This window comes from Myxine glutinosa, chromosome 2 (assembly GCF_964187855.1).
Source record: "Myxine glutinosa chromosome 2, kmMyxGlut1.1, whole genome shotgun sequence".
NCBI classification, from domain to species: Eukaryota; Metazoa; Chordata; class Myxini; order Myxiniformes; family Myxinidae; genus Myxine; species Myxine glutinosa.
The window spans coordinates 48,825,156-49,113,513 of record NC_136262.1 but is presented as its reverse complement, the minus strand read 5'-3'; the positions used below and the strand labels follow the sequence as shown (position 1 = coordinate 49,113,513).

General features: G+C 45.2%; 5 protein-coding genes and 2 long non-coding RNA genes across 12 annotated transcripts in view; 5 read left to right on the top strand and 2 right to left on the bottom strand.

Annotated features, from left to right (window-relative positions):
• LOC137421807 (uncharacterized) overlaps positions 1-14,962 on the top strand; it is a 155,600-nt gene extending 140,638 nt beyond the window's left edge. For 3 of the 4 annotated variants that reach the window (XM_078773246.1, XM_078773248.1, XM_078773247.1), the window contains 5 exons: positions 6,003-6,146; positions 6,262-6,351; positions 6,546-6,721; positions 6,863-6,953; positions 14,517-14,962. In XM_078773246.1, the coding sequence (XP_078629372.1) occupies positions 6,003-6,146; positions 6,262-6,351; positions 6,546-6,721; positions 6,863-6,953; positions 14,517-14,584 (569 nt within the window). In that variant the 3' untranslated portion in view covers positions 14,585-14,962. The remainder of the gene's footprint in view (positions 1-6,002; positions 6,147-6,261; positions 6,352-6,545; positions 6,722-6,862; positions 6,954-14,516) is intronic. The other variant, XM_078773249.1, reaches the window with a different exon arrangement.
• Positions 14,963-19,333: 4,371 nt separating this feature from the next.
• On the bottom strand, positions 19,334-25,392 carry LOC137421806 (leptin receptor overlapping transcript-like 1). Of its 2 annotated transcripts, none has more exons than XM_068108218.2 (4): positions 25,315-25,392; positions 24,567-24,642; positions 20,014-20,200; positions 19,334-19,835 (listed from the first exon to the last, which is right to left on the bottom strand). In XM_068108218.2, exons 1-4 carry the CDS (start codon positions 25,328-25,330, stop codon positions 19,719-19,721), a joined length of 396 nt encoding a protein of 131 aa, XP_067964319.1. In that variant the 5' UTR covers positions 25,331-25,392; the 3' UTR covers positions 19,334-19,718. The 2 variants fall into 2 exon arrangements, with proteins under 2 accessions (XP_067964319.1, XP_067964317.1); XM_068108216.2 differs by lacking the exon at positions 25,315-25,392 and adding an exon at positions 25,231-25,270.
• Positions 25,393-60,542: 35,150 nt separating this feature from the next.
• Positions 60,543-173,847, top strand: LOC137421808 (calsequestrin-1). The gene is made up of 11 exons (XM_078773250.1): positions 60,543-60,890; positions 62,890-62,974; positions 70,013-70,113; positions 70,784-70,895; positions 73,284-73,357; positions 101,701-101,831; positions 168,289-168,334; positions 168,426-168,480; positions 168,626-168,726; positions 172,896-172,970; positions 173,117-173,847. Exons 1-11 carry the CDS (start codon positions 60,636-60,638, stop codon positions 173,363-173,365), a joined length of 1,284 nt encoding a protein of 427 aa, XP_078629376.1. The 5' UTR covers positions 60,543-60,635; the 3' UTR covers positions 173,366-173,847.
• Positions 173,848-175,773: 1,926 nt separating this feature from the next.
• On the top strand, positions 175,774-250,525 carry LOC137421810 (uncharacterized). 2 transcript variants are annotated; one of them, XM_078773253.1, is made up of 11 exons: positions 175,774-176,036; positions 178,796-178,932; positions 184,091-184,192; positions 188,627-188,779; positions 222,102-222,179; positions 222,433-222,522; positions 223,714-223,803; positions 224,007-224,177; positions 230,398-230,514; positions 246,561-246,740; positions 249,940-250,525. In XM_078773253.1, exons 2-11 carry the CDS (start codon positions 178,857-178,859, stop codon positions 250,068-250,070), a joined length of 1,188 nt encoding a protein of 395 aa, XP_078629379.1. In that variant the 5' UTR covers positions 175,774-176,036; positions 178,796-178,856; the 3' UTR covers positions 250,071-250,525. The 2 variants fall into 2 exon arrangements, with proteins under 2 accessions (XP_078629379.1, XP_078629380.1); XM_078773254.1 differs by having other exon boundaries at positions 175,864-176,036; positions 178,777-178,932.
• On the bottom strand, positions 180,618-182,152 carry LOC144891026 (uncharacterized). The gene is made up of 3 exons (XM_078773256.1): positions 182,033-182,152; positions 181,628-181,910; positions 180,618-181,504 (listed from the first exon to the last, which is right to left on the bottom strand). The coding sequence occupies exons 2-3, from the start codon at positions 181,871-181,873 to the stop codon at positions 180,854-180,856; spliced, it is 897 nt and encodes a 298-aa protein (XP_078629382.1). The 5' UTR covers positions 181,874-181,910; positions 182,033-182,152; the 3' UTR covers positions 180,618-180,853.
• A 3,482-nt stretch (positions 250,526-254,007) lies between the features above and the next one.
• On the top strand, positions 254,008-258,120 carry LOC144891025 (uncharacterized). Its single transcript, XR_013622662.1, has 2 exons — positions 254,008-257,587; positions 257,650-258,120. It is a non-coding gene; the product is annotated as an uncharacterized LOC144891025 (long non-coding RNA).
• A 3,394-nt stretch (positions 258,121-261,514) lies between these two features.
• LOC137422625 (uncharacterized) lies at positions 261,515-263,783 on the top strand. The gene is made up of 3 exons (XR_010983545.2): positions 261,515-261,578; positions 263,058-263,274; positions 263,411-263,783. It is a non-coding gene; the product is annotated as an uncharacterized LOC137422625 (long non-coding RNA).
• Positions 263,784-288,358: the final 24,575 nt, after the last annotated feature.

The window sequence follows — 288,358 nt, the reverse complement described above, 5'->3', positions numbered from 1 at the left end:
ATTCGCAAAGCCAAAGCGAACGACCACAGAACCCCCCCCTCTATTTACATGAATGGTTTGGTCCATTCGCAAAGCCAAAGCGAACGACCACAGAACCCCCCCCCCCCCCCCCCCCCCTCTATTTACATGAATGGTTTGGTCCATTCGCAAAGCCAAAGCGAACGGCGAACGGCTAAATCGCCATAGCTCGGTAACTACTTGTCCGATTAATTTCAAACCTTGAAAAGGCACATCCTCGGGTCCCCAGCAATATACCTGGCAAGTTTCAAGTATATCGGACCGGTAGTTGTCGAGAAACAGCGGTCACAGACAAACATACACACATACACACATACACACATACACACATACAAACACACATACACACAGAGATTAATGGAATTATAGATAGATGAAAGTTGAAAAATAAATGCTAACCGCCATGGGAAGTGAAGTAAAGTTATTCTGACGATATGGGCATTGGCTGCTCTTTGGAGCAAGATAATAATAAAGCCATCCTAAGAGGGATTAACAAGGGTGAGCATCAAGCTACTACACATTAATAATAATAAATCTTTATTGTCCCATATTCAGGGAAATTATTCTTTGGTGACACCGTAAGTTGACCATCATCTTTTTATATAAAACTGTGTGTGTGTGTGTGTGTGTGTGTGTGTGTGTGTGTGTGTGTGTGTGTGTGTGTGTGTGTGTGTGTGTGTGTGTGTGTGTGTGTGTGTGTGTGTGTGTGTGTGTGTGTGTGTGTGTGTGTGTGTGTGTGTGTGTGTGTGTGTGTGTGTGTGTGTGTGTGTGTGTGTGTGTGTGTGTGTGAGTGATGTTACCGATAGACTCCTAAACGGAGAGGCTCACGTGCTTGATATTTGGCATAGACATGGCCATTGAGCCTGGGAAGAACAAGGCCTACCTAAAAAAAAATATTTCATAATATTTTTTTACCATCTTTTTACCTCAGCGCATTTCAGCGAGGAATATTATACACGGAATCTGACCGGTGGCAGAGCAGCGCGCTGATTCGCTCAGAGCGATCACGTGATGTTCCATCCCCGCCGCCAGACCATCTATATATATAAAACACTGTGTGTGTGTGTGTGTGTGTGTGTGTGTGTGTGTGTGTGTGTGTGTGTGTGTGTGTGTGTGTGTGTGTGTGTGTGTGTGTGTGTGTGTGTGTGATGTTACTGATAGACTCCTAAACGGAGAGGCTCACGTGCTTGATATTTGGCATAGACATGGCCATTGAGCCTGGGAAGAATAAGGCCTACCTAAAAAAAAATTTCATAATATTTTTTTACCATCTTTTTACCTCAGCGCATTTCAGCGAGGAATATTATACACGGAATCTGACCGGTGGCAGAGCAGCGCGCTGATTCGCTCAGAGCGATCACGTGATGTTCCATCCCCGCCGCCAGACCATCTATATATATAAAACACTGTGTGTGTGTGTGTGTGTGTGTGTGTGTGTGTGTGTGTGTGTGTGTGTGTGTGTGTGTGTGTGTGTGTGTGTATAATGTTACCGATAGACTCCTAAACAGAGAGGCTCACGTGCTTGATATTTGGCATAGACATGGCCATTGAGCCTGGGAAGAACATGGCCTACCGAAAAAAAATTATTTCATAATATTTTTTTACCATATTTTTACCTCAGCGCATTTCAGTGAGGAATATTATACATGGAATCTGACCGGTGGCAGAGCAGCGTGCTGATTCGCTCAGAGCGATCACGTGATGTTCCATCCCCGCCGCCAGACCATTGAACATAAAACACAGTTTGTGTGTGTGCAATCTTACCGATAGACTCCTAAACGGAGAGGCTCACGTACTTGTGTGATCGTGTTTTGTCGATTTTGTGCGATATGAATTAAACGTCTTTGAAACAGCTGTGAAACGTCTTTCCACAACCCTTCCGTAACCGATTGGAGCAGTTTATTGCCGCTCAAAATGGCATTTTAACAGTTGTCTGGCTTTTAAAATCTGGGGACACGTTCAAAACAAACGAGATCCGCGAAGCGAGTTGGTCGAGTCGTGCTAACCAAGCTCCTCCCCCCTCCCCTCCTCCCTCCCCTCCTCTCCCCTCCCTCCCCTCCCCCCCCCCTCTCCTCTCCCCTCCCCCCCCCCTCTCCTCTCCCCTCCCCCTCCCTTTTCCCCCCTCTCCTCCCCTCTCCCCTCTTCTCTCCTCCCCCCCTCTCCTCCCCTCCCCCCCGTTCCCCTCCCCTTCCCCCTCCCCTCCCCCGCCCGGCAATGCCGGGTACTTCTGCTAGTTAAAACATAAAACACAAAGGGAATAAGAAAACAATATAAAAAGATATAAAATATAAAGTATGTGGTGAAAATGTAAGTTGAACCCAGGTGTGACGCTCACTTAAACCACTGGGCGGTGTCTATAAGACCTCGGGACGTCCGCGACTCGAGGCCACTCCTGCGACTTTATACCATGACATGTAGAATGGAATGGTACGTACCCACTTATATTCTAGGCTTGCTTGCATTGACTGATATATCCAATCTTTCTCATATGATGCCTTGATCCTGACATATATGTTGCATGGTGTATTTTACAGGATGATGTTACGATCTAATTGAAATTAAACCTATCTAATGGGACGAGTTGTGGATTTGGTTGATTTTCACAACAAAGTAAATATAAAATATGGAAGATTGACTAAACAGCAAAATGTCTAGGAATTTGAATTTAGCATTTGAATTGCACATGGTACAAATGACCTTTTGAAAATGTTCTTCTTCATCCTTACATGAAAGCGTCTCCCTGATGGCAGTTTTTCAAAAAGTCCGTTCAAGAAATGACTCATCAGTACACACCTGCACCGCCTTCCTTTTCAATGCTCGCGAGTATAGAGACTCCAGACTGGTTGAAGGCCCACCTACAGCTTTAAATGCCAGTGTAATGACCTTTCTCAATCGTGACTTATTCCGCACATTAAGATAACTGTACCAGGAAATCAAATTAAATGACAAAACACTGATCAGTGATCAGTAAGGAATGTGTCAACATCTGCATCACACGAGAGCTAACACCAAATGAATTCAACTTCCTGAGAAGATACAATCTTTGCATTGATTTATTGTACACAGCATCAGTATTTCCATCAAAAGTTAGCTTGTTATCAATAATGGTGCCCAGCTATTTAAATTTGTGAACAATTTCCACCTTATCACCATTTATGGTTACAGGCTCATGATTGTGACCTTTCCGAAAGTCCAAAATCATCTCTTTTGTTTTTCACACATTCAGAGTAAGCCCTGGTGTTGGGCTAGCGGCTAGGGTGCCAGCTTAGGATCCTAGGATCCTGGGTTCGAATCCCGGTCGATCGCTGAATTAACGCCAGGGGGGTTGACTCAGCCTGTCATCCTTCCGAGGTCGGCTAATTGAGTACCAGTTCACTGGTAATTCCCTGTTTGTCGTTAAAGGCGGCAAAAAGGGTTGGCGTCAGGAAGGGCATCCGGCCGTAAAACATTGCTTCAAAAAGGGGACCAAAAAACAACAACAACCACGGTTCCCGAAAAAGGCCAACCCCCGCTTTGCGGGGAAAAATACCCGGGTAGCAACATCCACATACTGATCGAGCTGAGGGAGTTCCTGATCGAGGTCACATTGATTGAAATCCCCAAGAATCAGGATGGATTGATCCACTGGGCGGTCGCTCCATTATAACTTTCTGCGATTTGTTCCGATGCGTATTTAAAGTCCGGCCCCGGTGCATACACCAGAATAATAGTGCATTGACCAAATTCCCGTGGCAGGTAGTAGGATCGGAAAGACACCGTCAGTATCTCCATGTCCTTGGAACAGTATCGTTCACGTACCGTAAAATGTTTGGCCCAATTCAAATTCACCAGCATCCACAAACCACCACCTTTGGCCTTGCCCGATGACGCGACTCTATCGGCCCTGATCATTTCTAATCCATCGAAGGACACGTCATCCCCTTCACCAAGCCTTGTATCGGAGAAACACACCACAGATGAGGTCCGATAGTACCAGTCGAACCTCAGGAGGGCATCCAGTTCATCAGTTCTGTTATTTATCGAGCGAGAGTTAATCAAAGTCAAAACAGGAAGGATTACCTTGTGGTTTCTGCGTTTAAGCCGCTGACGAAGATCTTCATGAGAACCTCGTTTTTTCTTTTCCTTACTTCTGAAAACACCATTCAATGCCAAGTTCACAACTCTCTGCGTAGCACCACCAATACCATTGAAACGCAGGTTCAGCAAGGACTCGCGAGTATACGTGGTAACGCCATCTTGTAAAGAACGTCCGTGAAGTGAAGAACAGATACCAGCCCAACATGTGCAGTAGCAGCAAAACCCTGAAGCGATTTCGACAGCTGCGGAGGCCGTGAATCTCCATCTTCCATTTACCAATAAAAATCCACTCGTAGAAAGCAAAGTGGCGACGAAACAACAGAAAAGTAAACGGTGTCACGCGGGGTCAGCTACAGTGCAGCGCCCCCTCTGGCCATGAGAGACGAATCATTAAGTACGTCTTGTTAATCATTAAGGTCTTAGAAGAGGAACAATGAAGTAGAGGTGAGCAAAAGGCTTGGATTTTTAGTTTGGCCGAGAGGGTGTTACTTGAAGAACTTGCGTCTTGGAAGAGCTGGGGATGGTCGTAGGGCAGAGAGCAGAGGGAGCTAGACTGGGATAGAGGCGGTTAAAAAAAAATTGGTGACCAAACTGTCTTCAATGTGAAAGCAGCATGCCCTGTGCTCACCAGAACCTTGTCATATGGCAGTTTTCCTGGCAGACATCTATTCTCCTTTGATACTTTCAGTCCCTGTTTACATGCACAGTGTGCGGCTGTATAACATATTTTCTGTACATTTGACAGCCAAAGATTGTTTTCATTTTGTGGTAAAATATTATTTTTTCATCTCTTTAGGAAGGCCACTGCTATTTTTGAATTCCACAGTACTATCAATCCTCTTGGAATTCCATAAAAGGAGAATTTGAGTGCAGCCTGCCATTATTGTGTTGCATCACAAAGTACGCAGCTGTGTTTGCCCTATTTTGATCTTTATTAAGCAATAGGGCAAGTAACCCTGTGTTTTCATTCCTATATATACACTATTGGCATATGTTGATCATACGGAGAGGCTCACTATCTGGAATGAGTCATGCTACAGATGAGGAAACAGGAATTGAGACTCCACAGGCCAAGCCAACACGCCTTGATGCTAATGGCGTCCTATGTACTGAGATTCAAATATTGGAGACAGATCAAGGTACAGCCATTCCCTAAAGTTAATTAATAGTTAATTAATTTGGCATTGATAAAGTCTAGCCTCCTGGCTGCCTAGCTAGCCAGCTGTGTGTGATACACGGATGTTGGTTAAGAGGATTTGCAATCTGCTCAATGGGAACAAACTAGAATTTTATTCCATCGAGAAGCTGAAAGCTGGATGTCTCGTCCAACACAGGTACATCGTTACCAATCAAATTGCTTAATTGAAAAAGCAAGAAACATTCTTATATTTTATTATCGATTTGAGGAAATGTGTTCACCAGACTCGGAGTCTGGGAGTCGCAGTCAGACCGTTTCAATCCTGGCAGAGTCATCCCAAACACTAAATTGACAACCATTGCACAGGCTTGATGGGCCTCATGACTTCCTCCTGCATTGAAGATCCTTGGCATGGAACTCTCATTCATTATTATTTTTATTTAGAGGTCCAATTTCACTTGACCTTTGAATACAAAAGTTTTGGAGAATGAGGTGATTTAAGGCTTGTCCTACAGTCATGCCAAATGGGATGCCAGGCATGCGGCGCTCACAGCGATTACGCGTTCCACTCTTGGAATACTGGCGAGGGCAAAGGATAGAATACATGCGCAAGTCAGGTGAGAACGCAAGCTTGACAAGGTCAGTGGCTTGCAACTATGAAGGTGCAATCACTGGTATTTTGGGTTATCGAGCTAGATTTAATGCAGACAATCGTGTCATTTTTTGCTCTAGCTTTCCTCATTCTTGGTTTTGTGTGTTGGTCACCCAGGGGCATTGTCAATACAAGGTATAATCTCACCGAAGAACCAAGTGAAGAAGACCAGAAAAACAGGATTCAAAAGCCAAAAATCAATCTATGCTGATCAAGGAGATAATGCCGCTGAACAGGATACGAGCAACCGTCGAAATGAAGGTACGAGCCAGTGACGTGCCCTCGTGCCACTTCACATTGATACAAATGGTGTTTAATTGAGTCGCTGTGATTTACAAATTTGTAATAAAAGCGCTCTTGTATTTTTTTTTTTCAGTTGATCTTGTCGTCAACATGACCGATGACCCTGATGCGGTCTCTGTCAATCCTGGGATAGGCACAACAGTGATTTTGCCTGGTTTGATGGGTAAGCATTAAGAAGCATAACCTCACACCACCTCCATTTCTTCTAATGACAAGTCGACACTTTGTAAGACAGCACACACTGATCACATAAATCTCAAAATATTTAAATGATGAAAAGGCGATGGTGAGTTTGCCACATACTGGGCTCCAGTTATCATACAAAATGGGAAACCTATGTATCCATTTGTTATGCAGATTGTGTCAGGTATTCTGAGATGGGCCTCTACTTGGGGCCTGACCAAAAGCCAATGCAACCGACTGACCGGCTCGGCTTTTCTAAAATGTTCAGCTCTCCCAAATATTCCTGTGGGTTATTGATGCTTCAGCCACTGCAGGAAAAAGGACTGCACCATCTCATTTGTGATACTATGGTATGCTGAAGAGGTTGGGGGTTTGGAGCAGAGTTTGTTGGGGGGTGATGGGTGTCTCAGTTAAAAATGTTTAAATATAAAAAGCTGGTGCATGTTTTAATGAATCACCAATGCTAATGTGTATACATTTCCGCTCCTTAGATTTTCTGTATACTTCAAGGGACACTGCATGTCACAATCCGCAATACAACGTTCAAGTTGAAGTTCAGAGACATGTTCGTAATACCACCAGGTTAGTAAATCCACCAGCATAACTTGTCCTTTTGGCCCCACAGCGTCATCTGCTGTTGTGGGATATGCAACTTGCTCGATCAACAGCTGCATTAATTTGGTCTGTGTTTTAATTGCACTCAAGTACGATCAACATACTATAAAAGAGAGGGTAGGGAACTGCAGATGAGAAATAAGAGTTTGTTACGCACAGGGTTTTGGGTTTACTTACTCGGAGCCTTGGTTCCCCTCCGACTCACCTGGCCTGTAGCCACCAATCACCGAAAACTCTGTCACGGCGGGTTGTTACCGCGAGTGCCAATTGGCTACCATGTCACCCCATGGACCTCCGTCTAATTTCCATTTACCTGAAGTCAAGTTGTATTCCAACCGGGTATCGTGCCAGTTGTATTCCAACCGGGCTGTTATGCGCTGAAATGATTGAAATGCTCATACACGTCACATGGTCCATACTATTTCTATTCAATCCTACCTTTCCTACGGTATTCTCTTCCCTACCCCCATAAATGTAACTATATATATATATATGTTTTGGTGTTTTGAATTATGTGTTGGTGAGGTGTTTTGAATTACGTGGTGGTGAGGTGTTTTGAATTACGTGGTGGTGAGATGTTTTGAATTACCTGGTGGTGAGGAGTTTTGAATTACGTGGTGGTGGGGTGTTTTGAATTACCTGGTGGTGAGGTGTTTTGAATTACGTGGTGGTGAGGGGTTTTGAATTGCGCTTTATCCACCATTCGAACAATCCTTCGCTGCAATCTTCGATTAAGTTTTCTCTTGCTACCACGTCCTGGGAGGTTGGTTACAGTGCCATGGGCCTTAAACTTCCTGATAACATAAGGTCTCTGGAAATGGACTTGCAGCTTTGAGATTGTCCATGCTTGGCTACAATCTTTTGGCTGACCTCCTCGGCCAATTCCCTGGTTTTCATTCTTTTCTCCATTCTCATTGCGGTACACACAGTGACACAAAACAGCAGAATGACTCGTTTTCTCCATTCAAACTGGTTGAATGAGTGATTTTTATATTGCAGGTACCTGCAACTCACCACAGGTGAGTTCAATTCCAAAGTAAAGGAGAATCACCTGCTTGAAATCTAATTAGGTTTTCTCTCCATGAAATGGAGAGGAAACCTATTATTACTGCTAGAGTTTTTCTTATTATTCTTCCGCCCTATTTTGCACCTCTGAAAATTTCATAATTAATGTTCTCAGCAACCGCTGGTCAGATTGACAGGAAATTATCAAATGATCGTCTCGGCTCGTATAATTTTTTAATGCTAATTATGACGTCATAGGTCACGTGGTATGGGTGCCATCTTGTAAAACACATTCAACTTTGCCCCTCTGTATCTCTGAAACCACTCAATGGAAAAATTTGAGGAATGGCTCATTCTAAAGAACTCTTCAATGAGAACAAAAGACGTGTATTGAGTGCATTAAAAATGCTAACGTTGAGGTTAGAATTCGTCAAACAAAAAATTTTCTCCCCCGAAAATGGGATTTTTTCCCCAGATGCTTAGTTTAAAAAAAACTCAGAATGAAAAAAATTTCGAAGTCATACATCACATGGTTCGGCCGCCATCTTGTTTTTCGTGAAAAACCACAAAAACACATTTTTCTCCGGAACGGCTGAACGGATCGAGCCCAAACTTGGCATGCATATTCGCACACCCATGACGAACAAAAAAGCCTCGATGTCATCCGACACATGGTTTCAGAGTTATGACGTTTTTAAGCTCAAACTAGAAATGGTATCACCTCCATAATTTGTGAAGATATCGAGTGGAAACTTTACACAAATGTTCCTCATGGGGGGATGTTTCAATGTTACTTGAGACGTTTTGATAGGTAAGTCACATGGTTTGGCCGCAATAAATAATGGAAGGTAAATTTTTAAAAGCTTGTAACTCTTGAACCACTGATTTGATCGACGTGAATTTTTAAGGCAATGTAGCTCTCATCAAGCGGAAGAAGTGTGCAAAATTTCAAGATGATTGGATGTACGGTCTCGAAGCTATAAGTCTTTATTGTTGAAAGAAGAAGAAACACTATTTTGTCCTTCCAGGACGTGATCACGATAACGCGATCTCCCGCGGTCATTTGAACCTCAAATAAAATTCCAATTGCAGATTTGTCAATAGATGAGGTATATTAACAAACGAATGAAACAGATTTGGTCAAATTCTGACTTTTTTAACTAGATCGCATTTCACACAAAGTTGTGAAAAGAGGAACTAAAGAAGAAGAAACGCACCAATTTGTCCTCCCAGGATGTGATCACTGTCACACGATCTCCCGCGGTCATTTCAACCTCAAATGAAATTCCAATTGAAGATTTGTCAATAGGTGAGTTATATTAACAAACGAATGAAAGATTTGGTCAAATTGACTATTTTTTAAACTAGATCGCATTTCACACAAAGTTGTGAGAATATAAAGAAGAAGAAACCTCGTTTGTCTTCTCAGATAAAATAAATAATTGTCTCTGCAATTTCAGGTTAATTTTCTTTTTAAAATGGCTTTTTCTGCAATCAGTGCATGGATTGACGTGTGGATGTGGGTGTGGGGGGGGGGGGGATGTGTGTGTGTGTGGGGGGGGGGGGGGGTTGGTGTGTCCATGTGTGTGTGTGTTAGGGGTGGGGGTATGTGTGTGTGTGTGTGGTGGGGGGGAGGGTGTGTGTGTGTGGTGGGGGGGAGGGTGTGTGTGGTGGGGGGGGGGGGGAGGGTGTGTGTGTGGTGGGGGGGAGGGTGTGTGTGTATGTGGTGAGGCGGAGGGTGTGTGTGTGTGGTGGGGCGGAGGGTGTGTGTGTGTGGTGGGGGGGAGGGTGTGTGTGTGGTGGGGGGGAGGGTGTGTGTGTGTGTGTGTGTGTGGGGGGGGGGGGTGGATGTGGATGTGTGTGTGGGGGGGGGGAGGTGTCTGGGGGTGTGTGTATGCATGTGGGGATGTGTTTGTGTGGATGTGCATTGTGCATGTGTGGGGGGGGTGTGTGGATGTGTGGGGGGGGGGGGTGTATATGTGTGTATGTTGGGGGGGGGGGGTTGGTGTGTGCGTGTGGAGGGGGGGTTGGATGTGTGTGTATGTGTGGAGGGGTGTGGGTGTGGAGGGGTGTGGGGGGAGGGGGAATGTGTGTGTGTGTGTGTGTGTGTTGGGGGGGGGATGTGTGTGTGGGGGGTAGGGGGGGAGAGGGGTGTGTGTGTGTGTGTGTGTGTGTGTGTGTGTGTGTGTGTGTGTGTGTGTGTGTGTGTGTGTGTGTGTCGGGGTTGTATTCAAGGGGGTTGTGTCAAAGCATGTCCAATGAAAGTGCGGTTGTATCAAAAGTGGCATTGTATCAAAAGTGGGTGCGAGTAAACCGGTCATCACTGCCAGCAGTTTTAGTTATTTCTAACAACTTCTAAAAGGTGCCAATAATATTGTCCGGGCCATTTTAGGATTTCTTTGTGGAATAAGCTAAGATTTAGTAATTTTGTCAGCTTTTTTGTTTTCTCCCACTGCAAACCAAAGAAATACAGATGTGGATACAAAAATATTTTTTTCAAACAATTTTCTGGAAGAAATGGTGCATCATTTGATAAAAGTGCAAGGGTGCCAATATTTTTGGCCACGACTGTGTATATATATGTATGTATGTATGTATGTATGTATGTATGTATGTATGTATATATATATATATATATATATATATATATATATTAGGGTGGTCCTCAAATGTAAACATTAACTTTTCTAAAGTGCTTTTCCATTTTTTTATTACACCTGTAGAGAACAAATTGGGTAAAATTTCATTTCATTTTGAAAACTTTTACCACTGTCACATGGCCCCTGCTAATCTGCTAATCAGCACTATACAGAAATTATTTCGGTTTGTTTCAGTTATGATGGCGAGTGCAAGTACTTCAAGAAGAGCAACCAGAAAAAAGAACCATGTGTGGCTGATAGGCTGCCATATTGAAAAACTACCAGAAACTCGGCTCCCATCTTGGCAAGAGATTCTGCAGCGATACTTTAAGCTACATCATGCTGAGAAATTGGACATAAGCAGTGCCGCAACAACTGTTGTTCGTGAGACATTATGCATCTGGGAGAAAGCATGGATCCCCACTGCAGATGAGCGGAATATCATTGCAAAACTAGAGAGAAAGGTAGAACAATACAGATCCATCCTGAAAGGAAAGAGCCGGCGATCTGTCCCTCAGATAAAGAAAGAAGAGCAGTTTCAAACCGGTCTACGTGACTTATTTGACATTGCTCATGTTGATGTCCTTGATCTGATCAAAATACCAGAGGACCGTGAATTCCTTAAGGCACAACGGGAGCCAGGTCGACGGGGCTTTATGGTTGGTGTTGACAAGGTGCTAGCAGGAAAAGAGCGGACACATCAACGCGACAAGGTGTTGACTGAAAGAGAGCAGCATGAAAAAGAGAAGCAGGCAGCCCGAGAGGAGACTCTTGCGCTAGCATCATCAACAGACAGCAGTGCTGAAGCCAGTGATCATGACGATTCTGCTGTTCTATCTGCTTCAAAGAGGCAGAGCCGAAAGCGTGCAAGTAGCATTGTTACACCGGACCTAACAGCAGCTCTCGACCGCACCAAGGTTAGCGATCGATCAGCTGTTCCACATCTTGTCAGCAGCAGCCTCTGCTCTGGGACACGACGCTTCAGAGTTGGCCATCAACTGCACATCGATCAGGAAATCCAGGCGGATCCAACGGAAGACAATTGCAGGTGACATCCAGGCATCCTATGCTCCAAACACAAGTCTGGTGGTTCATTGGGATGGCAAGCTCCTTCCAGACGATGGGACTAAAAAAGTTGATCGCCTTCCTGTCATTGTCAGTGACCCACAAGGAACTGGAAAGCTTCTGGGTGTGCCAAAGCTGCCAGCAGGAACTGGACTAGCAACAGCTGCTGCTGTTATGCAATGCCTCAAAGAATGGCATTTGCAAGAAATGGTGGCAGGTATGAGCTTTGACACGACAGCCAGCAACACTGGTTCAGCACTTGGTGCGTGCACTATTTTGCAGCAAAAGCTTGGACGACCACTATTACATTTTGCATGCCGGCATCACATTCTGGAACTAGTGGTAGAGGCAGCAATGGCAGTATTCAAACCATTTCTTGGTCCATCAAAAGGACCTGAGATAGCCGTCTTCAAGCGTTTCCAGTCAAACTGGAATTCCATTGACCAAAGCAAGTTTAAGCCAATGATGCCTGATGACCTGGACTCTGGAGTTTCAGGTGTATTTTTCAGTTGCAAAGAAGATGTCGTTTCATTCTGAATCCAGAAACTGGAATCGGGCCAACTACGAGATGACTACCATGAACTTCTTGAGTTGACTATTAATCTGTTTGGTGAGCGTCCTCCGAGAGGATTCAGGTTCATGCAGCCAGGAGCCATGCATCGGGCAAGATGGATGGCCCGTGTGATTTATGGAATCAAGATCTACTTGTTCCGTGATCAGTTTCGACTGACCCCAAAGGAACTCACTGGCATAAAGCGTTTTACAGCATTTGTTGGAGCAGTGTATACCAAAGCCTGGTTCAGCGCTCCATCTGCCATTGGTGCTCCCGCTGGAGACCTAGCTCTCTTAAAAGCACTCATTTTCTATCCTGATTCAGTGATTGCCAAAGCCACCAGCAAAAAGTTTTCCAATCACTTGTGGTACCTCAGCGAAGAACTGGCAGGACTTGCTCTGTTTGACGATAGTGTTGAGCTTGATGTCAAGCGAATGATAGTAGCTGCTCTTAAAGAAGAATGCCAAGAGAATCCTCAACCACGGGTACATGTGGATCTAACAGCAAAAGAAGCCATCGCTGCCAAGACTGTTGCAGATTTTGTTACTTCTGCCTCACTGTGAATTTTTACTGCATTCAAAGTCAATACTGACTTCCTAGAAAAGGACCCTGGTGAGTGGGCCGATGACCCATCATTTCAGTCATCACAGCAAGTCTTGCGCGGTATTGCCACTGTCAACGACTTTGCAGAACGTGGTGTAGCATTAATACAGGACTACAATCAAGTTTTGACAAAAGATGAACAGCAGCGCCAGTACCTGTTGCAAGTTGTTGAGTGGCATCGCCATTAGTTCCCCTACGCAAAGAAGATGAGGAGGAAATAATTTACCACAGAACTTATTAATGAGGAATCAATGGTCTGGAGGACTGTTACTCTGTGTGTTTATGATGATTGTCATACATTCTTACTAATTTGGGATTACATTTGAGTGTTAGTTTATTAAAAACAATTTTGTGTGTCGATACTGAAACATTGTAATTTTCAACCCATGTGTGACAGTAGTAAATAACGTCGTATAGAAACCATCTTTGGCACATTTCATTTTTTCACAATAAGGAACAATTTTAGCAACAAGCACCTGAAAAAAGTCCAATTTTATTTTTTGGTGTACATTTGAGGACCACCCTAATATATATATATATATATATATATATATATATATATATATATATATATATATATATATATCTATCGATAGATATTTGTGTCGGGGAGGGAGCGTGATGTGAGGGGAGGGAGGGAGTGGGGGAGACAAGGGAATAGCAGAGACAGGAGACAGGGAAGTGGGGAAGGGACAGGGGAATACGGGGAGGGGAGGAAAGTGGGCGAGGAAGGAAATAAGGGGGATGGGGAGAAGGAGAGAGAGGAGGTGGAGGGGCTGCTTTTGCTTGATTATTATTATTTTATTTTTTTATCCCCCCTTCCCTTCCACCCAACCGCCCCTGTCACTTGGGATGGGTACTCTTCTTCGTAAATATGATAAATTAAAGAATATGGATACATATCTTGAATATTATGACAAATTTGTGTTTGAAATCGTAATTTGAGCATGGCATTGATTTAAGTGCACTCGTACTTTTTCACCCCACTGTAGTATATACTTACTACCTACAGGGCCCCTCCAAAGGCACCATTGTGCTTTTGGATTCTCACTTGTACAATAAACTTGGCAAGATAATCATATTTCCCTGAAGACAATAATCAAATGTTTGGGTTTTTTTTACTTTCATTTTTTATTACGGTCCTATTAATGTGGCCAGTTGGGCTGGCAGGACACTCGCATCTAAGCCTTCTCATCTGGATTTGAATCTCATTAAAGTGTCGTCCTGGTGTTTCACAGCCATAGTGATTCATCAATGTGTGTACCGCCCCTCAGATGGACGTTAAACGGGCATCTTGTCTGCCAACATTAGTGGACATTAAAGATTCCATGGTCCATCACAACGAGTAAGCGAGCTATCGCTGGCACCATGGCCAAATTCCTGCCTGAATTGCCGCGAAGGCAAACCACCCAGTATAATCCTTGCTCATGGAGCTACTTCGGTGGTACAGACACTCTGAGAAGAGTATGCTTCATCAGAGAGAGATTGTGACTAATCAGACTAAAGCAAGCTTGAGTTTCAAGATGCGTTGTAATTATGTCACGTGTCCCATTGCTGCGGCCAATTAGTGAAAATGTATAGGTACAATTGTTTCCTCCCCTCTCCCCGGGGAACTTCCTCACATTTATTTAAGCCACAACAACCATCCCTACCCATGTGCTGCAGATAGTGTCTACAACATCAAGAATGTCACAAACACCGAGGCCATGTTGACTTATATGCAGATAAAATGAGATCGATTTTGGATAAGTAAAAACGTTGGGGCATCATCCCAACTTTATCTGAATCCAGGGTTCCTTTCAGCCATTTCGTCCACACTCCAAATGCCTGAATCTGACCTTACAAGTGGTGGTTTGTCTTTGTTTGTTCAATAATAAATGCTTGTTGTTTTTATTGTTTGCCATTTTAAATAAAAAAACGTTTTTAAATTGACTTCTTGGACAAAAAAATGTTTTTCACTTTCAGAGCAACTGTTTCTTCAATGTTATTTCTGTTTCAATCAGCACTGCTATCATTGTTAGTCTCGGCCAGAAGGGAATGCGAGACTTGCAATGCCCCTGTCTATCGTGGGTGTTTATATATTTTCACAATAAAAATGGTTTTCTATGGAATGTTTATCCGATTGATGCGAAGCCTAAAACATAGGAGGAACTCCCCATGGAGAATATTTTATTGATAACTGATGTCATAGGTCACATGGTATGGCAGCCATATTGGATTAAAGGAAAATATTTGGACATTATTTTCTACAAAACCACCCAACGAGAAAAATTGAAACTTGGCTCATCAACCCCCGATGGGGTATTTAGGGTTATAACGATGACATCGTCGGCAAAATTGCCAGTCCACCAACCTGCCTGCGGTGAGTGAGTGAAAGGCCCTCGGAGTTAGCTTCATCGCAGGAGATTCCAATGATTCTGAAAGCTTTGGTTCAAACAGCGTGAAGCCGAGCTCGGTGCGAGGCAGGAGCACCGGCCCAGAGGGGGGAACAGTATTCCATGGAGCTGCGGATGAAAGCCTTGTATGTGGTGAGGAGCTCAGGTGTGCCTAGGAAGGACTTCGCACCACGGAGGATGGCCAGTCGGCGACTGGCTTTGGAGGCCAGCTTGGAAATGTGGTTTTCCCAGGAAAGATCATGGCAGATAGTGAGACCCAAAAGCTTGAGCGACAGAACTTCTTGGAGGATTGTTGAGAAAGTACATGGGAGGGTTATCCAGTCGGTCCTTTCAGAGAGACATAGTGAGAGTGTGAGATTTGTCAGGATTGAAAAACATGTTCCACTTGTTTGACCAGTCTGTGATTTTGTTCAGGTCTGCAGAGAGTGAGGAGGCTGTAGACTGCCGATCTGAGGGATGAGGTATAGAGCGGCAGATAGTGGAGTCATCAGCAAAGAGATAGAGAGGATTTTCCAGAGAGTCGGAGATATCATTGATGAAGAGCAGAAATAGCACAGGACCCAGAACACTGCCTTGGGGAACTCCAGCCTGAACAGGAAGGGGAGATGAGAGAAATCCATTCAGGGCCACACGTTGCCTACGACCAGAGAGGAAGTCTGCAAGCCATGCGTGAGTATCGAGATATTGTCGTCATCTGTTCACTTTCGGATTCGGGAGCATCTCTATCTAGTCAATTTCAAATCATAATTTTATTGAGGAACTTATGAAACCTACCTCCCTTACAACATCTGCTGTGACCCCAAAGCATTCCACAGAAGGTTTGGTGGGGCTAGCCCCAAAACTGAGGGAGTCATTTCAGGACGAACGGACACACTCCTGTTTTATAATATAGATTGTAGATAGATGGGGAAACATTTTCTTAATTTGCACTCTATACCTAAATGTTGAAAGTCAAGGTCATATGGTGATCCAAACAAAATATGCCATCATTGCATTGTGGGCCAAGTGTTAGTCACGGGCAATCGCCAAAGTTAAGCCAGGAGAGACTTGTCCTTTGTGGTCGCAGATGTCTTTCTTTCGTTTTCATTGGACCTGCTATAACTTGTACAGAAATGCAAGTTTTTATATGCCAATAAACACTGAGTAGCATTTGTAATCATTTTATATGGGGCATTTTGAATCCATCGCGTGATTGGATTTTATTCCATCTGTTGAACATTTTGATTGTTCTCCTCCTCTTCCCTTTATAAGGGGTGAGATCCGATGACACCAAGCTCCTGCCTTGCTCTGACCATGATACTCCTCCACTTCCCTCTGTCCTCAGTCGACTCTCTCCACCCTCCAACCACTCCCACCTGACTGATATCCCTCTTCGCACAATCCTCCCATCTCAAAGGCGGTCTACCTCTTTTCCTCCTACATTGCTCCCTCAACCTATCCACTCTCTTTGCCATTCTCTTTTCCCCCATCCACACCAAATGTCCAGCCCATCTCAGCCGGCATTTCACCAATCTTCCCATCAAGCTCATCTGCACACCAATCTCCTCTTTCAGTTCATCCATTCTCCTTCTATCCACCCTCTTCACTCCCGCAATCCTCCTGACCCAGTTCTTGCAAACCTGCAGCCTCTTGTTGTTGTCTGTCAGTACCACCGTCTCCAGACTGTAAAGGTAGGCTGGCATTACACATGACATCAGAACCTTCCCTTTCAATCTCCCTGTCTGTCATTGCACCATCCACCACACATTCAAACCCACCTGAATCTTCCTCTGACTTACCATCCCCAGCCACTGATCCCCCTCAGATACTCGAACCTTTTTCCTAATCCGATCTCTTTCCCTTCCAACCTGATATTCATTTATTTTCTCTGCTGCCCAACCCACATCACCTCCATCTTCTTCATGCTCATTTTCAACACGTTTCTCAAATGCCTCCTTCCACTTCCCCAGGACTTCCTGCATCTCCCGACCACTCTCCACCACAACAGCCAGATCGTCTGCATACAATATCCTCCCCAGAAGATATTTCATGTTTACCTTCCTGCTTACCAGCTCCAACACCATGATAAACAGGAGTGGGCTGAGAGCCTTTCCCTGCCTCAAACCGGTGTTCACATTGAACTCCGACATCCCAGGACAATCCAAAACGCTTCCCTTCGTTCCCTTGTACATCCCTTCCACCAACCTAACTTCTGCTTCTGTTACTCTCATCCATCTCGGTGTTGTAATCGCCATCTACGTCGGGACAGTGTCGTAGGCCTTCTGCATATCCACAAATCCCAATGCCATTTCACCTTGCACCTTCAACCTCTTCTCCACCAGCTTTCTCAGCATGAACATCCCATCTGTTGTTCCCCTATCATTTCTGAACTCCTGCTGCTCTTCACCGATCTCCTTCTCCACACTCTTCCTTATCCTATTGTCCACAACCCTCTCCAACACTTTCATGACATGACTAAAGAGAAAAATGCCCCTGTACTTCCCCGGATCTTGAACATCCCCCTTCCCCTTCCATATCGGCACCATTAACCCTGTCCTCCACTCCTCCAGAATTGACCCATCTCTCATACATACATTCAACAACCTCTTTGTAAACCTGACTAACTTCTCCTGCTGCAATTTATCATTTCTGTACATACATCATTAATGCCTGGCACCCTTCCCTTTTCATCCTCTTCAATGCCGTCCTCACTTTCCTCTTCCAATGCCGTCCACACTTCCTCTTCCGTGATCTCAACCAACTCCACATAACTCGGGAGCTCCAGCTCGCTGTTGCTTCCTTCCCGGTTCAACAACTGTTTAAAATATCCTTCGTACACCTTCAATACTGCACCGTTCCCTGTCACTAGCCCCTCCCTTCATGTCCTTGCTATCCAATGCCCTGTCACGAGCCAATTTATAGATCATCTTCCTCCCACCATCTTGCCTTCCTTCCTCCCACTTTTTTTTTTTTTTCCTCCCACCATCCTCCTCCAACTTGTTTTACACCCTGTCTTCCATATCATTCTTTGCCTTATCCACAGCCCTCCTTGCTGCTTTTTTCTTCTGCCCATAAATGTGCAGCAACCCCACATCCAGTTACCTCCTTATATCTTTGATCTTCTCTATCCTCTTCCAAACCTCCTTCTTTTCACTAACTTCCTTCGCTACTTCCTCCGTCCTTCCACGCAACACTTCTGCAATTCCCCGATATGCCTCTCCGTACTTCTTCCACTCCTTTTCCAAGACTTCCGCTTCTTTGCCAAGTTGCTCATACCTGGTCCTCACCCTCTCCTTGTGTACTCTTCGGCGACCTTTCCGCTACACACACACCACCTAATAACCTTCTGACCACTGCTCTTAACCTCTCTCCATTTCTTCATCCTCACCACAGGCTTGTGCTGGGAGGTAACATTCTTTCCCGCCACTGCCTTGCAATCCTTAACCCTCCACAACTGTCGCTTCATTACCACCACCAAATCCAGTTCTGTGCTGTCCACTCATAGGTAATCATGTGGCTTTCCTGCTTTTGAAAGAATAAACCAGCTATGGCCAGCCCATTCCTTGCCACCAGTTCTTGGCCCTCTATTCCTTTTTCCCAAACACAATGTAACAACACATTCCTCTTCACCCTGCTACGCTACTCCGGCATGCGCGTTAAAGTTCCCCGCAATGCACAGCATCACCTCCATCTCAACCATTCCCATTATCCTCTCCGGTGCATCCCTGAATTCCTAACTCTCCATCCTAGACCTTCCCCGTTTGTGGGCCATTTTCCGATATAACACACCATTTGCCTCGGTATTATAAACTATATCCGTCCCTCCCACATTTCGACTGACCATCTGCTTTCTGATATTGTCTGAAACTATTATTCTTACGCCATTACTCCTTCCATCCTCACCTGCATGCAACATATTGTATCCTCCTACCAACCTCACCCTGTCCCCTTTCCATAACTTTCATCGCCCTGTCCACTTGCTAACCTCCTAACCTCTCCCTGTCCGTTGATTGCATTAAATGCTTTACAAACACCTTTTGAATATGATATAGTTCTACTTTTCATTCCACCCACTCAACCCCATCGATCAGTTATAAACAAGCAGGCCCGCGTGGCAGATGTGCTTTATTCTAGGGATAAATAATGTACAAAATTAAAGAAACGCTTTCCAGTTACTGTCGTCAAGCACAACTACTATAATTCATGTATGTCTGATTCAAAGGTCTATTCACACCATATGAAGTATATTACATTGAAATCCACCTGTCCAGAGTACAGCATCAGCAGACATCAAGAAGAAAAAGATTTATGAATGTGTGCCTGCTTGATAGGTCATGACTGCTGCAATTCAGTTTATTTCATTTCCTAATGTGTGCACAAACACTTGGTACATATAAACAGGCACATAGCAAGAGATTAGGAAGTCAGGATGTATGGGAAGGGATTGAAAGTTAGCAATGGACAGGTTTAGACAAAAATAATAAAATAAAAACTACCAAGGCTGCCACCCAAAGTCGTCTGAACGTCCGAAGATCAGGAAAAATGCAAATATTGTGATGAAAATGACGGCATTTCCAGTCAACACGAGGCCACAGGCTCCCCATTTGATCTGGTGGGCAACAAAATAGGAGGAAATGGATTTGAGTGCATTTTAAAGGTAGGCTGTGTGCCACATCGATGAAAAGTAGTTGAAGTGCATCTGCAAAAGGAAATTACTAAAAGAACTAGCTAATTAAGTCAACCACCTACGAGACGGGCTCAGCGACCCGTTTTATTTGACAGCTTACCACTTCTGCCCTGGCTAGGATGAGTGGCAACCCAAAGCCGGAGAGGACTGTGCCGGTGGTGAGGAAGAGTGTAAACTCCCGGCACGCACTGCTTGCAGTGTCGGTCTCCTCGGTGCAACGTCGAGCAATGCAGTGAGGCAGAGGGGACAGCACGTAGAATATGAGCACAAAGAGTGGCCAGTAGGAACTAGGTGAAGAAGAAAAAGACGTTGGCATGGTTAGCACGAAAGCTTCAATAATGGTCATGCTTTACATTTATCCTTCCCACCTGCTAGGATTATTTGGTGGACTCATGTGAAGAGTAGGCAAGTCATTGCCAGCTCTGAACAAATTACAAATCCCTTTCTACGTTGGTTCACAATAATTTTGAGATCCTAGAATGAGGAAACCCGATAATTAATCGGCCGTCCGGGAGAAACTTTCAAAATCTGATTTTTTAAATATTGAATGCCTCTGAATATAATAGACAGGTAACATTAAATTAAAGAGTACGATATTGAGAAACTGAATAAACTAGTCATGTTGACAATTTGTGGAGTTGATGATATTTTGATCTTTTCGTGAAATATGAGTGGCCAAAGTTTTTTCATATAATATGCACAAATCCTCATATGAGCATTTATATAACATTGTGATATGTATTTTATTGTCCCCCGTCGCACCGCGGAGCGAAAGGGGGACTATGGTTTTCCCCTCCGTCCGTGTGTCCGTCCGTCCGTCCGTGCGTGCGTGCGTAAGTGAAGGACCGCATTCGAATTTGGTGTGTTGGTGCAACCCACGTCAAAACCCAAGATGGCCGCCGCCATGTATGTCTGAACCTTGAGCTGAATATCTTGAAAAAATAAGCGAAGTACCAACTTCTAATCTGGTGTGTGGGTGTATCTAGGCACAAGGAAGAACCCTATTGAAAATTGGGTCGCCACGTCAAAATCCAAGATGGCCACCGCCATGTATGTCTGAACCTTGAGCAGAATATCTTGAAAAATAAGCGAGGTACCAACTTCTAATCTGCTGTGTGGGTGTATCTAGGCATAAGGGAGAACGCTATTGAAAATTGTGGCGCCACGTCAAAATCCAAGATGGCCGCCTTGTATCTTCCACTTTGTCAACTCGCATCACTTCACCACGGCGGACCTAGGCGTAACGCTTGTTTAACATTAATTTGACATTCATGTCATATGAGTTGTCCAAACATTGATCACCATCAGATTCGTCATCAGACCAGAAATGCTCATCGGATTTGTTTTCGCAACGATCCTCGTCGGAGTCGCAAATCCGCATTTCGGCACACATCATGCCACTTTTCCTGCGGGAGCATAATGAGGTAACACACTTGACTGAGCATCCACTCTTTACAAGCTCCATTAGTTCAGAGGGTGTCGGTCTGATGGATTTGCTGTGTATGATGTACCATCAAGTGTCCACCCGTAATCGAATGTGGAAGGTAGGTTGGGATTTGCTATTGAGTCATTTTCTCAAGTCATCGACTGGTCGTGAGCTCTGAGAATGTGGTGTCATGTGGGAGGTTGTTTCTCTGCTTCTGCTTGGCACTTCTTGAAGAGTTGCCATCTGATCGTAGCAATGTCGACTATGGTAGAGTGTCGGCAATATGGCCTACACACAAACTCCAGTGCGCCATGTGTTTCTTCCAATGGTTGGTCCGTTTTGCCAAGCTGGCCAAACACAAACGTTATAGATTGACACATTCAGAGAGTTCTAATATTTTAGTTTCCCTTTCCCAGAAAACCGCCCAGTTTTATCGGAACCAGTGAATGCATGGAAACTCGGTAAAGACTGGTGCATCGTATCCAGATTTGAGACACAATATGGCACTTATCACTCATGCGTCCTTACCAAGTTACCTCTACCTTTGTGTTGCCAAGATGCAAACATCGGTATCAGGTGACATGATATGTATCGTGTGCCGTATTCTAGATGCATGGAGGATAAGTAGTGCATTTGCTTCCTCAGGTTACTTGACAAGTCACTGATGTCAGTGCTTTGATTCTGCTCCGATTCCTCTGGGAACCACTGGATCTTTATCACGATTGTCAAAGTGAGCTACGGTCTTGTTTGTGAAGTACACGGTGAGCTTGTCCTTCATTTTGTTGATACCAAGGTATTTACTGAGTGGAAATTTTATCTGAGTGGCGTCGTTGACAGCAAAGTGATAGCCGTCATCCTTGCCATATCAATGTCTTATCTGCTTCAGTGATTGCTCTTTGTTGTATCAATCGAAGACCAAATGTATGTTGTACATCGTTGCCCATCGTTCAGATGAAATGCTGGGCAAATTCCTCAAGTTTTCACTGACATGAACAAGCATTCCTTCCATGAGAGTTTTGCTCCTCGATCTTCCACATTGCCAGCACATCTAAGATCGCCATCAGCCTGGACTTGTCCAGGCAGACAAGGGAGCCGTCCGATGCAAATGGAGATCTCGGAACGCAACTGAATTCATACATGCCAACAGCTAATTGGACATCCACGTTTGGGCGTGATCTTGCAATGATGGGCAGTTGAGCGAACAGTGATTGGTTCACCTTGAACTCAACACGAGTGGCTACCTTGATTTTTTTTGATTTTTTTTGTATTTGAAGTGGATTTCCACGTTCGTAGATCGAGCTCCATCATCTTTTCCCAGGACTGATTGAACCAACAATGCGCTTTATTACGAAATAAGAATGGCAGCTTGGCCTTTCTCAGGCATTACTGCTTATGTGACTATATTCACCAGGCAGTCGTTTTCCTGTTTGAATGGATTGCAGTCTTCGATAATATACCGTAGTTTGTCAACTTGGTGGTGTGCCTTGTGTTTTGTGATGGATGGAGAAAGCTCATGATGTTTTTCTCGTTGCTGTATAGAGACATTGGCTATGCTGTGTACTGTTTAGACAGTCTGTTCATCACCGATCTGTGCGACCATGAAGAACCTCACCAATGTTGCTGGTTTCAGGTGGTGTTTATCACTCATGCGGCACGACTTTCAGGATTATGAAAAAAAAAAAAAAACAAAAAAAAAAACATGGAACCCGATTTTATTGTATTCTTCATACATTTTTGTTGTAATATTGCTTGGGTGCCAAGATTAATCATGAGATTCCCATTGGAGTATATCGTCACCCTCATAACTAAAGTGCCTGTCATTTTTTGCAGTTTGGAGAAAAAGGCAAAAAACTGCTGCAATTCTACATCAATGAGTATTTAGGCAGGGACTTAGGCAGATTAACATAAAGTGGTTCAGGAAGGTAACAATGACGGGCATTTTTACAGGCGTCACAAATGATAAAACAAGTGTTAGGCAGAAAATCTCAATGGCCCAAAAATGACAGGCACTTTTGTTATGAGGGTGACGATATCCGTCCATAAGGGCCTACACTATAACATTGTTAAATATTCTTGTTTGGAAAGGCTTAACTTTCATCCCATCTCAAAAGGATGGCAGGAGAGTGTAAGGGCATGTACCGTACCCGTGCACGAAAGCTGTCCATCGTGGGTTCAAATCTTGACGACGCGGTGCTGCATCCCTCTCCCCCACTCCCCAGCAAATGACGCAAGCCACATATGCGCTGCACTAATGAATGGCATCTACAAAAACCTTATCAAAACCAACTTCAACTAGAGAGTTCATCAAACACCTTTCCCCAAGCAGTGTTCAAGTTTATAATGCATTTGAATAAAATAATTATGTGACAGGCCGTATGAAATTAATTCTGGAAGTTTACCACCATTAATGCAGTGTCTTAGACACCACCTTATTTAACCTTTGGGTTATTTATTCGTGCCTGTTATTTGTGTCTATGACATCCATCTGATTATGATGATAAATGTGATTATCTTTGTTTGTTTGTTTGTCTGCACGTGCTAATCTCCTGAACGGTGAAAGATAGGAGGAAACCTCTGAAACAAAAAATGTCGGGACGGGCCCCTGGAAGATTTTAGGCTAGGTGGCGAGGCCGGTTGAGGCCACTTCGGCCGAGTTGGGCCCATTTCGCAATTAAAAGCTGAGCTGAATTGTAGTAGTCAATCTTCTATGGCCGTGAGTAAAAGCTTAATTATAGTAGTAAATTCATTCAAAAAGAACTAAAAATGTCGGGACAGGCCCCGGAAATGTTATAGGCTAGGTGGCGCGGCCGCCTCGGCCGGACTGGGCCCATTTCGCAATAAATCTTTCAAAATTATCTTGAAGTACAACTTATGCACTTAATAGGAATATCTGACTGATTGTAACACATGCTTTCAAAATTCTCTCTCGCGGGACCCGACAGAAAAAAGAACAAGGAATCGTTGAGCACTAACTGATACTGGGCTCGCGTCAGACCCATGTACAGAAGATTAAATTCATTCAAAAAGAACCCGGGCAACGCCGGGTGCATTCAGCTAGTAGATCATAATTGCTGCTCCCCCTACAATATCAGGGAATTCACATTCACATTACTCCACGAGATTTGTTTTTGAACAAAATCACTCGCATGGTAAGTAATACGAAGCCAGTATTCCTAAAAGTTATTTTTGAATGACGACAAACATGACGGAGACGTTGCACCTCTTACTTGTAATTAGGAAGAGAGCAGGCCAGCATGAGAAACATGAGGCCTATGGCACCGCCGAAGGACAGCCCCACAAGTGCTGCGGGCAGAGGAAAGAGAGAGTGAGGGACACGAGGTGGATCAAGATGTTCTGCAATTTGCAGGACCAGAGCCATATTATTATACCATACATGTGCAGTACAAGGAACACTGTACACACAGACCTCAATGTACAGTGTGGGGTCCATACTGATAGTGATACATGCATACCTGGATTGCAGTTCAGGATCATACACGCATACCTAGATGTACACAAAGTACGGTGTTCACATACGTACCTACCTGCTCGTATATACTAAGACGTATCGAGAGAGTAGATGCTTGGATGCAGAGAAAATACTGTACATAGTTGTTCATGTAAATACCCGGATGTGCACAGATAACACTGTAATACCTGTTCTGTTCACGTACCTCGAAGAACAGACAATTAAAGTGAAGTTAAAATAACTGCGTTAAATTGTATCCGGGAAATAGATTCTTTATTTATAAAAACCCGTCAATTATATAATTATAAATAAAGGAATACAGTATTTTCCAGTCACAGGCACAACTTGTCCTCCAAACGGAAACCAGAGGCCAGATCTTATCGAACCTTCTACTACCATAAAGCTCCGAGTAGGTTCATTACCCAAATTAGAAAGTGAGGAAATCATAAGAAAGGAAAAGCATCTCTCCGATAACACAAAACTCGCTGAGAGCGGCCACAACCCACCTTTGATGCCGGCCATCACTTCCGGTGTTCGGTGCCGAGATGGAAGTGCGCTGATTGGGCAGCCTAATCACGTGCCTTGTTGTTGTTGTTTTATCGTCAGACATTCCTTGAGGATGACGCGAAGCCACATTCACAAAAGCATCAGAATGCTTCCCAACACAAACGGATTTATTTTTACAGGAAGCGCCTGGAGATTATTACGATTTACAAACCACATTATGGAACGATTCCAGTGGTTAGAGGTGAATGCAGATTCCAAGGCAAGTTGACGAGCTGCATCCTAATATTCCCGTGTTTTCTGCAGGGTTTGAGGAAGGGGTCACAACTCTCTGGGATTGCAGGGTTTGTCCCCCTTGAATCCGGGAGGCCGGCGGTTCGAACCCGAGCCCATCCGAGTCACACTCGTACCAAAGACTTTTAAAATGGTACGTGCTGCTTAAATTAAAAGAATACAGCACGGACAACCATAGGTAGGCAACCATTGCACAGGCTTAATGGACTTATTGCTCCGCGTTGAAATTCCAAGAAGAGAATTGTCAGAGAACTCATTTTAATTTATATTAAATGATATCTACGACGAGCGACGAGTAAAATACATATTTTATAAATGTTACGGTGTTGGCCAATGGCGTCTGGAACAGCGTTTGTCTGTCCGTGCGGTGTATGTATGATGATGTTGATTATGCATGTCCCTCACAAACGTCCACCAATCAGAGCTATAGATAGGGTCACATGACAGGAGGACAGCGTTTAGTAACCATTACAGTTGCATATTTTACTAAAAGGAAATGTAATAACCTTCTGTGGAACGTTTTGGAATAAACAGAATGAGGGAATGACGTAAGGGTTTCTATCCGTGACATTCGCGGATTCCCGATATGCAGTTTCGCTATTGACTGGATACAGCAACATTCAGACTGGGTGCGTTTTTAGTCCAAGTCCTTCACGAACCTGCTGTCAATGCCTGACGTTCGACTGAAGGTGGCACGGGAATGTGGCATTTATTGAATTTTTTTTAATACTTACATTACATTATTTGCTCGCTGGTATCCTACACCCAGGTCATACTATCCTTTTCAACTAAAGTATCAAACAAGTCTGGCTAAGCCCTTGTTGGACTATCGGTCTTGTTTTTCAACTGATGAGAGTCTTCTTCCTTCAAGTCCAATAAATATACAGACGATGCTGCATATCCTCCGCCCCCTTCCTCCTCTCTTACTCCTCCTCCTGCCAAGTAAATGATCAGTGATCAGTGAGATCACCATTAATCAATCACCAAGACCGACACTCAGCAGAGAGCATACTTCCGTCAGGTGACCAGTTTACGTTTTGTATCCCACAGCAGACCAGAAAATCACAATACAGAATCACATTTCATCAAAATCATCCGTCCACAACTATTTCAGAAATCCTGTTAAATATCGTTATCGTTTTTGACCCTATCTCCCAATGGTGAAGAATCACTTAAAAATTATACTAGCCGGATCCCGGATCGAGATCTTCACCAAAATCTAATCGATTAGTCCTTGTCACACACACACAACCACGGACGTATATAATAAACCTGGACCCGCAATGCGCCTGTTGGCTGAAGTCAGAGCGAGTCGGTCGGCGGCCATGTTTGTGTGACACTCGCTTGTAAACAAACCAACGTGATAACGGTCAGGGAAGCATGTTTTCTTGCGGCCAACATACTACCACAACAACATACTACTACTACTACAACATACTACTACTACTACAACATACTACTACTACTACAACATACTACTACTACGACAACATACTACTACTACTACAACATACTACTACTACTACAACATACTACATACTACTACTACTATAACATACTACTACTACAACATACTACTACTACTACAACATACTAATACTACTACAACATACTACTACTACTACAACATACTACTACTACTACAACATACTACTACTACAACATACTACTACTACTACAACATACTACATACTACTACTACTATAACATACTACTACTACAACATACTACGACTACTACTACATACTACTACTACTACTATAACATACTACCACTACAACATACTACTACTACTACTACTACAACATACTACTACTACTACAACATACTACTACTACTACAACATACTACTACTACTATAACATACTACTACTACAACATACTACTACTATAACATACTACTACTACAACATACTACGACTACTACTACATACTACGACTACTACTACATACTACTACTACTACTATAACATACTACCACTACAACATACTACTACTACTACTACAACATACTACTACTACAACATACTACTACTACTACAACATACTACATACTACTACTACTATAACATACTACTACTACAACATACTACTACTACTACAACATACTACATACTACTACTACTATAACATACTACTACTACAACATACTACGACTACTACTACATCCTAAATACTACTACTACTACTATAACATACTACTACTACAACATACTACTACTACTACAACATACTACTACTAATACAACATACTACTACCACTACTACTACTACTACTATGACTACTACTACATACTACTATGACAACTTGGCACTACAACTACTACTACTACCACTACATACGACTACTACCACTTCATACTACCACTTCATACTACCACAACATACTACTACTACCTACATACATACTACCTACATACCTACTACCTATAAACATACTACCTACAAACATACTACCTACATACATACCACCTACATACATACTACCTAGCCTACATAAATACTACCTACATACATACATCTTACATTCTCACTACATACTTACATACTTACATACCACATACATACCACTACATACTTACTATCTACATACTTACTATCTACATACTTACTCAGCGAAGTTGGACCTTCATACTACATACTACATACTACCTTCATACTACATACTACCTTAATACTTACTACTTTAATACTTGCTATCTACATACTTACTACCTTCATACTACATACTACATTCATACTACATATTATTACTACCTTCATAATACTACCTTAATACTTACTACTTTAATACTTGCTATCTACATACTTACTACCTTCATACTACATACTACATTCATACTACATATTATTACTACCTTCATAATACTACCTTAATACTTACTACTTACTATCTACATACGTACAACCTTCATACTACATGCTACCTTCATACTACTGTTACGTGGTCCCCTCGATGAATACCTGGTCTCGGTGACCCCCGGACCGTGAGAGGAACTCCACCAGCAAGCTGTATTATATATGCGCTTTCGCCACGCAATCCATATGAATTTCACCCAGGAGACAACTGATGTTCAAGGATATATTTCCAATGGTAATGATACCATACAATTTCAATGACACAACCACGGAGATTTTCCCCGAGCAATCAACAATACACAACCATCAACAATATTTCAATGACACAACCACGGAGATTTTCCCCGAGCAATCAACAATACACTACCATCAACAATTCCCCAGCCACAATCAATTCCCTATGAGTAAGATGGCCATCTTATATACGTGTGTCCCGGTGAGTACTCACGACACCCTTTTGGTCTCGGTCCCGCACAATGTCTCTGGGCCCCTCCTGACCAAGATGATAGTCAGCGTCGCCGCACTCGGGCGGTTGAACGAACCCCGGGTGGACGTGTTTCCACCGGGCAGGTATTGTACCCGGCACCCCGGCTACAGCCCCTCGCGGCCACGCGACGCGGGGACGGGAAAGCAAGCCAAAAGCCCCACGCCGCTTGCCAGGCGTGTTAGGCCCCAACGGGCGACCCGTACGCGTCTTTTTAGACGGTGTTGGGAACGGTGCCAGACGCGGGGTCGATGCACGGCCCCACATCAACTTGACGTCTCCACCGGGCAGGTACATGTCCCGGTGATTCCTCTCGCCAGGCGGGCTTCGGAACGCCGCTTTTCCACACGGCTCAATCAATCCCACCTTTCGTCGGTGCGGGGCGAGGAAGAATCCTCGTCCTTTTTTCCTCGTGTCTTTTTTCCTCTTCCGTTTCCGGTCACTTCCGTTTCCGGCCACTTGTTCAGAAGGGCTCCTGACCCTCCAATCACAACAACCCTTAATATACTACACACGGATAAGCAAAGACCTGAATGGTAATCCACATACATTCACATAAATATGTAACACTCCCCCCCTTCAAGAAATAAAGTTTGAACCCAGCGAAAACTTTCTTTGCCGGCCAATTTGGAGAAACAAACCAGATAACTCAACCCCCCCACATTATCAGTTGCCCCCGGGCACAGTTATCACTTAAAAATAAAGCAACCAAAATTTCACCACAACCCCTCCAGATTACTCACTCTGGACTAAGCACCAGCAACGACATTGTCCCTGCCAAATCAAACTCCATCTCATGACCCTCTGACTTTGACCGCCAGTTTCTTGTGAATGAAGGTTAAGGGGTTGATCACAGATCCAAAATTAAGCCACTCGATAGCACTTTTTCTGGGAGGCCAAGCCGAGTATTCACTACATGGATGCCTTTAGGAACGTGGAGTTCACGGTTAGTCCGTGCAGGAAAGTTCTCTACATGGGCGCCTTGAGGAACGTGGAGTTCACGGTTAGTCCGTGCATGAAAGTTCACTACATGGACGCCTTTAGGAACGGCGTTCACGGTTAATCCGTGTAGGAATCTTGGCTCGGCGGCTCCGCCGCATTCAGTGCTTCAACTTCTCAGAACTTCCCTAATAATTAGGGTGGGACCACTTGTCCCTGTAGTCCCATGAATAGCGGTCTCCTTCTCGGCCACTACTTTGACAATCCTTCCTTCGGGAGCGGCCGTAACTCAGGGAGCCTCCATAATAATATTGATTGCGGCCACCACCAACACTACCGCCCAGTTGTCCTCTCCTGTAGACCTCTCGACGTCTACGAAATGCCTTCCCTACTGTTATGGTCCGACCCTCCAAATCCTTGCCATTCCAATTCTTCTCTGCCTCTCTGGCGTCTTTTGTGCTGGCAAACGTGACAAAGCCGAACCCTCTTGACTGTTGCGTTTCCCAGTCTCTTACCAACCGCACTTCCACCAGCGGCCCATATCTGTTGAAGACAGAGGTCAGAACTTCTTCCTCTGTTTTGAAGTTCAGTCCCCCTACAAAGAACTTGGCACTTTTGTCGCCATCCCGAGCTGGTGTGGCGTTATTTTCCCTGCTGGGCTCTTTACCAACCCTCAGGTTACCATAAACTTGACCCCCGGCCAAATCATTCCCGATAACCACAGATACACCCTCTACAGGAAGCGTGGCTTGTAAACCGACGGTGACCGGTCCTGACACCAAATCGGACTCCAAATGGATGACATGAAGGGGAGCACTAACACCGCCCCCGATCCCCTGTAAACGAACACTATCCCCCGTTGCCGTCTCCTCGGACCATGGCAAAATGCCTTCAAGCATTAAAGATTGATGTGCCCCTGTGTCCCTCAATATCCTAACCGGTTTCCGGTTAGTCGAGGCTCCATCCCGTGACACAAACCCCTCTGAAATAAATGGTTGGTAACCCTTTTGATGGCGATTTCTCACAATGGCCATTGCGTTTGGAGTCGTAGTAGTCGGACTCCGCTCTGGGTCTTCGCTTTTCATGCGGTAACAACTGGACATCAAGTGTCCAGGTTTCTTGCAAAAAGCGCAAGTAGGCCCGGAGGAAAAACTCGTGGTCTGCCTCGGGCCCCCCGAACTATAAGTTTGTCTTGGGCCCGCATCCCTCTGATTTCGAACAGGTGGGGTATCATAGTTGTCCCCATAATCATCTCGAGGCCGCCGCCATGTATGGTCGTTCTCCGCACCTGCTGTTCCCCACCTCCCCTGCGGAGATCTAGGCGAGGAGTTAGGTTCGTGGACCCCTATTCGGTGGGTTAAGGCATAATCATCTGCCATGGTGGCTGCGTCCCACAACTTTGGTACCTTCTTTTCCTGCAGGTACACTTTGATGTCCTCGTGGACACACTGCTGGAATTCCTCCACCAGGATCAAGTCCCGCAATGTCTCGAAGTCTTTCCCGACTCCTTTTGACTCACACCACCGATCAAACATGTTTTCTTTCACTCTGGCAAACTCCACATGGGTCTCACTCTCCCTCTTCCTGGCATTCCTGAATTTTTGCCTGTAAGCTTCCGGAACCAACTCATAGGCTTTGAGGATGTGCTTCTTCAGTACCTCATAATCTGCACATTGGTCCATTGGTAGCGCCGAATAAATTTCCTGAGCTTTCCCCACCAGCACACTTTGCACGAGTATGGTCCAGGCCTCCTCCGGCCAGTTTAATTGTCGAGCCACTTTCTCAAAGTGTGGAAAAAATTTCGCGACTTCTTTTTCACTGAACGGTGGAACCAGCCTCACATGTCTGCCCACATCCCAGGTTTTCTGGTTAGGTGTCGACCCCGTCAGCAAGGGTGGTGCCTCTCCCCGTTCTCTCATTAACTCCAGCTCCTTGAATTTGATTTCTTGCTGAAGCTCCATGTCACGTTCCTTTAATTCCCTTTCCGCTTTTCTCTCCTCTGCTTCGAGTTCCCTTGCAGCTCTCCTCTCCTCTGCTTCTGCTTTCCTTTCCTCTGTTTTCATCCTTTCCTGGAGTTCTCGTTCCACTCTCCTTTCCTCTGCTTGTTTCTCTTCTCTCCTCGCTTCTGCTTTCCTTTCTTCTTCTGCTCTTTCCTTTTCTGCTTTCCTTTCTTCTTCTGCTCTTTCCTTTTCTGCTTTCCTTTCTTCTTCTTTTAACCTTTCCTGGAGTTCTCGTTCCACTCTCCTTTCCTCTGCTTGCTTCTCTTCTCTCCTCTCTTCTGCTTTCCTTTCTTCTTCTGCTCTTTCCTTTTCTGCTTTCCTTTCTTCTTCTTTAATCCGTTCCTGGCTCCGTAATTGCAACTCCAGTTTCCGGAGCTCAACATCTTCTGGTTCTTCGGGTAGCCACTCCCAGGCTAACTCGTCCCATGTTCCTAATCCCACCATAGATTGTATCACCGTGGCCTGCAACTCTGCCTTCCTCAAATTAGTTCGGACCTCCAAGTTAAAATGTTTGGCCAATTTCAATAGGTCCGACTTTAGCAACGCTCGGAACTGTGCCTCACTCGGGGTTACCCCAAAGTTCTGTGCCACAAACGCCATGGTGTCTATCGTTAACACCTGTTAACCTTCACCCAAGACTTTACCCCAATTTCTCAAAAAAATTTACCAATTAATAATTAATTAATTAATTTTAATTAATAAAATATTATTATTTTATTATGTTATACAATTTTAGATCCCGGACGTAGACCCAATTGCGAAACCGCACATCGTAATTTGGACGAGCCCCCAATTCTGTTACGTGGTCCCCTCGATGAATACCTGGTCTCGGTGACCCCCGGACCGTGAGAGGAACTCCGCCAGCAAGCTGTATTATATATGCGCTTTCGCCACGCAATCCATATGAATTTCACCCAGGAGACAACTGATGTTCAAGGATATATTTCCAATGGTAATGATACCATACAATTTCAATGACACAACCACGGAGATTTTCCCCGAGCAATCAACAATACACAACCATCAACAATATTTCAATGACACAACCACGGAGATTTTCCCCGAGCAATCAACAATACACTACCATCAACAATTCCCCAGCCACAATCAATTCCCTATGAGTAAGATGGCCATCTTATATACGTGTGTCCCGGTGAGTACTCACGACACCCTTTTGGTCTCGGTCCCGCACAATGTCTCTGGGCCCCTCCTGACCAAGATGATAGTCAGCGTCGCCGCACTCGGGCGGTTGAACGAACCCCGGGTGGACGTGTTTCCACCGGGCAGGTATCGTACCCGGCACCCCGGCTACAGCCCCTCGCGGCCACGCGACGCGGGGACGGGAAAGCAAGCCAAAAGCCCCACGCCGCTTGCCAGGCGTGTTAGGCCCCAACGGGCGACCCGTACGTGTCTTTTTAGACGGTGTTGGGAACGGTGCCAGACGCGGGGTCGATGCACGGCCCCACGTCAACTTGACATCTCCATCGGGCAGGTACACGTCCCGGTGATTCCTCTCGCCAGGCGGGCTTCGGAACGCCGCTTTTCCACACGGCTCAATCAATCCCACCTTTCGTCGGTGCGGGGCGAGGAAGAATCCTCGTCCTTTTTTCCTCGTGTCTTTTTTCCTCTTCCGTTTCCGGTCACTTCCGTTTCCGGCCACTTGTTCAGAAGGGCTCCTGACCCTCCAATCACAACAACCCTTAATATACTACACACGGATAAGCAAAGACCTGAATGGTAATCCACATACATTCACATAAATATGTAACACTCCCCCCCTTCAAGAAATAAAGTTTGAACCCAGCGAAAACTTTCTTTGCCGGCCAATTTGGAGAAACAAACCAGATAACTCAACCCCCCCACATTATCAGTTGCCCCCGGGCACAGTTATCACTTAAAAATAAAGCAACCAAAATTTCACCACAACCCCTCCAGATTACTCACTCTGGACTAAGCACCAGCAACGACATTGTCCCTGCCAAATCAAACTCCATCTCATGACCCTCTGACTTTGACCGCCAGTTTCTTGTGAATGAAGGTTAAGGGGTTGATCACAGATCCAAAATTAATTACTCGATAGCACTTTTTCTGGGAGGCCAAGCCGAGTATTCACTACATGGATGCCTTTAGGAACGTGGAGTTCACGGTTAGTCCGTGCAGGAAAGTTCTCTACATGGGCGCCTTGAGGAACGTGGAGTTCACGGTTAGTCCGTGCATGAAAGTTCACTACATGGACGCCTTTAGGAACGGCGTTCACGGTTAATCCGTGTAGGAATCTTGGCTCGGCGGCTCCGCCGCATTCAGTGCTTCAACTTCTCAGAACTTCCCTAATAATTAGGGTGGGACCACTTGTCCCTGTAGTCCCATGAATAGCGGTCTCCTTCTCGGCCACTACTTTGACAATCCTTCCTTCGGGAGCGGCCGTAACTCAGGGAGCCTCCATAATAATATTGATTGCGGCCACCACCAACACTACCGCCCAGTTGTCCTCTCCTCTAGACCTCTCGACGTCTACGAAATGCCTTCCCTACTGTTATGGTCCGACCCTCCAAATCCTTGCCATTCCAATTCTTCTCTGCCTCTCTGGCGTCTTTTGTGCTGGCAAACGTGACAAAGCCGAACCCTCTTGACTGTTGCGTTTCCCAGTCTCTTACCAACCGCACTTCCACCAGCGGCCCATATCTGTTGAAGACAGAGGTCAGAACTTCTTCCTCTGTTTTGAAGTTCAGTCCCCCTACAAAGAACTTGGCACTTTTGTCGCCATCCCGAGCTGGTGTGGCGTTATTTTCCCTGCTGGGCTCTTTACCAACCCTTAGGTTACCATAAACTTGACTCCCGGCCAAATCATTCCCGATAACCACAGATACACCCTCTACAGGAAGCGTGGCTTGTAAACCGACGGTGACCGGTCCTGACACCAAATCGGACTCCAAATGGATGACATGAAGGGGAGCACTAACACCGCCCCTGATCCCCTGTAAACGAACACTATCCCCCGTTGCCGTCTCCTCGGACCATGGCAAAATGCCTTCAAGCATTAAAGATTGATGTGCCCCTGTGTCCCTCAATATCCTAACCGGTTTCCGGTTAGTCGAGGCTCCATCCCGTGACACAAACCCCTCTGAAATAAATGGTTGGTAACCCTTTTGATGGCGATTTCTCACAATGGCCATTGCGTTTGGAGTCGTAGTAGTCGGACTCCGCTCTGGGTCTTCGCTTTTCATGCGGTAACAACTGGACATCAAGTGTCCAGGTTTCTTGCAAAAAGCGCAAGTAGGCCCGGAGGAAAAACTCGTGGTCTGCCTCGGGCCCCCCGAACTATAAGTTTGTCTTGGGCCCGCATCCCTCTGATTTCGAACAGGTGGGGTATCATAGTTGTCCCCATAATCATCTCGAGGCCACCGCCATGTATGGTCGTTCTCCGCACCTGCTGTTCCCCACCTCCCCTGCGGAGATCTAGGCGAGGAGTTAGGTTCGTGGACCCCTATTCGGTGGGTTAAGGCATAATCATCTGCCATGGTGGCTGCGTCCCACAACTTTGGTACCTTCTTTTCCTGCAGGTACACTTTGATGTCCTCGTGGACACACTGCTGGAATTCCTCCACCAGGATCAAGTCCCGCAATGTCTCGAAGTCTTTCCCGACTCCTTTTGACTCACACCACCGATCAAACATGTTTTCTTTCACTCTGGCAAACTCCACATGGGTCTCACTCTCCCTCTTCCTGGCATTCCTGAATTTTTGCCTGTAAGCTTCCGGAACCAACTCATAGGCTTTGAGGATGTGCTTCTTCAGTACCTCATAATCTGCACATTGGTCCATTGGTAGCGCCGAATAAATTTCCTGAGCTTTCCCCACCAGCACACTTTGCACGAGTATGGTCCAGGCCTCCTCCGGCCAGTTTAATTGTCGAGCCACTTTCTCAAAGTGTGGAAAAAATTTCGCGACTTCTTTTTCACTGAACGGTGGAACCAGCCTCACATGTCTGCCCACATCCCAGGTTTTCTGGTTAGGTGTCGACCCCATCAGCAAGGGTGGTGCCTCTCCCCGTTCTCTCATTAACTCCAGCTCCTTGAATTTGATTTCTTGCTGAAGCTCCATGTCACGTTCCTTTAATTCCCTTTCCGCTTTTCTCTCCTCTGCTTCGAGTTCCCTTGCAGCTCTCCTCTCCTCTGCTTCTGCTTTCCTTTCCTCTGTTTTCATCCTTTCCTGGAGTTCTCGTTCCACTCTCCTTTCCTCTGCTTGTTTCTCTTCTCTCCTCGCTTCTGCTTTCCTTTCTTCTTCTGCTCTTTCCTTTTCTGCTTTCCTTTCTTCTTCTGCTCTTTCCTTTTCTGCTTTCCTTTCTTCTTCTTTTAACCTTTCCTGGAGTTCTCGTTCCACTCTCCTTTCCTCTGCTTGCTTCTCTTCTCTCCTCTCTTCTGCTTTCCTTTCTTCTTCTGCTCTTTCCTTTTCTGCTTTCCTTTCTTCTTCTTTAATCCGTTCCTGGCTCCGTAATTGCAACTCCAGTTTCCGGAGCTCAACATCTTCTGGTTCTTCGGGTAGCCACTCCCAGGCTAACTCGTCCCATGTTCCTAATCCCACCATAGATTGTATCACCGTGGCCTGCAACTCTGCCTTCCTCAAATTAGTTCGGACCTCCAAGTTAAAATGTTTGGCCAATTTCAATAGGTCCGACTTTAGCAACGCTCGGAACTGTGCCTCACTCGGGGTTACCCCAAAGTTCTGTGCCACAAACGCCATGGTGTCTATCGTTAACACCTGTTAACCTTCACCCAAGACTTTACCCCAATTTCTCAAAAAAATTTACCAATTAATAATTAATTAATTAATTTTAATTAATAAAATATTATTATTTTATTATGTTATACAATTTTAGATCCCGGACGTAGACCCAATTGCGAAACCGCACATCGTAATTTGGACGAGCCCCCAATTCTGTTACGTGGTCCCCTCGATGAATACCTGGTCTCGGTGACCCCCGGACCGTGAGAGGAACTCCGCCAGCAAGCTGTATTATATATGCGCTTTCGCCACGCAATCCATATGAATTTCACCCAGGAGACAACTGATGTTCAAGGATATATTTCCAATGGTAATGATACCATACAATTTCAATGACACAACCACGGAGATTTTCCCCGAGCAATCAACAATACACAACCATCAACAATATTTCAATGACACAACCACGGAGATTTTCCCCGAGCAATCAACAATACACTACCATCAACAATTCCCCAGCCACAATCAATTCCCTATGAGTAAGATGGCCATCTTATATACGTGTGTCCCGGTGAGTACTCACGACACCCTTTTGGTCTCGGTCCCGCACAATGTCTCTGGGCCCCTCCTGACCAAGATGATAGTCAGCGTCGCCGCACTCGGGCGGTTGAACGAACCCCGGGTGGACGTGTTTCCACCGGGCAGGTATCGTACCCGGCACCCCGGCTACAGCCCCTCGCGGCCACGCGACGCGGGGACGGGAAAGCAAGCCAAAAGCCCCACGCCGCTTGCCAGGCGTGTTAGGCCCCAACGGGCGACCCGTACGCGTCTTTTTAGACGGTGTTGGGAACGGTGCCAGACGCGGGGTCGATGCACGGCCCCACGTCAACTTGACGTCTCCACCGGGCAGGTACACGTCCCGGTGATTCCTCTCGCCAGGCGGGCTTCGGAACGCCGCTTTTCCACACGGCTCAATCAATCCCACCTTTCGTCGGTGCGGGGCGAGGAAGAATCCTCGTCCTTTTTTCCTCGTGTCTTTTTTCCTCTTCCGTTTCCGGTCACTTCCGTTTCCGGCCACTTGTTCAGAAGGGCTCCTGACCCTCCAATCACAACAACCCTTAATATACTACACACGGATAAGCAAAGACCTGAATGGTAATCCACATACATTCACATAAATATGTAACACTACATACACACAAAATGTGTCAAAGTACGTTGAACACCTGATGAACAAACTGACTCGCTTCAAGTTTCGCGGGGCGGCGGGAGTGTCACACCAACATGGCCGCCAGACTGCTTCCGGTGACTTCATTAGCTCGCGTGGGAGCGACAGATGCATTGCGGGTCCAGGTTTATTATATACGTCCGTGCACACGACCTGTCCAACAAGTTTCGTCCAAATCCATCCATAACTTTTTGAGATATTCTGCTTTGTATCGTTTTTGACCCTATCTCCTGATGGTATCCATATTCAGATCTTCACCAAAATGGAATCGATTCTTCCTTGTCACACACCCAATCGGTCCACCAAGTTTCGTCCAAATCCATCCACAACTTTTTGAGATATCCTGCTATGTATCGTATTTGGCCCTATCTCCCAATGGTGAAGAATCACTTTAAAATTCTAGTAGCCGGATCCGAATCCGGATCTTCACCAAAATCTAATCATTTCGTCCTTGTCATATACGCTACATCTCTGCCAAATTTCGTCCGATTCGTCCACAACGTTTTGAGATACCCTGCTATGTATCGATTTTGGCCCGATCTCCCAATGGTGAAGAATCACTAAAAAATTATAGTAGCCGGATCCGAATCCAGATCTTCACCAAAATCTAATCATTTCGTCCTTGTCATATACGCTACATCTCTGCCAAATTTCGTCTGATTTGTCCACAACTTTTTGAGATATTTTGTTCACAAACAGACAGACAGACAAACGGACAGACAGACAGACAAACGGACAGACAGACAGACAGGGGTGAAAACATAAACTCCATCCACCTTTGGTGGCGGATGTAATCAACACAACATTTATTTCCTTCACCAAAAGCAACATAATGTACATAAGACAATCTTGACACAAATGTACAAAAGCAACATAATGTACAAAAGCACTGGGATTGACACAATCTGTCAATTTCCCGACCCGGATCTCAGCCAATGGAGTTTCTTCTCTTCTAGACTTGGTTATGACAAACTTCCCTGCTAATGTCTGCTGCTCTTCTTCTGCTCCAATCGGTTCTTCTGATCATGTGCTTGTCAAAGTGGACATCTCTCTGGCCATTCTCAGAGAGCCTCCTCAGCGTCGACGAGTCTGGCATTTTACTCAGGCCGACTGGGACGGTCTTCAAGCAGCCATCAATCGTCTGGATTGGTCTCCCATCTCCACTGCCTCTGACATGAATTCTTCCTGGGAATTCTTCCAAAGCAAACTGATCTCTCTCATGCACAGATTTATCCCATCTCGTCTTCAGTTGTCTTACCCTTCCTCCCGTCCATGGTACACCGAATCTTGTGGTGAGGCAGTTGCCCTGAAACAACTTGCCTTTGCCTCTTGGAAGGCTAATCCAACTGAAGGCAATCTCAGTTCCTTCCACCAAGCTCGGAACAAGTGTGTGTCTACCCTCAGGAGTGCCAGGAAGCACTATCTCTCCTCACTCAAGAACGAACTCTCAAACCTGTCTCCTTCCTCCAAATCCTGGTGGCGTCTGGTCAAATCCGTTTCTGGTGTTTGTTCCCCCTCCATCCCCTCCCTTACCTCAAATGGCCACACAGTTGACATCGCACGTGACAAAGCCGAATGCCTCAACTCTGTGTATGCCTCAAAATCTTTAGTCCCAAACCCATCTCTCTCTGTTCCCACCTTTCCCAGTCGAACCCAACTGCTCCTGGACTCTGTGTCCTTCTCTCCTGACAAGGTAGAGGAGTTTTTGTCGAACCTCGACTCTGATTCTGCAACTGGACAAGACGGCATCAGCCCACGGGTCCTAAAATCCTGCTCTGCCACTCTATCTCACCCTCTCTCTGTTCTTTTCACCCTATCTTTTGCTCAAGGTCATCTGCCAGCATCCTGGAAATCAGCAAACATTACCGCTTTACACAAGAAAGGTGCAAAAACAGATCCTTTTAACTACAGACCAATCAGCCTGCTCCCAATTATCAGCAAAGTCATGGAATCCATCATTGCTTCGGATATGAAATCTTTCCTCTTCTCCAATGGCTTGATCTCTGATCATCAATTTGGATTCAGACCAGGTCACTCTACTCTGGACATGCTGCTTCTCTTGTCTCAACAATGGATGGAGGTCCTCAATGCCAAACAGGAAATTAGAGCTGTCTCCCTCGACATATCACGTGTCTTCGATACGGTCTGGCACCCAGCTCTGCTCACCAAACTCTACTCCTATGGTATCCATGGAAACCTCCATGCATGGCTTGCGGACTTCCTCTCTGGTCGTAGTCAACGTGTGGCCCTGAATGGATTTCTCTCATCTCCCCTTCCTGTTCAGGCTGGAGTTCCCCAAGGCAGTGTGCTGGGCCCTGTGCTTTTTCTGGTCTTTATCAATGATCTCTCCGACTCTCTGGAAAATCCTCTCTATCTCTTTGCTGATGACTCCACTCTCTGCCGCTCCATTCCTCTTCCCTCAGATCGGCAGTCTGCAGCCTCCTCACTCTCTGAAGACCTGGACAAAATCACAGACTGGTCAAACAAGTGGAACATGTCTTTCAATCCTGACAAATCTCACACTCTTACTATGTCTCTCCGAAAAGATCGACTGGACAACCCTCCCATCTACTTTCTCAACAATCCTCTCCAAGAAGTTCTGTCGCTCAAGCTTTTGGGTCTCACTATCTGCCATGATCTTTCTTGGGAAAACCACATTTCCAAGCTGGCCTGCAAAGCCAGTCGCCGACTGGGCATCCTCCGTCGTGCGAAGTCCTTCCTAGGCACACCTGAGCTCTTCACCACATACAAGGCTTTCATCCGCAGCTCAATGGAATACTGTTCTCCCCTATGGGCTGGTGCTCCTGCCTCACACCTAGCTCGGCTTCACGCTGTTGAAACCAAAGCTTTCAGAATCATTGGAATCTCCCGCGATGAAGCTATCTCTGAGGGCCTTTCACTCACTCACCGCAGGCAGGTAGGTGGTCTTTCTGTCTTCTACCGACTCCTCTCCGGCCTTGCTCCCCCAGCTCTCTCTGTGCTCTGTCCCCCAAATATTCCTACAGGTCGCACAAGATCTGCCAGCAAGCCTCTGATGGTTAAACTGCCAAAATCTCGACTCTCTGCTCACCTTCACTCCTTCATTCCTCTTTTCTCCCGCCTCTGGAACAAACTCCCACACTCCCTTCAATCCCACTCCTCCCTCCAGGTCTTTAAAACAGCTGTTCACCACCATCTCTTATCTTCCCCCATCCAAAACCTTGATCTTTTCTACCCCCGCTAATTCACCCCAGATCCACCTTGTTTGAAATTCCAACTTCTTTCCTGGAAGTCCTGGCAGTGTCCATATGTTTTATACCTCTCCCACCGCCCCCTTCCCATGCCCCCCCCCCCCCCCAAAGCCCTCGCCCTCTCTCAGATCTCTCGATGTCTCCATGTCTCTCGGTCCCTGCTCTCAAATGTTGTGTTTGTGTCCTTCCCCCTCTCTCCCCATCTTGTCTACCGCTCCCGATGTTATATGTTTTATGTGTCGGTTTGTCTTTCTGTGTGATTAATGTTCGCTCTTTCACGAGCCTCGATCTTGTATACAAAAGACATTTAAATGGCTGAAGGAGCCAGGATCCACTGATCTGTACTAACTTGATAGGTGCCGATTGGTCTGGTGGTCCTGAAGCCACCGGAAGCGCTCCATTCGCCATGTTACTTCTCCCACAACACAGAACATCCCGTTTGTGTCCATACAAATACTTGCTTCAAGGTGAATATTTCCTACGAAGATTTCACCTTCCTACTTGATTTTTCGCCCTACTTAATTGATTTTAGTCCATTCCCTGGTTGAAAAAAATATATTGTTGTGGAATTTATGAAATGCCATCTAGACGGTCATGAAAAAGAAGAAGAGGATGCACACTTAAACGGTGGCGTTAGCTGTTGGCGTCCAGCTCTCTCAAGGGAGAGCAAAGATGGCGGACAAATGACTTGAAAAAATGAGTTTCTCCGCCAGTCAGTATAGAGATCAATGGCTGGGTCCAAAAAAGCATAGTTTGAAGTGGGAACGCCTTTGCAGATTCAGATGATACTCAAAATAACAATGAAATAACTTATAATTAAATAATGACTATAAATAATAAGTGGAGGTTTAATTGTCATACTCTATGCAAGGATAAGTAAAAAATAAAAGAAATAATTAGAGGGTTGCGACTTGTGATCACTGATGGTTCCCGGTTGAGCGAACTCGTAATATTAATACAATAGCCAATTGGTCGCACTCGAAATTCTGCCTCTTACAGAAAACAAACGTGCACTAAATACCTCCATCCGATAACCCATAATAATAACAAAAAAAAGAATGGCAAATCAAATAATTAAAAATAATGGAAAAATTAAATATTTAAAGAAAATGAAATATTTAAAAATTGAAAAAGTAAATACTGTAATTGAAAATTGGAAAAATAATAATATTGAAAAATAGATCATTTTTAAAAATCAGAAACTAAATAATTGAAAATTATGAAAATTGAAAAAAATAGATACAGTATTTGAAAATGAAATATTTGAAAATTGGAAGAAAAAAAAATATTTGAAAATTAAATAATTTTAAAATTGAAAAATACTATATCATCATCATCATACTATCATACTAAAATATGCAATTTGGTGTCTGCCTGTCTGTCTGAAGATTCTTGACATGATACATTCGGTCGTTACTTATCCAATCTCAAACAAAATTGGAAGGAGGACTAACGGTCACACAATGAAGGTTGTAGCAAATTAATTTGCCCCCCTCCCCAAGGGAGTTTTCTCCGTCAAGGGGGTTTTCCCCGCCAAGGGAGTTTTCCCCGCCAATGTGTTTGCGTGTTGAGGTGTATATCCGTGTTAGGATAGCTTTATCCTGGCGTTTTTCAAAGGCCACTTCTAATATCTATACACCCCACAAGGATTAAAATATCCTGCGGCTAATGTGGCGTTTTACGTGGCGGCCTTTTGAAACAGTCGCTACTGTTGTTTAACATGAAACTAAAAGGGAGGAAACCCTGGGTGTGTTCATTTACGAAACAGCTAGCTAGTGCTTGCCAAGCCGGGCATTCCTTATCAACGGGTTTGAATGGAGTGCTTGCTCGAATGCCTAACCCTCTGGAGTATACTCTGGGCGGTAATTGCGCGGTAAATTTGAATGCGGTTAGAGCCGATAAATTCGGCTTGTGGACATTTCGCCGCATGCGTGAAGCCGATAGAATCGGCTTGTAGACTCCACTAGATTTAGACTCCACTAGAACCTAGATTTAAGCAGGTTAAAGCACTTGGCGAGTGCTCTACAAGAAACTTGGTAAATGAACACACCCCTGATGTTCATGAGGCCCAACCCTAGATCTACTGTAATCTATATATACCAGAGAGGAATGATCCTTCCTGCCACCCCATTGGAAATGGATATACTAGTCATCACACTAAAATACGGAATTTGGTGTCTGTCTGTCTGTCTGACGTTTTTTGACCACGATACATTCGGTCGTTATTTACCCAATCTCAACCAAATTTGACAGGAGGTCTAAGGGTCACACAATGAAGGTTGAAGTAAAATAATTTGCCTCCCGCCCCAAGGGGTATTTCTCCACCAAGGGGGTTTCCCCGCCAATGGGGTTTTGTGTTGAGGTGTATATTTGTGTTAAGATAGCTTTATAGCCCAGGAGCCCAGAGGTTTATTCAAGTGAAAAGCGCCAGAACGTTTGACCCCATGGGCTGATGGGGTCATCCACCGACATCACAAATGCATTGCTGCCGGGTCTGACCTGTGGCTTTCCCCCCGAAATCACTCAATTAGTGACGCCATTACCGAAAAACCTATTTTGCTCAATATCTTGAGAAGTATGCATGATAATATCACGAATAAGGTGTCTATACCTATGTTTACATGGTCCATAATTACACTGACACCCGCATTATTGCTAGAAAATGTATAGTTTTCCAGGTAAATGTGTAGCCCACCCGCTCATTAAGCGACGCCATTACCGAACAACGATATATGGAAAACTTGCAAATGTGCAGTTCCCATAATTAACTTGATGTCCTCTTGGCATTACAGGTCTTCTCTATCACTTTCGTCACTCTCATCACTGTCCTCACTCCAAGCATTATCTGACTCTTCCTCATCTACTGAATTATCTTCCACGCCATCCCTGTCATTCTCATGTGGGCCTGTGAGGGACTCTGGAACTGAACTTCCTGGACACCAGTCTGGTTCAAAGCAGTTTTGAGACAACTTCCATCCATAGTCTGTCAGACTCGCCCCACCAGTTGGATCTGTCTGATCAGCTCTCTTCCAGATTCTTGCCACATAGTGCGCCCTTTTCATATGATTACCAAGTGTCTTGGCGCACGGGGGAAGAGAGGCACAGTTTATCTTCTTTATTCTGACAAGGGGCTCCTTTTCGTCACCACCACCCATTCGCATAAATGCCTTGTATCTGGCTTCATTAATGTCAGAGGTTTTGAAGCCATACAGCAGGCAGACAAAGGATGTAACAGCTTGGACGTCTACTGTTACGGATTCGTCACTTCCGTTGTTGGGGTTTTCCTCCACTTGAAATATTTCTGATTCTACGTACTATTATTGTCTTCCAAAGGTTTATTGTTCATGAACTGTTTTCAAAAGGTAAAAAGAAAGAATGTTCTCAAGTAAAACCGGAACCCGAGGAGGTGAGGAAGAGGAGGCGGTGAGAAAAGTCGGAGAAGAAGCTGGTTGCTTTGCGTTCTGGATCGAACGTTGTCGAGCAAGAGACACGAGTGAACTTTGGGTTTCCTGGAAAGGGATTCCGCGATAGAGTTGTTATCGCTGTGACTGATCAAACCTGCGTGTCAGGTTGGTGTTGGATTCGGAGGAACCATCGTCGTGTGATTACGTCTCAAGTACGAGCCGTCCACCATTTTGACTCGTGCGCTTCGCGCGCCGAGCAAACTTTCCTTGCTTCGTCAACTGTTTCCACCACGTTCAGACGTATCTGTGGTGTGTGTGTGTGCACCGAGGCTTCTGACGATTACTTAGCGGCTCGCCGACTGTGAACAGTGAAAGGTCGTACCTGGAGGGGGCCTTTGGATTTCCCAGTCGCCGTGAGGGCGCCTTTGTGCCACTTTAACCACGTGACCCTTTTCTCCGCTTTGGGCCGCGTGCGCCTTGGTGCCTTTTTGGGCGGCGTGCCTGTGCCTGCCCTCGGAACGAGATTCTGGTTTAGAGTCGACATCGTTCCGTTGATCACTGGAGGGGACCAACTCTGAGCTCGAAGACGGGAATATAGAGACATTGGGGAAGGTTCTTTCCACTCACCTGGAACACTGTGAGTTACCTTATGCATGCTAGCGGATGGTATAGAGAGTGCACTCTTAATTGTCATTTGTGGTAATGTTATTCCTGTGTGATTTATAATATACTAGGACGTGCCCGTACGTGGGTGCCCGTTCCTTGCCAAAAAAAAAAAAAAAAAAAATTTGTGTAGGGTTGTGTGTGTGTAAACATCCTAGGGCGTGCCCGTACGTGGGTGCAAAAAAACATGCGTGCAAACAACAACAACAAAAAAAAACTTTGAAACCACGTGGCAGTAACGACCACAGAACCCCCCCCCCCCTCTATTTACATGAATGGTTTGGTCCATTCGCAACGACCACAGAAACCCCCCCTCTATTTACATGAAATGGTTTGGTTCATTCGCAAAGCCAAAGCGAACGGCGAACGGCTAAATCGCCATAGCTCGGTAACTACTTGTCCGATTAATATGAAACCTTGAAAAGGCACATCCTCGGGTCCCCAGCAATATACCTGGCAAGTTTCAAGTATATCGGACCCGTGGTTGTCGAGAAACAGCGGTCACAGACACACAGACATACACACAGACATACAGAGATTACTGGAATTATAGATAGATTATTGGTTTGTTCATAACCATTGGTGTGGTTTCCTTATTGATTTCGACACGGAATAATATATTTTTCTGCCGTGGCTCCTCCCGGGGTTCGGAGGTATACCGAGACCGGGAGGTCGGGGAGGAACACGTAACATAAATTGGGGGCTCGTCCAATTGACTCGTCGGCTCGAAATTGGGTCTGCATCCGGGATATAAAAATCCCCTAAATTTAGTCCGGGAAAGAATTCCCTAACATTCGCAGAATTCCCAAATTTGGAACTTTTTCCAACATTCCCAAATTTTTCCAAAAATATATATATATATATATTTTTTTCATTTCTTGTGTGAAGGTTAACAGGTGTTAACAGTAGTCACCATGGAGTTTGACGCAGAGATGTTTGCAGTGACCCCCTAGTGAAGCACAGTTCAGAGCGTTAGTAAAATCGGACCTCTTGAAATTGGCCAAACATTTTAGCTTGGAGGTCCGAACTAATATGAGGAAGGCAGAGATGCAGACAGTGGTGATACAATCTATGGTGGGATTAGGAACATGGGAAGAGGTAGCTTGGGATTGGTTACCCGAGGAACCAGAAGATGTGGAGCTCCGGAAACTGGAGTTGCAATTGCAGAGCCAGGAAAGGTTAAAAGCAGAGGAAAGGAAAGCAGAAAAGGAAAGAGCAGAACAGGAACGAGAACTCCAGGAAAGGTTAAAAGCGAGGAAAGGAAAGCAGAAGAAAGGAGAGTGGAACGAGAACTCCAGGAAAGGTTAGAAGAGAGAAAAGCAGAGGAAAGGAGAGCTGCAAGGGAACTCGAAACAGAGGGGAGAAAAGCCGAAAGGGAGTTAAAGGACCGTGAAATGGCGCTTCAGCAGGAACTTAAATTCAAGGAGCTGGATTTAATGAAAGAACGGGGAGAGGTACCATCCACGCCGACTGGTTCGACACCCAGTCAGAAAACCTGGGATGTTGGCAGACATGTGACGCTGGTTCCATCCTTCAATGAAAAGGAGGTAGCCAATTTTTTTTCACACTTTGAGAAAGTGGCTCAACTGCTAAACTAGCCTGAGGAGTCCTGGACCATATTAGTGCAAAGTGTTCTGGTGGATAAAGCTCAAGATATTTATTCGGCTTTACCGATTGACCAATGTGCAGATTATGAGGTATTGAAGAAAAACATTCTCAAAGCCTATGAATTGGTCCCTGAGGCTTACCGGCAAAAATTCCGGAATGCCAGGAAGAGGGAGAGTAAAACCCATGTTGAGTTTGCCAGATTGAAAGAAACCATGTTGGATAGGTGGTGTGATTCAAAAGGGGTTGGGAAAGACTTCGAACTATTGCGGCAATTGATCCTGGTGGAGGAATTCCAACAGTGTATCCACGAGGGCATTAAAGTACATCTGGAGGAAAGGAAAGTACCAAAGTTGTATGAGGCAGCAACCATGGGTGATGACTATGCCTTAAGCCACAGGATGGGGTTCCACAAGCCTAACTTCTCACCTAGACCTAGCCAGGGGAGCTATGGTACATCAGGGGCGGAGAACGAAAATTCATGGGGGCGGCCTCGAGATGACTATGAGAACCACTCTGATACCACGACTTCTAGAAATCAGAAGGCAACAGTTCCAAGGCAGAAGTATCCTCCGGGGGGCTCGAGGCAGACCACGAGGTTCTCCTCCGGGCCTACTTGCACTTTTTGCCATAAACTTGGACACTTGATGTCCCACTGTTTTTTTTTTTTGTTTGTTTTTTTTTGTTTTTTGTATACAAGATCGAGGCTCGTGAAAGAGCGAAGTTATGCTCTGGGAAAGGAAAATCAGGAGCGGAATTCGACTAGTACAACTCCGAATGCAATGGCAAGTGTGAAGAATCGCCCTCAAAAGGGTTACCAACCATTTATGTCAGAGGGGTTTGTGTCCTTGGAGGGAGACTTGACTAACCAGAAACCGGTTAGGGTCTTGAGGGACACAGGAGCACATCAGTCTTTGATGCTTGAAGGCATTTTGCCTGTGTCAGAGGAGACGGGAACTGGTGATAGTGTTCGTTTACAGGGGGTTGGTGGCTGTGTTAGAGCTCCACTTCATGTCATCCATTTGGAGTCTGATTTGGTGTCAGGACCGGTCACCGTAGGTTTACAAGCCACTCTTCCTGTAGAGGGAGTATCTTTGGTTATCGGGAATGATTTGGCCGGTGGTCAAGTTTATGGTAACCCGAGGGTTGGTAAAAAGGCCAGCAGGGAAAATAACACCACACCAGTTAGGGATGGTGACAAATTTGACAAGTTATTTGTAGGTGGACTGAACTTCAGCACAAAGGAAGAAGTTCTGACCTCTGTTTTCAGCAAATATGGACCGCTTTTGGAAGTGCTGCTGATTAAAGACAGGGAGACACAAAAGTCAAGAGGGTTTGGCTTTGTCACGTTTGAAAACTCAAAGGACACCAGAGATGCAAAAAAGGATCTGAATAGAAAGGAGTTGGAGGGTCGGGCCATAACAGTAGGGAAGGCATTTCATAGGTGTCGTGGGGGCTACAGAAGAGGACAATGGAGGAGTAGTGTTGGTGGTGGCCACAATCGATATTATTATGGAGGCTCCCCGAGTTACGGCAGCTCCCGAAGGAAGGATTATCAGAGTAGTGGCCGAGAAGGAGACCGCTATTCATGTGACTACAGTGACAAGCGGTCCCACCGTAATTATTGTGAAAGTTCGGAAAAGTCGAAGCACTGAATGCTGCGGAGCCGCGGAGCCAAGATTCCGACACGGATTAACCGTGAACGCCACGTTCCTAAAGGCGTCCATGTAGTGAACTTCCCGACACAGATTAACCGTGAACTCCACGTTCCTAAAGGCATCCATGTAGTGGACTTTCCTGCAGAGACTAACCGTGAACTCCACGTTCCAAAGGTGCCCATGTCGTGAATACTTCCAGGCCTCACCACGCAACCACCATGGAACCTGGCTTTCAGCTCGGCCTCCCGGGAAAAGTGTTGTAGACATGCTTGACTTTGGATTTTGATCACAGCCCTTAACCTTCATTCAAAAATGAAAAAAAAAAAAAATCAGAGGTTGATGAGATGGAGTTTGGCTTTGCAGGAGTTCAACTGGGAAATTGAACATGTAAAGGGCAGGGACAATGTCGTTGCTGACACTTTGTCCAGAGTCAATTAACTTGGGAAATCCCTGTAAGATGGGTGAAATTTTGTTGCTTTATTTTTTGAGATGTTGATAATTGTTGCTCACGGGAATTGGATTTGGGTTGTTAGTTTATTTTTGGTTGTTTAAAGAGTTGGCATGCAAATAAAGTTTTCGTTGTGGTCAAACTTTCTTTCTTGAGGGGGGGAAGTGTTACGGATTCGTCACTTCTGTTGTTGGGGTTTTCCTCCACTTGAAATATTTCTGATTCTATGTACTATTATTGTCTTCCAAAGGTTTATTGTTCATGAACTGTTTTCAAAAGGTAAAAAAGAATGAATGTTCTAAAGTAAAACCGGAACCGGAGGAGGTGAGGAAGAGAAGGCGGTGAGAAAAGTCGGAGAAGAAGCTGGTTGCTTTGCGTTCTGGATTGAACGTTGTCGAGCAAGAGACACGTGTGAACTTTGGGTTTCCTGGAAAGGGATTCCCTCGATAGAGTTGTTATCGCTGTGACTGGTCAAACCTGCGTGTCAGGTTGGCGTTGGATTCGGAGGAACCATCGTCGTGTGATTACATCTCAAGTACGAGACATCCGCCATTTTGACTCGTGCGCTTCGCGCGTCAAGCAAACTTTCCTTGCTTCGTCAACCGTTTCCACCGCGTTCAGACGTATCTGTGGTGGGTGTGTGCACCAAGGCTTCTGACGATTCCTTTGCGGCTCGCCGACCGTGAACAGTGAAAGTTCGTACCTGGAGGGGGCCTTTGGATTTCCCAGTCACCGTGAGGGCGCCTTTGTGCCACTTTAACCACGTGACCCTTTTCTCCGCTTTGGGCCGCGTGCGCCTTGGTGCCGTTTTGGGCGGCGTGCCTGTGCCTGCCCTCGGAACGAGATTCTGGTTTAGAGTCGACATCGTTCCTTTGATCACTGGAGGGGACCAACTCTGAGCTCGAAGACGGGAATATAGAGACATTGGGGAAGGTTCTTTCCACTCACCTGGAACACTGTGAGTTACCTTATGCATGCTAGCAGATGGTATAGGGAGTGCACTCGTAATTGTCATTTGTGGTAATGTTATTCCTGTGTGATTTATAATATTGTTACGGATTCGGAGTACGGCACTCCCGTTACCAAGGGGGGGGGTTAATCCCCTTGTCCTTTAAGCTGGCTAGCTTTAAGCTGGCTTTCCCGTGCTCCTCTAGCCGCGTTACCTCCTCGCGTACCCCCGCGACCTCCTCGCTCAACCTGTGGTTAACCTCCCTCTCCAATTCGTTTTCCTCATACCTGGCTTGCCCCCTCGCTAGCCCCTCATTTACCTCCCGGGCTTGGCCATTTATGTCTTCCAATTGGTCCCCTACTTTGTCCTCTAGTCCTTCCAATTTACCTTCCAGCCCCCCAATTTGTTCCCCCATATCATTCCTCAACCCCCCAATTTGGTTTTCTAATCCTCCAAATTTACTTTGTAATCCCCCAATTTGGTTTCCCAATTGCTCAATTTGGTTTCCCATTTGTTCTTTCTAGGCACCCATTGTCCCATTCATCTTTTCCATTTCTTCCCCCGTCTTGACCATAAAGGCCATCATTTGCATCATGAAGAGGTTCATATCCACCGGTGCTGCGGGCTCGGCTCTCGTTGCCACGCGCGAGCCACCGCCATTTTGTGCACCTGCAACCCCCTCTACCGCACCTTCTCCAACCTCCTCTTCCATCTCTCCCACTTCCTCCCTAGGGTCCTGGGTTGACTCTACCCCTCCTTCTATTTTCCCCAGCGGCATCCGATCACCTTGATCATCCATGGCACGACTCAATTTGGGTCTTTTAATAGAAATTTCGCCCACTCAAAATTTTGACCAAATTTTTCAGATGGTAAAAAAATTTGGTTCGGGTCCAAATCCCACTCCTGACACCAATTGTTACGGATTCGGAGTACGGCACTCCCATTACCAAGGGGGGGGGGGTTAATCCCCTTGTCCTTTAAGCTGGCCGTCTCCGATCCTGGAAACTATGACGTCACTTCCGGTCGGTCGTAGCCAGGGTCATTGGTCAAGGTAGTCCCAAATACCTGCTTACTAGGACCGGCCGTAAGCGAGGAGATAATTTCCACCCGAACCGCAGCGGTAATGGATGCGCCGAGCGAAGCGAGCTGCGACCTGGGCCGTTATCAAAAGACTAAACCCGATTACCACGGTCGGCCAAATCGTGCCACGTATATCATTTGGGGACAGGACGAAAGTGATCGGATGAGAAGAAACCAAAGGGGTAAAGAAAGAACAAATATGATTTATTATATAATAATGATTAAAGAGGAAACGAAAGGGCAAGAATATACAAGAGAGGAAATGAAAGGACACAGGGCAAGCTTATACAGTTTTAATTAACACGACCAGGACAGAACAAACACACTTACATGAAAGGATGGTGGTGGGAAGGAAGAGAAGGGTCCAGGCAGATGGTAGGCCGATGGGAAGCCATCCAGGCTTTGGCCCCGATCCACGCTCCGGCTCCGCGGCGAAAACCCGGCAGGCAGCTCCGCGTTTCGTTGGCCGCAAGCGGACTTTACATATAGCGGGGGGGACTGGGATGCCTCGGCGTACGTAATAAATCAAGTTAACTGGAACTCGACTGGAACGAGCAATTGCAACAAGTTCACGAACACAACCAAGGGCCTCTTTCACAGGTCTCTCGCGCACGCCCTCTCTCTCCTTCAGCTCCAACCCTGCTCGACCTTGCACGACTTGCTTCACCTTGCCCATGGACTCATCTGCCTCTTCTCCAACTTCTGTGGCTCTTCTCTCCACCTGTGGACCTCAGCTCTCCTACTCTGTAAGTAGTCCCCCCGCGACCGCTTTTATTAGCCACCCGCGTATCAAGCCACCTGCCTTCTGGAAACGCCCACCGGTGAGCTCACCTCGGCCTTGGTTGGTTTGCGAGGGCTCACCGGTCCCGCCCCTTGATGAGGCGTTGACAGGGCCATGCCTTGTTCCTGGCGCTTGGCTGACTCCTCCCCCTTCTTCTCCACGATGACCGCGTGCGTAATGGCGGCGCACGGGCCAGAAAACCACTCGCACCGATGTTGAGGGCGCTGTCGGGCCTATCCTTATTTAATTAATGCAACGTAGATTCAAACTATTGGGAACAGAGCCTTACCTGAAACACATACTAATGAAATAACTGAAGAAGGTCCTATGGTGTCCTACGTGTTGCTGTGGACTAGCTAGGGTGCTATTTTTTAACATTTAGAAGAGGGGATATTTACAGGGGATTATTTATAAGGCTTATTATTTTACAAAGTGAAGGTTCTAAAAACCGTAACACTGCACCCTCATTTGCTCCAGGCACGTCCCGTGCCGACAAAACTTTACTTTAGTGTGACACTTAGGTGTGGTAATCCTCTACTATTAACTTCACCCTGAGTGTGACATTTTTTAAAGTTAGGTATGTCCCGCCTGCTACGTTGCATCCTACCTATCAGACTCACGCCCACAGAATAACCGAATTACGGAGTTAATTTTCAAACTACACATTTACGGTGGGGAGCATTATTTACAAAGACACTATTTGGTATTTACAACGCGAACCCAGGACCTGTCTTTTGGGAAACAAAAGAAGATGTTTTGAAAAGAGGAAGAGTCATGCACTGCACTGCACCGATACACCATAAGCACCAAAAGCACCACATTCAGCACCACCCAGTGCACAGTCATCACATTTGTTATTATTAAATGACGATGACGTCTTCTTTCTTCTCTGCTGGGCCGATGTTCTTGATGTTTCTTCCTTGCTTGCTGCCTATTTGGTAATAAAAAAAGGGCACACAACGCGTCCGCTTTTTTAATTATGGCCACCAAAGGCCAACTAAGGGTGGTCCACCCATATGGCTTAGGTGCCACCTGTACCGTGGTCCGCAAGCAAGATTCCGCTGGCCACAATGGCCGGTCTCCAACAGATGTGCCCTGCCCCAGAACCTGGGGTCCATCAAGTGGTACTTGGCTGCAGAACAGCGGTCCATAAAGTGGTACATCAATGCAATGCATGCGGGTTGCGAGGGTCCTGGCACACAAGACGACCTCCGCACGCTCCCCTCGGCGCCCAGTGGCGCACAGTCCTCGGGTGGGAGACAAGGGGATAGAAGACAGGTGAGTGAGGGGTAAGGTCACAAGGGTACACACCAAACAAGGCAATGCAAGACGAGGTGCGTACGGAGAGTGAGGTGAGAAAGCTCGTCCCTACCGTACGCCTCCCCCCCCCCCCCCCCTGTTACCTACTCTACCCTTGCCCTTACCCCATATGTACAAAAATCTACACATTTACAAATCCGTCGCTACCGTCACATCTTATCTGTGTAGTCACATCTGTATAAAGGGGCTCTAGCACTATCTAGCGATATCGAGCGAAATCCCAAAAAAGAAACTTTTTTTTTTCAATTGTTTTTTTTTTTTTTTGCCGAGAACACTCCCAGGCACTCGTTGATGAACCTCCGAATGTTTGACGAAGATCCGTTCAGTCATCTCTGAGAAAAATGGCGACACACACAGATGACAAGGATGGCTGTCCGTTTGCCTGTTCCCTGTTACGCGGATTGGCTGGTGTGAGGCTAGATGGATTGTGATTGGCTCCTGGCAAAAATATCGTTTAGGCTTATTAAAAGCTGATATTGTAGCGGCTACCGCTGGGTTTTCACAATCGCCTTGCACCTATCAAGGACGCGGAGCGATCACCATGCCGGGCTGGTCCAGGACGCCCGGGCAGGCTCGCCCTCAACTTGCCAGGCCGCAGCCAGGACGCTCGGCCACGCCCCCTCTCGCCTTTCCTGGGCAAACGCTCCGGGATAATGTGTGTATATATATTGCTGCCCGATAAACGGGCTTTTGAGAGTACCTGAGTGTTTTGTTTGAATAAAGCAACTCGGACGAATTCCAGCTTTTTGTCGCGTCCATTCTTCCCGATCGACGTGGGAGCCCGAGCTCCTTCATTGGTGACCTACCGACATGGACACGGCAGTGGCCCTTAAACTGCCTACCTTCTGGGAGGCTCACGCGGCGGTTTGGTTCGCACAGGCGGACTCCCTGTTCGCCCTGCGAGGCATCACGGCCAACGACACCCGCTTCCACCATGTGGTAGCAGCGCTCGGTTCAGCCACCGCGGCCCGCGCCCTGAGCCTCCTCGAGAGCCCGCCAGCCGCTGACAAATACGGCGCGATTAAAAAGCTCCTCCTCGACGCTTTCGCCCTCCCATCGGCGGAACGCACACGGCGCCTGCTCGACCTGCCCGAGCTCGGCGACACGCGCCCTTCCGAGCGAATGGACTACATGCTTTCGCTGCTCGGCGAGCACTCTCCGGCATTCCTGTTCCTGGAGCTGTTCCTCCGTCAGCTGCCTAGCCCGGTACGCCTCGCCCTGGCAAGCACGACGATCACGGATCCCCGTGCCCTTGCCAGGGAAGCCGACAAGATCTCCGCCGCAGGCCAGCGCATCGCAGTAGCGACCTGGGGCCCACGGCCGTCCGATGCAACACCCATGGCGCCCGAGCACCCGGCACGATCGACGACCGAACTGCCGACGCAATTGGCGGCCGCTACACCGAGCCGACCACCTCCAGAACGACGACCGGGGCCTCCACCTGACCAAGCGTGGTGTTACTATCATGCCAGGTTCGGACAGAAGGCCCGGACATGCCAACCCCCGTGCACCTTCGGCAGGCCGGGAAACGGCCGGGCCGGCATTCATTACCAGCCATGAGCGCCGGCCACACGGGCAACTTACTGTTCATCACGGATAAAGCGTCCGGACGGCGCTTCCTGTGCGACACCGGCGCCCAACTGAGCGTCATACCCGCCTCTGACCAGGACAGGCAGTCCGCGGTTTGCGGCCCCTCCTTGGTTGCGGCCAACGGATCGGCCATCCGCACCTTCGGCCCGCGCAACGTCACCCTCTGCTTCGGCGGCCAACGCTTTGCTTGGACGTTTGTAACCGCAAACGTGCCCATGGCTCTGCTAGGCGCCGACTTCCTCTGCGCACACGGACTGCTGGTGGACGTCCAACGGCGTCGTTTAATCAACGCCGAAACCTTCAGCTCCCTGGTATGCACATTGAGCAGCTCCGCGCCGACCGAGCTGGCATGCGCCCTCCCGGCGGCGAACGAGTTTGCTCGCCTGCTCACGGAGTTCCCGGCCCTCACGCGGCCGACGTTTTCGGCCGTCGCAGTACGGCATGGGATCGAGCACCACATACCAACCACGGGCCCGCCGGTCTACGCCAGAGCCCGCCGCCTCGACCCAGCCAAGCACGCCGTGGCCAAAGCCGAGTTCGACGCTTTAGAACACCTCGGCATTGTGCGGCGCTCCGATAGCGCGTGGGCTTCGCCACTACACATCGTCCCAAAGCCAGGGGGCGGCTGGCGCCCATGTGGTGACTACCGCCGCCTTAACGACGCTACCACCCCCGACAGGTATCCAATCCCGCACATCCAAGACTTCTCCGCCCGTCTAGCGAGACGGGTAATTTTTTCGAAAATTGATCTCATACGGGGATATCACCAGGTACCTGTCAGGGCGGCCGACGTCCCTAAAACGGCAGTCATCACGCCGTTCGGCTTATTCGAATTCTTACGGATGCCGTTTGGTCTCAAGAACGCGGCTCAGGCGTTCCAGCGCTTGATGGACGGCGTGCTGCGTGACCTGCCGTTCCTTTTCATTTACCTGGACGACATCCTCGTCGCCAGCACGTCCTGGGCCGAGCACCTCCTCCACCTCCGAACACTGTTCGGGCGCCTCAGCGAGCACGGCCTCATCGTCAACCCGGCCAAATGCCACTTCGGCACGACGGCCGTTGATTTTTTGGGCCACCACATCACCAAGAACGGGCCGTGCCGCTGCCAACCAAGGTCGAGGCCATCACCACGTTCCCGCGTCCCCGCACCATAAAGGCCCTGCAGGAATTCCTGGGAATGGTGAATTTTTATCACCGCTTCGTGCCCCGCGCTGCTCAAATCATGCGGCCCCTCTACGAAGCCCTCCGGGGCAAGCCGGCCAAGCACGACATCGCCTGGTACGCAGCAATGGACGCGGCCTTCCAAAGCTCAAAGCGGGCCCTTGCCGACGCAACACTGCTCGCTCACCCGGTGCTCAACGCTCCCATCGCCCTCACCACGGATGCCTCCGACTACGCGGTGGGCGCCGTACATGAGCAATGGGTGAATGGGGTTTGGCAGCCACTCGCTTTTTTCAGCCGGCAGCTCCGGCCGAACGAGCTCAAATACAGCACGTTTGACCGTGAGCTCCTCGGTCTACACCTGGCCGTCCGCCATTTCCGCCACCTCCTGGAGGGCTGACCTTTCACGGTGTTCGTCGACCACAAGCCGTTGGTTTACGCAATGGCCAAGGTCACGGAGCCATGGTCGGCCCGCCAACAGCGCCACCTCTCCGCCGTGTCGGAGTTTACCACGGACATCCGGCACGTCGCCGGCAAAAACAACGCCGTGGCCGACTGTCTTTCCCGGGCCAGCGCGAACGCGGTCCACCTGGGCGTGGACTTCGCGCTTATGGCGGCGGACCAAACCACCGACACCACGGTGCAAGCCCTCCGGGCGGCGGACACGGGCCTCCGCCTGGCCGACATCCCCTTCGCGGACACTGTCCTGCTCTGCGACGTCTCCCAAGGCCAGCCTCGCCCCATCGTGCCCGTCACCTGGCAACGCCGCATCTTCGCCTCCCTCCACGGCCTTTCCCACCCGGGCCGGAAAGCTTCCCAGAAGCTGGTGTCGGCGCGATTCGTCTGGCACGGCCTTCGTCGGGACGTCCGCGATTGGACCAGCACCTGCACAGCCTGCCAACGGGCCAAGGTCCACCGACACACCCAGGCCCCGCTGGCACCTTTCACCGTGCCCGAACGACGTTTCGACCACGTCAATGTGGATCTGGTGGGCCCCCTCCCCCCGTCACGGGGGTTCACACACCTGCTCACCATGGTGGACAGGACCACCAGGTGGCCGGAGGCCGTTCCCCTCATCTCCACCACCACCGCCGACGTGGCGCAGGCTTTCATCGCCACCTGGGTCGCCCGCTTCGGTGCACCGGCGGACATCTCGTCAGACCGCGGACCACAGTTCACCTCCGAGCTGTGAGGCGCAGTCGCCCGCAACCTGGGGGTCAAGCTCCACCGTACTACGGCCTACCACCCCCAAGCAAACGGGTTGTGCGAGCAATTCCACCGCTCCATGAAGGCCGCGCTCATGGCCGGCCTTCAAGACGGCGGTTGGGCCGACCGGCTGCCGTGGGTCCTTTTGGGCCTCCGCACGTCCCCCAAGGAGGACCTCCAGGCATCCACCGCTGAGCTTGTCTATGGCCAGGCGCTACGCGTCCCGGGCGAATTCGTGCCCGACGCTACCAGTCCCTGGTCCGCAGCTCACCAGTGCTCGGACCTCCAGGAGGCCGCCCGACGGTTTGCCCCCGTGCCAACATCCCACCACGGTGACCCCCAGTCCTACGTCCCCCCAGCACTTTGCACAGCGGAGTATGTTTTTGTGCGTCACGACGCACATCGGGGGCCACTCCGGCCGCCGTACGACGGGCCCTTCCGGGTCCTGCGACGGGACGACAAGTCGTTCGTCATCGACATCGGCGGCAGGTCAGACCGGATTGCGGTGGACCGCCTCAAGCCGGCGCACGTGGACGTCGACCAACCACCACGGGTGGCCCTTCCGCCGCGGCGAGGTCGCCCCCCGTCCACGGTGCCCCCCACTCGACCGCCCACCACCACACCGGACCCCCCCCCCCCCCACGACCCACCAGGGGTCGCTTCGGCCGGGTCATCAGGACCCCCCTCAAATTGACCCTGCCGGTGCAAGTCGATTCTGGGGGGACGTGTGTAGCGGCTACCGCTGGGTTTTCACAATCGCCTTGCACCTATCAAGGATGCGGAGCGATCACCATGCCGGGCTCGTCCAGGACGCCCGGGCAGGCTCGCCCTCAACTTGCCAGGCCGCAGCCAGGACGCTCGGCCACGCCCCCTCTCGCCTTTCCTGGGCAAACGCTCCGGGATAATGTGTGTATATATATTGCTGCCCGATAAACGGGCTTTTCAGAGTACCTGAGTGTTTTGTTTGAATAAAGCAACTCGGACGAATTCCAGCTTTTTGTCGCGTCCATTCTTCCGATCGACGTGGGAGCCCGAGCTCCTTCAATATTCGAAATCTGATTCCTTATTTCACATTCGAACTCATGGCCTAAATAATTATGTCTAAATCTCGAGTGAAATTGGAACAAAATGAGGAAAAAGCGATTTTAAAATTTAATAAGTAAATTACGGTATAGGCTCCACGGAACGTGAGGTAAAATGGCTCTTCAGTGTACTATCCGCTGTTTGATGTACAATACTGTAGCAATGTACTGTACTCTGATGTGCAATACTGTAGTAGTGTACTGTCCGCTGTTTGATGTTCACTACTGTAGTAGTGTACTGTTCGCTGTTTGATGTACAATACTGTAGTAGTGTACTGTACTCTGATGTGCAATACTGTAGTACTAGTAGTGTACTGTACTCTGATGTGCAATACTGTAGTACTGTACTGTACTCTGATGTGCAATACTGTAGGTAGTACGGTAATGTACTAGTACGGTAATGTACTGTCCTCTGTTTGATGTACAATACTGTAGTAGTGTACTGTACTCTGATGTGCAATACTGTAGTACTGTACTGTACTCTGATGTGCAATACTGTAGTAGTGTACTGTACTCTGATGTGCAATACTGTAGTAGTGTACTATCCTCCGATGTGCAATACTGTAGTAGTGTACTGTACTCCGATGTGCAATACTGTAGTAGTGTACTGTACTCCGATGTGCAATACTGTAGTGGTGTACTGTACTCTGCTGTGCAATACTGTAGTAGTGTACTGTACTCTGATGTGCAATACAGTAGTGGTGTACTGTACTCTGATGTGCAATACTGTAGTAGTGTACTGTACTCTGATGTGCAATACTGTAGTAGTGTACTATACTCCGATGTGCAATACTGTAGTAGTGTACTGTACTCCGATGTGCAATACTGTAGTAGTGTACTGTACTCTGATGTGCAACACTGTAGTAGTGTACTGTACGCTGATGTGCAATACTGTAGTGTACTGTACTCTGATGTGCAATACTGTAGTAGTGTACTGTACTCTGATGTGCAATACTGTAGTAGTGTACTGTACTCTGATGTGCAATACTGTAGTGTTCTGCACCGTTTGATTACAATTTCGTGATGTGCGTTGTGTCTGCCCAAGCATTTTCTCGGTAACGGTTACACTAGGTGGTAGTTAGGTGGTAGTTAGGTTACACTAGGTTACACTAGGTCTGCCCATTGCCTTCCCAGTGGTAGTTAGGGTAGGAATTTGTCATTTGTTCAGGGTAGCGACAGCTCGCCTACTCTATTCGAACGTCCAGCAACTAATATCGGCAGATGGGACGCCCGTTTAACGTCCATTCGAGAGACGGGACACGCATTGATGAATCACCTGCCTGTGAAACACCTGGATGACGGTTTATAGGTGGGTCGGGATTCGTACCCAGGCTGAGCTGTCCAGCTTGAGTTCCAATGTCGTCCCAGCTATAAACTTCCGTCCTCGTGTTTCACATGCAGAGCAAAGGCATCAATGTGACGACTTTAAGCCGGAGGTCTCGTCTGCCAACACTGTTCGTTGGTGGACCTAAAATAGGTGTCTTCCTTGAATAGTAGTTTATTACCACCTGTAGACTGAATAAATTACAAATTCCTGTCACCTTCAGTCGAACGTCAGGCCTGGCCAGCTCATTCGTGAAAGACTTGGTCCAAAAACTTTCACCAGCCAACCACACAAGGTCGGTATAGTAGGAGCCATTACAAGTGGTAGTTGTGTTCGTAGTAGTTGTGTTGGTAGTAGTAGTAGTAGTAGTTGTGTTAGTAGTAGTAGTAGTTGTGTTAGTAGTAGTAGTAGTAGTAGTTGGGTTAGTAGTAGTAGTTGGGTTAGTAGTAGTAGTTGTGTTAGTAGTAGTAGTAGTTTTGTTAGTAGTAGTAGTAGTAATTAGTAGTAGTTGTTGCTGTGTTAGTAGTAGTAGTCGTAGTTGTGTTAGTAGTAGTAGTGTTAGTAGTAGTAGTAGTAGTAGTAGTAGTTGTGTTAGTAGTAGTAGTAGTAGTTGTTGTGTTAGTAGTAGTAGTAGTAGTAGTAGTAGTAGTAGTAGTAGTAGTAGTAGTAGTAGTAGTAGTAGTTGTGTTAGTAGTAGTAGTAATTGTGTTAGTAGTAGTAGTAGTAGTAGTAGTGTTAGTAGTAGTAGTAGTAGTAGTAGTAGTAGTAGTAGTAGCAGTGTTAGGAGTAGTAGTAGTTGTGGTAGTAGTAGTTGTTGTTGTGTTAGTCATAGTAGTAGTAGGCCTAGTAGTAGTAGTAGTAGGCCTAGTAGTAGTAGTAGTAGGCCTATTAGTAGTAGTAGTCGTCGTAGTAGTTGTAGTAGGCCTAGTCGTAGTAGTAGTAGTAGGCCTAATAGTAGTAGTGGTAGATCTGTGCAGACTTAGTAATGACTAATGACATAATCATTTTAAATCCATAACTTAGTGAAGTTTAAGTTATCATTTAATGTTTCATATATCAACCCTATGTATCCATACAACTCTTTCCATTTCTTGCCATGCACGCCCAACTCAATGGTGGCGCCTATGGAGATCTCTCCTTATCTGCCTTCCAAAAATACATCACCTCCACCCCTCTTCTCCCTCTCCCCTCCCACTGCCCCTCACACTACTATCTTCTCCATCCCTCCATCCTTACCGACTGTCCTCTCTCCCTCCTTTCCACCCGTCCCGCACGTTTTCCCATCCTGGCCGCCGCCATGCGGCCCACGTCCCTTTCCATGTCCCTGTTCTCGCTTGTCTGTCTCCTGTCGTTCTCGCTCTCGAGCTCGTCCGGAGAGGCAGGGCTGCGGTTCCCACGCTATGACGGGAAGCAGCGAGTTCTGGACATCGATGCAGAAAACTGGAAACGCCTCATCAAGGAGAGCCCCGTGCTCTGCTTGCTCTACCACGAGTCCCCGGGCACTGGGAACGCAGCGCAGAAGCAGTTCCACCTGACAGAACTAACTATGGAGGTGAGGCGAGGACATCCGAGAGGACATGAGGCTGAAGAGCGTGGACGAGGATGGACAAAAGGACATTTGGTTATGGACGCAGAGTTAGACGTGAAGGAAAAGTGACTGACATGGCGTGTTTGGTGCACGAAAGAAAACTTGATAACAAAGAAAATGATGATTTTTTTTCTTGTCCTCACATGTTTGTGGAGTAATAACACAGGTATAGCAAAGCCTTACACCAATTTTGTCCCACAGTTCTAAATCCATCCTATGACATGTAGGGCCAAAGCACTAAAAGACTTAATTAGGTTTTTGGATTAGCCTAACCCTAACCCTAACCCTAACCCTAACCCTAACCCTAACCCTAACCCTAACCCTAACCCGAACAACAACTGGAAATCTAGGCCCGTGTTATGATTTCTTTGTTCAATATTTTCTCCAGACTTTTCAATTCTGAATTTCCGAACATTGCTCTGTATTTTTTTGTCATTGAACGAACGCCCAAGTGTTACAGTTGCCCGAATGATCCGTACCCGATTTGGCTTTCTTTTGTCTTTCTGCGTCTGTCTCTGCATCTGTGTTGTCGCTTTCAGACGTTGAGAGACGCGGTGCTCATGAATGACCGGACTTTCTTCACCTCAGACCCTCCGGTCTCTGTGTCTCCCATCTATATCCCCCTATTCCTGCTCCACCGCCCGAGTCAAACCTTACACGGCTCGTTCAGAATCCGCTCTCAAAATAAAACTCGCAAACACATACAGACGGCTCCTATCTCCTCTCAGTGCCCGGTTCCGAGCATCTACGGTATCCTGCGCGATTCCGAACACCTGGCAACACGGTGTCCTCGACTCCTTTTTTGCCGCCTGGCTTTCTTATGAACTTTTGCCACTTTTGTCAAGTCTTTGGCCCAGGTTCCGATTTTATTCCAGGTGACCTTCATTCCTTTAATTTCCTTCTAGATGGTGCGCCGTCAGGTCTCCGTTGGCCATCCGACCCTTCTCTTCCCATCTGGTGGCCAGCATATTCCTCTTTTCGGTACATCTGTCCACCAACCAATCCATGTCCACCTCCTAATTTTGATCTCTTCTATGATGTTTTCCTGCCTGTTAACCCTTCGACCTCTTTCTTACTAGACACGTCAGACCAGAAGATTCTCAAGATTTTCTCGCAACTGCTGTAGATGGACCACTCCGGTGCGGATGCTATTTCTTTGGTGATTTTCTAAGATTCACATCCAAATTTGGGAACTGACCTCGCACTGTCGTCAAAGCCTCGGCCTAGTTTTGGTGACCAAAAGTTAACACCCGTTAATTGTGCATCGGTGCTGATGCCCCACCGGAGTATTAACAGCAAATGAACACTAATGAATGAATGATAAAAGACAGTGGTGTGCGAGTTGAAGTTTTGGGAATTGGAGATTAAAAGAAATAAGGAAGTGTGGATGCGGATCAATTGAGAAAAGAGTGTCGAGGGTGAAGGAAAGAAATGTTGGAGAAGGCGTTGGGAGGGGTGGACATTAGGAGGCATGCCTCGACAGCCTGCTTGCTGCATCAGGGCTTTTGGACAGTGTGGAAGGAATCTGAGTCTCGGCATCTTGGCTTCTCCGCAACCCAGGGACAGGAATAGCTCGGGCAGGGCACAGTGCCACGGGCCAAGTCCTGGCCTTTTGCAGACTCAAACGTTATCCCTTACCCCATGCAGGGTGAGCGAAACAAACTACATGAAAAAAGATAATTTGTTTGTTTGCACACTTCTCTCTGTCTGTGATAACTCATGTTCGCTGTCAATGCGTCTCTTCCTTATTGACTTTACTCGATTCGGACGCATCGTTTTCCCTTTTTAAAGCAGTTGTGCCAACATTTTTGTTCACAGGCAATCATCAAAATAAGGACCTGGATGGTGTATTGAATTTAGCGGAGAGACCCACACAAGGGATTGCGATGGAAGTAGCGTTCGGTATGTTTGAGCGTGCCTTTGCTAATGAGTGCCCAAATAATTCTTCCTTCTCTACTCCTAGATGGTTGCCCAGGTTCTGGAGGGGCGGGGCATCACCTTTGGCCTGGTTGATGCCAAGAAGGACAAGAAGGTCGCCAAGAAGCTTGGTCAGTCATTTAGCCTACTCCTGTAAATGACCATACATTAGAAAAAACATCTGATATCCGAGAAAAAATGCTCATTCAGCCACAACTACACTTATCCAAACAAAATATTACCATAAGCACTGATAGATAGAATTATCCATAAACACTTACTTCCTGGAAGCATAAAGATATATGTTCTTCAAGCTATCTAATAAACTTCACCTGCCTTAATTCCTTCATTCCACCATTCCAGATTCCAAAGAAGGATAATCAAGAGTATCCAACACTAGCAGAGGTACCCGATGCTGTCTGGTGCTGTTGGCATTTTGAAGAAATCAATTTTTGTTTTGAAAAAATATTTTGGGAGGGGGGGGGGGGGGGGATGGCGAAAACACTTCCCAACACCCACTAAGGAATGGGATCAGGGATCATTTAATATTACCTTTCACATAGATACAGCGGCTTCGGCACTGTAGAATGATTTCTTTTTTTAATCCAACTTTTTTTTCCAAATTTTCAAAAGTTTCTTTTCGCCTGAAACTCTCCCCGGCACTCACTGATGAACCTCTGAAAGTTTGACGAAGATCCGTTTGGCCATCTCTGGGAAAAATGATGACAGACAGACAGACAACCGTCTCTCTTGTCGTATAGGATAGATGATTGTGCTCCATGATTACTCCTCATGTGTAAGTTGAAACACAACCAGATTTCCATTTCTGTATTCCAGTTGAAGGTTGGTGAAGCACTTTGTCAGGATTTCAGGAATCATGATGTAGGATTCCAGGAAGTGAAGCTATACTAAGCCGACATGCAAGCTCGCTGACTTGAGCAACTTGAACACATCATTATACCCGGTTTAACGATGGTCCATAAGCCTGTGTAAGACGTGAAAGAGATTGATAATCCAAAGGGAATTTGTCACTTGATGTTGATGCCAGTCAGCATCAGTAGTTTCTACATACCTGATCATTCACACAGAACAGCACATCACTCATGTATTTCATCCCTGAAATGAAAATCAGGAGTTATTCCGGGAAACGTTCATCGAAGATGTCGGTTACATCGCATTTGATGACCGCATGAAACTTTGTCTTTCCTCATTTTTCATAATTCATCACAGTTATGTAACTCAATCAATGTATAAGTTATGTTTATTGGAATGTCTCTCCCATTCCCCTCCCTACTCCCATTCAGAATATACTAGTTGTATAAGGTGAATGAAAATTGTATCGTATTACATGAAGTTCCGCATCACGAGGTAGTTCATCACTCGATACTCCAACTTTAGTTTTGTGTGTAGCAGATGGGAGCGACATTTTTTCCGCGCCATCCCTACATAGGGAGTACTAGCGTACTCTCTGATAAAGAGTAGCTGCAGAGGTGAATGTCACTGTGGCTGGCAGATAGAGTGGAGGTATAGTCAGTCCGGTTCACTATTGTCAATAAAAACACTTTCATTCAAAATTGATGGAGATTAGCAAACCAGTGCATTTTTGGAAGGCTGATGGCATCAGGAATCTGAAAATCAATGTTTACATTTGCACAGATGCCTGCATAGCCGCCATTTTGGATTTTCTCAATGTCTGCCGTAGAATAAATTTTTTCAAATATCTCAGCTTGTAATTGACATAGAAACTTCATTCTAAATGCTAATCCTATGTTTCCAGGCCAAAGGAATCCAAAGCTTATGTCAAATTAGTGATTACAGTACTAGCAACGTTAGGGCGGGTCTTAAATTGGGAGGCCCAAATTAAAAGGCAAAATATCAGAAATTGAAGGCTTTTTTTATTTTAAACAACAACAACACAACATGCATTTTAAGGCCATTTTCCCTGCTAGAGCAGGGGTTAGCCTTGTGGTCCCCATGACAATCTTCTCCATTTTGCCCTATTTTCTGCATCTCTCCTTGTTAACCCCCTTGCCCGCATTTCTTCTTCCACCATCTTTAGCCAAGTCTTTCTCGGTCTTCCCCGTCCACTACTTCCTTCTACATTCATTTCCATCACTCTTCTCAACCAGTCACTTTCATCCTTCCTCAACACATGACCAAACCATCTCAACCTGTTCCTCTTCACAGCATCAATCACAGGCTCTATTCCCATCATCTTTTGCAATTCATCATTTGTCTTCCTCTCTCTCAACAACACTCCGCACATCCACCGAACCATTCGCATTTCCACCCTTTCCAGCCTTCGATGCTGCTCTACATTCATGACCCATGTCTCGCTCCCATAAATCATAACACTTCTCACACATGCAGCATACACCTTTCCCTTCAGCTTCAACGACACTCCCCTCCTCATCAGCATGCCACTCAGTTCCCGAAACTTCTTCCATGCACATCTCACTCTAGCAACCGTTGCCGAGTCTGATCCACCTTCTCCATTCAGCATGTCTCCGAGGTAGCAAAATGTTTTCACACCTTCCAGCTTCACGCCGTCTCCAAGATCCAACTCAACATTTCCTCCATCTGCAGCTCCCTCTGTGCACACCTTACATTTGAATGTAGCTGCCACACTGGTTAATGACCCTCTCAGACCACTACATTTTTGATCAACCCACTCAGCGCACATTGTACATTGAATGGAGTTCACTCCGACACCCTTCCTGCACACAGCACATGGCCACTTCCCAGTTCTTTCCACCTCACCACATGCTTTACCACTTGCCATCACCTTCGTCTTTCCTATATTCACATTCAGACCTTTTGTCTCCATACATTCCTTCCACTTGTTCATCTTTTCCTTCAGTCCATCCATACTTTCCACAATCAACACCAGATCATCTGCATACAACAACTCCCACGGTAAACCCTCCTTTACGGTCTGAGCCAGCACCTCCATCACAGCTGCAAATAGTAGTGGACTTAATACCGACCTCTGATGCACTCCCACCTTCACCTCAAACTCACGACTGTTCCCGTCCTTCGTCCTTACAGCTGTGCGCGCTCTTTTGTACATTGCCATCACTACTCTGATCAACCATTCCTCCACTCCTAACTTCCTCAATGCCCATGTCAATACTTTGCGTGTACAATACTACGCCCGCGAAGCACCAATCCATCAATTTGTAGTCGGGTCGGCCATCAAACCCAGACTAGACAGCTCAAAGGTAAGTGCACTCCCTCTGCACTGTCCTGTATAATGAATGAAGGTTATTCCCACCATCTGATTCTCTTTCCATTGATTGGTCAATCCAGTATGACATCAGAAATGGTGTGTAGGTTATGCAAATGAGTCATCTTGCTTCACTTTGCTTCCTGGTACAGTACCCATCATGTTTTGTTGTATCATAGGATACAAGCTGCATGGCAAACTTTTCGTTTTTGTTACCTCCGCCACTGTAGGTGGACGGAGGTTATTTTTCATGTCTGTCTGTATGTCAGCAAGATATATCAAAAAGCTATGGACGGATTCGGACATAGCTTAGTGGATAGGTTGAGTGTGTGACAAGAATGAATTTATTTGATTTTGGTGAAGATCCGGATTCGACAATTGTTAGTGCTTCTTAACTATTGAGAGGGCCAAAAACGGTATTCAAAAAGGTTGTGGATGTGTTATGACAAAACTTGGTGGATGAGTTGGTTTGGTGACAAGAACAAGCTGATTAGATTTTGTTCAGGTCCGAATCCAGATCCGGCCTATCAGTGGGATACAAAATGTAAACTGTTCAGCCTGGTGGAGGTATGTGCTCTACGGAGTGCCGTTCTAGTTGATTTTGTTATGTTTGTTAAAGGCTGCAGACAAAGCTATGTCTAAGATTGATCCTTGAGATGCATGCTATTTAAGGATTACATGTACATTTCTATTTGAGGATTGTTGTTTTTGCTAATCCAAGGTGAGATCTCTATCTTTGCTGCAAGTTCTTACTGTTCAGAACTTTCAAGTGTATTTAAGAAAGCTTGACAATTGGGATGTGATCCCCATATTTTTGGCAAAAACACCAACAAAATGTTTGCAATCACACTTCGTGCAAAATAAATGCAAATATTTTCACATCACCTGCAAACTATCCATTGAAAGAAGAGATTATAAAGAAAAGGATGTTGGATGATTTTGATAATTGAGAAGTTGAAAGTCCACCTGTGAATTGCTCTTTCTTACTTCTCACTGAAATCATAATTCAGTTTGTTAGTTGCTATTAGGTGTGGAAAGCTAATTTCAGCAACTCAAAGTGGATTTGCCTGTGTCACAGTTTTTGAGTCTCAACTCTCAAGGTTTTAAAATTGAAAAAAAAATTGATATAAGAGTTGAAAACTCAACTTCTTAGAGCTCAGTTATAAGGGACACCCTATGTTGTCTCTCTGATGTGATGTTGTTAGTTACTTATTGTAAGTTTACACATCTATCGATAGCCCACCTATTCTCATGTACAGTCGTGGCCAAAAATATTGACACCCTTGCACTGTTTTCAAATAACTCACAATTTTCTCCAAAAATAAGTTGAAATTGACAAAAGGATTTGGTCTCCACAATTCTTTATTTCACTGTTAATATTGCAGAACCTTTGTTTTTGATTCAGAACTTTAAAATATGCTTTTAAATCAGAAAATAAAAAGAAATGGTTTTGACAAAATTATTGACACCCCAGACTTAATATTTGGTATCACAGAATTTGGACAAAATATCTGTAGTCAAGCGCTTCCTATAGCCATGAATGAGCTTCCTACACCTCTCTAGTGGCAGTTTGACCCACTCTTCTTGTGCAAACTGCACCAGTTCTCCCAGATTTGAAGGGTGCTTTCTCCCAACTGCTGTTTTCAGATGTCCCCACAGATGTTCAAAGGGATTTAGGTCTGGACTCATTGCTGGCCACTTCAGAACAGTCCAGCGTTTTGTCTATAACCATTCCTGGGTGCTTTTTGAAGTGTGTTTCATGTCATTGTCCTGCTGCAAGACCCATGGCCTTCGACGGAGACCCAGCTTTCTGACACTGGGGTGAACATTGCACTCCAGAATGCCTTGGTAATCTCCTGATTTAATGATGCCATGGACACATTCAAGGTACTCAGTGCCAGAAGCAGCACAGCAACCCCAAAACATCACTGAAGCTCCTCCATGTTTGACTGTAGGGAATGTGTTCTTTTCGTTGAAGGCTTCATTTTGTTTTCTGTAAACATAGAGATGATGTGCTTTCCAAAAAAGCTCTAATTTGGTCTCATCTGTCCACAGGACATTCTCCCAGAAGGATTTTGGCTTGGTCAGGTGTGTTTTGGCAAACTCCAGTCGTGCTTTCTCAACAGTGGGATCCTCCTCGGTCTCCTACCATAGAACCCCCTTTCATTGAGTTGGCGACGGATGGTGCGAGTTGAAACTGTCGTACCTTGCGTCTGAACATCAGCTTGAATCTGTTTGGCAGTTGATTGAGGTGCTTTCTCCACTATTCGAACAATCCTTCGCTCCAATCTTTGATCAAGTTTTCTCTTGCAGCCACATCCAGGGAGATTGGCTCCAGTGCTATAGGCCTTAAACTTCCTGATAGCATTGCGTACAGTGGACACAGGAACATCAAGGTCTCTGGAGATGGACTTGTAGCCTCGAGATTGTCCGTGCTTGGCTACAATCTTGTGTCTGACCTCCTCAGACAATTCTCTGGTTTGCTTTCTTTTCTCCATGCTCATTGCGGTACCCACGGTGACACAAAACAGCAGAATGACTCATTTTCTCTATTCAAACTGGTTGAATGAGTGATTTTTATATTGCAGGTACCTGCAACTCACCACAGGTGAGTTCAATTCCAAAGTAAAGGAGAATCACCTGCTTGAAATCTAATTATTTCTAACAACTTCTAAAAGGTGCCAATAATATTGTCTGGGCCATTTTAGGATTTCTGTGTGGAATAACCTTAGATTTAGTAATTTTTCCAGCTTTTTTTGTTTTGTTCCACTGCAAACCAAAGAAATGCATTTGTGGATACCAAAAGATTGTTTAATTGCCACAATTTTCTGGAAGAAATGGTGTATTATTTGAAAAAAGTGCAAGGGTGCCAATATTTTTGGGCTAGTATGTTGAATCACTACTTCCCTCCTCTTGGTGGTTTGTACTCAAAAACTCTATCATTGTTAAAGTCCAACTTTAAACTTTGACCAATATATAGCAGGACTCTAGACTAATAAAAATATTCTCACTCGTGCATCTGCATGAACAAGTAACCCCAATGTTTTTTGCTTGTGCAGCCAAAATTTTGGTCACGCGGCCATCATTTTTACGATAGCACAGGAGACAATGCTCATGTAAATTTGTTTGGTGTATCAAAGTGGACAAACAAATTCGGCACACACATTGATGAATCGCCCTCCTTGTTAAACACCAGGACGACAGTTTATAGCCAGGTCGGGATTTGAAACCAGGCCAGATATCTTAGAGGTGAGGGTGCGTACCTCTCCGCCATCTTGCCCATCCAATATACAGAAGTCCTGAATCTCTGTATACTTTGTTACTTTGTCTATAATCCCGAAGAACAAAGGACACCAAATGTATTTGCTTCAATTTGGGTTTGATTTCCAATAGCAAAGGTGAGCAGAACGATATTAGACTAGAAACTGTTGCTCCACACACAGAGCATTGTGTCATGGAGTAAGCTACCATTTCCTGAGGGATGCTCCGACTAAGGCTTAACGCACAAAATGGTAGGTGCTCCTTGCTTAACGCCCAAAATGGGAGCTTCTCCTTGCTTAACGCCCAAAATGGTAGGTTATCCTTGCTTAACGCCCAAAATGGTAGGTTCTCCTTGCTTAACGCCCAAAATGGGAGCTTCTCCTTGCTACCCAAGTCGGTTAGCATACCTTGATCAACGTCCTGTTGATTCCTGCTGTGTTACTCATGTCCCTTTTCTGTCAACATTGAGCAATCTTCTTTTTGGGGATTTGCTCATCCACCACCTACTCTTGAATGTGCTATATCCATTATAATAATAGAAAAGTTTGTTTGAAATTGTTTTCATTTAAGGGCAGAACTCAATGCAAATCTGATTGTTGGAAAAGACTTGACAATAAGTCACAAAAAATTTCCCGCAAGGCCACGAATGTTTTTGTGTTTCCCTTGTGACTGATGTTCTCAGGGTTGAAGGAGACGGGAAGCTTGTACATATTCAAGGAAGATCACTTGATCGAATTTGATGGGGAGGTGTCTGCTCACATCATCACAGAGTTCCTTCTTGATGTGAGTGTGATTATCTATGATATCACCTTAGGTTCATATCCCATATTGATTTGTGTCCTTTCTAATACCATAAATAGCCTTCTTTAACTAAAGTACATTAATGTCTCCTTATCTTAATGTCGTCCATATATATACCTGTCTGTGCACCTGACTTAAGGCACTCTCGAAAGAAAACACTTTTTGAGGATTATTGTAAGGTTTATAAGATGGACTTTGTTCATTCAGGTAAATTCATGTCCTCTTTTTATCCACATCCTTTTGAAACTATCTTTCCTCCCTACCCGCCACTTCCCTTTAAAACCCATGCCAACCTTGGCTTTGCCTTCTTTGGTGTTTCAATCTGAGTGCATAGCTCACAATACAGGAATCCCAGGTTCAAATTCCAAGTATTCTGTTGATTTTGTTTGGTCACCTAATGTCCTTGTAATTCATGTGGAAGTGCACTGATGTCTCGTGATGTTCTTGTCCCACGTATGACATATGTACAAATCGATTTGTGAACCCTGAGGCAGTATAAGAAAAATAATAATAACCTGCATACCACCTCCTACTCACTATTCTAAACTCTGAAAATGTCCTTGTTCTCCGAAAGCACAGAAAGTAATAATTACGTAAAGAATGCCGGAAAATGTGCAGAAAGCAATTTTCAATTTCACCACTTCCAATGTAGCTGATGGACGATCCGGTGGAGTTTGTGACAGGAGAAGCAGAGCTTCGAGGAATTTACGCCCTGGATGATGTCAGCAGGGTCATTGGCTACTTCAAGAACGTCGATTCGGAACGTGAGTCGAAAAGAGTCAGCACAAGATTGCAATACACTCAACAATGCCACAATATCTCATTCAAATGACCTATTTGGGGTTTGATTTGGTGTTTCCTTTTCCTTGTTTTGCTAAATACATCATCGTGTAATGTTTCAAAAAGCATTTCTTATTTTTCATCTTTCATCCGTTTTGTAAGCACTGAAAACCTCAATATTGTGCATAACTTTGACATACCTGTACATGCTGTGCTTGGGGTTGTTTGAGTGAATTATCAGTGTTTCATGAAATATTCCATCAAGTGAGGGTTACTGGGAGGGGGGAGAGGGAGAAGTGTTCACAAGAGCCTACTAAGCATGGCATCTTGACATCTGTTCAATATAACAGCCAAACTGAGCTGACATTTCTTGACAGATATGATGGAATTTCATGGATAAATAAAGATGACATGATGGAATGAATGTTCCCCTTGAAGAGCAGCAAGCACATCACAGATTAGCCCGAAAAAAATATATTGCTGGTCTCTGGTCAGACCAAAGTTCCAAAATTGATGCGGCGATGCGGTTTTTTTTTTTGGGTTTTTTTTTTGAAAAGCATGGATTGCACATACAAAGGTGTTTTTTGTGTCCTTATGCCTTGCGGTCCTCCTCATCTGCCATGGCGCCGTCCAGAGACAAATTAAAGACAGCCAATGGGACTTGTAGACCTTTTTGTAAATAATGAGCACAAGCTTAAGTTATTTTAAAATGTATTTGTTCTGAAAATCATTAAGTTCTTCAAGCATATTATAGACTGCCATTTCGATCTCGAGATCGCCTCGCCGTACCGTCAAACATCCCAATCGGTCGATCGCGTCAACACTGCGCAAGCGCAAGTGGTCTTACAGGCCGATGGTCTCCCACGATCTCTTCTCCCAGTCCACCAGATTATCACAGACACCTACAAATTCATGACAAACCAGATAGGATCCAGGCCTAACTAACGAGACCACCCGCAGCTCTCTCGGCCTTCTGGTTGCTTCACACGAACCCGACAAAGAACGTCATCGTTTCAATAAATGACAATATCCAGCCGATTGAATTCATGACGTTACGGCACACAACACTACTCATATCTTTGGAACGGCTGGTTGGATTTGAACAAACTAAAGGAAGTTTTGTCGAGCAGAACCGTGCGCGAACGTCGACACCAATGGCGACCCTCACAGACACGTATGTCCCGAGATAGCGCACCGTCCCGGCAACAACAGGCGCGCGCTGTTGTAGGTACCGTTGGAATTTGAAAAAAAACTCAAAATCGATGCGCACGCTGACCAGAGACCGGAAATATATTTTTCTCGGCCTTATGTATACAAGGGAGTGGTTTTTGGGGGAAGGAGGGAGAGTTGGCAGCAATTCAGAAAAATAAAATTGAGGGAAGGAATGGATGTGAAAAAGAAGGGAAGAAGAAAGAAAGGCTATTTGGAGGACAATGGAAGGGTAATGTATCGTGCATGAAATTGTCATCAATGTTATCTATACCTATAAATGGCAAAATTCTCTTTCTCCTTTCTCTCTCTCTCTCTCTCTCTCTCTCTCTCTCTGTGTGTGTGTGTGTGTGTGTGTGTGTGTGTGTGTGTTTGTATGTGTTCTATGTACGGCCACATCTTTTAAGTTACAAACTCCAAACTCAGGGTATAAATACAACTTTGTGTGGGGGGGGGGGGGGGGGGGGGGTAACATTGGCTATGTGACCTTGACATCACACAGGGGTGTGAGAGGCAGGGGGGGCGGGGGGAGGGCATCAATTCTCTATGTAAATGTGCAAATTCTCCATGTAAATATGTACCATGTAGCGCCACCCAGTGGTGGTGGCACAGGGCATTACAATTTCCTTTGTTACCTGGGCACCACTGAGGTTTAAGCACTCTTCACACGGGTAAATTTGTCCACCTTCCCTTCTCCCCAACACCAACAGAAGGGACTGTCAAAGCCGCCCTCTTCCCACACCCTCCATAAAAGATATTATATATCTCCCCTCGCTCTACCCTCCACCCCTTCCCCCTTCTCCCTCCACTCCCGTTACCCTCTCCCACCCCATTCTTTCCCCTTGCCCACCCTCCCCTTCCCACCTTCCCCTTTAATACTCCCCTCCCCTTCTCCTTTGTCTCCCCACTCCCGTCTCCCTTCCCCCCCCCCCTCCCTCTCCCCTCCCCAGGCAATGCCTGGTACTTCAGCTAGTAGTACATAATACATAGATGGTTCCTTTTTTGCAACTGGTGCAGGGCCTCAAGTTGCAATTGTTCGTGTCATGTTTCGTTTTTCATTCCCTAACAACAATGAAAATCAATGATTTTGTGATACTATTGTGCTGTGTGAGTTATTGATGGGTCATGTCTGTGCAAACTATAAGCACTGTCTTTATTATCAGACTACAAGGCCTTTGAAGATGCTGCACGGGACTTCCAGCCCCACATTCCATTCTATGCCACCTTTGATAAAGCCGTAAGTCGTAACAGATACAGATAGACGATCATGTCGCAGGTCTACAAGAGCTTTGCATTGCTGATGTTGTTGTTGTTGTTGTTGTTGATGTTGGTGTTGTTGGAGGTCGATTTTTGAAATGTGCACCCATTGGTCGGACAGCTGCCGGACCACAACCACATCTGTGGCTTGACTCCACCCACCATAGTGCCAAGTCAAAATGATATGGCCGCATCTTGTTTCCTGGTGGGCCTAGCACATTAGGCCTATATAGGCCTCTGCTGATTATACGCTGCCTGGCTTTGTTTGGGTCGAGTGTTCAATTATTAGTGAGATTTAATCAAGGCTGTACGCACCTCCCTAAAAAATAGCGTTACGTAATTTTTGAATGGTGCCATATGCACGTTTCCCAATTGGCCCGTTGCTGGATTTTTAAAGCAAATTGCGTTGCCAAAAAGCCAAAAGCCACTTAATGACAAAGTCCCGTACCTCGAATGACCACATACAGGTTTTTATGAACATCAGGTTTATTACCACGGAGAGAGTGTGTGTGTGTTTGTATGTGTTCTATGTACGGCCACATCTTTTAAGTTACAAACTCCAAACTCAGGGTATAAATACAACTTTGTGTGGGGCAGAAACTTGCTAACTGAATACACCTCTGACATTCTTGAGGCCCGAGCCTAGATATACTGTAATCTATATACCCTACAGAGGAGAGTAATATAACCCTTCCTGCTGCTCCTATAGGAGTGGGTGAACTAGTTGTTTCTGTCCGTCAGACTCGTAATTGATATTGAACCAAACCATGACGACCCTCGGAGATTAATTGTATAATATCTTCAACAGCAAGGATGAGGGAGTTAAGTGGACAGAGGAGGGTAATATATATATGTATATATATATATATATATATATATATATATATATATATATATATATATATATATATATATATATATATATATATATATATATATATATATACAGTGGAACCTTGACTTACGAGTTTAATTCGTTCTGTGACCGAGCTCGTAACTCAATTTGCTCGTTTCTCAAATTAAATTTCCCCATTAAAATGCATTGAAATGCTATTAATCCGTTCCAGCCCGCCAAAAACCACACCAATTTTTTTTTAAATATGCAGTATATATAAAAATATCTCGCGCTTTATATTTCACCTGTATGCAGCATACAAGTTGGCAGGATGGCCTGGACTGGAGGTACGCACACTTGACTCTAAACTGTCCAGCCTGGGTTTGAATCCCGACCCAGCTATAACCTGTCATGTCGGTGTTTCACAGGCAGGGTGATTCATCAATGTGTGTACCGCTAAACTGGGCGCCCCGTTTGTGTCCCATTAGTTGTTGGATGTTAAGGATCTCACCGTGTCTTCCACAAAGAGAAGGCGAGCTATCGCCGGCACTCTGAACAAGTTGTGGCCTGGCATGCTCTTCTCCTCTGCCGTTATATACGTCCTCCTCGGCATCTTTTTCCAGAAGAGCCCTGTCTCGTCACAGTTGAAGATTTGCTGGGGGATATATCGTTCGGCTTCTATCAGTTCGGCAAAAGTTATAATAAAATCTTCAGCTGCCTTCACATCTGCCTCGCCAAGTCGACAACACGCACACCTCGCTCATGTTTTTCGACGATTGCGTGTTTTATATCCAAGCACATCATCCTCTTCTTCTTCTCAGTACTGCCCTTGGCACTCAATTACTTAGGACCCTTGGTTAAAACTAAGAAATTTTCCAAAATAACCAACATGCGAAAACAAAACAGCAGCGATATACGGCAGATATGCTTGCACGGCAAGATAACCACGTGACCGGAACCCACCTGGTGGCGGGTGGCGTAAGCTCCAAAATAACCAACATGCGAAAACAAAACAGCAGCGATATACGGCAGATATGCTTGCACGGCAAGATAACCACGTGACCGGAACCCACCTGGTGGCGGGTGGCGTAAGCTCGTAACTCAGATCTCGGCTCGCATCTCAAAGCAATAAACCGCCCGAGCGACGGCTCGTATCTCGGAAAACTCGTAAGTTGGTGCACTCGTAAGTCAAGGTTCCACTGTATATATATATATATATATATATATATTGTTACGGATCTCTACGTCGGCCTTTTTCCCCTTAAGAAGGGGGGATTAATCCCCTTGTTTATGACTGACCGACGTGAGTCCTGAAGTTGCTCGGCTCCCTCTGGAGAGGCAGGTGAGCAACCCCGTTCGCGACCGCGGACAAGATGTTAATTGCCGAGCGGATTAGCAGCCGCGGCACGAACCATTAGCAAGTACTAGACCCGATTCTTGAACGTTGGCCAAATCGTGCCACAGGTATTCAATTGGGAAAAGACAAGGATGAACGGATGTGAAGAAGAAGAAGGCAAAAGTAGGAAATAACAGGATTTATTACTACTAATTATGTACAAGTCAAAAGTAACCAAGGAGAAGGAAAGAAACGAAAATAAAGACAGGAAGATGGAAGGACCAGAAGACACAGTGCAATTTCTAGCTTATCTATACAGGCTTAACTTACACCCCAGGACAAGACACACAAAACAGACGACAGTCAGACTTACACGGGGATGATGACAGGAATGGCAGGAAGGAGAGGAAGGTTCAGCTGGAGCAGGAGAATGGTCGGGCCGAGAGTGAGCAGCCGCCACCCCTCCTCAGGCGTGTTCGCACGGCGGTGTCGCTTTGTAGCCGCGGCCGAAAACCGCTGTCAACGCTCAAAGCTGCGGTGGTCAAAACTGCGGTTGGTTCAGCTCTGGTTGGTTCAAAAATCAAAGCTGTGGTGGTTCAGCTCCACGCTGCTGCTCCTCCTCCACTGGGCTCAACTCCACTCTCGGTGGACTGCTCTTCCTCCACTGGGCTCAACTCCACTCTCAGTGGACTCTTATGCACTTCTCTCGGTGGGGGCTGATGCACTTCTCTGTGGACTCCAGTACTCAACTCTCTGACGCATCTCATTGGTGGGGGCTGATCCAATGGGTTTTATAACCCCCCACCCTCTTGAGCCATACCCACTCATCCTTGGTTGGTCGGCAAGGGCTTTCCTGGCTCCACCCTCTGATGACGAGGGGTGGGCCACGCCCGTAATGTAGCTCCTCCCCCTTCTTCTCCGAGGCTTGACCACGTGCGTAATGGAGTCGCGAATGCAGTTGGCAATCCGAATGGCGATGGTGATGCCAATAACCCCATCCAAAGTTACTGGCATTTTGAAGATGCCATGGGGGCGTCGGAGGGATCCTATCTTATGTCATCTGATGCAATGCAGAGTCAACTAGTGGGGAACAGAGCCTTAAACTACATAGAATAAGGAGATAACTATCGAGGGAAGCCTATGATTTGCTACGTGCATGCGATGGACTAGCTACGGTGCACTCATTTCAATTAACAGCCAATTAGAGGGGAAATGTACATAGGAAATTTTTATACTAAATTTACAAAGTGAAGGCTCTAAAAACCGTAACACAGCACCCTCATTCCTCACGGCACGTCTCGGGCCGACAACTTTACTTAGTGTGACACGTAGGTGTAGTTCCCTCTACATTTAACCTGACCCTGAGTGTGACAGTTTTAAAACACAAATAAATATGTCCCTCTGCTGCATTGCACCCTGCCTAACAGATTTACACCCACAGGATAACCGAATTGCGGAATGGTTCTCAAACTACACATGAACGGTGGGGAGCATTATTTACAAGTGACGCTACTTGGTCTATTTACAAAACGAACCCAGGACCTGTGATTGTTCTTTTGGGGGGGGGGGGGGGAAGACAGCCTGCACTGCATCGATGCACCAGCACCAACAAAGAGCACCATAAAGCACCAAAACGCACCGAAGTGCACAGTCACCACAGTTCAACCAAAAATAAACAAACCCCTGCTGGTGGTCTTGCTCTTCGGCTCCCTCTGCTGGCCATTGTTCTTCTTGATGTTGTTAACTTCGTGTTTTGCTGCCTATTTGGTGGAAAAAAAAATGCACAAAATGTGTCCATTTTTATTTATGGCCCACAGGGGCCGACTATGGGTGGTTCACCTGTGGGCTTGGTGCCACCTCACCGGGTCCGCAAGCAAGATCTTGGGCCATCGTGGCCGGTTCCAGCAGAGGGGCCATGCCCCAACCCGTGGGGTCCATGAGTGGTGCTCAGCCACAGACATGTGGTCCATAAGTGGTGCATCGATGCAGGCAGCTGGTTGCGGGGGTTCGGGCACACAATGGCAGACTCCCGCACGCTCTGCTCGGTGCCCAGAGAGCACGATCCATGGGTCGGGGAAGGAAGACAGAGAGGGCAGGTTAGCGAGGGGTAAGGTCACAAGGGTACACATCAATAAAGGCAATGCAAGGTGAGGTGCGTCTGGAGACTGAGCAGAGAAAAGCTCGTCCCTATTGTACGTCACCCCACCCGTCACCTGTTGTACCCTTGCCCCTTACCCCCGTATGTACAAAAATTTACACCCTTACCAATTCGTCACTACTGTCTCATCTTCCCCATATTTCCCCTAATACCAAATTCGTCACCACAATCCCTCTAATCCAAAATTTGCCATCACCAATTCATCATCAATCCTCATAAGGAGGGAGAGATGGAACATCAGTACAATGTCACACCCACGTCATGATGCGTCTCACAATCCAAACATTTGCACACAAAAAAATAACAACAACAAACCATGGCATGGTGTGGAGCACCGTCGTTACCTCAGGTGAGTGGATGCAGATGGTGCAAGGAGATTTCAATCCTAACTATCCTAAATGACTTTAATACACTTTACACTACCCGGGGTCTTTCCCTGCCAATCCATTGGCAATCTTACTCTACGCGGTTTTAAGAACCAAATTCCCATTGACCAATCTGTGGTGCTTCCTCAATTTGGGGTCTCACTCCCCCGATTCAACTCCCTGTGCCTTCGCACAATTTCAGGACTGGGTCGTGTGGCTCTCCCAGCAGGTCTACCCACCTGCACACCTCCACCACTGCAGTTGCCTCCGAGCTTACCTGCTCCTTAACCTAACCTATCTACCTGGGGAAGGCCCTCTGGCGCTCTCCCCACTCGGTGCCCCCTCTGGCACTAGGCTACCCGGGTCCGTCCTCCGGATCCTCGGGCCCCATCCACAACAACTCTACCGGCTCCCAGAGCCCACCTGCGGCCTCACCTGGCCGACATCCTAACAGTAGCGGAGTGCCCATTTAACTACACACACTAACAGGCCACACGCCCAGCCATTTCCACATCACTAATGCACCCATCCAAACACCATTCTTCCACCACGCAACACAGATGCCAATATCCAACCACAATTTCCTACTCCCTCTACCTAACTCTTAAACTACCCTCCCCAGGTATTCGTGATAGGGGTCCACTTTTCCCCCATTCACAGCTTCGCACCATCCACTCCACTCCACAGTTTCCACCATACTCACTCCACACCATCCATTCCATACTCCATATATTCCATACCATTCATTTCATTCAACCATGCTCACCTGTATTGGCACACCTGTGCAATCACTCCTACTGGTGCTTCCTGCACCCTCCTTCCTCCCAGGCTCATTTGCTCAACACAACACTCAATCACTATTACTCACTCATACACTGCTCCATACACCTGTTTACTTGCACACCTGTGCAATCACACACCTGGTGGCACTTGCACCCTCCTTCCTCCCAGGCTTCTTCAATCATTCCATACAATGCACAACCACAATATTGTTCCTCATGCACTGCTCCATACACTTCCACGCTCAATACAACTCACAATCACCTCACTCACTCATACACTGCTCCATACACCTGTTCACTTGCACACCTGTGCAATCACACACCTGGTGGCACTTGCACCCTCCTTCCTCCCAGGCTTCCTCAATCATTCAATACAATGCACAACCACAATTGTTCCTCATGCACTGCTCCATACACTTTCGATTCTGAAACACACTGCATCATCTGATCTACCTGGTGCCCTGCTAAAACTCGCGCTTCCCCGTCTTCCCTTTAAACTAAGCACATCCCACGTCATTATCATCCATTCTAACCTCTCTATGACCCCGACTACCTGTCCAATGTCGCTACTTAAATCTCCAGTTACCTATGGTCAATCTCTAGGTCCCTACACATTATCCTAATCCTCCCGGGCTAGTTTTCACTGCCATAACCCCATAGCTAGCGCTCATGTGCCCCATGCGTGAGAGATGGCAGAGTTGCCATCCCACCACATCGGGCATCTCTCACTACCAATTTTGTCATCAAATTTCAACCAATCACAAATTCCCTATCCCAAAATTTCGAATCAAAACACGATCATCATCACAGTCCGCTATATCTGAGCCTCGGTGCGTCGTTACCTCATTAAAACACGGCTTCACAAAGCCGAGCAATGAATTCGGGTGGTTTGGTCACCTGCAGGTTGAGTCCGCCCGGCATTCGGTTCAAGGGAGGCGGTTTGGTCGGGCCGAGATTCCACGCACCATCTCGGCGCGGAACCTTCCGGTCCCCGGCCCGATGGCTCAATCTCGCCCAGTCGGAACCCCCCCCCCCTACCACCAGGGGGCACCGTCCGCTTCCTCCTACCCGCCCTTGAACCGGACCGGTAGCCCTGCCCGACAAGGCCCGCACTCGACCGTGCAGGGCGGGGCCAGGCCCGAATCGGTAACGACGCTTCGAAGAGAAGCGACGCAACACCGACCCGTGCCGGGCCTAGCATCCAACAAAGCGCACCGCGCACACTAGCCGTCGCTCTAAACGCTGCCCCGGTCAACGTCGATGCCTCCTCTGCATGCTCACACCACGCGTTCCGTTTGTTGCTCATACATCCCATGCTCTTCGTCAATTCCACCACCGTACTCCCTGTTACACACCACACCTCGCGCGCACACTCGTCGTTCGCACACTTCGTTCCACACCTCTCCTCCGTTACATCCTCTATAACACTCACCATGGGCGTGCACTCTTGCATCCACCCACTAACGCGCTCCGATGTGCCCTCCTGCACACGCGCCACCACTAACTCAGGTGTACCCTCTCGCACACGTTCGACCATTCCATGTGTGCATTCTCGCACCTTCTCCACCACCAACTCACTCTCCGTGTCACTCTCACCCTCGTACGTACACTCCGTCGTGCATTCCCGCTCGTACTCGGTTTCACACTCGCGCTCCGATGTGCCCTCTCGCACTCGCGCCACCACCAACTCATTCTCCGTGTCACACTCCGTACACCCCGACGTGCATTCTCGCTCGCACTCGGTTTCACACTCGTGCTTTGTAACACGCTCATTCCCCGATGCACACTTTTTTTCACAAGCGCGCCATTCTTTCGTACACCACGCCCCTCGAACCTCCCACAAACGCCCGGGTGCCATATTGACTCCAATCGCGCGACAATTCTCTTCGCGCCAAACATCCTCCTGCAAAATCTCCCCGCACAACATACAGCACGACTCACCTGGGGGATCCTCTTCTCCACGCGCACCTGCAAATCTTTATAAGGATTAGCAAGTATGGCATCAGGATGTGAACTTAGACTTTGTGCACAATCCATCACAATCCATCCACTTTTTTATTTGTGGCCAGCAGGGCCAGCTCAGGTGGTCCACTGCTGGGCATAGATGCCACTTAAAACAGTGATCCACAAGCCAGATACCGCTGGCAACAATGGTCGGTCCCAGCAGAGGTGCCAGGCCACAGAACGTGTGGTCCATAAGTGGTGCCAGGCCACAGAACGTGTGGTCCATATGATGCATCAGTGCAGGCAGGAGGCAGCAAGGGTGGGGGCACACAATTCACGGCACCTGCACACTCCCCTCGGGCACAAAAGAACATGGTCCATGAGTGGGGAAGGAAGACAAAGCAGATTAGCGGGGGCAAGGCCGCAAGGGTACACATCAACACAAGGTAATGCAAGATGAGGGGTGCGGGAGAGCGAGCCGAGAAAGCCCGTCCCTAGCGTTCGTCACCCCCATGTCACCTACGCTACCCTTGCCCCTACCCCGTATTTACACAATTTACAAATTCGTCACTACCGTCTTGTCTTTCCCATCCCCTCTAATTCCAAATTCGTCATCAATCCCTCCTAAGGAGGAAGAGATGGAATAACAAACAATGTCTCACCCACGTCAAGATCCATCTTTACCATCCAAACATTTGCACAAAATCTGGTGTGGAGTCCTATCACCTCGGTGAGTGGATGTGGATGGTGCGAAGAGATTTTCCTTCTAACTATACTCTAAATGACATCAACACTTTTACTCTACCCGGGGTCTTGCCCTGCCAATCCCTTGGCCATCTTTACTCTATGTGGTTCTAAAAACCAATTCCCATTTCACATACTGTGGCGCTCTCCAATTTGGGGTCTCTCTCCCCTGATTTTTCTCCCTGTGCCCTCGCACAGTTTTGGGGCTGGGTCGTGTGGCTACCCTAGCAGGTCCTACTTACCTGCGCACCTCCGCCACTGAACGACGCCACCTGAGCCTGCCTGGCTCCTCACCCTAACCTACCTGGGGAAGGCCCTCCCTGGTGCTTACCTCCTCCATGCCCACCTTGGCATCGGGCTACCCGGGTCCTTCCTCTGGATCCTCGGGCCCCACTGAACTCTACTGAACTCGAACTGGCTCCCAGAGCCTACCTGCTGCCTCACCTGGCCGACAGACTACCAGTGGCGGAGTGCTTAACCAACCATACGCACTAACAGGCCACACGCCCAGCCATTCCATACACTTATGCACCCATCCAAGCAGTACTCTGCTACTATCCGCACCACATATGTCAATATCCAATTGCACGCTAATAAATGCACGCTCGTGCCAAATGCTCTCTCTCTCCCCAATGTCCTTTTTAACGAGCGCGCCCTTCTTCTTCTCAGTCCTGTTCAATGCGCATTTCCCAGAGAGTCCTCTTAAAACGTGCGCGCCTCCAACAAGTCTCGTACAACCAGCGCTCTCTCATCAAAGTCCCGTTATCAGCGCTCTCTCCCAACGAGTCCTTGAATCAGCGCCCTCTCCCAACGAGTCCCGTTATCAGTGCTCTCTCCCAACGAGTCCTTGAATCAGCGCCCTCTCCCAACGAGTCCTTGAATCAGTGCCCCTCTCCCAACGAGCGCGCCTCCGACAAGTCCTGTGAAAGGGCTTTGCGTTCGCGCTTATATAACGCATGCAACGATCGCTCCGCGCGCCCCAAAGCCACGTCTGTCGGCGATGTCCCTTCAGCCCTGGTTGGCTGGTGAGGGCTTACCGGCCACGCCTTTGATGACTGGATGACATGGCCACACCTTCTTCCTGGCGTTCCGCCCCCTTTCTCGGGCCTCACCTCATGTCTTATGGCGGCGTTTGAGCGAGCTTCAGCTCGAGGCAGCGAACGCTGCTAACAAAGGCGCGTAACAAATTGAGGGAGCCATGGGGTACAGACTGCAGGGGCGCAATGATGTCGCTTGGAGAGGGAGGTTGCCAAAATGGTCGGAATGGGGACCTACGCTTATTTGATTGACACAACGCAGAGTCGACTATTGGAAACGCGGCCTTATCTAAACACATATTAATGAAATAACTGGAGTCCTATGGTGTCCTACGTGTTGTTGTGGCCTACCTAGGGGTGCTACCTTTAACCTTTAATGATGAGAATTATTTACAAGAGTGTGGGTTCTCAAAACCGCAACAATATAAACCACGGTGCCAATGAAAAAAAAATGGGATAAAAATTTCTCCAAACTGTCCCTATTTGTTGATTATTCTTTTTTTGTATTAGTGACTGTTCCTATTCACCCATAAAACGGGGTGAATAGGGACAGCCATAAAAATCCTATTTATTCCTATTTAACCCATATATGGGGTTAATAGGGACTATAAGTTGCTTTTTAAAAAAACAAGAGAACACTTTCAACCCAAATATCAACAAATCAGTATGGTTATCAATTTTCAGCGAAAAAAGTTTCCGAACTTTTTTTCAGTTTGTGTCCCTATTCACCTTGCTGTCGCTATTCACCCCCATTTTACGGTAGATAAGGAGTTACAGAATAGACCTCATACCTATTGATTCACAACATGTTCACTGCAAGGAATTATTTGGGGGGAAAACGGCGTTTCGATCTGCCCTCTTGGTTTCCCCAGAATTCCTTGCGGTAAACATGTCTTGACATCATTAAGGGATAGGTCCATTGCATAACAAAGTGACGTTGCCAGCTTGTTACCTCCGCCACCAAAGGTGGATGGAGGTTATGTTTTCACCCCTGTCTGTTTGTTTGTTTGTTTGTGAACAAAATATCTCAAAAGGTTGTGGACGGATTCGGAAGAAAAATATGGCAGAGATGTAGCGTATGTCAAAAGGACGAAATGATTAGATTTTGGTGAAGATCCGGATCCGGCTACTAGAATTTTTCACCATTGGGAGATAGGGCGAAAAACGATATACAGCAGGATATCTCAAAAAGTTGCGGACGGATTCGGACGAAATTTGGCAGAGATGTAGCGTATGTGACAAGGACGAAATGATTCGATTTTGGTGAATATCCGGATTCGGATCCGGCTAGTAGAATTTTAAAGTGATTCTTCACCATTGGGAGATTGGGCCAAAAACGATACATAGCAGGATATCTCAAAAAGTTGTGGACAGATTCGGATGAAACTTGGTGGACAGGTGGCGTGTGTGACAAGGAAGAATCGATTCGATTTTGGTGAAGATCTGAATGTGGATTCCGATATGAGAATTATTTAATTTTTGACGAAATTTTGATTCTTCACCATTGAGTGATATGGGCAACCAGGTGGAGGTATGCTCTCTACTGAGTGCCGTTCTAGTTTAAGCTGTCATTGCCATTGTTATATTTACAATTCGCATTAATCTTTCATATTTTGCGGTGATGTCAATAAATAACCAATTTTTTTTTAATTCTATCGACGAATATACAATTTGAAACGATATCTACATATTACATATGCAAGATGGTGCAATTTGGTGTCGCATTGCGATTCTCATGTATGTTCTTCCCATTGGCATTCTCAAAGCCCGTCTGCATCCATTTTGAACTCAAACTAAAGTTGACGAAAATACCAGCTTAAAAAAGTTACATTTATTAATTAGTATTCTCCATACTCTCATAATAAAGGTTTGTTGAAAAATTGATGGCAAAATTTAAAATTAGTCCTGTGAATCCCAGCCGCCAGTTTACCGGCCACTATTAACCCTGCCCGGCCACCACAGGCTTTTTTATTTATTTATTTATTCATGGCGTAAGGCTTGTAATGGAGCTCATTTTATACATGGTCGAAGGATAATTTTCTCTTGTTCACAAACATATCACGAGCAACTTCCTGAGCAATTAGCGGCTCCATTATATTACACCTAATCTTCGGTCTGCGTCGCTGCTAATTGCCCAGGAAGAGCAATTAAGTTTTTGTGGAGAATTATTGTGTACCAGAAAGCCGAACAATAACTGCTGGTTTGACTGGCACCACAAAGTAGAGTATTGCTGATAAACTCAAAAAAGAAGAAAGTAAGACGGTCTTTGATTCTAAATATCATTTATTTGTAATTACAGGGCTGGATGTAGAAAATAAAAATAAAAGATTTCAACTTTTCAGTGATTTATCTTCAGGAAGCCCATGGTTCGAGAGCCGAAAGTCCAATGAGGTCAGGGTTCAAAAGGTTAACTCTTTATGCTAAAAAGAGGTTCATGGTTTCAGTTTTTTATGTTTAGTTGTATGCTAAAATGTGGATGTACAAAGTGGATGCTGATGGGCTTTGCATTTTGAGATGCTTTTTTGCCATCGCCAACAGGTCAGTGGTCTCTTTGTCTTCTTCCACTTCTTTTCTGGTGTTACACTCTCTGCCATCTCCATGCTTTATCCTCCCCCCCCCCCCCCCCTATGTGTGTGCAGGATGTGCCCAGTCCACCAGTAACCCCCTTCTCGTGAGACTTCCTAAATCCAGAATCACTGCTCACCTCCACTCATTTGTCCCTCTTTTTTCCCACCTGTGGAACCAACCTCTACATTCACTTCAATCTTATTCTTCCCTCCAGGTCTTCAAGACAGGTGCTCACCACAATCTCAGATCATCCTCCTTCGCATCCATGATCTTTTCCATGCGCATGAACACAACCCTCCACCCCAAAATGTTACTTTTGTATCAACATTGTGCATTCTGTGTTCTTCCCTACCCCTCATCGTTAACCGCATCCCTTGTTTGTCCGTCTCCGTCCACTGTCTCCCTAAGCCCTGCTGTTGGCATTTCCCCTTCTCTTTTTGCTGTTCCTTTTGTTATGTTGCATCCTGATCCATTCTGTGGTCTAGCTCTTCCACGAGCCTTCACTCTGTATAGCACAAAAAAAAGCGACTAAGCAACAAGAGAAAGAAGACGTAAAGGAATATGAGGTTGCAAAAGGTGAATAGACCACTCCTTCACTTGATAGGCGGGCACGACCCTCACAAAAATCTCATCATTTTCACGGCATGTGATCCAAATCTGATGTTATGTTTTCATCCTTGTTTGTTTGTCTGTCTGTCTGTGAGCAGGATATCTCAAAAACATGGACGGATTCGTATGAAATTTTGTTGGGCATGTGACATGGACAAAACGATTAGATTTTGGTGAAGATCCGGTTCCGGATCTGGTTCCGAGAAATTTCTAAGTGATTCTTCACCATTGAGAGATAGAGCTAAAACCGATATATAGCACAATATCTCAGAGTTATGGACGGATTCGGACAAAACTTGGTAGCCATGTTGGGTGTGTAACAAGACCGGATCGATTCGATTTTGGTATGGATCCGGATACGAGACTTTTTAAAGTGATTCTTCACCACTGAGTGATGGGGCCATAAACTATATATAGTGCCACAATATTTCACAAAGTTGTGGACCGATGATGACAAAACTAGGTGGATGAGTTGGTTTGGTGACGAGAACAAGTCGATTCGATTTTGGTTCAGGTCCGGATTCAGGTCTGGCCTATCAGTGGGATACAAAACATAAACTGTTCGGCCTGGAGGTATACTCTTCACACTAATTCTAAATTTTCTAATTGTACATACTATTGCGGTTTTTAGAACCCTCCACTTTGTAAATAATTATCCCTTATAAATAATCCCCTGTATATATCCCCATTTTCTAACGTTAAAAGAGAGCACCATAGATAGTCCACAACAACACGTAGGACACCCTAGGAACTCTATAGTTATTTCCTTAGTCTATGTTTTAGGTAAGGCTCTGTTTCCAATAGTTTGAATCTACGTTGCATTAATGAAATAAGGAGAGGCCCTACAGCTCCCTCAACATCAGTGCGAGTGGTTTTCTGACCCGTGTGACGCCATTACGCACGCGGTCATCGTGGAGAAGAAGGGGGAGGAGTCAGCCAAGCGCCAGGGACAAGGCGTGGCCCTGTCAACGCCTCATCAAGGGGCGGGACCGGTGAGCCCTCGCGACCAACCAAGGCCGAGGCGAGCTCACCGGTGGGCGTTTACAAAAGGCAGGCGGCTTGATACGCGGGCGGCCAATATAAGCGCGGCGGGGGACTACTTCCGGAGGTCGAGGTCGAGAGCTGGAGACCTGAGGTCTGAAGGGAGTGCAAAATGAGAGCTGGAGAGCTGAACTGAGGGAGAGAGCATTCGTGGCTTTGTGGAACCTTTGCCAAGTAGGTCGAGCAGGGTCGAGCTGGGAGAGAGAAGGCGTGAACATGAGAGAATTGTGCTGTAGGCCTTGGTTGTGTTCATGAACTTGTTGGCGGCGCTCACCTGGAAGAAGGCTGGGGAAGGGTGCGTTTAGTACGAGTCAATCTATTACGTATGTGAAGGATCCCAGTTTTCCCCCGCCGTATATAATTGTCCGGTCGCGTTCAACGACACGCGGAGCTGGTTGCCGGGTTTCGCCTCGAACCCGGAGCGTGGACCAGAGCGCGAGGTTGAAGCTTGGGGGCGTGTTAATTAAGACTGTTTAAGCTTGCCCTGTGTCCTTTCATTTCCTCTCTTGTATATTCTTGCCCTTTCGTTTCCTCTTTAATCATTATTGTATAATGAATCATATTTGTTCTTTCTTTACCCCTTGGTTTCTTCTCATCCGATCGCTTTCGTCCTGTCCCCAATTGATATACGTGGCACGACTTGGCCGACCGTTGTAATCGGGTTTAGTCTTTTGTTGACGACCCGAGTCACGGCTCGCTTCGCTCGGTGTATCCATAAACGCCGGGGCTTGGGTGGAAATTATCTCCTCGCTTACGGCTGGTGGTAGTATTTAGGTAACAAGACAAATTGGGCTTAAAACCCTACTTACCATCGACCGGAAGTGACGTCATCGTTTCCGGGATCGGAGACGGCCAGCTTAACAGACAAGGGGATTACCCCCCCCCCCTTGGTAACGGGAGTGCGGTACTCCGACTCCGCAAGAATTGGTGTCAGGAGTGGGATTTGGACCCGAACCAAATTTCTTATACCATCTGAAAAATTTGGTCAAAATTTTGAGCAGCCGAAATTTTTATTAAAAGACCCAAATTGAGTTGTGCCATGGATGATCAATGTGATCTGATGCTGGTGGGGGTAGATGAAGAGGGGTTAGAGGCAACCCAGGACCCCAGGGAGGAAGTGGGAGAAATGGAGGAGGAAGGTAATGAAGGTGCTGTAGAGGGGGTTGCAGGCGCACAAAATGGCGGCGCCGCGCACATGGCCGCGGTAGCCAAGCCCGCGGCGCCAGTGAATATGGACCTATTTATGGCGCAAATATGGGCCTATATGGTAAAGTCGGACCATAAAATGAATGAAGTGGGAAATCAAATTGGAGGATTGAGTAGGGAAATGGGAGAAATGAGGGCCAATAGTGAGGGAATGGAAGATAGAATGGGCGGTCAATTGAAGGAAGTAGGGAGTAACATCAATAAATTAGATAGTAAATTTGCAGGGTTAGACAGTACATTTGGGGGGCTAGAAGGTAAATTGGGAGGATTAGAGACCAAATTATGGGGGCAATTTTAGGACGTGGGTAACCAAGCCCAATAAGTAAATGAGGGACTGGCGAGGGACAAGGCCAGGTATGAGGTAAAACAGGTGGAGAGGGAGGTTAACCGCAGGTTGAGCGAGGAGGTCGCGGGGGTACGCGACGAGGTAGCGCGGCTCAAAGAGCGTGGGTTGAGCGAGGGTGAACAGAGCATGGTCACGTGGACCAGGGTAGAAATCGCGACCCGGGGTATGGGAAAGCCGGTGGCCGCGGAATTGGAAAATATTATTGTATGTGCACCAGCGGCCATCGAGCTTAATAAGGAAAAAGAAGCAATAGTGGAAATTGGAGAGACGGACTTAGAAGAGCAACAGCGGGAGGAGGGGATGGAATGCATTCAAAGTCCGTGCTCGCACCCTGATGCCGTGCTTAACCCAAATAAAGATTTGCAGGTGGTGTTGGAGCGAGGAGGAAGAAGCGCCCAGGTGAGTCAGTCTGTGTATAGTGTGAAAAGGTTTAGCGCAAAAGGATTTTTCGCGCGCTTGGGACCCAGATGGCACCCGGGCGTTCGTGGAAGGTCCTTTGTGCGCTATGCTAAAGTGAATAGCGCGAGTGTGAAGAAAAGGTGTATGAGTGAGAATGGCGCGCGTGTGCGAATGGCGCCGAAGAGTGAGTGTGTTGTCGAGAGTGAGAATGAATGCACGGCAGAGTGTGATAGTGGGAGTGATTGTGACACGGAGAGTGAGTTGGTTGTGGCGGGTGTGTGAGGAAGCACACCTGGATTGGTTGTGGAGCACGTGATTGGGTGTGCGATGAGGGATTGCACACCCATGGGTGGGTGTGCGCTGAGTGGGTATGTGCAGGAGTGCACACCCGAGGTGGTTACGGAGTACGTAACGGGGGTGAGTGCACGCGAGGAGTGCATGGAAAAGAGGTGTGCAACCGAGGAGTGGTGTGTAACGGAGTGTGCGGATGGAAGGTGTGCGCAAGAATGTGCACGGAGAGCGAGTGCAGTGATAGGGTGCAGGGAGTGCGTGGAATGCATGAGAGGTGCTGAGACGCCTGGATGGGTGAATTAGAAATGGAACGAAAAGTGTGAGCATGCGAGTAAGGCATCGACGTTGACCGGGACAGCGTTTAGGCTGACGGATAGCCGACGCGAGCGCTCGGGGCATGGTGCTCTTTGTGTGCTGCGAGAGCCGGCCAGGATCGTGGCCGCGTCGCTCCTGCTCGGAGCGTCGTGCACGATTCGGGCCGGGTCCCGCCCTGCACGGTTGGTACCGCGCTTTGTTAGGCAAAGCGATCGGTCCGTTTTGAGGGGAAGGAGAAGGGTTCGGAGCGGTGCCCCCTTGTGATGGCGGTGCTCCGGCCGGGGAAGGCTGGGCCACCGCGCATGGGAGCGAAAGGCCCTGCGTATGGATGGTGCTTGGAGCCTTGGCCCGAGTATGCCTCCTCCCCAGAATCGATGCTGGACGGACCCAACCTACAGGAGACTGACCATCCGCACAGGTAGCCGGCTTTTCGAAGTCGAGCTATGAGAATGCATTACCGCACCCGAGAGGCTCAAGTGAGTGGACATGTGATGGTTGTAGTGATAGTGATGGCGAATGGTAGGTTTACCATTCGCCTCACATCCCCGGGCACATGAGCTATAGGTTTATGGGCTTATGGCGGTGAAAACCAAGCCAGGGAGGGTTTGGATAATGTTAGGGATTTAGAAATGACAATAGGAGACATGAGATGTAAGTAGTGACTGGATACCGGTAGAGGGGACGTAGAGTAGAGTATCTGGTTGATAACGACGAGGGAGTGTTTCATATAAGGGAAGACGGGGAGCACTCAGTTAGAGGGAAAAGTAGTTAGCTTAGATGATGCAGTGTGTTTGTAGTGAGAGTGCTGAAATGAGGAATTGGTATGGAAGTTCTTTGTGGTGAGGGTGATGAAGTGAGGCAATGCTCGGGAATGATGTGTGTGTGTGTGTGTGAAAGTGAATGAGCAGAGCATTGTGGACGTGTGTGTAATTGTGATTGTGCATTGTATTGAGTGAATGGTCCTGGAGGAAAGGAGGGTGCAGGTGCCTCCAGGTGTGCAAGTACAGGTGAATGGAGAATGGTTGTATGGGGAATAAATGGTCTGGAGTGAATGGAACATGGAATGGATGGTGTGGAGTGAGTATGGTGGAATAAGTGGAGTGGAGTGCATGGTGCGAAGGAGTGGATGGGGGAAAGATGGACCCCTTTCACGGACACCCGGGGAGGGTAGTTTAAGAGTGGGTAGAGGGTATAGGTAAATTGTGGTGGATATTGGCATCTGTGGTGCGCCGGTGTGGGTAGTTGAAAAGGAGTGTGTGATTGGTGCATGAGTAAAGTTGAATGGCTGGGCGTGTGGCCTGTTAGAGGTGTGGTTGGTTGAGCACTCCGCCACTGTTAGTCTGTCGGCCAGGTGAGGCCGCAGGTAGGCTCTAGGAGCCAGTAGCGTTCAATGGGGCCCGAGGATCCAGGGACGGACCCGGGTAGCCCGATGCCAGAGGAGGCATAAATGGGGAGAGAGCCAGAGGGCCTTCCCCAGGTAGGTATGTTAGGGTGAGGAGCAGGTAAGCTTGGGTGGCAATGTGCAGTGGTGGAGGTGCACAGGTAAGTAGACCTGTTAGGGGAGCCACACGACCCAGCCCTGAAATTGTGCGAGGGCACAGGGTGCAGACTCGGGGGGAGTGAGACCCCAAATTGGAGAGCACCACAGTATGTTCAATGGGAGTTCGGTTCTTAGAACCACATAGTGTAAAGTGGCCACTGGTTTGGCAGGGAAAAGACCCCGGGTAGTGTAAATTGTGTTAATGTCATTTAGAAGGTAGATAGGATTGGAAATCTCTTCGCACCATCTGCATCCACTCACCGAGGTGATAGGACTCCACACCACCGTTTTTTGCAAATGTCTGGGATGTAAGACGCATCATGACGTGGGTGAGACATTGTTTGTGATTCCATCTCTTCCTCCTTAGGAGGGATTGATGAGGAATTGGGATTGATGGCAAATTTGGGTTAGAGGGGTTGATGACGAATTTGGATTAGGGGAGATATGGGGAAGACAGGATGTTAGTGACGGATTTGTAAATTGTGTAAATACGGGGTAGGGGCAAGGGTAGGTTAGGTGACAGGGGGGGAACGTACGCTAGGGACGGGCTTTCTCCGCTCGCTCTTCAGCGCACCTCACTCTGCATTGCCTCATATGATGTGTACCCTTGCGCCCTTGCCCGCTGCTTGCTTGTCCTCCTTCCCCCACTCACGGATTTGTTCATTTTAGGCCCGGGGGGAGTGCGCAGGTAGTCGCAGTTGTGTGCCTGCACCTCCGCTGCCTGCCTGTCTGGACCGATACACCAACTTATGGACCGCACGTCTTGCGGCCTACCACCATATGGACGACAGGTCTGTGGCCGAGCACCACATTTATGGACCCCACACTTTGGGGTCTGGCACCTCTGCTGGGGACCGGCCATTCTTGCCAGTGGAATCTTGCTTGCAGACCACAGTTGAGGTTGGCCCCTGTTGGCCGTAAATAAAAAAAAGTGGACGCGGTTGTGTGCCCTTTTTATTTCCAAATAGGCAGCAAGCAAGAACAAGAACATCAAGAACATCGGCCCAGCTGAGAAGACGTCATCGTTATTAATAACAAAACTGTGATGACTGTGCACTGGATGGTGCTTACTGTGGTGCTTTTGGTGCTTTTTTGTTTATTGGTGCTTATGGTGTATCAGTGCAGTACAGTGCATGACTCTTCCTCTTTTCAAAAGATATTTTTGTCTCCCAAATGACAGGTCCTGGGTTCGCGTTGGAAATACCAAGTAGTGTTCTTGTAAATAACATGCTCCCCATCGTCAATGTGTAGTTTCAAAATAATTCCGTAATTCGGTTATTCTGTGGGCGTGAGTCTGATAGGTAGGATGCAACGTAGCAGGCGGGACATACTTAACTTTTAAAAATGTCACACTCAGGGTGAAGTTAATATTAGAGGTTACCACACCTAAGTGTCACATTAAGTTCACGTTTTTTCGGCCTGGGACGGGCCTAGAGGAAATGAGGGTACTGTGTTGTGGTTTTTAGGACCCTCCACTTTGTAAATAATTATCCCTTATAAATAATCCCCTGTAAATATCCCCATTTTCTAACGTTAAAAGAGAGCACCATAGATAGTCCACAACAACACGTAGGACACCCTAGGAACTCTATAGTTATTTCCTTAGTCTATGTTTTAGGTAAGGCTCTGTTTCCAATAGTTTGAATCTACGTTGCATTAATGAAATAAGGATAGGCCCTACAGCTCCCTCAACATTAGTGCGAGTGGTTTTCTGACCCGTGCGACGCCATTACGCACGCGGTCATCGTGGAGAAGAAGGGGGAGGAGTCAGCCAAGCGCCAGGGACAAGGCGTGGCCCTGTCAACGCCTCATCAAGGGGCGGGACCGGTGAACCCTCGCGACCAACCAAGGCCGAGGCGAGCTCACCGGTGGGCGTTTCCACAAGGCAGGCGGCTTGATACGCAGGCGGCCAATATAAGCGCGGCGGGGGACGACTTCCGGAGGTGGAGGTCGAGAGGTGGAGAGCTGAGGTCTGAAGAGAGAGCTGAGGTCTGAAGGGAGAGCAAAATGAGAGCTGGAGAGCTGAGCTGCGGGAGAGAGCATTCGTGGCTTTGTGGAACCTTTGCCAAGTAGGTCGAGCAGTGTCGAGCTGGGAGAGAGAAGGCGTGAACACGAGAGAATTGTGCTGGAGGCCTTGGTTGTGTTCATGAACTTGTTGGCGGCGCTCACCTGGAAGAAGGCTGGGGAAGGGTGCGTTTAGTACGAGTCAATCTATTACGTACGCGAAGGATCCCAGTTTTCCCCGCCGTATATAATTGTCCGATCGCGTTCAACGACACGCGGAGCTGGTTGCCGGGTTTCGCCTCAAACCCGGAGCGTGGACCGGAGCGCGAGGTTGGAGCCGGACCTCGACGCCTACCATCTGCCTGGACCCTTCTCTTCCTTCCCACCATCCCTGCCATTCCATCCTTTCGTGTAAGTGTGTTTGTTCTGTCCTGGGCGTGTTAATTAAGACTGTTTAAGCTTGCCCTGTGTCCTTTCATTTCCTCTCTTGTATATTCTTGCCCTTTCGTTTCCTCTTTAATCATTATTGTATAATAAATCATATTTGTTCTTTCTTTACCCCTTGGTTTCTTCTCATCTGATCACTTTCGTCCTGTCCCCAATTGATATACGTGGCACGACTTGGCCGACCGTTGTAATCGGGTTTAGTCTTTTGTCAACGGCCCGAGTAATGGCTCGCTTCGCTCGGCATATCCATCAACGCCGGGGCTCGGGTGGAAATTATCTCCTCGCTTACGGCCGGTGGTAGTATTTAGGTAACAAGACAAATTGGGCTTACGACCCTACTTACCATCGACCGGAAGTGATGTCATAGTTTCCAGGATCGGAGACGGCCAGCTTATACAGACAAGGGGATTAACCCCCCCCCATGGTAACGGGAGTGCTGTTCTCCGAATCCGCAACAATACTTTAAAGACGTACTCACATTCTAATTGTACATTCTTTATAGATGTACTCACAATGTGGTTCTAGTTTAAAAAAATAATCAGTTCTTTATGAGAGTCATTTGGGAAACTTCCAAAATGCTATACAATGGTGACATCATACAGAAGTCTTGATTTTTCCAAAAGTAGGTAATTGTCGCCAGGACTTCATTATGACTGTTACAAATTCCTTCCTTCATTACTACAGTCACATGAAAAAGTAAGTACACCCCATGTAAAGTTTTGACTTTTTCAACATATTTCAACATACAGCTATTTGATCTTCATTTCAACAATATTGACAGATAAAGGTGATATAATACAACAAATATCATGAAATATTTACATTTTGTAGTCCATTGTATAATTTAAATAAACATAAATGCAAATTTCGCATGTGGAAAAAGTAAGTACACCCCTACATTTATCACTACTTCAAATACCTAAAATTAGAATCAGGTGCACCAGCTCAGGTGCAAATGATTAGAACATCGTTAGAGAGGATCTTGGAGGAACCTGTCTGATTTAAACCTCAGACATTTAGTTTGGTTTGCTCTTTGTTGTTGAAGTGTGCGGCGTCACCATGCCTAGATCAAAAGACCTCTCTGAGGCCTTCAGAAAGAAGGTTATAGATGCCGACGAGTCTGGGAAAGGATTTAAAAAGATCTCCAAACAATTTGAAATCAATCATTCGACTGTCCAGAAGATCATCTACAAGTGGAGAAGATTCCAAACAACTGCCAACTTGTTCAGGCCAGGCCGCCCCAGCAAGTTCAGCCCGAGAGCAGACCGCAAGATGCTGAAAGAAGTCTCTAAGAACCCCAGAATGTCATCACGGGACCTACAGGTAGCTCTTGCCACTGTTGATGTCAAAGTGCACGAGTCTACCATTAGAAAGAGGCTGCACAAATTTGATCTACATGGGAGGTGTGCCAGGAGGAAACCTTTGCTGTCCAGAAAGAACATCAGGGCAAGACTAAAGTGTGCCAATGAACACCTCAGCAAAGACCAGCACTTCTGGAACAATGTGCTCTGGACAGATGAGTCAAAGGTAACACTTGAGCTATTTGGCCACAGTACCAGAATACATGTTTGGTGAAAAGCAAAGACAGCATTTGACCACAAGAACCTGATACCAACTGTAAAGCATGGTGGTGGAAATATTATGGTTTGGGGCAGCTTTGCTGCATCAGGGCCTGGGCAGCTCACCACATAGAATTCACTATGAATTCTTCATTTTACCAGATGGTGCTTGAGGATAATGTGAGGCCATCTGTCGGAGAGTTGAAGCTCAACCAAAGGTGGACCTTGCAACATGACAATGACCCTAAACATACCAGTAAATCCACCAAGGAATGGCTGAAAAGAAAGAAATGGAGGATTCTGGAATGGCCAAGTCAAAGCCCGGATCTAAATCCCATCGAGATGTTGTGGGGGGATTTGAAACGAGCTGTGCATGCAAGAAACCCCTCAACCATCGCACAGCTGAAAGAATTCTGCATGGAGGAGTGGGCAACAATTTCTCCCAGTCGATGTGAGAGACAGGTAGACAGTTATAAGAAAGGCCTACTTGAGGTTGTTTCTGCCAAAGGGGGCAATACCACCTATTAGAGCCAAGGGTGTACTTACTTTTTCCACATGCGAAATTTGCATTTATGTTTATTTAAATTATACAATAGACTACAAAATGTAAATGTTTCATGATATTTGTTATATTATATCACCTTTATCTATCAATATTGTTGAAATGAAGATCAAATAGCTGTATGTTGAAATATGTTGAAAAAGTCAAAACTTTACATGGGGTGTACTTACATTTTCACGTGACTGTACAGTGTACACCTTGGAAGGCAACGGCAAACCAACCCAGTGATTTCCTTGCCAAAAAGCTGCTACCACAGTCACCGACACCAGGGACAGGGTGTGTGGTTAATCTGTCCCTGTTTGTTTGTTTTTTGTACAAAATCGGGGCTCATGGAAAGAGTGATATGACAGAGTTTAAAAACGCAGCAAACTGTGCCGTTTAAACCCGGGGAATTGATGCTCGAATGTGCATCCTCAATTTATTGGGGAGAGTCAGAGGACAGAGAAGGAAAGGGAGAATAGAGGGAGCAATATTGGAGAAGAAGCAGTAAAAAACAGAGAGACCACTGACCTGCCTGCGGCGTGAAAGCAATATAACTTGTGCTTCGACCTCATCGGGCAAGATTCAAGTAATGTTGAGAGCTTTAGATTCTCCACAATCCAGGAGAGACAGATGTGATGTTGGTGCGCCAGCCCATAGGGGACCACAGTACTCCATTGAGTTATGGACAAAGGCCTTGTCGGCTATGAGTAGCTCTGATTTCCCCACAAAAGACTTGGAACTATTTCACGAAGACAAAAGTCGATGATAATAATTTATACTATTCTCCAGTGAAGGTAATGTACTAATGTAACTAGAACGAGCAATGAAAAACTAAATTGCATACCCTCGCCCGGACTTGTTTTTGGTGTTTTATAGTACCTATTTTATAGACGTACTTGCATTCTAATGATACTGTACATAGTTTAGAGATGTACTGCACTCACATTCCAATTGTACATACTTTATAGATGTACTCACATTCTAATTGTACATACTTTATAGACGTACTCACATTCCAATTGTACATACTTGGTAGATGTACTCACATTCTAATTGTACATACTTTATAGATGTACTCACATTCCAATTGTACATACTTTATGGATGTACTCACATTCCAATTGTGGTACATCTCCGCTTTATAATGGCCAATATCTTACGTACCTGCTAGGCCTGAAGCCTAAAGCTCGCAGTGTTAAGTGTGGAAAATTTCTGAGGAGATTTTGGCTGGCTCAATAGCGCAGTGGGCTGTCACCGCGAAAGTGATGGAGGCCCTTGGTTCAAGTCCCGTGTTGAGACAGAGTTTTTCACACTTAGCACCACGCAGGAATTTAATTCCTGTTTGTATATAAAAAAAAATTATATATATATATATATCTATCTAACCTTTTTGATGTATGACATCTAAGTAAACATTTTCACGACGTGTCTGCAATTGTTGAGTCAATTGCAAGCGTTGTTTACCTTGTGCATGTCGACTTGTACGCACTCTTGTTATTCTTTGTATTAGAATAACCATGAGAGGACGTTTCAAGGAACATTGATACCGAAACAATAACAACTAAGTCATGGTATTTCGAAGATATAATTGTGTGAAACTTTTTACCTTATAAAGAAACATAATTCTTACTAAAAAGATAATCTTTGTAAATATTTGAGACAGTAAATGATTACCAACTGCCAAGAAAGCCTTAAGTATATTTTCCACCCTCGGCGACAGATTCGACGCCACTGAACGAGTTAGCTGAACCCTTCCAGGCAAAGACACCTTTAATCCACAAATCCCTGGGAGATTGTGCAATTTTGTCAGTAGATACTTCAATTCCACCTCCTCATGTTTGCCTTAATATATTTGCTCTCGCTACCCTGGACACAGCAACTACTATTTTTATGTCGTCTAAAAACAACTTGCTCACTGGAATCCATTCCTTCCCACTCGGTCAATCAGACTCTCGTTTCATTTCTCGCAGCGAGAACTGATTGCATGTAAACTTCTTTTTTTAGGTAAAATTACCTGCATTAGTTCTACCTTTCCAGTAGATGCGTTAAGTATTTCTGCCTTTCGGAGATTGTTGCTGGATCTTACTCATTTTCCAGTATAATACCTTTATTGGGGGGAGGAGATTGAAAAGTCGTTTCCTTGAAGCTCTGCTTTCAAGGAAATGGTTTGCTAAAGTTCTCCTTGGAAGAAGTTTTCTTTGAAAAAAAAATGTACAGTCGCGGCCAAATATATTGGCACCCTTGTACCTTTTTCAAATAACTCAATTTTTTTCTGTAAAAATAAGTTGAAATTGACAAAAGTATTTGGTCTCCACAATTCTTTATTTCACTGTTAATATTACAGAACCATTGTTTTTGATTCAGAACTTAATATATCCTTTTAAATTAGAAAATAAAAAGAAATGGTATTGCCAAAATTATTGACACCCGAGACTTAATATTTGGTCACGCAGAATTGGGACAAAAGTTTGGCCCACTCTTCTTGTGCAAACTTCTCCAGTTCTCCCAGATTTGAAGGGTACCTTCTCCCAACTGCTGTTTTCAGATCTCCCCACAGGTGTTCAATGGGATTTAGATCTGGACTCATTGCTGTCCATTTCAGAACAGTCAAGCGTTTTGTGTTGAACCACTCCTGGTGTTTTTTGAAGTGTGTTTGGGGTCATTGTCCTGCTGTAAGACCCATGACTTTTGACAGAGACCCACCTTTCTGACACTGGGTTGAACATTGCGCTCCAAAATTCCTTGGTAATCTCCTGATTTCATGATGCCATGCACACATTCATGGCACCCAGTGCCAAAGGCAGCACAGCAACCCCAAAATATCACTGAACCTCCTCCATGTTTGACTGTAGGGAAGATGTTCTTTTCTTTGAAGGCTTTATTTTGTTTTCTGTAAACATAGAGATGATGTGCTTTACCAAAAAGCTCTAATTTGATCTCATCTGTCCACAGGACATTATCCCAGAAGGATTTTGCCTTGTTCAGGTGTTTTGGAAAACTCCAGTTGGGCTTCCGTACATCTCTCTCTCTCGATCTCTATCTCTATCTCTATCTCTCTCTGTCTCTCTCTGTCTCTCAGCAGTGGGTTGCTCCTGGGTCTCCTATGTTAGAACACTCCTGTGTCTTTCATTGAGTTGGCGACAGATGGTGCGAGTTGAAACTGTTGTACCTTTTATCTGAAGGTCAGCTTGAATCTGTTTGGCAGTTGATTGAGGTGCTTTCTTCACCATTCTAACAATCCTTCGCTGCAAGTTCGATCAAGTTTTCTCTTGCGGCCACGTCCAGGGAGGTTGGCTACAGTGCCATGGGCCTTAAACTTCCTGATAACATTGCGTACGGTGGACACAGGAACATCAAGGTCTCTGGAGATGTACTTATAGCCTTGAGATTGTTCATGCTTGGCTACATTCTTGTGTCTGACCTCCTCAGACAATTCTCTGGTTTTCTTTCTTTTCTCCATGCTTATTGTGGTACACACAGTGACACAAAACAGGAGAATGACTTTTTTTCTCCATTTAAAATGGTTGAATGAGTGAATTATATATTGCAGGAAACTGCAACTCACTATAGGTGAGTTCATTTCCAAAGTAAGTGAGAATCACCTGCTTGAAATCTAATTATTTCTAACAACTTCTAAAAGGTGCCAATAATATTGTCCAGGCCATTTTAGGATTTCTGTGTGGAATAAGCTAAGATTTAGTAATTTTTTCAGCTTTTTTTGTTTTGTTCCACTGCAAACCAAAGAAATACATATGTGGATACCAAAATATATTTTTATTTCAACAATTTTCTGGAAGAAATGGTGCATTGTTTGAAAAAAGTGCAAGGGTGCCAATAATTTTGGCCGTGAATGTAGTTTCATTGTTTTTGGGGATGCGTATACATATTACATACACAGCATAAATATTGTGAATGATATAAATTGAGAGAAAATTGATTTTTTAAAAAAAGGAAAGATAAATGGAGAGAATAAGGGGCAAAGGGAGACAGATGAGTTGGGAAAGGAGGGAGGAGAAAAGGGAGAAATAGGAGTTATTTGTGCAAGTTTTCCTTTATTTTGTCCTTCAACGCCGCTGTTGGTGTGTCACCTCTCCCTCCCACACCCCTAACCTCCTTTTTATGCAGGGTGGCCTGAAAGTCGATTTATCCCATCCCAGTAATGTATTCGTTCTTAAACTCTCTTAATACACAGGTTTTATTGTGCAGTACTTACAATAATTAATTGGTCATTACATCCGCTATGTAGGTGGACGGAGGTTAATGTATTCACCCTTGTTTGTCTGTCTGTCTGTTTGATTGTAAGCAGGATATCTCAAAAAGTTATGGATGGATTCAGACGAACCTTATTGGTCATATTGGGTGTGTTACAAAGACAAATTAATTTTAATTTGGTGAATATCCGGATCTGGATTGGATACTATAAATTTTAAGTCATTCTGCACCATTGAAGGATTAGGGCCAAAACACGATATATTGTGCAATATTTCAAAAGGTTGTGGACGAATTATGACAAAACGTGGTGGATGAGTTGGGTGGGTAAGTGACAAGAACACGCCGATTACATTTTGGAGGTGCGGATGCAGATCCGGCCTATCGATGGGATACAAAACGTAAATTGTACTCAACCTGGCGGAGTATGCGCTCTACCGAAGTTGTGTCCATATGTTGTGTCCTCGACATCTATCTATAATTCCAGTAATCTCTGTACGTTTGTACGTTTGTACGTTTGTCTGTCTGTGACCGCTGTTTCTCGACAACCACGGGTCCGATATACTTTTAACTTGCCAGGTATATTGCTGGGGACCCGAGGATGTGCCTTTTCAAGGTTTCATATTAATCGGACAATTACTTACCGAGCTATGTCCAAAAAACGATTCAACCAATCAGAGAGCAGCGAACGATCGCGTGTGCCGAACGTGGCGGGCACACTCTGCCTCGGATGGCACATTTGAGAGCGTATTCATTTATTTCACGTTTGCAAACTATGTTGGCGTTAAACTATGTTTTACAACTAATAAAAACGAATTTGCGATTCATTCGCTTTCCTGCGCGTTTGTGTACGCGATGGCGATTTCTTTACCAAACTCCGGAAGCCGTTCGCTTTGGACCGAACCATTGCATGTAAATAGAGGGGGGGGATTGTCACCACTCGCAAGCCGTTCGCTTTGGACCAAACCATTTCATGTAAATAGAGGGGGGGGATATAATTTTAGATATATATATATAGTACGGGCATGCCCTAGTTGTATACAAATGGGAGAAAGGGGTTAAATGGGGCATATAAGAGGAGAGTATAAAACAATAATAGTTTTGACCATTTACATTAACAGGTGAATTTAATCTTTATTTATTTATTTAAATAAAATATCAAATTCCATCGAGCCATTGCAGAGAAATAAAATCTCTCTAATGTGTTCTGTTCATTAAGTGCTATTGGGCCACACGACAGCTGCTGGTTAAACCATAAACGGTGAAATGTATAATCCTTACTATATGTCACGGACTGGTGTGTGTGTGTGTTTGTCACACGAATCCTAAAGTTATTGGCCGATTACATCCAGACTTGCTACATAGGATCACCATGACCCCAATTAGTGCATAAGCATGTTTCTATCTTTGCCAGTGGCAATGGGGGAGCGAATGGGGGGACGGGGGGGGGGGGGGACGCAAATTCTCTATGTAAATCTGTAGCATGTAGCACCACCTCCAGGTGGGATAGGGTATTACAAGTCTCCACCCATTACAGTAAAGTATTCTTGTCCCCACGTTTTCCAGTGCAGTGAGGTGTTTTGAATTACACAGCAAGAGATATTTTGAATTACACTTTTGAATAAGGATAATAATTAATATAAGCCCACTGGCCGCTTCCGTAGGGAGCAGGTAATGGGAGCAGGTGCTTCTAGTTGTTTTAATTATCTCATTTTTCACAATACCATGACCATATGTCGCACTACATTGCCCTGAACGCTGGGAAACACCCTTTATTTATCTTTTTTTTGTTATGGTTGTGTGGGGCAGGGAAAGGAGGAGAGGTTTGATATGCAGAGTTCCTGTATAACAAATCTTTCATATATCGACCAGTCCACAGATGTCTGTGTTCGTTATGACGAGACCCTTTTGTAATGCTCTCTCATCGTATTATGACATTTCAATTGATAAGTGGTGTGAAGATGATTGAGAAAAAGCAGTGATTGCTGTGCTTCATCAAATTATGGTTGAAGGGATTGTAAGGATTGCATTTCTTTTTCCGCAGACTGCGAAGAAACTTTCGATGAAGTTGAATGATGTGCAGTTCCATGAACCATTCACAGATCATCCAGTCAACATGGCTGACAAACCCCACACTGAGGATGATATAGTACACTTTGTGAAGGAACACCGCAGGTTGGGCAACATTCTTTGGGGGCAATTTAACATTTTGTGCTCGAATAGTCGAGTTATATTTATTTATTTCATTCCTACCTGTGCCCTTCCCTACACTGATTCCTCTCTCCTTCAAACCTTCTTTCCTTTTTTTATTTCTCCTCCTACACTAAGTCACGATCCTTTCTTTTCCCAATACTACCCCCTTCTCTTTAATTTCGAAATTTTATTTTTCTCATTTTACTACCCTCCACCCTTGCTCTTGCATGCATAATTATTTGTAGATCCCTCTTTATGGCTTTATACAAATGTAAAGGCTCATGGAAACTGGTATATGCCACAAATATTTACCACGGTCACTGACCTGATCAAACCTGGTGCCATCCTTGATGATGCCGAAGACTCTCTTGGGTCCGCCAGTGTGCCAATGAGATTGGCATTAGCCCAAGGGAATGTTGGTAGAAGGCGGAAGACCGACAGTTATGAGGGTCGCTATGCCCTTAGTTGGGTATGCGGATTAGTAGTAGTAGTAGTAGTAGTAGTAGTAGTAGTAGTAGTAGTAGTCAATCTATAATAATAAATGGCAGTGTGTATGTCTCTCCTCCATAACTCCAAACCCATGAAACCTAGTGGCCCCAAACATACTTCTCAAACTCTAAGGAAGTGCATGGATGAAAACTGTGTTTGGATTTGTTAAAACATCCCTTTTGAAGATCATTTACACTAAAATTTACACTAAAATTCAAAACAGGCTTACCTTGGGTCAGCCTGCATCCATCTCACTCAGCTCAGGGTCTTAATTCTGCCATTTTGCCTGCTCAGTTCAAAATTGCCTCACCTCAAAACAGGTCGGTTTCTGTACAATAAAGCTTCATATCGACAAATCATAATATTGCTGATCTGCATACCTACAAGTCGCTGTATTCCTGTACACTGTAGCCTACATTGCAATGCTTATAAATGCCAGTGTTTGTGCCTTTATTTAATTTCTGCACATGTTTTATATCTAACATGTGATAAGCTTGATAATCTCTTCACCTGAATTGAATTTCAAAAATTTAACTGCGGAATTGACCTTAGAGGAGTACCGACTGCTTAAAAAGAAGTGTTCATTTGTCCAATTCGGACATTATTGGACACTTCGGGCATCTCAACAGTTTTGTTGGAGTGCCTGCTTGAGTGCTTAAGCCCCTTGACTTGTGCTCTACTGTTACGTGCTCCTCCCCAACCCCCGGTCACGGTGTACCTCCGAGCCCCGAGAGGAGTCACGGCAGAAAAATGTGTTATTCTGTATGTCAAAGATCAAAGATCAAAGGTGAAGCCACACCAATTGTTACCAACAAACAAATATTGTATTAAGATCACACAAGAATAACAGTACAGCAATAATAGTAATCAAAAGTACAATCAATATATACACAAAGAATTAAGTTAAGCACCCTGTTACGTGGTCCTCCCGGTAACTACCTGGTCTGGGTGACCCCCGGACCGTGGGAGGGACCCCGCCAGAAAGATATATGGTTTATACGCTTTCGTAACGCAATCAATATGAATTCCGGTCAAGAAGAAACCCCACACCAAGGATCCGGAATAATCAATAATATATTCCCTGAGCAATCAACAACCATCAACAATGCACAATCAATATTACAAAGGTATAAACTCATCTACACAAACTCTAAGATGGCCATCTTATATATTCCTCACGTGAGCCCCACTCCTGACTCCCTCCGTGGTCAATGTCTCCCACAATGTCTCTCGTCTCCGCACACGGGCGGTTGAACGAACCCCGGGCGGACGTGCTCCAAACGTGCCGTCTCGTACCGGGGACAGCTGTTGCAGCGCACCTCCTTGCCAAGCAACGGGGCAAAACCCAGCGCGGCTTCCAACGCGCGCGAGGCCCCGAAGTGCGACCCGTACGCGTCCTTGTAGACGGGGCAAAACCAAGCGCGGTTTGCACCGCGTGCGAGGTTCAACGTGCGACCCGTACGCGTCCTTGTAGACGGGGCAAAACCAAGCGCGGTTTGCACCGCGTGCGAGGTTCAACGTGCGACCCGTACGCGGCCTTGTAGACGGGGCAAAACCCAGCGCGGTTTGCAACGCGCGCGCGGCCCAACGTGCGACCGCTTGGTTCCGTGCACGAACTCACGGGGACTTCACGTGTCAACAGGTAGTTACGCGTCCAGGTAACTCCTCTCGCCAAACGGGTTTCGGAACGCCTCTGTTTTCCCGCGCAGCGCAAGGTCGATTCCCTCTTCTGTCGTCGCGGGGCGAGGAAGAAGAATCCCCGTCCTTTTCTCTCCTCGTGTCTTTTTCTTCTCCCGTTTTCGGTCACTTCCGTTTCCGGCCACTTCCGTTTCCGGCCACTTCCGTTTCCGGCCACTCCCTCAGAAGGGCTCCTGACCCTCCAACCACAACAACTACACCACAACTTAATATACTACACACGGATAAGCAAAGACCTGAATGGTAATTCACATACATTCACATAAATATGTAACAACCCCTACACAACGAATTAAGGTAAGCACCCCCTAATATATATTCTTTGTGTATATGTATACATTGGCATATATTCTAAGGTATGTGAGATCAAATAATGATTGGTATGACATTAGCAATTATCCATTGATTAAATGCAGATGAGTGCACTCATCTGTGACGCCCATCGCTCGTGCAGCACGATCACGTGGGTCCTACACACGTTATTGACGCAAAGATCGCTAGAGGTCTTCTCAGAACAATGACTGTACGTTAGAAAACATAAACGTCATCCACACTGTCCGTGATGGACCTATAGCTCCATACTTAAATTGAGGTGAAAATATGCCTAAAATTCCCAAAAAATTTCACCTTAAATTATTCAGAATAAAATATTGAAAACGGCATGATTGTTATGTTTTTATGTGACCATAATATCACTTCTCCAGAAAATATAGCAATATCATGGGTATATTACACTGTTTTGACGACAACAAACTTGTAATGTGCGAGGTTGTAAAAAAACGGGGGGGGTGCTTAACTTAATTCTTTGTGTATATATCCTATGATGGTACCATCAGTTTCGTAATATATAACTCACTGTGCTCCAAGTGAGTGAAACAAGAAGATTCCCAATGTCTCTTTCCCGGCTTCAAACCAAAGTTGATTCCGATTTCAAGCCAAAGTCGATCCCGGCTTCAAGCCAAAGTCGATCCCGGCTTCAAGCCAAAGTCGATCCGCTCCAGCGATCGTCAGAACGATGTCTAATCGACCAGAATCCCGTTCGGATGACAGTCACATTCACGCGGCCAAAGCTGCGCAAAGGTGCCCTCAAGGTGACTGGAAAATCCAAAGGCGCCCTCCAGGCGACTGGGAAATCACACCCTCGGGTATGGACATTTCACGGCTCCAAATCGGCGAACCGCAGATTTACCTTCAAAATCCACGTTGCACACACACACACACCAGATAAACGTCTGTATGCGGTGAAAACGGCTGAAGCGAAGCAAAGACCTTGCGCGATGCGCAAAGCGCGTGAGTCAAAATGCCCGACGGCCTGTACTCGAGGTGTAACAGCCCGACGATGATTCTCCTCGGAATCCACCGCCAAAAACCTGACACGCAGGTTGATCTGTCACAACGATAACAACTCTGTCGCAAGAATCCCTTTCCCGGGAAACCCGAAGTTCGCTAGTGACCTCCGTTCGTCAACGTTTGCTCCAGAACTCGAAGCAGCTCAGCTTTCTTGTCGAACTTACTCGCTCCGCCATCTGTCTCTCCTCCTCCTCTTCTTCGTCATCCGGTTCCGGTTTCATTTAAAACATTAACTTTTTTACCTTTTGAAAATAGCAATATCTATTTCCCTTAAACGACAACAATAATAGTACATGGAATCAAAAATGTTTACAGTGGATGAAAACCACAACAACGGAAGTGACGAATCCGTAACATCTACAAGCAGCTTGATAATGGAACACCCGGCTGTTCACCATTCTCATAACTTTAATTTGCTTTATCTGTCTTTTGACTTTGATGATTAGACATGACTTTGATGCTCAACTCTGAATGATACGCTTATGCCTGTGAAGTTAGAGCCCATTTCATGTTAGTTTACCCATTTCCTGATTGAAAGTGTGGATTGTACCATGACTAAAAATAGGAGTGCTTATAAAACGTCAATACTGTACTGTGTACTACAGTATTATTCACAAAATAATAATTGTATTTGCTCCTGGGGTGGGAGTCCGGAGGTGGGGTGGGGGTAGTAGGGTGGGACTCCGGAGGGAGGGGAAGGGGTGCGGTGGGAGTTATTTTGCGCCTGTTTAGTTTGCCAAACCCTCATATTCTATGGCACTGCCTTCCCCTCCTCTCCCCTCCCCTCACGCTACCTTACCCTCCCATTGTTGGATCCATCACTCACGCGAAATGTACTTTCTTGTAACATCAACAGTTTAAACAGTAACTTGCAACACGGCACAGCTTTAGGCCACAAAAACCCGAGGCCTCTCAGCTCCTCCCACTCTGCAAAACCAACCGTCACTTCCGTTTCCCATGACGTCACTGCCGTTTTCCCAATATATGAATGTATGAATATGAACATGTGAATTCCTAACATGAATTACATGTGAATTACAACATGTGCATTCCAAACACCTCTCCTCATGCTGCCTTTGCTTCCCCTCTCCTCACGCTGCATTACCCTTCCCACTCCTCACACTGCCTTTGCTTCCCCTCTCCTCACGCTGCATTACCCTCCCCTCTCCTCACAGGGCATTACCCTCCCCTCTCCTCACAGGGCATTACCCTCCCCTCTCCTCATACTGCCTTTGCTTCCCCTCTCCTCACGCTGCATTACCCTCTCCTCTCCTCACACTGCATTACCCTCCCCTCTCCTCATACTGCCTTTGCTTCCCCTCTCCTCATGCTGCATTACCCTCCCCTCTCCTCACACTGCCTTTGCTTCCCCTCTCCTCATGCTGCATTACCCTCCCCTCTCCTCATGCTGCCTTTGCTTCCCCTCTCCTCACGCTGCCTTTGCTTCCCCTCTCCTCACGCTGCATTACGCTCCCCTCTCCTCACACTGCCTTTGCTTCCCCTCTCCTCACACTGCATTACCCTCCCCTCTCCTCACACTGCCTTTGCTTCCCCTCCCCTCACACTGCATTACCCTCCCCTCTCCTCATGCTGTCTTTGCTTCCCCTCTCCTCACACTGCATTACCCTCCCCTCTCCTCACACTGCCTTTGCTTCCCCTCTCCTCACGCTGCATTACCCTCCCCTCTCCTTACACTGCATTTGCTTCCCCTCTCCTCACACTGCATTACCCTCCCCTCTCCTCATACTGTCTTTGCTTCCCCTCTCCTCACACTGCATTAGTGCATTACCCTCCCCCTCTCCTCATACTGCCTTTGGTTCCCCTCTCCTCACACTGCATTACCCTCCCCTCTCCTCACACTGCCTTTGCTTCCCCTCTCCTCACGCTGCATTACCCTCCCCTCTCCTCACACTGCCTTTGCTTCCCCTCTCCTCACGCTGCATTACCCTCCCCTCTCCTCACACTGCCTTTGCTTCCCCTCTCCTCATGCTGCATTACCCTCCCCTCTCCTCACACTGCCATTGCTTCCCCTCTCCTCACACTGCCTTTGCTTCCCCTCTCCTCACGCTGCATTACCCTTCCCGCTCCTCACACTGCCTTTGCTTCCCCTCTCCTCACGCTGCATTACCCTCCCCTCTCCTCACAGGGCATTACCCTCCCCTCTCCTCATACTGCCTTTGCTTCCCCTCTCCTCACGCTGCATTACCCTCTCCTCTCCTCACACTGCATTACCCTCCCCTCTCCTCATACTGCCTTTGCTTCCCCTCTCCTCATGCTGCATTACCCTCCCCTCTCCTCACACTGCCTTTGCTTCCCCTCTCCTCATGCTGCATTACCCTCCCCTCTCCTCATGCTGCCTTTGCTTCCCCTCTCCTCACGCTGCCTTTGCTTCCCCTCTCCTCACGCTGCATTACACTCCCCTCTCCTCACACTGCCTTTGCTTCCCCTCTCCTCACACTGCATTACCCTCCCCTCTCCTCACACTGCCTTTGCTTCCCCTCCCCTCACACTGCATTACCCTCCCCTCTCCTCATGCTGTCTTTGCTTCCCCTCTCCTCACACTGCATTACCATCCCCTCTCCTCACACTGCCTTTGCTTCCCCTCTCCTCACGCTGCATTACCCTCCCCTCTCCTTACACTGCATTTGCTTCCCCTCTCCTCACACTGCATTACCCTCCCCTCTCCTCATACTGTCTTTGCTTCCCCTCTCCTCACACTGCATTAGTGCATTACCCTCCCCCTCTCCTCATACTGCCTTTGGTTCCCCTCTCCTCACACTGCATTACCCTCCCCTCTCCTCACACTGCCTTTGCTTCCCCTCTCCTCACGCTGCATTACCCTCCCCTCTCCTCACACTGCCTTTGCTTCCCCTCTCCTCACGCTGCATTACCCTCCCCTCTCCTCACACTGCCTTTGCTTCCCCTCTCCTCATGCTGCATTACCCTCCCCTCTCCTCACACTGCCATTGCTTCCCCTCTCCTCACACTGCCTTTGCTTCCCCTCTCCTCACACTGCATTACCCTCCCCTCTCCTCATACTGCCTTACTTTCCCCTTTCCTCATACTATCTTTGCTTCCCCTCTCCTCAAGCTGCATTACCCTCTCCAGGGGTGGATCCAGGAATTTCAAGACTGGGTGTGGGGGAGGGGTGCATGCAACTATAGCGCTTGGTGGGGGGGTTGGGGGGATCTGGCGTTCCTCCCCCAGGAAATTTTTAAAAATTGATTGTCAGAAACGGAATTTAGCGTGTTGGGGGGGGGGGGCATATGGGGGGGTGAATGGGGGGTCTGGGGGTCCTCCCCCAGGACATTATAAAAAATTGATCGTCAGAAACGGACTTTAGCACGTTGGGGGGGAGGGGGTTCATGGGGGGTCTGGGGGTCCACCCCCAGGAAATTTTAAAAAATTGATCGCCATAAACGGACTTTAGCGCATTGGGGGGGGGGGATGGGGTGAATGGGGGTTCTGGCGCTCCTCCCCCAGGAAATTCTTAAAAATTGATCGTCAGAAACGGCATTTAGCGTGTTGGGGGGGGGGGGATGAAGGGGGGTCTGGGGGTCTTCCCCTGAGAAATTTTTAAAAATTGATCGTCAGAAACGGAATTTAGGGTGTTGGGGGAGGGGGGATGAAGAGGGGTCTGGGGGTCCTCCACCAGGAAATTTTAAAAAAAATGATCATCAGAAATGGCATTTAGGGTGTTGGGGTGGGATGAAGGTGGGTCTGGGGGTCCTCCACCAGGAAGTTTTAAAAAATTGATCGTCAGAAACGGCATTTAGCGTGTTGGGGGGAGAAGGGGGGGTCTGGGGGTCATCTCCCTAGGAAATTAGTTAAAAATTGATATTCAGAAATGGCATTTAGCGTGTTGGGGGGGAGGGGGTGAGGGATGAAGGGGGGTCTGGGGGTTCTCCCCCAGGAAATTTTTAAAAATTGATCGTCAGAAACGGCATTTCGTGCGTTCTTGGAAGTTTCTGCAGTTCCTTGTGTTCCTCCCTGGTCCAACAGTTCAACAGATTTGCGATGACTAATGGTCAGATAGAGGAACTGGTGAAACGACTTGCCCAGCTGTTCCTTCTGCTGTAAATTGATGAATTGTGTGTGTGTGTGTGTGTGTGTGTGTGTGTGTGTGTGTGTGTGTGTGTGTGTGTGTGTGTGTGTGTGTGTGTGTGCTGATGATGATCCATGCAGTCGGGAAACTAGTCAATTGTTTACGGGTTAACGTTCTTACTTTAGGTGGAGAAACTATGTTTGAGATTTGCAATTTAAATAAAGTTGAATATGGGATGTTGTGAAATTAACATCATTTACAACAATCCTTTAAATTATTTAAGTTTAGGAACAACCGATACTGTAAAGCGCGGCGTTACGCGCGCTGCTTGTGAGCAAGGAGGAAGCGGCCAAGCGGTAACATATAAACGTCTTTATTGTAAGAGCACACTGTAACACTGAACTGCTCCGGGCTGGTCGCCCGGTGTATATCATGAGGCCACGCCTACCCCTCGGGCGTGGCCACCGCCCACTTGGTGCGTGGAATGATGTCACCACGCCAGTGGGCTTTTGTGTCCGCCACACGCGCCCCCCCAGAATTCCCGCGCACCTGGAAGGCCAGTTTGCGGGGCAGACGAATGACCCGGCCGAAGCGCCCCCTGGCGATCGGCGGCGTCCGGGGTGCAGGGATGCCAGGTGGGATGCCCCTGGCTGCCCCTGGGATGGGTGCAGGACCGGGGGGCGGCGTGGCGGCGGGGTTGGGCGGTGCGGGGGGTCCGCCCGCAGGAGGGCGGCCCCGACGTGGGGGTCGGGCCACTGGCGGTGGATGGTCCACATCGAGGTGGGCCGGCTTGAGGCGGTCTACCGAAACGCGGTCAGGAGTACCGCCGATGTCCAGGGTGAAGTGCTTCGCCCCGGTCTCCAGCACGCGGAAAGGCCCGTCGTACGGGGACCGCAGTGGTGTCCGATGGGCATCGTGGCGGACGAAGACGTACTCCGCCGTGCGAAGCTCCGGGGCGACGTGCGTCGGTGGGTGCCCGTGGCATGCCGTTGGCACCGGGGCGAACCTCTGGGCGGTCTCTTGCAGAGCGGAGCGCTGCTGTGCCGCGGACCATGGTGCCGTGGAGTCGGGGAGGAACTCGCCCGGCACCCGCAGCGGTTGCCCGAAGACCAACTCCGCCGCGCATGCGCGCAGGTCCTCCTTGGGCGCCATCCGGAGGCCCAGCAGGACCCAGGGGAGCCTGTCGACCCAGCCGCCATCGCGGAGGGTGGCCCGGAGCGCGGCCTTCAATGAGCGGTGAAATCGCTCACACAGGCCGTTAGCCTGGGGGTGGTAGGCCGTGGTTCGGTGCAGCCGGACCCCGAGCCCCTGCGCAACCGCCCCCCAGAGCTCCGAGGTGAACTGGGGGCCGCGGTCGGATGAGATGTCTGAGGGGGCGCCGAACCGGGCGACCCAGGTGGCGATGAAAGCCTGCGCGACATCGGCCGCCGTTGTCGACGCCAAGGGCACGGCCTCCGGCCACCGGGTGGTGCGGTCCACCATGGTGAGGACGTAGGTGAAACCCCGCGAGGGGGGCAGAGGTCCCACCAGGTCCACGTGGACGTGGTCAAACCGGCGTTCCGGCACCGTGAACGGGGCCAACGGGGCCTGGGTGTGCCGGTGCACCTTGGCGCGCTGGCACGCGAGGCACGTCCTGGCCCAGCCGCGGACGGCCTTCCGGAGGCCATGCCAGACGAACTTGTCGGCGATCAGCCTTTGGGAGGCCCTCGCGCCCGGGTGGGACAGGCCGTGGATGGCGTCAAACACCTGGCGCTGCCAGCCCGCGGGCACGATGGGGCGAGGACGCCCGAGGGAGACGTCGCACAAGAGGGCCGCGCCCGCGCCGTCGAACGGCACCTCGGTGACGCGGAGGCCCGTGACGGCGGTCCGCAAGGCCTGGACGTCGGGGTCAGCGGCCTGGTCCGCTGCCATCCGGGCATAGTCGATGCCGAGGTGGACTGCGTGGGCGACAGCCCGGGAAAGGCAATCCGCCACCGGGTTGTCCTTCCCCGCGACGTGCTGGATGTCCGTCGTGTACTCGGACACGGCCGAGAGGTGACGCTGCTGCCGGGCCGACCACGGCTCGGTGACCTTGCCCATCGCGAAGATCAGCGGCTTGTGGTCGACGAAGGCAGTGAACGCCCGGCCCTCGAGCAGATGGCGGAAGTGCCTGACCGCCAAGTGAAGTCCGAGCAACTCGCGGTCGAAGGTACTGTAACGGCGTTCGGGCGGGCGAAGCTGCCGGCTAAAGAACGCCAGCGGTTGCCAAGCTCCACGCACCCAATGCTCGTGCACCGCGCCCACCGCGTAGTCCGAGGCATCGGTGGTGAGGGCGATCGGTGCATCGGGCGCCGGGTGCGCGAGCATGGTGGCGTTAGCCAAGGCGAGCTTCGCGCCCGTGAACGCCGTGTCCATCTGCTCGGTCCAGGTAACGTCGCCTTTGCCCGGCTTACCTCGGAGAGCTTCGTGCAGGGGGCGCAGGAGCTGGCCGATACGGGGCAGGAACCGATGGTAAAAGTTCACCATGCCCAGGAACTCCTGCAGCCCTCTGATCGTGCGGGGGCGCGGAAACCCCTTCACCGCCTCCACCTTGGCCGGCAGGGGGACTGCTCCGTGCCTGGTGACACGGTGCCCCAGAAAATCGATTGTGGCGGCGCCGAACCGGCACTTTGCGGGGTTCACAATCAGGCCATGCTGGCCCAGGCGTTCGAAGAGCGTGCGGAGGTGGCGTAGGTGCTCTTCGCGGGACGCGCTGGCGACGAGGATATCGTCCAGGTAGACGTAGACAAAATCCAAGTCGCGCAGGACGCTGTCCATCAGTCGCTGGAACGCCTGAGCCGCATTCTTCAGACCGAAGGGCATGCGCAGGAACTCGAAGAGTCCGAATGGCGTGATGACCGCCGTCTTTGGGACGTCCTCCGGCCTGACGGGGACCTGATGGTAGCCGCGTATGAGGTCCACCTTCGAGAAGAAGGACCTGCCCGCCAAACGGGCGGAAAAGTCCTGAATGTGGGGGACGGGGTAGCAGTCGGGAGTCGTGGCGTCATTGAGACGGCGATAGTCCCCGCACGGTCGCCATCCCCCGCCGGGCTTCGGCACGATGTGCAGCGGCGACGCCCAAGCACTCTCCCGAGCGCCGAACGATGCCGAGTCGCTCCAGGGTAGCGAACTCCGCTTTTGCTACCGCCAGCTTCGTCGGCTCGAGGCGGCGTGCCCGGGCGTAGACCGGTGGCCCGACGGTGGGGATGTGATGGGCCACCCCGTGCTTGACGGCCCCCGCCAAGAAGGTGGGCCGCGTGAGGGCCGGGAAGCCGGCGAGGAGGCGTGTGAATGCGTCCGCTGCCGGAAGCGTACAGACCAACGTGGCCGGAACCGAATCGTTCAGCAAGCCGCTTGGCAAGCCGCTCGTTGAGCTGGGCAACGCACAAGCGAGCGAGCTGAACGTCTCGGCCTGGACAAGCCGTCTGCGCTTGACGTCGACCAGGAGCCCATTAGCGCACAGGAAGTCCGCGCCAAGCAGTGCCATGGGCACGTCGGCAGTGACGAACGTCCATCGGAAAACCTGCCCTCCAAACCGCAGAGAGAGGCAGCGTTTTCCATACGTACGGATGGGCGTCCCGTTCGCGGCAAGCAGCGCGGGGCCCCCACCCGCGGCGTGCTTGTCTGACGTGCCGGCGGGAATGACACTCACCTGCGCTCCCGTGTCGCACAGGTAACGGCGCCCGGAGAAGGTGTCTGTTATGAACAGCAGGCTGCTCGAACGGCTGGCGCTCATCGCCACTATTGAGCGCCGGCCCGGGCGTTTCCCGACCCGTTGAAGGAGCACGGCGGATGACACTGCCGAGCTTCGTGGCCGAACTTGGCGTGGAACCAGCACCAGGTGGTGGAGCTGGAGGAGCGCGGCTGGCTCCGCCAGGCCGGTGGAGTTGGCGGGTTTCCCCGCAGTGGCGGTTTTCGCCGCGGCGGTGGGCGGGGCGTGGCGGCGCTCACGAGGTGCGTATCAGCATGCTGCTGAACATCAGCGTGCTGTAGAAGCTGATGCTGTGGAACATGCTGCTGAACATCAGCGTCGAGGGCCGTGACGGCCACGCCGACGCTCGCCCGCGTGTCCGAAGCGGCGAAGTACCTGTCCGCCTCGGCTGCCAATGCTCGGGGTTCCGTTCGCTCGGTCCCGGCCAACGCGAGGCGAACCTGCGCTGGAAGTTGGCGCCGGAAAAGCGCCCGGAATAGCGAACCGGGGGCTTCGTCGCCCAACAGTGACAGCATATGGTCCATTCGGACCGACGGGCACGTCTCACCGAGCTCGGGGAGATCCAGGAGGCGGTCGGCCCGTGCGTCGTCCGTGAGGCCGAACGTGGCTAGGAGTAGCCGCTTGAGTGCCTCGTACTTGTGGCCGTCCGGTGGGTGGCGAAGGACGGACACAACTCGAGCGGCCGTGCCGGGCCCGAGGGAGGCGACGACATGGCAGTAGCGCAGGTCGTCGTTGGTGAGGCGCCGAAGCTGAAATTGGGCTTCGGCTTGAACGAACCAGACTTCGGCCTGGGCCTCCCAAAATTCGGGAAGTTTAATCGCCATTGCCTTGTCGTTGGCCATTGCAATGGCGTCGTGTTCGGAAGGATCGCTACAGCAGATCCAACGTCGAGGGTCACCAGTAAAGCGCGGCGTTACGCGCGCTGCTTGTGAGCAAGGAGGAAGCGGACAAGCGGTAACATATAAACGTCTTTATTGTAAGAGCACACTGTAACACTAACACTGAACTGCTCCGGGCTGGTCGCCCGGTGTATATCATGAGGCCACGCCTACCCCTCGGGCGTGGCCACCGCCCACTTGGTGCGTGGAATGATGTCACCACGCCAGTGGGCTTTTGTGTCCGCCACAACTGTACAATTAATTAAGTGTTTTGTGCGTGCGTGTATGAAAGAGAGAGATAGAATTGTGAGGAAGAGAAATGAAAAAACGAGATGTGTGATGTGCATGCGTGCGGCATGTTTGTGTGTGTGTGTGTGTGTGTGTGTGTGTGTGTGTGTGTGTGTGTGTGTGTGTGTGTGTGTGTGTGTGTGTGTGTGTATGTGTGTGTGTGTGTGTGTGTGTGTGTGTGTGTGTGTGCGCGTGCGCGTGCGGCATGTTTTTGTGTAGTTCTACTGGAGCTTTCTGATATGGAATTTCTGATTTGTGTAGTTCTCGCGAAACGATTGTCATGATCTCCTGAGTTAATTAGGCTAATTAACTACAACGAATCCAGAAGAATTCCCATGTTTCTAAACGCACACCATGTTAAGGTGTATAGAGCAGCTTAATAGGTCCTTCCATGGCATGCCATTCTCATTACTAAATAAATAACAAAAACAATGATAATATTTTACAAAGCATTTATTCCAACTCAAGCACTGTGTCAGGCAGGTATGCTGCAAGGCCATGGAAGCCGATTAAAATTTGGTCCATTTGGACCAATGGGCTCACTAGTAGTTATAAAAGACCCGTGCACTCCCACAGTGTGAAATGATGGTGATGACAGACTGTGTGCTGGTCAAAGCCCGGCTCCGCCATGCGCCGAGGTTGTGAAGCTCAAGGCAGGGGGTTCTCCCCACAAAAGAGATCAGATAGGACAGCGGAATGTGAATTATTTTATTAATCGTAAATTACGCTATTTTGGAACAGACGGCGCTTGTGTTTCTGAATGAAAATGTCACACACATCATGTGGGGATATGGTGAAGTCATGGTGTATGTTCATGAGGGCCAGAGATGCCATCCGACTTTCTCCCATGGAATTTCCTACGTATGGTGGGTCTTCAGACGACGCAGGTAAGAAAATGAGCGTTCGGCCTCACAGGAGCCTACTAGTCAGGTTCACTATGTTAACAAATATAATTTCGTTCAAAATTTTGGGAGATTAGCAAAACTATACATTTTTGGAATATTCAGAGCATGAGGAATCCGAAAATCAATGTTGGCATTTGCACAGACACCTGCATGGCCGCCATTTTGGATTTTCAAAATGGCCGCCATAAAATACATATTTTGCGCTATCTCGGCTTCTAGTCAATCTAGAAACTTAATTAAATATGCTAATCCTATGTTTTCTGGGTCAAGGAATCCAATAAAGGCCTCAAAATAGTGCTCAGGATTATAGAAAAGCAACAAACAAAGGTCATTGAAAACCATTGTCTTTATATTTGTGATATAACTGTATTACATGATACATGATATTGCAAGTCCTTTGAAGTTATAGGTATGGGTTTATAAAGCAAGAAAACAGCCTTGTTAGTATCAGATTGAATTATAAGTCCTATACACAGGATCTACTAGGTCTACACCGTTCAGGAATATGCTTTTACAGATCTTCATCACTGTCCTGAGTGTCATTTTCGCAAAGGTGTCTACGCAAATGCCAACATTAATTTTTGGATTCCTCATGCTCTGAAAATTCCAAAAATGTATAGTTTTGCTAATCTCAAAAAATTTTGAACGAAAAAACATAGTGAACCTGACTATACAGGGAGGGTGCATCCAATATGGAGTAGGACTTTGATGGATGGAAATTCGTCTCCATCTACTGCGTAGAAACAATCCATGAATGTGCATGGCAGCGTGTTGTTGGGCTTCCTTCTCCAAAACATCTGCCAGTCTCTAAGCTCATTTATCAGTCCTGCTGGATGTTCCATGTCGTTTTTCCAACGAAACAGCTTCTGATGAAGGGCTGGAATGTCGCAGGTATCAGCGATTATTGCAGATGGCATCAGCAGAAACAGATCACTACCTTCCCGATTTTCAGCGCAGGATCGGTGTCCATTTCCTGGCTGAGGTGGTCGAGAAATGGAATGGACTTGTTTCTGAGGTAGAAGAGCAAGGTAGTATTGGCGGCAGTGTTTGGATGATGGATTTGTCGTTTTACAACTCTCGGCATTGTGACGTCACCTACTACAGATTATATCATGGCCTTAGCGTGATCGAACCAAAGAGAGAATTCAGTTTCAGAATTTGACCCGAGTTGAGTGAGCGCGTCCTACTTGTCGTCAATCATAGAGTATGCCTCCAGCACATCCATATAGAGTATGCCTCCAACACATCCATGCCGTTGCGTTGCAGCTTGATTTGAGTTGCAATTGTTATGGATTCGTCACTTCCGTTGTTGTGGTTTTCATCCACTGTAAACATTTTTGATTCCATGTACTATTATTGTTGTCGTTTAAGGGAAATAGATATTACTATTTTCAAAAGGTAAAAAAGTTAATGTTTTAAATGAAACCGGAACCGGACGACGACGAAGAGGAAGAGAAAAGAAAGAAGGCGGAGCGAGTGAATTCGACAAGAAAGCCGAGCTGCTTTGAGGTCTGAGCGAACGTTGACGAACGAGAGTAACGAGTGATCTTTGGGGTTCCCAGGAAAGGGATTCCTGCGACAGAGTTGTTATCGCTGTGACAGATCAACCTGCGTGACAGGTTTTGTGGTTGATTCCGGAGAGAATCATCAGAGTGCTGTTACGCCACGAGAACGGGCCGTCGGCCATTTTGACTCGCACAGGACTTGCGCTTCGCTCAAGGTTTCATCTCGCTTCAACCATTTTCACCACATTCAGACGTTAATCTGGTGTGTGTGTGTGCAACGTGGCTTTTGAAGGTTAATTTGCGGTTCGCCGACTGTGAGCCGTGGAACGTCCAAACCCGAGGATGTGATTTCCCGGTCGCCTTGAGGGCACCTTTGCGCAGCTTTGGCCGCGTGACTGTGACTGTCATCCGAACGGGATTCTGATCTCGATTAGACATCGTTCTGACGATCGCTTGAGCGGATCGACTTTGGCTTGATGCCGGAATAGAGACATTGGGGAATGTTCTTCTTTTCGCTCACTTGGAGCACAGTGAGTTATATTGTACGAACCTGATGGTACCATCATAGGAAATGTATTGTTACGGATCCGGGGTCGGCGCTCCCGTTACCAAGGGGGGGGGGGTGTTAATCCCCTTGTCCTTTTAAGCTGGCTGTCCTCCCGGTCCTGGAAACTATGACGTCACTTCCGGCCGATGGTAAGTAGGGTTGTAAGCCCAATTAGTCTTATTAACTAAATACTACCACCGGCCTTAAGCGAGGAGATAATTTCTACCTGAGCCGCAGCGGTAATGGATACGCCGAGCGAAGCGAGCTGCGACCCGGGCCGTTAACAAAAGACTAAACCCGATTCCAACAGTCAGCCAAATCGTGCCACGTATACCAATTGGGGACAGGACGAAAGCGATTGGGTGAGAAGAAACCAAACAGGTAAAGAAAGAACAATTATTTATTATACAAGAATTAGAATGATTAAATAGGAAACAAAAGAGCAAGAATATACAGTAGGAAATAGCAGACACAGGGCAAACCTTAAAGTCTTAATTAACACGCCCAGGACAGAACAAACACACTTACACGGGAGGATGGGATGGCAGGGATGGTAGGAGGAGAAGGGTCCAAGTAGCGTCCGGCCGATGTGAAGCCGTCCAGGTTTCGGCCCCAATCCCCGCTCCGGCTTTGTGTCGAAGACCTCGGCAGGCAGCTCCGCGTATCCTTGGCTGCAAGCGGGCTTACGTATAACGGGAGGGAAACGCTTCGGCGTACGTAATAGCTGGATCGTCCACGGAGCGCGCACCTAACCAGTTCGTGCAACAACCACAAAGGACTCCTCGCTTCTCTGCCTCTAATTATTCGGGCTCCCTCACTCATCTCTCCTAATCCAAATTGGTTATCAATCCCTCTAAACCAAATTTGTCCCCAATCCCTATTCCTCATCAATCCCTCCTAAGGAGGAAGAGATCTCTGACCTGATCTCTTGATCTCTGACCTTCAATTTGGTTTCAGACCTGGTCACTCTACTCTGGATATGCTGCTTCTGCTTTCTCAACAATGGATGGAGGTTCTCAATGCCAAACAGGAAATTAGAGCTGTCTCCCTTGACATTTCACGTGCCTTCGATACGGTCTGGCACCCCGCTCTGCTCATCAAACTCTCCTCCTTTGGTATCCATGGAAATCTCCACGCATGGCTGGCGGACTTCCTCTCTGGTCGTAGTCAACGTGTGGCCCTGAATGGGTTTCTCTCATCTCCTCTTCCTGTTCAGGCTGGAGTTCCCCAAGGCAGTGTTCTGGGCCCTGTGCTTTTTCTGGTCTTCATCAATGATCTCTCTGAATCTCTTGAAAATCCTCTCTATCTCTTTGCTGACGACTCTACTCTCTGTCGCTCCATTCCTCATCCCTCAGATCAGCAGTCTGCAGCCTCCTCACTCTCTGCAGACCTGGACAAAATCACAGACTGGGCAAACAAATGGAACATGTCTTTCAATCCTGACAAATCTCACACTCTTACGATGTCTCTCCGAAAAGACCGACTGGACAACCCTCCCATCCACTTTCTGAATAATCCTCTCCAAGAAGTTCTGTCACTCAATGGGTCTCACTATCTGCCATGATCTTTCCTGGGAAAACCACATTTCAAATCTGGCCTCCAAAGCCAGTCGCCGACTGGGCATCCTCCGTCGTGCGAAGTCCTTCCTTGGTACACCTGAGCTCCTCACCACTTACAAGGCTTTCATCCGCAGCTCTATGGAATACTGCTCTCCCCTCTGGTCTGGTGCTCCTGCCTCACACCTAGCTCGTCTTCACGCTGTTGAAACCAAAGCGTTCAGAATCATTGGAATCTCCCGCGATGAAGCTAACTCCAAGGGCCTTTCACTCACTCACCGCAGGCAGATTGGTGGTCTTTCCGTCTTCTACTGACTCCTCTCTGGCCTTGCCCCCCCCAGCTCTCTCTGGGCTCTGTCCCCCAAATATTCCTACAGGTCACACAAGATCTGCCTGCAACCCTCTTATGGTTAAACTGCCAAAATCAAGACTTTCTGCTCACCTTCACTCCTTCATTCCTCTTTTCTCCCGCCTCTGGAACAAACTCCCTCACTCTCTTCAATCCCACTCCACCCTCCAGGTCTTTAAAACAGCTGTTCACCACCATCTCTTATCTTCCCCCATTCAAAACCTTGATCTTTTCTTCCCCCACTAATTTTGGTCCCCTTGTGTTTTATACCTCCCCCCCCCCCCTTCCCACGCCTCCTCCCCCCAAGCCCTCTCCCTCCCACACTTCTCCCTGCTCTCAAATGTTGTGTTTGTGTGCTTCCCCTTCTCTCCCCATCTTGTCTTCCGCTCCCTCTTTTTATATATTTTGTTTGTCTGGTTGATTTGTTTGTGAAATAAATGTTAGCTCTTTTCACGAGCCTCGATTCAGTATACAAAAAAAAAAAGAAAAAAGAAAAAAAGATGGAATATAAGCACAATGTCACCCCCACGTCATGATGCGTCTTACATACCAAACATTTGCACAAACCGCATGGTGTGGAGTCTATCGCCTCAGGTGAGTGTATGCAGATGGTGCGAAGAGATTTTTCCCTAACTAACGACTAAATGACATCAACACACTTTAAACTACCCGGGGTCTCTCCCTGCAAAACCATTGGCCATCATTAAACGATGTGGTTCTAAAAAACAATTCCCATTGCACATACTGTGGTGCTCTCCAATTTGGGGTCTCACTCCCCCGATTCTGCACCCTGTGCCCTCGCACAATTTCGGGGCTGGGTCGTGTGGCTCCCCTAACAGGTCTGCTTACCTGTGCACCTCCGCCACTGCACGTTGCCACCTGAGCGTACCTGCTCCTCACCCTAACCTACCTTGGGGAAGGCCTTCTGGCTCTCTCCCCATCTATGCCCCCTCTGGCATCGGGCTACCCGGGTCCGTCCCTGGATCTTCAGGCCCCACTGAACACTACTGGCTCCCAGAGCCTACCTGCGGCCTCACCTGGCTGACAGACTAACAGTGGCGGAGTGCTCAACCATCCATACCTCTAACATGCCACATGCCCAGCCATTACATTTCGCCCACACACCAATCAAAGCAGTCCTCTGCTACTTTCACACCACAGATGCCAATATCCACCACAATTTACCTATACCCTCTACCTACTCTTAAACTACCCTCCCCGGGTGTCCGTGAAGGGGGTCCATCTTTCCCCCATCCACTCCTTCGCACCATGCACTCCACTCCACTTATTCCACCATACTCACTCCACACCATCCATTCCATGTTCCATTCACTCCATTCCATCTATTCCATCCAACCATTCTCACCTGTACTTCACTTGCACACCTGGTGCCCACACACCTGGTGGCACTTGCACCCTCCTTTCCTCCAGGACCATTCACTCAATACAATGCACAATCACACACTGCATCATCTAATCTACCTATTGCCCTTCTATTACTCGTGCATCCCAGTCTTCCCTTACACTAAGCACTTCCCACGTCGTTAACATCCAAACGACCCTACTCTATGTCCCCTCCTACCTGTACCATGTCACTACTTAAATCTAAAGTTACCTATGGTCATTCCTAAATCCCTAACATTATCCAAACCCTCCCTGGCTTGGTTTTCACCGCCATAACCCCCTAAACTATTGCTCATGTGCCCAGGATGTGAGGTGAATATACTATCACTATTAATACTATCATATTAATAGTGATACTATCATAATAGTGAATACTATCATATTAATAATATACTATCACTACTAATACTATCACTATTAGTCCACTACTCTGAGCCTCTCGGGGAAATGCATTTTCACAGCTCGGCTTCGAAAAGCCAGCTATCTGTGCGGATGGTCAGTCTCCTGATGGTTGGGTCCGTCCGGCATCGATTCTGGGGAGGAGGCATACTCGGACCGAGATTCCAAGGTCCATCTCGGCGCGGACCCTTTTGGTCTCCGGCCCGATGATCTAACCTCACCCGGTCGGAACACCGCCCCCGTCAGGGGGCGCTGCTCCGAACCCTTCTCCTTCCCCTCAAACCGGGCCGATCGCTTTGCCTAACAAAGCGTGGTACCGACCGTGCAGGGCAGGACCCGGCCCGAATCATGCACGGCGCTCCGGGCAGGAGCGATGCGGCCACGATCCCGGCCGGCTCTCGCAGCACACAAAGAGCACCACACCCCGAGCGCTTGCGTCGGCTATCCGTCGGCCTAAATGCTGTCCCGGTGAAAGTCGATGCTCCCTTTGCATGCTCACACCATTCGTTCCGTTTCACACTCGTACATCTCGGTGCTCCAACGCCTCTCATGCATTCCACACATGCCTTCAATCCCAACACCGCACTCTCTGTTACACACCACTCGCTGTTCGCACACTCCATAACACACCTTTCTCGCGCATCGTCTTGCGCACACTCTCCCGGTACGGACTCCGTACCACTCATGGGGGTGCACTCTTGCACACACCCAATCACCACCGCACCCCCTCGCGCACACTCCTCGGTTACATCCTCTGTAACAACCATGGGTGTGCACTCTTTTGCACACCCAATCACGTGCTCCACAACCAACTCAGGTGTGCCTCCTCGCACACGCTCCTCATCCGACTCACACTCTTGGTCACACTCACTCCCACTATCACACTCTGTCGTGCATTCATTCTCACTCTCGACAGCACACTCACTCCTCGGCGCACACTTTTTTCTCTCACACGCGCCACTCTCAACCGTACATCTCACCACGGACCTTTTACGAGCGCCCGGGTGCCATCGCGATCCCAAGCGCGCGAAAAACCCGTTCGCGCCAAACATTCTCCTGCAAAATCTCCCCGCACAATATACAGCCCGACTCACCTGGGTGCTTCTTCCTCCTCGCTCCAACACCACCTGCAAATCTTTATTTGGGTTACTAAGTACATCACGCTGAGAGCACAGACCTTGCACCAATTCCATCACCTCCTCCTTTATTTCTTTCTTAGTCTCCCTCCGTCTCTTTTTAATTTCACTCACCCCCTCTTCCACTTCCTCTAACTTTTGTTTCACCTCCTCTATTTCCCGGTGTGCCCCCACAATTTCTTCTTCTAAGGCCACCTTAGTCGTCTCTATATGTTTCCTAACCTCCTGTTCTCTTGCCCCCAATGTCTCTACCACCTCATCCAACCTCTTTGTCAACCCCTCATGTACCATCTGACATTCTTTCTTTGTCGCCATTAATTCCTTCTTTATCTCCCTTTGTGTCGCTTTCAGCCCCCCTATCACCGCTGTGTTCTTGTCGACTTGCTCCCCTAATTCCTTTTGTCCCACTGTCAGCTGCCCTACTCCTTGCGTCAACTCCTCTATACCCCCTTGTAACCTCGCCATACTCTTCCTCACCTCTCTCTCCATGCGCTCCTCACACTGCTTTACCTCATCGCGTACTCCTCCGACCTCTTCGCTCACCCCGCGCCTTATATCCTCCCCCATCTCTCCTATCTCCTTGGTCGATGCCGCCCTCATCTGTTTGATTTCCCGGGCGGATTGCTCCCCCATTTCCCTCAATTTGCCTTCCATCTTATTTTCTAACCCCGCTAACCCATTCTTCACCCCTTCCATTTGGTTCTCCTGAGTGGCCATTCTAGTTTCCAATCCTGTTAACCCTTCCTTCATTTCCCCAATTTGGCTACCCACGCCCTCCAATTGGCCCCCTAATTTGCCCTCTAATCCTTCCAATTTGCTGTCTAACCCGCCCAATTTGACTTCTAGGCCCCCAATCTGATTGCCCAATTGCTCCCCCATTCTATTTTCCATTCTCACTATTGGCCCTCATTTCTCCCATTTCTTTTCCTTAATCCCCCAATTTTGCTGTCTAACTTCCCAATTTGGCTTCCCAATTGCTCACTGGTACCCCTTGCTTCGTCCCTCTGCAGGTTGATGGACGCCTGTATTTGCGCCATAAATTGCGCCATCAGGGCTTGCATGTTGCCCACCCCCATCAGCGCAGCGGGCGCGGCCCCTGCCGCCATGTGCGAGGCGCCGCCATTTTGTGTGCCTGCAACCCCCACTACGGCACCTTCGACCTCCTCTTCCATTGCTTCCACTGCCTCCCTGGGGTCCTGGGTTGACTCTAACTCATCTTCTATCTCGCCCACCGGCATCCGATCGCCTTGATCATCCATGGCATGATTATAATTTGGATATTAATAAAAATTTTGGCCGCTCGTAATTTTGAACAAATTTTTTTTTTCAATATAAAAAATTTGGTTCGGGTCCAAATCCCACTCCCCGGCACCAATTGTTGCGGATCTGGGGTCGGCGCTCCCGTTACCAAGGGGGGGGGTTAATCCCCTTGTCCTTTTAAGCTGGCTGTCCTCCCGGTCCTGGAAACTATGATGTCACTTCCGGCCGATGGTAAGTTTGGTTGTAAGCCCAATTAGTCTTATTACCTAAATACTACCACCGGCCGTAAGCGAGGAGATAATTTCTACCCGAGCCGCAGCGGTAATGGATATGCCGAGCGAAGCGAGCTGCGACCCGGGCCGTTAACAAAAGACTCAACCCGATTCCAAAAGTCGGCCAAATCGTGCCACGTATACCAATTGGGGACAGGATGAAAGCGATCGGGTGAGAAGAAACCAAAGAGGTAAAGAAAGAACAATATTATTTATTATACAAGAATTAGAATGATTAAATAGGAAACGAAAGAGCAAGAATATACAGAAGAAGGAAATAGCAGACACAGGGCAATCCTTAAACAGTCTTAATTAACACGCCCAGGACAGAACAAACACACACACGGGAGGATGGGATGGCAAAGATGGTAGGAGGAGAAGGGCCCAGGTAGCGTCCGGCCGATGGGAAGCCGTCCAGGCTTCGGCCCCAATCCCCGCTCCGGCTTTGTGGCGAAGACCTCGGCAGGCAGCTCCGCGTATCCTTGGCCGCGAGCGGACTTACGTATAATGGGAGGGAAACGCTTCAGCGTACGTAATAGCTGGATTTTCCACGGAGCGCGCACCCAACCAGTTTGTGCAACAACCACAAAGGACTCCTCGCTTCTCTGCCTCTAATTCTTCGGGCTCCCTCACTCATCTCTCGCAAGTAGTCCCACTCGGCCGCCTATATTGGCCGCTCGCGTATTAAGCCGCCTGCCCTTAGAACACACCCACCGGGGAGCTCGCCTCGGCCTTGATTGGTCGCGAGGGTTCACCGGGTCCACCCCTTGATGGTGCGTTGACGGGGCCACGCCTCGTTCCTGACGCTTGGCCGACTCCTCCCCCCTTCTTCTCCACGATGACCGTGTGCGTAATGGCGTCGCACGGGCCAAAAACCACTCGTACCCTTGTTGAAGAAATTGGGGCCTATCCTTATTTCATTAATGCAACGTAGATTCAACTATTGGGAACAGATCCTTACCTGAAACACATACCAATGAAATAACTATAGAAGGTCCTATGGTGTCCTACGTGTTGCAATATGGACTAGCTATGGGTGCGATCTTTAACATTTGAAAAATGGGAATATTTACAGGGGATTATTTATAAGGGATTATTACAAATATTATTTACAAAGTGGAGGGTTCTCAAAACCACAACAATATATTGGTTGTACAATTGATTACTATTGTTGTTGTACTGTTATTCTTGTGTGATCTTAATACAATATTTGTTTGTTGGTAACAATTGGTGTGGCTTCACCATTGATCTTTGACATACAGAATAACACATTTTTCTGCCGTGACTCCTCTCGGGGCTCGGAGGTACACCGTGACCTGGGGTTGGGGAGGAGCACGTAACAGAAATTGGGGGCTCGTCCAAAATTGGCCCAAATTGAAATTGGGGGCTCCTCTTTGCTGATAAAAATTTCGTGCGGGATAGAATTCTCTAGCATTCCCAAAATTCCCAAATTTGGAATTTTTCTAACATTCCCAAATTTTTTCAAAAAAAAAATTTTTTTAATTTTTTTGTGTGAAGGTTAACAGTTGTTAACTGATAGTCACCATGGTGTTTGACGCAGAAAAGTTTGCGGCGTCCCCTAATGAGGCACAGTTCCAAGCAATAAAAAGATCGGAACTCTTGATATTGGCCAAACATTTTAACTTGGAGGTCCGAGCTCATATGAAGAAAGCAGAGATGCAGACATTGGTGGGAGAATCTCTGGTGGGACAAGGAACATGGAAAGAGGTAGCCTTTGATTGGTTACCCGAGGAAAATGAAAATGTGGAGCTCTGGAAAATGGAGATGCAACTGCAGAGCCAGGAAAGGTTAAAAGCAGAGGAAAGGAAAGCAGAGAAGGAAAGAGCAGAGGAAAGGAGAGCTGAAAGGGAACTCGAGGAAAGAAGAGTAGAACATGAACGAGAAATCGAGGAGAGAAGAGCAGAGGAAAGGAGAGCTGAAGAAGAAAGAAGAGCAGAGGAAAGAGCAGAGGAAAGGAGAGCCGAAAGGGAGTTAAAGGAACGTGACATGGAGTATCAGAAGGAACTTAAACTCAAGGAGCTGGAATTAATGGGAGAACGGAGAGAAGTAGTATCCATGCCGGCTAGTTCGACAACGAGTCAGAACCTTTGGGATGTTGGAAGGCATGTGAGGCTGGTTCCACCCTTCAATGAAAAGGAGGTAGCCAAGTTTTTTTTACACTTTGAGAAAGTGGATCAAATGCTAAAATGGCCTGTGGGGTCCTGGACTATGTTAGTGCAAAGTGTTCTGGTGGGTAAAGCTCAAGATATCTATTCGGCTTTACCGATGGACCAATGTGCAGATTATGAGATAGTGAAGAAAACCATTCTCAAAGCCTATGAATTGGTCCCTGAAGCTTACCGGCAAAAATTCAGGAATGCCAGGAAGAGGGAGAGTGAGACCCATGTGAAGTTCGCCAGAATGAAGCAAACCATGTTTGATCGGTGGTGTGACTCGAAGGGGATTGGGAAAGACTTCAACCTGTTACGACAATTGATCCTGGTGGAGAAATTCAAACAGTGTGTCCACGCGGACATTAAAGTACATCTGGATGAAAAGAAAGTACCAGAGTTGTATGAGGCAGCAACCGTGGCAGATGACTATGCCTTGACACACAGGATGGGGTTCCACAAACATAACTTCCCGCCTAGAGTTAGCCAGGGGAGTTATGGTAAATCAGGGGCGGAGAACAAATATTCATGGAGGCGGCCGAGAGATGACTATGAGGACAAATCTGATAGCGTGACTTTTAGGGATCAGAAGACTACAGTTCCAAGACAGACTTATCTTCCGGGGGGCCCGAGGCAGACCACGAGTTTTTCCTCCAGGCCTACTTGTACTTTTTGCAAGAAACCTGGGCATTTGATGTCCCAATGTTATGCCCTGAAAAGGAAAAATCAGGAGCGGAGTCAGACTCGTACAACTCCGAATGCATTGGCCAATGCGAGAAATCGTCCTTGGAGGACAGTGCCTTGTGAAGGTTCCCATGCCAAAGTTACAGCATCACAGAACGACCTTGTTCAAGAGGGTTACAAACCTTTTATTTCAGAGGGGTTTGTGTCACTGGATGGAGACTTAACGAACCAGAGACCTGTAAGGGTATTGAGGGACACAGGAGCACATCAATCTTTGATGCTTGAGGGCATTTTGCCATTGTCAGAGAAGACGGCAACTGGTGTTAGTGTTCTTTTACAGGGGGTTGGTGGCTATGTTAAAGCTCCACTTCATGTCATCCATTTAAAGTCTGAGTTGGTGTCAGGACCGGTCACCGTAGGTTTACAAGCCACTCTTCAGGAAGAGTGAATCTCTTTTATTATCGGGAATGATTTGGCCGGTGGTCGAGTTTCTGGTAACCCAATGTTGGTTGAAAAGCCCAGTATGGAAAATAACACCACACAGCTGGAGCAGGAGATTCCGGGTATCTTTCCATCTTGTGCAATGACTCGTGCTATGGGTAGGAAGTGCTCTGAAGGGAAGAAGAAGGTACTGACGTCACGCTTTGCACAGTCACGTCTTGTCAAGTATCCTGAAACTAAGTGTCAACACACACAAGTCATGGATGGAGGCAATGTTGGCAAGCTCTTTGTAGGTGGACTGAACTTCAACACAAGGGAAGATGTTCTGGACTCTGTCTTCGGCAAATATGGACCACTCTTGGAAGTGCTGCTGATAAAAGACAGGGAGACGCAAAAGTCGAGAGGGTTTGGCTTTGTCACGTTTGAAAACCCAAAGGACGCCAAAGATGCAGAAAAGGATTTGAATGGCAAGGATTTGGATGGTCGGACCATAACAGTAAAGAAGGCAGGCCATGGGCGTTGAGGGGGCTACAGAGGAGGAAAACGTGGAGGTAGTTTCAGGGGTGGTGATGGCTTCTGGGGTGGGAGTAGTAGTTTTGGTGGTGGCCACAGTCGAGATTACTATGGAGGCTCCCAGAGTCGAGATTACTATGGAGGCTCCCAGCTCCCAGTTGCAACACGACCACAATAGATTTGCCACTTTTACACACATTTTACAATAGATTCGCCACTTTTACACACATTTTACAATAGATTTGCCATTTTTACACACATTTTACAATAGATTTGTGACTTTAACACACATTTTACAATAGATTCGCCACTTTTACACACATTTTACAATAGATTTACCATTTTTACACACATTTTACCATAGATTTACCATTTTTACACACATTTTACAATAGATTTACCACTTTTACACACATTTTACAATAGATTTTCCACTTTTACACACATTTTACAATAGATTTACCACTTTTACACACATTTTACAATAGATTCGCCACTTTTACACACATTTTACAATAGATTCGCCACTTTTACACACATTTTACCATAGATTTACCATTTTTACACACATTTTACCATAGATTTACCATTTTTACACACATTTTACAATAGATTTGCCACTTTTACACACATTTTACAATAGATTTACCACTTTTACACACATTTTACAATAGATTTACCACTTTTACACACATTTTACAATAGATTTACCATTTTTACACAGATTTTACAATAGATTTACCATTTTTACACACATTTTACAATAGATTTACCATTTTTACACACATTTTACAATAGATTTACCACTGTTACACACATTTTACAATATATTTACCATTTTTACACACATTTTACAATAGATTTACCATTTTTACACACATTTTACAATAGATTTACCATTTTTACACACATTTTACAATAGATTTACCATTTTTACACAGATTTTACAATAGATTTACCATTTTTACACACATTTTACAATAGATTTACCATTTTTACACACATTTTACAATAGATTTACCATTTTTACACAGATTTTACAATAGATTTACCATTTTTACACACATTTTACAATAGATTTACCATTTTTACACACATTTTACAATAGATTTACCATTTTTACACAGATTTTACAATAGATTTACCATTTTTACACACATTTTACAATAGATTTACCATTTTTACACACATTTTACAATAGATTTACCACTGTTACACACATTTTACAATATATTTACCATTTTTACACACATTTTACAATAGATTTACCATTTTTACACACATTTTACCATAGATTTACCATTTTTACACACATTTTACCATATATTTACCATTTTTACACACATTTTACCATAGATTTACCATTTTTACACACATTTTACAATAGATTTACCATTTTTACACACATTTTACAATAGATTTACCATTTTTACACACATTTTACCATAGATTTACCATTTTTACACACATTTTACAATAGATTTACCACTTTTACACACATTTTACAATAGATTTACCACTTTTACACACATTTTGCAATAGATTTACCATTTTTACGCACATTTTACAGTAGATTTACCATTTTTACACACATTTTACCATAGATTTACCATTTTTACACACATTTTACCATAGATTTACCATTTTTACACACATTTTACAATAGATTTACCACTTTTACACACATTTTACAATAGATTTACCACTTTTACACACATTTTACCATAGATTTACCATTTTTACACACATTTTACCATAGATTTACCATTTTTACACACATTTTACAATAGATTTACCACTTTTATGCACATTTCACAATAGATTTACCACTTTTACACACATTTTGCAATAGATTTACCACTTTTACACACATTTTGCAATAGATTTGCTACTTTTACACACATTTTACAATAGATTTACCACTTTTACAAACATTTTACAATGGATTTACCACTTTTACACACATTTTGCAATAGATTTACCATTTCTACACACATTTTACAATAGATTTGCCACTTTGACACACATTTTACAATAGATTTGCCACTTTTACACACATTTTACAATAGATTTACCATTTTTACACACATTTTACAATATATTTACCATTTTTACACACATGTTACAATAGATTTGCCACTTTTACACACATTTTACAATAGATTTGCCACTTTTACACACATTTTACAATAGATTTGCCACTTTTACACACATTTTACAATAGATTTTCCACTTTTACACACATTTTACAATAGATTTGCCACTTTTACACACATTTTATAATAGATTTACCACTTTTACACACATTTTACAATGGATTTACCATTTTCACACACATTTACAATAGATTTGCCACTTTTATACACATTTTACAATAGATTTACCACCTTCACACACATTTTACAATAGATTTACCACTTTTACACACATTTTACAATAGATTTACCATTTTTACACATTTTACAATAGATTTACCATTTTTACACACATTTTACAATAGATTTGCCACTTTTACACACATTTTACAATAGATTTGCCACTTTTACACACATTTTACCATAGATTTACCATTTTTACACACATTTTACAATAGATTTACCACTTTTACACACGTTTTACAATAGATTTACTACTTTTACACACATTTTACAATAGATTTACCACTTTTACACACATTTTACAATAGATTCGTGACTTTAACACACATTTTACAATAGATTCGCCACTTTTACACACATTTTACAATAGATTTACCATTTTTACACACATTTTACAATAGATTCGTGACTTTAACACACATTTTACAATAGATTCGCCACTTTTACACACATTTTACCATAGATTTACCATTTTTACACACATTTTACAATAGATTTACCACTTTTATACACGTTTTACAATAGATTTACCACTTTTACACACATTTTACAATGGATTCGTGACTTTAACACACATTTTACAATAGATTCGCCACTTTTACACACATTTTACAATAGATTTACCACTTTTACACACATTTTACAATATATTTACCATTTCTACACACATTTTACAATAGATTTGCCACTTTGACACACATTTTACAATAGATTTGCCACTTTTACACACATTTTACAATAGATATGCCATTTTTACAGACATTTTACAATATATTTACCATGTTTACACACATTTTACAATATATTTACCATTTTTACACATTTTACAATAGATTTGCCACTTTTACACACATTTTACAATATATTTACCATTTTTACACACATTTTACAATAGATTTGCCACTTTTACACACATTTTACAATAGATTTGCCAATTTTACACACATTTTACAATAGATTTACCACCTTCACACACATTTTACAATAGATTTACCACTTTTACACACATTTTACAATAGATTTACCATTTTTACACACATTTTACAATAGATTTGCCACTTTTACACACATTTTACAATAGATTTGCCAATTTTACACACATTTTACAATAGATTTACCACCTTCACACACATTTTACAATAGATTTACCACTTTTACACACATTTTACAATAGATTTACCATTTTTACACATTTTACAATAGATTTTTTTTTTTTTTTTTTTTTTTTTTTTTTTGTATACAAGATCGAGGCTCGTGAAAGAGCGAACATTAATCACACAGAAAGACAAACCGACACATAAAACATATAACATCGGGAGCGGTAGACAAGATGGGGAGAGAGGGGGAAGGACACAAACACAACATTTGAGAGCAGGGACCGAGAGACATGGAGACATCGAGAGATCTGAGAGAGGGCGAGGGCTTTGGGGGGGGGGGGGGCATGGGAAGGGGGCGGTGGGAGAGGTATAAAACATATGGACACTGCCAGGACTTCCAGGAAAGAAGTTGGAATTTCAAACAAGGTGGATCTGGGGTGAATTAGCGGGGGTAGAAAAGATCAAGGTTTTGGATGGGGGAAGATAAGAGATGGTGGTGAACAGCTGTTTTAAAGACCTGGAGGGAGGAGTGGGATTGAAGGGAGTGAGGGAGTTTGTTCCAGAGGCGGGAGAAAAGAGGAATGAAAGAGTGAAGGTGAGCAGAGAGCCGAGATTTCGGCAGTTTAACCATCAGAGGGTTGCTGGCAGATCTTGTGCGACCTGTAGGAATATTTGGGGGACAGAGCACAGAGAGAGCTGGGGGTGCAAGGCCGGAGAGGAGTCGGTAGAAGACAGAAAGACCACCTACCTGCCTGCGGTGAGTGAGTGAAAGGCCCTCAGAGATAGCTTCATCGCGGGAGATTCCAATAATTCTGAAAGCTTTGGTTTCAACAGCGTGAAGCCGAGCTAGGTGTGAGGCAGGAGCACCGGCCCATAGGGGAGAACAGTATTCCATTGAGCTGCGGATGAAAGCCTTGTATGTGGTGAGGAGCTCAGGTGTGCCGAGGAAGGACTTCGCACGACGGAGGATGCCCAGTCGGCGACTGGCTTTGGAGGCCAGCTTGGAAATGTGGTTTTCCCAAGAAAGATCATGGCAGATAGTGAGACCCAAAATCTTGAGCGACAGAACTTCTTGGAGAGGATTGTTGAGAAAGTAGATGGGAGGGTTGTCCAGTCGATCTTTTCGGAGAGACATAGTAAGAGTGTGAGATTTGTCAGGATTGAAAGACATGTTCCACTTGTTTGACCAGTCTGTGATTTTGTCCAGGTCTTCAGAGAGTGAGGAGGCAGCAGACTGCCGATCTGAGGGAAGAGGAATGGAGCGGCAGAGAGTGGAGTCATCAGCAAAGAGATAGAGAGGATTTTCGAGAGAGTCAGAGAGATCATTGATGAAGACCAGAAAAAGCACGGGGCCCAGAACACTGCCTTGGGGAACTCCAGCCTGAACAGGAAGAGGAGATGAGAGAAACCCATTCAGGGCCACACGTTGACGACGACTAGAGAGGAAGTCCGCCAGCCATGCGTGGAGATTTCCATGGATACCAAAGGAGGAGAGTTTGGTGAGCAGAGCGGGGTGCCAGACCGTGTCGAAGGCACGTGATATGTCGAGGGAGACAGCTCTAATTTCCTGTTTGGCATTGAGGACCTCCATCCATTGTTGAGACAGCAGAAGCAGCATGTCCAGAGTAGAGTGACCTGGTCTGAAACCAAATTGATGATCAGAGATCAAGCCATTGGAGAAGAGGAAAGATTTTATATCCGAAGCAATGATGGATTCCATGACTTTGCTGATAATTGGGAGAAGGCTGATTGGTCTGTAGTTGCTAGGATCTGTTTTTGCACCTTTTTTGTGCAAAGCTGTGATGTTGGCTGATTTCCAAGCAGATGGCAGTTGACCTTGAGCAAAAGAGAGGGTGAAGAGAACAGAGAGAGGGTGAGATAGAGCAGCAGAGCAGGATTTTAGGACCCGTGGGCTGATGCCGTCGGGTCCAGTTGCAGAATCAGAGTCGAGGGTTGACAGAAACTTTTCCACCTTGTCAGGAGGAAAGGACACGGAGTCCAGGAGCAGCAGGGTATGACTGGGTATGGTGGGTACAGAGAGGGATGGGTTTGGGACACAAGATTTAGAGGCAAACACAGAGTTGAGGCATTCAGCTTTTTCACGTGTGGAGTCAGCTGTGTAGCCGTTTGAGGTAAGGGAGGGGATGGAGGGGGAACAAACACCAGAAACGGATTTGACCAGACGCCACCAGGATTTGGAAGAGGGAGACAGATAAGAGAGTTCGGTCTTGAGAACGGAGAGATATTGTTTCCTGGCTCTCCTGAGGGTGGACACACACTTGTTTCGGGCTTTGTGAAAGGAAATGAGATTTCCTTCCGTTGGATTTGCTTTCCAGGAGACGAAGGCAAGTTGTTTCTGGGCAACAGCCTCACCACAAGATTCCGTGTACCATGGACGGGAGGAAGGGTATGACAACTGAAGACGAGATGGGATAAATCTGTGCATGAGAGAGAGCAATTTACTTTGGAAGAATTCCCAGGATGAGTTGATGTCAGAGGTGGTAGAGATGGGAGACCAGTCCAGATGATTGATGGCTGCTTGAAGACCATGCCAGTTGGCCTGAGTGAAATGCCAGACTCGTCGATGCTGAGCAGGCTCCCTGAGGATGGTCAGAGAGATGTCCACTTTAACAAGGACATGATCAGATGATCCGATCGGAGCAGAAGAAGAGCAGCAGACATTTTCAGGGAAGTTAGTCATTACCAAGTCCAGAAGAGAAGATGTTCCGTTGACTGAGATCCGGGTCGGGAAATTGACAGATTGTGTCAGTCCCAGTGAGTCGCAGAAGTCCTTTGCTGAAGAGCCATGGCTGGTGAGAGAGGTACCCACACCCAGCCAACTGGCATGGTGACAATTGAAATCACCACATATGAGGAAGAGAGAGTTGGGATGAGTAGATAGAAGTTGGTCCATATCATCAGACAGCGAGATGTAGATGGAGTCATCACTGTTTGGTGGACGGTACAACACACATATGAACAAGAGGTGGGAGCGAAGGGGAAGCCGTAGCCAGAGGTATTCCTGGGGGTGAGGTGGAGAGAGTGCAGTGCAGGGCGAGTGAGGAAGAGAGTTTTTGATAAAGATAGCAACCCCGCCTCCAGGACGAGGCTCAGGTCTATCATACCGGAGGAGGGAGTAGCCCGGGAGAGATACTATGGAATCAGAGACATCATAAAGGAGGAAAGTTTCTGTTAAGCAGATCACGTCTGGTTTGACAGAAGCAACCTGTATGGAGAGATCAGTTAAGTTTGAACGAAGGCCCCGGATGTTTGAGGTCCATACCGTTAATGAAGAGGAAGGGGGAGCATCAGATACAGAACAGGGGGGAGGAGGGGTAGGGTAAGATGTGGAAGAGGTGGAAGAGATAGGGAGAGCTGTTGAAGGTGTGTCAGAGATTTCAGAATAGCTCGGAGAAAGGGAAGGATGGGGCGGACAAAAGGTTTGATGGTGATTGGGTGAGCCACAATGAGGTGTTATTTGAGGAGGGGGAAGAGCGAGGCAGAAGGTTGGGGGAGATGGAGGTGAGAGTTTGAAGGGGGAAGAAGCGGGGAGGACGCTTTGAGGAGGGGGAGTGAGAGGGGGGAAATTGAGAAGCAATGAGGGTGGGGAGATTTGAAGGGGAGGGGTGAGGGGGGAGTTTGGGAGGGAAGGGACAAGGGGAGGGATTTGAAAGGGATGGGATATGGGGGAGATTTGGAGGGGAGGGGTGAGGCAGGAGTCTAGGAGGGGAGGGGCGAGGGGGCGTCTTGGCGGGGAGGGGTGAGGGGGTAGTTTAGGAGGGAGGGGGCAAGGGGGGAGATTTGAAAGGGATGGGTGATGGGGAAGATTTGGAGGGGAGAGGTGATGGGGAAGATTTGGAGGGGAGGGTTTATGGGGAAGATTTGGAGGGGAGGGGTGAGATTGGATTTTTGAAAGTGTACGATTTATGGGAAACGAACATTTATTGCAAAATGAGTTTCTTGTGACCTTCGAGTTAAAAATACGTTTAAGGACGCTGGATGGAGGATGGAGTGCAGGAGAGTTTAGGGAATGTAGAAAAAAGGCACTATAGGAGATGGATATTTTTTTTGGGATGAATTGATTTGGTGAGCAAGTCGAAAGCAGCCTTTTAAAGAAGAAGAAGAAAAAGGTGTTATAAAATATGACGGCATACATAACTTGAGGGGAAAGTGTAAACATTGAAGGTTAATGAGTGAAAACTATCTGGGGAAATGGGGGAGAAACACGTGGTCGAAGAACGAACGAACGAATAAGAATGAATAAACGAATGAGAACAGAGAAGGAAATGTATTTTTTTTTATTTTTTTTTATTTTTTTTTTGAGTTGAGATTTACACAAGGAAGTAGGCTATGGGTGAAAAGCCTGGGAATACAGAGAACGAAAGTTATTGGATCACAAACGACGGACCGCTGAGAGAAAAACAAAGCCTCAAGGTTGTACAGTGCACACTGTACAAGGCCTCAAGACACGACACGGCAAACAGACGATCAATTTATGAAAGATAAACACCGAGAAACAACCAAAGTTGCACACAATAACTTCACACACCGAAAGATAAATACAGTTTCGACAAAATACAATTGTGAACAGACTTAACTTCGAAAAACGTGGAGACCGTGTGGAGCTTCGAAAATCCCTCCCACCGTCTCCGAGATCTCGCGAGATCTCCGTTATTTACCATTTTTACACACATTTTACAATAGATTTACCACTTTTACACACATTATACAATAGATTTGCCAATTTTACACACATTTTACAATAGATTTGCCACTTTTACACACATTTTACAATAGATTTGCCATTTTTACAGACATTTTACAATATAAGTACCATTTTTACACACATTTTACAATATATTTGCCACTTTTACACACATTTTACAATAGATTTGCCAATTTTACACACATTTTACAATAGATTTGCCACTTTTACACACATTTTACAATAGATTTACCACTTTTACACACATTTTACAATGGATTTACCACTTTTACACACATTTTACAATAGATTTGCCATTTTTACAGACATTTTACAATATAAGTACCATTTTTACACACATTTTACAATATATTTGCCACTTTTACACACATTTTACAATAGATTTGCCAATTTTACACACATTTTACAATAGATTTGCCACTTTTACACACATTTTACAATAGATTTACCACTTTTACACACATTTTACAATGGATTTACCACTTTTACACACATTTTACAATATATTTACCATTTTTACACACATTTTACAATAGATTTGCCACTTTTACACACATTTTACAATAGATTTGCCAATTTTACACACATTTTACAATAGATTTGCCAATTTTACACACATTTTACAATAGATTTGCCACTTTTACACACATTTTACAATAGATTTGCCACTTTTACACACATTTTACAATAGATTTACCACCTTCACACACATTTTACAATAGATTTACCACTTTTACACACATTTTACAATAGATTTACCATTTTTACACATTTTACAATAGATTTACCATTTTTACACACATTTTACAATAGATTCGCCACTTTTACACACATTTTACAATAGATTTACCATTTTTACACACATTTTACAATAGATTTGCCACTTTTACACACATTTTACAATAGATTTGCCATTTTCACACACATTTTACAATAGATTTGCCTCTTTTACACACATTTTACAATAGATTTGCCTCTTTTACACACATTTTACAATAGATTTGCCACTTTTACACACATTTTACAATAGATTTGCCACTTTTACACACATTTTACAATAGATTTGCCACTTTTACACACATTTTACAATAGATTTGCCACTTTTACACACATTTTACAATAGATTTGCCACTTTTACACACATTTTACAATAGATTTGCCATTTTTACACACATTTTACAATAGATTTGCCACTTTTACACACATTTTACAATAGATTTGCCACTTTTACACACATTTTACAATATATTTGCCACTTTTACACACATTTTACAATAGATTTGCCACTTTTACACACATTTTACAATAGATTTGCCACTTTTACACACATTTTACCATAGATTTGCCACTTTTACACACATTTTACAATAGATTTGCCACTTTTACACACATTTTACAATATATTTGCCACTTTTACACACATTTTACAATAGATTTGCCACTTTTACACACATTTTACAATAAATTTGCCACTTTTACACACATTTTACCATAGATTTGCGACTTTTACACACATTTTACCATAGATTTGCCACTTTTACACACATTTTACAATAGATTTGCCACTTTTACACACATTTAACAATAGATTTGCCACTTTTACACACATTTTACAATAGATTTGCCACTTTTACACACATTTTACAATAGATTTGCCATTTTTACACACATTTTACAATAGATTTGCCACTTTTACACACATTTTACAATAGATTTGCCATTTTTACACACATTTTACAATAGATTTGCCACTTTTACACACATTTTACAATAGATTTGCCACTTTTACACACATTTTACAATAGATTTGCCACTTTTACACACATTTTACCATAGATTTGCCACTTTTACACACATTTTACAATAGATTTGCCACTTTTACACACATTTTACACTAGATTTGCCAATTTTACACACATTTTACACTAGATTTGCCACTTTTACACACATTTTACAATAGATTTACCATTTTTACACACATTTTACAATAGATTTACCATATTTAAACACATTTTACAATAGATTTACCATTTTTACACACATTTTACCAGAGATTTACCACTTTTACACACATTTTACAATAGATTTACCATTTTACCATAGATTTACCATTTTTACACACATTTTACCATAGATTTAACATTTTTACACACATTTTACAATAGATTTACCATTTTTACACACATTTTACCATAGATTTAACATTTTTACACACATTTTACAATATATTTGCCACTTTTACACACATTTTACACTAGATTTGCCACTTTTACACACATTTTACAATAGATTTACCATTTTTACACACATTTTACCATAGATTTACCATTTTTACACACATTTTACTATAGATTTACCATTTTTACACACATTTTACCATAGATTTACCATTTTTACACACATTTTACCATAGATTTCCCACTTTTACACACATTTTACAAAAGATTTACAACTTTTACGCACATTTTACAATAGATTTACCACTTTTACACACATTTTACAATAGATTTACCACTTTTGCACACATTTTACATCAGATTTACCACTTTTACACACATTTTACAATAGATTTACCATTTTTACACACATTTTACAATAGATTTACCATTTTTACACACATTTTACAATAGATTTACCATTTTTACACAGATTTTACAATAGATTTACCATTTTTACACAGATTTTACAATAGATTTACCATTTTTACACAGATTTTACAATAGATTTGCCACTTTTACACACATTTTACAATAGATTTGCCATTTTTACACACATTTTACAATAGATTTGCCACTTTTCCACACATTTTACAATAGATTTACCACTTTTACACACATTTTACAATAGATTTACCACTTTTACACACATTTTACAATAGATTTACCACTTTTACACACATTTTACAATAGATTTACCACTTTTACACACATTTTACAATAGATTTACCACTTTTGCACACATTTTACAATAGATTTACCATTTTTACACACATTTTACAATAGATTTACCATTTTTACACACATTTTAAAATAGATTTTCCACTTTACACACATTTTACAATAGATTTACCATTTTTACACATTTTACAATAGATTTACCACTTTTACACACATTTTACAATAGATTTACCACTTTTACACACATTTTACAATAGATTTGCCATTTTTACACACGTTTTACAATAGATTTACTACTTTTACACACATTTTACAATAGATTTACCACTTTTACACACATTTTACAATAGATTTACCACTTTTACACACATTTTACAATAGATTTGCCACTTTTACACACATTTTACCATAGATTTGCCACTTTTACACACATTTTACAATAGATTTGCCACTTTTACACACATTTTACAATATATTTGCCACTTTTACACACATTTTACAATAGATTTGCCACTTTTACACACATTTTACAATAAATTTGCCACTTTTACACACATTTTACCATAGATTTGCGACTTTTACACACATTTTACCATAGATTTGCCACTTTTACACACATTTTACAATAGATTTGCCACTTTTACACACATTTAACAATAGATTTGCCACTTTTACACACATTTTACAATAGATTTGCCACTTTTACACACATTTTACAATAGATTTGCCATTTTTACACACATTTTACAATAGATTTGCCACTTTTACACACATTTTACAATAGATTTGCCATTTTTACACACATTTTACAATAGATTTGCCACTTTTACACACATTTTACAATAGATTTGCCACTTTTACACACATTTTACAATAGATTTGCCACTTTTACACACATTTTACCATAGATTTGCCACTTTTACACACATTTTACAATAGATTTGCCACTTTTACACACATTTTACACTAGATTTGCCAATTTTACACTAGATTTGCCACTTTTACACACATTTTACAATAGATTTACCATTTTTACACACATTTTACAATAGATTTACCATTTTTACACACATTTTACAATAGATTTACCATATTTAAACACATTTTACAATAGATTTACCATTTTTACACACATTTTACCAGAGATTTACCACTTTTACACACATTTTACAATAGATTTACCATTTTACCATAGATTTACCATTTTTACACACATTTTACCATAGATTTAACATTTTTACACACATTTTACAATAGATTTACCATTTTTACACACATTTTACCATAGATTTAACATTTTTACACACATTTTACAATATATTTGCCACTTTTACACACATTTTACACTAGATTTGCCACTTTTACACACATTTTACAATAGATTTACCATTTTTACACACATTTTACCATAGATTTACCATTTTTACACACATTTTACTATAGATTTACCATTTTTACACACATTTTACCATAGATTTACCATTTTTACACACATTTTACCATAGATTTCCCACTTTTACACACATTTTACAAAAGATTTACAACTTTTACGCACATTTTACAATAGATTTACCACTTTTACACACATTTTACAATAGATTTACCACTTTTGCACACATTTTACATCAGATTTACCACTTTTACACACATTTTACAATAGATTTACCATTTTTACACACATTTTACAATAGATTTACCATTTTTACACACATTTTACAATAGATTTACCATTTTTACACAGATTTTACAATAGATTTACCATTTTTACACAGATTTTACAATAGATTTACCATTTTTACACAGATTTTACAATAGATTTGCCACTTTTACACACATTTTACAATAGATTTGCCATTTTTACACACATTTTACAATAGATTTGCCACTTTTCCACACATTTTACAATAGATTTACCACTTTTACACACATTTTACAATAGATTTACCACTTTTACACACATTTTACAATAGATTTACCACTTTTACACACATTTTACAATAGATTTACCACTTTTGCACACATTTTACAATAGATTTACCATTTTTACACACATTTTACAATAGATTTACCATTTTTACACACATTTTAAAATAGATTTTCCACTTTACACACATTTTACAATAGATTTACCATTTTTACACATTTTACAATAGATTTACCACTTTTACACACATTTTACAATAGATTTACCACTTTTACACACATTTTACAATAGATTTGCCATTTTTACACACGTTTTACAATAGATTTACTACTTTTACACACATTTTACAATAGATTTACCACTTTTACACACATTTTACAATAGATTTACCACTTTTACACACGTTTTACAATAGATTTACTACTTTTACACACATTTTACAATAGATTTACCACTTTTACACACATTTTACAATAGATTCGTGACTTTAACACACATTTTACAATAGATTCGCCACTTTTACACACATTTTACCATAGATTTACCATTTTTACACACATTTTACAATAGATTTACCACTTTTACACACGTTTTACAATAGATTTACCACTTTTACACACATTTTACAATAGATTCGTGACTTTAACACACATTTTACAATAGATTCGCCACTTTTACACACATTTTACAATAGATTTACCACTTTTACACACATTTTACAATATATTTACCATTTCTACACACATTTTACAATAGATTTGCCACTTTGACACACATTTTACAATAGATATGCCATTTTTACAGACATTTTACAATATATTTACCATGTTTACACACATTTTACAATATATTTACCATTTTTACACATTTTACAATAGAATTGCCACTTTTACACACATTTTACAGTAGATTTGCCAATTTTACACACATTTTACAATATATTTACCATTTTTACACACATTTTACAATAGATTTGCCACTTTTACACACATTTTACAATAGATTTGCCAATTTTACACACATTTTACAATATATTTACCACCTTCACACACATTTTACAATAGATTTGCCACTTTTACACACATTTTACAATAGATTTACCACCTTCACACACATTTTACAATAGATTTACCACTTTTACACACATTTTACAATAGATTTACCATTTTTACACATTTTACAATAGATTTACCATTTTTACACACATTTTACAATAGATTCGCCACTTTTACACACATTTTACAATAGATTTACCATTTTTACACACATTTTACAATAGATTTGCCACTTTTACACACATTTTACAATAGATTTGCCATTTTCACACACATTTTACAATAGATTTGCCTCTTTTACACACATTTTACAATAGATTTGCCTCTTTTACACACATTTTACAATAGATTTGCCACTTTTACACACATTTTACAATAGATTTGCCACTTTTACACACATTTTACAATAGATTTGCCACTTTTACACACATTTTACAATAGATTTGCCACTTTTACACACATTTTACAATAGATTTGCCACTTTTACACACATTTTACAATAGATTTGCCATTTTTACACACATTTTACAATAGATTTGCCACTTTTACACACATTTTACAATAGATTTGCCACTTTTACACACATTTTACAATATATTTGCCACTTTTACACACATTTTACAATAGATTTGCCACTTTTACACACATTTTACAATAGATTTGCCACTTTTACACACATTTTACCATAGATTTGCCACTTTTACACACATTTTACAATAGATTTGCCACTTTTACACACATTTTACAATATATTTGCCACTTTTACACACATTTTACAATAGATTTGCCACTTTTACACACATTTTACAATAAATTTGCCACTTTTACACACATTTTACCATAGATTTGCGACTTTTACACACATTTTACCATAGATTTGCCACTTTTACACACATTTTACAATAGATTTGCCACTTTTACACACATTTAACAATAGATTTGCCACTTTTACACACATTTTACAATAGATTTGCCACTTTTACACACATTTTACAATAGATTTGCCATTTTTACACACATTTTACAATAGATTTGCCACTTTTACACACATTTTACAATAGATTTGCCATTTTTACACACATTTTACAATAGATTTGCCACTTTTACACACATTTTACAATAGATTTGCCACTTTTACACACATTTTACAATAGATTTGCCACTTTTACACACATTTTACCATAGATTTGCCACTTTTACACACATTTTACAATAGATTTGCCACTTTTACACACATTTTACACTAGATTTGCCAATTTTACACACATTTTACACTAGATTTGCCACTTTTACACACATTTTACAATAGATTTACCATTTTTACACACATTTTACAATAGATTTACCATATTTAAACACATTTTACAATAGATTTACCATTTTTACACACATTTTACCATAGATTTACCACTTTTACACACATTTTACAATAGATTTACCATTTTACCATAGATTTACCATTTTTACACACATTTTACCATAGATTTAACATTTTTACACACATTTTACAATAGATTTACCATTTTTACACACATTTTACCATAGATTTAACATTTTTACACACATTTTACAATATATTTGCCACTTTTACACACATTTTACACTAGATTTGCCACTTTTACACACATTTTACAATAGATTTACCATTTTTACACACATTTTACCATAGATTTACCATTTTTACACACATTTTACGATAGATTTACCATTTTTACACACATTTTACCATAGATTTACCATTTTTACACACATTTTACCATAGATTTCCCACTTTTACACACATTTTACAAAAGATTTACAACTTTTACGCACATTTTACAATAGATTTACCACTTTTACACACATTTTACAATAGATTTACCACTTTTGCACACATTTTACATCAGATTTACCACTTTTACACACATTTTACAATAGATTTACCATTTTTACACACATTTTACAATAGATTTACCATTTTTACACACATTTTACAATAGATTTACCATTTTTACACAGATTTTACAATAGATTTACCATTTTTACACAGATTTTACAATAGATTTACCATTTTTACACAGATTTTACAATAGATTTGCCACTTTTACACACATTTTACAATAGATTTGCCATTTTTACACACATTTTACAATAGATTTGCCACTTTTCCACACATTTTACAATAGATTTACCACTTTTACACACATTTTACAATAGATTTACCACTTTTACACACATTTTACAATAGATTTACCACTTTTACACACATTTTACAATAGATTTACCACTTTTACACACATTTTACAATAGATTTACCACTTTTACACACATTTTACAATAGATTTACCACTTTTGCACACATTTTACAATAGATTTACCATTTTTACACACATTTTACAATAGATTTACCATTTTTACACACATTTTAAAATAGATTTTCCACTTTACACACATTTTACAATAGATTTACCATTTTTACACATTTTACAATAGATTTACCACTTTTACACACATTTTACAATAGATTTACCACTTTTACACACATTTTACAATAGATTTGCCATTTTTACACACGTTTTACAATAGATTTACTACTTTTACACACATTTTACAATAGATTTACCACTTTTACACACATTTTACAATAGATTTACCACTTTTACACACGTTTTACAATAGATTCACTACTTTTACACACATTTTACAATAGATTTACCACTTTTACACACATTTTACAATAGATTCGTGACTTTAACACACATTTTACAATAGATTCGCCACTTTTACACACATTTTACAATAGATTTACCATTTTTACACACATTTTACAATAGATTCGTGACTTTAACACACATTTTACAATAGATTCGCCACTTTTACACACATTTTACCATAGATTTACCATTTTTACACACATTTTACAATAGATTTACCACTTTTATACACGTTTTACAATAGATTTACCACTTTTACACACATTTTACAATAGATTCGTGACTTTAACACACATTTTACAATAGATTCGCCACTTTTACACACATTTTACAATAGATTTACCACTTTTACACACATTTTACAATATATTTACCATTTCTACACACATTTTACAATAGATTTGCCACTTTGACACACATTTTACAATAGATATGCCATTTTTACAGACATTTTACAATATATTTACCATGTTTACACACATTTTACAATATATTTACCATTTTTACACATTTTACAATAGAATTGCCACTTTTACACACATTTTACAGTAGATTTGCCAATTTTACACACATTTTACAATATATTTACCATTTTTACACACATTTTACAATAGATTTGCCACTTTTACACACATTTTACAATAGATTTGCCAATTTTACACACATTTTACAATATATTTACCACCTTCACACACATTTTACAATAGATTTACCACTTTTACACACATTTTACAATAGATTTACCATTTTTACACATTTTACAATAGATTTACCATTTTCACACACATTTTACAATAGATTTACCACTTTTACACACATTATACAATAGATTTGCCAATTTTACACACATTTTACAATAGATTTGCCACTTTTACACACATTTTACAATAGATTTGCCATTTTTACAGACATTTTACAATATAAGTACCATTTTTACACACATTTTACAATATATTTGCCACTTTTACACACATTTTACAATAGATTTGCCAATTTTACACACATTTTACAATAGATTTGCCACTTTTACACACATTTTACAATAGATTTGCCAATTTTACACACATTTTACAATAGATTTGCCAATTTTACACACATTTTACAATAGATTTACCAATTTTACACACATTTTACAATAGATTTACCACCTTCACACACATTTTACAATAGATTTACCACTTTTACACACATTTTACAATAGATTTACCATTTTTACACATTTTACAATAGATTTACCATTTTTACACACATTTTACAATAGATTTGCCACTTTTACACACATTATACAATAGATTTGCCAATTTTACACACATTTTACAATAGATTTGCCACTTTTACACACATTTTACAATAGATTTGCCATTTTTACAGACATTTTACAATATAAGTACCATTTTTACACACATTTTACAATATATTTGCCACTTTTACACACATTTTACAATAGATTTGCCAATTTTACACACATTTTACAATAGATTTGCCACTTTTACACACATTTTACAACAGATTTACCACTTTTACACACATTTTACAATGGATTTACCACTTTTACACACATTTTACAATATATTTGCCTCTTTTACACACATTTTACAATAGATTTGCCACTTTTACACACATTTTACAATAGATTTGCCACTTTTACACACATTTTACAATAGATTTACCACTTTTGCACACATTTTACATCAGATTTACCACTTTTACACACATTTTACAATAGATTTACCATTTTTACACACATTTTACAACAGATTTACCATTTTTACACACATTTTACAATAGATTTACCATTTTACACACATTTTACAATATATTTGCCACTTTTACACACATTTTACAATATATTTGCCACTTTTACACACATTTTACACTAGATTTGCCACTTTTACACACATTTTACAATAGATTTGCCACTTTTACACACATTTTACAATAGATTTACCATTTTTACACACATTTTACAATAGATTTACCATTTTTACACACATTTTACCATAGATTTACCATTTTTACACACATTTTACCATAGATTTACCACTTTTACACACATTTTACAATAGATTTACCATTTTACCATAGATTTACCATTTTTACACACATTTTACCATAGATTTACCACTTTTACACACATTTTACAATAGATTTACCATTTTACCATAGATTTACCATTTTTACACACATTTTACCATCGATTTACCATTTTTACACACATTTTACAATATATTTGCCACTTTTACACACATTTTACACTAGATTTGCCACTTTTACACACATTTTACAATAGATTTACCATTTTTACACACATTTTACCATAGATTTACCATTTCTACACACATTTTACCATAGATTTACCATTTTTACACACATTTTACCATAGATTTACCATTTTTACACACATTTTACCATAGATTTCCCACTTTTACACACATTTTACAAAAGATTTACAACTTTTACGCACATTTTACAATAGATTTACCACTTTTACACACATTTTACAATAGATTTACCACTTTTGCACACATTTTACATCAGATTTACCACTTTTACACACATTTTACAATAGATTTACCATTTTTACACACATTTTACAACAGATTTACCACCTTCACACACATTTTACAATAGATTTACCACTTTTACACACATTTTACAATAGATTTACCATTTTTACACATTTTACAATAGATTTACCATTTTCACACACATTTTACAATAGATTTACCACTTTTACACACATTATACAATAGATTTGCCAATTTTACACACATTTTACAATAGATTTGCCACTTTTACACACATTTTACACTAGATTTGCCACTTTTACACACATTTTACAATAGATTTACCATTTTTACACACATTTTACCATAGATTTACCATTTCTACACACATTTTACCATAGATTTACCATTTTTACACACATTTTACCATAGATTTACCATTTTTACACACATTTTACCATAGATTTCCCACTTTTACACACATTTTACAAAAGATTTACAACTTTTACGCACATTTTACAATAGATTTACCACTTTTACACACATTTTACAATAGATTTACCACTTTTGCACACATTTTACATCAGATTTACCACTTTTACACACATTTTACAATATATTTACCATTTTTACACACATTTTACAATATATTTACCACCTTCACACACATTTTACAATAGATTTACCACTTTTACACACATTTTACAATAGATTTACCATTTTTACACATTTTACAATAGATTTACCATTTTCACACACATTTTACAATAGATTTACCACTTTTACACACATTATACAATAGATTTGCCAATTTTACACACATTTTACAATAGATTTGCCACTTTTACACACATTTTACAATAGATTTGCCATTTTTACAGACATTTTACAATATAAGTACCATTTTTACACACATTTTACAATATATTTGCCACTTTTACACACATTTTACAATAGATTTGCCAATTTTACACACATTTTACAATAGATTTGCCACTTTTACACACATTTTACAATAGATTTACCACTTTTACACACATTTTACAATGGATTTACCACTTTTACACACATTTTACAATATATTTACCATTTTTACACACATTTTACAATAGATTTGCCACTTTTACACACATTTTACAATAGATTTGCCAATTTTACACACATTTTACAATAGATTTGCCAATTTTACACACATTTTACAATAGATTTACCATTTTTACACATTTTACAATAGATTTACCATTTTCACACACATTTTACAATAGATTTACCAATTTTACACACATTTTACAATAGATTTACCACCTTCACACACATTTTACAATAGATTTACCACTTTTACACACATTTTACAATAGATTTACCATTTTTACACATTTTACAATAGATTTACCATTTTTACACACATTTTACAATATATTTGCCACTTTTACACACATTTTACAATAGATTTGCCAATTTTACACACATTTTACAATAGATTTGCCACTTTTACACACATTTTACAATAGATTTACCACTTTTACACACATTTTACAATGGATTTACCACTTTTACACACATTTTACAATATATTTACCATTTTTACACACATTTTACAATAGATTTGCCACTTTTACACACATTTTACAATAGATTTGCCAATTTTACACACATTTTACAATAGATTTGCCAATTTTACACACATTTTACAATATATTTACCATTTTTACACACATTTTACAATAGATTTGCCACTTTTACACACATTTTACAATAGATTTGCCAATTTTACACACATTTTACAATAGATTTACCACCTTCACACACATTTTACAATAGATTTACCACTTTTACACACATTTTACAATAGATTTACCATTTTTACACATTTTACAATAGATTTACCATTTTTACACACATTTTACAATAGATTTACCACTTTTACACACATTATACAATAGATTTGCCAATTTTACACACATTTTACAATAGATTTGCCACTTTTACACACATTTTACAATAGATTTGCCATTTTTACAGACATTTTACAATATAAGTACCATTTTTACACACATTTTACAATATATTTGCCACTTTTACACACATTTTACAATAGATTTGCCAATTTTACACACATTTTACAATAGATTTGCCACTTTTACACACATTTTACAACAGATTTACCACTTTTACACACATTTTACAATGGATTTACCACTTTTACACACATTTTACAATATATTTGCCTCTTTTACACACATTTTACAATAGATTTGCCACTTTTACACACATTTTACAATAGATTTGCCACTTTTACACACATTTTACAATAGATTTACCACTTTTGCACACATTTTACATCAGATTTACCACTTTTACACACATTTTACAATAGATTTACCATTTTTACACACATTTTACAACAGATTTACCATTTTTACACACATTTTACAATAGATTTACCATTTTTACACACATTTTACAATATATTTGCCACTTTTACACACATTTTACAATATATTTGCCACTTTTACACACATTTTACACTAGATTTGCCACTTTTACACACATTTTACAATAGATTTACCATTTTTACACACATTTTACAATAGATTTACCATATTTAAACACATTTTACAATAGATTTACCATTTTTACACACATTTTACCATAGATTTACCACTTTTACACACATTTTACAATAGATTTACCATTTTACCATAGATTTACCATTTTTACACACATTTTACCATAGATTTAACATTTTTACACACATTTTACAATAGATTTACCATTTTTACACACATTTTACCATCGATTTACCATTTTTACACACATTTTACAATATATTTGCCACTTTTACACACATTTTACACTAGATTTGCCACTTTTACACACATTTTACAATAGATTTACCATTTTTACACACATTTTACCATAGATTTACCATTTCTACACACATTTTACCATAGATTTACCATTTTTACACACATTTTACCATAGATTTACCATTTTTACACACATTTTACCATAGATTTCCCACTTTTACACACATTTTACAAAAGATTTACAACTTTTACGCACATTTTACAATAGATTTACCACTTTTACACACATTTTACAATAGATTTACCACTTTTGCACACATTTTACATCAGATTTACCACTTTTACACACATTTTACAATAGATTTACCATTTTTACACACATTTTACAACAGATTTACCATTTTTACACACATTTTACAATAGATTTACCATTTTTACACAGATTTTACAATAGATTCGCCATTTTTACACACATTTTACAATAGATTTACCATTTTTACACACATTTTACAATAGATTTGCCACTTTTACACACATTTTACAATAGATTTGCCATTTTCACACACATTTTACAATAGATTTGCCATTTTCACACACATTTTACAATAGATTTGCCTCTTTTACACACAATTTACAATAGATTTGCCTCTTTTACACACATTTTACAATAGATTTGCCACTTTTACACACATTTTACAATAGATTTGCCACTTTTACACACATTTTACAATAGATTTGCCACTTTTACACACATTTTACAATAGATTTGCCACTTTTACACACATTTTACAATAGATTTGCCACTTTTACACACATTTTACAATAGATTTGCCACTTTTACACACATTTTACAATAGATTTGCCACTTTTACACACATTTTACAATATATTTGCCACTTTTACACACATTTTACAATATATTTGCCACTTTTACACACATTTTACAATAGATTTGCCACTTTTACACACATTTTACAATAGATTTGCCACTTTTACACACATTTTACAATAGATTTGCCACTTTTACACACATTTTACAATATATTTGCCACTTTTACACACATTTTACAATATATTTGCCACTTTTACACATTTTACAATATATTTGCCAATTTTACACACATTTTACACTAGATTTGCCACTTTTACACACATTTTACAATAGATTTACCATTTTTACACACATTTTACAATAGATTTACCATATTTAAACACATTTTACAATAGATTTACCATTTTTACACACATTTTACCATAGATTTACCACTTTTACACACATTTTACAATAGATTTACCATTTTACCATAGATTTACCATTTTTACACACATTTTACCATAGATTTAACATTTTTACACACATTTTACAATAGATTTACCATTTTTACACACATTTTACCATCGATTTACCATTTTTACACACATTTTACAATATATTTGCCACTTTTACACACATTTTACACTAGATTTGCCACTTTTACACACATTTTACAATAGATTTACCATTTTTACACACATTTTACCATAGATTTACCATTTCTACACACATTTTACCATAGATTTACCATTTTTACACACATTTTACCATAGATTTACCATTTTTACACACATTTTACCATAGATTTCCCACTTTTACACACATTTTACAATAGATTTACCATTTTTACACACATTTTACCATCGATTTACCATTTTTACACACATTTTACAATATATTTGCCACTTTTACACACATTTTACACTAGATTTGCCACTTTTACACACATTTTACAATAGATTTACCATTTTTACACACATTTTACCATAGATTTACCATTTCTACACACATTTTACTATAGATTTACCATTTTTACACACATTTTACCATAGATTTACCATTTTTACACACATTTTACCATAGATTTCCCACTTTTACACACATTTTACAAAAGATTTACAACTTTTACGCACATTTTACAATAGATTTACCACTTTTACACACATTTTACAATAGATTTACCACTTTTGCACACATTTTACATCAGATTTACCACTTTTACACACATTTTACAATAGATTTACCATTTTTACACACATTTTACAACAGATTTACCATTTTTACACACATTTTACAATAGATTTACCATTTTTACACAGATTTTACAATAGATTCGCCATTTTTACACACATTTTACAATAGATTTACCATTTTTACACACATTTTACAATAGATTTGCCACTTTTACACACATTTTACAATAGATTTGCCATTTTCACACACATTTTACAATAGATTTGCCATTTTCACACACATTTTACAATAGATTTGCCTCTTTTACACACAATTTACAATAGATTTGCCTCTTTTACACACATTTTACAATAGATTTGCCACTTTTACACACATTTTACAATAGATTTGCCACTTTTACACACATTTTACAATAGATTTGCCACTTTTACACACATTTTACAATAGATTTGCCACTTTTACACACATTTTACAATAGATTTGCCACTTTTACACACATTTTACAATAGATTTGCCACTTTTACACACATTTTACAATAGATTTGCCACTTTTACACACATTTTACAATATATTTGCCACTTTTACACACATTTTACAATATATTTGCCACTTTTACACACATTTTACAATAGATTTGCCACTTTTACACACATTTTACAATAGATTTGCCACTTTTACACACATTTTACAATAGATTTGCCACTTTTACACACATTTTACAATATATTTGCCACTTTTACACACATTTTACAATATATTTGCCACTTTTACACATTTTACAATATATTTGCCAATTTTACACACATTTTACACTAGATTTGCCACTTTTACACACATTTTACAATAGATTTACCATTTTTACACACATTTTACAATAGATTTACCATATTTAAACACATTTTACAATAGATTTACCATTTTTACACACATTTTACCATAGATTTACCACTTTTACACACATTTTACAATAGATTTACCATTTTACCATAGATTTACCATTTTTACACACATTTTACCATAGATTTAACATTTTTACACACATTTTACAATAGATTTACCATTTTTACACACATTTTACCATCGATTTACCATTTTTACACACATTTTACAATATATTTGCCACTTTTACACACATTTTACACTAGATTTGCCACTTTTACACACATTTTACAATAGATTTACCATTTTTACACACATTTTACCATAGATTTACCATTTCTACACACATTTTACCATAGATTTACCATTTTTACACACATTTTACCATAGATTTACCATTTTTACACACATTTTACCATAGATTTCCCACTTTTACACACATTTTACAAAAGATTTACAACTTTTACGCACATTTTACAATAGATTTACCACTTTTACACACATTTTACAATAGATTTACCACTTTTGCACACATTTTACATCAGATTTACCACTTTTACACACATTTTACAATAGATTTACCATTTTTACACACATTTTACAACAGATTTACCATTTTTACACACATTTTACAATAGATTTACCATTTTTACACAGATTTTACAATAGATTTACCATTTTTACACACATTTTACAATAGATTTGCCACTTTTACACACATTTTACAATAGATTTGCCATTTTTACACACATTTTACAATAGATTTGCCACTTTTCCACACATTTTACAATAGATTTACCACTTTTACACACATTTTACAATAGATTTACCACTTTTACACACATTTTACAATAGATTTACCACTTTTACACACATTTTACAATAGATTTACCACTTTTACACACATTTTACAATAGATTTACCACTTTTACACACATTTTACAATAGATTTACCACTTTTGCACACATTTTACAATAGATTTACCATTTTTACACACATTTTACAATAGATTTACCATTTTTACACACATTTTACAATAGATTTTCCACTTTACACACATTTTACAATAGATTTACCATTTTTACACATTTTACAATAGATTTACCACTTTTACACACATTTTACAATAGATTTACCACTTTTACACACATTTTACAATAGATTTGCCATTTTTACACACATTTTACAATAGATTTGCCACTTTTACACACATTTTACAATAGATTTACCACTTTTACACACATTTTACAATAGATTTACCATTTTTACACACATTTTACAATAGATTTACCATTTTTACACACATTTTACAATAGATTTACCACTTTTACACACATTTTACAATAGATTTATTTGTTTATTTATTTATTTATTTTTTATTTTTTATTTTTGTATACAAGATCGAGGCTCGTGAAAGAGCTAACATTAATCACACAAAAAGACAAACCGACACACAAAACACAAAAAACAAGGGGAGCGGTAGACAAGATGGGGAGAGAGGGGGAAGGACACAAACACAACGTTTGAGAGCAGGGACATCGGGAGGACTTGGGGGGGAGGTGGGAGAGGAATAAAACATATGAACACTGCAAGGACTCTGGGGTGAATTACCGGGGGTAGAAAAGATCAAGGTTTTCGATGGGGGAAGATAAGAGATGGTGGTGAACAGCTGTTTTAAAGACCTGGACGGAGGAGTGGGATTGAAGGGAGTGGGGGAGTTTGTTCCAGAGGCGGGAGAAAAGGGGAATTGAAAGAGTGAAGGTGAGCAGAGAGCCTAGACTTTGGCAGTTTAACCATAAGAGGGTTGCAGGCAGATCTTGTGCGACCTGAAGGAATATTGGGGGGACAGAGCACAGAGAGAGCTGGGGGAGCAAGGCCGGAGAGGAGTCGGTAGAAGACAGAAAGACCACCAACCTGCCTGCGGTGAGTGAGTGAAAGGCCCTCGGAGTTGACTACATCGCAGGAGATTCCAATGATTCTGAAAGCTTTGGCCTCAACAGCGTGAAGCCGAGCAAGGTGTGAGGCAGGAGCACCAGCCCAGAGGGGGGAACAGTATTCCATTGAGCTGCGGATGAAAGCCTTGTATGTGGTGAGGAGCTCAGGTGTGCCAAGGAAGGACTTCGCACGACAGAGGATGCCCAGTCGGCGACTGGCTTTGGAGGCCAGCTTGGAAATATGGTTTTCCCAAGAAAGATCATGGCAGATAGTGAGACCCAAAAGCTTGAGCGACAGAACTTCTTGGAGAGGATTGTTGAGAAAGTAGATGGGATGGTTGTCCAGTCGGTCCTTTCGGAGAGACATTGTAAGAGTGTGAGATTTGTCAGGATTGAAAGACATGTTCCACTTGTTTGACCAGTCTGTGATTTGTCCAGGTCTGCAGAGAGTGAGGAGGCTGCAGACTGCCGATCTGAGGGATGAGGAATGGAGCGGCAGATAGTGGAGTCATCAGCAGAGATAGAGAGGATTTTCCAGAGAGGCGGAGAGGTCATTGATGAAGACCAGAAATAGCACAGGGCCCAGAACACAACCTTGGGGAACTCCAGCCAGAACAGGAAGGGAAGATGAGAGAAATGCATTCAGGGCCACACGTTGCCTACGACCAGAGAGGAAATCCGCAAGCCATGAGTGGAGATTTCCCTGAATACCATAGGAGGTGAGTTTGGTGAGCAGAGCTGGGTGCCAGACCGTATCGAAGGCACGTGATATGTCAAGTGAGACAGCTCTGATTTCCTGTTTGGCATTGAGGACCTCCATCCATTGTTGAGACAGTAGAAGCAACATGTCCAGAGTAGAATGACCTGGTCTGAATCCAAATTGATGATCAGAGATCAAGCCATTGGAGAAGAGGAAGGATTTGATATCTGAAGCAATGATGGATTCCATGACTTTGCTGATAATTGGGAGCAGGCTGATTGGATGTAGTTGCAAGGATCTGTTTTTGCACCTTTTTGTGTAAAGCGGTTATGTTTGCTGATTTCCAAGATGCTGGCAGATGACCTTGAGCAAAAGAGAGGGTGAAAAGAACAGAGAGAGGGTGAGATAGAGCGGCAGAGCAGGATTTTAGGACCCGAGGGCTGATGCCATCTGGTCCAGTTGCAGAATCAGAGTCGAGGTTTGATAAAAACTTCTCCACCTTGTCAGGAGAGAAGGACACAGAGTCCAGGAGCAGTTGGGTTCGACTGGGAAAGGTGGGAACAGAGAGAGATGGGTTTGGGACACAAGATTTTGAGGCAAACACAGAGTTGAGGCATTCGGCTTTGTCACGTGCGGTGTCAACTGTGTAGCCATTTGAGGTAAGGGAGGGGATGGAGGGGGAACAAACACCAGAAACGGATTTTACCAGACGCCACCAGGATTTGGAGGAAGGAGACAGGTTTGAGAGTTCAATCTTGAGTGTGGAGAGATAGTGTTTCCTGGCACTCCTGAGGGTAGAAACACACTTGTTTCGAGCTTGGTGGAAGGAATTGAGATTGCCTTCAGTTGGATTTGCCTTCCAAGACGCAAAGGCAAGTTGTTTCAGGGCAACTGCCTCACCACAAGATTCAGTGTACCATGGACGGGAGGAAGGGGAAGACAACTGAAGACGAGATGGGATAAATCTGTGCATGAGAGAGAGCAGTTTGTTTTGGAAGAATTCCCAGGAAGAATTGATGTCAGAGGCATTAGAGATGGGAGACCAGTCCAGTTGATTGATGGCTGCTTGCAGACCGTGCCAGTCGGCCTGAGTGAAATGCCAGACTCGTCGGCGCTGAGGAGGCTCTCTGAGAATGGCCAGTGAGATGTCCACTTTAACAAGCACATGATCAGAAGAACCGATTGGAGCAGAAGAAGAGCAGCAGACATTTGCAGGGAAGTTAGTCATAACCAAGTCCAGAAGAGAAGATACTCCATTGACTGAGATCCGGGTCGGGAAATTGACAGATTGTGTCAGTCCCAATGAGTCGCAGAAGTCCTTTGCTGAGGTGCCATGGCTGGTGAGAGATGAACCCACACCCAGCCAGCTGGCATGATGACAGTTGAAGTCACCACATATGAGGAAGAGAGAGTTTGGATGAGTTGATAGAAGTTGGTCCATGTTGTCTGACAGAGAAATGTAAATGGAGTCATCACTGTTTGGAGGACGGTACAGAACACATATGAACAAAAGGTGGGAGTGGAGAGGAAGCCATAGCCAGAGGTACTCCTGTGGGTGGGGTGGAGAGAGGGCAGTGCAGGGAGAGTGAGGAAGAGAGTTTTTGATAAAGATAGCCACCCCACCACCAGGACGAGGATCAGGTCTATCGTACCGGAGGAGTGAGTAACCAGGAAGAGATATTAAGGAATCGGAGACATCTGGAAGGAGGAAAGTTTCTGTTAAGCATATCAAGTCTGGATTTTCAGAAGCAACCTGAATGGAGAGATCAATCAGGTTTGAGCGAAGGCCCCGGATGTTTGAGGTCCATACCGTTAGTGAGGAGAGAGGGGGAGCATCGGGTGCAGGACAGGGGAGGGGAGGGGTAGGGTCAGATGAAGGATGAGAGGGGGAGGTAGGCAGAGCAGTTGATAGTGTGTCAGAGATTACAGAAGAGTTACAAGAAAGGGAAGGATGAGGAGGACGAAAGGTTTGATGGTGATGGGATGAGGCACAGTGAGGGGTGTTTGAGGGGGGGGCAGAGGAAAGGAGAAGGTTGGGGTAGGTGGAAGTATGAGATAGAAGGGAGACGAAGTGGGGAGGAGGCAGCTTTGAGAAGGAGGTGGGAGGAGGGAGAATTTGGGAGGGATGGTTGGGGGGGAGATTTGAAAGGGAGGGGCAAGGGGGGAGTTTAGAAAGTGGATGATTAATGAAAGATGAACATGTATAACAATTTGGGTTTGTTGTGATTTTCAAGTTAGCGATTCGTTTAAGAACGATGGAGGAGGGATGGAATGAAAGAGAATTTAGAGCATTGAGTGATTTGGAATCATAAGAGATTGAATATTTTTTTGAAATGGAATGAGTTGAAGAGGAAATTGAAAGGAGCCTTTTGAATAAGAAGAAAAACAGCGTGTTGTAATAAACCACTGAATAAAACACTGAAGGGATAGTTGAAACATATTTAAACAGAACTGTGAAGAACAATCTTATATTCACAAAAATACCAATGGGGAGAGGAAGCCTAGAGCGACGACCACGAGTCACTTGAACAGGGCAAAAGGTGGAAGGCAAGGGGAAAATAGGGGCGGGGCGAGACAGCGCACGTGGGCAGAGGCAAAAGCACACGAGGAGAAAGGGAAATAAAAGTTTTTTTTGTGTGCTTTTTTGTTTGTTTTTTGGGGGGGGGGGTGTGGGGGTTACAACGTTAGACAAATAGTAGATGTTTGGTGAAGCTTGGTGGAGAAGGGGAAATCAAAAAAGCTAGCAAAACAGCGAAGGAAGGAACAACCTTCGACGGGGGAAGCCTGGGGCTGCAAAGCCTTGCTCGCGACGCGGCAAACAAACGATTAATTTATGAAAGATAAACACCGAGAAACTTCCAAGGGGGACACTATAAGTTCACACACCGAACGATAAATACAGTTTCGACAAAATACAATTGTGAACAGACTTAACTTTGAAAAACGTGGAGACCGTGTGGACCGTCGAAAACCCCTGCCACCGTCTCCAAGATCTCACGAGATCCTTTTAGTTTACGACTTTTACACACATTTTACAATAGATTTACCACTTTTACACACATTTTACAATAGATTCGTGACTTTAACACACATTTTACAATAGATTCGCCACTTTTACACACATTTTACAATAGATTTACCATTTTTACACACATTTTACAATAGATTTGCCACTTTTACACACATTTTACAATAGATTTGCCACTTTTACGCACATTTTACCATATATTTACCATTTTTACACACATTTTACCATATATTTACCATTTATACGCACATTTTACCATATATTTACCATTTTTACACACATTTTACCATAGATTTACCACTTTTACACACATTTTACAATAGATTTACCACTTTTACGCACATTTTACCATAGATTTACCATTTTTACACACATTTTACAGGAGATTTACCATTTTTACACACAGTTTACCATAGATTTACCATTTTTACACACATTTTACAATAGATTTGCCACTTCTACACACATTTTACAATAGATTTACCACTTTTACACACATTTTACAATAGATTTACCACTTTTACACACATTTTACAAGAGCTTTACCACTTTTACACACATTTTACAATAGATTTACCATTTTTACGCACATTTTACAGTAGATTTACCATTTTTACACACATTTTACAATAGATTTACCATTTTTACACACATTTTACAATAGATTTGCCACTTTTACACACATTTTACAATAGATTTACCACTTTTACACACATTTTACAATAGCTTTACCACTTTTACACACATTTTACAATAGATTTACCATTTTTACGCACATTTTACAGTAGATTTACCATTTTTACACACATTTTACAATAGATTTACCATTTTTACACACATTTTACAATAGATTTGCCACTTTTACACACATTTTACAATAGATTTACCACTTTTACACACATTTTACAATAGATTTACCACTTTTACACACATTTTACAATAGATTTACCATTTTTACACACATTTTACAATAGATTTACCATTTTTACACACATTTTACAATAGATTTACCATTTTTACACACATTTTACAATAGATTTACCACTTTTACACACATTTTACAATAGATTTACCACTTTTACACACATTTTACAATAGATTTGCTACTTTTACACACATTTTACACTAGATTTGCCACTTTTACACACATTTTACACTAGATTTGCCACTTTTACACACATTTTACACTAGATTTGCCACTTTTACAAACATTTTACAATAGATTTACCACTTTTACACACATTTTACAATAGATTTACCACTTTTACGCACATTGTACAATAGATTTACCACTTTTACACACATTTTACAATAGATTTACCATTTCTACACACATTTTACAATAGATTTGCCACTTTGACACACATTTTACAATAGATTTGCCACTTTTACACACATTTTACAATATATTTACCTTTTTTACACACATTTTACAATAGATTTACCACTTTTACACACATTTTACAATAGATTTACTACTTTTACGCACATTTTACAATAGATTTACCACTTCTACGCACATTTTACAATAGATTTACCACGTTTACGCACATTTTACAATAGATTTACCACTTTTACACACATTTTACAATAGATTTGCCATTTTGACACACATTTTACAATAGATTTACCACTTTTACACACATTTTACAATTCATTTGCCATTTTTACACAGATTTTACAATAGGTTTGCCATTTTTACACACATTTACAATAGATTTACCATTTTTACACACATTTTACAATAGATTTGCCACTTTTACACACATTTTACAATAGATTTGCCATTTTTACACACATTTTACAATAGATTTCCCACTTTTACACACGTTTTACAATAGATTTGCCATTTTGACACACATTTTACAATAGATTTGCCACTTTTACACACATTTTACAATAGATTTGCCACTTTTACACACATTTTACAATAGATTTACCATTTTTACACACATTTTACAATATATTTACCAGTTTTACACACATTTTACAATAGATTTGCCACTTTTATGCACATTTTACAATAGATTTACCACTTTTACACACATTTTACAATAGATTTACCACTTTTACGCACATTTTACAATAGATTTACCACTTTTACGCACATTGTACAATAGATTTACCATTTCTACACACATTTTACAATAGATTTGCCACTTTGACACACATTTTACAATAGATTTGCCACTTTTACACACATTTTACAATATATTTACCTTTTTTACACACATTTTACAATAGATTTACCACTTTTACACACATTTTACAATCGATGTACTACTTTTACGCACATTTTACAATAGATTTACCACTTCTACGCACATTTTACAATAGATTTACCATGTTTACGCACATTTTACAATAGATTTACCACTTTTACACACATTTTACAATAGCTTTACTATTTTTACACACATTTTGCAATTGATTTGCCATTTTTACACAGATTTTACAATAGGTTTGCCATTTTTACACACATTTACAATAGATTTACCATTTTTACACACATTTTACAATAGATTTGCCACTTTTACACACATTTTACAATAGATTTGCCACTTTTACACACATTTTACAATAGATTTACATTTTTACACACATTTTACAATAGATTTCCCACTTTTACACACGTTTTACAATAGATTTACCATTTTTACACATTTTACAATAGATTTACCACTTTTACACACATTTTCCAATCGATTTACCATTTTAACACACATTTTACAATAGATTTACCACTTTTACACACATTTTACAATAGATTTACCATTTTTACACACATTTTACAATAGATTTACCATTTTTACACACATTTTACAATAGATTTGCCACTTTTACACACATTTTACAATAGATTTGCCACTTTTACACACATTTTACAATAGATTTACCATTGTTACATCCATTTTACAATAGATTTCCCACTTTTACACACATTTTACAATAGATTTGCCATTTTTACACACATTTTACAATAGCTTTGCCACTTTTACACACATTTTACAATATATTTTCCACTTTTACACACATTTTACAATAGATTTTACACTTTTACACACATTTTACAATAGATTTGCCACTTTCACACACATTTTACAATAGATTTTCCACTTTTACACACATTTTACAATAGATTTGCCACGTTTACACACATTTTACAATAGATTTGCCACTTTTACACACATTTTACAATAGATTTGCCACTTTTACACACATTTTACAATAGATTTGCCACTTTTACGCACATTTTGCAATAGATTTACCACTTTTACACACATTTTACAATAGATTTACCATTTCTACACACATTTTACAATAGATTTGCCACTTTGACACACATTTTACAATACATTTGCCACTTTGACACACATTTTACAATAGATTTGCCACTTTTACACACATTTTACAATAGATTTGCCACTTTTACACACATTTTACAAGAGATTTACCATTTTTACACACATTTTACAATATATTTACCACTTTTACACACATTTTACAATAGATTTGCCACTTTTACACACATTTTACAATAGATTTACCCCTTTTTAACACACATTTTACACTAGATTTGCCACTTTTACACACATTTTACAATAGATTTACCATTTTTACACACATTTTACAATAGATTTACCACTTTTACACACATTTTACAATAGATTTGCCACTTTTATGCACATTTTACAATAGATTTACCACTTTTACACACATGTTACAATAGATTTGCCACTTTTACACACATTTTACAATAGATTTACCACTTTTACGCACATTTTACAATAGATTTACCACTTTTACGCACATTTTACAATAGATTTACTACTTTTACACACATTTTACAATAGATTTACCACTTCTACGCACATTTTACAATAGATTTACCACGTTTACGCACATTTTACAATAGATTTACCACGTTTACGCACATTTTACAATAGATTTACCACTTTTACACACATTTTACAATAGATTTACCAATTTTACACACATTTTACAATTGATTTGCCATTTTTACACAGATTTTACAATAGGTTTGCCATTTTTATACACATTTACAATAGGTTTACCATTTTTACACACATTTTACAATATATTTACCACTTTTATGCTCATTTTACAATAGATTTACCACTTTTACACACATTTTACAATAGATTTGCCACTTTTACACACATTTGACAATAGATTTGCCACTTTTACGCACATTTTACAATAGATTTACCACTTTTACACACATTTTACAATAGATTTACCATTTCTACACACATTTTACAATAGATTTGCCACTTTGACACACATTTTACAATAGATTTGCCACTTTTACACACATTTTACAATAGATTTACCCATTTTTAACACACATTTTACAATAGATTTGCCACTTTTACACACATTTTACAATAGATTTGCCACTTTTACACACATTTTACAATAGATTTACCACTTTTACGCACATTTTACAATAGATTTACCACTTTTACGCACATTTTACAATAGATTTACCACTTTTACACACATTTTACAATAGATTTGCTACTTCTACACACATTTTACAATAGATTTGCTACTTCTACACACATTTTACAATAGATTTACCACTTTTACGCACATTTTACAATAGATTTGCCACTTTTACACACATTTTACAATAGATTTGCCACTTTTACACACATTTTACAATAGATTTGCCACTTTTACACACATTTTACACTAGATTTGCCACGTTTACACACATTTTACAATAGATTTGCCACTTTTACACACATTTTACACTAGATTTGCCACTTTTACACACATTTTACAATAGATTTGCCACTTTTACACACATTTTACAATAGATTTACCATTTTTACACACATTTTACAATAGATATACCACTTTTACACACATTTTACAATATATTTACCACTTTTACACACATTTTACAGTAGATTTACCATTTTTACACACATTTTACCATAGATTTACCATTTTTACACACATTTTACAATAGTTTTACCATTTTTACGCACATTTTACAGCAGATTTACCATTTTTACACACATTTTACCATAGATTTACAATTTTTACACACATTTTACAATTGATTTACCACTTTTACACACATTTTACAATAGATTTACCACTTTTACGCACATTTTACAATAGATTTACCACTTTTACACACATTTTACAATAGATTTACCACTTTTATGCACATTTTACAATAGATTTACCACTTTTACACACATTTTACAATAGATTTGCCACTTTTACACACATTTTACAATAGATTTGCCACTTTTACGCACATTTTACAATAGATTTACCATTTCTACACACATTTTACAATAGATTTGCCACTTTGACACACATTTTACAATAGATTTGCCACTTTGACACACATTTTACAATAGATTTGCCACTTTTACACACATTTTACAATAGATTTGCCACTTTTACACACATTTTACAATAGATTTGCCACTTTTACACACATTTTACAATAGATTTACCCCTTTTTAACACACATTTTACAATAGATTTGCCACTTTTACACACATTTTACAATAGATTTACATTTTTACACACATTTTACAATAGATTTACCACTTTTACACACATTTTACAATATATTTGCCACTTTTATGCACATTTTACAATAGATTTACCACTTTTACACACATTTTACAATAGATTTGCCACTTTTACACACATTTTACAATAGATTTGCCACTTTTACACACATTTTACAATAGATTTACCACTTTTACGCACATTTTACAATATATTTACCACTTTTACGCACATTTTACAATAGATTTACCACTTTTACACACATTTTACAATAGATTTACCATTTCTACACACATTTTACAATAGATTTGCCACTTTGACACACATTTTACAATAGATTTGCCACTTTTACACACATTTTACAATATATTTACCATTTTTACACACATTTTACAATAGATTTACCACTTTTACACATTTTACAATAGATTTACTACTTTTACGCACATTTTACAATAGATTTACCACTTCTATGCACATTTTACAATAGATTTACCACGTTTACACACATTTTACAATAGATTTACCACTTTTACACACATTTTCCAATCGATTTACCATTTTAACACACATTTTACAATAGATTTACCACTTTCACACACATTTTACAATAGATTTTCCACTTTTACACACATTTTACAATAGATTTGCCACTTCTACACACATTTTACAATAGATTTGCCACTTTTACACACATTTTACAATAGATTTGCCACTTTTACACACATTTTACAATATATTTGCCACTTTTACACACATTTTACAATAGATTTGCCACTTTTACACACATTTTACAATAGATTTGCCACTTTTACACATATTTTACAATAGATTTGCCACTTTTACACACATTTTACAATAGATTTGCCACTTTTACACACATTTTACAATAGATTTGCCACTTTTACACACATTTTACACTAGATTTACCACTTTTACACACATTTTACAATAGATTTACCACTTTTACACACATTTTGCAGTAGATTTACCATTTTTACACACATTTTACCATAGATTTACCATTTTTACACACATTTTACAATAGATTTACCATTTTTACACACATTTTACCATAGATTTACAATTTTTACACACATTTTACAATTGATTTACCACTTTTACACACATTTTACAATAGATTTACCACTTTTACGCACATTTTACAATAGATTTACCACTTTTACACACATTTTACAATAGATTTACCACTTTTATGCACATTTTACAATAGATTTACCACTTTTACACACATTTTACAATAGATTTGCCACTTTTACACACATTTTACAATAGATTTGCCACTTTTACGCACATTTTACAATAGATTTACCACTTTTACACACATTTTACAATAGATTTACCATTTCTACACACATTTTACAATAGATTTGCCACTTTGACACACATTTTACAATAGATTTGCCACTTTGACACACATTTTACAATAGATTTGCCACTTTTACACACATTTTACAATAGATTTGCCACTTTTACACACATTTTACACTAGATTTGCCACTTTTACACACATTTTTCAAGAGATTTACCATTTTTACACACATTTTACAAGAGATTTACCATTTTTACACACATTTTACAATATATTTACCACTTTTACACACATTTTACAATAAATTTGCCACTTTTACACACATTTTACAATAGATTTACCCCTTTTGAACACACATTTTACAATAGATTTGCCACTTTTACACACATTTTACCATATATTTACCATTTTTACACACATTTTACCATAGATTTACCATTTTTACATACATTTTACCATAGATTTACCATTTTTACACACATTTTACCATAGATTTACCATTTTTACATACATTTTACCATAGATTTACCATTTTTACACACATTTTACCATAGATTTACCATTTTTACACACATTTTACAATATATTTACCACTTTTACACACATTTTACAATAGATTTACCATTTTTACACACATTTTACAATATATTTACCACTTTTACACACATTTTACAATAGATTTACCACTTTTACACACATTTTACAATAGATTTGCCACTTTTACGCACATTTTACAATAGATTTACCACTTTTATGCACATTTTACAATAGATTTGCCACTTTTATGCACATTTTACAATAGATTTACCACTTTTACACACATTTTACAATAGATTTACCATGTTTACGCACATTTTACAATAGATTTACCATTTTTACACACATTTTACAATAGATTTACCATTTTGACACATTTTACAATAGATTTGCCACTTTTACACACATGTTACAATAGATTTACCATTTTTACACAGATTTTACAATAGATTTACCATTTTTACACAGATTTTACAATAGATTTACCATTTTTACACAGATTTTACAATAGATTTACCATTTTAACACACATTTTACAATAGTTTTACCATTTTTACACACATTTTACAATAGATTTACCATTTTTACACACATTTTACAATAGATTTACCATTTTTACACACATTTTACAATAGATTTACCATTTTTACACACATTTTACAATAGATTTGCCACTTTTACACACATTTTACAATAGATTTGCCATTTTTACACACATTTTACAATAGATTTGCCACTTTTACACACATTTTACAATAGATTTACCACTTTTACACACATTTTACAATAGATTTACCACTTTTACACACATTTTACAATAGATTTGCCACTTTTACACACATTTTACAATAGATTTGCCACTTTTACACACATTTTACAATAGATTTGCCACTTTTACACACATTTTACAATAGATTTGCCACTTTTACACACATTTTACAATAGATTTGCCACTTTTACACACATTTTACAATAGATTTGCCACTTTTACACACATTTTACAATAGATTTGCCACTTTTACACACATTTTACAATAGATTTGCCACTTTTACACACATTTTACAATAGATTTGCCACTTTTACACACATTTTACAATAGATTTGCCACTTTTACACACATTTTACAATAGATTTGCCACTTTTACACACATTTTACAATAGATTTGCCACTTTTACACACACTTTACACTATATTTGCCACTTTTACACACATTTTACACTAGATTTGCCACTTTTACACACATTTTACACTAGATTTGCCACTTTTACACACATTTTACAACAGATTTGCCACTTTTACACACATTTTACAACAGGTTTGCCACTTTTACACACATTTTACAACAGATTTTCCACTTTTACACGCATTTTACAACAGATTTGCCACTTTAACACACATATTTTACACTAGATTTACCATTTTTACACAGATTTTACAATAGATTTGCCACTTTTACACAGATTTTACAATAGATTTGCCACTTTTACACACATTTTACACTAGATTTGCCACTTTTACACACATTTTACAATAGATTTGCCACTTTTACACATTTTACAATAGATTTACCACTTTTACACACATGTTACACTAGATTTGCCACTTTTACACACATTTTACAATAGGTTTACCACTTTTACACAAATTTTAGAATAGATTTGCCACTTTTACACACATTTTACAATAGATTTGCCATTTTTACACACATTTTACAATAGATTTGCCACTTTTATACACATTTTACACTAGATTTACCATTTTTACACCGATTTTACAATAGATTTGCCACTTTTACACACATTTTACACCAGATTTACCATTTTTACACAGATTTTACAATAGATTTGCCACTTTTACACACATTTTACAATAGATTTGCCACTTTTACACACATTTTACACTAGATTTGCCACTTTTACACACATTTTACAATAGATTTGCCACTTTTACACACATTTTACAATAGATTTACCACTTTTACACACATTTTACAATAGATTTACCATTTTTACACACATTTTACAATAGATTTACCACTTTTACACACATTTTACAATAGATTTGCCACTTTAACACACATTTTACAATAGATTTGCCACTTTTACACACATTTTACAATGGATTAACCATTTTGACACACATTTTACACTAGATTTGCCACTTTTACACACATTTTACACTAGATTTGCCACTTTTACACACATTTTACAATAGATTTACCATTTTTACACACATTTTACACTAGATTTACCATTTTTACACAGATTTTACAATAGATTTGCCACTTTTACACACATTTTACAATAGATTTGCCACTTTTACACACATTTTACAATAGATTTGCCACTTTTACACACATTTTACAATAGATTTACCATTTTTACACAGATTTTACAATAGATTTGCCACTTTTACACACATTTTACAATAGATTTGCCACTTTTACACACATTTTACAATAGGTTTACCATTTTTACACACATTTTACACTAGATTTACCACTTTTACACACATTTTACAATAGATTTGCCACTTTTACACACATTTTACAATAGATTTGCCACTTTTATACACATTTTACAATAGATTTACCATTTCTACACACATTTTACAATAGATTTTCCACTTTGCACACATTTTACAATAGATTTACCATTTTTACACACATTTTACAATAGATACGCCACTTCATTGTTCACCATCTTGTTTGCCATCACATATCCTTCTTTCCATTTCTCCTGAAGGGCGACCCTGAGAAAACTCCGCCCTGAAGACATGTACGAGACATGGGTGAGTATGACAGTTGTTTGATTGGTTAGTTGGTTGTCAGCTGGTAGGTTTGGATTGTCTTCCATAAGTTTGAACTCTTATTTCATTCCAGGAGGATGACATTGATGGAATACACATCGTTGCATTCGCAGAGGAGGACGATCCAGGTTGCCGCAGCCCTTGACACCTGTTTTAATTGATGTATTTCCATGTCCCACATCAAAGCTTGACCAGCATCAGTGGAAGTCACTGCTTTTCCATGTAGATTTTCTTTCCCCATTAATCTCTTATTTCACCTTCCCAATACCTCAGATGGTTACGAGTTCCTGTCTATCCTAAAGGATGTTGCTCAGGCCAACACTGATAATCCTGATCTCAGCATCATCTGGATTGATCCTGATGACTTCCCTCTTGTAAGTATCATTCACGAGAACTTGACAACGCATGTTATTCTCTTTATATTTTTTACAGAATCTAAAACTCGTAGTGGAGCTGCCAGACACACAACTCATACATGGACATAGAGACGAATACAGGAGATACAACACAGTGGACGTGACATCACGTTAGACGTGACAAACACCGCCACTGAGCTTGGGGGAAGTACCCTCGATTCCTGGGGTACTCTGGGTACCAGTGATGCCACCTTGCTCTCCGCAGTCAGTGGGGCATTCACTAAGGAGGAATTTCCTCATCCCCAGGGATGCAAACCAATGGGGATTGTCTATACAACAACAACAACAACAACAGGCATTTTAAGGCCATTTTCCCTGCAAGAGCGGGGGTTAGCCTTGCGGTCCCCATCACAATGTTCTCCATTTTGCCCTATTTTCTGCATCTCCCCTTGTTAACCCCCTTGCCCGCATTTCTTCTTCGACCATCTTTAGCCAAGTCTTTCTCAGTCTTCCCCGTCCTCTACTTCCTTCTACATTCATTCCCATCACTCTTTTCAACCAGCCACTTTCATCCTTCCTCAACACATGACCAAACCATCTCAACCTGTTTCTCTTCACAGCATCCATCACAGGCTCTATTCCCATCATCTTTCGCAATTCATCATTTGTCTTCCTCTCTCTCAACGATACTCCACACATCCACCGAACCATTCACATTTCCACCCTTTCCAGCCTTCGTTGCTGCTCTACGTTCATTACCCATGTCTCACTCCCAAAAATCATAACACTTCTCACACATGCAGCATACACCTTTCCCTTCAGCTTCAATGACACTCCCCTCCTCGTCAGCACGCCACTCAGTTCCCGAAACTTCTTCCATGCACACCTCACTCGAGCAACCGTTGCCGAGTCTGATCCACCTTCTCCATTCAGCATGTCTCCAAAGTAACAAAATGTTTTCACACCTTCCAGCTTCACGCCATCTCCAAGATCCAACTCAACATTTCCTCCATCTGCTGCTCCCTCTGTGCACACCTTACACTTGAATGTAGCTGCCACACTGGTTAATGACCCTCTCAAATCACTACATTTTTGATGAACCCACTCAGCGCACATTGTACATTGAATGGAATTCACTCCGACACCCTTCCTGCACACAGCACACGGCCACTTCCCAGTTCTTTCCACCTCACCACATGCTTTACCACTTGCCATCACCTTCGTTTTTCCGATATTCACCTTCAGACCTTTTGTCTCCATACATTTCTTCCACATGTTCATCTTCTCCTTCAGTCCATCCATACTTTCTGCAATCAACACCAGATCATCTGCATACAACAACTCCCACGGTAGACCCTCCTTTACGTTCTGAGCCAGCACCTCCATCACAGCTACAAATAGTAGTGGACTTAGTGCCGACTCTTGATGCACTCCCACCTTCACCTCAAACTCCCCACTGTTCCCGTCCTTCGTCCTTACAGCTGTGCGCGCTCTTTTGTACATTGCCATTACAATTCTGATCAACCATTCCTCCACTCCTAACTTCCTCAATGCCCATGTCACTACTTCACGTGGAACCCTATCGAATGCTTTCTCCAGATCTACAAACCCAAGAAACAACTTCTTCCTCTTCTCCATATACTTCTCCTGCAACTGCCTCACAATAAAAAGCACGTCTGTCGTTCCTCTTCCTGGCATAAATCCAAACTGCATTTCGTCAATCTTCACTTTCTTCCTTATCCTCCTCTCCAACACCCTTTCCAATACCTTCATTCCATGCTCCAATAACTTTATCGCGCGATACGAGCCACAGTCCAGAGGGTCACCTTTCCCCTTGTATAGAGGGACGAGGGTACTCAGTTCCCAATCCACTGGAATGCGGCCTTCTTTCACCACCAGATTGCAGATCTCTGTCATTCTCTTCACACCCCAATTTCCCGCTGCCTTCAACATATCTCCCACAACTCCCGTCGGCCCTCCCGCTTTTCTACTCTTCATTGCTTTTATCGCTTCCTCAACTTCCTTCTCGGTTATCTTCTCTGCCGGTCCAAAAACTGGGTTACTCTCTATGTTGCCATCCCATTGATTCTCTGCATTCAACAGTATTTCCATATATCTCTTCCATCTTCCTTTAATTCCATCTGGGTCCACAACGATTTGTCCCACTTCATCCTTCAAGCAACTCACCCCCATCACATCACACCTCTCTTTCGCTATCTGCTTTGCAATCCTGAATACTGCTTTCTGACCCTCTTCCGAATCCAAGCGCTCTCCGAACATTTTCCTACATGCCTCCTGTGCCTTTGCTACCTCTTTCTTTGCAGCCTTCTTGGCTGCCATATAACTTTCATGCTCTGCCTTTTCTGCCCCCATACCCTTCGCCTTCTGCCACTCCTTGAACTTCTTCCACTTCTCGTCAATCTTCTTTCCAACTTCATCATCCCACCACCATGTTTCCGAGTGCCTCGGTGGTCCTTTTGTCCATCCACATACCTCACCAACGGCTCCCAACAGACTATCTTTCATTGACATCCAACCACTTTCAAGCTCAACCACATCATCCTCCACCATACTCAGCCTCTCTTTTAATGCCTCCCTCACTGTCACCTCTTTCAACCTCTACACCTTCATTCTCGGTTGGTACTTCACCCGCCGAGCTCTCCTCGCACCTTTCACCCTTGTCGCAGACAACCAAGTGGTGCTGTGAAACAGCCTCCTCCCCGGGGATCACCTTTGTGTCCCAGAGGTGCCCCCTATCTCGCCTACGCACCAGCAGGTAGTCAACGGTTGTCGTCGACCCACCTGTCGTGTATGTAACAAGCTTATTATCTTCTTTCTGGAACTGAGTATTACAAATCAACAAATCAGCTCCATCAGCAAACTCCAAAATCCTTTCACCTTCTTCATTTCTCACACCATATCCGTAACCCCCATGAACTTCCTCAAAACTGTCCATACTCCTTCCCACATGTCCATTTAGGTCTCCTCCTACCACAACAACTTCCTCATCTTTCACGTTTTCCATCAGCTTCTCTATTGCACACCAGAACTTGTCCTTCTCTTCATCGCTCCGACCAACCTCCGGAGCATATCCCGAGATGATGTTCACCAAGAGCTTTCCAATCATCATTTTCACCATCATCAACCTTTCACTCACTCTAGTCACACTCACCACACTGTCTACAAACTCCTCAGAAAACAGGACACCAACACCATTCACGCCCTCCGGGCACCCTTGTCCGGGATTGTCTATGCTCTATCATATTAAATGCCGAACGCCAAGCAAGGAAGCAGCACGTACCATTTTAAAGTCTTTTGTGTGACTCTGCTGGGATTTGAACCACCGACCTCCAGACTCGAAGCGGACACTCCAACCATTGCACCAACACTTTTGAAAGACTGGAGAGAAGAGCATGAGGAAAGAATGGAGGGATGACGGGATAGAAACTTTTGAACTTATTGACAGGTGTTGAGTTAAAATGATCTCTACCTGAAACCAATTGATATACACGAAGAATATTTACCCTCGCCTGAGGAGAGGGTATTGCATTTGAGTCCGTTTATCCGTTTGTCCGTTTGTTTGTCCGTTTGTTTGTTTGTTTGTTTGTCCGTTTGTTTGTCCACACAGAATAAATACGATTTTTTTCTGCAACCGTTGGTCCGATTGACAGGAAATTTTCACCAGAGGTGCAACTCCACCTGCAGAATTTTTAAATTATAATTATGATGTCATATGTCACGTGGTTCGGCCGCCATCTTGGAAAAATCGAAAAATTTGCACATCCATATCTCCGAAAGCGCTGAATAGAAAAAATTGAGACATGACTCCTTCTAAAGAACTCTCCCTGGGGAATAAAATATGTTACTGATGATGTCATAGGTGCCTCCATTATGACGTCATAATTCGACGAGTAGAAAACTTCATCCTATCAAGATGAAATTTCTTGAGTGCCATGTCGGCATAAACTGGTGGAGAAAAAAAAAGAATGATGACGTCATCGGTCTTGTGATTCGGCCGCCATATTTGTTTTAACACAAAAGCCTTAAAAAAACACTGAAAATACATCCTGGCGAGGGTTTTCAATCTCTGATTGCTCTTTCTTGTTGACTTTGTTTGTTACCGATTCTCTAAACTTGAGTGAAGCAGTAACAAACCTTCATGACACCTCTCCCACCCACAACCACAGATGATCACCTTCTGGGAGAAAACTTTTGGCATTGACCTCTTCCGGCCACAGATTGGTGTCGTCAATGTCACGGACGTAAGTTGTAGCTTTCTTCCTGAAATGTGCAGCATGTCCTTCTAAACTACCTGTGAATAGTGTGCACCGAGTGCGATGGACGATCGTCACGGGTTCTGGGTCTAATTGTTATGAGATGGACATCATGCGTTGGTGATGTCCTTCAGGCGGACAGCGTGTGGCTAGCGATGGATGACGAGGAGGACCTGCCGAGTCCAGCGGAGCTGGAGAAATGGATCCAAAACGTTCTGTCTGGGGAGATTAACACCGAGGATGATGACGTCGAAGGAGATGATGATACAGATGATGATGATGACGACGATGATGATGATGATGATGACACCGATGATGACACAGATGATGACACCGATGATGACACAGATGATGACACAGATGATGACACAGATGACGATTAAACATCTAAATAAAAACGAAGTAAAAATTACAGTTGAGACTAACAGTTTGGGAAATCTATACTTGTGACGAAGCAAAGATTTATGGCCAAGATGTGAAAATACTATTTTACCTCTTCCTGTGGATTTATTTCCTCCTCAACCCCTCCCCCCCCCCCCCCCCCCCACATCCTACTTCCCCGATCTCAAAAACCCACGTGTTTGCTCGCTTGTCCTTGTGTTTCAGGGACAGACACATAAATACGTGGAAAGACAAGACACATTTGAGCAATGATAGGACTGATGAAAGGGAGATGGATCATAAAATAGCTAAAGATGACTGATGAACAAACACAAAGAATAGGATTTAATCGTTGGAATCTTTTCTGACGTATGATTTGTATCTCTGTCTCTTTAACTTTTTTGTCACTGTCGATCTTGTGGTTTCCTTTCCCTCCTCTTTACATGCCAATTGGTATCGCAAAATAAAGTGTACATCCTGGGTACGTTGCTTATTGCATGAATGACTTCCAGTAAATGGACAAGGATATTAATCCGGAAAACACTGGACGAAACGAACAAGGAACAAGAAATATGTCGTGCATAGCATGATACTTGCAAAATCCCTAAAGTTCTTGACCTTTGGCCTATGTTGACCTTTTGACCTCAAAATCAATAAGCTTCTTCTTTATGACCAACTCTGCGATTTGGTGAAGTTTCGTGAAGATCAGATTAAAATTACCGGCGATTGACATTTTGATAGGCGATTGACAAACAGACAAACAGACAGAATAATGCACAAGACCAACCAATGTTCTTGAAAAATCTTCGATTTTCGCAAGTAATAAAACTAGAACGGCACTCAGTAGAGAGCATACCTCCGCCTGGTTGGCCATATCACTCAATGGTGAAGAATCACTAAACAAATATACCAGCTGGATCTGGATCCGGATCTTCACCGAAATTGAATCAATTCTTCCTTGTCACACACACAACCTGTCCAACAAGTTTCGTTCAAATACATCCATAACTTTTTGAGATATCCTGCTATGTATAGTTTTTTGCCCTTTCCCCCAATGGTGAAGAATCACTAAAAAATTTAAATAAATCTCATATCCGAATCCATATTCAGCTCTTCACCAAAATTGAATCGAATCATCCTTGTCACACACCCAACCGGTCCATCATGTTTCGTCCAAATCCGTCCACAACTTTTTGGGATATCCTGCTATGTATCGTTTTTGGCCCTATCTCCCAATGGTGAAGAATCACTTTAAAAATTAAATAAATCTCATATCCGAATCCATATTCAGATCTTCACCAAAATTGAATCGAATGGTCCTTGTCACACTCCCAACCTGTCCACCAAGTTTCGTCCGAATCCATCCATAACTTTTTGAGATATCCTGCTTTGTATCGTTTTTGGCCCTATCTCCCAATGGTGAAGAATCACTTAAAAATTTAAATAAATCTCATATCCGAATCCATATTCAGATCTTCACCAAAATTGAATCGAATGGTCCTTGTCACACTCCCAACCTGTCCACCAAGTTTCGTCCGAATCCATCCATAACTTTTTGAGATATCCTGCTTTGTATCGTTTTTGGCCCTATCTCCCAATGGTGAAGAATCACTTAAAAATTTAAATAAATCTCATATCCGAATCCATATTCAGATCTTCACCAAAATTGAATCGAATGGTCCTTGTCACACACACAACCTGTCCACCAAGTTTCGTCCAAATCCATCCATAACTTTTTGAGATATCCTGATATGTATCGTTTTTGGCCCTAACTCCCAATGGTGAAGAATTCACTTTTAAAATTCTAGTAGCCGAATCCGGATCTTCACCAAAATCTAATAATTTCGTCCTTGTCAGATACGCTACATCTCTGCCAAATTTCGTCCGAATCCGTCCACAACTTTTTGAGATATTTTGTTCACAGACAGACAGGGGTGAAAACATAACCTCCATCCACCTTTGGTGGCAGAAGTAATAAAGGAGAGTATTGTATAATTAAATTCTTCAGCACATCTCCAGCATGCGGATGATTCTCGTGAAGCAGAGTCAGAGCTGTGATCGAGGAAGCAACGACAACCTGCTTTGTGCCCGGTTCATCGGGAAGTGTCTGTCACGTCACGAAAATCCATGAGACATATGGATGAAAATAAGACTGGATATCCAATACCGTCCCCAAAAAGGGTAACCTTCCTTTGAGAGTTAGGTGGAATATTATAAATAAGTGGGAATAATATAAACATCTCGAGTCCAACCAAAGTGAGGACTCCATTGAAGACCCCTGGATTCGAGTCCTAAATCATCTGTTCTTGGCCGAAACGTCGGATATAAAACACAAGATTTGTCGGATCTTCTTTTCCTCTAAAATCTAAACAGTTCGTGTTAAACTCGAAACTTTTCCTCAATTTGTCACGTCATCAGAATCAGCGCATGTCCACAACATGCGCCGAAAGTCATCGGTTCCTATTTTCTTGATGACTCTCCCAGTAATTAGTGCTCAGTTACTCGTCCCGTGCCGTGATCCGTGCTGCGTACGGGGCTGAGTTAGTCGTTCCTCGTGCTTCGTACAGGGGCTGAGTTAGTCGTTCCTCGTGCTCCGTACGGGGCTGACGTTCATCACCATCTGATCGTATCGAGAGAAGAGCTCCGTTATCGTCGTCCTGGTTTCGACTCAAGGCAAGTCTTCAATTTATAAACAAAGTACAACTTCCACGTGGTATGTTCAAAAAGTTCTCGGAACTTGAAACAATAGTCCAGGAAATATCAAATTTATGTTTTCGTTTTCCATCGATAAGTGATTCGTAAGAAACCATATTTATTAATTAATTCTACATACCTGTACATAATGAACTAGAGCAATGCGACTGTGTCGCCAATATGCCTCCGCAAAGTCTAACAACGGGTAGATGCCCTCGTTCACTTTCCTAAAAATAAACAAGTTTGATTTAAATACTTTCAGCTGTTTTCAAGTATCACATTTTCACCAGCCATGACATGTTTCACATCGATTGGTGAAGCGGTTTCAGAGAAGGGAATTTTTTTAAATATCGGCTTTCAAGCTAATATGGCTGCCAAACCACGTGGCATATGACATGAAAAATCTACACTCTGCATATGTATGGGTAGGGGATCACGTTTGTCAAGTTTCGTGTTGATCGGACAAGGTTTGTTTTTCTATCCAAGATGGCTGCCAAATCACGTGACCTACGACGTCATAATTTTTTAACTATTTGCAACAATGGTGCTTGATGACATTTGTAAAATTTCGCATCGATAGGGTGAGCGGTTTCAAATTTATAATTATTTTATATTTTCCTTCAATCCAATATGGCTGCCACACCATGGTGACCAATGCCGTTTTCGTGATCATGCCTTTTTTGTGTCAATTCGAATTTCCTTTCGTATCAATGACGCACGTAAAGTTTCGAGTCAATCAATTTGGTGGTTTGGGAGAAGATGTTTTTTTTTTAAAGGTTTTAGGTTATATCCAATATGGCTGCCAAACCATGTGACCTACGATGTCATAAATTTAATATTTCAATACAAATGTGTCATAGATCGTGTGCATGCAATTTTGCTTCTTTAGGATAAGGAATTCGATTAAAACATTTTTGGCTGGGAAACCTCTTCACCTATGATGTCATCATTATCATGCTTTTGTTCCCCGTTGGGAGTACTTGACAGGCAAGTTTAAATTTTTTCCATTCAGCGGTTTCCAAGAAATAATTTTATTATTATTTGCTTTTAACACCAATATGGCTGCCATACCACGTGACCTATGACGTCACAATTATCATGAAAACATTCTGCATGGGTGTCACTCCTACCCTGAAAGTTTCGTCTCGATGGGACACGTGGTTGCTGAGAAAAACGAGGTTTCAGACGGACAACCTGAAAACATAATGCCTCCGGCCACCTTCGGGGACGAAGGGAGAAACATATGAACTTGCGCGTTTCTTGACGATATTGTGTGTGTATCTCGTTCGCAGAACTTTTTGAACGCCGCACGTTCATCCCATTTTTCCATAGTTTATGAAGAATTGCTTTTCATTGTTTGACTAATGCAGACATGAGTCATCGAGTGTCCCCTCGTGAAATAACCTGTAGACCTGGAGCTGGTGGCCATCGTAGGTGTGTCATGTTTAATTACCTGGTCACCTCCGCCCCCAAAGGTGGACAGACGTGATGTTTTTACTCTTGTCTGTCTGTCTGTTGGTCAGGGTGCCGGTGATAGCTCGCCGACTCTTTGTGAAGGACACCGTGGGATCTTTAACGTCCACCAACTAATGCCAGAGACGGGACGGGACGGGACGCCCAGGTTAACGTCTGTCCGAGGGACGGGACACAGTTTGATGAATCATCCTGCCCGTTAAACACCAGGATGGCAGTTTATACCTGGGTCGGGATTCGAACCCTGCCTGTGACGATGATGACGAAAATGATGACGAATTGACGATAACGATGATGACGACAATGACAGGTGATCTATATACAGGTCGTTACTGTATAAAACTAGAACAGCACTCGGCAGGGACCGTACCTCCGCCAGGTTGACCATTTTGTTTTGTATCCACTGATCGGTCGATCTGGATTCAGACCTGAACCAAAATCTAATCGGCTTGTTCTTGTCAACTAACAAACTCGTCCACAACTTTTTTAAATATCATGTTATTTATTCAAGCTACACATACACACACACACACACACACACACACACACACACACACACACACACACACACACACACACACACACACACACACACACACACACACACACACACACACACACACACACACACAAACACACAGACACTCACACAAACACACACACACACACACACACACACACACAAACACAAACACACACACACACACACTCATACACACAAACAGACACTCACACACACTCATACACACATACACACTCATACACACAGCATACACACAATCATGTCATTTAGAAACAAACACTATCAGAGTCTCAGAGGCCATGCACAGGGCAGAGCATGTGCTGTATACGAAAGAAGAAGAAGAAGAAGTGTTCGCTATGACTCAACTAGGGTTGGAAGCGCCAACCTCCCAGACGCTACAACCATTACACCACCGAGTGTGGCGGTGTAGTCGTGGATCTACCTCGTAGATTCAGTACCGTGCAGATTCCTCTCATCCTCTTAGCCAATCAGCATTCACCCCTCGAGGCTTCTTCACCTGCGCTCAACACTGCGGTCGGTCTCTAAACGTCGCTCCACCTTCAACCTGTTGACCTTCAGTTCTGAAGGAAGAACACACCGAGTTTGAACGAATGTAGAATTCCATAGGTTTTTGTTTTTTTAAAGAAGGTAACCATGTTTAATGACGAACATAAAATGGGAATAAACTCTGGAACCAAACAAGATCGAATTAACCTGTTGCAGCTCACCTGTTGCACAACAGACAGGACTTCGTGGAAGTTTCAGGAAGTTTTCACCCAAAAAAGGAAGCTTTGCGGCCTACAATGGAAACACCAGGTGAAGACTGGTTGGACCTTCATGGAATTAACCATGACAAGCACTCCAAGTCAAGTAAAGACCGTGAGTGTATTCTTATCGATTCTTGAAATACAGACAGAGATATCTATAATTACTTTAGTTCATATTCTACTCCAATATATATTGACATTGCTTTTTTTAAACCTTGGGAATGGACTGAAATCAAGTGGGAAAGGAGAAACATGGGGGCAACACCCCCCGGCGCTCACCTGGTAAAATAAACGGTATATTGCACCGACTAAGGGCATTTTAAACCAATTTCAATGGTTGCTAGAAGACAGGGCAGCAGGTAGAATCATACCAACATAATCATGAGACTTCAAATAAACAAACGAGAAAATACCCATTTTGGGGGGCAACCCCCCCCCTCCTTCCCCCAACCATATATACTTAAGACCCCAATTTTTTTAATGCCATGAACAAACTTTGGTACATCACGGGTGATTAAGGTTGTGGTGAAGTTTCATCAGAATCGCGTGTGTAGTTTCAGAGAAGAAAGCAAATACCTCTTGTGGGGGTTCAAACCTGCATCCACTTTGAGCCCCGCTAAACCCCCTTGGACTCCGATTTTTGAACAAACTTTAGTCACAACTAAACAAATATAATTTATGCCAAATTTGGTCGCAATCCCATCAGCGGTTTCGGAGAATAAGTTTCAAGTGTTTACGGACAGACGGACAACGCGCCATCGCATAAGTTCACCTGAACTTCGTTCTGTGTTGTGACTAAAGTTTGTTCACGACATGAAAAAAATCGGGGTCTAAGGAGGTTTACCGGGGTCAAGGTGGATCCAGGTTTGACCCCCCAAAATAGGTATTTGAATTTTCCTCTGAAAGTACACACGATTTCGAAGAAACTTCACCACAACCTTCATCATCCTTGATGTACCAAAGTTTGTTCATGGCATTAAAAAAATTGGGGTCTGAGGAGGTGTATGGGGTTGGGAGAGGGGGGGGGGGGCAAGAGTTGGGGTGGAGATGACGGGTTCAGCAAAGATAGTGACATGTTATGCTTAATGACCACACACACACACACACACACACACACACACACACACACACACACACACACACACACACACAAACACACAGACCCTCACACACACACACAAACAGACACTCACACACACTCATACACACATACACACAGACACACACATACAAACACACAGACACTCACACACACACACACATGAAGGTGGATATACTTTGACACCTGGGAGAGCTCCGTTCCACCTTCCAAAACCTACGTAAGGAAATAACCAACAACATACACGTCGATAATTAAAATGAGGACTGTAATAGGTTTGTGAGATACTAAAGGAACAAAATCGATTATATCAATGAGTTGTTTTAAAGCATTTCCCCTTCAGTATTACAGTTTTTTTCGATTGCTTAAACACGATTTTGAAAACAGGGCCCATTTTGTCAAAACACTACACACAATTCACACAACCACACACACAAGTAGCAGAACACCTCCGATCCTTTGCAAAATGAAACACTCTTGTAAAAACTATGCACTAATTTATAAAAACCATATTTTACCATATGAAACACACACGTTTCATATGACTTAATTCTGTTTGAACCAGTTACACACTGCTGTTGCGAACCTAAAACACTTTTAGCAATTCTACTTCTCAGCGATTAGAGTACTGTAAGGGAAGCACACAGAGAAAGTGCAAATATACAATAAATTCACCAAACACCACACAAGACCAATGCTGCAGACTGATGAAAATATAATTTATTTCTCTCCATATACCCAAATCAGTCAACATGTCAACATGGAGAATCACAACAAAACATGTCCCAGTTTTCATGCTACTACAGTAGTGTGCATAACACTGTAAGCTCAACAAATATCAGACAAGCATAAAATACTGTATCCAGTACAGTTACAATTACAGTAAAAAGGAAAAAAAAATCTGAAAAAAACTGAAAATACAGTACAGAAAATACTAGACATTATCTCTTCGCCGAGCTGGATCTGGCCAGGGAATCTCATCAACATCACAGGCGATATCCTCATTGGCAAGACAACGTGGGAAGAACCGTCTCGAATGTCGGATCCATCCCTGCACAGCTGCGGCGTCGATTTGGTCACAGGCCTCCTCCATGGCCTGAATGAGGGGTACCTGAGCTTGGGGCCGGAGATCGTAAACCCTCCACCGCCATGCCGAGAAAAACTCTTCGATTGGGTTTAGAAACGGAGAGTATGGTGGAAGGTATAGTACTGTAAACTGTGGATGGTGTTGAAACCAGTTCTGGACCAGAGCAGAGCGGTGGAACGACACATTGTCCCAGACGACAATGTATTGCATCTGGTGCACTTGGTTTACTGCTGTGACGATGTTGTGCAATCGGTCCAAAAATGTGAGAATGTGAGGTGTGTTGTAAGGGCCCATATTGGCATGACGGAGGAGGACCCCAGTCTGTGCAATGGCAGCGCAAAGGGTGATGTTACCCCCACGTTGCCCTGGGACATTGATTATAGCCCTGTGGCCAATGATATTTGTGCCTCTCCTTCTTGCTTTTGTGAGGTTGAACCCTGCCTCATCTATGTATATGAAGTCATGCGGGATTTCCTCAGCATCCATCTGTAAAACTCTCTGAAATAAAGTGAAAGACAAGATTGTGTAGTTCAGCATAGATCTAGTATACAGTAAATTTACATGTAAAAAGGTTACGTGTGCAGTATGCAACATCACAGTGCTAAAGTGAACAATACGTACCTCCACATACTCATGCCGCAGCTGTTTGACCCTCTCTGAATTCCACTCAAAAGGCACTCGATAAACTTGTTTCATTTGAACCTGATGTCCTTTCAGGATGCGTGCCAGTGTTGACAGAGAGACCTGATGGACAGTATTGAAAATGGCATGGTCACCGATAATGTTGGCTTGAATTTCTCTGAGCCTGATAGCATTATTGGCCAAAACCATGTTTATGATCTCTCTCTCTTGTTCTTGCGTGAACATGGGCCCCCTTCCTCCTTGTCGTTCTCGACCCTCAATCCTATGTAGAAAAAAATACATGTAACCTGCTGTAAATGTCACAGGAAGGGGTATCAAAAGTGCTGATATGGTGCATGCAATAAGCAGCTGCTTACTGTAAACTGTCGACAGATTTTAGTTTACCTGTTTTCTTGTCGAAATGTCCTAATGACAGATGCCACTGTATATCTGCTAAGATTTGGCTGAACTCTTAGTCCAGCCTCCCTCAGCGCCAATCCGTGGTTCACGACATGGTCAACTAGTGTTGCGCGAATTTCATTTGATAAATTTGGTCCTCTTCTTCTTTGAGCACGTTCTCCTCCTGCTTCAGGTCTTCCTCTTCCTCTACCTCCTTCTCCTCCTCCGTGGATTCCCCCTATCACCCTCACTCTTCGTCTTCTGACTCCTTCCATTTTGGTTGAAGACAGGTGAACTCACCTGCTGCATCTTTATAGTGCTTAAACCTGATTGGTGTGTCTACAATTAAGCAATCGTGTGTTTGCGCACCTGCTGGCTGTGTTTAACCAATTGGCTCATAGGTGTGGTAATTTGACAGTCCGTGCTTTGGAATTGCAAGGAAGTGACATCATGATATACTTCTGTGTCTAATGTATACAAGTGTGTTTAGTGTTTTGCAAATCACTGTGTGTATTGTTTTGTAAAAGGTGTGAGGCTGACATTGTGCTTATAGTGGTGCAAATCTGGGCCGATGTTTTGCTCCTTGAGTGTAAGGGTTTGATAATTGTGTAATACTTTTGATTTTAGTGTTTATGCAATCGGGAAAAACTGTAAACTGAAGGCTGGAGTTCCCCAAGGCAGTGTTCTGGGCCCTGTGCTTTTTCTGGTCTTCATCAATGATCTCTCTGACTCTCTTGAAAATCCTCTCCATCTCTTTGCTGACGACTCTACTCTCTGTCGCTCCATTCTTCATCCCTCAGATCGGCAGTCTGCAGCCTCCTCACTCTCTGCAGACCTGGACAAAATCACAGGCTGGGCAAACAAGTGGAACATGTCTTTCAATCCTGACAAATCTCACACTCTTACAATGTCTCTCCGAAAAGACCGACTGGTCAACCCTCCCATCCACTTTCTGAATAATCCTCTCCAAGAAGTGTTCTGTCACTCAAGCTTTTGGGTCTCACTATTTGCCATGATCTTTCCTGGGAAAACCACATTTCAAATCTGGCCTCCAAAGCCAGTCGCCGACTGGGCATCCTCCGTCGTGCGAAGTCCTTCCTTGGCACACCTGAGCTCTTCACCACATACAAGGCTTTCATCCCCAGCTCAATGGAATACTGCTCTCCCCTCTGGGCTGGTGCTCCTGCCTCACACCTAGCTCGCCTTCGCGCTGTTGAAACCAAAGCATTCAGAATCATTGGAATCTCGCGCAATGAAGCTAACTCCGAGGGCCTCTCACTCACTCACCGCAGGCAGGTTGGTGGTCTTTCCATCTTCTACCGACTCCTCTCTGGCCTTGCCCCCCCAGCTCTCTCTGTGCTCTGTCCCACAAATATTCCTACAGGTCGCACAAGATCTGCCTGCAACCCTCTTATGGTCAAACTGCCAAAATCAAGACTCTCTGCTCACCTTCCCTCCTTCATTCCTCTTTTCTCCCGCCTCTGGAACAAACTCCCTCACTCTCTTCAATCCCACTCCTCCCTCCAGGTCTTTAAAACAGCTGTTCACCACCATCTCTTATCTTCCCCCATCCAAAACCTTGATCTTTTCTACCCCCGCTAATTTCACCCCAATTCCACTTTTTTGAAATACCAACTTCTGTCCTGGAAGTCCTTGGTGTCCTTGTGTTTTATACTTCTCCCCCCCCCCCCCCCTTCCCACGCCTCCTCCCCCCAAGCCGTCTCCCTTCCACACATCTCCCTGCTCTCAAATGTTGTGTTTGTGTGCTTCCCCTTCTCTCCCCATCTTGTTTTCCGCTCCCTCTTTTTATATATTTTGTTTGTCTGGTTGATTTGTTTGTGAAGTAAATGTTAGCTCTTTCACGAGCCTCGATTCAGTATACAAAAAAAAAAGAAAAAAAAGAAAAGCTTTCCATGTTGGAGAATGTGTGGGTCAAATCTCTCGGCTTCAATTTCTTGTTTTCTTCATATTCGAACATAAAACATGTGACCAATATCACTGATCCATAAAGTGATCCTCTAGTTTCTCACTTTGGTTGTTCGCCTCGACTGTTTCGCCTCTCAGGACCCTCTGAATCCCGAATAACCAGGTGGCTGGTGCTGGCCGTGGCCATTTTGTACCTGCTGTGCTTGGCTTCTTGTGCCTGCAGCGTATTTCTCATCTATGGTATGACGTCATCAGTTTGCTTTGAGACATGTCCATTACAAAATGAACCTGCACGTGGAGATCACGAGATGATGAATCTGCATTGTCATGCTTAAATTGCGATGTACACAATCATGTTTTTGTATAAATTGGGCGAGGAACCTGGAAATAATGCAGATGTTCTTATAATGTATAATTGTATACCGGTATATAAAGTTCATAACTGTTGCTGCAACTTTACTGTATAAAAGTCGAGGCTCGTAGAGGAGCTAGAGCCTATAACGGATCAGGACGGAACAGAACAAAAGGAAAAGCGGAAAGAGATGGGAGAAACAAATAACGACAGGGTTGAGGGACAAAATAGAGGGAGACTTGGAGAAATAATGGATGTGGGGAAGAAAGAGGGCTGGGGAGGACACACTGTGTGGACAAGATGGATACAGAAGCAAACTCTCAGGAAGGGAAAACTGTAAATTTGGGAAGAGGAGAGATTGGAGAAGGTTAACAGGAGTAGAAAAGTTCATGATTTTTGTATTGGGGACGATCTGATATGGTGGTGAACAGCTGTCTTGAAGACCTGGATGGAAGAATAAGATTGAAGAGCATGTGGAAGTTGGTTCCACAATTGGGGAAAAGAGGAACGAATGAGTGGAGGTGAAGTGATCCTGGATTTAGGAAGTTTCGCCAGAAGGGGATTAATGGTGGACCGTGTGTGCCCTCCAGAAGCCAGGGGGGGAGTGGGAGGGGGATAAAGAGGTACAAATCACGGAAAGAGCAGAGGATGCAAGACCAGAAATGAGGCGGTAGGAGACAGAGGGACCACCGACCTGTCTGTGATAGGAAAGTGATAGGTCCATAGACTCAACTTCATTGTGAGAGATTTCAATGATCTTGAAAACCTTGGTTTCCACGGCGTCAATTAAGCTGAGCAAGGTGAGAGGCAGGAGCGCAAGCCCAGAGGGGAGAGCAGTACTCCATCGAGCTACGAATGAGCTGAACAAGGTGTGTGGCAGGAGCACCAGCCCAGAGGGGAGAGCAGTACTCCATCAAGCTACGAATGAGCTGAGCAAAGTGTGAGGCAGGAGCGCAAGCCCAGAGGAAAGAGCAGTAGTCCATCAAGCTACAAATGAGCTGAGCAAGGTGAGAGGCAGGAGCACCAGCCCAGAGGGGAGAGCAGTACTCCATCAAGCTAGAAATGAGCTGAGCAAAGTGTGAGGCAGGAGCGCAAGTCCAGAGGTGAGAGCAGTAGTCCATCAAGCTACAAATGAGCTGAGCAAGGTGAGAGGCAGGAGCACCAGCCCAGAGGGGAGGGTAGTAGTCCATCAAGCTACAAATGAGCTGAGCAAGGTGAGAGGCAGGAGCACCAGCCCAGAGGGGAAGTAGTAGTCAATCAAGCTACGAATGAGCTGAGCAAGGTGAGAGGCAGGAGGGCAAGCCCAGAGGGGAGAGCAGTGCTCCATCAAGCTATGAATGAGCTGAGCAAGGTATGTGGCAGGAGCGTCAGCCCAGAGGGGAGAGCAGTACTCCATCAAGCTAGAAATGAGCTGAGCAAAGTGTGAGGCAGGAGCGCAAGTCCAGAGGTGAGAGCAGTAGTCCATCAAGCTACAAATGAGCTGAGCAAGGTGAGAGGCAGAAGCACCAGCCCAGAGGGGAGAGTAGTAGTCCATCAAGCTACAACTGAGCTGAGCAAGGTGAGAGGCAGGAGCACCAGCCCAGAGGGGAAGTAGTAGTCAATCAAGCTACGAATGAGCTGAGCAAGGTGAGAGGCAGGAGTGCAAGCCCAGAGGGGAGAGCAGTACTCCATCAAGCAATGAATGAGCTGAGCAAGGTGTGAGGCAGGAGTGCAAGCCCAGAGGTGAGAGCAGTACTCCATCAAGCTAAAAAATGAGCTGAGCAAGGTGAGAGGCAGGAGCACCAGCCCAGAGGGGAGAGTAGTAGTCCATCAAGCTACGAATGAGCTGAGCAAGGTGAGAGGCAGGAGTGCCAGCCCAGAGGGGAGAGCAGTGAGCAAGGTATGTGGCAGGAGCACCAGCCCAGAGGGGAGAGCAGTAGTCCATCAAGCATCGAATGAGCTGAGCAAGGTCAGAGGCAAGAGCACCAGCCCAGAGGGGAGAGCAGTGCTCCATCAAGCTATGAATGAGCTGAGCAAGGTATGTGGCAGGAGCACCAGCCCAGAGGGGAGAGCAGTACTCCATCAAGCTATGAATGAGCTGAGCAAGGTGTGAGGCAGGAGTGCAAGCCCAGAGGGGAGAGAAGTGCTCCGTCAAGCTACGAATGAGCGGAGCAAGGTGAGAGGCAGGAGTGCCAGCCCAGAGGGGAGAGCAGTACTCCATCAAGCTATGAATGAGCTGAGCAAGGTGTGAGGCAGTAGTGCAAGCCCAGAGGGGAGAGCAGTGCTCCATAAAGCTATGAATGAGCTGAGCAAGGTATGTGGCAGGAGCGCCAGCCCAGAGGGGAGAGCAGTACTCCATCAAGCTATGAATGAGCTGAGCAAGGTGTGAGGCAGGAGTGCAAGCCCAGAGTGAGAGCAGTGAGCAAGATATGTGGCAGGAGGGCCAGCCCAGAGGGGAGAGCAGTAGTCCATCAAGCTTTGAATGAGCTGAGCAAGGTGAGAGGCAAGAGCACTAGCCCAGAGGGGAGAGCAGTGCTCCAACAAGCTATGAATGAGCTGAACAAGGTTTGTGGCAGGAGCACCAGCCCAGAGGGGAGAGTAGTAGTCCATCAAGCTATGAATGAGCTGAGCAAGGTGTGAGGCAGTAGTGCAAGCCCAGAGGGGAGAGCAGTGCTCCATAAAGCTATGAATGAGCTGAGCAAGGTATGTGGCAGGAGCGCCAGCCCAGAGGGGAGAGCAGTACTCCATCAAGCTATGAATGAGCTGAGCAAGGTGTGAGGCAGGAGTGCAAGCCCAGAGTGAGAGCAGTGAGCAAGGTATGTGGCAGGAGCGCCAGCCCAGAGGGGAGAGCAGTAGTCCATCAAGCTTGGAATGAGCTGAGCAATGTGAGAGGCAGGAGCGCCAGCCCAGAGGGGAGAGCAGTGCTCCATCAAGCTATGAATGAGCTGAGCAAGGTATGTGGCAGGAGCACCAGCCCAGAGGGGAGAGTAGTAGTCCATCAAGCTATGAATGAGCTGAGCAAGGTGTGAGGCAGGAGTGCAAGCCCAGAGTGAGAGCAGTGAGCAAGATATGTGGCAGGAGGGCCAGCCCAGAGGGGAGAGCAGTAGTCCATCAAGCTTCGAATGAGCTGAGCAAGGTGAGAGGCAAGAGCACCAGCCCAGAGGGGAGAGCAGTGCTCCATCAAGCTATGAATGAGCTGAGCAAGGTATGTGGCAGGAGTGCCAGCCCAGAGGGGAGAGCAGTACTCCATCAAGATATGAATGAGCTGAGCAAGGTGTGAGGCAGGAGTGCAAGCCCAGAGTGAGAGCAGTGAGCAAGGTATGTGGCAGGAGCGCCAGCCCAGAGGGGAGAGCAGTAGTCCATCAAGCTTCGAATGAGCTGAGCAAGGTGAGAGGCAGGAGCGCCAGCCCAGAGGGGAGAGCAGTGCTCCATCAAGCTATGAATGAGCTGAGCGAGGTATGTGGCAGGAGCACCAGCCCAGAGGGGAGAGTAGTAGTCCATCAAGCTATGAATGAGCTGAGCAAGGTGTGAGGCAGGAGTGCAAGCCCAGAGTGAGAGCAGTGAGCAAGATATGTGGCAGGAGGGCCAGCCCAGAGGGGAGAGCAGTCGTCCATCAAGCTTCGAATGAGCTGAGCAAGGTGAGAGGCAAGAGCACCAGCCCAGAGGGGAGAGCAGTGCTCCATCAAGCTATGAATGAGCTGAGCAAGGTATGTGGCAGGAGTGCCAGCCCAGAGGGGAGAGCAGTACTCCATCAAGATATGAATGAGCTGAGCAAGGTGTGAGGCAGGAGTGCAAGGCCAGAGTGAGAGCAGTGAGCAAGGTATGTGGCAGGAGCGCCAGCCCAGAGGGGATAGCAGTAGTCCATCAAGCTTCGAATGAGCTGAGCAAGGTGAGAGGCAGGAGCGCCAGCCCAGAGGGGAGAGCAGTGCTCCATCAAGCTATGAATGAGCTGAGCAAGGTATGTGGCAGGAGCACCAGCCCAGAGGGGAGAGTAGTCGTCCATCAAGCTATGAATGAGCTGAGCAAGGTGTGAGGCAGGAGTGCAAGCCCAGAGGGGAGAGCAGTGCTCCATCAAGCTACGAATGAGCTGAGCAAGGTGAGAGGCAGGAGTGCCAGCCCAGAGGGGAGCGCAGTACTCCATCAAGCTATGAATGAGCTGAGCAAGGTGTGAGGCAGGAGTGCAAGCCCAGAGGTGAGAGCAGTGCTCCATCAAGCTACAGATGAAGACGTTGTAGGTGGTGGTTGCTCTTTTTTAAACTCCAAGTGAACCGTTGCAATTATGAGTTTTTTATTTCAATATTTGTGCTGATGTTTGTTTGTGTCACATCGCATCACTGTTTTAGGAAGATTCCACCAGCAAGAGAAAGACGAGGGTGACACACAGCATAAAGCCCAGAGTTATGCATTATGTAATGAGCTGAAGGTCTCGATGAACGAGGTCATTGATTGTCAACAACAATGCAAGGCTGTAATGCATAATATTTCAGCAATGTCTGGTGAGTTCGCTGATCAGGTAAGCAGCCTTACTTAGCTTACTACTTTGTACATGGGAAAAGGTGGAAATTGAGAAAGTCAAAATTGCGAAAAGGAAGAGAATTGGGGAGAATATGAGATGGAGAAGGACATATGAAGGAGTGCATCATGGGTATCCAAATACAGGGATAGATTTGGGAAGGAACGTGTTTACTGTTTATGGATAAGAGGGGGAGAAGGTGATGGAGGGAGGTGGGGTGGATGGGTCAAGGATATATTTCTGACCCCAAGGATATTCGGGCCACACCAAATGTACACAATTTACAAGCTGTGCCATATGATTTGAAACTCTCTACAGTAAACATCCCATTTTCTTTACGTGCAACATGGGATGTGACCCTTGTTACTGACTCGTGACCTAGCAGTGAAGAGCTGCACTCATGGGAGTATTTATTGGACTAATTTGCACCAAACATTTTTTTTTTTTACAGTGTAAGGAGATATTGAGTTTAAAGCAGAAGATTATGACAATTTTCTGATTTGATAATATCTCAATACAACCGTGATTTGACATTTTATTTTGATATATTAATACTATAGTATTGATTTGTGATTGAAATGATGCTGTTTGGAATAAAAATAGAGAGATATTAAATTGAAAGCAGAATGAGGAAATGAGGTAAGGGTTTCCATCCGTGATCGTCGTGGATTCCCCATTTGCAGTTTCTCCATTGACTGGACATAGCAACATTCAGACTGGGTATGGTTTTTGTGCAAGTCCTACACGAACCTGCTGTCAATGCCCGACGTTTGACTGAAGGTGGCACAGGAATGTGGAATTTATTGGTTCATCGTTTAGCATTTGCCATTTCCGCATTGTTTATTTGCTTTTGGCTTCCCACCTGTGCGTAGCATGGGTACCTCACTTGTATGTATATATATATATTGTTACGGAAACGAAGTACGGAGCTCCCCTTAGCGGGGGTGGGGGGGGGGGTGGGGGGATAATCCCCCTTCTATTTGCACTGGCCGTCTCCGATCCTGAAGCTACCCCGCTCCCCTGTGGGGTGGGATTGCCCGAAGTGATTGGTCAAGGGATTCCCAAACACCTCCGGCAATCCCTTCACAAGGCAGGTGGGTAACTCCGCTCGAGACCACGGGCAAGATGTTATTTGCCGAGCGGCTTTAGCAGCCCGCGGTTCGAACCATTAACCAGACTAACCCGATCCTGAGCGTTGGCCAAATCGTGCCACAGGTGTTCAATGATGGAAAAGACAAGGACGATCGGACGAGGAAGAAGAAGAAGACAAAGGTAGGAAAGAACAGATATTTATTAACTACTATTTACACAAACCAAAGAAAGCAAGGAATAAAAGTAATATACAGTGAAGATAGACACAGAGCAAGCTTAACTTATACAGGCTTACTTAAACCCCAGACAACACAGAGGACAGACGACGAGCAGACTCACAAGGCTGGGGAAGATGGATGCCAGGGATCGATGGTTGGAAGGAGAGGAAGGTTCAGCTGGACGCAGGCTGGAGCTTGATCCCGCACGGGACGCCGGGGCTGGGAGTGGACGGCCACCGATTCCACCGCAAACTGGTTCCCACGTAGCAGCGCGTCAAAGCTGCACGTCAAATCTGCACATCAAAGCTGCGCATCAAAGCTGCCGCGCGCAGGGGCTGGACAGCGTCGTCTCTCTCTCGGCAGAACCGCAAGCTTGACTTGGTTCAGCGCAACTCAACTCCTCCTCAACTGAACTCTTATGCATCTCTCTTGGTGGGGGCTGATGCAATGGGTTTTATAACCCCACCCTCTTGAGCCATACCCACTCATCCTTGGTTGGTCGGCAAGGGCTTTCCTGGCTCCACCTTCTGATGATGATGGGCGGGCAACGCCCTTGTTCGTTGGCTTGACCGCGTGCGTAATGGAGTCAAATGCAGTTGGTAATGCGGTTGGCAATGGAGGTTCTGGGGCAATTGAAACGGGATTCTACCTTATTTCATTTGGTGCAATGCAGAGTCAACTAATGGAAAACAGAGCCTTATACTGACATAGAATAAAGAAATAACTATTGAGGGAAGCCTATGATTTGCTACGTGTATGCGATGGACTAGCTAAAGGGACGACCTTTGATCTTTACCAATTGATGGAGGTATTTACAAAGAATTACTATTTACAGAGGGTGATATCTATCTATAATTCCAGTAATCTCTGTGTGTATGTTTGTATGTTTGTATGTTTGTATGTCTGTATGTCTGTGACCGCTGTTTCTCGACAACCACGGGTCCGATATACTTTAAACTTGCCAGGTATATTGCTGGGGACCCGAGGATGTGCCTTTTCAAGGTTTCATATTAATCGGAGAAGTAGTTACCGAGCTATGTCCAAAAAACGATTCAACCAATCAGAGAGCAGCGAGCTATCACGTGTGCCGAACGTGCCGAACAGACTCTGCCTCGGACGGCACATTTGAGAGCGTATTCATTTATTTCACGTTGGCAAACTATGTTGCCGCTATGTTGGCGTTAAACGATGTTTTAAAACTAATTAAAACTAATTTGCGATTCTTTCGCTTTCCTGCGCGTTTGTGCATGCTATGGCGATTTCTTTACCAAACTCCGCAAGCCGTTCGCTTTGGACCAAACCATTTCATGTAAATAGAGGGGGGGGGGGGGGGGGGGGATTGTCACCGTACTCGCAAGCCGTTCGCTTTGGACCAAACCATTTCATGTAAATAGAGGGGGGGGATATAATTTTAGATATAGATATAGTACGGGCATGCCCTAGTTTACAATAATTACACCAAGTGCAGGGTTTCCCAAATCCGTTACAATATATATATATACATATATATATATATATATATATATATATATATATATATATATATATATATATATATATAATATAAATACATATTTTCATTTTTTATTCATTATGCCAACTATGAGTATACATTCATGTAATGTAATGGATTCAAGACAAATGCAATACACATAAATAAATAATACAATGAAAAATCACTCATAGAGTGACACTTGGCAAAAGAGAACAGAGTAGAATGGCATCCAGTAGAGCATCCTTTTTAACTCAAAAAATAAATGGTGGTTGAATTCAGTGACCTGACATGGAAATTGTCTTCAAATTTCAAGTTAATTGGATGAAAATTGAGGATTTTAGAAATATGACCTATGCTGACCTCAAAAATAAGTGGTAGTTGACTTCATTGACCAAATGTGCAAATCCTCTTGAAATTTCAAGTGAATCGAATGAAAATTGACGATTTTAGAAATTTGGCCTATGTTGACCTTTTGGTCTTTGTTGATCTCAAAAATAGTTGGTGGTTGATTTCAGTTAGCTGATATGAAAATCGTATTCAAACTTCAAGTCGATCGGATGAAAATTGAGGATTTTTGAAATTTGAAGAGGTTGTTGACCTTTGGCCTATGTTGACCTTTTGGCCTATTCTGATCTCAAAAATAGTTGGTGGTTGAATTCAGTTAGCTGACATGAAAATCTCATTCAAATTTCAAGTCAATTGGATGAAAATTGAGGATTTTAGAAAATTGAAAAGGTTGTCGACCTTTTGGCCTATGTTGAGCTCAAAAATAGTTCATGGTTGAATTCAGTTCGCCAATATGCAAATCGTAATCAAATTTCCAGTCAATTAGATGAAAATTGAGGATTTTAGAAATTTGGCCTATGTTGACCTTTTGGCCAAGGTTGACCTCAAAATACTTGGTGGTTGAATTCAGTGTCCAGATATGCAAATCCTCTTAAAATTTCAAGTCAATTGGATGAAAATTGAGGATTTTTGAAATTTGGCCTATGTTGACCTTTTGGCCTAGGCCCTAGGGTGACCTCAAAAATACTTGATGGTTGAATTTATTGCCCAGATATGCAATTCCTCTTCAAATTTCAAGTCAATCAGATGAAAATTGAAGATTTTAGAAATTTGACAAAGTTGGTGACCTTTGGCCTATTTTGACCTAATGTTGACCGGTCAACAGTTTGTGTTGTTTTTACGTGTGCAATGAGCACCATAGGTAACTGTAGAGTTAAGTAGCGACATGTACCTGTAGTGGGGACGTAGAATACATTAGATGGATTTTAACGACGAGGGAGCGCAATAGTATAAGGGGCGACTGGGAAGCGCGAGTTTCAGAAGGGGGGTAGTCAGCTTAGACGATGCAGTGTGTGTGAAGGAGGTGATTTGGCAGCGTATTGTGAAAAGTGTGAGTTGAGTGCGTAGTATTGAATGAATGGTCCTGGGAGGAAAGACGGGTGCACGTGCCACCAGGTGTGCAGGTGACACCAGGTGTGTGGGCCCAGGTGTGCAGGTGAAGCACAGGTGGATGGAGATGGTTGGATGAAAGGAATGGCATGGAATACATGGAGTATGGATTGATGGTCTGGAGTGAATGGAGCATGGAATAAATGGAGTATGGAATAGATGGAATGGAGTATGGAATGGATGGTGTGGAGTGAGTAGTGTGGAATATGGGGAGTGGAGTGGTTGGTGCGAAAGGAGTGGATGGGGAAGATGGACCCCTTTCACGAATACCCGGGGAGGGCAGTTTTAGAGTAGGTAGAGGGTATAGGTAAATTGTGGTTGGATATTGGCATCTGTGGTGCATGTGGTAGAATGGTGTTTGGATGGGTGCATTATAAAAAAAAAATAACCACATTTAGAGGCCATTTTTCGGGGGGTTGGCCTTTTTTTTTTTCTTTTTTTTTTTTTGTATACAACATCGAGGCTCGTGAAAGAGCTAACATAATCACACAAAAAGACAAACTGACACACAAAACACAAAAAACAAGGGGAGCGGCAGACAAGATGGGGAGAGAGGGTGAGGGACACAAACACAACATTTGAGAGCAGGGACATCGGGAGGACTTGGGGGGAGGTGGGAGAGGAATAAAACATATGAACACTGCAAGGACTCTGGGGTGAATTACTGGGGGTAGAAAAGATCAAGGTTTTCTATGGGGGAAGATAAGCGATGGTGGTGAACAGCTGTTTTAAAGACCTGGAGGGAGGAGTGGGATTGAAGGGAGTGGGGGAGTTTGTTCCAGAGGCGGGAGAAAAGGGGAATGAAAGAGTGAAGGTGAGCAGTGAAGGAGAAGGCCTTTTTCGGGGACCGTGGTTGTTGTTGTTTTTCGGTCCCCTTTTTGAAGCAACGTTTTACGTTAGTAATGGTGCATTAGTGGAGTGAAATGGCTGGGCGTGTGGCCTGTTAGTGCGTGTATGGTTAAATGGGCACTCCGCCACTGTTAGTCTCTCGGCCAGGTGAGGCTGCAGGTGGGCTCTGAGAGCCAGTAGAGTTGTTCAGTGGGGCCCGAGGATCCGGAGGACGGACCCGGGTAGCCCGATGCCAGAGAGGGCGGTAATGGGGTAAGGGAGCCAGAGGGCCTTCCCCAGGTAGGTTAGGTTAAGGAGCAGGTAAGCTCGGAGGCAACTACAGTGGCGGAGGTGTGCAGGTGAGTAGACCTGCTGGTGAGCCACACGACTCAGCCCGGAAATTGTGCGAAGGCACAGAGAGTTGAATCGGGGGAGTGAGACCCCAAATTGGTGAGCACCACAGTTTGGTCAATGGGAGTTCGGTTCTTAGAACCACAGAGTGTAAGATGGCCAATGGTTTGGCAGGGAAAGACCCCGGGTAGAGTAAAAATGTTAAAGTCATTTAGAGGGTAGTTAGGATTGAATTCTCTTCGCACCATCTACACCCACTCACCTGAGGTGGTGACAGGACTCCACACCATGTGATTTTTGTTGCAAATGTTTGGGAATGTGAGATGCATCATGACGTGGGGGTGACATTGTGCTTGTTTATTCCATCTCTTCCTCCTTATGAGGGATGGATGATGAATTGATTGATGGCAAATTTGGATTAGAGGGATTGGTAACCAATTTGGTATTAGGGGAGATATGGGGAAGACGAGACAGTAGTGACGAATTTGTAAATGTGTAGAGTTTTGTAAATACAGGGTAAGGGCAAGGGGTAGGGTAGGTGACAGGGGGGGTGACGTACGGTAGGGACGAGCTTTCTCCGCTCGCTCCCATGCGCACCTCACCTCTGCATTACCTTGTTGGATGTGTACCCTTGTGACCTTGCTCCGATGCTTGCTTTGTCCTTCCTTCCCCACTCACGGCTTGTTCTTTTGGGTCCGGGGGAGGGGGGAGTGTGCAGGTAGCCGCATTTGTGTGCCCGAGCCGCCGCTGCACAGCCTGCCTGGATCGATACACCACCTTATGGACCACACAACTTGCGGCCGAGCACCACTTTATGGACCATACGTTTTGTGGCCAAGCACCACTGATGGACCCCACGTGTTGGGGCCTTGCCCCTCTGCTGGGACCGGCAATGATGGCCAGAGAGAGTTCTTTGCTTGAGGACCACGGTGAGGTGGCGCCTTTTGCCATACAGGTGGACCACCCATAGTTGGCCCCTGGTGGCCCTAAATAAAAATGGACGCGTTGTGTGCCTTTTTATTATTTTCAAATAGGCAGCAAGCCACAAGATCAAGAACAACAAGAAACATCGGACCAGCAGAGCAGAGGAAGCAGGAGCTGACAAGAACCGGTCAACAGTTTGTGTTGTTTTTACGTGTGCAATGAGCACTGGATTGTGCTTTGGTGTTTTCATGGTGCTTATTGGTGCTGATGGTGCTTTGTGATGCTCTTGTGCTCGGGGGTGCACTGCAATATCAATTGTGCATCCCCGGGCACTTGAGTATGGTGTATCGGTGCAGTGCAGTGCATGCTCTTCCTCTTTTTCAGAAACATCTTTTTGTCTCCCAGAATGACAGGTCCTGGGTTTGCAGTGTAAATACAAATTAGTGTTTTGTAAATAATGCTCCCCACTGTATATGTGTAGTTTGCGAATAATTTGGTGATTCGGTTAATCTGTGGGTGTGAGTCTGTTAGGTAGGATGCAACGTAGCAGGCGGGACATACGTAGTTGTTTTAAAACTGTCGCACTCAAGGGTAAGGTTAATAGTAGCGGGCTACTACACCTGAGTGTCACATTAAGTAAAGTTATTTCGGGCCGGGATGTCCCTAGAGGAAAAACGGGTGCTGTGTTACGGTTTTTAGAACCTTCACTAGTAAATTTTAGTAAACGTTTCCCTTATAAATGTTCCCCTGTAAATATCCCCATTAATTGGTTTGTTAAAGATGGTACACTAGTTAGTCCATGTACAACACGTAGCGAACCATAGGACCTCTCCGTAGTTATTTCATTATTATGTGTTTCAGTTAAGGATCTGTTCCCAATAGTTGAATCTGTGATGCATTAATCAAATAAGATAGGCCCCATTCCGTCCATTTTGCTCTCCCTCTTCAAATTGTGGTACCTCGCTTGCCAACAGCGTTCCCCGCCGTTGCACTGGGCTGTTTACTGGCACCACGCCGCCATTAGCCATGCGGTCAAGCCGAGGAGGAAGGGGGCAGAGCCGCCAGAACAAGGTGTGGCACGTCGACTCGTCATCGGAGGTGGAGTCAGCAAGCCCTTACTGGCCAACCAGCGCCGAGGTGAGCCGGCCGGTAGGCGTGTCATCAGAGCCGGCGGCTTGGTTGCAACACGAGCAATAAAAGCGGCTACGAGGGACTGCTTGGCCAGTTGAGTGAGAGGGTTCAGGAGTTGCGAGAGAGAGACGCGTTAGAAGGTACTGACGAGAGGGGAAGGACCTGGAGTGCGCGACGAACTGGCATCTTGTTCAAGGGAGAGAGCGTTGACATGAGCCATTTGTTATAGACGGAGCATCCCAGTCCCATCGCTATATGCAACGTCCAGAGCGTTGACATGAGCCATTGGTTATAGATGGAGCATCCCAGTCCCATCACTATATGCAACATCCGCTCGCGGTGAACGATACGCGCTCGCTGCCTGCCAGGGTTTTCCCGCCACGACGCGAGTCGACTCCTGGAGCCGGACCTCGACGCCTACCGTCTGCCTGGGCCTTCTCATCCCTTCTTCCAGTCATTCCTGCCTGCCATTCCCTGTCGTGTGAGTCTGTTTGTTTGTCGTGGGGAATAATATAAGACTGCTTAAGGCTGCCCTGTGTCTTCTTCTTCTTCTTCTGTATATTACTTTCGTTTCTTCTTTAGTTCTTTGGTTTTTTAAATAGTTAATAAATGTCTGGTATTCCTTACTTTGGTTTCTTCTTTCCCCCGATCGCTTTAGTCCCTTCTTTCAATTGAGTACCTGTGGCACGATTCGGCCAACCGCAATAGTCGGGTTTATTCCCTTGTTAACGGCTCGAATCGCGGATTGCTAAACCGCTCGGCAAATACCATCTTGTCCGTGGTTCGAGCGGTACTTGTCTCCCTGTTTTGCGGAGGGATTGGTAAAGGTATTCGGGAGAACACCTTGACCAATAACCCTGATCAATTCCACCCCGCAAAAGAGCGTTACAAGTACCAGGACCAGAGACGGCCAGCTTATCAGGCCAAGGGGATTAACCCCCCCTTGCTAAGGGGAGTGCTGTCTCTGAGATCCGTAACAATATATATATATATGTATATATATATATATATATATATATATATATATATATATATATATATATATATATATATATATATATATATACGTATATATATATATATATATATACGTATATATATATATATATATATATATTATATATATATATATATGTATATATATATATATATATATATATATATATATTGTTACGGTTCGTGGTTAAGGATGTTGTTTGCCGAGCGAAGGCACCGCGACCTAACAGTTTTTCCCCGACTCACCCGATTCACCCAGACGTTGGCCGTATCGCGCCACAGCTATTCAATATGGAAACCTCTAAAGCGACCGAATGTAAAGAGGAAGAAGAAGAAGACGTACGGAGGAATAACAGGTTTTATTAATTATTTTCACAAGCCAAAGCAAAGAGAGCAGTTGGTTATATACAGAAAATGGAAGGAGCAGGCACACAGTGAAATCTTTAGCTTACCTATACAAGCTTAATTAATAAACCCCAGGACAACGTTAAAGACAGACGGACGATCACACTTACACGGGTAAATGCAGGCAGGAAGGAATGGCTTGGAGATGGGTGGCTTTTAGAGGCAAGGAAGGTTCAGCGGGTACTGGGCACGGTCGGGCCAGAAGGCACCGCCGTCAAGAAGCCGAGCTTTGGTCCCAAACTGCGCGGGCGAAGTTCCTTTCTCTGTACTGCTGCCTCGTGCGCTCCTTGCGTTGCTCCGTCCGCTTTTCCTGCAGCGCGGCACGTTTCACGGCGGCTCGGTCACACCTGCTCGTCTCCAGCGCATCTCCTGGACCCATCTCCGTAAAAGCTCATCTCGTATCTCCTTGGGAGCGTCCCGCGGCAGGTTATATAGGCCCCGCCCTTCACCATTTTCGAACCTTCCCCAAACGTTCTCTCTCCACCCTCTCAAGCCAAACCCCTTGTTCTGGGTTGGATGAGCGGGGCCGACTTACTCCTCCCCTCTATGACGAGGTGGAGACCCGCCTTTCTTCTTCGGCGTTACCTCGTGCGTAATGGAGTCAAATGCAGCAAAGTGGACGGCAGATGAAAATTGCAGTAAAGTGCCTAAAGAGGCAATTGCAGCAAAGTGGCGAACCTGGCACTTGGAAGCTGCCATGGGGCGTCAGAGGGCCTACTCTTATTTAATTCGGTGCAATGAAGAGTCAAACTAGTGGGAAACACATCCTTAGCCTACACAGAGAATAAGGGACTAACTATGTAAAAGGATATATCGTGTCCTGTGTGTAGGTTTATGGAATTAACTAAGAGGACGAGCTGCGACCATTCTTTACATTATGAGGGTCAGTTACACACAACAAAACCATACTTTTCACATTCGTTACACTTTCTCAAAATTGTTACACTTCTCAAATCCGTTACACTTCTCAAATCCGTTACACTTCTCAAATCCGTTACAATATATATTGTTACGGATCCCAACGTCGGCCTTTCCCTTTAAGAAGGGGGGATTAATCCCCTCGCTGATGACTGACCGACGTGGTCCCGGGGGTATGACGTCATGCCCGGTCGGCGCTGGGTAGGGTATTAGGCCCAACCGTCCTATGACCTAAATACCAGCGCCTCCCAGTACGCAAGGAAATACTCCCCGCTCACGGCCGCAGCGTAATGGATGATTTGCACCGAGCGAAGCGAACTGCGGCATGAGCCGTTTACCAAGACTAGACCCGATTTATATTCGTTGGCCGAATCGCGCCACGTACCCTCAATATGGAAACCTCTAAAGCGACCGAATGTGAAGAAGAGGACGAGGTAGGAAGAACAGAGATTTATTATTATTTACACACAACTAAAGCAGAAAAGAAATGAAATATGATTTTCAAGGCAATGGAAAGAGCAGGAGACACAGTGCAATTATTAGCTTACCTATACAGTCTTACTTATAAACCCCAAGACAACATGAAAGACGGACAAACGAGCAGACTCACACGATGGGGAAATTGCAGATGGATTGGCTGGAGGGAGAGGAAGGTCCAGCTCGGACCGAAGCACGGTCGGGTCGGGAGTGGGCAGCCGCCGTTCCTTCGCGGCCACGTCGGCACCGCCGTCAAAGCCCAAGCTGCGGTCGTGCAAGCTGCTACGGTTCGAACTGCGGCGGTGGCAAAGCTGTGTGGTGGAGTCCTGCTGCATGGTGGAGTCAACGCTGCGTGGTGGAGTCAACGCTGCGTGGTGGAGTCAAAGCTCAGCTCTCGTATCCCATCTGCTCCGTGTCTCATCTCCTCTCATCTCTTCTGGGGGCCGTCCCGTGACGGGTTGTATATGCCACACCCTCAAACCTTCGCGAACCTCCTCGACGGTTCTCTCCACACCCTCTCAAAGCCAAACCCCTCATCCTTGGTTGGTCGGCAAGGGCTGGCTCACTCCTCCCCTCTATGACGAGGTGGAGACATGCTTTTCCTCTCCGAGCTCACCTCGTGGCTAATGGAGTCAAAGGCGCTGACCATCAGCCAAAACCGTAGTGGCGAATGCAGTTGGCAATAGCTGACAAAAGGGGAATCTATCTTATTTAATTGACGCAACGCAATGAACTAGTGGACCACAGAGCCTTATACTAACATGTATTACGGACATAACTAGTGAGGGAACTTAAGATTTGCTACATGTATGTGATGGATTAACTAAGGGCGACCTTTGATCTTTATACTATTGGAGGGTGATATTCACAAGATTTACAGCATACAAAAAAAGGAAAATTTACATCAGATTACCCACACAATTCCCATATCCCCAACACTGCACCCTCCTTCCTTACGGGACGTCCCGGCCCGAAAATTTTACCTTTAATGTGACACGCAGGTGTAATTCCCTCTACAATTAACCTGACCCTGAGTGCAACAATTTCAAAACACAAATAAATATGTCCCGCTAATTGCGTTGCACCCTGGCTAACAGTTTCACACCCACAGCTAACCGAATTGCGGAATTATTTTCAAAACTAAACATTTACGGTGGGGGAGCATTATTTACATTGGCATTATTTGACTATTTACAAAACGCAACCCAGGACCTGTGATTTTTCTTTTGGGGAGACAAAAAAAGAAATTCCTGTTGGGAGGGAGGAGACAGCACACATTGCATCGACGCACCAGCACCAAAGCACCAAAAGCACCAAAAGCACCATTCGGTGCAACAGTCATCACAGTTCGTAATAAAACACACAAGACAACAACTGGTGGTGGTCTTCCTCTTCGCTGCTGGGCCGATGTTCTTCCTGATGTTTTCTTTCTATTCTTTGCTTCATGCGGCCTATTTGAAAATAAAAAATGAAGTGCACAAAACGTGTCCATTTTTATTTAGGGCCACAGGGGCCAACTAAGGATGGTCCACCTGTGTGGCATAGGTGCCACCTTACCGAGGTCCGCAAGCAAGACCCTGGGCCATCGTGACCGGCTCCAGCAGAGGTGCCAGGCCCCAAAACATGGGGTCCATAAAGTGGTGCTTGGCCGCAAGACGGCGGTCCATAAGGGGTGCATCAATGCAATGCATGCTGGTTGCGGGAGTTCTGGCACACCATGGCGGACTCCCGCATGCTCCCCTCGGCGCCCAGTGGCGCACAGTCCTCGGGTGGGAGACAGGGGGATAGAAGACAGGTGAGTGAGGGGTAAGGTCACAAGGGTACACATCAAACAAGGCAATGCAAGACGAGGTGCGTACGGAGAGCGAAGTGAGAAAGCTCGTCCCTACCGTACGTCACCCCCCCTGTTATCTACTCTACCCTTGCCCTTACCCCATATTTACAAAAATCTACACATTTACAAATTCGTCACTACTGTCTCATCTCCCCTTTATTTCCCCTATACCAAATTCGTCCCCACAATCCCTCTAACCGAATTTGCCATCACCCAATTCATCATCAATCCTCATAAGGAGGGAGAGATGGAACAACAAAGCACAATGTCACACCCACGTCATGATGCGTCTCACATTTCAACCATTTGCCCAAAAAATAATAAAAACAACCTGGCATGGTGTGGAGGTACGTCATCTCAGGTGAGTGGATGTAGATGGTGCGAGGAGATTCTTAATCCTAACTACTTCCTAAATGACCTTAACACACTTTACACTATCCGGGGTCTTTCCCTGCCAAACCATTGGCCATCTTACTCTATGCGATTTTAAGAACCAAATTCCCATTGACCAAACTGTGGTGCTTCATCAATTTGGGGTCTCACTCCCCCAATTCAACTCCCTGTGCCTTTGCACAATTTCAGGACTGGGTCATGTGGCTCTCCCAGCAGGTCTACCCACCTGCACACCTCCACCACTGTAGTTGCCTCCGAGCTTACCTGCTCCTTACCCTACCTATCTAACTGGGGAAGGCCCTCTGGCGCTCTCCCCACTCGGTGCCCTCTCTGGCACTGGGCTACCCGGGTCCGTCCTCCGGATCCTCGGGCCCCATCCACAACTCTAACGGCTCCCAGAGCCCACCTGCGGCCTCACCTGGCCGACATCCTCACAGTGGTGGAGTGCCCATTCAACTACACATACTAACAGGCCACATGTCCAGCCATTTCCACGTCACTAATGCACCCATCCAAACACCATTCTTCCACCACGCAGCACAGATGCCAATATCCAACCACAATTTACCTGTACCCTCTACCTAACACTTAAACTACCCTCCCCGGGTATTCGTGATGGGGTCCATCCTCCTTTCCCCCATCCACACCTTTGCACCATCCACTCCACTCCACAGTTTTCACCATACTCACTCCACGACCATCCATTCCATACTCCATATATTCCAGACCATTTATTCCATACAACCATTCTCCATACACCTGGATTTGCACACCTGTGCAATCACTCCTGGTGCTACCTGCACCCTCCTTCCTCCAGGACCATTTGCTCAACACAACACTCAATCACCATTACTCACTCATACACTGCTCAATACACTTTCGATCCTTAAAACCATTGCCTCAGGCACCCAGATTTTCCCACGTTCACACACATATCTCTCCCGAGCATTGCCCTGCAATTCCTCATTTCACCAAGCCCGAGAGGCACCCATCGGCTGCACCACGGACGCACCCATCGGCTGCACCATGGACGCACGCAGGGGCTGCACCACGGACACACGCACCGGTGGCACCACGGACACACCCACCGGCTGCACCACGGACACGCCCACCGGCGGCACCATGGACACACCCACCGGCTGCACCACGGACACGCGCACCGGCGGCAACACGGACACACCCACCGGCTGCACCATGGACACACGCACCGGCGGCACCACGGACACACCCATCGACTGCACCACGGACACACCCACCGGCGGCACCACGGACACACCCACCGGCTGCACCACGGACACACACACCGGCGGCACCACGGACACACCCACCGGCTGCACCACGGACACGCGCACCGGCGGCACCGCGGACACACCCACCAGCTGCACCACGGACACACGCACCGGCGGCACCATGGACACACCCACCGGCTGCACCACGGACACGCGCACCGGCAGCACCACGGACACACCCACCGGCTGCACCACGGACACGCGCACCGACGGCACCACGGACATACCCACCGGCTGCACCACGGACACGCACACAGGCGGCACCATGGACACACGCACCGGCGGCACCACGGACACACCCAACGGCTGCACCACGGACACACCCACCGGCGGCACCATGGACACACCCACCGGCTGCACCACGGACACACCCACCGGCGGCACCACGGACACGCGCACCGGCAGCACCACGGACACACCCACCGGCTGCACCACGGACACACGCACCGGCGGCACCACGGACACACCCACCGGCTGCACCACGGACACACGCACCGGCGGCACCACGGACACACCCCCCGGCTGCACCTCGGACGTACCCACCAAGCGTTCCACACACCTGTTCGTCACTTGCACCCCATGCAAGCTCATTCACTCAACACCATGTCACTCATCTCACACTTCTCACAATACGCTGCTGAGTACACTTTCAACACACACACACACGGCATCATCTGACCTACCTGGTGCCCTGCTAAAACTCGCGCTTCCCCGTCGCCCCTTATATTATTGCGCTCCCTCGTCATTATAATCCAACTACCCTCTCTCTGTCCCCACTACCTGTCCAATGTTGCTACCTAAACTTACCGTTACCTATGGTCAATCTCTAGGTTCCTATACATTTATCCTAACCCTCCAGGGCTAGTTTTCACTGCCATAACCCCATAGGTATTGCTCATGTGCCCCCATTGTGAGAGATGGCAGAGTTGCCATCCCACCACAACGGGTATCTCTCACTACAAATTTTGCTCATCCAATCACATCGGGTATCTTCCACTATAAATTTGGCTCATCCAATTACAACCAATGAAAAATTTTCCAATCACTGCCATTCATTCTACCAATTGTTACGTGGTCCTCCCGGTAACTACCTTGTCTTGGTGACCCCCGGACCGTGGGAGGACCCCGCCAGAAAGATATCTGCTTTATACGCTTTCGTAGCGCAATCAATATGAAAGACACAATAAATCAAGTCAATAAGAAACCCCACACCAAGGATCCGGATTACTTAATAATATATTCTCCATCCATCATCAGCAATCAACAATCCATCAGCAATCTTACAAAGATGGCCATCTCATATATTTCCCCCCTTTCCCCACTCACGACCCCTCAATGGTCACTGTCCCTCACAATGTCTCTGGGCCCCTCCAGACCAAGGTGAAGGTCGACTTCTCCGCACACTGGCGGTTGAACGAACCCCTGGCTGACGTGTTCCAAACGTGCACGTCGCGTACCGGGAACAGCTGCTGCAGCGCACACCTCCTTGCAAAGCAAAGCGGGCAAAGCAAAGCGCGGCTTGCAAAGCGTGCGAGGCCCAAGGTGCGACCTGCACGCGTCCTTGTATAGGTTGAGGCGAACTGTGCCGGACGCTTGGTTCCGTGCACGAACCCACGGCAACTTGACGTATAATCGGTAATTACCCCGCGCAGGTAACTCCTTTCGCCAGACGGGCTTTCAAACGCAGCGTCCCCCACGCTGCTCAATATCGACACCGCTCGTGTCGGAGCTGGGCGAGGAAGAAGAAGAACGCCGCTTCTCCAGGACCTCGTGTCTTGTTTTTCTTCTTCCGGTTCACTATCCCGTTTCCGGTCTCCTGTTATCCGGAGCCTCTTTAACCATTTAACCACAACAACCTTTAATAGAATAAACATTAATAAGCAATGACATGAATAGTAATTCACCTAAATCCGGGATCCGTAACACAATCATCAAATTTCTTGCCAATCACAAATTTTGCTTGTTCAAATTCACTACGGCTATCTCCCTCACACGTCTACTCACTTGAGCCTCTCGGTGCGCCAATTCATGCTCAGAACCTGGCTTCGCCAAGTCGAGCCATGATTCATGAATGCGGGTGGTTCGTTGCCGGCGGTTGGATCCGTCCGGCATTCGGTGCAGGGAAGGGGGTTCGCTCAGGCCGAGATCCCAAGGTCCACCTCGGCGCGGAGCCTTTCGGTCTCCCGCCTGATTACCCGATCTCGCCCTGCCGGAACGCCTCAACCACAAGGGGTCGCCGTGCCAACCCTTCCTACCGGGCCGCCCGCTCCGCTGAGCTGAGCACGGACGCGACCGTTCAGAGCATGGCCCGGCGTGGATCCTGCACGGCGGTTCTTTCGAAATCGCCTCGGTTACGATCCCCGCTGGTTCCCGCTGCACACGAAGCCCGGCATGCACCGAGGGCTCGCTTCGGCTATAAGTCGATCTAACCGCTAACCCGGTTAACGTCGATGCTCCACTTGCATGCTCACACCCCGCGTTCCGTTCCTTGCTCACACATCCAGCTGTCTTCATGCTCTTCGTCAATGCACCTTCTCTGACACACCCTCCAGGTTCACTCATAGACTTCGTCACACACCTGACCACCGCACACCTTGGCACACACTCGTCGTTCGTACACCTCACCAACACACCTCTTCGCACCCACTCCTCGGTCACATCTCCGGTGACAACCACGGGTGTGCACTCACCCGCACACCCAATTACGTGCTCCACTACCAACTCGAGCGTGCATTCCCACACGCGCTCGACCATTCCAGGTGTGCATCCTTTCATTCCAGGTGTGCATCCTTCCATTCCAGGTGTGCATCCTCTCTCACCTGCTACAACCATCTCATGCTCCGTGTCACTCTCACTACTTTCACCACCACACTCGGTCGCGCATTCACCCTTACTCTTGACAGCGCACTCTGTTATCATGCACTCCTCTGTTACACACCTTTTTCGTGCATCCTCTTGCGCACACTCTCCCGTTACGCCCTCCGTAACACTCACCACCGGTGTGCATTCTTCCGTTCCATCCCCTGTAACACTCCCCATCCCGCGCTTCCATGTTCCCCCCCCCCCCCCCCCGCACACGCGCTACGACCAACTCGCTCTCGACAGCACACTCACTCCTCGGCGTGCACTTTTTCCTCACACACCCCATAGTCGGACATCCTCGCACACCTCCTCCTTCACACTCTGTACCTGTCGCACACTTCACCAGCGGCCTCTCACGAACACCCGGGTCCAAACCAACCCCCAAGCCGACTGAATCTCCCCTCACACCATATACATTTCCGAGTATAACGCCACTCACCTCGGCACCTCGTCTCCGCACCTCCTTCGCCACCTGCAAACTCTTTATTTGGTTAGCAAGCACACCATCACGATTTGAGCACAGACCTTGCACATATTCCATCACTTCCTCCTTTATCTCCTTCTTAGTTTCCCTCCGTCTCTTCTTAATTTCACTCACCCCTCTTCCACTTCCTCTAATTTCTCCTTTACCTCCTTCATTTCCCAGTGCGCCCCCTCGATCTCTTCCTCTAATGCCATCTTGACCGTTTCTATATGCGTCTTCACCTCCCGGTCCTTCATCTCCACTGCCTCTGTCACCTCATCCAACCTCTTTGTCAACACCTCATGTACCATCCGACATTCCCTCTTTGTCGCTATGAGTTCGTTCTTTATCTCCTTCTGCGTCACCTTTAACCCCACCATTACCGCAGTGTTCTTCTGCACTTGACCCACTAATTCCCTCTGTCCCACCATCAGCTGTTCCACTCCCCTCGTTAGATCTTCTATGCCCCCCTGTAACCTAGCCGTACTAGTTCTCACCTCTTTCTCCATACGCTCCTCACCTCGCTTTACCTCCTCGCGTACCCTCGAGACATCCTCACCCACACCTCGTCTGATCTCCTCCCCCATTTCTCCCATCTCTTTAATAGATGCCGCCCTCATCTGTTCCAATTAATTCCTCTGAGCATCCAATTTACCTTCCAACCCGATTTTCACCTCCTCTATCTGGTTCCCCATCTGTTTGATTTCCTGGGCGGATTGCTCCCCTATTTCCCTCAATTTGCCTTCCATTGTGTTTTCTAACCCCCCTAACCCATTCTTCACCCCTTCCATCTGGTTCTCCTGGGCAGCCATTCTATTTTCCAACCCCGTTAACCCCTCTTTCATTTCCCCCTATTTGGTTACCGACGTCATTCAGTTGGCCCCCCAATTTACCTGCAAGCCCTTCCAACCTGTTGTCTATCCCCTCGAATTTATTGTCTAACCCCTCAAATTTATTGTCTAAACCCTCAAATTTAGCTTCTAGCCCCCCGATTTGATTTTTTAATCGCTCCCCCATTCTGTTTTCCATTTTTTCAATGTCAGCCCTTGCTTCGTCCCTCATTGGGTCCCCCAATTACTTACTATTTCTTTCCATCATTTGTCCCATTTCTCTGCTGGATTTTTCAGCCATTTTTGCCATATACCCCATCATCTGCACCACGAAGAGGTCCGATTTCACCAGTGCCGTGGGCTCGGCTGCCGCAGCGCCGCCATTTTGTGCCTCTGCAACCACGTGCGCGAGGGCGCCATCTTGCGCACCTGATACCCCCTCAACCACATCTTCATTTCTCTCCTCCTCCATTTCTCCCATATACACTTCCCTGGGGTCCAGGGTCGACTCTAACCCTTCTTCTAATTCCCCCACCGGCATCCGGTCGCCTTGATCATCCATGGCGCGATTTTAAATTTGGGATGTTAAAATTAAATTTTGGCCGCTCGAAATTTTGAGCGCGTTATTCGCGCTTCAGGTCCGAATCCGACACTCCTGACACCAATTGTTACGGATCCCAACGTCGGCCTTTCCCTTTAAGAAGGGGGGATTAATCCCCTCACTGATGACTGACCGACGTGGTCCTGGGGGTATGACATCATGCCCGGTTGGCGCTGGGTAGGGTATTAGGACCAACCGTCCTATGACCTAAATACCAGCGCCTCCCGGTACGCAAGGAAATACTCCCCGCTCACGGCCGCAGCGTAATGGATGATTTGCGCCGAGCGAAGCAAACTGCGGCGTGAGCCGTTTACCAAGACTAGACCCGATTTATATTCGTTGGCCAAATCGCGCCACGTACCCTCAATATGGAAACCTCTAAAGCGACCGAATGTGAAGAAGAGGACAAGGTAGGAAGAACAGAGATTTATTATTTTTTACACACAACTAAAGCAGAAAAGAAATGAAATATGATTTACAAGGCAATGGAAAGAGCAGGAGGCAGAGTGCAAATTATTAGCTTAACTACACAGTCTTACTTATAAACCCCAAGACAACATGAAAGATGGACAAACGAGCAGACTCACACGATGGGGAAATTGCAGATGGATTGGCTGGAGGGAGAGGAAGGTCCAGCTCGGACCGAAGCACGGTCGGGTCGGGAGTGGGCAGCCGCCGTTCCTTCGCGGCCACGTCGGCGCCGCCGTCAAAGCCCAAGCTGCGGTCGTGCAAGCTGCTACGGTTCGAACTGCAGCGGTGGCAAAGCTGCGTGGTGGAGTCAACGCTGCGTGGTGGAGTCAAAGCTCAGCTCTCGTATCCCATCTGCTCCGTGTCTCATCTCGTCTCATCTCTTCTGGGGGGCGTCCCGTGACGGGTTATATATGCCACACCCTCAAACCTTCGCGAACCTCCTCGATGGTTCTCTCCACGCCCTCTCAAAGCCAAACCCCTCATCCTTGGTTGGTCGGCAAGGGCTGGCTCACTCCTCCCCTCTATGACGAGGTGGAGACACGCCTTTCCTCTCCGAGCTCACCTCGTGGCTAATGGAGTCAAAGGCGCTGACCATCAGCCAAAACCATAGTGGCGAATGCAGTTGGCAATAGCTGACAAAAGGGGAATCTATCTTATTTAATTACCGCAACACAATGAACTAGTGGACCACAGAGCCTTATACTAACATGTATTACGAACATAACTAGTGAGGGAACTTAAGATTTGCTACGTGTATGCGATGGATTAACTAAGGGCGACTTTTGATCTTTATACTATTGGAGGGTGATATTTACAAGATTTACAGCATACAAAAAAAGGAAAATTTACATCAGATTACCCACACAATTCCCATATCACCAACAATATATATATATACATACTGTTACGGTTTTGCAATACAAGACACCACCTCTAGTTAATTACACGACAACATGTTGCCTGCAGTAGTCAGTTATTTCTTATTAAATGTAAAGATTGGTTCCCTTTCCATTGTGTAGTAATGAAAGCAGATATGCATTGAGTTAGGCAGGATTCCAACCCTCCGTGTGGTTGAAAGAAGCAAACGTTGGTTCATGAATGAATAACCGCACGTGATCAACTGTGACCAGTGGAAGAACGGGCCGTGAAACCTTCCAGAGGGAGGCGTGGCTAAATGAACGACCGCACGTGACCAACATCAGCCAATGGTAGGCCGTGGAACCTTCTAGAAGGGGCTTCCACCCGATAAAGGTCTGTGCCGTTCGTTGTTTGATCTCTCTCTCCTCGTTCATCCTTCAAGCTGACTCTTCCGTGCTGTCCTTCACCTTCGTCCTCGAGCTGGTTCATCCTCCGGACCTTCCTTCAAGCGGTGGATCGTCCTCGGAGCGGACCTTCCTTCAAGCCGGTCGTCCGGATCGAACCGGGCGCCACGTGCGGGAACTGCCGGACCCGAGATAGCGTCCGCACGTCCACCGGTATGAGCCTAACCGGTGTGTGATTCATTCCCTGTGTGTGTGAGTGTGCCAGGTGCCAGGTGCCTGTGCCAGGTGCCGACTCACACCTGTGAGTGTGCCAGGTAAGATTTGTTGTTAAGTCTGCTTCTCGTCCTTTTTTCTGTGCCATTGTAAATAAAAGATGTGTACATTTTGTTTCCTTTCGACCTGCTCGTGTGCGTCCTTTAACCCATTGACCGAGCATCCTCCAAAACCGAAACGGCAGCTCAATTAGGCCAGTAGATCACGCAAGGTAAAGCAGCAACCCACACCGTGCGACCCGCTCGGCGCACCTGATTGGAATAAGGTGTAGGAACGCGAGGGGTTCAATTCCCGGTCTTCCCGGCCACGTGGTCTCGAAGGTATTCGGGTCACAATCGATAACCCTTTGACCCCGCGATTGGTGGATTGGTGATTGGAGTTGCTACCCAACCCGCCGGGCGCAAGTTTCGTCTAGCGGTCGATGGCCCGTGGACCCGGTGTCTGAAGGGAAACGGGGACATAATACCCCCCACCCCCTTAGTACGTCGACAGAACCGGGAGCCGCAACAATATATATATATATATATATATATATATATATATATATATGTATATATAGTATATACAGCAGGGTGGAGCTTATTTTTGAACTTTTGAAATATGATCTTCGTACCCTCTCAATTTGTTCCTATATATGAAATATAATTGCAGGCAAAATATGAGCACAATTGAACAATATTTAGGGGTAGCTCAATGATGGTAAATTTTCTGATACCCCAAAGCTGCGGCCGCCCTTTTATTTCGCATACTACTGATAATAGATTAATTCTGTTGATAAATTAAGAACCCAATTTTAACTACTAAGTAAATTGACACTCTCTCCTATCATCATACACACAACATGCAATCATTGTGGTAAAATTAATTACTGGGAACACAGATAAAACCTTTAAGTTATAAAACTCTGTGCTCCATTAAATAAATAATTACAGTAGTAATATGTACATTGTACATACACAATATCTGTTATAATAAAAGAGTAAAATGTTCGTTGAGCTAGAGTCTGCTAGACAATAAATGCTAAAATGAGATGTAGCGCTGACCTGGGAACGCTTATCACCATAGTATCTAAAAGTAAACACTGTACATAGGTGTATCACAGAACACTATTTGAAAATAAAAACGAAGTTATCACAGGCTTTGCAGAGAATCACAGACACAATGGGTGTATAAACATGGTATAATATTATCACAGATTATAGAACCATAATCATTGTGGTTCAACTGGTTCATATCTATTATCCAACCAATCATCCGAATCCCATTGTTTTGCTGATAAATTGATAATGCAAATTTTCCATGAATTTATATTCCAGACATGTTCAGACTTGTTTACTGTTTGGACTCAATGGACTGACTATGCTGACTAAGCAACAGCTGCAACACTGTTGCAGCAGTATGTTTGTGTAATTGCTTGAGGCATTGTGCTCACTGCTCAGTTATTAATAGAACTGTTTGAATTTTCTTGATTCTTAATTTCTTAATGCTATGTTCTATTTCTTTCAGATTCATATCTGATTGAAAATGTCATCTGTGGAAAAAGCAACAAGATCTCAAACCAAGTTGTATCTCCTTGGCGACTCTGTGACTGAATTAAGTGGCAGCAAGTTGCCATCATTGTGTATGGCTCTTGGATTCTTCCGACATCACCATCTCGATCTGAAGCAGACCGTAAGACAATCGTCGGATGTTACCATCACGGAAATAGCTAACTTTTGGAAGAAAGCTAGAATCCCGATGAGAGCTCATCAAAACTGCCAAACCAAGCTTGAGCAGACATTTGAAGAATGGCGTCTTCTGAAAAAGAACAAAGCGCGAACGTCACCAACTCAACTCGCGAGAGAGTCGGCTTTTGTTTCCAGGCTTGAAGACCTTTTTGATGTCGCTCACGCTGATGCTCTGACCAATACGTCAGTATTACAAGAAGACAAGGATTTATTGTTAGCCCAGCGAGAAAAGGGAAGAAGGGGGTCGCTGGCTGGAGTAGATGTAAAGCTTGCTGCGAAGGAGAAAACGGCGTCCAAAAGAGAGGAGGAAATGCTTGCCAGGCGACAGCGAATGGAGCAAATGAAACAGTTAGCAGCTTCTACAGCTGAACTGATTTCATCTGGTTCTGAATCTGAAAACAGCTCAGCAGAAGATAGTGAAAAGATGGAAACTGGGGACAATGCAAGTGAGGGAGCTGCAGGAGGCATCACATTTCAGACACGAAAAAGAAAGAGGGGGCGAAAAACTGTCGTTACTGAAGAACTCGCAGCCGCTCGAGATCGCACAAAAGTGTCAGACCGCAAGCCGTTTTTGTTATAGCAGAAACTGCCAAGAGCTTGGGACAGAACATTGATGAACTTGCTCTAAACAGAGACTCAATTCGCCGACAAAGAGTACAACACCGAGTCCAGAGATCTGCAAATATAAAGGCGGAGTTTCAGGGTAACGTTCCCCTTGTTGTTCACTGGGACGGCAAACTGATCCTTGATCTAATCATAATTGGAAAAGACAAGGTTGATCGCCTGCCAGTATTGGTTTCAGGGAAAGGAGTTTCTCAGCTACTCACAGTTGCCAAGCTTCCATCTGGAACAGGCGAGGCTCAGGCTGCTGCTGTCTTTGGAGCCATTGAAGACTGGGGCGTAGCCGACAGCATCCGAGCTATGTGTTTTGACACGACCAGCTCAAACACTGGTTGGATCGCTGGTGCCTGTGTCCTCCTAGAGCAGAAGCTTGAGAAGGAGCTCTTGTCACTAGCTTGCAGGCATCACATTATGGAATTGATAATTGGTGCAGTGTTCCAAGTGTGTATGGGATTGGGAGCCAAATCTTCTCCCGAGGTTCCACTCTTCAAACGCTTCCAGGAATACTGGGGATTCATAGACACGGCCAAGTATGAACCAGGGATTGCAGCTGATGACGTGGCAAGTCTAGTGGAAGACATAAAGCAAGGCACTATCGATTATGCCAACAAGCATCTTGAACAGAGTCAGCCGAGAGATGATTATAAAGAATTCTTGGAACTTGTGATTGTCTTTCTCGGTGCTGCTCCTGCCAGAGGAGTGTGATTCATGTCACCCGGAGCAATGCACCATGCCCGCTGGATGTCCAAAGTAATATACTGTCTCAAGATCTGGATGTTCAAGGCTCAATTCAAACTGACTCCTGCAGAAAAGAGAGGATTACGTGATGTGTGTGTATTCACAGTACGTGTCTACCTGACAGCCTGGATCTCTGCACCTCAAGCATCAGGTGCTCCTTACAGTGACCTGCTGCTGCTGAAGTCACTGCTTGAATACTCATCAATCCATCCAGCCATCTCAAAGTCAACATCACGCAAGTTTTCCAATCACGTGTGGTACTTGTCACAGGAACTTGTTAGCTTGGCTTTCTTCGACAGTCGGGTCAGTTCGGCAACCAAGAGACTGATGGTGAGTGCCATGAAGAATGAAGAAGACCAAGATCAGGATCATTCCAAGCGAATCACTGTTGCTCTTGATTCATTCAAGGACAAGAACTTGGAAGATTTCGTCACAGCAAGGTCAATGAAACTTCTGCGAATGATGGAACTTCCAGATGGATTTCTCGCGGTTGATCCGGACTTGTGGGATGACAGAGACGACTACAAGCAGGCTGCAGAAACAGTCAACTCTCTAAAAGTTGTCAATGACTATGCTGAATGTGGAGTGGCACTCATTCAGGAGTACAGTGGGTTGATAACCCGCGATGAAACTCAGCTGCAATTCCTGCTGCAAGTTGTCGAGGACCATCGCAGAATGTACCCTGAAAGCAGAAAACATACACGGTCCGGGATGCCATGAAAATAATAAATTTGGGGTTTGCTGGACATTGTCAGACTGATACTATGAACTCTGTCAGAAACTGAACAAAGAATTCACTATTAACGTGTTCAAAAATAAATACTGTGTTCAAGTGTGTTGTTTAAAATAAATTAAGATATAGTCTGATATACTCGTAATTCGTTGAATTTTTATAGTTTTCATAATCTTTGCGGCCCTTGAGCTACCCCTAAACATAATAATTTAGTGCTCAACCTTTTTATACAGTGTTTCTATATTATATGGAACAGATTAAGGGGGTAAGACGTTCAAAAATAAAAATTTAGTTTTTTTTAAATTTTTAAGCTCCACCATAATATACAGTATATATATACAGTATATATACAGTATATATAAGTATATAGCAAATATTTCATTTTTATTTTACCAAAAACATTTATGACATATTATTTCTTGCAGCAACATTTATTTTCATTTGATACCATACAACACATATTTGGTGTGAATAAAATAAAAACAACATGTATGCAGACTGAATCACCGGATGCCATTTTGTTTTTAAAATTACTCCGCTCTGCCAAGTATGCGAGTCGGACACCATCGGAATTCGTCATCTACGTGATCTAACAAAAACAAGACCAAAAGTCTAACATGCTTCGACTGACGCGATAGGGAATCTACCTTGTAATAAGTTCTGTGTAGTCCGGTTTGTCAGGTTAAGATGTATACCTGTGAACATACCAGGATGTTCGAGTGTTAGATGGTGTAGGCATTAAGATAACAGCCCCTGTGTGTCAAACCTGGTAGTCAAACCTTCGTCCCTTATGGCAATACACTCATTTAAACACTTAAACAGGCCCTTAGCGCAACATTAAATAATTCCCTTCCCTGACAGTGACTTTGGAAGGAACAGGTAAGGAAACCAGGCCAGGCCACCGCCGATGATGGCCGCCGCCAGATACACCTCCGGCAGGCCCAGCCACATCGAGTAGCACGAGCTATTACCACGCCACAGGCCTGTGATTTGGTGGAGGGCACTGATTGGGTGGTGCGCCAAGGCTGATGTCACCGCCGCAAGGTTATATAGGGGCGCGCCGAAGGACATTTTCCCTCTTTCAGTCTTGCAGATCCAGCAGTTCTCTTGCACTCTTGGACATCCGGCGCTTCTGGCTTGCACAGCTTCCTCTGGCAGCTCGAACTCTCTTGCGCATGTCCTTCCCTGGCTATCTTTTGCTATCTGCGCTTTTCCTCTTGGTCTTGAGAGGTCCGGGTGGTCTTGGCTCGACATCTGTGTGGTGCTTGGAGCGGTGCTTTTGGTGCTTTGGGGCCTCGTGTGCGATCAGCGCTTCTGGAGCTTGGAGCGGTGCTTTGGGGCCTCGTGTGCGATCGGCGCTTCTTGAGCTTGGAGTTTGGAGCGAGGGACCTCGTGGTGTGCGATCGATTGGAGCTTGGAGTGAGGTCTGGTGGTGTGCGAGCGGGGCCGAACGGAGCCGTGTTTGGACGGCAGACTATACAAGACGACAGACAAGATAAGGCCGCACCCACAGAACATTTTACACGACGATTCTTTTTCTTTCATTCATCTCTGTGTCCTGTTGTTGAGTCTGGTGAGTGGGATCCCAATTTAGTTACATTATTTGATTACAGTTGCATTTCTTGTTATCGGGTTCCGTGGAATAAATCTTTATTTTTGTACATTCTAAATCTTGTGTTTGTCGAGTACATTAATTCCCCGCAGGATCGAAGCTGCCATTGGTTCACCAGAAGGTAAGTGCTTTTACCACAGCTTTCCACTTCCCTTCTTCCTCCCGCGTTTATTATAGCACAATCCGTGTTTGGTCGTCGCCTCCATTAAAGCCATTCTGGTCTTCCGCGGTCCCTGGTGTTAACCGGAAGGGTCCACGTGACAATATGTATATAGCAAATATTTCATTTTTATTGTACCAAAAACATTTATGACATTATATTATTTCTTGCAGCAACATTTCTTTTCATTTGATACCATACAACACATATTTGGTGTGAATAAAATAAAAACAACATGTATGCAGACTGAATCACCGGATGCCATTTTGTTTTTAAAATTACTCCGCTCTGCCAAGTATGCGAGTCAGACACCATCGGATTTCGTGATCTACATGATCTAACAAAAACAAGACCGAAAATCTAACAGTGGCGTAGCTTGGCTTGTAAAATATTATAAACCACAAACACATATGAATAGCTTTTTAAACAGTCGCTAATGCTGTTTATAACATTAAACAAAGACATTTGGAGGAATCCCGACATTCGTGAGGTAAGTTTTATTTCTAGAACTGAGGGAAGATCTACTGTAATTTATGTACCACACAAGGGTTGGATAATAACATGCTATCAAAAAAACAAGGCGAATTCCTTACTTCCACGGTTGTTAGTCCGTACACCGCTTATCATTGATTCATGAACTGTCCACCACTTCAATCCATTAACTATGTATTCACGACATTGGGATTAAAGTGTTATGGTTATATTTACTATATTATTATTATTATTACAAAAACGATACTACTGAAACGATACATTACTGTATTAAGAAACCTAGGCTTAATTTGTCCGAAACGGTCCGAAGATGAGGCATGAAGACTAAGGCCTATACGTACCGTATTGTTGGAAGAGACGTAATGCTTTCGATATTTGATGGTCATTTTAACAATCGGTTTGTTTGTGTTTCACACTGAATGAAAAACGTTAAGGTCGAGCATGGCGATTGTGATATATGACAGGTTCGACGATATGTTCGGTCTGAACGAAATTGGAATCAAAATGCCGGAGTATGGAGGGTCAGCTGCTGTACCTTTTTGCGGGTCAAACCCCCCTCCCCACTCCGTAGACCCTCTTAATGGGCGCAGATTTTGATGCGGTCATTACACCTTCGTTAGGCATCAGATATGCAGCTTGTGGTCAAGTTTCATCAAAATCGTGTGTGCAGTTTCGTAGAAGAGAGCAAATACCTATTTTGGAGGGGTCAAACCCTCCCTCCTCCTCCCCGTAGACACCCTTAATGAGCGCAGATTTTGATGCAGTGAATACACCTTCGTTAGGCATCAGATATGAAGCTTGTGGCCGAGTTTCATCAAAATCGTGTTTGGTTCAAGTGATAATGACTGGAGTGTTTCCAGACTCAATGACTCAATGACTCACTCACTGACTGACTTACCCACAGACACTGCTCGATCGCATAAGCTCACCAGACTAAAGTCCAGTTGAGCTAATAATTTATACATAATTGCACAGAGCTCACTTCATTTGATATTCCTGCAACTCTGCCAATGTTTCACCCAACTCACCAAGTTTCTTTCACATTGTTGCAGAAAACATTTACATTGTAGTGGTTACCGCTGGATGTACATAATCGCCTTGCACCGGCCAGAACACGGCCAGACGCGCCTCTCCCGGGCATGCCCGGACTCACTGTTCCCGGGCACGCCCGAACCTCCCGGGCACGCCCGGTCTCGTCTTTCCCGGGCATGCCCGCTATCGCCTTTCCAGGGCACGCCCAGAGCGTCCGGGCATGCCCGCTATTGCCTTTCCAGGGCTCGCCCAGAGCGTCCGGGCATGCCCGCTATCGCCTTTCCAGTGCTCGCCCAGAGCGCCCGGGCACGCCCAGCCTCGACTTGCCAGGCCGCAGCCAAACACGCCCGGGCAGGTCCAGACTCGCCTTTCCAAGGCTCGCCCTTGATACCCGGGCATGCCCGGTATAGCTTTTGCCGGGCAAACTTCCCGACATAAATGTGTATATATATTGTTGCCCGAAAAACGGGCTTGTCAGAATACCTGAGCTGTTTTGTTTCAATAAAGCAACTCGGACGAATTCCGTCTTTGGTTGCGTCAATTCTTTCGACTCGCGTTGGAGCGCAGTTCCTTCATTGGTGACCTACCGACATGGATACGGCAGTGACGCTTAAACTGCCTACCTTCTGGGAGACTCACGCGGCTGTTTGGTTCGCCCAGGCGGACTCCCAGTTCGCCCTGCGAGGCATCACCGCGGACGACACACGCTTCCACCATGTTGTGGCGGCGCTCGGTTCCACCACCGCGGCCCGCGCCTTGAGCCTCCTCCAGCACCCGCCGGCTGCTGACAAATACGACGCGCTGAAGACGCTCCTCCTCGGCGCTTTCGCCCTCTCACCGGCAGCACGCGCACGGCGCCTGCTTGACCTGCCCGAGCTCGGCGACATGCGCCCGTCCGAGCGCATGGACTATATGCTCTCGTTGCTCGGCGAGCACTCTCCGGCATTCCTGTTCCGGGAGCTGTTCCTCCGTCAGCTGCCTAACCCGGTACGCCTCGCCCTGGCTGGCACGTTGATCACGGATTCCCGCGCCCTCGCCAGGGAAGCCGATAAGATCTCCTCGGCGGGCCAGCACATCGGCGCAGTTACCTGGAGCCCGCCGCCGTCCGAGGCGACGCCCACGACGCCCGAGCGCCCTGTGCGGTTGGAGGCCGAACTGCCGGTGCAACTGGCGGCCGCCACGCCGCACCGCCCGCTTCCGACACGACGGCCGGGGCCTCCACCTGACCGGGCGTGGTGTTATTACCACGCCAGGTTCGGACACAAGGCTCGGACGTGCCGGCCCCCGTGCACTTTCGGCAGGTCGGGAAACGGCCGGGCCGGCGTTCATTCCCAGCCATGAGCGCCGGCCACTCGGGCAACTTGCTGTTTATTCGGGACAAAGCGTCTGGACGGCGTTTCCTGTGCGACACCGGCGCCCAACTGAGCGTCATACCTGCCTCCGAGCAGGACAGGCTGGACGCAGTTTACGGCCCCTCTTTGGTCGCTGCTAATGGCTCGGCCATACGCACTTTCGGCCCACGCGTCGTCACCCTCTGCTTCGGCAGCCAGCGCTTTCAATGGACTTTTGTTACCGCCAGCGTCCCCGTGGCTTTGCTGGGCGCCGACTTCCTATGCGCGCACGGGCTGCTGGTCGACGTCAAACGACGTCGCCTTGTCCACGCCGAGACCTTCAGCTCCCTGGCGTGCACACTGAGCAGCTACGCGCCGACCGAACTGGCGTGCGCCCTCCCGGCAACGAACGAGTTCGCTCGCCTGCTCGTGGAATTCCCGGCCCTCACGCGGCCGACGTTTTCGGCCGTCGCGGTGCGGCACGGGATCGAGCACCACATACCCACTACGGGCCCGCCGGTCTACGCCAGGGCCCGCCGCCTCGACCCAGCCAAGCTCGCCGTGGCAAAGGCCGAATTCGACGCGTTGGAGCACCTCGGCATCGTGCGGCGCTCCAATAGCGCGTGGGCCTCGCCACTGCACATCGTGCCAAAGCCGGGGGGTGGATGGCGCCCGTGTGGCGACTACCGCCGTCTCAATGACGCTACCACCCCCGACAGGTACCCGATCCCGCATATTCAGGACTTTTCCGCCCGTTTGGCGGGACGGGTCATCTTTTCGAAAATTGACCTGATACGGGGCTACCACCAGGTACCTGTCCGGGCGGCCGACGTCCCGAAGACGCCCGTCATCACGCCGTTCGGCCTGTTCGAATTTTTGCGGATGCCGTTTGGCCTCAAGAACGCGGCCCAGGCATTCCAGCGCTTGATGGACGGCGTGCTGCGCGACCTGCCGTTTCTTTTCGTCTATCTGGACGACATCCTCGTCGCCAGCACGTCCCGCGCCGAGCACCTCCTCCACCTCCGAACACTGTTCGGTCGCCTCAGCGAGCACGGCTTAATTGTCAACCCGGTCAAATGCCACTTCGGCGCGACGACCGTTGACTTTTTGGGCCACCGCATCACCAAGACCGGGGCCGTGCCGCTGCCGACCAAGGTCGAGGCCATCACCACGTTCCCGCTTCCCCGTTCCATCAAGGCCCTCCAAGAGTTCCTCGGCATGGTGAATTTTTATCACCGATTCGTGCCCCGTGCTGCTCAGCTCATGCGGCCCCTTTACGAGGCCCTCCGGGGCAAGCCGGCCAAGCATGACATTGTTTGGTCCGCGGCCATGGACGCGGCCTTCGCCAGTGCCAAACGGGCCCTCGCCGACGCAACGCTGCTGGCTCACCCGGTGCTCAACGCGCCCATCGCCCTCACTACGGACGCCTCCAACTACGCGGTGGGCGCCGTCCATGAGCAATGGGTGGACGGGGTTTGGCAGCCACTCGCTTTTTTCAGCCGGCAACTCCGGCCGAACGAGTTAAACTACAGCACGTTCGACCGCGAGCTGCTCGGGCTATTCCTGGCCATTCGCCATTTCCGACACCTCCTGGAGGGCCGCCCGTTCACGGCTTTCGTCGACCACAAGCCGTTGGTCTACGCAATGGCTAAGGTCACGGAGCCGTGGTCGGCCCGCCAGCAGCGCCACCTCTCCGCCGTGTCAGAGTTCACCACGGACATCCAGCACGTCGCCGGCAAAGACAACGCCGTGGCCGACTGCCTTTCGCGGGCCAGCGCGAACGCGGTCCACCTCGGCGTGGACTTCACGCTCATGGCGGCCGACCAGACCACCGACGCCTCGGTGCAGGCACTCCGCGTGGCGGACACGGGCCTCCGCCTGGCCGACATCCCCTTCGCGGGCACCGTCCTGCTCTGCGACGTCTCCCAGGGCCAGCCTCGCCCCATCGTGCCCGTTTCCTGGCAGCGCCGCATCTTTGCCTCCATCCACGGCCTTTCTCACCCGGGCCGGAAAGCTTCTCAGAAGCTGGTATCGGCGCGTTTCGTCTGGCACGGCCTTCGACGAAACATCCGCGACTGGGCCAACGCCTGCACGGCCTGCCAGCGAGCCAAGGTCCACCGCCACACCCAGGCCCCGCTGGCACCTTTCGCCGTGCCTGAACGGCGTTTCGACCACGTCCACGTGGACCTGGTGGGTCCCCTGCCCCCCTCGCGGGGGTTCACCCACCTGCTCACCATGGTGGACAGGACCACCAGGTGGCCGGAGGCCGTGCCCCTCACCTCCACCACCACCACCGACGTGGCGCAGGCATTCATCGCCACCTGGGTCGCGCGCTTTGGCGCACCAGCGGACATCTCATCCGACCGCGGCCCACAGTTCACTTGTGAGCTTTGGGGCGCGGTCGCCCGTTCGTTGGGGGTCACGCTGCACCGCACCACGGCCTACCACCCCCAAGCCAATGGGTTGTGCGAGCGGTTTCACCGCTCCATGAAGGCCGCACTCATGGCCGGCCTTCAGGACGACGGTTGGGCCGACCGGCTGCCGTGGGTCCTTTTGGGCCTTCGCACGGCCCCCAAGGAAGACCTCCAGGCGTCCGCCGCCGAGCTCGTCTACGGCCAGCCACTCCGCGTCCCGGGCGAATTCGTGCCTGACGCTACCAGTCCCTGGTCCGCCGCTCGCCAGCGCTCGGACCTCCAGGAGGCCGCCCGACGATTTGCCCCCGTGCCGACGTCCCGCCACGGTGGCCCCCAGTCCTACGTCAACCCCGGCGCTTCGCACAGCGGAGTACGTCTTTGTGCGTCATGACGCGCACCGGGGGCCACTCCGGCCGCCGTACGACGGGCCCTTCCGGGTCCTGCGACGGGGCGACAAGTCTTTCATCGTCGACTTCGGCGGCCGGCCGGACTGGATTTCTGTGGACCGCCTCAAACCGGCGCACATGGACGTCGACCGACCACCACGGTTGGCCCTTCCTCCGCGGCGAGGCCGCCCCCCGTCCACAGTTCCCCCCGCTCGACCACCCACCACCACGTCAGACCCCTCCCCACGACCCTCCAGGGGTCGCTTCGGCCGGGTCATCCGGACCCCCCTTAAATTGACCCTGCCGGTGCAGGTCGATTCTGGAGGGGCGTGTGTAGCGGTTACCGCTGGATGTACATAATCGCCTTGCACCGGCCAGAACACGGCCAGACGCGCCTCTCCCGGGCATGCCCGGACTCACTGTTCCCGGGCACGCCCGAACCTCCCGGGCACGCCCGGTCTCGTCTTTCCCGGGCATGCCCGCTCTCGCCTTTCCAGGGCTCGCCCAGAGCATCCGGGCATGCCCGCTATCGCCTTTCCAGGGCTCGCCCAGAGCGTCCGGGCATGCCCGCTATCGCCTTTCCAGGGCACGCCCAGAGCGTCCGGGCATGCCCGCTATCGCCTTTCCAGGGCTCGCCCAGAGCGTCCGGGCATGCCCGCTCTCGCCTTTCCAGGGCTCGCCCAGAGCGCTCGGGCACGCCCAGCCTCGACTTGCCAGGCCGCAGCCAAACACGCCCGGGCAGGTCCAGACTCGCCTTTCCAAGGCTCGCCCTTGATACCCGGGCATGCCCGGTATAGCTTTTGCCGGGCAAACTTCCCGACATAAATGTGTATATATATTGTTGCCCGAAAAACGGGCTTGTCAGAATACCTGAGCTGTTTTGTTTCAATAAAGCAACTCGGACGAATTCCGTCTTTGGTCGCGTCAATTCTTTCGACTCGCGTTGGAGCGCAGTTCCTTCAACATCATGAATGGAAAAAACTTGTCTTCAAATTATATGAAGAAAGTGGAAACGTTTGGTTAAATAAAATCTAATCCTGTGGGACTCTCCGTGGTATAAACATGGAAGTGATGTCATTTTTACGGCGTAGCCCATAGGGCAAAGCCATCGAGAACAGTGTTTGTCCGTCCGTATGTATGTATGTATGTATGTATGTATGTCCCCTCAAACGTATACCAATCAGAGCTGAGGATCTGGTCACATGACAGGGTGATGTGATTACGTCTGAGGTCATTACGGCGGTACAGCGGCTGACTCTTCACACTCCAACATTTTGATTCCAATTTCGTTTGCATTTTTCACATTGAAAGCATTTTCTCTGATTAATTTTTATCGTAGGTACTGGTACCAGGTAGGTACCGGTACTATTTGGGTCATGAGGCGAATGTCATTTCAAATTTTGGTTGTGGCCAAAATTTTTTTTGGGGAACCACTGCTTTAACTGTTGGAGCTAAGCTATGGACTAATCGTTTTATTATTTCTTACCACAGTGCATGGTGCTCCTGGCCCACCTGGAGAGAAAGGTTCTAGAGGTATTCCCGGAATGCCAGGAACTCAGGGAGATGCCGGTATGTTACACAATCATGGTGGGTCTAAATGGATACTTTGAGTAACACATTGTATGGTACTGTACTTGTAAAATACACGTTATTGGTATATCACGTGAACAAACACCATTTACGGGCAGTCTCGGTGCCTTTGGAGCCTGAAGCTCAGTTTAGATATGTGGGTATATGTGAGGACTTTGGAATATGCCACATTGACAATTATCAAATAAAATAAGAACAAAATAATTTTTCTGACAATATTTAGCTTTTTCAGGTCCCAAAGGAGATGTGGGGCCAACAGGACCTCAGGGTGAGAAAGGACAACGAGCTGCTGCTGGACTTCCGGGTCCAAAAGGAGATCCAGGTATGGAGATTTTCAGAGCAGTAAGGAGTCTATGGGGTAAGTGCAACGCATGAGAAAAATCTGTAGGGAAATGCCATTGAGATCCTTTTAGATGAATGACAGGATGACGAGGAGGAAATGGACAAGCGACCATAGAAAGGACATAACCAGGGATGAGGGAAGCGCTCATCTTTTCAGGGTGATACATCTCAGAATTTAAGATCTCAGTCTGAAATTATATAACAGACCCCAGCTCAGCCAAGGTTGCACAGGTAGAAGAAACACCTGTGCAACTCATCATACCCAATTATATTGTTACGGAACGCTTTAACCGGTAAAAGGGAAATAGTTTATTCTATTTATTTCATAGGGCGTGTTAGCATAAGTGTGAAGTAATTAATGTAATTAGCGAGATAGTGCTGAGTTGTGTTTAGAATCTCTTGCCTCCCTCCTCCAGTCTTTGTATCCAAGCCCCATCTTTCCCCTCCATACACTCTGCAGCATTCCCCATGTAAATCTGTCTTTGTGTTTTTCCACGAGCAAAACTGGGCAAAAGGTCACGCAGCTCGAGGGATGGGCGGAGTTGGATCGAGTTGTTCCACCATTTGTGGCCGTGTTCTCATATCTTCACCTCCTCATAGTTTCTTCTGTTAATAAATCCTTTGTTAATGAGAACCCTGTCTATGGTCACAGAGGGATTGGTGGCTCTGAAGTGCATTTAGTTATTTGGGCAATTTGACCCGTTATACGGGTGAATTGGGATTGTGCCTTTGAGGCGCCATTTATAAGCCATCGAAAGCTGTCAGGCGGATTCGCCAATGGCATGTGGTTCTTAAACTGCTGGCTACGCCCACACAAATTTCAGGCAGACATGGTGACCTCTCTTCGCCTACTTGCTTGGTGGTTCATTGGACCGGTTAGAATTCCATGACCATTACAATATTGTAGCGGTTACCGGAAGCATGACACAATCACCTTGCACCGGCCGATGACGTAACCGGCGGGCGGTTACTTGCCCGGACTCGCCCGGACATGTCCGGACTTGCCTTGCCCGGGCGGACTCGATTTGCATACCACGCCCCGTTGAGAGGCGTGGCTGACTTATTTGCATACCACGCCCCGCCTGAGAGGCGTGGCTTTTGTGTGGTGAACTTTTGATACAAGGTTGCAAACATTGTCATAGGTTGGTGTTTTGGTTTCATTTCTTTCCAGGTGACAAAGGACAACATGGATCAACAGGAGAGAAAGGAGAGCAAGGTCCAGTTGGCCCTAAAGGCGAGAAGAGCAGCAAGGGGGACCCTGGTATGTTATATACATAATGGTGTCTTGTGTGTTATGTGAGTACATGAGAATTAATGTTTGTTTTGTGTCATAATAAAGGAACCAAAATGTAAAGAGGAAAATGTAATTAATTGTCACGTAAAGTGATAAAAAAAAAAAAATTCAACGGTTTATGACCTGCCATAAAATATGATGGATGCTTCTTGCAAAATATCCCCGTGAAGGATCTAAAGGTGATCCAGGAATACAGGGCCAACAAGGAGAAACCGGAGCCACAGGTAATCCAGGAAGGGTTGGAATATCAGGAAACGATGGTCGTCCTGGGCAGAAGGGAGCAAAGGGAGAAATGGGACTGCCTGGACCTTCTGGACCTCTGGGGTTGCCAGGGGTTGCAGGTAAGACCAGATGAGCTACATTGTGTTTGTACAACTTAAAGCTTACATGCTGAAACAGAACCGAGGCAACAATGGTAATAATACAAACCATCTTTTGATTGCAAACGCATTGTGGGGCACTGCAAAGGGGGGGCGGCAGGGGGGGGGGTGAAGGGAGAGGGGGTGGAGGATTAAATTGAGAAAAGGAAGAGAAGCCGAGAAGGGAAGACGAGAGGAATGAGAATGGAGGGATATGGGAGTAGGAAGAGAAGGAAAAGAGGTTTTGAAGGAGATGTGAGTAAAGGGAAGGAGTACGTGACTTTCAAGATGACGTATGAATGCTAAACGAAGCCTTTTGCGCATGTGTTGTGTTGTTATTCTGTTTTGCTCACCGGGCACTTTTAACCTGCCATTGCCAACACGAAATCTGTAATTGAAATCGCCTTTTAAACAGAATTTTCAGCATTTAGACGAAAGAGTGGCAATTTCAATATGGCTAACCATAATTGTTCTGTTCCTGAATGCAAACTGGACACACAGTTAACCAAATTGTTAACCAAAATAACAAATATGAGAAATATCCATGGATGAGAGGTGTCAGGTTCATACCATTTCCTGCTAATACAAGCTAGCAGCGATCATGGATATAACACTCAAGGAAGGACACTTCTCCTTTTAGCAATAGATGCAAAAATGTAGTATAATTTCTGTTGTGGGCCCATAGCAATTTTTTTTTGTTTTTTTCCCCCTTTTTTGCCATATTTACATTTGTCCTTTTGACTATGACTTAACAAATTAATGCATTTACATAGCCTGGATAAATTATTGGAGAACTGCCGCACAACTTGACCAACTTTAGATAAGTATGAATAAACAAAGTCAGTCAGTCATGTCAAAGGGAAACCCCCATGCTGAAAGAGCTTTCAGATGCTCCACAAGTCCTGCTTCCTTCTGCTCACCAAGAGATGTTGGATGACCCAGCTTGCTGTGGTGTTTCCCATTAATTTTTTGTGACAACGTCCACAATGAGATTATACCCTCAATTAAAATTTTTATGCAAGTCAACGACGTTTACACAACTCAACCAGTGAACATTCAAGATCCGAAAGAGCAGATTGAAACAGCTTTTTGGAGAAATGACAGTTGGAATGCAACAGGAAGTGGTTTTGGAGTATTGCGAAAGGTTGCACACATTGCTTGAAAATGATGGAAATCATGTTAAAATCCATAACTAATTTTGTACACTTCTGAATTTAATAAAAGCTTTATCATAAAAACTTGAAATATGTATCACTATCCTGTAAAAAAAAATTGTTGGATTTTGTTTCTTATCAATAGAATTATAGGGGTTTAAATTGTGGAGAGATAAATGGGCCACCTGGTACCATCTTGATGCAGACTTTTAGCGTGGAAGAAAAGACGTCTGAAACTTTAGGATTCCGGGTCAATTCCCTTTTTTCAACCACCACTGATCTAACCCAGTGGTCCTTCTTCCGGGAAATCCCGTAATGGAAATCCCCCGATAAGCCAGAGCTCAAGCATATTTACATATTATAAGTTCAAAGGCAAAATGATGCCGCTGCAGACTCTCACATCTTTGCTTTCCACTGGATGATTCCCCAGCCTGGATTTCACATGACGGCGCTGTACACTGTACAAAGGGCGTTACTAAAAAATACCACCTCACACCGTACACTGTACAAAAGGCGCTACTAAAAAAATTCCGGCTCACACCGTACACTGTACAAAAGGCGCACTAAAAACATACCAGCTCACACCGTACACTGTACAAAAGGTGTTACTAAAAATATACCGGCTCACACCATACACTGTACAAAAGGCGCTACTAAAAAAATACCGGCTCATACCGTACACTGTACAAAAGGCGCTACTAAAAATATACCGGCTCACACGGTACACTGGACAAAAGGCGTTACTAAAAAAAATACCAGCTCACACCGTATGCTGTACAAAAGGCGCTACTAAAAAAATACCGGCTCACACCGTACACTGTACAAAAGACGCTACTAAAAATGTACCGGCTCACACGGTACACTGGACAAAAGGCGTTACTAAAAATATACCGGCTCACACCGTAAACTGTACAAAAGACGCGACTAAAAATATACCGGCTCACACCGTACACTGTACAAAAGACGCTACTAAAAATGTACCGGCTCACACGGTACACTGGACAAAAGGCGTTACTAAAAATATACCGGCTCACACCGTAAACTGTACAAAAGGCGTAACTAAAATATACCGCCTCACACCGTATACTGTCCAAAAGGCGTTACTAAAAAAAAATACCAGTTGGCTCACACTGTACAAAAGGGATTACTAAAACAAGACCGAAAGTCTAACAGCGGCGTAGCCGGGCATGTAAAATATTATAAACCACAAACGCACATGATTAGCTTTTTAAACAGTCGCTAATGCTGTTTATAACATTAAACAAAGAAATTTGGAGGAATCCCAACATCCATGAGGTAAGTTTTACTTACAGAACTGAGGGAAGATCTACTGTAATGTAGATAATACCCCACATGGGTTGGGTACGAACTGTTTTGTTGGAAGAGATGTAACGCCAAATGCTTTCGATATTTGATGGTCATTTTAACAATCGGTTTGTTTGTGTTTCACACTGAATTAAATATGTAAAGGTAGAGCATGGCGATTGTGATATAAGACAGGTTCGACGATATGTTCAGCATGAACGGCATATAAATCGAAATGGCGGAGTGTGGAGAGTCAGCCGCTGTACCGCCGTAATGACATCAGACATAATCACATCATCCTGACATGTCACCAGATCATCAGCTCCGGTTGATATACATTTGAGGGGACATACATACATACAAACAGACAAACACTGTTCTAGAAGGCTTTGCCCTACAGGCTACGCCCTAAAATATTGGATCACACTGTACAAAGGCGTTATTTAAAAAATACAGTCTCATATTGCACACTGTACAAAAGGCCCTACTAAAAAAATAGCGGCTCACACTGTACACTGTACAAAAGGCGTTACAAAAAAAATACCGGCTCACACTGCACACTGTACAAAAGGCGTGACTGGAAAAATACCGGCTCACACTGCACACTGTACAAAAGGCGGTACTAAAGAAATACTGGCTCACACTGTACACTGTACAAAAGGTGGTACTAAAAAAATACTGGCTCACACTGCACACTGTACAAAAGGCTTTACTGAAAAAAATACCGGCTCACACTGCACACTGTATAAAAGGCATTACTAAAAAAAAATACCGGCTCACACTGCACACTGTACAAAAGGCTTTACTAAAAAAATACTGGCTCACACTGCACACTGTACAAAAGGCGTTACTGAAAAAATACCGGCTCACACTGCACACTTTACAAAAGGTGTAACTGAAAAAATACCGGCTCATACTGTATACTGTACAAAAGGCTTTACTAAAAAAATAATACCAGCTGACACTGTACAATCGTCCCCAGTGTTTTCTATCAATCTGTTTATTTTACCTATCCTTAAACCCCATTTTTTTACCTGCCCCTTTTAACCCTCTAACCTTGGGGTTCTTAACCTGGGGTATCCATACCCCTTGGGGGTATGGGGACCAAAATCTGGGGGTATGGGACTTGTAATAAATAATAATAATAAATAGTAATAAATTCAATGAAATATCAAAATATCAAGATATTTTGAATTCACACTGGAACCTCATGGGATTGGTAATCAGGCGCGGATCCCCGAACTTGGCCCATTTTCTGGGTAATAAGTTACCAATTTGCATCAAAAAAATAGGCAATTAAAGTAAAAACTCCCCTCAGAATGCACCACAGAGCACCTAGAAATCAAAAGAATTCTAGGGGGACATGCACCCAGCACCCCCTAGCTATGCGCACCTTCGGTGCGCCTTGGTCAGTCAACAGTCTGGCGAAGGGGGTAAGGGGACATCGTGGGCAATCCGTTGGGGGTCTTGACAGGGAAAAGGTTAAGAACCCCTGTTAAATAGACGGTCGGACGTTACATGGTTAGACAGTTAGACAGTTAGACGGTCTAACCAATTACCCCACAATATCCCTGAGAGGGAAGATGTTTGTTTTCCAGTGGCACTCTCGTAAACATACGAGTCCGGTTTGTTCTTCCTTCGATACGTAAGGACAGGATCTTCCAGCTAATTTACGATAAAAACAACGCTGAACCTAATTAGGCTATGAGCCAGACCCCCCAAATTGACCGGTCGGTACCATACAGATGGAGTAAGGCTCATTGTGATTTTTAGCAAGATATATGTCCCTAGATATGAAAAAAAAGTGATAGCAGTGTATAACTCTCGGCCATCTCTGTGTTATCACCCGAAATATTATTATACGCCCGCTTCGCTTCGCCAAAAAATGTGATATTTGCTAAAATTGGAATGAATATGTTTTTAAGGACCACAGAGTGCCAAGATCGAGATCGAGATCGTATTTGTTCGAGAGATCATGATAAACCTAGAGTGTGGAGCAAGTTTGCATGCATTGTGAAATATAATGTAGCTGATGTTACAAACCTACTTTAGGATACTAGCTAATACCAAAAATTACACTGAGATACCAAAAGTAGTAGACGAATAAACCTAAAATGTTCAAAAGCGATGTTTCGTTCCAAAATATCAAAATTAGGGGGTATGGTTGAACATATTTTGAACTTTGCCAAAATATGTGCCCCAAACAACCACCATATTACAAAGTAATGATATATTCCAATGCAGTGGTTCCTTGCGAAGATTTTGAGGGGTCAAATGTTACTCTGGGAGTTTTTATTTTTGAAATATTGACAAAAATGTACAATGTGAATTCTGAACTCGAAGCGATTTCGGCCACTTTTTCACTAAATTTAACATATTTTTTGTCATTATATCAATATTTTGATAAATAACCCCCACAAATGTTCTATATTTCTATTACTATATTAGTTGGCATCCAGTATGCAAATTATTGGCACTCTGTGGTCCTTAAAAACATATTTATTCCAATTTTAGCAAATATCACATTTTTTGGCGAAGCGAAGCGGGCGTATAATCATATTTCGGGTGATAACACAGAGATGGCCGAGAGTTATACACTGCTATCACTTTTTTTTCATATCTAGGGACATATATCTTGCTAAAAATCACAATGAGCCTTACTCCATCTGTATGGTACCGACCAACCCCCTTGGCTCATAGCCTAATTTACAGACAAGTTAAAATGGACGAGACTGAACTAAATAAAACATTCCTGTAAGAGCTGAAGAGTGTGTAGTCCTTGTGTGAAGACTTGCTTGGTCAAATAATGATTAGCCAAGGATTTCAGGTAAAATGTAGAGGGAAAAGTGAGTTTTAAAGTAAAACAAAACATGTATAACAGTATAACAGTAACAGCACTTCTACGATTAAATGTTGTATCTCGGTATAACCTGTTACATTTATGATGAAGCTAATAATGTTACTGAAAAGTTTTGATAGAGAAACCTAGAGAGGGCAGCAAATGTGCCAGGGCTCCAAAGGAAGATGGGGCTTCACCCCCTCGGTCGGAAGATGGGCGGAGCTTGGACTGTGTCCGTGGCGCATCATATTCAGCTGGGAGTGGGGCGGAGCTTGGACTGTGTCAGTGGCGCATCATATTCAGTTGGGAGTGGGGAGGAGCTTGGACTGTGTCCGTGGCGCATCATATGCAGTTGGGAGTGGGGGGGTGCTTGGACTGTGTCAGTGGCGCATCATATTCAGCTGGAAGTGGGGCGGAGCTTGGACTGTGTCCGTGGCGCATCATATTCAGTTGGGATTGGGGAGGAGCTTGGACTGTGTCCGTGGCGCATCATATTCAGCTGGGAGTGGGGCGGAGCTTGGACTGTGTCCGTGGCGCATCATATTCAGTTGGGATTGGGGAGGAGCTTGGACTGTGTCCGTGGCGCATCATATTCAGCTGGGAGTGGGGCTGAGCTTGGACTGTGTCGGTGGCACATCATATTCAGGTGGGAGTGGGGCGGAGCTTGGACTGTGTCAGTGGCGCATCACTCATTCACCTGGGAGAGGGGCCGAGATAGGATTGCTCATAAATAAACGGCTCATACTGTTCATTCATTTTTCATTTAACTGATTTATTTATCTGCTTGCAGAATGTAAGCACAAACCACTATTATGTAATAAATTTATATATGGTCCATTCATTATGACGAGACATGAGTGGATAAGAATGTTAATCACCAATACCCTTCATTGTACTACCACAGGTGAAAAGGGAGTCATGGGACCTCCTGGTCCTATCGGCCCGATAGGTCTTCAAGGTCTTCCAGGAATCCCAGGAGCGATAGGAGAGAAAGGAGACCAAGGGGACCTAAGCAAAGAAGGTAGGTTTATGCTTGGTGTGACCCCATTTGAGAATATCAGAAGTTCAAAAGTCTGGATGTCAAGTGCTATGGAGAAAGGATGGAGAAAGGCTATCTTGACTTATTTTGTGTACCAAACACAAAAATACTGGTTGCCCAAAATTTTGAGTCTCTTTCACTTTGCAGATTACCATCGTTTCAGATGAATGAATAATGAATGATCGTTTTAAGGCCATTTTTCCCCGCTAGAGCAGGGGTTAGCCTTGCGGGCCCCATGACAATCCTGGTTCCCTGTTTGAGGCAATGTTTTTATGGCCGGATGCCCTTCCTGACGCCAACCCTTGGTCATGCTCTTACGATGCGCAGGGATACGGTGTATCTATTCTAAACCGGGGTACACACCGTGATCATTCATCCCAGCAAGCTGGTACTCAATTTGCCGACCTCGGAAGGATGGCAGGCTGAGTCAACCTCAATGACAGGCTGAGTCAACCCCCCTGGTGTTAATTCAGCGATCGACCGGGATTCGAACCCAGGATCCCAAGCCAGCACCCTAACCGCTAAGCCAGATCAGATCAGATCATCTAATCAGATGAGGCTGAATAATAGGATGTAATAATTTTAAACGACACATATTTGCTTCTTTGTCATGTTCTGAATCCAAGGAAACACCTTGTGAGAAATATCAGGGTCACTACATGTTTGCAGAATTAATTTTCACATCATATTTGATTACATAGGAAAATGTATCATTGTAATCCTGAGTGTGGATTGCTTATGAATATTTTATTCCTGAAAATGAATAAAGAGAAAAGTACTAGTTTGTTTGAATCTCACCCAAAATCCATGAAATATACTCTTCTTTTTTTGGTCGACAAAGACAAGGCTCGTGCAAGAGCTGGAATACAGAAGGAGTACCAAATGAACATTAGAAATATGGGGTAAGGGGGGAAACACCAACAGCAGGGCCAAGGGCAAAAATAGACAGAGACAACCAAACAAGGGATGTGGATAAAGAGAGATATGGGAGGGTGCAGGGAGTGGACAAGATGGATACAGAAGCAAATTCTCAGGAAGGAAAATGGGAGAGTTGGAAGGAGGAGGGCTTGGGGAGGGATAATAGTGGTAGAAAAAATCATGGTTTTTTTGTATGGTGGATGATGTGAAATGGTGGTGAACACCTGTCTTGAAAACCTGGAAGGAAGGATGAGATTGAAAAGAATGTGGAAGTTGGTTCTACAGGTGGGGAAAAAGAGGAACGAATGAGTGGAGGTGAGCAGTGATCCTGGATTTTGTGAGTTTCACCAGAAGAGGGTTGCTTGTGGACTGTAGGAGCCCTGCAAAAACATGGGGGGAGGAGGTGCAGGAGGGACAATGCACGGAGAGGTCAGAGCATGGAAAGACCAGAAAGAAGGCGGTTTAAGACAGAGAGACCACCGACCTGACTGTGATGGCAAAGTGATAGGCCTATAGATTCAGCTTCATCGCGGGAGTTTGCAATGGTCTTGAAGGCCATGGTTTCCACGGTGTCAAGCTGAGCAAGGTGAGAGGCAGGAGCACCAGCCCAGAGGGGAGAGCAGTATTCCATCAAGCTGTGGATGAAGATCTTGTATGTGGACATAGGAGTTCAGGTCTGCCAGGGAAGTACTTTGCACAATGGAGGAAGTCCAATCGTCGGCTGGCTTTGGAGGCCAACTTTGAAATGTGGTTTGCCAAAACATGGTCATGGTTGATAGTGAAACTCAAGTGAGTGACTGAACCTCTTCAACAGGATTGCTAAGAAAGAGGATGGAAGGGTTTTCCAGACGGTCCTTTCAGAGAGTGAGAGAGCGAGAGAGAGAGCGAGAGAGAGCGAGAGACAGCGAGAGAGAGAGAGAGAGAGAGCGAGAGAGAGAGCGAGAGAGAGAGCGAGAGAGAGAGCGAGAGAGAGAGAGCGAGAGAGAGAGCGAGAGAGAGTGAGAGAGAGAGAGCGAGAGAGAGAGCGAGAGAGAGAGCGAGAGAGAGCGAGAGAGAGAGCGAGAGAGAGAGCGAGAGAGAGAGCGAGAGAGAGAGAGCGAGAGAGAGAGAGAGAGAGAGAGAGAGTGAGAGAGAGAGAGCGAGAGAGAGAGCGAGAGAGAGCGAGAGCGAGAGAGAGCGAAAGCGAGAGAGCGAGAGCGAGAGCGAGAGCGAGAGCGAGAGAGAGAGAGAGAGAGACAGTGTGAGATTTGTTAGGATTGAAAGATAGTTTTGGAGTGGTCTAACATGCAGACAAACAAGAGGTGAGAGCGGAGTTGTAGTCATAGTCAAAGGTATGCCACGGGGTTGTATACAGACAGTGATAAATTGAGTTATTGATGTAAAGTGCTGCTCCGCTACCAGGGCATGGTTCAGGCCAATCAAATTGGAGGAGACAATATAGCCAGCAAGAGCCCCTAAGGAGCCACATCCTTTGGGAGGAAGGATTCTGTTAAACAGCTGACAGGCATTATGGGCCTTGTAAAGGTGACTACATTTCGGCCTCAGGCTTCAAGCCTTGGACTTCAGGTCTCTGGTATCAGCCTATGTGCCAGTGTAATGGAATTACCCGAGTTATATAACCACGATGCATTATGTACAGCAGTATGGAACACGGGTTATGTCTTTGCTTCATGTATGGAACACGGGTTACTTCTAATTTCATGAGCAATTGAGGCAGCGGTCTGTTGCCTATGCATCACCCAAATAAAGGGATGTTTCATAACATGTTGAACACTTGTAACAAGATCACCCGTAAGGTGGGTACTCTGCTTGTAATATGCAATAACGAAAACAATAATCATGGCATGTGCCACATGGCACAGCATTACTCCAATGAGATCTATGAAGAACGTACAGTGTGTTCCAAAAAGGCCTGGACAATTTTGTTTGTTAATATATTTAGTACCACAAATGATACAATGATACTCTTTGTTTTATTTGATACAGAAACTCATACGGTTTTTCTTTAGTTTCATGTCTGGTGATTTAGTGTGAAACAAAATGGCGACTCCACAAGAGAAAGCTCAGTGCGTCGAATGGTTCATCAAGACGATATCTGACTCAAAGGTTCAGCGTAATTTCTGTACAAGGTACGGAATGAATCCGCCATCGCGGACTAGTATCAGAGAGTCGTGCAAGAGGTTTAAGGAGACTGGAAGTTGTCAGAAACAGAAAAGTACCGGTCGACCAAGCACAAGTGCAGCAGACGTGAACGAGTGCGTGAATCATTTCAACAAAGTACCAGAAAATCAATCTAACGCACATCCAGAGAACTGGGACTACCAATCATCAACGTACACAGGATTTTGCATAAAAGACTGAAGCTTTATGCCTATAAGGTGCAGATTCTGCATTAACTCAAACCAAATGATGGACCCAAACGCAACTGCTCAGTCACATAGAGGCTGACGAAGATTACCTGAAAAAGGTCATGTTCATAGACGAAGCTTGCTTTCATGTATCGGGGAACGTCACCTGGCACAATGTGAGGATCTGGGGCTCTGAAAACCCCTACGTGGTCATTGAACACATACACGACAGTCCAAAGGTCAATGTATGGTGTGGCCTTCTCCTGACCACTTGGTGGGTCTGTTTTTTCTTTGCGGCGAAAACAATGACCCCAACAATTTACATGAACATGTTGGAAGGATTCATCTTCCCACAGTTGGAAGACCTGCAAACCAATATCATTTTTCAACAGGACGGAGCTCCCCCTCATTGGGCGTTAGTCGTTCGAGCCGTCCTGAATGCAAAATTTCCATGTCGCTAGATTGGCCGAGTCGGACCAATTGCCTCGTCCACATTATCACCAGACATAACCCACTTGATTTTTTCTGTGGCAGTTTGTCAAAGATGTTTTCTACAACACCACTGTGTCAAGCCTGCAAGATCTTCATTCTCGGATCACAGCTGCATGCGCACTGGTGGATGCAAACATACTGAGCGGAACATGACAATAACTTGTGTACCGCCTTGATGTATTGAGAGTGACAAACGGAGGTCACATTGTATTGATGGTGCGCACAAAACGGTATGAGTTTCTGTATCATATAAAACAAAGGGTATTGTTGTATCGTTTGTGTTTCTACATATTGTTACGGACACGGCTTAAGATGTTGCTTGACCGAGCGGAATGGCCGCCGTGTTCGCACAGTTTACCCGATTACTCCCAACTCACCCGATTCCACTCGAACGTTGGCCAAATCGCGCTACGCTAAATCAATGATGGAAAGGACACAACGACTGGGATAAATGAAACGACGCAAGGGGTACAGTTCTCAAGACCTCCGGAGGAGGATATAATTAGTGGTGGAGAAAAGGGGTAGATTACAAGGTAGAGTGAGGTAAAAGACACAGAAGAGATAGGCACTTAGATACAATCTTATCTATCCCAGACAGACCACAGACAAACGGAACAAGACTGACTTACACAGGGATTGATGGCAGGGAAGGACAAGCAGTTGATAGCACAAGGTGCACCTTGGCTCAGGGACAGGATAAAGCACGGTCCAGTCCAGAGATGCGGGGAGGTGTCACAGCGCTCGGAGGTGGCGTCCTTCTCTCTCCAAGCTCAGCGCGCATCTGACGTCACCTCCCTCTTCCTGCGCATGCTCAGCGGGGAGTCACACGCCCTCGGCTCGTTGGCTCCGCCCCAGATGGGACCGGTCCGCCGCTTCTATTGGGTGCGGGGGTTACCGGGCTCCGCCCTTGACGAGGAGCTGACAGCGAGCCCCTACTTGGTAACCCCGTCGAGCACATGTTCGATGGCGGCTCGTTGGAAAGGCCTGGTGCCCTCCCAACACCCCCTACCAACCAAGCCGGAGTGAGGACGCGCACTCCCCGCGCCGCCGCCGTTGTTGTTGTTGTTGTTGTTGTTGTTGTTGTTGAACCGTGAGGAAGAGCTGCGGGGAGGTATTGGGAGGTCCTAAACTTCCTAACGGTGCCATACAATCACATTCTGGTGCAACGAAGAGTCAGAATTAATGGAAACGAGTCCTTAACTGACATAGACTAAGAATAACTAGCAAGATGTCCTATAGTTGTCTTACATGAGATGCGGTGGACCTGGATGCGACATTTAATGGGGGAAATAGGGGGAGGTCGGGTCTACAGAGTGTTGTTTACAGAAAATGGGACTAGGGAATGGGGGGATTGGGGATAGTTGGGAAGTATTGAGGAAATAGGGGAATATTTACAAGCGGATATGGATGGATGTAAATCCCATATCCGCAACTTTGCACCCTTCTCTACCTCGGGGCATCCTGACCCAATAAATTTTTACCTACTTTAGTGTGGCACTCAGATGTAGTTCCCTCTACTATTAACTCAACCCTGAGTGCGACAGTTTTACAGATGTTCACAAATGAGTAAATATGTCCCCCTGCGACGTTGCACCCTTCTCCTAACAGAAACACACCCACAGGATAACCGAATCGCGGAAAGCATCCTCAAACTAAACATACAGCCGGTAGGGGGCATCATTTACACAAGACTAGACTGATATTTACACGACGGTCACCACCGGTGACCATGGACACTTGATTGTGCATTTATTATTGAACACTTTATTGGTGCACCGGATGGTGCTGACTGTGCATAATGGGGTGGTGCTTTTGGTGCTTGGATGGGGTGCTCTGCACATTATTAAAGGCCATAGGGCCACAGGGCACTCGTGGGTTGGTGTATCGATGCTGGCATGCGTGCTCTCTCTATGCATAACACCTGCATGTGTTCCTCAAAGAACAGGTCAAGTGTCCATGGTCGAACGTTGGCCAGAACTCAGTATGAACTCAGTATGAGTATACTCAGTATGGGAAGAACTCAGTCGACATACAACGACATACAATCAAGTGTCCATGGTCACCGGTGGTGTCGCAGCCAGCCGATGTTCTGCCGCTGGTCTTGCCTTCATGGAGGGCACTTGGCCTTCTGGCTTCTTTAGAAATAAAGAAAGGCGCCAACCGCGTCCATTTCTGAATTGTGGCCGTCAGGGGGCCAACTAAAAGTGGTTCACCTGTATGGCATAGGTGCCACGTTGACCCAGAGGTCCATCAACGGGTGGTGCTTGCCCGCAAAAGAACTGCGGTCCATGGTGGGCGGCCACAAAAATTGCGGTCCATTTGGTGTATCGATCCAGGCAGCAAGCAGCGGAAGTACAGGCCCACAACTGCGGAGCCAGCACCTCTCTCTCCTCTCTCTCTGCCCCAAAGCCAGATCCTCGGAGGTGGGAGACAAAGGAAAACAAGTGAGTAAGGTGGTAAGGGCGCAAAAGTGCATGCAATGTAAGGTAATGCACACTGGGGGCACATGGGAACCAGGTGAGACAGGTACGTTCCTACCGTACGCCCCCCCCCCCCCCCACCAGGTAACCTACATTGCCCCTCCATTACCCCTTACTGTATCCACAAAACACAACACTACCCATAAACATCTACTTTACACATCAACAAACGTCCCTACTGTCTTCCCCGTTCCTCCCATAAACCAAATTCGTCTTCTCTCCCTCCTAACCAATCAAATTTGCCATTTCCAAATCTCATCAAAATTTGCCATCTCCAACTCAACATCAAAATTTGCCATCACCAATTCATCATCAGTCCCTCCTAAGGAGGGAGAGATGGAATCACCCCAATGTCTTATCCACGTCGTGATGCGTCTCACAAATCCAAACAGCAATTCTCATTTCCTGCAACACAGAACAAAGGAACACAGGTGTGGAGTCATCATCACCACCTCAGGTAAGTGGCTGCGTATGGTGCGACAGGGTCATCAATCCTAACTATTTCCTAAATGACTTTAACAACTTTACATTACCCGGGGTCTTTCCCTGCCAATCCATTGGCCAACTTACACTATGGGTTCTAAAAACCAATTCCCATTGCCCAAACTGTGGTGCTTCTCAAGTTGGGGTCTCACTCCCCCGATTCATCACTCGGTGCCCCCGCACAATTTCAGTGGCTGGGTCGTGTGACGCTCCCAGCTGGTCCGCCCACCTGCACACCTCCACCACTGTTGTTGCCTACCGAGCTCACCTGCTCCTCACCCTAACCTAACTAACTGGGGAAGGCCCTCTCGCACTCTCACCCCCTCAGTGCCCTCTCTGGCACGGGCTGCCCGATCCATACCCGGGATCCTCAGGCACCCACTGACACTAACGGCTCCAAGAGCCCACCTGCGGCCTCACCTGGCCGACATCTAACAGTGGCGGAGTGCCCAACCATTCACACTCATACTAACAGGCCACACGACCAGCCAATTTCACCACACCAATGCACCCATCGACAATACCATTCTGCAACCGCACCACAAATGCCAATATCCAACCACAATTTACCTATCCCTTCTAACTATTCTTTAAACTACCCTCCCTGGGTACTCGTGAAAAGGGGTCCACTCTTCCCCCATCCACACCTTCGCACCATGCACACCACTCTGTACCACTTACTCCAACTCTCTCCACACCACTCATTCTCTGCTCCACCTGTGCTCTCATACTTGGTGCCGCCTGCACCCTTCTCTCCCCCAAGCGCATTCGCGCTGATCCACAACACTCACTACTCATACACTGCTCCACACACCTGTCCAGTTCTCACACAGCATCATCTCATCTAACTACTCCCCTCTGAAACTTGCGCTTCCCAGTCGTCCCTTTAAACTATTGCGCTCCCTCGTCATTATCATCCACTCTAATCTACCTGCGTCCCCTCTACAGGTATCCTTCTCACTAACTAACCTTAACGTTACCTAATGTCATCTTCGCTAGATCCCTACACACAATATCCTAACCCACCCGGGCTAGTTTTCACTGCCATAAACCCCATAAACTATAGCGCATTTGCCCCATCATGGGAAGGGTGGCAGGGATGCCACCCTTACCCACCGGGCCCATCGCTCATCAATCCCCCAGTCCTCTGGCACTAATAAGCCCCCCCTTATTCAGAGGTACTGGGTCCCGCCTCGGCATCTAAAGCCGAGGCAATCCACGGGGGCGCATGCTCGCCGGTGTAAGGCCTTATCCGGTCGGCGTGGACGATCCGAGGGAGGGCTCGTGGCCCCATTTTGATTTTTACTACCACGTCACAGACTTGTGACAGGACGACCCCCGGGCCTTGCCAGGGAGAGGTGAGTTTCGGGCACCTACCCTTCCTCCTCCGGGGGTTGAAGAACCAAATCTTCATCCCCGGAGTGTACTGACTCCCCTGGCTCCGGTGGTCGTACCTGCGCTTCATCTTTTCCCCCGCCAGATGGAGTTGGCGGCGGGCGAAGGCATGGACTAGCTCCATGCCTTCCTCTAGGTGATGTGCATACCCCTCCCTCGGCGGGTTAACCACTGTGTCTGGCACGGGACCGCATAGCAAGTCGGCGGGAGCCCGTAACTCCCGCCCATACATAAGCAACGCTGGACTGCATGCGGTGGCCCCGTGCTGGCTGGTTCGGTAGGCCATGAGCAAATAAGGGAGATGTTCGTCCCAGTCATCCTGACGGGTGGCGGTGAACAGTGCCAGTTGTTGGATTAAAGTTCGGTTAAATCTTTCCACCATCCCGTCAGATTGAGGTCTTAAAGGCGTTGTTCTTGTTTTCCGAATTGACAGGAGACTGCACACATCTTTTAGCAATTTGCTCTCAAAATTTCGTCCCTGGTCGGTGTGCAACTCCTGTGGAATCCCATGCCGGCACACAAATCCTTCCACGAAGGCCTGCGCTACCACCCCTGCTTCTTGGTTGGGGAGGGCGTAGGCCTCCGGCCACTTGGTGAAGTAGTCCATCACAACGAGGATGTACTTATTACCTAGGCGGGTGCGGGGTAGTGGGCCTAGGATATCCATGGCCACCCGCTCTAGGGGGGCCCCCACCTGGTGTAATTGAAGGGGGGCCCTCATCCTCCGTGCTGGTCCCTTTTTGGCAGTACAGGCGTCGCATCTCCGACACCAGTCCTGTATGTCGCGCCCCATATTCACCCAATAAAACCTCCGGCGTACCTGCGATGTCGTCTTTGTCCTGCCCAAATGGCCGCCGGGGCGGGTACCATGCACCTGTTGCAATATATCGGTCTTAAATTTATTTGGGACTACCACCAGCCAGGAAGTTTTATCAGAGGGAACCTCCACCCACTTGCGATACAAGATGTTATCCTTCAATTCCAGGGTTTTCCACTGAGCCCAATATGCCTTGGTCTGTGCCCTGAGGGGGGTGACCTCTTCCCCATTAGGTCTTTGCCCCAATCTCACCCATTCGTGCACCGGCCCCAGTACGGGGTCCTCCCGCTGGGCCGCGCTCCAAGCCAAAGTTCCGAATTCCTCATCTGCGGTTAGTGGCAAAATTGGCCCTCTCACCCGGGTTGCCCGGACGACGAGAATCGGGGCGGAATCGCCCAATTGCTCCCTCTCCTCGTGTCTCGCACAAAATTTACAGTTTTCCCCCAGACAAGGCCGCCGAGAGAGTGCGTCTGCATTACCATGGGCCTTCCCGGCCCTATGGGCCACATCAAAATCGTACTGCTGCAACTTTTCCAACCACCTTGCAATTTGGCCCTCCGGTTCCTTGAACCGAAGGAGCCATTGCAAGGAGGAATGGTCAGTTCTAACCAAAAATTTCCGCCCGTACAGGTACGGGTGGAAATGGTTCATGGCAGCCAGCATAGCCAATAACTCTTTGCGAGTGACACAATAATTTCGCTCGGGCCTACTTAAGGCCCGACTATAGTAACCAATCACTCTCTCCACGCCCTCCTGTGTCTGAGACAAAACTGCGCCCAATCCTTCCTGGCTCGCATCCGTGTCCAGGGTAAATGCCCCGTTGCTAGTGGGGTAAGCTAGAAGGGGTGCGGATGTTAGACACCCCTTCAATTTTTGGAAGGCCTCGTGGCACTCCCGTGTCCAATTAAATCGCGTCCCCTTCTCCGTAAGCCGGTGGAGGGGACGGGCCAACTCCGCAAATTTCGCCACAAAGCGCCGGTAGTAGGAGCAGAGTCCCAAAAATCCCCGCACCTCTTTGATGGTACGTGGTGCGGGCCACTCCTCTACCGCTTTAATTTTGTCTGGGTCCGTTTTTACCCCCTCGCAACCGATGACGTGGCCTAAATAGGCCACCTCCTTGGCAAACAAGGTGCACTTACTCGGGTTCAGCTTCAACCCTGCCTGTCTGAGGCACCCGAACACCTGGTCCAAATTAGCTACTGCCTGGGGGAACGTTTTGGCATGTATTAGGATGTCATCCAGGTACACCAGGCATGATTGCCATGGCATGCCGCCTAGTACATGTTCCATCAATCTTTCAAAGGTGGCGGGGGCGTTACACAAACCAAACGGCATCACAGTAAACTGATACAGTCCCTTACCTGTGGAGAATGCCGTTTTCTCCTTCCCTGCCCTATCCATCTCCACCTGCCAATACCCACTCTTGAGGTCCAAAGTTGAGAACCAATTTGAGCCCACAACGGCATCGAGGGTGTCATCAATCCTTGGCAGGGGATATGAGTCCTTGAGTGTCACGTTGTTTAGCTGGCGATAGTCCACGCAGAACCGCGTGGTCCCATCCTTCTTTTTGACCAGCACAACAGGTGACATCCAAGGACTTCCCGAGGGCTCGATCACGCCTGCGTCGAGCATTTTTTCAACCTGCTCGTCAGCTTCCGCCCTCTTGCTCCAAGGGAGCCGTCGGGTGGCCTGACGAATAGGCCGGGCCTCACCGGTGTGGATCTGATGTTTCACCAGGCCCGTACGTCCAATATCCTCGGTGGACAGGGAGAAGAGGTCCAAATGGGATCCAACCAGTTTGTGTAAGGCCTCCCTCTGGGTACCTCCCAACTCTACGCCACTACGATTTACCATCTCGCAAATGGGATCGGGCCAATTCCTACTTCTTATTGAAGGCTCCCCCCGGGGCCGGCTCGGCTGGACGTTCTCGCCCCTCACTGTCGCGACTTCCTCAACTGGGGTGCAGCCAGCTACCCTCGTGCCCCTTACTATAGTGCGTGGTTCTGTACTTATATTTATTACTCGGACGGCCACTACCGGTCCGTCTGTTTTTACAAGGGTGCGGCCCACGATTAAACCCGGTATGGACTGCGCTGCCACCGGTTCGACCAGGCCACAGGACTCCTGCCATGTTGGGCGAGCTGCCCACCGGGCCGGCACTATCGCCTCGGCCCTTGGGGGAATGGTCACGGCCTCGGAAGCCTCCAGCTCCGCTCTCTCGGCCGTGCTCACTCCCCCTAATGGCAGCTCTCCTACTCCCACCTGCAGGATCCCCCGGCACAAGTCGATTTTACAACCGCTGGCAGTCAACAAATCCAACCCTATTAAACATGAGTCGCACACCTCCGCCACCCAAACATCTATCTCCCTCCTTACCGACCCTAACTTGAGGGTCACAGAACCACGCCCTATGATCGGGGCCGTTACCCCGGTAGCAAGTTGCAAACTATAATTTTGCAGGCGCTGGATCTTATCCCAGCCACCTGCGCTCGAATCAAGGACCACAGGGCTGATGATCGTGGCGCTAGCTCCTGTGTCCACTACGGCGTCTACCCCCACGCCGGCAATTTTGCATCTGATTGTCAGGCTACCGGTTCCAATCTGGCCACAATAAATGACCTGTCGCGTCAATGAGGGCTCTCCTCCATCCTCTTCTGCCGAACACCGCCCTACGTGCCCGACACCTTCTAGTTTCCCGGGGTCTGGCGGGGGGGTGTCTGGGGTCGGCTAACCCGCTCCCCCCTGGGCGGAGTTGAGGACCTCAACCGCCGGGGATCATCCCGGCGCGTGGCTCGCCAGTGCCGCGCCAGGTGACCCAGACGGTTGCAAGTATAGCACCTCACCTGATAAGGTGCTTGTCTCCGGAATTCCAAATTTCCCCCCCTGAAGGTCCAAATTGGATTACCCGCTCGTGGTCCACCGCGGGCCACCTCCGGGGCCGCCTGCCATGGTCCAGGTCCCGCCAGGCGCTGGTCCACCAGCCTCCGGACCATGCCCGCCAGGTCAGGACTCACGTCGGGGGCGGGCCCCCTAAGGGGTCCGCCCTCCATCGTGGGTCCCACCTGGCGGACCGCCATTGCGTGACGCTCGCTCCCCCACGCCAGGGGCCTCGCTGCTTCCCAACGGGCCGCAGCGTCAGCCGCCTGGCTCAGAGTCTGCGGGCGCCACATGGCGAGCTGTTGCCGGAGCTCAATTTCCGGGAGGGCCTGGATAAAATGGTCCAGCGCCAGGCTTTCCCGGGAATCCGCTGCCATGCTAGCATGTGCGATCCCCACTGCGCGGCGAATATCGTGGGCAAGTTCCCCGATGGCTTCCTGGGGCTTGCGTTTTCGCAGCGCGAGCTGAGCCTTAACAAGCTCGCTCTGCTGTTCAATGCCGAATCGATTAATTAGGGCGTCGCGGAGGGCTGGCAGGGTGAGAGCACCCGGTGGTAATGCCGTCGCCACCTCCGCCGCCGTGCCGCGCAATGCGGCCACCAGGTGTACTCCACCTTCGTCCTCACCCCAACCGTTGCCCTTACACACACAGTCAAACTGCGCCAGGTACGCGCATAGATCACTCTTGCCGTCATACGGCGCGAGTGGGACCTTGTGGGACCACCTCGTATGCGAGTCGTTGCCCGCCTGCTGGACCCCGTGCGTCGCCCCTTGCGGGGTCAGCGCGGGGCCGAACCGGCCGGGCCCCCACAGTACATTACCCCCAAGGGGCTCCCGTGCCTCCCCTGTCCCTCTAAAAACTACCCCTGTTGGTGTCGATGCATGGGTCACACTTCCGCAACCCGCTACCCATTCCATACCACCACAACCTTGCTCACTCACACCTCGCACCTCTCCCATCACCGGACCCTCTCGCTCGCACCCTCGTTCCATACCCTCCGGACCAGCCATACACCTCACTCTTGGCCTCTCACGAACATCCGGGTCCATCTCGACCCCCAAGCTTATTAAATCACCTGGCGCATCATACGCACGACCATATTGGTCACCACTTACACCGGGTCCTCTTTCTCTTCGCTTCTCCTCCATCACCTGCGAATCCCTCATCCGGTTAATGAGCACATCATCACGATCCGAACACAGACTTTGGACCAATTCTTTTACTTCCTCCTTTATCTCTTTCTTATCCTCTCTCCGTCGCTTCTTAATTTCGCTCACCCCTTCTTCCACTTCTTCTAATTTCTGCTTCACCTCCTTCATCTCCTCGTGCGCCCCCTTAAGTTCTTCCTCTAACTCCACCTTATTTTTTTCTATGTGCTCCCGCACCTCCCGCTCTTTAACCTCCATCACCTCTACCACCTTGTTCATTTTCCTCGTCAGGTCCTCATGTACCATCTGACACTCTTTTTTAATTACCCCTACGTCCTTTTTCATCTCCTTCTGTGTCGATTTTAAACCCTCTATTACCGCTGTGTTCTTCTTTACCTGCTCCCCCAACTCCTTTTGTCCCACTGTCAGTTGTTCTACTCCCAGCGTCAACTCCTCTATACCACCTTGCAATTTTACAGTCCCCTTTCTCACCTCCTTCTCCATGCGCTCCTTACAGTGCCTCACCTCCTCGCGCACTCCTCCGACCTCCTCACTCACACCTCTTCTGATCTCTCCCATCACTTGCATCTCCTGCCCAGATGCCACCCTCATCTGCTCCATTTCCTCCCTGTGAGCATCCAATTTAGTTTCTACCCCCATTCTGACCCCCTCTATCTGCTGCCCCATTTTTTTAACTTCCCTTTCCGCTTGGTCCCTCATGTCCCTCAATTTGCCTTCCATACTGTTTTCTAACCCCTCTAACCCATTTTTCACTCCCTCTATCTGATTCTCCTGGGCAGCCATTCTATTTTCCACCCCCGTTAACCCCTCCTGTATTTCCCCTAATCTATTGTCTAATCCCTCTATTCTACTCCCTAACCCTCCGATCTGGGCCCCCATCCTTTGTTCTAACCGTTGGCTATTGGCCCCCATGTCCTCCCTCAATTTCTCGCTATTGGACCCCATTACCCCCATTTGCTCACTCTGAGCCTCTATACTGTTTTTCAAACCTCCAATTTGGTCTCCCATTCGCTCACCCTGAGCATCCATCCCTTTGAAATTATCATCTGTTTTTACCATAAAGGCCATCATCTGTTTCATAAACAGGTTCCAATTCATTGGCATCTCGGGTTCGGCTACCGCGACCATGGGCGCGGCTAAATTTGGTGCCGCAACAACCATGTGCGCGAGGACGCCATCTTGTGCGCCCGAAACCTCGTGCGCGAGGACGCCATTTTGCGAACCTGCCGCCCTCACTGCTTCGCTCTCCTCTTGTCCCTCAATTTGGTCCTGGATCGACCCTGCCTCACTCTCCTCTACCGGAACCCAGCCGTCTTGATCTGCCATAGCGCAACTTTCAAAATTCGGGTTTTTATTTTAAAACAAAACAAATTTCACACTGCTTGTAATTTTGAGCGCGTTAAGCGCGCTTCGGGTCCAATCTCACTTCCTGACACCAATTGTTACGGACACGGCTTAAGATGTTGCTTGACCGAGCGGAATGGCCGCCGTGTTCGCACAGTTTACCCGATTACCCCCAACTCACCCGATTCCACTCGAACGTTGGGCAAATCGCGCTACGCTAAATCAATGATGGAAAGGACACAACGACTGGGATAAATGAAACGACGCAAGGGGTACAGTTCTCAAGACCTCCGGAGGAGGATATAATTAGTGGTGGAGAAAAGGGGTAGATTACAAGGTAGAGTGAGGTAAAAGACACAGAAGAGATAGGCACTTAGATACAATCTTATCTATCCCAGACAGACCACAGACAAACGGAACAAGACTGACTTACACAGGGATTGATGGCAGGGAAGGACAGGCAGTCGATAGCACAAGGTGCACCTTGGCTCAGGGACAGGATAAAGCACGGTCCAGTCCAGAGATGCGGGGAGGTGTCACAGCGCTCGGAGGTGGCGTCCTTCTCTCTCCAAGCTCAGCGCGCATCTGACGTCACCTCCCTCTTCCTGCGCATGCTCAGCGGGGAGTCACACGACCTCGGCTCATTGGCTCCGCCCCAGATGGGACCGGTCCGCCGCTTCTATTGGGTGCGGGGGTTACCGGGCTCCGCCCTTGACGAGGAGCTGACAGCGAGCCCCTACTTGGTAACCCCGTCGAGCACATGTTCGATGGCGGCTCGTTGGAAAGGCCTGGTGCCCTCCCAACACCCCCTACCAACCAAGCCGGAGTGAGGACGCGCACTCCCCGCGCCGCCGCCGTTGTTGTTGTTGTTGTTGTTGAACCGTGAGGAAGAGCTGCGGGGAGGTATTGGGAGGTCCTAAACTTCCTAACGGTGCCATACAATCACATTCTGGTGCAACGAAGAGTCAGAATTAATGGAAACGAGTCCTTAACTGACATAGACTAAGAATAACTAGCAAGATGTCCTATAGTTGTCTTACATGAGATGCGGTGGACCTGGATGCGACATTTAATGGGGGAAATAGGGGGAGGTCGGGTCTACAGAGTGTTGTTTACAGAAAATGGGACTAGGGAATGGGGGGATTGGGGATAGTTGGGAAGTATTGAGGAAATAGGGGAATATTTACAAGCGGATATGGATGGATGTAAATCCCATATCCGCAACAATATATTAAGTTGTCCGGCTCTTTTTGGAACACCCTGTATTGTTGCTGTGAGAAGTTCAGATACATGAAGGAAGGACTTTCTGCAATGGAGGATGCCTATTTAGTGAATGGCTCTGGAGACCACCTTTGACGTGTCTGCCCAGGATAACTCGCAGCTGATGGTGAAGCCCAGAAGTTTGAAACACAGAGCTTTTTCCAGTGATTGATGTGAGTTGGGAGTTCACAGATATTGTCAGTCCCATGGAGTTGCTGAAGGCCTTAGTTGCAGTATCAGTATAAGATATTAGTGTAACGGAAACTTTAGATGACCCAGATATCTGCAAAATGGTTATAAATGCAGTGTACTCATAAATTCCACAAGGAATATTATAAATCAATGTTGTGTGTGTTTAAATGTGTGGCTTAACATGTTTCTTGCTTGAACTGTTAACTGTACAGAATGTTCTGCTTACACAGAGTTGACATTGATGTACAAACAGGAACCAAGGCAAGGCTGGTTGGCGGGAGTTTAAATTCTGGACGTGTCGAGATCTTCTACGAGGGCCAGTGGGGCACCATATGTGATGACAACTGGGACATCAATGATGGCACGGTGGTTTGCAAGATGCTCGGTTTCTCTTCTGCCACGACATTTTACAGCGGGGCACATTTTGGTGAAGGTGATTGAAGGAATGTAAATTATGAGCTGTCTGAGAGATTTCAGAATGATGGTGCAAATCAGAGATTTGTTTTGGCAATAAATAATAAAATGAATCAATAATAAAACCCCTTACCCACTATCCGACACATGCGCACATGAGACAACAATGAACGGCAAATCCTTAAATATCCTATGCCTTAGGGCCCAATCAATCAACCCACAGGATATAGACACAGAGGCTGACAAGACGGAACTAGATATCTGCCATCTCAGAGATCGCCCGCGATTTACCTTTGGCCCACGATCTAATGATGGCCATATTGTTTTGGACCAATGATAGCATGTGACCTTCACCTTCAACATTTATGGATAGAGTGTAAATTAAGAAAATGTGTCGCCATCTACAATCTATCCAAAAAACTCATCATGAAAATCGTAAGAAAATTATTCCAGTTATAATCAAAAAAGTGTTTTTTTGTTAATTAGGTCACAATCCCCCAAAAATAGGTCAAGGTCATGAAACAAGTATGAGATGCTCAACTTCAGTGCAGGTCTACCATCTTACTATAATTCACCAAATGTCTGTCTGTCTGTCTGTCCGTCCATCCGTTCCCAGGTGCCGCAAAAACGGCTGAACCGATCGCAACGAAATTTTGGGTGGGTAATCCTGGGACCCCCTGGAGTAAAATAGGCTATATTGTTTTTTCAATTTTTTCCCAATTTTTCCAATTTTCCAGTTTTTCCAAACACGATGGAATAATATTTACCGATATGAACAGTGATGTGGCTTTTATGGAATTTCTACAAATACTGTTTAGATTTTGATAATTTGCGTGTGATATGATTCAACGGATGTTTATATAAATCGTTTAAAATAAAAAAAGCCTTCAATTTCTGATATTTTGCCTTTTCAATTGGGCCTCACAATTGAAGCCCGGCTCGATCTTTCACGAGCTCACCTTCACTCCTTCATTCCTCTTTTCTCCCGCCTCTGGAACAAACTCCCTCACTCTCTTCAATCCCACTCCACCCTCCAGGTCTTTAAAACAGCTGTTCACCACCATCTCTTATCTTCCCCCATACAAAACCTTGATCTTTTCTACCCCCGCTAATTTCGGTCCCCTTGTGTTTTATACCTCTCCCCCCCCCCCCCCCCCTCTTCCCACGCCTCCTCCCCCCAAGCCCTCTCCCTCCCACACTTCTCCCTGCTCTCAAATGTTGTGTTTGTGTGTTTGTGTGTGTGTGTTTGTGTGTTTGTGTGCTTCCCCTTCTCTCCCCATCTTGTCTTCCGCTCCCTCTTTTTATATATTTTGTTTGTCTGGTTGATTTGTTTGTGAAATAAATGTTAGCTCTTTCACGAGCCTCGATTCAGTATACAAAAAAAAAGAAAAAAAAAAAGAGAGTCTTGATTTTGGCAGTTTAACCATAAGAGGGTTGCTGGCAGATCTTGTGCGACCTGTAGGAATATTTGGGGGATAGAGCACAGACAGAGCTGGGGGAGCAAGGCCGGAGAGGAGTCGATAGAAGACAGAAAGACCACCAACCTGCCTGCAGTGAGAGAGAAAGGCCCTCAGAATTCATTTGATCATTAATTTGATTCATTTTGTTTAGCTAAAGTGAGCATGTCAATCAAAATTCCCATTAAAATCAGCGATTTCCTCTACTGTAACAAACTATAAGTGATGATTCCCAGTCCTGCACATCCAGGAGTTTTTATATTTGGTTTCCAATGAGAATCTCTTGAATCCAATCGAAGAATGATTGCCTTAAGGGATACAAAATTGAACGACTTTGGTATTTAGGGAGTTTGAAAATAATTGTACACCCTGATCTTATGTGCACTTGATCATTTTTACCCCAAGCATGCGAAGTGAAAAGCGGGGTTAAACAATTGGTTCACTTCTGTCTGTCTGTGTGCCTACAAATGTGAGTTTATGATCGAGGAACAACTTCATATTTTGAACACGAATCGGAACATGAACCTGTAGTTTAACAGTACTTTGTCTCTGGATTTGTCCCGATTGCACATGCACAGAGAGTGGGATAATATTTCAAACAAAATTTTAAATCAGGAAACTTGCTGTTTTTGAGGAACTCATAAAAGACACAAACACCAGGTATGAAGAACTAATGTAACGTGTTAAATCAGGCGGTGTAAAAGATGCTGCGTCAACGGCGGTAAACTTCGGAATTTTTTTAAAATGTTCTTTAAAAATCCTATTTTATTTAAATGGAATTATATACTGTACTTGAACACTGTAGAACACAAATCACCTTTTTGACACTTTAGCAGTACTTGGACTAAATATTATGGCATTTTACATCATCAAGACCAATCAAATTTGCTCCTCATAGTCCTTGTTTCTTAAGGCAGTGTAGGTTAAGGTATTCTATGAACTCGTACTTTGGTCAAGTATCAGATGGCTGCTGAATTTACTTACAATTTCCTACCATTTACCTCTCTTATGTCATTCTTATCTGCTTGAAGGATTTATTTGTTAACTATCAGAATTTGTGATATGGCCGATCAGAAATTGTGTGATCTACTTCCCCCGAGTAATGATCTTGTGTCTGGTTGTAATTGGCATCAACCCATTCGGCAATGATCTCAATATAGTCCTTGCCTAAACAGATTTAGCTGAATTTTGATGTTTTGAGAGATGTGATACTGATGGGAGATGACATTGATAGAAGGGTATAGGCCTTGATGCTTTTACAGGGTAGGCTATATGTTTTATTATCCCTGTTAGCAAATAGTAAAGTGTATTTTTAGTGATATTTTTTTAGTATAATTAGTTTTTAGTAATAAATAGTATTTTTAATATGATTAAAAATAATTATGATTAAATAATTTAATATGATTCAATAATTTTGAATAAATTAAATAATTAATTTTAACTCAGATTAAATTAAATTAACTCAGAGACACAATTAATTAATTAAATAATTTAAATAAATTAAATAATTAAATAAATATGAAATAATTTTAATATGATTTAAAAATAATAATTAAAATAATAATTTAATATGATTAAAAATAACATGGATAATAAGAGGTATGGAGCACACTGTGTATAAGGTAAAAATGGTAGGCCACAAAGTTGTTTTTGTGTCTGAGTTTCCTTGGATTTTGAAACATGGAGTTTACAAGACACAAACAAAACCAGTGTTGAGCTGTGTGCGTGTCCTTCTCTCCTTCTCTCCCTCTCTTTCTCTAGGAGGAGGACCAATATTTCTGGATGAATTGAGATGCAATGGAAACGAGACGGACATCGCAGACTGCAGTTCTGATGATTGGGGTTCACATAATTGCAATCACAGTGAGGACGCTGGAGTGCAATGTGATTAGCGGCCAAACTTTAACAAAATGTATGAGTATTTTGTATTCGAAAATCAAAAGGAAAGAAAAATTTCAGGCATTATTTCTTCGCTCCCACCAATTAATTATTGGACATTTATATACTACGCACATAAACATAAATGGTAGAATTTTGATCTCTCTCTCTCTCTCTCTCTCTCTCTCTCTCTCTCTCTCTGTCATTCTCTTTCTCCTACATCTTCTTCTCTCTTTCACAAAACCCTCAAAAGCCCCTCCACCTCTTGCTCTATCTTTTCTTTCTAGACTTGCCGTTTTTTCTCTGTCTCCCTCTTTTTTCAATGTATACAGACCTTTCTTCCAAACTTTTTTCTTAAATCATATCTGGCTAAAATTACACAATAATTTGCTCAATATAATCTATCCTGCAAATGCCTGATGATGGTTCTTTCTACATTTTGTATTTTGGTAAAACATAATCAGAAGTGCATGCACTCTTGGAGGTTTTTCTTCTTCGTCATCTTTTGTAATGCAACATATTGCTGGTGTGGTGTATGGTATATGGGGTTTGCAGCTGGACCACTGATGAAATGCCCCCAAAAGGTTATAGAGGGAATTTTTAATTTTGCCAGGGTGCCAACGATAACTTGCCTACGCCAAATTAAGGACGCTATAAAATCTTTGCTCCAAGTTCTCGCAAAGAATAATCCACCATCCTGGCAACAATCGACACCATTGGCCACAACGATTGGCACAACAGTGTGGGGCGTGGGGGAGTGGGGAGGTTCAGAGGGCCCGAGTCCCACCTTGGTCATATATGGCATTACAATTTTTTTCTTTCTAGCAGCTACAAATTTGTTTTTGCTGTGTCTGTGTTGTCTCATTCCGTGGTATGTTGTATCCGTGCCGTTTCCATGCCGTGTTCTGTTCGTGCTGTGTCATGTCCATACTGTGTCATGCGTATTTATTCTGCAGTTAATATAACTGATTTATCAATTATTACAAAACTCCTTATAAACCGCCAACTGAACGGAAAAACAAAACCTACCAATCTGTAGTGAACATGCGACCGGCATTTTCATATACACTACAAACTTAACATCGCATCGCCATCTTCACTAACACCATCTTCATTTGAATCGCGCACACAGGGCTTGAAACTATACAACTCCACAATTCCCCTGAGAGTGTTTCTACACTACATGACCAAAAGTATGCGGACACCCCTTCTAATTAGTGGATTTGGCTATTTCAGCCACACCCATTGCTGACAGGTATATATTGTTGTGGATATGAGAATGTTTTTTTATTTTGTTGTTGTGGTAAAATGTTGTTGTAAAAGGTTGTTGTAAAATATCACCCCTCCTCCCTCCGTTTGTGGTTGTATAAAGGTCAAAGGGCGTTTCTGTAGTTAGTCCATAAAACATACATGCAGGACACGATATATCCTTTCTTTTGACAGTTATATCCTTATTATGTGTATTAGCGTAAGGCTGTGTCTTCCATTAATTGAAATACTCCATTGCACCAGTGAAAGAGAATAGACCCCCTTTCCTTCCCATCCCCAAAAATCTCCCTTTCCCTCCCCTCCAATAACCGCCATTGACCACGAGGCTCGAGTCAGGGAAGAAAGGCGTGTCTCCACCTCGTCAGAGGAGGGGAGGGGCGCGCCCGCCCGTCGTCGCCCGGGGCGGAGCCCGAGGGTCGTGCGACCAGCCAGGGCCGAGGTGAGCGCCCCGATGGGCGTGTCCAAAGCGCCGGGGGCGTGATCGCTGGAGGCGCTATAAAAAGGCGCGCACGGAAGTAAAAGGAGAGGTGGTTGGACAGTTGGTTGGTTGCACAGAGGTGGTTGGACAGTTGGTTGCGCAGAGTTGGCTGCGCAGGGTTGGTTGCACCGTTGGTCAGAGTTGGCTGCGCAGGGTTGGTTGCACAGAGTTGGTTGCGGTGAGGAGTCGGTGGTCAGAGTGAGGGACCAAGAAAGAGTGGAAGGTTTGGACCAGACGAGTGGGACAAGGCCTGGCAAGGCAAATGGAGGCGGCAGCAGCAGCGACACCCGGCAGCCGCTTGGGGCCTGGGCGGCGGTTTGGAGCAGGGCCGAAAAGGAACGGCGGCTGCTAAACGCGCCGATCGTGCTGCATGACCCCCCCTTGGACCTCCCTCTCCCTCCAGCCATCCACATCCTGCGATTCCTGCAATTCCCCGCGTGAGTCAGTCGTTTGTTTGTTCTGTCCTGGGATAAGTTAAGCCTGTAGATAAGCTAGTATTTGCACTGTGTCACCTGCGTCTTATGTGTTGTAAATAAACTTGATTGCTCCTTTTTGCTTGTGTGTGTAAATAATAAACCCCATTACTCGTCTGTACGTCTTCTCGTTTTAATTCCTTTTCCTCTTACATTGCGTCGCTTTTGTCTTTTCCCTCATTGAGCAGCTAGGGTGCGATACGGCCAAAGTTCTGGGTGAATCGGGTGAGTTTTGTTAGGTCGCGGTTTTACACCACCGCTCGGTCTATAACATCCAAACCGCGATCTATAACAATTGGTGTCTGGGAGTGGAATTCGGGTCCCGAACCAAATTTTTAAAACATCTAGAAAAAAAATTTTGGTCAAAATTACGAGCTGCCGAACTTTGTTTTTTTTAAGCAAAACCCGAATTTTGAAATCGCGCCATGGCTGTTCAAGGCGACGGGATGCCGGTGGGAGAGATAGACGGGGTAGAATCGACCCAGGACTTAGGAAAAAAAATGGTGGAGGAGAGGAAAGAAGGTGTGGTTGAGGGAGTATCGGACGCACAAAATGGCGCCTCGCACATTGCTACGGCGGCCGCACCCGCTGCACAAGTGGGAGGGATGGCCCAAATGCAGGCCCTCATGGAGCAATTTATGGCACAAATGAGGGCCTCTATGGAAGAGTCAGTGTATAATTGGAAGAGGGATGCCATGTCAGACGAATCCGGGTGTGATCAAAAAAAATTGAGGGAGGAATCCAGGTGTGAAGTGGAAAAACGGATATCAGAGGCAAGGGAGCAGAGGGACAGAGACCGCAAGTTGGGCGAAAGGGTCCCAGGGGTGCACGAGGAGGTAACGCGAGTCGGAAAGCGCTGGTTGAGCGAAGCGGAGAAAAGCACGGGTACAATGACGGGGGTAGAAATCGCGACCCGGGGTTTGGAAAAGCCGGCGACCGATGAGGTAGAGGAGGGTGTTTTATTAAAGCCAACGGTCGTCGAGGTGAACAAAGAAATTATGGGTATAGTTGAAATTGGAGAGACCGGGGACTTAAAGTTAAAAGAGCAACAATCGGAGGAAGGAATGGAAATTGCTCAAAGTCTAAATGCACATCCTGATGCTGTACTCGCTAATCCAAATGGAAGTTTGCAGGTTTTGGTGCAGGGAGGAAGAAGAACCCCGAAGGTGAGACGTGCTGTGTATTGTGCTGGGAGATTTTGTAAGAGGATGTTTAGCGACAAAAGAATTTTCGCGCGCTTGGGATCGAGGAAGCACCCGGGCGTTGGTGAAGGGTCCCGAGTGAGTGGAAATGGCACGCGTGGGAGGAAAAAGTGTGCGTCGGCGAGTGGGTGTGTTATAAAGTGTGGGAGTGAAACCGAGTGCGAGCGAGAATGCACGTCGGTGTGTACGGGGTGTGACACAGGGAGTGAGAGCAATGCGGAGTGCACGCCCATGGTGAGTGTTACGGAGGACGTAACGGAGGAGAGGTGTGGACCGAAGTGTGCGCAAGAGGTGTGGTGTGTAACAGAGAGAGCGTTGGTGGAATGTACGGACGGCGTTGGAACGCCAGGTTTTGTGAGGGTGAAAGAGGTAGCGTATGCTTGTAAGCATGCAAGTGAAGCATCGATGGTAACCGGTTTAGTGGTTAGAACGACGGATAGCCGATGCGAGCACTCGGTGCGAGGGGGGGTGCTTTGTTGGGTGCGAGGCCCGGCGCGGGTCGATGCTGCGTCGCTTCTCTTCGAAGCGTCGTTGCCGATTCGGGCTTGGCCCCGCCCCGCACGGTCGAGTCCGGGCTTTGTCGGGCGAGGCGACCGGTCCGGTTCAAGGGCGAGTGGGAGGAGGCGGAACGGTGCCCCCTCGTGGGGACGGGGTTCCGACCGGGGGAGATGGAGCCATCGGGCCCGGGACCGCAAGGTGCCGCGCCGAGATGGTGCGTGGAATCTCGGTCCAACCAAACCACCTCCCTTGAACCGAAAGCCGGACGGATTCAACCTGCAGGCAACCAAACCACCCGAATTCATTGCTCGGCTTTACGAAGCCGAGTTTAATGATGTCATGACGCACCGAGGCTAGGATATAGCGGACTGTGATGATGGTGATCGTGATAGTGATAGTGTTTTGGACCCAAAATTAGAGAAAAAACAAAATTTGATGATTGGCAAAGGATTGGCAGTAATGATTGGCAGATGATGAGTAGTGATTGGCAAATTTTTGATTGGTTGGAATTTAGGTGTACAAAATTGATAGCGAGAGACCCCCGATGTGGTGGGATGGCAAATCCACCATCCCTCACAGACGGGGGGCAAAGGAGCTATAGTTTATGGGGTGTATGGCAGTGAAAACTAGCCCGGGTGGGTTAGGTTATATTGTAGGGATCTAGAAGAGATTGACATTAGGTAACGTTAAGTTTAGTTAGTGACTGATACCTGTAGTGGGGACGCAGGTAGATTAGTGTGGATTATAATGACGTGGGAGCGCAATAGTTTAAAGGGACGACTGGGAAGCGCAAGTTTCAGAGGGGAGAAGTTAGCTGAGATGATGCCGTGTGTGTGAGGATTGAACAGGTGAGAATGGAACAGGTGTGATTGCACAGGTGTGCAACTGAACAGGTGTGTGGAGCAGTGTATGAGTGAGTGATGGTGATGTGTGTTGCGTTGACCAACTGGTCCAGAAAGAGGAGGAGGGTGCAGGTGGCACCAGGTGAGATTGCACAGGTGTGCAACGACAGGTGAATGAAAGACAGATGTATGGAATAAATGGTATGGAGGATTGGAATGGATGGTCGTGGAGTGAGAATGGTGGAAATTGTGGAGTGGAGTGGATGGTGCGAAGGTGTGAATGGGGGAAGAGTGGACCCCCATCACGGATACCCGGGGCGGGTAGTGTAAGAGTTAGGTAGAGGGTACAGGTAAATTGTGGTTGGATATTGGCATCTGTGGTGCGGTTGGAAGAATGCTGTTTGGATGGGTGCATTAGTGTTGTGGAAATGGCTGGGCGTGTAGCCTGTTAGTGTGTGTAGTTGGTTTGGGCACTCCACCACTGTAAGGATGTCGGCCAGGTGAGGCCGCAGGTGGGCTCTGGGAGCCGGTAGAGTTGTGGATGGGGCCCGAGGATCCGGAGGATGGACCCGGGTAGCCCAGTGCCAGAGAGGGCACCGAGTGGGGAGAGTGCCAGAGGGCCTTCCCCAGGTAGTTAGGTTAGGGTAAGGAGCAGGTAAGCTCGGAGGCAACTACAGTGGTGGAGGTGTGCAGGTGGGTAGACCCGCTGGGAGAGGTACACGTCGCGGCCCAGAAATTGTGCGAGGGCACCGGGAGATGAATCGGGGGAGTGAGACCCCAAATTGAAAAGCACCACAGTTTGGCCAATGGGAATTGGTTTTTAGAACCCATAGTGTAAGAGGGCCAATGGTTTGGCCAGAGAAAGACCCCGGGTAGTGTAAAGTGTGTTAAAATCATTTAGAGGGTAGTTAGGATGAAGGATCTCCTCGCACCATCTGCACCCACTCACCTGAGGTGACAGGTACTCCACACCATGCCATGTTTGATTATTTTTTATGATGCAAATGTTTGGATTGTGAGACGCATCATGACGTGGGTGTGACATTGTGCTTTGATGTTCCATCTCTGCCTCCTTATGAGGATTGATGATGAATTGATAATGGCAAATTTTTGAAGTAGAGGGATTGTGGAGACGAATTTGATATAGGGGAAATATGGGGAAGACGTGACAGTAGTGACGAATTGGTAATGTGTAGGTTTTGTACATATGGGGTAAGGGCAAGGGTGGGCTAGGTAACAGGGGGGTGACGTACGGTAGGGACGAGCTTTCTCACTTCGCCCTCCGTACGCATTTCGCCTTGCATTGCCTTTTTGATGTGTACCCTTGAGACCTTACCCCTCGCTCATCTGTCTTGTCCCCCCTTTTTGTCTCCCACATGAGGACCTGAGCGCCGTTGGGCGCCGAGGGGAGCGTGCGTGGGTCGGCCATTGTGCGCCCGAAATTCCCAGAACCAGCTGTCTGCATCGATGCACCACATTATGGACCACATGCCTGTGGCCGAGCACCACTTATGGACCCCATGGGTTGGGGCATGGCCCCTCTGCTGGAACCGGCCAAGAGGGCCCGAAATCTTGCTGGCGGACCTTGGCCACAGGGCACCGATGCCCCACAGGTGAACCACACATAGTCGGCCCTGTGGGCCATAAATAAAATAAATAAGAAGGACACATTGGGCACACTTTATTGCAAATAGGCCGCCAGTAAGCAAAGCAAAAGAGAATGACAACATCTGGAAGACAAATAATAATAACCAGCAGAGGGAGCCGAAGAGCAAGAGACACCTGCAGGGTTAGGGGTTGTTTGGTTATTTTTATTCATGAACAGTGATGACTGTGCACCGATTGGTGCTTGAGGGTGCTTTGGTGCGTTTTTGGGTGCTTTAATGGTGCATTGATGCAGAACAGACTGTCTCCCCCCCCAAGAAAGAACAATTACAGGTCCTGGGTTAGTTTTGTAAATAAAAATAGCGTCAGTGTAAATAATGCTTCCCACCGTCAGTGTATAGTTTGAAGACCATTCCGCAATTCGGTTAACTGTGGGCGTAAGTCTGTTAGGCAGGGTGCAATGGAGCAGCGGGACACATTTATTTATGTTTTAAAACTGTCGCACTCAGGGTCAGGTTAAAAGTAGAGGGAACTACACCTACGTGCCACACTAAGGTAAAAGTAATAGGCCCGGGACGTGCCTAAGGGGAGGAGGGTGCAGTGTTGTGGATATGAGAATGTTTTTTTATTTTGTTGTTGTGGTAAAATGTTGTTGTAAAAGGTTGTTGTAAAATATCACCCCTCCTCCCTCCGTTTGTGGTTGTATAAAGGTCAAAGGGCGTTTCTGTAGTTAGTCCATAAAACATACATGCAGGACACGATATATCCTTTCTTTTGACAGTTATATCCTTATTATGTGTATTAGCGTAAGGCTGTGTCTTCCATTAATTGAAATACTCCATTGCACCAGTGAAAGAGAATAGACCCCCTTTCCTTCCCATCCCCAAAAATCTCCCTTTCCCTCCCCTCCAATAACCGCCATTGACCACGAGGCTCGAGTCAGGGAAGAAAGGCGTGTCTCCACCTCGTCAGAGGAGGGGAGGGGCGCGCCCGCCCGTCGTCGCCCGGGGCGGAGCCCGAGGGTCGTGCGACCAGCCAGGGCCGAGGTGAGCGCCCCGATGGGCGTGTCCAAAGCGCCGGGGGCGTGATCGCTGGAGGCGCTATAAAAAGGCGCGCACGGAAGTAAAAGGAGAGGTGGTTGGACAGTTGGTTGGTTGCACAGAGGTGGTTGGACAGTTGGTTGCGCAGAGTTGGCTGCGCAGGGTTGGTTGCACCGTTGGTCAGAGTTGGCTGCGCAGGGTTGGTTGCACCGTTGGTCAGAGTTGGTTGCACAGAGTTGGTTGCGGTGAGGAGTCGGTGGTCAGAGTGAGGGACCAAGAAAGAGTGGAAGGTTTGGACCAGACGAGTGGGACAAGGCCTGGCAAGGCAAATGGAGGCGGCAGCAGCAGCGACACCCGGCAGCCGCTTGGGGCCTGGGCGGCGGTTTGGAGCAGGGCCGAAAAGGAACGGCGGCTGCTAAACGCGCCGATCGTGCTGCATGACCCCCCCTTGGACCTCCCTCTCCCTCCAGCCATCCACATCCTGCGATTCCTGCAATTCCCCGCGTGAGTCAGTCGTTTGTTTGTTCTGTCCTGGGATAAGTTAAGCCTGTAGATAAGCTAGTATTTGCACTGTGTCACCTGCGTCTTATGTGTTGTAAATAAACTTGATTGCTCCTTTTTGCTTGTGTGTGTAAATAATAAACCCCATTACTCGTCTGTACGTCTTCTCGTTTTAATTCCTTTTCCTCTTACATTGCGTCGCTTTTGTCTTTTCCCTCATTGAGCAGCTAGGGTGCGATACGGCCAAAGTTCTGGGTGAATCGGGTGAGTTTTGTTAGGTCGCGGTTTTACACCACCGCTCGGTCTATAACATCCAAACCGCGATCTATAACAATATATTCAAGCACACAGCCATGCAATCTACATAGACAAACACTGGCAGTAGAATGGGCCGTACTGAAGAGCTCAGTGACTTTCAACGTGGCACTGTCATAGGATGCCACATTTCCAACAAGTCAGTTCATCAAATTTCTGCCCTGCTAGAGCTGCCCCAGTCAACTATAAGTGCTGTTATTGTGAAGTGGAAACGCCTAGGAGCAACAACAGCTCAGCCGCGAAGTGGTAGGCCAAACAAGCTCACAGAATGGGACCGCCGAGTGCTGAAGCGGGTAGCGTGTAAAAATCGTCTGTCCTTGGTTGCAACACTCACTACCGAGTTCAAAACTGCCTCTGGAAGCAACGTCTGCAAAACAACTGTTCGTCGGGAGCTTCATGAAATGAGTTTCCATTGCCGAGTAGCCGTACACAAGCCTAAGATCACCATGCGCAATGCCAGGTGTAAAGGTCGCCGCCATTGGACTCTGGAGCAGCGGAAATGCGTTCTCTGGAGTGATGAATCACGCTTCACCATCTGGCAATCCAACGGACGAATCTGGGTTTGGCGGATGCCAGGAGAACGCTACCTGCCCGAATGCATAGTGCCAACTGTAAAGTTTGGTGGAGGAGGAATAATGGTCTGAGGCTGTTTTTCATGGTTTGGGCTAGGCCCCTTAGTTCCAGTGAAGGGAAATCTTAACGCTACAGCGTACAATGACATTCTAGACGATTGTGTGCTTCCAACTTTGTGGCAACAGTTTGGGGAAGACCCTTTCCTCTTTCAGCATGACAATGCCCGCATGCACAAAGCGAGGTCCATACAGAAATGGTTTGTCGAGATCGGTGTGGAAGAACTTGACTGGCCTGCACAGAGCCCTGACCTCAACCCCATTAAACACCTTTGGGATGAATTGAAACGCCGACTGTGCACCAGGCCTAATCGCCAAAAATCAGTGGCCGACCTCACTAATGCTCTTGTAGCTGAATGGAAGCAAATCTCCGCAGCAATATTCCAACATCTAGTGGAAAGCCTTCCCAGAAGAGTGGAGGCAGTTATAACAGCAAAGGGGGACCAATTCCATATCAATGCCCATGATTTTGGAATGAGATGTTCTATGTTTGGGTGTCCACATACTTTTGGTTATCTAGTGTATCACTAATTTTGTCTCCAATAGTTTCTTCACAATCTCACTGATCCGTTTCAACATACTGAGAACCTTCAGAGTTGCTAATGACAGTGGAATCAGTATCGGAATCCCAGCTTGAAATACACTGTTCGCTATGTAAACCACCATTTGGATGCAGGTGAGTTCATAGTGTGATGTATTTTGGTGAAATGGAAAATCGACACTATTTCGACACTTTGTGATTTGCAAAAGCAGTTTTAAAAAATCTTCCCTTCAAATTACACCACTAAAAATATTTTTCAAGTATGTTGGTTGGTCTTGTGCATTATTCTGTCTGTTTGGTTGTCTGTTTGTCTGTCAATCGCCTGCAGGTCACAATTTTAAAAACGATCTTCACGAAACTTCACCAGATGGTAGAATTGGTCACAAGGAAGAAGTCTAGTGATTTTGAGGTCAAAGGTCATCTTGAAGTCAAATTTCTAAAATTGTCATTTTTCATCCAATTGACTTGAAAATTGACCAGCATTTGCATATTGAGTCTCTAATATGGGACACCAACTATTTTTGAGATCAAATGGTCAAAGGTCAACTCAAGGTCAAACTTCCAAAATCATCAATTTTCATCCAATTGACTTGTGGATTAAACAGCAATTTATTTTTTTTTGTATACAAGATCGAGGCTCGTGAAAGAGCGAACATTAATCACACAAAAAGTCAAACCGACACATAAAACACAAAAAATAAGGGGAGCGGTAGACAAGATGGGGAGAGAGGGGGAAGGACACAAACACAACATTTGAGAGCAGGGACATCGGGAGAAATGTGGGAGGGGGAGGGCTTGGGGGGAGGTGGGACAGGTATAAAGCATATGAACACTGCAAGGACTTCCAGGAAAGAAGTTGGAATTTCAAAAAAAAAAAAGTGTATCTGGGGTGAATTAGCGGGGGTAGAAAAGATCAAGGTTTTGGATGGGGGAGGATAAGAGATGGTGGTGAACAGCTGTTTTAAAGACCTGGAGGGTGGAGTGGGATTGAAGGGAGTGTGGGAGTTTGTTCCAGAGGCGGGAGAAAAGAGGAATGAAAGAGTGAAGGTGAGCAGAGAGCCGAGATTTTGGCAGTTTAACCATAAGAGGGTTGCTGGCAGATCTTGTGCGACCTGAAGGAACATTGGGGGGACAGAGCACATAGAGAGCTGGGGGAGCAAGGCCAGAGAGGAGTCGGTAGAAGACAGAAAGACCACCAGCCTGCCTGCGGTGAGTGAGTGAAAGGCCCTCGGAGTTAGCTTCATCGCAGGAGATTCCAATGATTCTGAAAGCTTTGGTTTCAACAGCATGAAGCCGAGCGAGGGGTGAGGCAGGAGCACCAGCCCAGAGAGGGGGAGCAGTATTGTGCGTCATTGAATTGCATAGTGCCTCATTGAATTGCATAGTGCCTCATTGAATTGCATAGTGCCTCATTGAATTGCATAGTGCCTCATTGAATTGCATAGTGCCTCATTGAATTGCATAGTGCCTCATTGAATTGCATAGTGCCTCATTGAATTGCATAGTGCCTCATTGAATTGCATAGTGCCTCATTGAATTGGGAAACCAACTATTTTAAGGTGAAAAGGTCAACTCAAGGTCAAGCTTCTAAAATCATCAATTTTCATCAGAAAATCATCAATTTAAATGCGATTGACCCAAGCTTTGATTAAGATCATCAATTTTCATCTTAATGAAATGGACAATTTGATGTATCCATGGCTACTTTTGTTATTTTGGGGAGGGGTGGATTTTGTAAGTTTTGTGATCTGCACGACGTCTTCTTGTTTGTTTATTTGTCTGTCTGTTTATCGAGGCATAATTTGCCAATGTAGAGTACAATTTTTACATGTTATCCTTTTGCGGCCGACTACCTTGATGAAGTATTACAATTGGAATGTGAGTACGTCTATAAAATAGGTACTATAATACCACACAAAACAAGCCCGTGCAAGAGAATGCAATCTTTGATGGCTTGTTCTAGTTATTATTTGCATTTCGATGACTTATTTTGGCACATTGTGAACAAAAGATGTAGTAACATTCATATTTGCGGGATGCAGGGGCCAGAAGACCCTCAACACAATCAAAATTGGACTGGTAGAGATGAAGAGAACCAGGAAGAAAAGGAGCTCAGCAAGAGCAAAGAGGTAATGAATGAGATAATTTAAGGTTTGGAGAGAGGTCGGGGAGAGGAATTTTAATTTAATCAATGTAACCATTACAATCTATTAATGTTCAACTTCATGGTACAAATCTACATATATGGGTAATCATATTTGATTTACTCTGACCTGTGGTACCCACACCACACTCATGGGAATAATCGGAGTTCTTATAGACTTGCTCACGTACTGAGGCGGGGCTATCCTTTGGGCCTAGTAACCATAATAGACAAGGTGCTAGAGAACCACATCCTCAGTGTGATGGTAATATCACAGTTCTGCATTGGCCATAGCTACCCAACCCACCTCCCCTGCCAGTAGCGGCATGACGACGGAGATAAGGAGAGTTGGATTTGAAGGTGCAGAGATGATGAAGGTAAAAGGTGCAGGTAGTGCTTCTCCATACTCAGAGCTGAATGAATCCTCCCCTCTGTCGGCAGATATCTGATGGGGATGTGGCCGCAACGCTCACCTCACACAGGTAGACTAGAGGGCAGCATTGACAATGTCAATTTTGTAATAATTGGCAAAACCCTGTGTCTCACCAGGCCCGTGATATTACAATGGTCAACAACGTTGGCGAGATCCGGGACCACTGATAAAGAGAGCAGTCAGTGGACCTGAAGCGGTGTTGTTAAAGCTAAAATAAATAACCAGGCTTTGACTGCTATTCTGAGCTTGACCTTCTTTAGGAAGATATCAAGTCTTGCACTGTTTGTAATTCTAGGCCAAAAGGCCAGAAAGCATAAACATGAGAAAAATGTATGTTTATATCAAATTTCAGAAAAGCTCATTCATGTTGAAATGCTAATGAGTAGCCTCCGTCAAATCAAGAAACTAATCATGAACATAATGTTTGGTGATCATGTCTTTATTACATACTAGTAAAAGGCCCATCGAATATGACTGGTTGGAACAGTTTATTCGACGGTGCAGCCTTGTGAGCATGCCAAAGTCTGAATTCCCGGCCTAGTGTCAGGTGCGCTTATGTCTTCTTTATTTATTAGACGTCATACAGGTATAATGAACACTAATTTTATTCTGCGTGCTTTGCACATCACGTGCACTGAATTTCACCTCCTTGCGTCTTGTATTTATTGTTATTTAAAAAACGCTTCTGTACACCGCCCTTGAGGCTCGGTTTGCAAGCCACCGTCTACAATTCCAAAAGAAGAGACATAATTATTCTTTCATGGAAAACGTTTTTCAAGTTTGTTTTGTCCTCAAAAATAAATAGACCGTAGTGAACACACATTCATGTTAAAAGATTGGCCTTTAAAACCTACCCTTATGAAGGGGGACAGACATCTGTACAAACACAAAAACTGACATTGTGTTTTATATGGTGGATGAACGACATGATACAAACGTGAAATTACCCAAGTGACACACGAGGTTAGCTCGGATACATTCATGCTCACTATGTGGCCACTCTCTCGTTCTCTTCTTCCCCAAAACTGTCAGGATCACCCCAAGATGGTATCATACCTCAAGATCTCCTGGTGGCTCTTTGTCAAGCCTCGGGATCGCTGGCGTTACCATGCTCTGGCCCGTCCCGACCTAAATGTGCCATGACTGCTCTGGCTATGAGGCATGCTTCAAGACCACCTGACTCGGCCTGGAGCATAGCACATCTGAAGCATCTCGTTGAACAGCCGGTTTCCCTCTCTGGGGCAGGGAGGTCAGTGAGAGGTGGTCTAAGCTGTCTGGTTGTTGTTTTTCTCATCTTGGCTTCCATCTTTTCCCTTAATATTGCTGCATATAATCTTGGTGTAGATCATTCAGCCCCCATTCCCTTTATTCCATCTCTTATACAGAGAGTTGGAGTTTTTATACGATGAGCAAAGCAGAATGGTGGTACAGAGGTCTTTGTCTCAAAGTCCGGGTTCCTCTCTTCTCACGGATGAATTCCTCCTGGTTAGGAACAAGGGGATGGTGCAGTTGGACTGGGTTGATGAGTGAGTTCAAAAGTTTATGGTCTTGGTTGGTTTAACATTCCTGTACAATGGTGTCTACCTCCCTTGCTCTCATTTACCAGATAGCTGGTTATGGTAGTATCCAGTGAAGATGCAATTACCACTTCACTAGTGAGGTACCCATGCTACGCACGGCTGGGAGGCCAGAAGCAAACAGGCAATGCAGATACGGCGAATGCTAAAGCATGAAACCAATAAATTCCACCTTCCTGTAGCACCTTCAGTCGCACATCAGACATGGACAGCAAGTTCGTATATGACTTCCATGAAAAACGTACCCGGTCGCAAACAAACAGGTACGTTCACGCATAGAAACATCGATCGTGAGTCCGTGGCGAATCTGTATATGGTGATCCGCGAAGTTCACGTTCAGAAAGTAGAAACCATCACGGCATGTCGTCATTCACTTGAACTCGATGTCTCTTTTTTCATTCCAAACAACATATCTCCAATCACAAATTAATCACAAAACAAACTTTTAACAACATTGGTAATGTTTCCTTCATTGTAAAAACTACCAAGTCAACAGTTAAAAGGATTTTAAGCCGATAGCTGTTACGGCCTTGGCAAGATCGATGGAGACAGCGATCTGTTAGCGTATACACCGCCCAAATAGCTATGTGGAATTCTCTCATGTAGAGAATCAACCCGTGTCCTTATAAACTATCCGTGGATATCCGTGTCCTTATAAACTACCCGTGTGCTATATACGTTTGAACTTTCGCCGGGGTCATTATTTACTTTTAATGATGTTTATATACGAATCGAAAAGAAGATAATTGGTTTTGGGTTGTCCTTTCCGCATATCTCGTGGGATTGTAAGTTGGAGAAACGGCTGTGATGTTGGGGAGGGGGCTGGAATTCTCTCAAGCAGGGATTCAACCCATGTCCTTATAAAAGGTCTTTGTCCGAGGTCACCGAGTCCGATCGGTGCAGCCATGCAGCAATCGGTGCAGCCGTTTGTGCGGCACCCAGGGAAACAACATCGTCACAATGAAAACATCGTCACAATGAACGTTATGTGAACGCGAATGTTATGCGGGAGTCCAAACCTGAGAATGCTGGAGACTAAAGCTGAAATTGGAAAAACAATAGAGCCTATTTTACTCTTGGAGATCCCAGGATTATCCACCCAAAATATCGTTGCGATCGGTTCAGCGTTTTTTACGGTACCTTCGAACGGACAGACAGACAGACAGACGAATGGACATTTGGTGAATTATAGTAAGATTAGCTCGTCAGAAGACTTCCTTCCTAATCTCGTCAATATGCCAAAATCCACATGGCATTTAGGGCTCCGGCATGGACCACAAGGAGCTGTTTAGGTAAGTGCCCTAAAGCAAATGTTACTACCTGATTATGGTTAGGAGACCACCGGTGTTTTGCGGGCAGCCTGTGGCTGCTGGTTACATCATTTCCTGAGGGCTTGGCTGCCGCTGATGCAATGCCTCTCTATTGCCAGTCATCTGGTACTCATTTTGCTGACCCTGGAAGGATGACAGGCTGAGTCAACCTACCTGGTGTATTTAACCCACAAAGTATCGATGTAAAATGATCATGCTAGTGTTGAAAACACATTTGATGGGCCAAATGCCCTTTTCTTGCCTCGAGTGTTTTTGTATTCATGTATATCAGTAGAGTAAATAAAAAAAATAACCACCTTTAGAGGCCATTTTTCCCCGCAAGCGGGGGTTGGCCTTTTTCGGGAACCGTGGTTGTTGTTGTTTTTTGATCCCCTTTTTGAAGCAATGTTTTACGGCCGGATGCCCTTCCTGACGCCAACCCTTTTTGCCGCCTTTAACGACAAGCAGGGAATTACCAGTGAACTGGTACTCAATTTGCCGACCTCGGAAGGATGACAGGCTGAGTCAACCCCCCTGGCGTTAATTCAGCGATCGACCGCGATTCGAACCCAGGATCCTAGGATCCTAAGCCGGCACCCTAGCCGCTAGCCCAACACCAGGGTTTATCAGTATATCAGTAGAGTGATATTACCATTCAAGCAATGGAACACCATAATGATCTACCGGTGTATAATTTTCAAAGATCTTTAAAGCAGACTAGGTCGAGCACAAAGGTATTTTGTAATGAACTTGCAACGCTTTCATGTTGGTTCAATAGCAAGGAGCAATCATGTGCTATATAGTTTATATCATCCAAATAACCTTCACCTTGTCCATGCTGTCCCCTCCTGGTCAAACACCATCAGGGTCAACCATGAAGGACACTTCTGTCGGGTATTCCCCTCACTGTAAGTGCATTCTATGTACAGCAGCTGTACACGAATATATGGTATTTTTAAACCAATCGGAAGCTTGAGCTGTACCTTTTTCCATCCCTGCACCAAACATGCCTATGACTTCTCTTATTTTGTGTTTAGTACCTTGGGGTTAGGCCGCCCAGGCCGCCCCAGCAAGTTCAGCCCGAGAGCAGACCGCAAGATGCTGAAAGAAGTCTCGAAGAACGCCAGAATGTCATCACGGGATCTACAGGTAGCTCTTGCCACTGTTTATGTCAAAGTCTACCATTAGAAAGAGGCTGCACAAATTTGATCAACATAGGAGGTGTGCCAGGAAGAAACCTTTGCTGTCCAGAAAGAACATCAGGGCAAGACTAAAGTTTGCCAATGAACACCTAGGCAAAGACCAGCACTTCTGGAACAATGTGCTCTGGACAGATGAGTCAAAGGTAGAGCTATTTGGCCACATTACCAGAAGACATGTTTGGCGAAAACCAAAGACAGCATTTGACCACAATAACCTGATACCAACTTGGTGTTTACCCTGGTGTTGGGCTAGCGGCTAGGGTGCCAGCTTAGGATCCTAGGATCCTGGGTTCGAATCCCGGTCGATCGCTGAATTAACGCCAGGGAGGTTGACTCAGCCTGTCATCCTTCCGAGGTCGGCTAATTGAGTACCAGCTTGCTGGTAATTCCCTGCTTGTCGTAAAAGGCGACAAAAAGGGTTGGCGGCAGGAAGGGCATCTTCAAAAAAGGGGACCAAAAAACAACAACAACCACGGTCCCCGAAAAAGGCCAACCCCCTCTTTGCGGGGAAAAATGGCCTCTAAAGGTGGTTATTTATATATTATACAACCTGATACCAACTGTAAAGCATGGTGGTGGAAATATTATGGTTTGGGGCAGCTTTGCTGCATCAGGGCCTGGGCAGCTCACCATCATAGAATCCACTATGAATTCTTCATTGTACCAGAGGGTGCTTGAGGATAATGTGAGGCCATCTGTCGGAAAGTTGAAGCTCAACCGAAGGTGGACCTTGCAACATGACAATGACCCTCCACATTTTTTTTTTTTTTTTTTTTTTTTTTTGTATACAAGATCGAGGCTCGTGAAAGAGCGAACATTAATTACACAGAAAGACAAACCGACACATAAAACATATAACATAGGGAGCGGTAGACAAGATGGGGAGAGAGGGGGAAGGACACAAACACAACATTTGAGAGCAGGGACCGAGAGACATGGAGACATCGAGAGATCTGAGAGAGGGCGAGGGCTTTGGGGGGGGGGGGGCGTGGGAAGGGGGCAGTGGGAGAGGTATAAAACATATGGACACTGCCAGGACTTCCAGGAAAGAAGTTGGAATTTCAAACAAGGTGGATCTGGGGTGAATTAGCGGGGGTAGAAAAGATCAAGGTTTTGGATGGGGGAAGATAAGAGATGGTGGTGAACAGCTGTTTTAAAGACCTGGAGGGAGGAGTGGGATTGAAGGGAGTGAGGGAGTTTGTTCCAGAGGCGGGAGAAAAGAGGAATGAAAGAGTGAAGGTGAGCGGAGAGCCGAGATTTCGGCAGTTTAACCATCAGAGGGTTGCTGGCAGATCTTGTGCGACCTGTAGGAATATTTGGGGGACAGAGCACAGAGAGAGCTGGGGGTGCAAGGCCGGAGAGGAGTCGGTAGAAGACAGAAAGACCACCTACCTGCCTGCGGTGAGTGAGTGAAAGGCCCTCAGAGATAGCTTCATCGCGGGAGATTCCAATAATTCTGAAAGCTTTGGTTTCAACAGCGTGAAGCCGAGCTAGGTGTGAGGCAGGAGCACCGGCCCATAGGGGAGAACAGTATTCCATTGAGCTGCGGATGAAAGCCTTGTATGTGGTGAGGAGCTCAGGTGTGCCGAGGAAGGACTTCGCACGACGGAGGATGCCCAGTCGGCGACTGGCTTTGGAGGCCAGCTTGGAAATGTGGTTTTCCCAAGAAAGATCATGGCAGATAGTGAGACCCAAAATCTTGAGCGACAGAACTTCTTGGAGAGGATTGTTGAGAAAGTAGATGGGAGGGTTGTCCAGTCGATCTTTTCGGAGAGACATAGTAAGAGTGTGAGATTTGTCAGGATTGAAAGACATGTTCCACTTGTTTGACCAGTCTGTGATTTTGTCCAGGTCTTCAGAGAGTGAGGAGGCAGCAGACTGCCGATCTGAGGGAAGAGGAATGGAGCGGCAGAGAGTGGAGTCATCAGCAAAGAGATAGAGAGGATTTTCGAGAGAGTCAGAGAGATCATTGATGAAGACCAGAAAAAGCACGGGGCCCAGAACACTGCCTTGGGGAACTCCAGCCTGAACAGGAAGAGGAGATGAGAGAAACCCATTCAGGGCCACACGTTGACGACGACTAGAGAGGAAGTCCGCCAGCCATGCGTGGAGATTTCCATGGATACCAAAGGAGGAGAGTTTGGTGAGCAGAGCGGGGTGCCAGACCGTGTCGAAGGCACGTGATATGTCGAGGGAGACAGCTCTAATTTCCTGTTTGGCATTGAGGACCTCCATCCATTGTTGAGACAGCAGAAGCAGCATGTCCAGAGTAGAGTGACCTGGTCTGAAACCAAATTGATGATCAGAGATCAAGCCATTGGAGAAGAGGAAAGATTTCATATCAGAAGCAATGATGGATTCCATGACTTTGCTGATAATTGGGAGAAGGCTGATTGGTCTGTAGTTGCTAGGATCTGTTTTTGCACCTTTTTTGTGCAAAGCGGTGATGTTGGCTGATTTCCAAGCAGATGGCAGTTGACCTTGAGCAAAAGAGAGGGTGAAGAGAACAGAGAGAGGGTGAGATAGAGCAGCAGAGCAGGATTTTAGGACCCGTGGGCTGATGCCGTCGGGTCCAGTTGCAGAATCAGAGTCGAGGGTTGACAGAAACTTTTCCACCTTGTCAGGAGGAAAGGACACGGAGTCCAGGAGCAGCAGGGTACGACTGGGTATGGTGGGTACAGAGAGGGATGGGTTTGGGACACAAGATTTAGAGGCAAACACAGAGTTGAGGCATTCAGCTTTTTCACGTGCGGAGTCAGCTGTGTAGCCGTTTGAGGTAAGGGAGGGGATGGAGGGGGAACAAACACCAGAAACGGATTTGACCAGACGCCACCAGGATTTGGAAGAGGGAGACAGATAAGAGAGTTCGGTCTTGAGAACGGAGAGATATTGTTTCCTGGCTCTCCTGAGGGTGGACACACACTTGTTTCGGGCTTTGTGAAAGGAAATGAGATTTCCTTCCGTTGGATTTGCTTTCCAGGAGACGAAGGCAAGTTGTTTCTGGGCAACAGCCTCACCACAAGATTCCGTGTACCATGGACGGGAGGAAGGGTATGACAACTGAAGACGAGATGGGATAAATCTGTGCATGAGAGAGAGCAATTTACTTTGGAAGAATTCCCAGGATGAGTTGATGTCAGAGGTGGTAGAGATGGGAGACCAGTCCAGATGATTGATGGCTGCTTGAAGACCGTGCCAGTTGGCCTGAGTGAAATGCCAGACTCGTCGACGCTGAGCAGGCTCCCTGAGGATGGTCAGAGAGATGTCCACTTTAACAAGGACATGATCAGATGATCCGATCGGAGCAGAAGAAGAGCAGCAGACATTTTCAGCGAAGTTAGTCATAACCAAGTCCAGAAGAGAAGATGTTCCGTTGACTGAGATCCGGGTCGGGAAATTGACAGATTGTGTCAGTCCCAGTGAGTCGCAGAAGTCCTTTGCTGAGGAGCCATGGCTGGTGAGAGAGGTACCCACACCCAGCCAACTGGCATGATGACAGTTGAAATCACCACATATGAGGAAGAGAGAGTTGGGATGAGTAGATAGAAGTTGGTCCATATCATCAGACAGCGAGATGTAGATGGAGTCATCACTGTTTGGTGGACGGTACAACACACATATGAACAAGAGGTGGGAGCGAAGGGGAAGCCGTAGCCAGAGGTATTCCTGGGGGTGAGGTGGAGAGAGTGCAGTGCAGGGCGAGTGAGGAAGAGAGTTTTTGATAAAGATAGCAACCCCGCCTCCAGGACGAGGCTCAGGTCTATCATACCGGAGGAGGGAGTAGCCCGGGAGAGATACTATGGAATCAGAGACATCATAAAGGAGGAAAGTTTCTGTTAAGCAGATCACGTCTGGTTTGACAGAAGCAACCTGTATGGAGAGATCAGTTAAGTTTGAACGAAGGCCCCGGATGTTTGACGTCCATACCGTTAATGAAGAGGAAGGGGGAGCATCAGATACAGAACAGGGGGGAGGAGGGGTAGGGTAAGATGTGGAAGAGGTGGAAGAGGTAGGGAGAGCTGTTGAAGGTGTGTCAGAGATTTCAGAATAGCTCGGAGAAAGGGAAGGATGGGGCGGACAAAAGGTTTGATGGTGATTGGGTGAGCCACAATGAGGTGTTATTTGAGGAGGGGGAAGAGCGAGGCAGAAGGTTGGGGGAGATGGAGGTGAGAGTTTGAAGGGGGAAGAAGCGGGGAGGACGCTTTGAGGAGGGGGAGTGAGAGGGGGGAAATTGAGAAGCAATGAGGGTGGGGAGATTTGAAGGGGAGGGGTGAGGGGTGAGTTTGGGAGGGAAGGGACAAGGGGAGGGATTTGAAAGGGATGGGATATGGGGGAGATTTGGAGGGGAGGGGTGAGGCAGGAGTCTAGGAGGGGAGGGGCGAGGGGGCGTCTTGGCGGGGAGGGGTGAGGGGGTAGTTTAGGAGGGAGGGGGCAAGGGGGGAGATTTGAAAGGGATGGGTGATGGGGAAGATTTGGAGGGGAGGGGTGATGGGGAAGATTTGGAGGGGAGGAGTTATGGGGAAGATTTGGAGGGGAGGGGTGAGATTGGATTTTTGAAAGTGTACGATTTATGGGAAACGAACATTTATTGCAAAATGAGTTTCTTGTGACCTTCGAGTTAAAAATACGTTTAAGGACGCTGGATGGAGGATGGAGTGCAGGAGAGTTTAGGGAATGTAGAAAAAAGGCACTATAGGAGATGGATATTTTTTTTGGGATGAATTGATTTGGTGAGCAAGTTGAAAGCAGCCTTTTAAAGAAGAAGAAGAAAAAGGTGTTATAAAATATGACGGAATACATAACTTGAGGGGAAAGTGTAAACATTGAAGGTTAATGAGTGAAAACTATCTGGGGAAATGGGGGAGAAACACGTGGTCGAAGAACGAACAAACGAATAAGAATGAATAAACGAATGAGAACAGAGAAGGAAATGTTTTTTTTTTTTTGTTTTTTTTTTTGAGTTGAGATTTACACAAGGAAGTATGGGTGAAAAGACTGGGAATACAGAGAACGAAAGTTATTGGATCACAAACGACGGACCACTGAGAGAAAAACAAAGCCTCAAGGTTGTACAGTGCACACTGTACAAGGCCTTGCTCGCGACACGGCAAACAGACGATCAATTTATGAAAGATAAACACCGAGAAACAACCAAAGTTGCACACAATAACTTCACACACCGAAAGATAAATACAGTTTCGACAAAATACAATTGTGAACAGACTTAACTTCGAAAAACGTGGAGACCGTGTGGAGCTTCGAAAATCCCTGCCGCCGTCTCCAAGATCTCGCGAGATCTCCAAGACTGGGAGACACTTATAAGACATACCAGTAAATCCACCGGGGAATGGCTGAAAAGAATGAAATGGAGGGTTCTGGAATGGCCAAGTCAAAGCCCGGATCTAAATCCCATCGAGATGTTGTGGGGGGATTTGAAACGAGCTGTGCATGCAAGAAACCCCTCAAACATCGCACAGCAGAAATATTTCAGCATGGAGGAGTGGGCAAAAATTTCTCCCAGTCGATCTCAGAGACTGGGAGACACTTATAAGAAATGCCTACTTGAGGTTGTTTCTGCCAAAAGGGGCAATACCACCTATTAGAGCCAAGGGTGTACTTACTTTTTCCACATGCGAAATTTGCATTTATGTTTATTTAAATTATACAATGGACTACAAAATGTAAATGTTTCATGATATTTGTTATATTATATCACCTTTATCTATCAATATTGTTGAAATGAAGATCAAATAGCTGTATGTTGAAATATGTTGAAAAAGTCAAAACTTTACATGGGGTGTACTTACTTTTTCACGTGACTGTATATCTTTTGAGAGAAACAAAACACACTAATCGTGAAACACAGCCAATACACCGTCATTATCTGGGTTCAAAGTGTGATTTACCTACTGTGCATGCGCAGCAGTTATCGCGATAGTTAATTTCCATTATTGTTATCGCAATAACAAATATAAAGCATGATTATCGTCCCATTGTAATTACCACCCAGCACTACTCCCTTCAGTTTACCTGGGATGTGGTTTTAGTAATTTTGCTGTCCGGAGTTAAAGGCTCTCACCTGTCAGTTGGCCATCTTTGGTCGGATGAAGAAACAAAATCTTCTGCATATGTATGCTCGTGGATTTTCTTTGTGGCAAGTTTGAAGAAAATCAGTCCATGCATATCTAATAAATCGATGGGGACACGTTTAAGTAACAAAATTGCCACCAGTCGGCCATGTTGGATCTGATCTCGAAAAAAACAATGACGTGCATATGTAACTCATCATTCCTTATCTGTGTGCCAAATTTATACAAAACCGGTAAATGCATGTCCGAGAAATGTTTGAGGATGTGGTCAATATCGGGTTTTTTTACAACTAAAATGGCCGCCAGTTTACCAGTCAGCCATCTTTTATGAGATCGCAAAATAAAGTGAGGTGCATGCCATCGTGTACTGTGCTTTTTGCCAAATTTGAACAAAATCGGATCATGCATGTTCGAGAAATTGTTGGAGTCACATTTAAGTAACAAAATGGCCGCCAGTCAGCCATATTGGATCTGATCTCAAAATTACATGACATGCTTATGGACGCAATAATTCATTATCTGTGTGCCAAGTTTGAACAACATCAGCAAATGCCTGTCTGAGAAATGGTTGAGGACGTGTTGAACATGTTTTTTGTTTTTTTTTACAATTAAAATGGCTACCGATCGGCCATCTTTGATTGCACCGTGAAACAAAATGATGTGCATATGTATAAAAAAAAAAAAAAAAAAAAAAAACTGTGCATATGTATACCGTCATGTATTGTCTATGTGCCAAGTATGAGCAAAATCAGTCCATAAAGCTCTGAGATATGGTTGCGGACGCACGGACGGATGGATGAGACCAAATCCATAAGCCCCCGTTTCGGATTAAGTCCAATGGGGGTAATAACGATGAAAAGTAGAAGTAAAAACTAGAACGACACTTTGTAGAGCTCGTACCTCGGCCAGGCTGAACAGTTTATGTTTTATATCCCACAGATAGGCCAGGTCTGGTTTCGGACGTGAACCAAAATTGAATTGGTTTGTTCTTGTTGCCAAACCAACTCGTTCACCTAGTTTCGTCCGAATCCATCCATAACTTTTTGAGATGTCGTTCTATATATCGTTTTTGTCCCTCTCTCTAAATGGTGAAGAATCACTTTAAAAATTCTCAGATCCATATCCGGATGCAGATGTACACCAACATCTAATGATTTCGTCCTTGCCACACACCCAACTTGTCCACCAAATTTCGTCTGAATCCGTCCACAACTTTTTGAGATATCCTGTTCACAAACAGACAGACAGGGGTGAAAACATAACCTCTGCCCACCTGTGGTGGCGAAGGTAATAAAAGTATGAAATGTGTGCAGGCTCTGTGCAGGCTCTGCGGTAAGTTCCTCTACATCTGGAGCCCCACGGTTTGCACCACTCCCTGTTGTAGCTTCTGCTCCCCAACCGCTGCTATGATGCCACTAGCTCCTCCCTGCTCACCTGCCATTGGATCGGGGCCCACGTCGGCAATTCACTCCGATCTTACACCCAGATCGTGCTGGTGGGGTGGGACCGATCAGAATGGTTGTGGATGGAGTTTCCCGTCTAAACTGGCACTGTCTGACGCTTTTAAAGAACATAAAAGACAGATGACACAGGGATAAGACATGAAATTGGTTTCAGAAGAAAGAGGTTTTAGAGATGCAAATGTGGGGAGGGAAGAAGGCAGTTTTCTACACATGAACGACGCATATTCAGAAAGTATTCACACCCCTTGGCTCTTCTCACAATTTGTTGTGTTACAGCCTAAATTTAAAATGGACTAATTTTAGATTTTTTTTGTCACTGATGTACACATAATGCCCCAAGAAATGAGAATTCGCAGAAACCCTGTCATGCCCTGAGGGCAGTGTAACGATGAGAAAAGCCATGAGAATCAGCATTTTTTAATTTTTTTTTGGATACAAGATCGAGGCTCGTGAAAGAGCGAACATGAATCACACAGAAAGACAAACCGACACATAAAACATAAAACATCTGGAGCGGTAGACAAGATGGGGAGAGAGGGGGAAGGACACAAACACAACATTTGAGGGCAGGGACCGAGAGACATGGAGACATCGAGAGATCTGAGAGAGGGCGAGGGCTTTGGGGGGGGCATGGGAAGGGGGGGTGGGAGAGGTATAAAACATATGGACACTGCCAGGACTTCCAGGAAAGAAGTTGGAATTTCAAACAAGGTGGATCTGGGGTGAATTCGCAGGGGTAGAAAAGATCAAGGTTTTGGATGGGGGAAGATAAGAGATGGTGGTGAACAGCTGTTTTAAAGACCTGGAGGCAGGAGTGGGATTGAAGGGAGTGAGGGAGTTTGTTCCAGAGGCGGGAGAAAAGAGGAATGAAAGAGTGAAGGTGAGCAGAGAGCCGAGATTTCGGCAGTTTAACCATCAGAGGGTTGCTGGCAGATCTTGTGCGACCTGTAGGAATATTTGGGGGACAGAGCACAGAGAGAGCTGGGGGTGCAAGGCCGGAGAGGAGTCGGTAGAAGACAGAAAGACCACCTACCTGCCTGCGGTGAGTGAGTGAAAGGCCCTCAGAGATAGCTTCATCGCGGGAGATTCCAATAATTCTGAAAGCTTTGGTTTCAACAGCGTGAAGCCGAGCTAGGTGTGAGGCAGGAGCACCGGCCCATAGGGGAGAACAGTATTCCATTGAGCCCGCGGATGACAGCCTTGTATGTGGTGAGGAGCTCAGGTGTGCCGAGGAAGGACTTCGCACGACGGAGGATGCCCAGTCGGCGACTGGCTTTGGAGGCCAGCTTGGAAATGTGGTTTTCCCAAGAAAGATCATGGCAGATAGTGAGACCCAAAAGCTTGAGCGACAGAACTTCTTGGAGAGGATTGTTGAGAAAGTCGATGGGAGGGTTGTCCAGTCGATCTTTTTGGAGAGACATCGTAAGAGTGTGAGATTTGTCAGGATTGAAAGACATGTTCCACTTGTTTGAACAGTCTGTGATTTTGTCCAAGTCTTCCCTCTTGTAGCTTCTGCTCCCCAACTGCTGCTATGATGCCACCAGCTCCTCCCTGCTCACCTGCCATTGGATCGGGCCCACGCATAAATTCTATCATGCACTGAGAGCAGAATAACTATGAGAAAAGAAATGAGAAAATAAATGAGAATCAGCGCAAACCCTGTCATTCCCTGAGGGCAGTGTATCTTTGAGAAAAGCTATGAGAATCAGCCGAAACCCTGTCATGCCCTGAGAGCAGTATAACTATGAGAAAAGAAATGAGAATCAGCATAAACCCTGTCATGCCCTGAGGGCAGCGTAACTTTGAGAAAAGCCATGAGAATCAGCATAAATTCTATCATGCCCTGAGAGCAGAATAACTATGAGAAAAGAAATGAGAATCAGCACAAACCCTGTCATTCCCTGAGGGCAGTGTAACTATGAGAAAAGCTATGAGAATCCACATAAATTCTATCATGCCCTGAGAGCAGAATAACTATGAGAAAAGGAATGAGAAAAGAAATGAGAATCAGCGTAAACCCTGTCATTCCCTGAGGGCAACGTAACTTTGAGAAAAGCTGTGAGAATCAGCCGAAACCCTGTCATGCCCTGAGAGCAGTATAACTATGAGAAAAGCTTTGAGAATCAGCATTAATACTTTCAAGCCCTGAGAGCAGAAAAACAATGAGAAAAGAAATGAGAAAAGCTATGATAATCAGCATAAACCCTGTCGCCCTGAGGGCAGTGTAACCATGAGAAAATAAATGAGAATCAGCACAAACCCTGTAATGCCCTGAGAGCAGAATAACTATGAGAAAAGCTGTGAGAATTAGCATAAACCCTGACATGCCCTGAGAGCAGAGTAACTTTGAGAAAAGCCATGAGAATCAGCATAAACTCTATCATGCCCTGACAGCAGAATAACTATGAGAAAAGAAATGAGAACCAGCATAAACCCTGTCATGCCCTGAGAGCAGAGTAACTTTGAGAAAAGCCATGAGAATCAGCATAAATTCTATCATGCCCTGAGAGCAGTATAACTATGAGAAAAGAAATGAGAATCAGCGTAAACCCTGTCATGCCCTGAAGGCAGCATAACTTTGAGAAATGCCATGAGAATCAGCATAAATTCTATCATGCCCTGAGAGCAGAATAACTATGAGAAAAGAAATGACAATCAGCGTAAACCCTGTAATGCCCTGAGGGTAGCGTAACTTTGAGAAAAGCTGTGAGAATCAGCATAAACCCTGTCATGCCATGAGAGCAGAGTAACTTTGAGAAAAGCCATGAGAATCAGCCGAAACCCTGTCATGCCCAGAGAGCAGAATAACTATGAGAAAAGAAATGAGAATCAGCGTAAACACTGTCATTCCCTGAGGGCAGCGTAACTTTGAGAAAAGCTGTGAGAATCAGCATAAATTCTATCATGCCCTGAGAGCAGAATAACTATGAGAAAAGAAATGAGAAATGAGAATCAGCACAAACCCTGTCATTCCCTGAGGGTAGTGTACCTTTGAAAAAAGCGATGAGAATCAGCCGAAACGCTGTCATGCCCTGAGAGCAGTATAACGATGAGAAAAGCTTTGAGAATCAGCATAAACCCTGTCATGCCCTGAGGGCAGTGTAACCATGAGAAAAGAAATGAGAATCAGCATAAACCCTGTCATGCCCTGAGAGCAGAATAACTTTGAGAAAAGAAATGAGAATCAGCATGAACCCTGTCATGCCCTGAGAGCAGAATAACTATGAGAAAAGCTATGAGAATCAGCATAAACTTTTTCATGCCCTGAGAGCAGAATAACTATGAGAAAACCATGAGAAACAGCATAAACTCTTTCATGTCCTGAGAGCAGAGTAACCAAGAGAAAATAATGCGATTCAGCATAAACCCTGTCATGCCCCGAGGGCAGTGTAACTATGAGAAAAGCTCTGAGGATCTGCATAACTTCTATCATGCCCTGAGAGCAGAATAACGATGAGAAAAGAATGAGAAAAGAAATGAGAATCAGCACAAACCTTGTCATTCCCCAAGGGCAGTTTAACTATGAGAAAAGCTCTGAGGATCTGCATAACTTCTGTCATGCCTTGAGAGCAGAATAACGATGAGAAAATAAATGAGAAAATAAATAAGAATCAGCAGAAACCCTGTTATGCCCTGAGGGCAGTGTAACTATGAGAAAAGCGATGAGAATACACATAAATTCTATCATGCCCTGAGAGCAGAATAACTATGAGAAAAGAAATGAGAATCAGCATAAACCCTGTCATGCCCTGAGGGCAGTGTAACTATGAGAAAAGCGATGAGAATACACATAAATTCTATCATGCCCTGAGGGCAGTGTAACTATGAGAAAATCCATGAGAATCTGCATAACTTCTGTCATGCCCTGAGAGCAGAATAACAATGAGAAAATAAATGAGAATCAGCATAAACCCTGTCATGCCCTGAGAGCAGAATAACTTTGAGAAAAGAACTGAGAATCAGCATAAACCCTGTCATACCCTGAGAGCAGAATAACTAAGAGAAAAGCCATGAGAATCAGCATAAACTTTTTCATGCCCTGAGAGCAGAATAATTTTGAGAAAAGAAATGAGAATCAGCATAAACCCTATCATGCCCTGAGAGCAGTGTAACTTTGAGAAAAGCTACATGAATGAGCATGAACCCAGTCATGCCCTGAGGGCAGGGTAACTATGAGAAAAGCTGTGAGAATCGGCAAAATCTGTCATGCCCTGAGAGCAGAATAACTATGAGAAAAGAAATGAGTAAAGATATGATAATCAGCATAAACCCTGTCATGCCCTGAGGGCAGTGTAACCATGAGAAAAAAATGCGAATCAGCACAAACCCTGTCATTCCCTGAGGGCAGTGTAACTTTGAGAAACGCTATGAGAATCAGCATAAACCCTGTCATGCAGTGAGAGCAGAGTAACCATGAGAAAAGAAATGAGAATCAGCATAAACCCTGTCATGCCCTCAGGGCAGTGTAACTTTGAGAAAAGCTCTGTGAATCTGCATGAACCCTGTCATGCCCTGAGAGCAGAATAACTATGAGAAAAGAAATGAGAATCAGCACAAACCCTGTCATGCCTTGAGAGCAGAAGAACTATGAGAAAATAAATGAGAAAATAAATGAAAATCAGCATAAACCCTGTCATGCCTTGAGAGCAGAATAACTATGAGAAAAGCTTTGAGAATCAGCATTAATTCTTTCATGCCCTGAGAGCAGAACAACAATGAGAATAGAAATGAGAAAAGCTATGATAATCAGCATAAACCCTGTCATGCCCTGAGGGCAGTGTAACCATGAGAAAAGAAATGAGAATCAGCACAAACGCTGTCATGCCCTGAGGGCAGTGTATCTTTGAGAAAAGCTATGAGAATCAGCCGAAACGCTGTCATGCCCTGAGAGCAGTATAACTATGAGAAAAGCTTTGATAATCAGCATTAATTCTTTCATGCCCTGAGAGCAGAACAACAATGAGAAAATAAATGAGAAAAGCTATGATAATCAGCATAAACCCTGTCATGCCATGGGGGCAGTGTAACCATGAGAAAAGAAATGAGAATCAGCACAAACCCTGTCATGCCCTGAGGGCAGTGTAATTATGAGAAAAACTTTGAGAATCAGCATGAACCCTGTCATGCCCTGAGAGCAGAATAACTATGAGAAAGGCTGTGAGAATCAGCATAAATTATATCATGCCCTGAGAGCAGAATAACTTTGAGAAAAGAAATGAGAATCAGCACAAACCCTGTCATGCCCTGAGAGCAGTGTAACTATGAGAAAAGCTATGAGAATCAGCATAAACAGCATAAAGGAAATGAGAATCCTGAGTCGATAAAAAAAAACTCTTTCATGCCCTGAGAGCAGAATAACTATGAGAAAAGAAATGAGAATCAGCAGAAACCCTGTCATGCCCTGAGAGCAGTATAACTATGAGAAAAGAAATTAGAATCAGCGTAAACCGTGTCATGCCCTGAGGGCAGCGTAACTTTGAGAAAAGCCATGAGAATCAGCATAAACCCTGTCATGCCCTGAGAGCAGAATAACGATGAGAAAAGAAATGAGAATCAGCAGAAACTCTTTCATGTCCTGAGAGCAGAGTAACCAAGAGAAAATAAATGAGATTCAGCATAAACCCTGCCATGCCCTGAGAGCAGAATAACTATGAGAAAAGCCATGAGAATCAGCATAAATTCTATCCTGCCATGAGCAGAATAATTTTGAGAAAAGCTATGAGAATCAGCACAAACCCTGTCATGCCCTGAGAGCAGATTAGCTATGAGAAAAGAAATGAGAATCAGCTGAAACTCTTTCATGTACTGAGAGCAGAATAACGATGAGAAAAGATATGAGAATCAGCATAAACCCTGTCATGCCCTGAGGGCAGTAAAACTTTGAGGAAAGAAATGAGAATCAGAATAAACCCTGTCATGGATGCCCTGAGAGCAGAATAACTAAGAGAAAAGCCATGAGAATCAGCATAAACTCTTTCATGCCCTAAGAGCAGAGTAACCAAGAGAAAATAAATGAGATTCAGCATAAACCCTGTCATGCCCTGAGAGCAGAATAACTATGAGAAAATAAATGAGAAAAGAAATGAGAATCAGCATAAACCCTGTCATGCCCTGAGGGCAGTGTATCTTTGAGAAAAGCTATGAGAATCAGCATGAACCCTATCATGTCCTGAGAGCAGAATAACAATGAGACAGGCTATGAGAATTAGCATAAATTATATAAAGCCCTGAGAGCAGAATAACTTTGAGAAAAGAAATGAGAATCAGCATGTACCCTGTCATGCCCTGAGAGCAGAATAACTATGAGAAAAGCCATGAGAATCAGCATAAACTTTTTCATGCCCTGAGAGCAGAATAACTTTGAGAAAAGAAATGAGAATCAGCATAAACCCTGCCATGCCCTGAGAGCAGAATAACTATGAGAAAAGCCATGAGAATCAGCATAAACTCTTTCATGCCCTGAGTGCAGAGTAACCAAGAGAAAATAAATGAGAATCTGCATCAACCCTGTCATGCCCTGAGGGCAGTGTCACCATGAGAAAAGCTGTGAGAATCAGTATAAACTCTGTCATGCCCTGAGAGCAGAATAACTATGAGAAAAGAAATGAGAATCAGGATAAACCACGTCATGCTGTGAGAGCAGACTAATGATGAGAAAAGCTCTGAGAATCAGAATCAACCCTGTCATGCCTTGAGAGCAGAATAACTTTGAGAAAAGCCATGAGAATCAGCATAACTTCTATGATGCCCCGAGAGCAGACTAATGATGAGAAAAGCTATGAGAATCAGAATCAACCCTGTCATGCCTTGAGCACAGAATTACGATGAGAAAAGCTATGAGAATCAGCATAAATTATATCATGCCCTGAGGGCAGAATAACTCTGAGAAAAGAAATGAGAATCAGCATAAACCCTGCCATGCCCTGAAAGCAGAATAACTATGAGAAAAGCGATGAGAATCAGCATCAATTCTATCATGCACTGAGAGCAGTAGAACAACGAGAAAATGTACGAGAATCAGCATAAACCCTGTCATGCCCTGAGGGCAGTGTAACTATGAGAAAAGCCATGAGAACCAGCATAAACGCTGTCAAGCCCTGAGAGCAGACTAACTCTGAGAAAAGCTATGAGAATCAGCATAAATTCTATCATGACCTGAGAGCAGAATAACTCTGAGAAAAGCTATGAGAATCAGTACAAACCCTGTCATGCCCTCAGAGCAGAATAACTATGAGAAAAGCTATGAGAATCAGCATAAATTATATCATGCCCTGAGAGCAGAATTACGATGAGAAAAGAAATGAGAAAAGCTATGAGAATCAGTACAAACCCTGTCATGCCCTGAGAGCAGAATAACTACGAGAAAAGCTATGAGAATCAGCATAAATTCTATCATGCCCTGAGAGCAGAATAAGAAATGAGAATCAGCATAAACCCTGTCATGCCCTGAGGGCAGTGTAACTATGAGAAAAGCTATGAGAATCAGCACAAACCCTGTCATGCCCTGAGAGCAGAATAACTATGAGAAAAGCTATGAGAATCAGCATAAATTATATCATGCCCTGAGAGCAGAATAACGATGAGAAAAGAAATGAGAAAAGCTATGAGAATCAGTACAAACCCTGTCATGCCCTGAGAGCAGAATAACTATGAGAAAAGCTATGAGAATCAGCATAAATTCTATCATGCCCTGAGAGCAGAATAATGATGAGAAAAGAAATGAGAATCAGCATAAACCCTGTCATGCCCTGAGGGCAGTGTAACTTTGAGAAAATCTATGAGAATCAAGTGCAAGCTGTTGTGTCAACGAAAAACTGAAAAGCTCATTTCTAATTGATGGATCTTGTAATAAGTCAACAAACAAAATTGAAAAGACTTTTATTCACATACGAGTCACATATGAGGTACGAGCTGAAAGCACCCGGCGTTGCCCGGGTTATTTTTGAATGAATTTACTACTATAATTCAGCTTTTACTAGTGGCTGTAGAAGATTGACTACTATAATTCAGCTCAGCTTTTAATTGCGAAATAGGCCCAGCTCGGCCGATGTGGCCTCGACCGGCCTCGCCACCTCGCCTAAAACCTTCCCGGGGCCCGTCCCGACATTTTTAGCTCTTTTTGAATGAATTTACTACTATAATTCAGCTTTTACTCGTGGCCATAGAAGATTGACTACTATAATTCAGCTCAGCTTTTAATTGTGAAATGGGCCCAGCTCGGCTGACGCGGCCTCGACCGGCCTCGCCACCTAGCCTATAACCTTCCCGGGGCCCGTCCCGACATTTTTGGTTCTTTTTGAATGAATTTACTACTGTAATTCAGCTTTTACTCGTGGCCGTAGATGATTGACTACAATAATTCAGCTCAGCTTTTAATTGTGAAATGGGCCCAGCTCGGCCGAGGTAGGCCTCGGCCTCTCCACCTAGCCTATAACCTTCCTGGGGCCTGTCCCGACATTTTTGGTTATTTTTGAATGAATTTACTACCATAATTCAGCTTTTACTCGTGGCCGTAGAAGATTGACTACTATAATTCAGCTCAGCTTTTAATTGTGAAATGGGCCCGGCCCGGCCAAAGCTGCCTCAACCGGCCTCACCACCGAGCCTAAAACCTTCCCGAGGCCCGTCCCGACATTTTTTGTATTAGAGGTTTCCTCCTATCTTTCACCGTTCAGGAGATTAGCTTGCGCAGACAAACAAACAAAAACTTTCTTTTATAATATAGAGAGATAAAAGCAGCTCACTGAGGGCGTCGTCCATGTATGAATGTATTGTTTGCAAACACGTGATGTCTCAAAATGTCACAGAGTATTCACCAACTCCTCTTTCATGCCCTTATTGTGTCCATGATTTCTCTGTATATTTACTTCTTGTTTATTGTTTTTGTTTTGATTTCATTTGCAAATATATGATGTTTTATAAATGTAGCACCGGAAACCTCTTGTATGTAAATATAATTGTAAATAATTTGGTGCAAAATATGTACAAATACTTTCACTTGTTTATAACAATACTACATGTATTTCACTGCAGGGTTGGGGTCATTATCATTGTCGTTGTTGTTGTATAGCCCCGGACAGTTCTCTACACGGTTGGGGTAATTCGAGGAGATGTGGTTTATATTTGTTTTGTTTTTACAATAAAGAGAAAAAAAAAACAACTCAAGTCTTATTGAACGTTGTTAAATTTGAATCAAGTCCCTCACCACCCCTCAACACTCCCTTGAAGGCATTCGCGTTGCGCATGCGCAAGATTGGAGGTCACGTTTCTTTTGAGGCTGTCCATGCGCTCACGCTTTTGAAGTTAAGTAATTTTTTCACAGTTGTGTTTTTGTCGTGGCTGCATCTGTCTTTCGGTGTGTGTACTTGTGGTGTGTCTTTGGTAAGATTCTCGGTGTTGATTTTTCGTACCTGCACACAAAATCGTCGGTTAATTCGTGTCGCGTATTCTGAGGCCTAGTAGGTTTCCGGTCCAACCTTGGGGCCTTGTTTTTCTCTCAGCGGTTCGTCGATTGCGCTGCAATTACTTTCGTTCCCTGGCCCCTGAAGAACTGTATTCTGTCGTATTTTCAAACACCTTTTTCTTCTTCTTCTATAAAAGGATGCCTTCGACTTACTCACCAAATCTATTCATTCCAAAAAAAAATTCCATCTCTTACAGTGCCTCTTTCATACTTTCCCTAAACTCTCCTGCTCTCCACCCCTCCCCCCCCCCCCCCCCTCCAGTGTCCTCAAACGTATTTTTGACTCAAAGGTCTCAAAAAACTCATTTTGCAATAAATGTTCGTTTCCCATTAATCGTACATTTTTCAAAATCCAATCTCACCCCTCCCCTCCAAATCTTCCCCATCACCCCTTCCCTCCAAAACTTCCCCATCACCCCTCCAAAACTTCCCCATCACCCCTCCCCTCAAAATCTACCCCCTTGCCCCTCCCCTCCAAATCTTCCCCATCACCCATCTCTTTCAAATATTCCCCCTTGCCCCTCCCCTCCAAATCTTCCCCATCACCCATCCCTTTCAAATCTCCCCCCTGGCCCCTCCCCTCCAAATCTTCCCCATCACCCCTTCCCTCCAAAACTTCCCCATCACCCCTCCCCTCCAAATCTTCCCCATCACCCATCCCTTTCAAATCTTCCCCCTCCCCTCCAAATCTTCCCCATCCCCCCTTCCCTCCAAAACTTCCTCATCACCCCTCCCCTCCAAAACTTCCCCATCACCCCTCCCCTCCAAATCTTCCCCATCACACATCTCTTTCAAATCTTCCCCCTTGCCCCTCCACTCCAAATCTTCCCCATCACCCATCCCTTTCAAATCTCCCCCCTTCCCCCTTCCCTCCTAAACTCCCCCCACACCCCTCCCCTCCGAGACTCTCCCTCACTCCTCCCCTCCTCGACTCCCCTCTCACCCCTCCTCCTCAAAGCATCCTCCCCGCTTCTTCCCCCTTCATCTCCCCCAAGCTTCTGCATCGCTCTTCCCCCTCCTCAAATAACACCTCACTGTGCCTCACCCAATCACCATCAAACCTTTTGTCCGCCCCATTCTTCCCTTTCTCCAAGCTATTCTGAAATCTTTGACACACCTTCAACAGCTCTCCCTACCTCTTCCTCCTCTTCTATATCTTACCCTACCCCTCCCCCCCCCCCTCCTGTTCTGTATCTGATGCTCCCCCTTCCTCTTCATTAACGGTATGGACCTCAAACATCCGGGGCCTTCGCTCAAACTTGACTGATCTCTCCATACATACAGCTCGTCCTGGAGGTGGGGTTGCTATCTTTATTTAAAAAAACTCTCTTCCTCACTCGCCCTGCACTGCCCTCTCTCTACCTCACCCCCAGGAATACCTTTGGCTGCGGCTTCCCCTTCGCTCCCACCTTTTGTTCATATGTGTGTTGTACCGTCCACCAAACAGTGATGACCCCATCTACATCTCGCTGTCTGATAATATGGACCAACTTCTATCTACCCATCCCAACTCTCTCTTCCTCATATGTGGTGATTTCAATTGTCACCATGCCAGTTGGCTGGGTGTGGGTACCTCTCTCACCAGCCATGGCTCTTCAGCAAAGGACTTCTGCGACTCACTGGGACTGACACAATCTGTCAATTTCCCGACCCAGATCTCAGTCAACGGAGCATCTTCTCTTCTGGACTTGGTTATGACTAACTTCCCTGAAAATGTCTGCTGCTCTTCTTCTGCTCCAATCGGCTCATCTGATCATGTGCTTGTTAAAGTGGACATCTCTCTGACCATTCTCAGAGAGCCTCCTCAGCGTCGACGATCCTGGCATTTCACTCAGGCCAACTGGCACGGTCTTCAAGCAGCCATCAATCATCTGGACTGGTCTCCCATCTCTACCGCCTCTGACATCAACTCATCCTGGGAATTCTTCCAAAGTAAATTGCTCTCTCATGCACAGATTTATCCCATCTCGTCTTCAGTTGTCATACCCTTCCTCCCTTCCATGGTACACGGAATCTTGTGGTGAGGCTGTTGCCCAGAAACAACTTGCTTTCGTCTCCTGGAAAGCAAATCCAACGGAAGGAAAGCTCATTTCCTTTCACAAAGCCCGAAACAAGTGTGTGTCCACCCTCAGGAGAGCCAGGAAACAATATCTCTCCGTTCTCAAGACCGAACTCTTTTATCTGTCTCCCTCTTCCAAATCCTGGTGGCGTCTGGTCAAATCTGTTTCTGGTGTTTGTTTCCCCTCCATCCCCTCCCTCACCTCAAACGGCTACACGGCTGACTCCGCACGTGAAAAAGCTGAATGCCTCAACTCTGTGTTTGCCTCTAAATCTTGTGTCCCAAACCCATCCCTCTCTGTACCCACCGTACCCAGCTGCTCCTGGACTCTGTGTCCTTTCCTCCTGACAAGGTGGAAAAGTTTCTGTCAACCCTCGACTCTGATTCTGCAACTGGACCTGACGGCATCAGCCCACGGGTCCTAAAATCCTGTTCTTCCGCTCTTTCACTCCCTCTCTCTGTTCTCTTCACCCTCTCTTTTGCTCAAGGTCATCTGCCATCTGCTTGGAAATCAGCCAACATCACCACTTTGCACAAAACGGTGCAAAAACAGATCCTAGCAAGTACAGACCAATCAGCCTTCTCCCAATGCAATCAATCAGCAAAGTCATGGAATCCATCAATGCTTCAGATCTTAAATCTTTCCTCTTCTCCAATGGCTTGATCTCTGATCATCAATTTGGTTTCAGACCTGGTCACTCTACTCTGGACATGCTGCTTCTGCTTTCTCAACAATGGATGGAGGTCCTCAATGCCAAACAGGAAATTAGAGCTGTCTCCCTTGACATATCACGTGCCTTCGATACGGTCTGGCACCCCCGCTCTGCTCACCAAACTCTCCTCCTTTGGTATCCATGGAAATCTCCACGCATGGCTTCCGGACTTCCTCTCTAGTCGTAGTCTACGTGTGGCCCTGAATGGGTTTCTCTCATCTCCTCTTCCTGTTCAGGCTGGAGTTCCCAAAGGCAGTGTTCTGGGCCCTGTGCTTTTTCTGGTCCTCATCAATGATCTCTCTGACTCTTGAAAATCCTCTCTATTTCTTTGCTGATGACTCTACTCTCTGTCGCTCCATTCCTCATCCCTCAGATCGGCAGTCTGCAGCCTCCTCACTCTCTGCAGACGTGGACAAAATCACAGACTGGGCAAACAAGTGGAACATGTCGTTCAATCCTGACAAATCTCACACTCTTACGATGTCTCTCCGAAAAGAACGACTGGACAACCCTCCCATCCACTTTCTGAAGAATCCTCTCCAAGACGTTCTGACACTCAAGCTTTTGGGTCTCACGATCTGCCATGATCTTTCCTGGGAAAACCACATTTCAAATCTGGCTTCCAAAGCCAGTCGCCGACTGGGCATCCTCCGTCGTGTGAAGTCCTTCCTTGGCACACCTGAGCTCCTCACCAAATACAAGGCTTTCATCCGCAGCTCAATGGAATACTGCCCTCCCCTCTGGGCTGGTGCTCCTGCCTCACACCTAGCTCGTCTTCACGCTGTTGAAACCAAAGCGTTCAGAATCATTGGAATCTCCCGCGAGGAAGCTAACGCCAAGGGCCTTTCACTCACTCACCGCAGGCAGGTGGGTGGTCTTTCCGTCTTCTACCGACTCCTCTCTGGCCTTGCCCCCCCAGCACTCTCTGGGCTGTCCCCCAAATATTCCTACAGGTCGCACAAGATCTGCCTCTTCTGATCTGATCTGATCTGCCTCGCACAAGATCTGCCTCTTACACACACAAGATCCAAAATCAAGACTCTCTGCTCACCTTAACTCTTTCATTCCTCTTTTCTCCCACCTCTGGAACAAACTCCCCCACGCCCTTCAATCCCACTCCTCCCTCCAGGTCTTTAAAACAGCTGTTCACCACCATCTCTTATCTTCCCCCATCCAAAACATTGATCTTTTCTACCCCCGCTAATTTCACCCCAAATCCACTTTTTTGAAATACCAACTTCTGTCCTGGAAGTCCTTGTGTTTTATACTTCTCCCACCCCCTCCCGCCCCCCATTCCCACGCCTCCTCCCCCCAAGCCCCCTCCCTCCCACACATCTCCCTTCTCTCAAATGTTATGTTTGTGTGCTTCCCCTTCTCTCCCCATCTTGTCTTCCGCTCCCTCTTTTTATATATTTTGTTTGTCTGGTTGATTTGTTTGTGAAATAAATGTTAGCTCTTTCACGAGCCTCGATTCAGTATACAAAGGAAAAAAACAAAAAAACAAACAAAAAAACACCTACCAGTCTACGGTCATCACAAATAAAGGGCATTTACCGCAGTGAAACCCCAAGAGTTTTGTGTGCAGGCTCTGCGGTAAGTTCCTCTATATCTGGAACCCCACTGTTTGCATCACTCCCTCTTGTAGCTTCTGCTCCCCAACTGCTGCTTTGATGTCACTAGCTCCTCCCTGCTCATCTGCCATTGGATCGGGGCCCACGTCGGCAATTCACACCCAGATCGTGCTGGTGGGGTGGGACCGATCAGAATGGTTGTGGTTGGAGTTTCCCGTCTACACTGGCACTGTCTGACCCTTTTAAACAACATAAAAGACAGATGACACAGGGATAAGACATGAAATTGGTTTCAGGAGAAAGAGGTTTTAGAGATGCAAATGTGGGGAGGGAAAAGGGCAGTTTTCTACACATATGAACGACGCATATTCAGAAAATATTCACACCCCTTGGCTTTTCTCACAATTTGTTCACCTTTTTGTTCTTTTGATCACCCTTGAGATGTCTTTACAACTTGATTGGAGTCCACCTGTGGCCAATTCAATTGATTGGACATGATTTAGAAAGAAACACACCTCTCTATATAATGTCCCACAGTTGACAGTGCATGTCAGAGCAGAAACTCCACCATGAAGTCCAAGCAACTGTCCCTATAACTCCGAAATAGAGTTGTGGGGAGGCATAGACCTGGGGAAGGGTATAAAACAATTTCGAGAGTGAAAGTTCCCAAGAGCACAGTGAGCTCCGTCATTAGGAAATGGAAATAATATGGAACTACCCGGACTCTTCATAACTGAGCTGGGTGTTCGACCAAACTGAGCAAACAGGCAAGAAATACCTTGATCAGGGAGGTCAATCTCAGGGAGGACCAATAACCCAATGACCACTCTGACAGAACTACAGAGTTCCTTGGCTGAGATGGGAGAACCTGCCGGAAGGACACCAG

Bases quoted from the DNA above. Each gene is read 5' to 3' on its own strand.
- LOC137421806 (XM_068108216.2), bottom strand. From the start codon at position 25,255: ATGATTTCCTCACTTTCTAATTTGG. The intron at 24,643-25,230 runs GTAATGAACCTA...CTCTGCCCGCAG, and splicing joins TTCCTCACTTTCTAATTTGG to CACTTGTGGGGCTGTCCTTC. The intron at 19,836-20,013 runs GTAAGCTGTCAA...GTTGCCCACCAG, and splicing joins TCCTAGCCAGGGCAGAAGTG to ATCAAATGGGGAGCCTGTGG.
- LOC137421808 (XM_078773250.1), top strand. From the start codon at position 60,636: ATGCGGCCCACGTCCCTTTCCATGTCCCTGTTCTCGCTTGTCTGTCTC. The intron at 101,832-168,288 runs GTTGGGCAACAT...TTTCTCCTGAAG, and splicing joins TTTGTGAAGGAACACCGCAG to GGCGACCCTGAGAAAACTCC. The intron at 168,481-168,625 runs GTTGCCGCAGCC...CCAATACCTCAG, and splicing joins CGCAGAGGAGGACGATCCAG to ATGGTTACGAGTTCCTGTCT.
- LOC137421810 (XM_078773253.1), top strand. From the start codon at position 178,857: ATGGAAACACCAGGTGAAGACTGGTTGGACCTTCATGGAATTAACCAT. The intron at 224,178-230,397 runs GTAAGACCAGAT...GTACTACCACAG, and splicing joins GGGGTTGCCAGGGGTTGCAG to GTGAAAAGGGAGTCATGGGA. The intron at 230,515-246,560 runs GTAGGTTTATGC...ATGTACAAACAG, and splicing joins AGGGGACCTAAGCAAAGAAG to GAACCAAGGCAAGGCTGGTT.
- LOC144891026 (XM_078773256.1), bottom strand. From the start codon at position 181,873: ATGTTCACGCAAGAACAAGAGAGAGAGATCATAAACATGGTTTTGGCC. The intron at 181,505-181,627 runs GTACGTATTGTT...ACTTTATTTCAG, and splicing joins TGCGGCATGAGTATGTGGAG to AGAGTTTTACAGATGGATGC.